This window comes from Lytechinus pictus, chromosome 15 (genome assembly GCF_037042905.1).
Source record: "Lytechinus pictus isolate F3 Inbred chromosome 15, Lp3.0, whole genome shotgun sequence".
NCBI lineage: Eukaryota > Metazoa > Echinodermata > Echinoidea > Temnopleuroida > Toxopneustidae > Lytechinus > Lytechinus pictus.
In genome coordinates this window covers 12,625,156-12,913,513 of record NC_087259.1, presented here as the reverse complement: position 1 = coordinate 12,913,513, position 288,358 = coordinate 12,625,156, and the positions used below count along the sequence as shown (strand labels likewise).

Sequence of the window (288,358 nt, the reverse complement as noted above, 5' to 3'; positions counted from 1 at the left end):
AAATTCAGATCAGTATATCTCTATCAATTCTAGCCAATCTAGTCTATATGGGTAATCATAGTATGCCATAACAGCCATTCAAAACAATATGAGGTCATTAAAGATTGCATTGGAAAAAACACTAGATATACTAAAATTGTGATTAGAATGTCTGCATTTGCAACAAATCTGTTAAACAATTATATGTAAAATGATGGTATATTGGACAAAAGTTTAGAATGACTTTGGTTACTAAAGGATACCTTCAAGAAATCTAACATACAATGAAATTTGAATCTTCAGCCTATCTATTGTAAAACTTGGGTCATTAACCACAACCCACACCTTCAGACAAGTATTTGGTTACCTACAAAACAAAATTACAGAATAATTTGAGAGAAAAATGAATAAACCGACAAACCTTGGGTCATTAAATGTATCGAGGGGCTGTCCGTCCTTGTACCATGTTATATCAGGTAGTGGGATGCCATCGGCCCGACATTCTAATTCAACGTGACTTCCAACCTCTGTCGTACGGGTTGGTGGCCCTGGCTGAATACTGGGTGGAACTGAGAAATAAAAGAAAACAACAAAGAAGTTCATATAACATGTATGATTAAATACGCAAAAAAAAACACTGCAGCATTTCATCATTTTGACTTGCTGTTTTTACATGGCCACGCAATAGCAATCTGAACGTTTTTGAGCAGAAGCAAATGCTCTAGACGGCTTCTACATGTAGCATTTTGATGAATAATTGGTAGTGAGTATTTACTGGATTACTGTAAAGACTGGAGACCTGACTGAACCATACAATAATAATGATATTTTGGAAATTATATAGTGTAGCTGTTCTAAAAAATATACACATCTGAACTGTGATGGTACACAGCTCCAAATATGGTTAAAGTTGATACATGCATTACATCTATTTTTATGGTCATCGCTCAAAGAAAGGCACTTAAAAAAAATCATGATATTCACTTACTCATGACAACAAGCCTGAAATTCCTGGTACTGTTGCCTGCAATGTTGCTTGCCACACACTGATAGATGCCAGTATCAAACGGTCTAGCTCGATAGATGTCCAGTGAGTCTCTGGTGATGACCATTGAGTTACTGACCGAGATAGGATTGCCTGACTTGTACCATGTGACCATTGGAGGGGGATTCCCCCTGACCTCGCAGGGCAGAGAGACAGTCTCACCGACAACGATGCTGAAGGTCTCCTCAACGACTTCCTCGATATCGGGAGGAACTGAAGTAATGAAGTAATTTGAAGTAATATTCATCAGAGTATTGAAGAGGAATATAAAAAAATAAATAAAAAAATACAATAATACTAATAATTATAATTATAATAACAATAAGCATAAAATAATAATGATAATGATAATAATCATGATAATGATAATAATATAAAAATACACAACATTTATAAAGCACTTAATACACATGTTGACTAATAATTGCTGTCAATTAAGGGATATGCTATGATTAAACTGATTGAGCCAGTTAAAAATCATATTTATACCTTCGGTGCAGGTCAAACAAATATGTACTGAAAACCATATATTGACATGCCGGTGTTATAATACAGCTATAGAGTGCTTAGATATGTAGTTGGACGTGATAAGTGCTTTTAATTTCAATAATATGAAAAAGTATGCACATATAATTACTACATCTGCTAATCATAAAAGCCAAGAAATTGGCTTTTCCAGCAGACATTATCAATTTCCTTTTTTTCTGTGGAAAGACTTTTAAAAAACGGGGACCCAAGGTCACCGAGAATGATAATTGTTCTTTGTTTTTACTGAATATCTGAGCGATCCAAGATAATACAAAGAGAAGGCAGTCTAGTTGGAGGCCTTTTTATTTATATTAAGAATAATAATATTAAAATGGATTTATATAGCGCAAAAACTATTTCTATATATTCTATTGCTTTGCAAGAGCTTCCCAGATGCTGTACCGTACATACTATTGGAATAGATAAGTTTTTAATTTCAGTTTGAAATTATATAAAGTTGTTGAATTCCTAATGTCGAGATGAAGTTTGTTTCATAGTTGTGGGGCTGATATAAGAAATGACCAATCTCCTAGGCCCGAATTCACAAAGGTGGTTTTGAAAACCCACGGTTGAGTCCATGGTTTATGCAGATTTCCTGTATAAATTACGCTTAATTTAGTGCGTATCGGGCGCGTGTATAAAAAATGTCCAATGCTGATGCGCGCTTTTGTCACAATGCGCCAATTTGACGCCTGTTACCATGGTTAGATACGCTATTTTATTCATGAGTCCACTCTTTGAAGAGTGGACTCATGAATAAAAAGTGGACACATGAATAAAATAGCGTGGATAACCACGGCAACAGGCGTCAATTTGGCGCACTGTGACAAAATCGCGCATCAGCATTGGACATTTTTTAATATACGCGCTAAATTAAGCGTAATTTATACAGGAAATCTGCATAAACCATGGACTCAACCGTGGGTTTTCAAAACCACCTTTGTGAATTCGGGCCCTAGTGTTGCTTTAGTTATGCGCAAACCGGTGTGTTGGCTCAGCGGGTAGTGTCTGCCTCACAACCTGGAGGTCGTGAGTTAAAGCCCTGGCTGCGTCAGACCAAAAGACATTAAAAGATGGGAGTTGCTACTACCCTGTTTGGTTGTCAACGATTTAAGGGATAGAGCAACGTCGATTCGGCGCTGCTCCCAGGCCCACAATCAATGGGGCAGAATGAATTTTTCAAAGGATGTCTATTTCATGCAATAACACATGAATTTTCATTTTTTATTTCCTTCTGCCTCCCATGAACTTCTAAAACCAAAATTCTCTATGACATCATACCATGGACAGACAGATTGATGTCCTTAGTCACCGATCCACCCTCGTTCTGCACCACACACTTGTACGTTCCAAAGTCCGTCGGCTCAACGCCATACATCGTGAGAGTGCCGGCGATGTCATCAACGTCGTAATGAGGATCGTTGAGGGGAATGGGGACGCCCTCCCTGGACCAGGTGATTGTCGGGGGCGGGGTTCCAGAGGCTGGGCAATGCAGAGTTATTGCCTGACCAGTGACTACAGTGTATTGTATCTGACCATCCAATATTATTGGTGGAACTGAAAAATGGAACAAGAAACATAGTACATGTATTTGCCTTTGATAACATTAAAGGGATGGTCCAGGCTGGAGATATTCATATCTCAATAAATAGAGTAAAATTCACAAAGCAAAATGCTGGAAATTTGATCAAAATCGGGTAACAAATTTACAGCATTTTGCTGTGTGAATCTTACTCTATTTGTTTAGATATAAATATTTTCAGCCCGGACCATCCCTTTAAAGACAATATTTCTGAACTGTACATTTTTCATGATACGGTTATGACTAACGCTTAAATTGGCCAGGATTCAATCTCTCCTTTTTTTCTCACCCACATTTTCAACTGTATCTCAACAAATTTCCTGAATCTACAAATGATTCTCTTTCTTTTTCACACTTTCCTATCTCTAACAACTAATTCTAAATAAAAATTAATAAAATGATCTGTTTCTCCATCTATATCTTTTCATCTCTCTCAATCTCCTCCTTTCCATCATTGCTCCTCCATCCTCATCCCTCTTTCAATCTCTTGCTCTCTCTCCATCTTTCATTTATCCCTTCCCCTCTCTTGCTCTCTCTCTCTTTCCTCTCCTGCTTTCCCCCCTCTCCCCATCCTCTTTTCTCTCTCCCCATCTTTCTAACCTCTCATTCTCTCTTTCTCTCCCCTATTACTTCCAATCCAACCCCTCCCTCTCCTCCTCTTAGACACTCACCAATAATACTAAGGGTGATAAACCTGTTGGTTTCCCCGGCATCGTTGGTCACCACACAGGTGTAGGTCCCTGTATGATCCTCGGAGGTGACATCTATCTGGAGGGAGCCCTCTTCCAGGATGCGGGCATTCCTGGTGGCTTTGGGTAGCTGAACCCCATCCTTCTGCCAAACCACCTCCGGCATGGGGATGCCATAGGCTTCGCACGATAGAATGACCGAGCCTCCGGCCACTACTTCGTATTCAGTGTTACCGGGTTCGATGCTGGGTGGAACTATGAAAATGAAGGTAATTATAAGATAACAAATTATGAAACTTTTGATCTCAACACAAGAAAAATATCAGAGTTATCACTAAATTTTCAGCTACTGAGATGATAAGATGATAAATGCAAGGTAGAAACTTATCTTAGCGTTTCGATAGCCTACTACACATGTGATATTGAACACAAAACTTAACATATCTGTAGAAGAAATAACATTTTAATTTCACCTTAAGTGCTTTACTAGATTCCTTTATGCAGTAGCAAAATATTATGAAATATGAAAAAAAAATCCACAAGATCAAACATCAGTAGGATCCTAGATGGATTGCTTCCAAATCCAAACATTAGCATATTGACAGAATCAAGCCATAACATAACCTGATAGAATGATTGGAAAAAATCATGGCCATGGTCAAGTATATTGGTGAATGATACCATCAAACTGATAAGAAGAAGAGTTAATCAGAACAATTTTCCATGGATACCAAATGGTTGTAATACATATTGTTTGAGAATGATAAAATATGTAAGGACTAGAAAAATGAGGGGACATGATAGCTGACAGGGAAAGAAAGCAGAGAAGAATTAGTAGACCACCCACCAAGAATAGTAATGCGGACATCTTTGGTGACATTGCCGGCTATGTTAGACGCCACACACCTATACTGCCCTTCCTCTGCCATAGACATCTGCTGAATGACCAGGCCCCCGTCTGGATTAACGTAGAAGTTCCTCCCGGAGTCTGGCAAGGGAAGGTCGTCTTTGAACCAGGTGATCTGAGGAGGGGGATTTGCCCTTACATTGCACGGGAGGGTGACACTGTCCCCTTGGGTTACATTGATGACACCGGTGGTCTCGACACCGACACGAACAGGTGGGACTGAAAAGAAAACAACAATAAAAATATTGTTAATTCTAACCATACAAACTAATGCATTCAGGAGATATAACCTCTGTTTAAGCAATAACTAATATAACTTTCTTTAATATACAACTAATATTTTTATAAAGTTCAGGTTATAGAGGGAAATTTTAGTTTAATCATAATGATGCTTACAAAGATCATATCCATTTACAAGGTTAACCAGGAAAATATCGATATGTACAGGAAAAAGGCAAGATCCACTGCATCTTTTCATGTCTTGCAGACACACCTTCATGCATCATTTTAATATAACAAGTTTCATAAATGTTGTCACCCATTGCAACTACAGAGTTATTGGCAATCAAGACAAAAAAGAAATAAACTCTCGCTTCTCTATCTTACCTAAAATAAAGAGTGTTATTTCTATCTCTGAGACCCCAGCCACATTAGACACCCTACATATGTAGGTGCCTGCGTCCTGTTCGGTGACATAGTTTAGCGTGAGGGCGCTCTGATGGATCCCTAGGTTGGGTACGGTCTGGCCGTTCTTGATCCACTCAATCACCGGCGGGGGGTAACCTTCGGCAGGGCAAAGCAACGTCACTGACTCGTGATGGACAACGGTGTAGCTGGTATTTGTTTGGGTTATACTTGGTTTATCTAAAGAGAGAGATAGATATGATGTTGCTAGCTAAAGAATACAGGCATTCTATTCATAGTCATATACGGGTTGACGTTCCTGAACATTATACTTATCATAACCATTGTCCCAACCGCCTTTATTGAAAAGATGATTGCCACCACCCTTATTGTCAACGTAACCTCAATCGTCATTACCGCTTCAATCATCAAAATCATCATTATCTCATCATCATCTTAACTATCCGCTTTCCCTCCTCCTCCTCCTAATCATCATCACCATCATCATCGTCACCATCACCATCACTATCATCATCACCATCATCATCACCATCATCATCACCATCATCATCATCATCATCATCTTCATCATCATCATCACCATCACTATCATCATCACCATCATCATCATCACCATCATCATCACCATCATCATCACCATCATCATCATCATCATCATCTTCATCATCATCATCACCATCACTATCATCATCACCATCATCATCATCACCATCATCATCACTATCATCATCACCATCATCATCATCACCATCATCATCCTCACCATCATTATCATCACCATCATCATCATTGTCACTATCATCATCACAATCAACATCTTCATCATCATTATCACCATAATTGTTCTCCTCCTATTTTCCCTCCTCGTCAAAAACATGATCATCACTTCCAATATCAATATGATTACCATCACAAGTATCACTATAACTAACTCATCATCAACATCCCAAATTTAACTTCACTACCATATTCACTAAATCCCCTCCCTGGGTCTTACCATGAACTTTAACATGCGTCGTCCTGGTATCATTTCCGAGAGCATTCTCCGCTACGCAGGTGTAGTTGCCCGCATCGGACATGACCACGCCCCTTATTCCGAGGCTACCATCAGGAAAGATGTCGAGACGTGGGCTGTATTCCGGGTAAAGTCTCTCCTTGCTGTGGTACCAAGTTACCGTCGGTGGTGGGTTGCCGGCGATCACGTTGCACCGTACGACCACATCCGCTTCGACTAATACCACCTCCTCCTGGCTGGTGGCACTGATCTGGGGCTGGACTGGAAGTGGAAAGAAAGAAATACAATTCATCACTCCTAAATAACTGTGCCTGAGATCTGACCCCCCAAAAAAACAATGAGAGAAGAACTCTGCAAGGTTATTCACTAAAGCAAAAGCCTTGTGATGATGCTTCATGTTTTTAAAAGCAATTCTCATCGGCATAGATATATGACATCACTCAGTTCAAGTAGTAGGAAATGAAAAAGTAAGACATCATCCCCTGAAGAATACGTTTGCTGCTTGAATCTAGGCCATTGCAATAGCTAACATGTCTGTTTCTAACGGCTCAAGAATATTGCATTTCATTTGCAGGTTCTGTCTTCATACATGTATGACCAGGGTCAAAATGAAGATGATGTTTAAGGTTATATACATGGACCAATATTCTGAAGACAGGTTTAAATTAGGCCATAAATTAACTCTGTAAAGTAATGATTTTGATAAGATGGTAAGCTTATCATGTTCACTGTACTCTGTTATCATGCTATAGAGGCAAATAAAACAAATAATGTTATTACTCCAAGGTGGTTATGGTTTATATGAATGACAGACGCGCTGATGTACTGTTAGAGATTGGTGTCACAACTGGCTATCGCTAGTTGGACCTAAATTTGACTTATACCAGAGCTCAGACTACGGGGTAAAGTGGGTGGTTTTGCGGTTGTCCAGTTTGCTATGACCATATACTTACTAAGATTTGTGATTCTTAGCTGGGCTGATGATTCCGTTGACCCATGTTCGTTGTGAGCCACACAGACGTATGTCCCACTATCCTCAACCTGCATGTCTATTGATATGAGAACAAAGGAGGTGATACTCATGAATAAATTAAGGAAGGAGAAAAAAAAGACAGCTTAATATCATATCATCAAAATAAAGTCAAATGATCTGCTCAGGGATTTTAAGAAGGTTCAAAACATAAATCAAAACTCTGTGGACAATATTTGTACCAAACTTCACCTATAGGGGTTTATCAATTTATATCAAATTTGTTTTATGTACCAAAAATAGTGAGCAAAAGCACAAAAATGATGATTATGAAGAGGATGCATCATGGAAGGAAATAGAAGACAATAAGAAAGGAAGAGAGAGAGGGGGAAGTGAGAAAGGAAAGATATGGGACAGATAGAACAAAATGAAACATAAATTTTATTACATGTACATATACACCATTATATGTCATTAAAAATCAATATATAAATAGATAAATAGATTTGCATTAGAAAATACAACAGGATAAATAAATATACAATTTTAAAAATCAACTTTTGAAAATAAAGTGTGTTGCATCAACAAATGAAATGATTACAAATGCAACAAAAAATGCAATCAGGTATAAACATGAAACTGATGTAAGACTTAAAGAGGGAATGGGGGAAAGATGGTGAGAGAAAAAGAATGAAATTGAAGAAGGTTAAGGGATGAGAGGGGGAATAATTCTGCTATGACCCCAATAACATTACTTTTGACATAATAAAACATAATCTAGATCATTTTCATAAGACCTACTCATGTCATCTGTAAGAAGCATTATTTATTGGCATTATAGATGAACAAGATAAAATCACTGGCTATCGCTTATGAACTTAATTTCTTTCCACATTTCAGGAAAAATAAACTGCCTGATGTCTATTGACATCAAACAGCCATATAAATCAGCACATTTCTAAATTAGTTGCTGTTTTTCAGCACACACTGCCAGAAATGATAAAATCAAATGAATTTTCAGCTGAATATATTCGAGATAAAACTAGCATGTCATGGTTCATACTAAATTGTGTTAATGCAAGATCTACAGGTACTGATCAAATGAAACTGTGTTAATGGGTGATGATACTTCACCCTTGAAAGAGAGGTTAGCAGGGCATCGACCAGTGATGACCCTGGTATGGTATGAGTCACATGACTACAGAATACCATATGTCATCTATGGAGACAGCAAAGCTACCAAAGGACAATGGAATCATCATACAATCACCATGTGGTTTAGATAACATTAATTAGTGACAAATAATTGAAAGGATAAATCAACAGAGGTACACCAAAAGGATTGATTTCTCAGAAGAGTAGAGGTGTCATGTTTTTGCTTCGGATAAGAACTAGTAGCAGTAAGAGACTTGCTGACAGCTTTGTTATTTTGATCTTCCATCACTTTGTTTATCTAGCTATGTTGTACAGAAAGGGTCAAAAGATTTGACCCACAAAATTCTGGAATATTCCATTATTCAATAAATGTAACTGTTTTTCCAATACTATCAAGAAAAAATATGCCTTAACAATCATGATTTTTTTTCTAATTTGTGTTCGTTCATTATTTACATCATCACTGATCATTCAACCAATTAAAAGAAAACATACTTGTAGTATTCAATAAAATCAAACATAAAAAATGACAATATATGTTAGGTATAAGAATAGAAAATATGAATTTGTAGAATGTTTATGAATATTTTGTTAGAGATAACACGGTGTGAGAATCAAAGATATCTGATGCAATTGTATAAAATTTTGGAATAACATTCCTGTAAGAAACTATTATGATCATGTGAAAACATATACGCTTTCCACAGGAATAAAGGTTCTTTTTAAAATATATTAGTATAAATGTAAATTTTTTTATTATTTTTTTCTGCTGAACATAAATTGAATTGCATGAGGATGTCGAAAACAATCAAGTCAATGTTACAGCCTTCGATTCTATTTCACAAAACTTGTTACAGATAACAAATGCTGTAAATTTGCCTTCAGCAAATCAAAATGCATTATATCAGTAGCTTATAACAGGATGTTGTAAAAAACAATTAATATTATCATCTATAGAGAGTGTTCCAGCGATACATTAAAACACATATTTTGGCCTGCATCAATTGCCCATTCAATACCAGAGCGTATCCCCAAAAAGGACCAAAATCTGATAAATATCCCATAGATTCCTGTAAAAAAAATTGCTGTTGAACATGAGACTGTATTCAACAGTCTGGTGCGCATGCGCAAAATGCCTGAAATATACAACACATAAAACAATGAAAGTAATGCAATGCGCAGCTTAGAGCACAATGACACTCAATTACGTCATAATAAACTACATGTAATTTGCATGTCAATGACCAAATTTTATCTCATGAAGTCATGATACCATAATAAGTGACAGGGGCGGATCCAGCTTTTTATAAAGGGGGGGGTTGGGGTGGTATGCGAGGGAGCGTAGCGACCGAGTCCAAGCGAGCGGAGCGAGCGAGGGGGGAGGGTGTGGGAGGGGGGTGTCCCCCCTCCCACAGTAGGGAACATTTTTGAAAATCTGTGTGTGAAAATGGCGTTTTCTTGCATCTAAAACACCACTCTTTTTGGTATAGAGGTCGTTGCCAAATTAACACCCATGAAAATTTGTAAAATTAAGTTGCATTTTCCTGCAATGTAAGGCCAGTTAACAACACAGATACAAAGAATTGGGGACCTTGGAATAAGCACTGTTGTTCGCCCAACCCCCCCCCCCTCCCCCAAAAAGAAATAATAATAATAATAATAATAATAATAAATGAAATAAATACATAGAAATAGAATAAAATAAAATTACAAGTTTAAAAAAAAAGATAAGATTTAAAAAAATGGTCCCCGGATTTTTTTTTTTGGGGGGGGTTGCAACCCCCCCAACCCCCCCTCTAGATCCGCTTCTGAGTGACATGACTTGTTCCATGAAATTTATCCCTTTTTTTTCGGGGGGTGGATAGATGATAATATTAATATAGGATGACTTTATTTCATGGAATAGCAAAAATATTCCACTCATTTCTGACATTCCATTGTGATCCATCCAATATATCATAAATGTTTAAAGAAACAGGGTCACCACAATGAAAATGCATACCTCTGATGAATAGATTTCCTTCTTCGTTCATGGTAATCCTTGGGTTGGCAGCAAGATGTGATTGCCCGACCTTGCGCCATGTGACAGTAGGAACGGGATGCCCCATGGCGATGCAAGTCACGGAGACGTTCATGCCGTAGTTGACACCAAGATCAATAGGAGGTTGCAGGATGATAGGGGAAGCTGAGATAAGAAAAGAAGAAAAGATAATTATAAATATGAGTATGAAAGTCACTGAAAGTCTTCCGATCTAGGCAGAATCCCCAATCAGAATTGCCTGGTATGAAAACAAAGAATTAGCCTATAATCTAGGCAGAGGTTGCAGCTATCAATAAGTGTGGGCAAATAGCCACTTCTTTGAAAAAGTGGTAGCTCGAGCTAAAACCGGGGTAATATTAGTTGCGCTTTGTATCCTCTGGCAAAAAAAGCTGAATAAATCCAGCTATTATTATCATTATTCATTTGACAAGAGCATTGATTGAAAGGACAGACAGGACAGACTACAAGCTTTAAACATGTAGTCATGTACATGCAGCGTTCATTTTCAATTACTTTGCAGAATTGTTATGGGTAATGTTAAATAAATTTCATTTCAATTACAAAGTAGATCCAATTCATGAAATGGGGTACAATTGCAGTTATGAAATATCAATACATGCACTTTCAATGAAGACTTTATCGTGTATATTGTTCATTTCATGATGTCATTACTTCTTTACAGGGAAATATCAGCACAACTCTAGAAAACAGAATGCTAAAGAAAACAAAACACACACACAAAAGGTTAGCACAAAAGAGAGCGGAAAATAATAAAGATATATTGAAATAATTATTCAGTAGACTAATGGCTCCAAATCACTTCCTACTACAGATGTAGTATCCTTTAAAGGAAAAGTCCTTCCTGAGTAGCTTGTTTCAGAAAAAGTAGAAAATCGATTTAGGGCAATGAATTTTACATTCCATAGAATCCTGACAAAGTGCATAAAAACTATACATACATGTATAACTTCATTTTAGATATATTATCAATACACAAATAGGCACATCTGTGGGATAATTGTGAGACAATGAGATAATAAACTTTGTAAAACCCCTAGTACCTAGCATACCTTTTCAAGCATTCAATCCCCAGTCAAAAATAAATTAAAAAAAATAAAAAAAGTAAAAAACAAAGAAAAGGTATTTAAAAAGGGAGGGGGTAACAAGTGGATCATCTCTTGCCAAATGTTAGTGGAAATAGAAAACTTACACTTCTTATTTGGTCACATGTTTTGCCCTTTAACAAATGACACTGAAGCCAATTTCATCACTTCCAAATATGTGGTTACAATTTACGATTGTTAGTACGTGGCTTGAAACAATTTGTATTCTGCGGTCACCAACGACTAAAAACAGACTGGAATGATATCATCATGTAACAGGAAAGGTATAAATTCTTTCCAGATCACTCTACGGTATTTTGAACTTTACAAAATTGTAAAAACAAGGACTGGTTACAATCAGTTCCATCCAGATCAGAAAGAAATTTTCCTTCACTGCAATGCTTTCTCAAAGCTTCTTTCCCCTGGATGAAATGCATGGAGATCTCTAAAGCCCCCATCAAGCAGAATTGGCCAGAATGAAAGGACTATTGTTCGACCACCAGTTGGTCATTTAAATCTACTTCGAACACCGTTCGAAAATACCCCTCGAATGTTTTGAACATGACCAAAACCTTCGGGACGGCCAAAAGAAATGACAAAAATATTTCGAATGCACTCAGAATGCAGTCAGAATATTTAGAATGCGCCCAGAATGTCCAAGAATGTAGCACGAATTATCAATCTGACTCCATTGCGGTTCATTTTGACTTGTGTATGATGATTTCATCAGGTCAATTTACTGAATTTAAACTCCAGTTTGGTGAATTCATAATTTCCTCCCAAAATTTCTAGATTTTTTTCGTTCCAGCTTCTGCTTGATTCCTGCTGATTCTGAATAAGTATGATTGGGGCTTTAGGAAAAAAAGATCTATATTATGGCATTGTCCTGGTTCTTGCATTTTATCTTACAACATTCTCAATATCCAATATCATCTAAGTGTACACCAAATAGATGTGTCTTGTCACAAGCTTTTGCTTAATTAGGGACCTATGCTTTCTTCTAACTGGTATAGTGATATTCTTTATTACAAGTATTGATTCTACATGAATTTATGTTTACAAAAATGAAGAAATTTGTAAAATGGAAGAAAATGTTCATGTTTACTATATGAAGAATTACGTCATGAAATTCATTAACAATAGTATCTTTATATTTAACAATTGAAATGAAAAGCAAATACAGAAGTCCAATATATATAGGTCAAAATTAATGAAAAGCTTAGAGCGAAATGTTGGAGATAATTTTAAGAAAAACAGCCTATATGAATCAAGACAGAAGTGTATAAAACAATTCTGACAGGAGTATCAAATACATTGTATGAAGAAAAAAAGTGTTATTGCAAAGGAAAATCTTGTATAAGAATAAAAGTTTGTTGAATTACTGAACAATCCAGAGCCCCTGTTTCATAAAAACAAATCCAAGAATTCATTACCAAAGTTTGTATCTATAGGCGAATCAAATTGCAGGGTTTCAGTGGCTTATAACCGTAGTTTGCTTCATGAAACACGGCCTTGATATGACAAAGTGGGTCATGTCTATACCTGACCTAATTTACTGGAAGATAACAAACCTGGATAGCCTAATCTTGACTTCCTATAGACAATGTTTGCATCCCATCATGCAATGGGGAAACGATTCTCGTCCTCCGCACCCACCCGACAAGAAGTATAAAGAAATGTCAACGGAGACTGAAAGTCATGCTTGAATTAAATCAAACATAAAACAGGATCAAAAAGCCTTTTTAGACAAGATGTTTGTCTTAAAGAAATGTGACACCGAATGACTAAGTTTCAGGCAGTGCTTTCAATATTTTTAGGGCAAGTTCAGTTTTTGGCATTTTTCTATTAAAGCACACATGTGTCCTAACACCCGGAAATACATGTAGGTCTCCTAAAGGAATTTAAATTTTTTATAATGAGCTTGTAAAGTCTCATGTAAAATGTTATATATAGGCACAAATAATACCAATTAAAAATAAAAATCAACTGATCATCTTATCTAAAATGTATAATATATGCATAAATAGGTGAAAATACCAAATTGATTAAGAATCTAGAATTCAAACAGAATGGATGCAAAAACAAATTGGTTCCTAAAATAACCCAAACTATCAATATCACATGATAGATAATACCACAAACCAAACCACTCTAGGGCTTGGCCCATGAGGGGGGGGGGGGGGCATCCACTACGAAAATTTTGTCTGAAACCCTACAGGAAATGTGCACAGGTACATGTATGTATAGACTACTGGAACGGACCCTAATTTGTCAATGAATAAAAATGAATGAAACTTTAACAGAGTTTGATTCTACCCCTCTTTGCACGCAGTGCTGTAATGAGCCACAAAGTTTGAGGGGACTGGGCATGGGCATATGGGATTTAAAAAAATTCAAGACTTGAGTGGGAAATTCAAGTGAGGGGATTCCAATATTTCTACATTAATTGTTTTCATATTTTACCATTCAAAATTCCTACACTTAATATCTTTTTAATATATTGAAGCATTCTGCACCTCAAATAATATAACCTTCATATTATTAAAAACTAATTGCCTTACATTCCAATGTGGCAACAGTTGGATGTGAAATATTTTTAGGGCTTTAAACAAATAAATCTCTATGAGTCTGCAGACAGGGTCTGGGATGGGTAAGGAACGAGACAGGGAGTTCGTCATCAGTAGAGGTCTGACTGACAGCTTTGAGCCAGTGGATCTATCTCACTGACATCTCTTCCCTATGTGATTAGCATTACCAAGAAAGACGACACATGATCCCTCCCATGATGCTTTGCCATATATAGCATGGGCGAGGGTGCACCACGAAAAGTCAGTCAAAACAAAAATTTAAGTAGAAGTGACAGATTTTGATGAATACTGATGCATTTAAATTCTTGATTAAGAAGTTAAGATCAAGCTCATTAAAGATGTGAATAAAATTTTACTCTTGTTCTTTTTGACATTTAAAAAGTCATCATAAAATCTGAATTATATCATGTTAACTATTGTGAATGTGCAAAATATACGACAACCTCCAAGCTGCCATTATTTCTAATTATAATTACTTATTTATTTGCAATATTCAGAGCAAAAATCTACCAATTTTATTTGTAATCTAATAAAAATCAACACCTTCATATTGGAAATACATAATTTTCATTTATTCAGTCGAGCAGAAACATCACTTTCTGTTTAATATCCTGTCAGAGTGACTAATAAATTAATCATGCAAGGCAGCAAGCACTAATTAACCATTTATACAAGTGTCGGTACTGACAGTTTGCATCTCTCGCTACAAATTGGCAACACACAACTCATGTAACAGAGCAGTGACTTCAGGAAAAGAGTGGCCCCTTGTGACTGTACAGTATACTACACAAAGCTGTCATATGAAGCTGTCAAAAACAGACAAGTTTACATCATATGGGGAAAGAGTTCTTGCCGGCTGCTAAGAGTGCAGGTTCCCAGTGTGTGACGGAAGGTATTGACAGATATTACACTTTGATTCAACAGCACTGAAAACCATCATGCTGGCTTAAAGTAGGCACTGATGGGTTAAAAATCAAACTCCAATTGAGATCTTGCTTGTGTATTCCAGAGAAGTTAAGACTAATTTCAGGTTCTTATCTTACAATCAATTGCAACTGTTTGTAAGATAAGAACCTGGTGCAGACCCACCCATGTGAAAAGAGATTTAGTTTGTCTACATTGATTACACTAAACATAGGCTTCAGTCACATCGACACATCCAACTCCGAACAGGCTAATGATATGTCGTAGGAAACAATATAACATAGTCAAGTCACTCTGGGGTCAGTTGTGAAAGTGTGACTATGGCACTAGGTCCGTTAATAAAGTACAGAAACGGGTGCAAAAAAGTTCATATACAGTGTACAGTCAGAGGCACTGAGTGTCCAGACAGAAACATTGGCCCAAAGCAGCTAGAGGAAACTATCAAGACTCTACAATGACTCTCTGGGGCGCAGCTAGGGAGCTAAAAGTGTTGGTGGTTAAAGAGAAGGAAATGAAAGTCACCACGTACTACTTAGCCGGTATTAGGGCTAATAAACGCTCTAATTATCTCCTCGGCGGTCATGACTTGTCACTTTCCCACAGCGTGATTCCAATCGATCGGAGAGTTCACTCCACAAATCCGGCTTACCCTCAATCTGGGGTCATTAGGAGGTTTAGTGATGCCTTCGGGCTTGTTAAGAATTTTGAGGACTCACACTCTGCTTTGGCTAAATATTCACTAGCAATCGGTGTTTTTCTTCTTTGATCCTTATATGCCAAACATTACTAATATGCATTTGCATGAATATTTTCTACAACTACACTTTAATGCTCCTGAATTGGTTTTATGAAACTTCTGGACACTTTCAAGAATAATATTTAAAAAGAAAGTTTTACAACTTAAAATCCATCCAATTGGATAATATTCAAGAAAATAATATACATTTTTCAAATTATATGAATATATAATGGATTCAAACATTACTAAATGTGGATTGAAACATTACCAAACATAGTCATTTCAAGAATCTGAAAAAATCATGATGCAAGTGACAGGTGAACCAGTCACAACACAACAGACTCAAACAGAAATAAATCAAAAAAATTACCAAATATCAACAAACCTTGAGGTTAAAAGCCTTTTCTTCTGAACATGTAAAAACAATCAGGAATAAGAATTACAACACAGAAGATTGGAAACAATATTCAAATGCTTCCCTTTTATATTATTTATAAGCACAGTTGCCTTGAAAATCCTACAAAGATAACTGATTTGATTACTTACATCCAACTTCTAGATGAACTGTCTCCGTGTCGAAACCTGCGTCATTGGAAGCCATGCAGGTGTAGGAACCAGAATCAGAGTCCTGGACCCCCATGATGTCCAGGTCTCCGTTGGGCCAGATCCTGGTGTAAGTGACCCTACCGAGGTCTCTCTCGCCCTTGAACCACGTGATCTCTGGAGGGGGTATTCCGGTGGTCGGACAGGAGAGGGTTGCCTTCTGGCTGGGTGGGGTCAGGTAACGGTACTGGGTCATCTGGATGCGAGGAGGGTCTGGAGTGATAGAGACGAGAGAAGGGCAAATCAGTGACGATACAATAGTACTCTGCATGCAGGCCATTTCTTTCAATGCCTGACTTTGAGCATGCCTTGGCCTTGAGGATTTTTGCCTAGACTAGACCACTGTATCAGGCACAACAGGATGAACCTTTCTCTGGATGAACTTCTGACATGGTTCATCCATTTCTCATGGTCTCAAATATATCAGTTGAATGTAAAAATAAATCACAAATCTGCAGTAAGAAATCATAAATTTGGCAAACAAGTATACAGATTAATCCAGGATACTTTATTACAGTGGTGAAAAATGAATGGATGGGTCGAAAGAATAGTGTAGCTTGTATTCATAGGCCCCTATAGAAGTAATGGTCTGCACTCAGAATTCAAATAAAGATCGAAAATGATTACAATACATTTTTTTTCTTCTTGGAAATGGCTAAAATTCCAATGACCGAATCCCCTCATCTTTTCACATCTATTAAATTCAACCATAATTGAGACAGATTTCCTGTTTAATGATGAACATGTGTAGATTGATACCCTTTAATCTCTAAAGTTTTAAAAAGTTTTAGAGAGAGATGTACCGGGCTTGGAGAGGTATGGGTATTGACCTTGAGGAAATCAGTTCTTACCCTGGTACGTGACATAGACATTGAGCAGGTCTGAACCGGCCGTGTTGCTTGCCACACAGGTGTATACTCCCTGGCTTGAGCTTGAAGCATTGACAATGCGATGGACGATTTCCCTACGCCTTGGTCCTGGTTCGATGGGTAGTTCCTGGCCGTCTCTCAGCCAGCGGAGCTCTGGGAGCGGGTAGCCATCGGCGGAGCATCGCAGGGTGATGTTCTGACTGGACATGAAGGTCACGTTGCCTTGGTAGGCATTGATCTGGGGTAGCTCTGGAAAGGAATGATTAACAAAAAAGTGTAAAGAGTCAGACAGCAAGGTACTCTAGCTGATAGTAAGATGTAATGGCAAGTTATGCAGTTACATGCTATGATGCTAAGGAATGATCTTGAAAATAACCACAACTCCGGCAGACAGCATTCACTCATCATAAAAAAAAACAAGATTATAAATGATTGACCATTAAAATGTATTTGCTTTTGCCTTCAGTACCTTTTAAATTTTCTATTCAATGCAATTGTACACATTAGCTGACTACATATTATACAAAAACTTTAATGATTGTATGAATATGCCAACCTGCTTACTAAGCAACAACCTAAAATAATGACATGAAAAAGATTTACTGGCTGGCATAAATTAATAATTAGAATACGAGACAGTGTGATGAAAACAAGTAGGATTAGCACAATTTTTTTATATGGTAATAAAGAGGTTAGTAACAAGACAGATGCACATAGCCTAAGATGTTCAGTAACATGGACAAACCTTGTACATAAAGAAAGACATGTTCTTCTGTGACCCCGCCCTCATTCCACGCCCGACAACGATAAGAACCAGCATCACCAGGATGGACATCTTCGATAACGAGGGATCCATTCGCCATTAGACGCACCTAGATGAAACACAGTTTGACTTTTTTGTCAAGGTAGTGCTTAGGTGACACACGTAGTCCAGGGGGGTGTTTCACAATGATTTTAAGTATGACTTAGATTCGCACTTAAATGCTGACGCGTACATGATATGCAATGCCCAATCTTATTGATCAATACATAGTAGTGCGCGTCCTCTTCGCATGATCTGACCAATGCGGCCATGCCTTTTATACAGCATGCAACTAGACATTTAAGTGTGACTCTAATGGGGCGTTGCAAGAAACTTGCGATCAATTGCAAGTCAATTTTGGTCTTTAAATCAATTGTAAGTCTTGAAAGTAATTGTGAATTTGCAATTGATTGATAATTTGCTCCTTGAAACGAGGAGTGTAATCTGATTTGCTACAATTAAAATTGATCTATCAGTTGTAAAATTGCAACAGAATTGCAAATATTTTCTTGCAACACCCCCTTAGTCATACTTAAATCTTTGTTAAACACCCCCCAGAAGTGCATTTCATGAAGAGTTTCTTTGTCAGTGATTTTCACCAACTAATTTGCTCTCAGCCAATCATATGCCAGGATTCCCAGTAGCTTACAACAACTGATGGTAAAAATCACTTACAAAAATAGTAATGAAACACACCCAAGAATAGCATTTCACGAAGTTACTTGCAAGTTAACTATGCTGACAACTGTTAAAAGCTACTGTAATCTGGGCAATGTTTAGGATTTTAACTTCTATTTGTTTCACATGAAAGCAGCATGAATGCAATTTCAATGCACAAAAATATTTCATCAATATAAATATTTTTGTAATTTTTTCCATTCAGCACAAATATCAGCTACACAGATATCCCAATGAAAATATCAATCATTACCTATACCAACTGTCTTTACGGGAATAAGTTTCCATATTTTGCGCTCTCTGTTTTCGCAATGGTCAATATCATATTATATTTTCTCTCTTCTAGGTTATAGACTGGCTCCTCTTTTGGGGAACATCAAATATATTGCCCTCACAAGAACCATATTGCCCTTGTCTAAAGACTTGGGCGAATATGATTCTGTCGCAGGCAATATATTAGATGTTCCCCTCAAGACCAGTCAATGTTACATAATTATTCAACACATTTTGTATTTTCAGATGTATTTTTTTTCAGATGAACATAAGAAAAAAACAAATTCAACATATTCATCTTGAATCTAACAGGGTGATATTATAAGGGTCAATGACCCAGTGGTTGATAATGTATCACTCTATGCCATGAACCAGCAAAACAAACATTTCTATTAGCTGTAATACCATAATCATACATCTGATTATTCTGCCAGAATAACTTGGCAATTACTAAATGAAAAATGACATCTGGCATTCATTCAATGTTTCAAGTAATTTCAAATCATCTACATGTAGGTTCTTGTATCTCTCAACTGTCAATTGTCGGGTTCCTTATTTCCTCTTTTAACCATCCCCCTTTTTCCAACCATAATCCCTTGTTTTCTTATCCCCTGTTTATATCATTTCATTATATCTATCTTTCCACCAGAGGAAATGAAATGACATACCACATTACTTTGAAATCCGGACATAACCAGCCTTCCCTAACTCAATTGAAAATAATAAATCGAATCATCCAATATGATAAACTCTGGAGTATGTCCAAAACTGCAATGGCTCATGCCACAAAGGATAAATCATGATTCTGAATTTCCTGGAGATTTCCGTTGACAAATTTGCAAAGATCATTTCAAGCCACTGCATTTGGGTCATAAAGGAAGTGAGCTGTGCAGATTTCTTGAAGAAGGTTTTTACTCCAATTCTAACTCGGCCTTTTGACTTAAAAGCTTTAAAAGCCGTAGGTTAAAGTAAATTCTTATAGATTATTTTTATTATTTTCACGAGTAATATCGGCTGCATAATAATACACTCTCCAGTTAGCTGGATCAAAAATGGGTCATGCACAATTAAGCCATCATTTAAATTGTTGAAGCACAGTTGAAGACTACACAAGTCTATTGGTCAAAAAAAAAAAGTGGCACACAAAGATATTTCCTAAATAATCAAATTCATAATATTTGTTGGTACCATTATTCATCATTTTACAAGGTACACCAACTTAGCAAACATGACACTTTCTGAACAAGGTATGTCTGTTCACAGGATCTCTAACCAGTAACCATCTTATCATCACTTATTCTCCGAAACTTTGTGTAAAAAAAAATTATTTTTCTCTCCACTTTGCATTTATTTAAGATCACTGCATTCCTGATAAAATCAGTACACTTACTCTGTTGTGGCCTTGTAGTGACACCAGTGTATTTGGTTTATCCCATGTTATGTTATACTCGACAGTACTGGAGATAAAGCATGACATGACAGCGTCGCTACCAGGAAGAACAGATACATTGAAAGTCCTAGCGATCACAGGAGGAGGCTCTAGAAAAGTCAAAACAGACATGAGGATTTCTGATTTATTCAATTTGCAATAGACATTCTCAATCATGTTTATGTTTTAATATTAAGTCTGGGGGCTGATTCATCCCCCCAGTCATTTTTTACAATAAATCTGTACCATTGAAAGCTGGCCATGCATCGTTCAATCACCTTATCAAATCTAAGTCTTGCACTTTTACTGATTAAATTCAATTAATTTCATAGCATTTATGGCTGGAATGAACAAAACAACAAAAAACAAATAGTGGAAAAAGAAATTAAATAACAAAATTAAAAACAATAAAATGTATAAAAAGAATTGTCATATATTCAATTTTTCAAGTACATGTACAGTTGTTACAAAGTGTCTGTAAACAATTGTTTTTTAATCTGTTTTGAAGCTTTCTTTGAATAGGAAAAAGTATATTACCTGTGATATCGAGGTATGTCTCTGATCGTGAACTTCCTTCTTCATTGATTGCTATACAGGAGTAGACTCCTTCAATACGGCTATCAGCATTCTCTATGGTCCACGTTGCTTGACCAGATTCACTGTTATCAGTAAAATTAATTTTTGACATTCAATAAAAACATTTAAGCTGGACAAATAAATAAAGGTAATTGATGCACCAGCCCCATTGTGATATACTTATTAACTTATGTTTAGAAATGCTTTTCCTTAAAATGCAGTGCACATAACAGTGACTCTGCTTATTCTAGAGTAATTGTGCTGCCATGCTTAAAAAATGACATGGTAAGTTCAAATTCTAAAAACAACATTTTTTCTGACTATATTTTTGGAAACCACCTTAGGTACCTAATCAAAATTCAAACTCATGCCTTGTGAATCCCACCAGTATCTTTTCATCTTTTCATCAATAATCCTCACATTTCATCAAAGACAAAATCTAGGAATGCAGGAAAGCCACTGCTTTTATAGCGAGACTCCTGCTGGAAGCCACATACTCATCTTCCTCCACACAGATACCTCCATTTGGACAGGGATTCTACTGGGGCCCATTTAAGAAAACTTTTTACAGCAAGAAATTTGCAATAACAGTTTAAAGCCACTGACATTATTAAATTTGATTGGCTGATAATAAACTTGTTTAAAAATTATTTGATAGTTATTATAACAAGTCTTTCTGAAACGGGATCCTGGTATGGTGCCTTATTAAAAGATTGAACACTATTAAGGAATTGCCTACCTGAAATCAATGGGTCCATCGAGGGGAGTGCCCCTTTTCATCCACTGCACAGAGAATGGTACCATACTTTCTATCTGGCATGTCAGAACAGCATTCATTCCATAATAACCTGGTGTCCTCCTTGGCATGTAGGTGGTTGGTGGATCTGATGATATTCAAGGGTAAAAAATAATTAAGTTGGATGGTGACACGGCATTTGCTTCTGCAACAACTGCTCTGGACTTCATATTTCGTCTAAGATGGGTTAGAGTAATACCTCAGTCACATTTGCTATACGGCGGCTGTACAGCAATTCGAAAACAGCCATTTTAACATTTTTTGTACCAGCTACATATAGGTGGTTTCAATAAAAATGAATAAAATGGCTGTTTTTTACTTGCCGTACAACCACCGTAGAGCAAATGTGACTGAGGTATTAGGGAGGAACTGAGTTTTCTGTTTAGGTTTAGGGTTATGGTAAGGGTAGATTGTGGTATTAAATCCAGAGTTGAAGTTAGTCATTTGATTACTGTGTTGAATCTATAGCAGAGCAATAGTCACCGGAGCAAAAGTCATGGAACCAAGTTGCATTCATGATTCAAAAGTTAAGTCTGAAATTCAGTGTTTCTTCTCCTCTACACAGAATCAGAATTGACCCTCAACCTAAATACTCTTTAATTGCCAGGAAGGAATCTTATTAAATAAGACTGAATTTATGTAGCCATGACTGTAGTAAAAAAAACAGAGGTCCTTGAAGTTTGAGCGGGAGTAGTTTTTATTGAATAAGTTGTTTGTTTCATCTACAAGGTCTAGCGCTCATCTGACCTTTCGGAAAATGATAAATCAATATTGGATAAAACTTGTTTTCTGATATTGAACTTACACCACACGGCACACACTCCTATAGTCATTAAACTAAACTTCAGTCTTTCGTTAAATCAAGCAGGAAAGTAGTTAATCACAAAAGGCAAAACAGGGGGCAGTTTCATAAAGCTGTTCGTAAGTTAAGAGCGACTTTATGAACGACTGGTGAACCTTTTTTTACGCGCTAAACCATCGTCAATGGTGTATAGCATTTAACAAAAGAAACTGGATCACCAGTCATTCTTAGAGTCTCTCTTATCTTACGAACAGCTTTATGAAACACCCGCCAGGTATGCTAGATATCAATATGAAGGCACTAACTGACCTGGTACAAGGGGACTGATGGCCGCCTTGCTAAGCCTCTGAAACCTGAAGTTCCTGCTGTCGATACCCGATACCCTAATGTGGAAGTAGCTATCTGGTGGTATGGTGCTAGGGGCAATGTATAAGTCTGGATTCTCTGTGCTCTGAGTAAGACGGGTCTCAAAGATGGTTTCACCCCTCAGGTTCAAGAACTCCACCTTCTCCAAGACTCCAGGAGGATTCAGGTGAAGTGCTTCTATCATCAAGTTTGAAGAAACACCTGAAATACACACACAAAAAAAGAAATGCATGCACTCTATCTATATTTTGAAAGGATTATGTAACCTAATGCTTTATAACAATAATACAAATAACAATACGCAATATTTATATAGCACTTTTAAAATACATTGTTTCTAAGAGCTGCATTCTATTACCTCAGCTAGAGCACAACTACATTGATCAGGTGCTTGAGCAGTAAATGAATTCCTTCTTACTGGATACCCATTTACTACACCTGGGTGGAGAACGACAAATAAAGAAAACTGCCTTGGCAAAGGAGGGGATTGCTGTGGTGGAATTTAATCCCCGGACCTTGCAAATCAAAGTCTGGAGACTTATCCACTGAGCCACAACACCTATTCAGGCCTTTACTGTTACCATTAGAACTCCAAAAATTCAGCTTTCAAATCGTTTCATAAGTGTAACTCAAAATTAGGTTAAATGCCAATAACAATATAGACCTTACATACATTTGCCTAAATTATTGTGATGGTTTCTTAATTTTTAGGAGTACAAACATGCAAAATTCAAAATTCAAATTATGAATTAGAGAGAATTAAACATATAACACAATATCAACTTACCTCTAATTGGTCTATGGAAGGTATCATTTAGGTCAGCAGTTGGGTTCCTAGCAAATCCAAAGGCAAAATCCAAAAGACTTATAGCTGTAACACGCACTGTATGCTCATCTCTAGAGTTTGTTATAAGCTCATAATATCCAGGAACCGGCTCAACCATTCCAACAACATAAACATTTTCTAATGTTAACAGTTCCTCTAAATACTGCTGTCCACTCTGAAATCTTACTGAATTTATCAATGGAATGTCTCTTCCTGCAAAAAAGGTACAAAGAAAACAGAAAAATTGTTACTGAACACAACCAATGACAAGAAAGTAACCACCAATCTTATGTACTCAACAACCAAAAGATTATGAAGATGGTTGTAAAAATACTTTAATTAACTGGCTTTCAAGACTTAATATTTTGAGAGTAGGTACATGACTATTGTGACTTAATATTTTGAGAGTTGGTACATGACTTATTCCTTTACGCAGCCAATCGTATGATTTTTAGGTCATAAATTACTATTCTGAGAACTTTGCCTAGTAACTTATTGTGGGTTTTAAGCTGGGTGATCAAAATTATGAAAGGATTACTCTTTGAATCCAAAAGAGATGAGTAATCTGTTCTTTTATTTCAGCTTATTCCAAATCAGAAAGATAAACAATTGCTCGACAAAGAACTAAAATTCACTGTACAAAGATGTACAATTTAATCCAAAGGGACTGATCCCTGGTCAAGCTCTTATTGGAGTGTGACTTGAAAATTTGCAATTGATTGCACATTTTTCTTGCAACACCGCCTTAGTCACACTGAATTCTTTGTGAAACACCTCTTTCTGCATTTACAGAGTACAGGCTTCCCAACAAAACAGCTTTAAGAAAGTGCTCGGGTTATGGCCTTACCGTTAGGATCTCTGAGAGTGACGTTCCTATTATCACCGCTGACTGAGATTGTGATCTGTCTTATCCTGGAGTCTATCGGAACCCGATGGACCTGCGTGGCCCCATGTTCATAGTCCGTTGACAGAAGATTGACCTTGCGAGACTGCAGAGATACTTCAACAAATCGCAACACCTGCAGGAGAGGATAGATATGAAAGGGGTTTGTTCATCATTACCTTTACAGATAGGTGGCAGTTCTCTATCAACCAAAGTTTTCTCAATCTGGAAATTCTAACTTGATTAACTTTCCTCAAATTCTTCTCGATTATTCTTTATATTCCCATTATCCAAAGTGGATGGATGTGTTCTTGGGCTACACGAGATGCACACTTTTTTGCTTTAAGTTTTAAACCTCAGTCATATTTGCTCTGGCAATTCGAAAACTGCTATTTTATTCATCTTTACTCAAAACACCTATATGAAGCTGGTACAAAAATTTGTAAAACTGCTATTTTTGACTGGCTGCACGGCCGCCCCAGTAGAAATGTGAATGAGGTTTTTTTTAAATAATATATCATATACTGTGGGTATCATTAATAAATTAGGCTAAGGCAAAGCCTGAAAGTGTTTCCTTTGTGAATTTCCTAAATAATTCACCATATAGCAAGATATTTAGCAAGAAAAAAAATAAGCCAATAAGTTTCATGTCTAGATTGGACCTGGTTTTCTGAAAGTTTCCATGGCAAGGAATGAATCAATATGGAGGCCATGTATTTCTTTTTTGAACATATAATTGTTCCCGAGTATGACCACCCAAATTTGAAATTTCGACTCGCATCTTCTTGCCACCGTTAGTTGGAACTGCATCTTCATTACAAATAATCTCACAAAAATTATTCTGATTGATGTAGTCTGATGGATGATCAGAAGCAGCAATATTTATAAACTGGGGCTGATGAGGATTGGCCCATTAGTGCAACACTACTCATCAACTCTTAAACTACTTTAAGTCACCTTGAAAATGTCAACATAAGAGATAAGATGGAAGCTTGTGAGGCAGTTCACCTGTGCCTCTGGCAAAGGTACTAATCCTTAATCACCTCATTCCTTACCACGAAAACACTGAATATGTAAGCTATAATAAATCTAGTCGTTTACTTCATGATATAAGTCCCCTTCAAGAAGCTTATCATAGTGCTTATTACTAGTATTTCCTATTGAAGTTAAATATTTAAGTACAACAAAAATAATAATTCAAAGAATTATTCAATAATGACATTGAAAAAAATCCTCAAAATTTTCCAAAGACTCAAATGCAACTTTACTAATCAATATTAATTTCTATATATCTTGATGAAATGGATTCAATGCCAGAGACAGTTCCAGTATTCTTCCTCACTATGGTCTCCATTGAGACAGGGATACTACTGATACAGGGTCCGGTATCATAACAGTAAAGACAAAGCTAAACTGTTACAAGCTACCAAAATAACGCCTTTTTATTGGTTTAGGATAAATCATCAGAAGATTCCACATTGAATAAAAGTCCTTTGAAATATCGCTTCAGTCTAAATTATCTACAAAGAGGTTCAATATAACTACATCATGACATCATAAGGCCTTTCAAGAATATAGTTCTGGTTCAAACTAAAGTTCAACTCTTGAAAAAAGAAAAGGAAAAGTCAATATAGAAAATTTGTACCTATGTAATACAGTAATAAGAAATAATGTCAAACGCCACATGCACAACCACTTACGCCCACCCCACACACACACTCCCCCACCCTATGCTGATCTACGAATAGGTCAAAGATCATCGATATTTTAATTTCTAAATAGTAAACACAAAACAAAGCTTTCATTTCCCAGTTTGTGCTGGTTTTAGTGTCTCTTCTACATTTTTGAGGAGGTAGTGGTGGTGGTATTTAACAGGCAACATTTGTTGTTATCGGTGGAGGTAATTGTTAGGCAACATTTGTATCTCCTTACTCCATTCATAACAACTTACATAACATCAAATAACACATTCACAAACAAATACTCACTAACCCCCCCCCCCTCCTCCTCACCATCCATACAGACATCCCCCTACCTTTGCTGATCCGTTTAACCCCCTCCGTTATCCTTTGACATTTATCCAGACTAGAGTATTTATAGAAGATGAGCTTCCTACTGTCTCGCATCCTGATCAGACTTATCAACATCAATAGACATCATCATCTTCATGCTGCTAGATCAGGGCCCCGTCTTACAAAGAGTTACTGTTGATCCAATCATTCTCAACTGTATGGAAATCCATCCATACCATTATTTTTCTTACAGGAAATTCGAAATTCTCCTTAGTAAACAAAGAGAATCACACTGAATCTTCACGAGAACAATGAATGTATGGATATACATCATATCTAGAAAATATTTTGAACAAAACATGCAATTTAGATGTTGACATTGCTGGCCTTCCATAGTTGTGGTTGATCAGATCAGTCGTAACTCTTTGTAAGACAGGGCATAGAACAGCAAACTGTGGCAGATCTCCCAGTATTGTATGACCTTCTGAGGCATTTAAGGTTCAACAAAGTCAGAAATGCCCCTCACAAAAGATGTAGGGCGAAATAAGATTCTTCATGGCTGCCCATAAAATATATCAATAATGCCCAAAATGACAAGAACAGTGGAGTATCTCTTTACCGTGGAGGCATCTAGCAATCAATACTTGCAACATATCAATCAATGAACTAAACGTTATTTTATTTCACTGGAATCTGATTATGATACTGTAACATTGCTGGTTTATATATGTGTCCATCAATTGAAACTTTTAAAAGTCCTAATATCTCATTACACAACAAACTTTAAATAAAAATATTAAATTAAGCTTAGAGTGTTTACTTTCCTTTTGAGCTAAAAACTTTCAACTACATTTTTCACCCAACTGTCAGTAATCAAAAATTCGGCGAGCATTTGTTGTCCATTCCCCTCCCCCAAATAATGGTAATACCGCCTATTAAAAGTTAAAAGTTACTACCCCCTTCTCTGTCTCCCAACCCCCCCCCCTTCTCTCTCTCTCTACTTTCATTTATTAATCTTTGTAGTCTCTAGAGTCTCTCACAATATCCTTTCTTATAATTAGCAGGAAATCTCAGTTTCCCTGAATGCTTCGGTGATATAAGGGAGTTGACTTTATAGCAAAGTCAACTTGCATTTCTCAAAACACAAAGAAAACGTAAATATACATGCAGACTTGTATAGGAAGAATTTGCTAACAATCGAAAAATTAGAATAAGTGAATAGAGTAAAACATAAACTTGAAATCTCAAAAATTCTTCACAATTGCTCTCTTACAAGAACAAAATTTACAGGTTCATTTAAAACTGAAACACATGTCAGTTCCATTATTACTGCATTATCGTGCTAGAGTGAATCAGATATGTTTTCAGTAATATTCAGCTTAAAAGCAACCTACCGAAGTTTGCAATCTGTGTTAGACAATACTTAGAAACCAATTGTTCAATTTCCACTCCTTTCCCTGTTTTTCAGGAAAAGTTAAGATTGTTCTTAAGGAGGCTGTCAAATATAATTCAGCACCTGCCTTCTGATTTATGCCATACATCCAGCATTGTGTTATTGTTGGAATAACTTGTTTCTCTAGAAGTGTCCTGGTGTCACTTCCAATTTGGCGACCACAGAATGTTCTTTCCAATACATATCAAGCAACTATGGAAGTCAGGAAAAAGAGAACCATATTTGGAACAAGTTTTTGTGTGGTCATGACCAGAGACCTACATGTAGGTAATTGGGAAGGCCATTCGATGAAGTATGTAATTATTTCCAAAATTATGAATCACTTTTGAAAATGAATATTGCTGGTCTATATTTCAAGATAACAAGGGCAACAAATTCATTCTATGGCTTTTTTCCCCAATGCCATTTTTGTATTGTAGTAGCTCATGGTAAATAAGCATAGAAGAAAAGAAAACCCAAAGATATTATTTTTTGGGAAGAGTAACACAAAAATACTATTGTAACTTTGATAAACAAAAGGTACAAGTTTGTAATTTTTAATACACATTTGGAGATCTTAATATCTGAAAACTAATGTACATGTATGTACAGTCACTGTATAAATGAATTAGTGAACAAACAAAACAAACAAATGAACGAAAGAAAGAACGAACGAACGAATGGACAAATGAATGAATGAATGAATAAATGAATGAACAAATATACATCATAGATAGCTCATGACGAAACTATTGGAGCATGATGAATACATAAAACTTATGCGCAAAAAAGTTGATGTTGGGGAGAAAAGACAAAGTAAAGAACCTACTTAAATGTAACTTTTTTGGCATTATTTATTATGAAATAGCTTTAAATTCATATGAATTTCAATATTAATTCTTTTTTTTTTCAAGCAAACATATACCAAACTCTCCCATTCAACTATATAGGTGTGGTCACCTCATGTACCGAAAATACCCATGGCAACTAAGTTCCTTTATTGATAGAGATGTATCCAATAATGCATCTTAATAAGGAACCTGTGTTTCAACACAAAAAAAACGTGAGGAGATATTTTTATCCTATCCTGTCCTTGTGAGCAATCTTGGCAGCAGCTATTTATTTCCTAGCATGTAACCAGTTAAAAGTGATCAAACTTTCATATCATGTGATACTTATCTCGTCTGAATCTAAACATCTGGGGAACTATCTTGAAATGAAATCTTAAAGTGTCAGCGCTGAAACAATTTCCCTTCGATTTTTATCAGAGATGTGAGACATCTTCATATCAAAGAAGGGAATGATGTCTTGATCAGATCGATGTCATTTATAATCTATCGAGTTCTTCTTCCTTAAAAAATCATTATTGGTGATTGAATGATTTATCAAATGATGGATTATATAACAAGGGTCTTTATATTAAAGAAGGGGAAATATGTCTTGCTTTGGTTGATGCAATTTTACTGAGTTCTTCTATATATATTTCCCTTAAACATCTTCTTATCTGTGATTAATTGATGTATGAAAACAATATTATGGATGGATGTCTTGCATAAAAATTAATGCCACATTACAAAGTTTCTACTAATTTCCTTCATAAAACCATCCATTTATTGGTGATTGATTTATCTATCAAGAGTCTTTATATCAGAAAAAGAGACAGATATCTTGCTTTAGTTTATTTTTACCAGGTTCATCCAATTTCTTCTTCCTCAGACATCCCCTTATCTTGGATCAATTGAAGGAAAGAAAATATTACATAAGCGTCCTTATATAAAAGGGAAAGATGTCTTGCTTAGATTAGTATAATTTCGCTACATTCCTCCAAGTTTTCCTTCCTTAAACATTATCTGCTGATTGATTTCTATCACATTCAATTTTAACATGAATAAGAAAAGGTTAAGAATCACGCTCAGATTTATGTCATTAGTTAATGATTGCTGGCCTGTCATCACTCTTGAATTCCTTCTACATCAATTGATCAGCATTTGATAAATCTGAAGAAAATTGATGCCATAGATTTTCACTGATTTCGCAGCAGAACATATGTGCAAGGGTTAATAGAGGGTCATATGTTTCTTATTCTCTCCTTATAAAGTGTCAGTTTGAGATCTTCAAAGTAACATTTTCTGATTTCTCAATGCGGAGGCGTATGTGTGGAACAAAATGTGCATTTCAATTAGCATGAGGCAATAGTGGGTAAAGGCCCCATCACACTTGTTCGGAATCAAGCAGAATAGTCTGGAATAAAAAGAAATGAGAAATTCATGGGAGATTTTGAATTTACCCAACTGGAGTTCAAAGAAAGTATAGTGACCATGTGACCCATCTGCACACACTAGTTACATGAACACTTAGAGACAAAATGAGCAGCATTTTTTGTCAATTTGGAAAATTGTGCTTTGTTCTTGGATATTTGAGGGGCATTAAAGAAACTCTGAGCGGAATATGAGTGCATTCAAAATATTTGGTCTAATTCTTGTGACTGTCCCAAATGTTTTGGTCGTATTTCAAATTTTTTGAGGTTCATTCTAAGAGGAAAGAATGTTGAATATTCTGCTCGATTCAGAATAACTGTGATGGGGCTTTAGCCAGAACAAATGCCATTAATAATAAAAAAATGTGTTTTTAACTCTTCAATCTGAGCTCCTGAAATCACTGGTGTAAATCCTTGCGTCACACCAATTGTTCAGGGGGATTTACACCAGTGACTGAAATCCTTGCAACAGATTGGCTAAGAGTGAAATTTGTTCCATGAAATGCGCCCTAGGTCAAAAACTCACTATGCCTTAAGACTACAGCTCGACTGATCATTTAACACGTTCTACTTACCAGATCCACATCCGACTTGTTAAGCATGAAGACTTGCCCTGAGCTGGTGGCAGCGATCTGTTCATAGGCCTGGAAACCCGGGTGAGATTGATTCCCGCAATCTCCGGTCATGACGAAAACAACCTGCAACGAACAAGATAGGAGTATGTTGGACTTTTCCTGTATCAGAGGGATATTATGATTCATCAATTACACTCAAATTATATACATGGTCTATGTGGATATTAGGCCAGTTGGTCATGACTAAGAGTACACTTTTAGCTAATGATGCAAATCACAGAGGCTGATAATTGCATCGCAAATCAGAGACTTTGAACTCCTAGATCAAGCACAGCGAAATCAATACCAAACTATATACTTTTATCTTTATTGAAGTTTTAAATTACCAAAGAATGAAATTACAAATATAAAGGTCTACACTTTGACATCTAAAGATGAATAGGACCGACTTCCAAAATCGCCTTTCCTACTTTTTTACGATACGATTAAATTTGCGATCTAGACATTAATATAATTGTTCAACTAAAGTATAATTCATTTATAATTTTTGTTTTTACAATTTAGATTTAAAAGCGAGCCACAGATGATTATGAAATATTCAACATTTAATCTTTAATCTGAAAATGTATTAACTAACGCTGCATCAATTTTATAGATATCAGAAATTGATCTATTCCAAAACACAGGCAATGACAGGGATGGAATTTAATGTTCCGCGACATGAAGCTGATATGAAGGATATCAAACACTGCCAATCTGTCGAGATGTAATCATGATGTGAAGATTCCTGTAATGAAGAATGAATCATCCACATTAGAACAAATTATGGAACCTGATACGATCGTTCAACATCTTGGAAGAAGCAATTTCCTATTCACCTTTTCACTCTCTGAGATTTTACTCTTTCCAGATTGAAATGAATGAAATATCCTCAGACTAGTCTATTGGATAATTTACGACAAAAAAATAACCAGAGCCATTTCGATTTGCATCTTAGAATGTCACTTTCATGACTCATTTTTTACTTCAAAGCATAAAATCATTCTAGAATTCATGATTTCTTCGGTATTTACAGGGTGAAACATATTTTTGAATGATGTGCATGTACCTTATAATCAATGGTAAATTTTGACCAACACGATAACAAACTGAGTGGGGCTGTTTGACAGTGGCCTTGATGGTGCTATATGATCTGAGAATTAGACTATTAATGATATTACACCCAAGTAGCTATAGACCATGTATGAACCGCAAACAGAGCCGCTCTTGAGTATACATATATCTTAGTAGGGGGCGGGGGAGGGGGAGGGGGGGGTGGTAGTTCAAGTATGATTAGATTCCTCATTTCATAAAACTTGTCACAATAACAAATTTGCCAAAAAACAGTTTACAGCTCCCTAAATCATTGAATTAGATTAGCTGAAAGTAAACTTGTTATATGAATTATACATTTGTTATAGTAACAGGTCTTTATGAAACGAGACACAGATCGTGGAGGTAAAATTATTATGAGCAGATACAATCGTACCCGGTACGTGATTTAAGATGGTGCTTCGGCTTGAGTGTAAGATACAACCAATCACATAAAAGGAGGAGGAAGGTGAAGTACAGAAAGTAGGTAAGATACCGGGGCTGGTATATCTGCGGCAGTTTATTTTCGCCCATTCCTATAATAGCAGACAGCTTCTAACGGATTGGGCTCCTTGCCCCTCACCCATATTAACAGATTTGCTGCTAATCAGGGGAGATCGCCGCTGTCTTCTGGAAGAGTTTTACACAGTCCCACAACAAAATGATATCGATACACATCAAGAGTATTTTTATAACGGTCCTGCAAGCAAGAACGAGCTATTGTTTAAGAATAAGACAGGTATCAATCAAATCATATCATTTATTTTCACAATGATACAAACATATTATTCAAAAGTTATACATAATACAAGAACAAAAATGGCAGGAGTCGGATCTAAACAGAATACAAACAATATGAAGAGCTAAACAGAAGAAATAACCTTTAAGCTCTCGTAACAAACATAAGTAATCAGTAAACTTAAATAATTAACAAACATATATATGCACGAATGACGAGGAAGCAAAGTGGTATTACTTAGAACTTGAGGTCAAGCTTCTTGAAATCAAAAATAAATATGTAAATGTGAGATGAGTCATGAAGCAAAATTTGTCCTAAACCCCTGTTCAATATTACATGTAATAACATTTATTATTATTGTCTGTACTATCTTACAATTTTTTCCTCATATTGGCAATAATTATAGTCAACATTGACTATCTATTTTACTTATTCTCAGAATAAACAAAGATTAAGTGTTGTTTGAGTAGATTCTTGTATTCATTTTATCATCAGTATCTGAATCTCAAACATTGCATTTTAATTCAAATGAATTACTTTTTTATGATAAAGTATAGCATAACAGTCAGTCCATCAACTCTAGAATCTATTGTTCTCTGGTTTTAACATGTAATAGTGATTCAAAGAATTATGACTGGTAGTGTACCAATATTGGCATACATTTTGGCATACATTTTTCCAAAGTAACATGCCAAAAGCACTTTACAATATAGAATAACAAAGAAAAGTTCTGCAGCCTGTTTCAAAAGACTATTCATTTAATAACAATTTTGAAATAACAGTTTTAAAGCTACTGGAATCATTCAATTTGATTGTCTGATCGTAAGACTGTGCATATGTTACTATAATATAGGGTAATATAGGAGCGCCTTGAGCACCTAACAAGGTGGATATGTGCGCAATATAAATACCATATATTATTATTATTATTATAACAAGTCATTAAACATGATACCCTCATCTATAAAGTGATTACAAGATTGAAAGAGGATATAAGAGAACATAAAAAGGATTTCATTTTCTGTTTTTGTTTTTGATTAATTCAATCAAACTGAATTACATGGAAAGATGTTGCTTGGCCTAGGGAGTTTCCATTGGTAATTGTGACCCCAATACAGCTATTTCTTGACAGCCTGTGTAAGACCAGGAGCATCCCTTACAGATCCTCTTCTCTCCTTCCTGACAGGAAAGACGGTGTATCTCTTCTCAACTTCTGTTGATGTTACATCGGCATGGCGATGAGATGAGCATCTGTCACGACTGGAGAAGTATCAAAGGCTCTATGCAAGCAGTTATCTTCTCCAAATAATACGCTCTGACTTGTCGCTGCTCCCGGTATGGCGTTCCTATCATCACTGACAAGAACAAACAAACACTTTCCACATCCTTCTTCATCCACATAAGATGCATCGTGGCCCCTGAATTGGAGTTCTCATTACTTTATGGCTGTATCAAAGCCATATTCTTCATTTTTCAAAGGCTTTGTATTCAAACCAATGCACATTCATTATTTACATATATTCATTTTCATCTCAATAATCTTATAGATTACTTCACTCCATACCATACATTAGGCCTACCACTGTAACTTGTGTTCAAATCATTTTGGCAAACAATTGAATAAATCTCTACCCTGGGGATATAAATGAAATGTTCATAAGGGTCAAAATGCAACATGTTCATAATTTTATCTATATTTCCCAGGATGAAGCCAACAATATAAAATACAGGCCTAGTAAGGGCATAATACAGTCTCGATATTTTATTTAAATATATTTCTTTAAATTATTCATGCTTTTCCTAAAAAGTTGATGTACAAAAGAACTTGTATTGTAAGAGAAAGATGTAACGCTAATCAGCAATCACTAATCGTGCCCATCAATTAGAATGAATCATTACCCAAGACACTTTCCACCTGTAATTGGCTTACATAGGCCATATTTACTAACGTTTATTGACAATGCATGAAATACAGTTTGAGGGGTCAGTTAGAGTTGAAAGAGAAGGATTGCCTTGAGAAGGGACAGGTTATGACGATAGGAGGAAGAAAGGAAGGATGGGAGGGAAGGCAGGGGAGGAGTGATCCATCTCAGACGAAAAAAAAAACAGCGATACTCAATGGGCATGATGGGACTGAAACAATTCAGAAGAGCTTTTCATAAGGCTACATGTAGTTTATGCATAACTGGAACATGTTCTTTGGTAATATAAAGTTAGCTTTGTATGCTTGGAAATTTGGAATCCACTGAGCCATCGCCAGTTTGTGCCAGTTGGTGCCAGTTCCCACCAATGCAAAGCGGCTGTGGCACCTAGTGTCGCCAAAAAGGTGCCTAGAGGTGTAAAGCATTGTGGCATATAACAGCGCAAAAAATTTCAACATTAAAATAATTTAATTTGGCACCGCTACACACCACCACATGCCAGTTGGGAGGCAGTTTGAGCCACTGCACGCCATAAAGCACCTTTGTGGCGACACTAGGCGCCACATCCATTTTGCATTGGCGCAAACTGGCGATGGCCCAGTGGACTCCTCGCTATACGGATTTATCACGTACCACAAGAATGCAATGAAAATGCATCTACAGAAGATGTAAACTAATGTATGATAGAAAATTACAAATAAATGCTGGCTAGTTTAGGCAAGAGATTAAGAGTATATAGGCCGAATTATGTTCTAAAAAAGTTCTGAAACTTTGTAATGTCTGTATTAGAAATCAAGCAGCAGTCCAAAAAAGGAAACCATACAGAAAGAGAAAGTGGGAGGTAAAGAGACATCTAGGGCTGCGTTTATCCGACCTCAAGCCAGAATCGTGATTTGAATCATGATTGGAATCATGATTCAAATCACAAACATGAATCACAATTACTACAGAATCAGGGTTTAGACGACCTTCGTTCCAACGCTGTTTCTCCTCGGATTCGGACCGATCCAGTGCGCATCACAGTGCGCAGTTTGACCCAGGAAGTATAGGTCAACGTTGGACACTTAATTGGAGGTCGGCGACGTACATGTGATGTGACAACGTGGGGCGCGCGCCTTGGCAAGAACCGGAAATAGCTCGACACAATGACGTCATATAATCATGATTCAAATCACGATATCGTTTATCCGAACATTTTCGTACGTGATTCTGCAGAAACGTCTTTCCAAACGCCCTTTTTTTCGTAGTTCATGTTTGTGATTCTAATCATGATTATATTCAATTTCGACTAAACGCAATCGTGATTCTGCAGAATCGTGATTTGAATCATGATTGGAATCATGATTATAGGGTAAAAAAGTGGCGGATAAACGCACCCTAGATAAACCGAGAAAGACAGGAGGGGGAGGAGAGTCAGAGGGACAGACAAGGAGAATAGAAATAAAAGAGACAGAAAAACTACTTTATGCAGGTGAATGAGAATTTACGAATAAGCGGCTTTGCGGCATGAACAAAGCATTTTCTGCTCATAATTGTACTCATAATTCCAAGTATATTATGCTTATCTAAATGAAAACCAGACGATGTATTTCTTCCTTTCATGAGCGATTTCCTCTGGAATGAATCTATTTTGATAACCTTCGCGATTTGTTGTACTTGATCAGTCTAGTCCCCTTTAAACAGTACCCACTGTGCTAATGACCTCCCCTGCTGCTAACCTGAGCAAGGTCAGAGGTCAAAGGTCAGCTCAGGACAGGCCCCTTGGGCCACGGTCAATTAACCGAATATAAAAGAAAACTAAATATAACCAAATTCAATTGACAAAAAAGTGGGATGGTTGGATTGCTGTGGTGACCTTAAGTCCTAATTTTTCGTTGATAGATTCAGCTTTAGAACAAATGATAAGGGAAGGTATATCTGCTAGACTGATCAGCGTTTTATCAAGGTGAACTTCGGGATATTTCACAGATGAGGTGATGACATTTATCATCATTCAACAACAAAACTAATGTCAAAATATTGAAGTCAATATGGATAAACAAAGGTCTTTTGAATAAAATTCAATAGAACTGGAAGAGTGAAAAATACCATAACAAGAATTAGGGAGTAAAAAATAGTAAATAATATTATAATGTAATGTAATAGTAATAATTTTTGTTGAAAGAAATAAGAAGAGTCTAATAATAATTCATCATAATTAATTAACATTTTAATTCTTTTTAATTCCCCCTAAATCTATTTTTCAATGTGCAACAAGTACCGTTGTTTTGTTTTTTTAAACTTCTCTAAATTTTTTATTTAATTTTCATTTCTGGTCTTCTCCTTTGGAGAATAATAAAGAAGCCATGCTTTCCCTGTGAATAATGAAACCATTTATGTAATAGTTCATATTTACATTATAAATATAACACCTTTTCTGTGAAATATAAAGCACTTTGATACATAGGTTAGTGGGCCTACCCATTGAGTACATAATAATGCAGACTCGCATTATTGCCCAGGAAAAAAAAAATTACAAACTGATAATCGTAATATATATGTAACAAAATACAAGTGTACAGTGAATAATAAAGTTTAGTTTTCTAAGTAAAAAGCAGACCCCTATATGCAACATTAGCATTTTGCATTCTGATTTCCTCTCACCTATCAGGACTGTTGGCAATCAGTAATGTGTCACCCTTGCACAATCAAGGAGAACTCCTTGGTATATCTCAGAATGATAATAACTGCTATCTTCACAAGCCTTCTTGATCTAGTTTTACCATGGCTAACCCTGACTCCTTGATATTGTATAGTGAGATAATGAATACAGCACTGGTTTCTAAAGGTCCCATGATAACAAGTTCACTTTGAGCAATATAAACCTACACTATGCCTAAGGTGTATCTAACATTTTCAAAATTTTCAAAAAGTTCTCAAGAGGCCAAATGTGACAAAAAATGAAATGATTTAAAATACTTCAATATTACATGTAGACTAACACATATCTACTGTCGACAAAATGTTATAATTTTTAATGGTCTCACTAAATATCATGGTTATTTTACTATACACCTACATGATATCAAAATATGATGAAAAAAAAATCAATTATGAAGCAGTTTCTCAAATGCATTCATTTTTTTAAATCTGGGTAACGTGTACAGTAGGTGTACAGTGGGTCTACATGAAGTCAAAGATACACTTTAGAACAGCACTTGTTGTATTGGAAACAGGTGTATTGTATAGGCCAGGTAAAAATATGAGACATCAATACTTCTGCCCCCCCCCCCCCCTGCTCCTCCACACCCTCACAGAAGGAAGTACCTAGGGCTTAAATAATTATCGTAATTAAGCCCATTGCTCTCTTCCAGGAGGGGGAGGACCACGACATCGCTTATTTCTGTAAAGTGTCTTTAGTCATCTATTCTGTTGTTTTAACTGCTCCTTAATTTTAATTTAGAAAGTACGATTAGAAATTTTTGAAATGCAGATTACTCTGCAATGTAGAATGTATTAAAAAATAATGTGGTCAATACTGAGTAATCAAATTTCAGTAATGTTACCTAGATTCTTGATTCTATTCAAGAAAATACTTTTTTTTTAAAGATCGAAACAATAATTAAACTACACATCAAAAGGGGAGAATTTTTCACCTTGTAGATTTATCTGATTCTCTCACCTCACATATATAATTTCGCAATATTAAACAGAAACAAAACAGTCCCACAATAGCATGCTATACTAACAGGCCAAACCCTGCAAAAAAGGCAAAACAAGCGACTACTTTACCCCCACCTTAAACTAATGTTAATTAAGGATCTTCTTTGTCTCGTACCTAAGACCTAAAGATATCACCCTTCCTTCCTAGATACTCTGTATTCTATTTCAGTAGGAAATGGATGAAAGATGACTAGATGCTACTTTTCACACCTAACAATCAGATAGGCTCGGGCAGATTACTCCTGCCTTTTGCTAATTTCCTGTCAAAGTCAGCCAGACTTGCCAAGGTCTTTGCAGCTGTAACAGTACTACTAACTAGTATAGTGGGAGTTGATAATACTAGTACCATGGACCTACAACAAATAGGTTTCATGATAATACTATGAACAGAGTTATCAGTCTACCAAATTTCAAAGTGGACTGTTTTATTGCTATTTATGCCAGCCTCATAATTCAATCAAGGAGGGCCTAATTGTTATCTCAAACCTACAAAGTAGTAGTACAAATAAAATGCCTATGACTATACATACTTCATTACCAGATTGAAAAGACACTGTGCTGCCAAAACTGAATCTCAAATAATTGATATTTTATTATGGAAATCCAATTTTATAAATATCACAACCTGATTAAAATGGACAAAGCTCATTGCAAAAAGAAAGGATTAGGCCTATAGCACAAAGATTATAAAGATCTCTCATAATCAATTAATTTTACACTAGTTACTAATTGGACCATATCCAAAGTGTTTTATGATTTTCGTTTGGCCCTTACAATATTTCATAAAGAGACTTACTTTCTGATTGTCTATATTAAATTATATTTTGTTTATGAACAAACATGTTTTTACTCTGTATGTACATAGTATATGTTTACAGCGAATTAACTTAATCTTGATCTACCGGTAATCTTGAATTACTCATAGCAATCATCTACTATGCTTGATCATACATGTACAAAAATTATTCTTTTAAAAAGTACTTTATTAAGTAAATAAAGCAATGTAGAAAGACAACAGGACATAGCAATATTAAGTGCTATGAAACAAAGGTTAAACAGCTTCTTAAGTACTACTCTTTGAACAACATCTTAATTTTTAAGATCACTCTTCTTACTTCACCTAATGCTTTCATAAAAATTTAGTATGTACTCCGTGCAGTGTGAACACACTATCAGCAAAGGCAAGTTCATCCAAGGAAGTTATGTTTAGAAGGATGACTGCTGGCTGTTGACTGATGTTTCACAGCACGCATCTATGTATATTCATTTACACGTTCCTTCACACATTCCTTCTCATGTTCTGACATTCCCTGAACTGAAATGTGATCTGCCCCATCTCTAGAGAAAACATCTCTATTTATTGAGGTTCAGTTGTTATCCCTAGATCCTACTAGGTTTCTGTCATCAATGAATACACATAATCAGTCTTCAAGTACATGTAAACATGGGAAGCAACTTCACCAGGCAGCTGACTTGTTCAATTTCTTCATGACAAGCCAGGAAAATGATCTTGAGACACAATGCTAATCTATCAGTCTGAACATCTTACCTTACAGTGTATTATATCAAAGTTCCTGTCACACAGGTAACCTGTCAAGTTAAAACATTGATGACTTCTTCAAGAGCTATCACTTTGGCATTGCAATTAAGAGATATATTTTGACAATACTTTGAATATTATTATTTACACAATGTTTTCAAGAATATTCTGTAAATAAGATAACTGCATAGTTAAATCTTCTGCAATATCAGATACATCAAGTACATCTCTGGCCTGGAGACCATTGGTCATCCTAAAGCTAAAGTTTAGCAATTGATCATGAAACTGAAAAAAAATCATAGAAATAATCCCCATGATAAATTCTTAACCTTCATGTTACAGGGTCCATTTGGTGACCCAGTGGTACACTGGTTTTCACTAGACAATACAGGCCCTATGCATGTGACACCCTCCACCTGAGGATATAGGAGCTACATATCATCAATGCATACAAGGCAATGGCGTTAGTCTCTAAGATGGCGGCATGATGGCGTCAATGCACAAGGTCTATTGTAGAGAAATACAGCATCTTTCTAATGCCACTCTCTTCAAGACTGCCTGGGTTTCCAGGTCAAACATGTTCAATTTTACTGCAAGTTTCCATTTTCCAACAGAACAACAATAGGCCTATACAGTAGATCTTTGAGACAAAATGATCTCTGCGACTTTGCTTGAACTTGATTCTGATGTTGCAGTATCCATTTATTCTGAGATATGTCCAAAACTTCCTGGAGACCAAAGATATTATGAAGATGGCAAGGTGACGTTGTAGCGACAATAAAAGACTATGGGACATTGGCCAATATAGCATTTCACAACTCACCACAACTACTGCAGCTGACCATTCGCAGCGCCACCCCATCAATTACCATCAATAATCTTTTTCTTACCTGGCTTTCTTTTTCCTGGATAAGCTTGAGGACCTCGTTGGTGAGTTCATAGTCGTTTGATCTGGCATCAGTGAAGACATAGATGAAGGATCCGGGTTCACTGATGTTGAGGGCATGGTAGATGGCCGTGATACTCTTCTCTGGACAATCACCACCTCCCTGGACGTACAAATCCTTGAGTTTCTTTTGGAAATAATCTGGGTCTTCTGTGATTGTGATCTCTTGGATTTCTGAAAAACATCATAGAAGAATAAAATTCAAATTTAAAATCAATCTGAAAGAGATTAACAGATGATGAAAACAGTAGATATGTGTAGTCATCAAACGCCATTTCTGGACAATGTTACCTTCCTGAACAAAGAAGATCCTTCAGTGTATATTAGAGCTCACCAGGTCCTGCTGTGATTGCAATTTCTAGGATAGCTGAAGATTCACATGACAATATGTTTGTTTGACAATAATATACAGTAATTATTTTCGTAACAAACCCAAAACTAGAAACCTTTAAGCTTCTACTGAAAGTTAATATCAGGGTGGTGGGATGGTATCACTTCAATCTAAAAGATGGGAGTAAAATTAATACAAAAGATGATAAAGAGAAATGATATGACAATTCACTAAATGGCTGCTCATTTTCTGTCTTTGGGTTCTTCAGATACAGAAGACCATCGCCATTAAATCAATGTGGTTTAGAGGTAAAGTCAGGACAGGAACAAGTAAATTTACATTGTGATTCAAACCCCAAAGTTTTCTTGTATTGAATTTCATTTCATAAGAAGGAAACCTTTAATAACTCTTATTCAAACTGTACTTGGGATCTACCCAAGGTACAAGGCTTGAAGACTTTTTGTTTTGTGGTTGCAAACTTTGAAATGTGAATACTATAATCTCAGTCACTTTATAAAGTGAAATTGTTAACCATTGATTTTCTTTGTGTTGTTATGAACCCCTTTATATCTACCAAATCATCATTTAAAAAAAACTATCATAATATTAACAAACTTATCCAAAGTTCGGTAATTCCATGGCTACAATAGTCCTGTGTGTATAGAGCTATTGCCACTGACTTGACATTAGAAACAGACTGTTTTCTCACACACTCAAGGGAACTTGTCAATTAGAATTTTGGCAACTTTTAACAAGACAGTATTCTTGCAAAGTTCATACCGGCCTACATTTTCCTATTCAGAGCACGGAAGCATGCAGCAAACAAATGGCGATGTTTTGGATCTGGAGGTCTTTGAAGGGCGTCCCTGAGAATGAAATCTCTACCAAGGAGACAGAATCCTTTCAAGTTTCTGGAACACCAAGTAGGAGCCAGCTGATGGGTCACTAATATCACGGTGAATGTGATTGTAGTGCTCAAGCTAAACCAATTTGTCAATCTGACTACTCTGCGAAGACAACCAGTTGTATAAGATGTTTTTCAATATTACACATTCAATGTGATTTCAATGCTCAGATAAAGCTAATTAATTTGTTAATTTGACCACTTTGCGAAAATAACCAGTTGTATAAGATGTTTTTCAGTTATTACATGAGTATATAACTAATGGGTGTAATGTTTAGAATTGTCAATTTGACTACTCTGCAAAAACAACCAGTTGTATAAGATGTTTTTCGGTTATTACAAAAGAATGTTACATCAGACTATACATAATGCCTAGCTCGATGACGAATGGTCAGTGAACCTTTATCAAACCCAGAAACTCACTGCAACGGCCAGACATAATTGAATGACACATACTTCTTTAGACACGGATTGTTTTAACAGGAAACATACTCTTTTTCGTCTAACACCAGACGCCAAAGCAATTAAGATAAAGACAATGCACTCATGTCCTTTGATTATAAGTTAGGTTCATCACAATGTAGGACAATTTGGAAGGTTCTGCTTTGTTTCTATTGACTCATACTTCCAGAGCTTTTCGTCTTTTATTGACAACATACAGATGATGTGCCAAATCACAGAGTAAAAAAGGTTGGGTTCTTTTTCAGGGTGGGGGGGGGGTAATGAATGATGTTACTTTTACAGAAAAGGGTTTATTGCATCTTTGTCATTATAACCAACAAAGGTTACAGCACTGTTTTGAAAATTTACCCAAATACATAGGTGAGATACTTATACTATAGGCCGACATCATAATTATTGCACATTACGTGAAAAGTCAATTTTTTGTGAAGTCGGGCCCACACATATACTTTGGATCAAACCTTCATGCTAGCCTGATCGTAGTCACGCACTTGCACTTCTCAGTTCAATTTATGTCTAGGTTTACACTCTAATGTCATGAACAATGTAATCCCCATTCACACAGGGTCATAATACCTCCAACATTTTACCAAAGAAGATCACTGATTTTCTTTTGGAGGTGGGGAGCAGAGCATATTTCTATGTGGGAACATTGGCCTATAGTACTTAGACAATGGCTGGCTAAAAAAGAATAAAAACAGTTACCTGATACTTCTGGAACTGTACTCCCCAAAAAAAATAATAAATAAATAAATAAAAATAATAATAATAAAGGCAAACAAAAAGAAAATATAGAAAACAAAACAAAAAAATCCTACCTTTTTCGCCAGTAATAAAAGTTCCTACGAATACAAAGTCAAATTGTTTCATAATGACCTTGTCTTATTCAATTCAAAGATATGTTTGATTTGAAACAGACAAGGCCATTATCAAACAATTTTTATTTTTAGTGGTGCCCTATTATGACATTATGGCCATTATGACCATTTTATTTCTGGACATTCCTATCTGACCAATTCTGAATGAATAAGTAAATTGAATCATTGATTTTTTATTTGCATCCTTGACATCATTATGCAATGGGGTTTTTTAAAGTTAAATATATATGCATGCCTAATAAAAAGACACTTAACTATTTGAGATTTGACACACAGAAAGATAAGTGTACACAAAAACCTAAACCCAACTGTCATGACGAAACAACTTTCACAGTGGAAATTTGATTTCCTGAAAATGGATTATGTGTAAATGAGCTCCTGGTTGAATAATTTATTGGGGAAGTTATTACAGGTCACCATAACAGAGTGAGAGTGATGAGGAATGTCAAATGATACCAATGTTATGTTAACCTATGTCACCATAAATCAGTATTCCCTCATAGCAGTTCTCCTTGGGGTACATAACCTTACTTTCACCTGTAATTGCCAAAGGAATCATGTTTAACATTGATATGATACTCTGACTGAACCACTTCTGAATGTGATATCGTAAAAAACATAGGCCTACAGCTAACAAATGTTTTAAAAGTAAAAGCACAACCAAAAATGAAAATTTGCAATAAATAGCTCCATGAAAAATGTGAAGCTTGTTTTCATGTTCCATGGATGATTTTGTCGCTATCATTTGTTCATTTGCAGTTGTTCATTTGTTTGTATGTATTATCATGTTTGACCCTATAGGTCTATAAGTATAATTTGTTGTTATTGCTCATGTTGCTTATTGGGTTATTGTTGTAGTTATTCTTGTTGTTGTTGTTTTTGTTGTTTTTGCAAGGTCATTCACTGTTGTTTTGTTGCTTTGTTTGGCACATTTTGAAGAATATATCATATTACCTCATCAGTGCTGCAGCTAGGGGAACATGCAGGAAATTGAAAATGTTTTCTATTTTAAACTTCAATGCAATGCCTTCAAGTTCCGTGGAACAAGGTCCATTCAAGTTCTGAAGAGGGACAAAGGTGCTCCATTGGATATCAATTTGGATTTTGCTTGCAAAAAATTGCATGGTACTTCATACATGTCGGCCTAGTTCAGTGTTCCATGTAGTGGCCTAAATAAAAGTTAAAAATGACAAGGTATATGTCCAAAGGTAGAGAATTTACGCACAATGACAATTATTCGCCAGGAAAGACTGGATATTTTCCTTTTTGACAGTAAAATGGATTGACCTAGTAGGGGCCTATCAAATCTTTCATCATGCGGTCACAGCTGTGTGTGCTGTATAATTCAAACTTGATCTCCCATGTGTGTTGGGTCTGAATGGAAATCATTCATGGGGAGAATTCCTCAGACACACCTACAGTCAGGGTGGGTGGGTGGGTGATGGGGTTGCTTGTGCCCCGCCCCCTGATTTGGCCTGGCAGGAATCTGACGAAAACTAGTAGAGATGACCAAGGCTTTCACACTGCAGCATGTATCTCCAATGTAAGTCCAAACATGAGAGGCATTTCTTCATCCATCAAGAACCAGAAATTATCAAATTTCTAAAATTATCAAGTTTGTATATTCTCTGTTCCTGAAGACTTTTGGGTCGTTAGAGGTGTTGCCCTCCTTTAGGCATACTCCCTGTATTAAGCCTCACCCATAAACTTTTACATTCTGTATTAAATTCCTCAGGCTTTTGTCCCAGAAGACAACTGGTCAATTGAAACAAAATAGCTGTCAATATGTCAACAAAAAAGTAGCTTAGGACAAAACCTTCTACAGCAATTGTAGAACATTTGACATTTTCCCAATGGTTCAATGTTGTAGAAGATAGATTGTCCAAGACCGACCAAGAGTATAATTGAAAACATAACTTTGACCAAGATGAATATCTGTACGTGTATAAAAGCATAGAATATGATGCTTGGTGTGTGATCTTTTCAGTCATTTAGATAAAAAAGTCACCAGAAAATTTGAAAGACTATCAGACAATATCATGTGGATACAATAAAGACAACACAAAACTATTTCCAATCACTTCCTTTTTTAATTAACCTTTTCAGTCTCTCGATCCTGAACCTAACCTCACATAAAAAAAGACTATTTACAAGTCCAACTTATGATTATGGACCAGATCGTAACAATGTGTGACCCTGTAGATCCCTAAAGGACTCTCCGCACATGAACTTGGTACGCCTTTCACCTACCAGGGACTTAGCTGTCACCTCTATGGCATGGCTGTCATAACTTAAGCACAGCAGTGAGCTGAAAGAGCTATTGCAAACACTGCTCACGCTTGACTTATGGAATGGAATGGTATGATAAAAGCTCTGATATATGTCAGCCTCTGGAAGCAACAAGTTGAGTGTTATTACACAAGTGCAAATGTTTCCACTGGAAGAGCAAGTGAGTGATTTGAATCACAAAGACAGAGTACAAGGACTAAAAAGGAGAACACTTCTAAGAATTTTCAATTAAAATGTACATGTAGGTCGGTACTGGTAGGATAGAGGATGAACCCTGGTCGGGGGGGGGGGGGGCAGGGGCACTCACCTATACTGTTTCGCAGGTTGTCAAATCCAACCCTTTTAGGGGGTTGGATTTACCTTATCCGATATACCTTATCCGATATATATCTCCATTTAATGAAAAATACCACTTCTTCCTACCTCCATGATTGATAAGACATTCTGAACAAGTGTTGTGATATCTCTCTATGGAAATTTATTTATAATCAATGACTCAATTATGTCAGACCTAAAACCAGAGCAATCAAGATACATATTCAACAAATTTTCCCTCTTATTTCATATATATCTTGGAGTTCTTTACACCATTGGTGCATTTCACCTGTATCAATTTCAAACTTTAATTTTAATTTTAATTCTTTCCCCTCCTCTGGAACCCTTCTGGAGATTCACTCTACTACTGTTTCAACCCTCACTTTCATGAACACCCAAAAATCAGCTGGTGTCCATGCATTATGAATACAACATCTCTTCTTCTTCTAAAAGAAAACACTTGTTTTCCTCTGAAATCTAAAAGTGAAGTACAAGAGAATGGTAAAAACTAACAAACCGCAAGTCTCTCATGATTTCTGATCACATAATCGGCCACATTCCAAATAAATCAAGTGCATATTGATCGAAGCCAAGAGCTTCTGTGTTCATAACTCAATTTGACGGCAAATTGGAGACAAATGGCCACCACCTCTCTTCAGTTCCCCCTAAACTGGTTAAGCTGGGGGAAGCTTCTGAAAACGTGACAATGATTTTGCTGTCAACCTTTGGGGAGAAGTGGCCTTTTGACGGTACAGCCTAGATCTTTCAGTAGAAAAACAACCTCTCTATGGTTTTGGGAGGGGGAAACTCCTAACTTTCCACCGTGAATCATGCGGAAATCACAATTTCAAATGGTCCCTTGTGACAGGAACAAACCACTGCCTTTGTAACCAAGAATAGATGCCGAACAAGAAAACTGGCACCCTAAATCAGCGTCCGTTTCCCCCTGAAATTTGCCTGTTTTTAGACTACTTCAGGGAGTATTTCAGCTGTTTTATGTTTACTTTGGCTGTGGCAGTTTAGCCAAGAGTTTCAGAAGGTCTTATGACTTTTGGGATGAAGCTGCAGATACATGTGTTAAAAAAGAAGGGGGGGAATTTTCATAATTTAATTTGCTTTAAATATCTAATTTTTCTCCTTGCCATTGGTTTCAGTTGAGAAAATTGCAAATTTGATGGACAAATAAGGTCATCCTAATATTAAAGAGGAAATGTGAATAATAGCTCTGTACCTAAGGCCAATTTTTGTTTACTTATGAATTTAATTCAGGAATGAAGTTGCTGACCCAGAAGCTCTGTCCAATATGACAATGTGCAGGACAGCAAAACAAACGAGAGATAGACCCTGTTCTCATATACAAAACTTGTAAACTAGTTTAGTGGAAACCAAATTGGTGGAAATTACTTAAGCGTGTAATGGGGACGCTCAAAGCGGTCTTGGAAGCAATCTTGTCTTCCAAACCAGTTTGGAAAACCACCTCGTGATGTTGTTTTCAAGATCGCTTTGCCTGAAATTGCCTCGTTAAACTGGTTTATTAAGCATAGGTGAGGACCCAATCATTGTTCAGGAAGCGGTCTTCACATGGAAGTAAGAGAGTGTGTGCATGTTGGGCACGCTACTCAGTACACACTGTGTGTACATGCCTATCGCTGAAATTTCAAACTTCGAGGCACATGCGAACCATGCAGCTCCACTGAGACCGTTCCCAAAGCAACAAGACCAATTTACATGGAGTGGTTCTGGAAACTAGTTCAGGAGATGGCGATGAAGACGCTAGCTGAAGTCATCTTCTAAACTGTTTTCCAAAATTGGTTTAAGTGAAAGCAGTGCAAGAAAGTATACTCAGAATAGAGACAAAGCCATCTACAAGAAAAAAAAAATAGGGCCAAACTGGCACAGATTTTTGACCATCGCTCATCATGAAATACACTGCTTCCGTCAACCACTAATTTCAAATGAAAAGTGTTTCAAAACTAAAATCCTTGCAAAGAGGAATTGCACTTGCGTTCCTTTCGATCTTATGTTTTATTTGCATGATTTACATTAAACATACTTACATGTATATTTGATTAATAATATTAGCTTATTTTCAAAGTTTTGCTAATGTCACACTGTTATTACATTGACGTTCCTTCACTTTTGGGTTTTAGACCACTAAAAAAACTTAGTAATGCCATGGAATAGCGACCACCACTAAAATGGGTCTAGCTAGAAGCCTAGAACACTGCCCCCCCCCATACTCATGACTTTAGCACCTTTCACATAAAAGAAAGAACTATTGGTAAAATATTCCTGGACAAACAGTTGTCAAGACTGAGCCATAAGCTTTAGTTTGCACTGGTTGAACATGTATCGTAATGTACAACACATGGTCACATACAGAAAAAATATTACACAAGAAAATGAACAAATAGGAATACGTCATGTTAGCCTAAATGATGGTAAGTCATTGGAGGAAATAAGTAGTTAGCAGCATGTATTGTAGGCTACAGCCTACAATTCAGTACTATAATTGTATTGAGAGGATCCTACACAAATCTACAATACACATATAAATTATTCATGAGCCACAGAGAGGAAAAGTAAATATGGTTAAAATTAACCTAGCAGAAGAAAAAGAACTACTCTGCTTTGAATTTGCTTTCCTCAAGATGCTTGACGACAAGGCATACATGTATTCCCACTTGCCTCATTACAAATATTGTAGTACATAACTAGATCTTCCCCATGCTGTTCAGAATGCCTCATTGTTCATTTTGACTTCTTGTAGTTCTTGACAAGTTCAAATACTAAAAAAAGTTTCTTGTAATTAATATGAGCCAGCAACTGTTGCATTTCAGTTAAGCGCTGAACAGCATGATGCATTTAAGTTTCTGTAATTTTCTTTCACACTGCACAATATCTAAATGCACATGACATTGACATTGAAAAAAAAAACCTCATGTTCTCATAAAAAGTTCATGAAATGCAAGCATTTTCAAGGGGGGTATACGGCCTTCTGTACTTTGTTTATGATACCTGATTTTTTTTCTGATCAGGGTAGAATTCTCAATAAGAAAATGTCAGTTGGGTAAATTTCATAAAGCTTTTCGTTAGTTTCAATGACTTATTGCTTTTACACATGACTGGTGTCCCTTTCTTGGGCTGAATGAGATATCCCAATGTACCTGACTTACTGCTCAAGAACATATTCCAGTCGTTTGTTTGATTGTACATTATAGGAACAGCTTTATGAAACACCCACCAGGGCCAGCTGCACGAAAGTTATAAAAACATAAACTTTGTCATCCAATGGGAATCATCACTGTAACAATGCTAACTTAACAGCCAATCAGCATCAAGTATTTCAGTGAAGTTACTATTGGATGGTAAGTTCATAATAGTAAGTTTTATGCGACAGGACCCTGTCTTTTCATAATCAGGGTTGGTGTAAAAGTACCTCGAGTTCCAACTACTAGGTCTACACCGTCCACATAAAGCTGCACTTGTCGCAAAAAAAAACACACAATCGCCTGCACTTTCTCTTTCTCGGCGCATGGAAAAAAATCCTGCTCTCTCTCTCCAGCATCACTTAAATCAGATTACTGGGTTTAAGTGATATAACAGTCCAGTTTGAGTAGATGTTTACTAATACTTGACTCTTTATCAATAAGACCCTAACAGTACCAGACATAACACAAAGGAAACAAAGTACCTTTTGTGATCTGACAAGCGAGAAGCTTTACAGTTACATCCTGGCCCAAGGTACAGAGGGGTTTTCATATTGAAACCCCTTTTACATAAAAAAATCTCATGTCTATTTTCTGGGATCTACTTGTATGTATTCATAACCTGTAAATTAGAGCATTGCTCAATACCTTACTGGTAGTGCTGATGTTTTGCTGAAGATTTATCAACTTGCCAAGTATTTAGGCTAAATCTTTCTCACATGGTGGGCCCATATACAAAATAGCATAATAGTACATAGAAAACTTTCACATTAAGAAATAAATAGTCAGTTACCACTCTTAATCTTCTACAAAAAACCTTTTAAAAATGAATTAATTTCTAAATGTCTGAAAGTTTACCCCCCCCCATCCCCGCCTTTTATCTGTAGATGGATGTATTGATGGGAGTGATAATTTATCCAGTGTGTAACCAAGTACCAGTACAATCCAACATCTCTCATTAACAGACAAGGTGAGGGGGAAGGTCCATCAGGCATGGATCCGGGGGGGGGGGGGGGGGAGGAGAATGTGCGGATGCACCCCGTAAAATTGGAAAATCTAATCTAGAGCATATCATTTGTGCATCCTGTACATTTTTTTCCTTTTTGCTTGTAAATTTTTTCATGCATATTCGAACTCTGGATCTGTTCCCCCATCCCCTCCTCTACTCCCTTTACTATTGTAGTCAGGTCTGCCAAAATGGTCAATACTTTCACATTGAACAAAGAGGTATTAAAAGCATTTTGCTGATATGAATAGTAATGGTTCACGAGTCTGTAATACTCATTGTCCTTGTTTGTTGTATGTCGCCTACATACATTTATGTCAAAGTTTCAAAGATAAATTAGTTTCTGTACTTTTTTTCAGAGCATTGCTTTCTTTATCATCATCAGCTGCATGTTTGTTACATTGCACTGACATGATTGAAGTGTTTTTATCAACAAGGGGAGGCGGATGCTTTATATGAAGCCATACCTCTAATTATCCTGCACCTTGGGAAGCTCAACAGAAGTTCTAGAACTGTTTCCAACTCCAGTAAGAATGGGGCATGATGGAAAATTCATCTGTCATATGGACGGACCATTCCCTACTGTGGAAGTCATGGAAGTCAACAAATACTTTCATGACACAAAGAGGATTGTAATTGCTCTATTTCTCTGGAGTATTTTGTTATTAAAAAGAAAATTGTTTTTCCTCCCCCACTTCTGGTCTTCTTCATAGGTAGACTGGCTCACAATTGGGTCAATGATGGTCCCTAGGGACCAAACTCCTCCTTTCAATAAAGTTTGACCCAATAAGGCATGTTTTATCTTTATACACCCGTGAATTCATGCATTTTGTTTCAGATTTTGGATTATACATTCAAGAGACTGAGCACCTTCCGGTAAAAGTTTGTGAAAAACACTTCCAACAAATGTTAACAAACATCATCCATCCTATGAATTGCAATGAGGGTTCAGAGGTTTGCTAACATCATAACAGACTCTAGAAATCATTGTCTTCAAATAGCATTCAAGAAGGGGAAGAATTAGCTTACATAAGATAAACACAATAATATTCAGTCTCTACTAAAGTACTAGATTCTTGTTTATCAACTAATATTTGATTATTAGAATCAACCATTATTGTTTGAAAACTTAATTTTGAAAAATAGAATACTAGTTTATAAATAAAACCATAAAAATTACTGAAATCAGACCCCCAAAATACATTAAGAAATACATTTTTATTTATATAAACATTAATAAAAGAATCTTGGTTGAATGAATGGAAACCTTACAAACCTGGATCGTGAAAAGGCACCAAGGCAAAGTTTTTAAGAGGGGTGTCTCTCCTCTTTAAATTTGAATCTAAAATACGTTCTGCTCCCTCAATGACCTGTTGGAGATCATCGAACATGGATCCAGTGACGTCAAAAACAAAAGCCATCGTTGTCCCACCATTTTGGGCAGTTCTATGGCCTCCGCCGGCATGATTTTGACCAGCTTCGTTTTCCTCTGCTTCAAAAAATAATCCGCTCGATGAAGAGAATGAGGAGTCACTGTATTCTACAACATTGTCTATTGTCAAAGATGTTCTGTGGATTTGTGGAAAGACGTCTGGAGCTAGAAACAGGAGGCTCACCAGCACGGCTAGCCACCCCGAGAGGGACGGGTAAAAGTCTGCCATTGTGTCAACAAGTTTTAGCCAAAACTTTCTCAATAAAGCTTTACATTAAGTCGGATTCGACACGTAATTTCCACACTAAACACAACTAATCTCCTTTGAATATTCTGCCATATTCCATCTGAAGTGTGTCAATCGCTTAAATTTCAATTAGATATCCATTGTTATCTCCCAAACAATTGAATCTCTCACTGCCCCCAACCAATGGCATTCACTCAGTGATTCAGCTCCAAATCTCACCAAGGCAATCCAAACTCACAACGCGACGGCACTCGAAGGACCAAACTTAACGGGAACTTGACAAGGGTAAATTATTTCCAACTGAAATAACACAGGTTTCCTGCTTTTTTTAATAATTCGGAGCAGGGCTGCGTCGACGTGATCCAGTTGCTGCCAACTGAAGATATTAGAACGTGCACTCTGTCATTTTGTGGAGGTAGACTTCTGGAACAATGCAAGATACAAAAAAGGTTTAGCCCTCGCATCGTCTGCTCGCCGCGCACGATTAGCGAATGACAACAAATCGGAGCCAGAAATCTCGGCACAACTTTCACTGAATGAATACGCACGCCCGGATATTGCGCGCGCTCTATGAGGAACTGCAAGAGGAGGGTGCAAACTTGCACCCCTGGCCCTGGTGGATTCAATGTACGTTCATGCTCAATTATGTGGCGAATCACAGTTGAAGGGGGGGGGGCAGGGGCCGCCCCACACCTGGACAAAGAAACTTAAAAAATTTGAGAATACAATCGAAAAATAATTTCAAAAGGTCAACCCTCCCAATCCTGAATCCGCAGCCACTGCATGGATTGATACCGAACGAAAGGGCATTGGTGGAAAATTTTATAGCTTAAAAAGGGGTAATTCGTTCTGAAGGAAGGTTTCAACATCACATGCCAATAGCAAGTCAAGATTCAAAATTCAAGATTCAAGATTCAAGAAGTTTATTTCATTTCCATGACAAATATAAATCAAATACAGATACAAATCAAAGTACGAGTACAAAATCAATTTTACCTTAGCATAATTATATAACAATGAACAACGATGTCAATGAACAACGATGTTTGCTCCTTAACACCTGTTAGTTCAAATATTCCATAATATTGTTTAACCAAAACCGGCTGGTATATTTGTTCATAAAATGAATCAACCTAAAAATAAAAAAATTCAATTGAATTGAAGAGGTACTAAAGCCCGAATCGAACTAAGGTACATGAGCTAAGCTAAGGCATCTTTTAAAAATTAACATTGAAAATATGAAGAAAAGTCTTTAATCACAATCCATTTTGAAAATGTAGTGTTTTTTTTTTTCAGATTCAAAATATGCATATCCTTTTGACTGCGTTTAGTACTAGATAATTAAAAAAAAAATTGTGTAATATTGGTCTATCAAATTAATCTGCAGAGGATTATTTATAAACTTCATTCTCAAATGGATGCATTTAACCAGAATTCATCACTTAAACATTTCTATTTCTAGCACTAACAAATCAAAACCTGGAAACGCACAAATAGGGGAAGAGCAGTTGCGAATTGTCAGAAAGAAAATTCCTGCTATTCTGTCTTGTTGGAGAGTCCACATGGTTTTCTCTTTTTTCCAAAGACGTGACGTCATCGGCGACGTCATATTTTCTTTGCTTTCGAAGAAGACTGTTATCAGCGTGAGGTTGTGCAGCAGTCGGGCCGTCAGGTGGTCAGTCTCCGAGGGCATTCAGATTGTTTTGTTATTGAGGAACGGAGTGAAGATGAATGGAAAACCAGGTTCATGTGAATCTCTAACCTTTTAAAGGTCATTTTAAGCCGAAAGTGAAAGAAAAGAGTTATATATTTCCATGTATGAAACATTGGAAAGCGTTGGGAAATATTTCTTTTATTACTCACACGCGGATGTCCCCTTTGGTAAGGCATTTATCCTCATTACCAGGTCCCTCGGAGAGGACCTTAAGCCGTCGGTCCTCTGGTTGCTTGCTCACAGGCATTCGTGCTTTCTTAGCAGTCAGGTAAAAACCTCTGTATAACATAACATTATAAGAAGACAACCCCCATGACGGTTTCATAACAAAATGAATTAAAACTGAAAAAAATATTAAGGTCCCAAAACGGGGGGAGGGAATCTCAGTGACGTAACGAGTGAAAAATCTCGAAATAATCATTTCACCCTTCTCTCTTATTTCCTTTCTTTTTATTTATTTATTTCTTGTTGGTGGTGGAACTTTTTTGGGAGGCAATGGCCCTCAAGCCCCCCCCCCCACCATCTATACACTATATTGCGCAACAATAACAGGGTGGGTGGTTCTCATTAATTCTTTGTTAAGATTCGAAAGTCTACCATGTTTGGCCCCTCATAATTTTTGGCTCATCACATTTTTTGATAAAGATGTATTGCTTTCAATTCAACACTATGAACACAAAAATGTAATTATTGTATAAAACTCTCTTATTTTTACCGAACTCAAAGGAAACCCACAGTGACTCAATAGTATCTGAGGTCACTTTATCCTAGGTCGTTTAGCCGGGCGGAAATCATCAGTTCCGTTGATTTCAAGCTGGTTTTACCCTGAGATCATTACCAGTTAGAACAACCCAACCCTGGCCTATCACTCCTATCCTTTCCTCTTATTTCTTCCTCATTATCCGTCCCGAAGGTATAAGTCCTCGGTTACGGGATCTGAATGTCACTGTTTATCAAACTACCATGACAGTCTACAGTAACAGAAAAATATATACAATTTGCGTTTGATATGGTTTTTCCCTAGTTTGTGCCAGCAGACTAAACGTCATCGTCTGAAGATAGTAATTTTACACACTGTAACATCTAATTCATATGTATGCAGTTGAATGTTTGGGATTTGCATAGAATTGGTCCAGTGTGCGCTGTAAAAAAGAGAGTGGCGGTGTTTTTATTTCTTTCCCTTTTTTACAAGGTGGTGTTTGCAGAGTCGCTGTAAACGCTGATGTCAAATCTTTTTTTTTTGGGGGGGGGGAGGGGGTTAACAATTTCTCCTCCAAAACATGTTTTAGTGTGAAGCAATGCAAAAGAACAAGACAAAATACACATCCGAATGGCTATCCCTGCTGTGTATATGCGGGGGGACTTGGGGCCATTGATCCCCGAAATCATGACCCCCCCCCCCAAACAAACAAAAAAGACTGAGAGAGATGACGACGCGACATGTGCTGTCAAAAAAAGACATGTTTCACATTGTTGAAGGTCCGTTTACACAGGGTCTACATTTATAACATCATAGATCATGATTGACCTATATTTCATTTTCATTTAAATTACAGACAAAATGAAAATATCTTTTCTTGATAATTATCATGTGTTTTTGTAGAGATGGAGGAGGGGTTGAAACAACCAAAGGAACGGAAAGAAAAAGATGGTGAAATCCTATATTTTAATTCAATAATCTGATTATAGTCCATGCACTCACGTCATTTGGTTTGTTTCCCTTTCGACTTTATACTGTATAAGTTAATTTAATTTTCATACAAAAATATTGTACATGGTGTGAGCAAGACCACAGTTATGCGATCTTGTCATGCCAATTAAGTCTTCGCTTTATTCCCCGTTTATTACTTTATTTTCTCGTATTGTGAATTTCATTGGGCGTCATATATGTCACTACGGGTGTCACGAGCGGGAGGGGGGCCGAAACGAGTCATTGGTTCTGAAAAATCCACTTCTTATTCTTACTAAATTCATATAAAATCTGTTCTCATCTATATTCTTAAACTATTTTTTTAGAAACCTGTTTATTGTAAACCAGGAACGTGAAGTAGATCACTTTTGTTTAGGAGGAGCCGGGAGGCGGAGATTAAAAAACCGATATACATGTAGATACATGCAAAAAAAAGATATGATCTCAAAACAGTAGAAGAGCAAAAATATGATATTCATGAATTAATTATGGTTTATTCATGATGGAGTTCTAGACCCAAGTGACGATCCTGGCTTACTGCTTTTTGGAAAAAAGAGACACATTTTATCACGGCGCCTATATCAGAAAATTTTCGATAATGAATGTGAACTTGCACAAAGGAATATAAATTGTAATCACACTTTAAAGTATCAGGCAAAAAATTGTTTGTGCGTATTGACTTCCAAAAAAAAGTTTTTATGACACTCAATTTCCAGATGGAATTTTTCAAAAATGTATCAAAAGACGTCTAAATAATAACGACAATACTATGCATCACAATTTATTACCCTTGATTTAGCACGGCTATACCCTGAGCGGGAGTTTGAGCATTCAATGAACTGTTTCCTTCTCGGTACCAATCTACTACACCTTGGTGGAGAGTGGCAAATGTAGATAAACGCCTCGTCAATTAATGACGGGAGTGCTGCTACAATAAATATCCCTTCTTATAAAAAAAAAAACCATAATCATGTTTTTAAAAATAAAAATAAATAACCGTCATGGGTTAAATGAGAGACAGGCTACTTGATTTTGCATGACCAGAAATCAGACGTGCGGTGCAGTGACTGCTCTCATTAAAACCCACAATAAATTGAACGATTAGTTAAAACAATATAGGACACATCGGAGACCAGACACCGGTTAAATTGTTTTCCAATATTTTGGGAGAAAAACTGAAACAACTTCACAGAAATCGGAATAGACAATAAAAGTGCGCAAACAGATAACACCAAAGCAATTAAGCCAGTTTTTCTTTTATATTTCCTGTGGATTCTTTCCTTGATTTCGATTAATGTAAATGATAGTTCCTCGTCTAGACAATCTCTGTCAAAGGAAGTGCGTTAGAATGGTTCGATGAATGACTCTCAGCTGTGGTTTTATATGTCTATCACTCCGGGATGGAAGACGGGTAAAATATACCCCCATCAGGGGCCGCGGAACGGTTTTCAAAGTGGGGAGGGGGGGGGGGGGCTGACCATGCAAAAAATCACAATCGTATGGTAATTTTTACGTTTTTGTACATGGTTTTGGAAAAAAGTGGGGGGGGGGGGGCTGAAGCCCCCCAGCCCCCCGCTTTCGCGGCCCCTGCCCATTTAATTTGCTTTTTAAGCTCAATTGATTTCATTTTGAATCCACTTCACTTCATTTCTTGCAATTTAATGAAAATGCATTTTTATTCTGTGAATTTAGTTTGATTTAATCCAATAAATTTGATCTCAATTAAAGTCAAATAATGCATTGCTATGTTATCATTCACTACTAATGATAATATTGGGTGTAGAACGGCAGACAAGGTAGTGGCGAAATGAGCCCCCCCCCCAAAAAAAAAAAAATGAATAAATACAAATAAATAAATAATTAAATAAAATGAAATAAATAAATATATTGAAAAAATAGGGTGCAAGATAATCATGGCGGGTGGAGCAGTTCTCTGTAATAAAAATTAAAAGAAAAATTATAAAAAAAAGTTGCGAGCTAGCTCAAATTTTTAAAATGTTTAATACCAAAATTTAATTTTTGGATTGATTTGGACATAATATTTTGTAAATGGTATATTATTTCACTCTGTCCCTTTTCTTTTCTTTCTATTTTCCTTTTGTTTTCTTGGTCGTGAAACATTTTTTTTGGGGGGTGACACTAAGCACCCCCCCCCCCTCATCTGTAAGCCAGTGAAACATGGATAAGTGTCTTGCAAAAGATGTCAATGACATGAGTGGAGATTGTCCCGTTACTAACATGACAAATCTGGCTGTATTTCGGGAATATATCCAAAGTTATTGAAACTTATATCTCCATGCTTCAACCATATATTCATATTTTTCGCAAGGGCTGAAAAAGTGCAGTATGCCCAAGATAATTAGAATAATAATCAAACAACATGCCACTGTTTTTCGATTAAAAGCAAGAACGGATCTACCGCGCCTTCAATTCAATCTATAACGCATGCCCACTTTAGAAACCCAAAATAATATTGATGCAACACTTAGTTTTAATCACTTAACATCGTGTCATTCGTTGGTCTGGTTTAATACGGAGGCGCACACGATATAATACAGCTCTTGTATCGGAGTTAATTATTTTAAGTTTTGGAATAAATTTAACAAGACTTTGAATTTTTTCAAGCATCTATATTAAAAAAATTGATGTTTTAGATATATTTATCAGGTACAAGAGACCACATACGATTAACAGTAGGCCTACATCTTTTCAGATAAATACCCTAAGAAAAAACCTAGGTTTTAAATACGCGTGCAATATATTAATGAACATCACCCACGAAACTATAATTCTGACAAAGCTTTAATTTAGTTAATAATTGTAAAGTTGTATACCAATATTCGGCAAAGGCCTTATATTTCTAATTTAGCAAACAACCCTGAAGAATTAAAAACATTTACATGTAAATACAAACGAGTATCTATGTTTGAAAAACGCCCTTCATCCAACCGCCCCCTGATTAATATTTAATTGATTCTGTCTCGGAATTTGAACAAGTTCTCTCTAATCGACGAAGATCATTAGCACGTTTTAATCATTAGGGTAGGTCGATATCCGTCGAGCGCACCCGGGAAAGACGGAAAGTGGAAATTACACGAAAATGGAGGTGGGTGGGTTTGATTGTAATTACCTCATGAGGACCTTTTCCTGAGAAAAACAAGACAAAACACACACGCACACCCTCACACACACGAATTCGCTAAACTTTGACTTTTACCCGGCACAAATCAGAACACTGAAAACGGATTTATCATCGAAGTGACGTCGAGAGAAAATAAGAGGAAAAAGAGGGGGAGCAGGAGGATGGGAGGAGGAGGAGGAGGAGGAGAGGGGGGGGGGGGGAGAGGGGGGGGGGGGAGGGACGACAGGAAGAGGGAGTGAAAGAGAAGATGGCAAATTTCCACGGACTGCTAGTCATTACGTGTAGGTCTGCGTATTCCGCTAGTCATAAAATGGAAAGAGGATCATTAATAATAAAATCGTATGTTATCCATCATTATCCATAAGCTCAGATTTTATTCAAAATGTCAGATGAGGGTCGATATTCATAATTCACCGTAAGGATCGCTATTCATAGTTCAAAACTAGGGTCGTTTATCAAAATGTCAAGAAGCGTCGCTGAATTGACGTATTGTGAAAAATAAGCGGAACTTTGAAATGTCATAACTTTTACTATAATTTTACGTCCGATTTTTATGAAATTTTCAGTGTTATGCTCGTTGGATTTTTCTCTTTTTATTCAAATCAACTGTTTTGTTGGGGTGGACTTGTCTTCCTTTCAATAATCGTGAGATCATGGTAGACAAGACAAAGTTTCCAGATACTGGGAATCGAGATCGCTTATGCGAGAAGAGGGGCGCTATTTATAAATGGCGAAGAGGGCAGCTATATATAGTATAGCGGAGAAGAGGGCCTGTATTCATGAGAGAAAACGTCGTAATCAAAGAAAAGGGCAGCTAGTCGTAATGTGTGAAGAGGTACCAAGTCTTTTTCATTACCAATGATCATAATGATGACTATTTCATCCAATTAAGACGAGCTACCCTATTCCTCGATTATAAATAGCAATAATATCAATATTGAACATTATGAATAATGAACGTTACCCCATTTCTTGAATAGAGACCGTTATATGATTTATGAACCATTTTTTTTCGTGTAACGAATAGTTTTGTTTAATCGTGAATAGCGACCCTTTTCTGGAGTATTCAGCTTTTTATGACTTATGACCTTTATGAACAGTGGTTATTATGAATAGTGGTACTTATGACTAACATTCGAGGAGCTACTACTTCAGCAGCACTCAACACCTCCATGCCCAAGTAAAAATGACATATGAAAATATCTATGAATCAATTAGAAATGTCTTTGTATCAATATTTGAATAACTTATTTTTGTGACTTATCTAGATTGAATTTTCTCTTAATTTCCAATATCACAATTTACTCATTACTTATGTACTTTCCTCTGTGTTTTGTCACCTTTCCCCTATCCACCGTTGCTTCTTCTCTCTCTATCTTTCCCTTTCTGTATCTGTACCTCCTCTTTCATTATTCCTCCCCTCTCTATCTCTCCATTCTTTCCCTTTCCCCAATCTCTATCTCTTCCTCCTCCTCTCTCTCTCTTGCACCTTCTCTCCGGGGGGGGGGGGGGGGGGGGGGAGTCAAATGTATTGCTGCACACGCGTTGCCAAATAATTTCCAAACACCCCCTAAACAAGTTTTTCTCTGTGTAAAAACACCCCCTAAAGGAGTTTTTCTCTGTGTGTAAAATAACCCCCTAAACAAGTTGTCACCAGAATATGACCCCGGAAAAAATACACTAAACACGTTTCGCTACTCTAAAAAAAAAAGGCTTGGAAAACAATACCCTAAATACGTTTGACCCTGCGATTGACCAGTCTTTAAAAACTACCCCTTTTTTTTGAAAATCAGTGTTTTTGATACCCTTAACGAGTGCATGCGCAGCCTGCGTCGAAAAATGAAAAAAACACCCCTCAACGTGTTTTTTTGGTCACGCGTGTGTACAGCAATACTTTGACTGCCCCCCGGGCTTCACTCCCCTTTTCTCTCTACCCCGTCTCTCCCACCATCTCGACAAGAGGCTTGAACCCCAAAACTACTATTAAAAAAACCCATCAGAGTGAATATTTTAAAAGCCAAAACAGACAATACACCTTTCATCTATAAATTTGTATCCCATTTTAAATAAAATGCATATATGATTTAAGCTACACGTGCATGGCTAAGTTCGAATTCTATGAGATATTGTGCAACCTTCAATTGCTCATATCATAATGAAAGACATACCCCAAAACATGACATAGTGAAATATTTATATCAAATATGACGACACAATAAAAGAGAAGTCTAGTACAGGAGGTATATATTTCATAATTGTGCAAATTGGCATATTATTTATTTCACTCAACAAATCAAATAATTTGATCGCAAACTGAGTAAGAACAAAAATTCTGCAGACGTTCTCGATAATGAAAGCGGTAAAGAAAGAAAAGAAAGAATAATTACAATCAGTGAATTCATACATCTGGGGGATCAAAGGCTACAAAAAATAAATATAAAAAACCCTCAGCTAAATCTCATACATTTCTACTAATAGTCAATATAAGATAAATGACTGAAAATATATTTAAAAAATACAAATAACACTGAGATCTCTGACCAAGCACACATTTTGCTGTCCCTTGGGCATTCTGTAAAACTGTAGGTCCTCTTTTTTTGTCCTTTTGATTCATAATCACTACTTGATGCAATTATAAACAAACATCCCGATCATCTGTAAAATGACCATCTCCATATTTAATTTAATGTCAACAAAGATTTATATTGCATGGAGGAAGGGGTAAAACTGTGATACGTCATTTTAATATCGCCTCGTCTTCTTGTGGTGGTGTGGTATTAACTGATCAATGAAAACCTCATGTTGGTTTTAATTTAATTTTAAGTTAAACATATTGGCCCGTATTCTGAAGTCAGGTTTAACTTAGACCATGGTCTAACTCTGTGCTAAAATTATGGGAAGCCAAAAGAGTCACATTTTTTTATTAAGTTTTATGTTTCTAATCTTTCTTATATTTACTGGGCTCTATCCTGATTCATCGATGGTGAGGACAATCATCTATTTATACTTCCTAGACAATTATGAATGATTTGAGAGCCAAATGAGCTGAATTATGATATCTCTACTGTTAGTGATTTAGGTAACAATTGGCTATCCAAACTTAAACCACAACTTTAAACCTGAGTTTAAGTTAAACCCAACTTCAGAATACGGGCCATTGGCTACTATTTCAGCATAATGAATAAATCATTCTGCACAGCAGTAGCTCCCTACATACCCCTCCTCAGATTAAGAGTTTCCAAAAATTTACATCTAATCTTTTGGGCCCATACTTCTAGCTCACTAGAGCTAGTGAGTCACTTGTCCATACAATGAAGCACTTGACACATTTTGAGCAAAAACGTTTCACTCTATGGGCAAATTGACTCACTTTTATTTTCTGTGGAACATAAATAGTAGGATATTACTGAAGATCCATGCCTAGCTTAACTACAAGTTTTTGTAATTTCCCTCCCCCTCTATCAATGTGAAAATCTTAATTTTTATCAGGTTTTATACCTGAATGTTACACTCACATCCACCACTCACTGATGCCCAAAGTTTCCCCAAACCCACTTATAAAAGACCATAGTACATCCATCATATCAATGAGGATATGTCCAATGCAGTTCCCTGATTGCATGTGATCTCACGCTCGGTCAATGTCGGAAACAGGGGCTTGGCATCGGGAGGGAGATCTCTCCCATCCAATAGCTACCCAGGACATCGGACGAATGCCGCCTGCCCTGCGACTATGTACAAAATTTCCCTTGACAATGCATCTTCCGTTGCCATGGCAACCACTGGATGTTTTCCACCTCCGCATCCTCCGGCCAAACCACTGGCCCGAGAGAGAGCATCCCCAGGCGTCGGAATACCCACTTGCTGAGTGTATTGAAAAAAAGCTAACAGAGTGTAAGAAGAAGCGTTGACACGTGTCATGGTAGTATACGCTATGCGATAGGTTAAGTGATTTACAGGAGTGTTTCCTAATAGTTGACTAGATTAACTTGTTTTACATGTGCCTGATGGGCATATAGGGTGTTGATTTCACTACCAAAAAAAACAACCAAAAGTAAATTAAATGTAAAAATCCTATCTACTCAAGCAAAGTAAAAATTGTAACTACGCTGACTACCAAAAAAGAGAAGAAAACACCTTCTTATCGACCTTCTAATTTGTTTACAATAAAAGCAGCAGAACATAATAATATTTTGCATAGTTAGACTTGATGATTTCTTTGTAAACCAACAAAAAAAAATGTTAACAGTAGTTGAGACATGAATCTGCTATAGGTGTAGAAAATGTGCCGAAGCAAAACGTAAGGGGGGGGGGGGAGTACACTGAGGGTGAGGAGGTGATTTTGATTACCCCAAAGGGTAGCATCTGAGTATACATTGTAGCATGATTTCACAAGAATTCTACAGACTTGCTTGGGAAACAGAAAGTGCTAGGTACACAATAAGTTTATATAGGAATGATGGTATGTAGATCGTCAGTATTATACAGTAAGTTTGGAATGATGTCATCAAGACTGGTAGCCTATCTTGAAATAGCTCATACGGTCTTGACTATGTCCATTCCAGACCAAAAAACGTTACCATGCTTTCGTGCGTGTGATGTGTATTGACGGCACAGAAGAGGAATATCAATACTCCCAATACGTTGAAACAAGATAACTTGACATACATAGACTCAATTCTATAATGCTTTCTCACTAATATCATTCAGATTATATAAAAAGTATTTCATGTGAGTACAGTAACATTCAAATCAATATTTTGGGTAACAATATGCCCATGCATTTAGTAGATATTACCATAATTATGATGGAAGAATACATTATATTACCTAATAGACATTATGTACATATTTTTACTTCACTTTGCTTTTCAAAGTCATATACCAAGACCATCAATTTTGTTATGTTTGTTCTAGAAAAAAGAATCCAAGTTTTGATTTTGATTTGTCGACCCAGAGCACTCAGCTATAGTTATAGAATTAAAAACCTGAAGGTTATGAATATGACAATGATACATAATTTCATGGTAATATCTTATAGATTATTACTTTATATGATTATTTTTACAGATGGTGACATTGTACAAAAGAAGCATACACACTGAGAGTAAATTGACCTGAATGACATGGGCCTGTTACACAAAGCTTAGCAATCATCGTAGAAGTATATTATTACGATTGATTGCATTGACCACAATGTACAATTAATTGTGAAAATCAGGTGTACGATCAATCGCTATCCTTTGTGTTACGGAACCCAAAAAAAAATCACATGATAGTCCATACAGGACGAGGTGCACAAGTAGTAGGGTTTTCAGAGGCCCGGATCTGGTAAACAAAAACACATTCCTGTGTCTTTAGATTATTCCTTTGAAATATTTCATAAATAATTATAATAACATGTCACTGTGTTACATTAGTTGAAACTTAAGAACATTAGGAAAAGGGGAGGAAAAACTGCAATTAAAGCAAGATTATAATCCCTAGCAAGGAACAGAATGTCTACTCCATTTGATACTCAAAATTGGCTTGAAAAACACCTGCCATGGCAAATAATGAAGCACCCATGACCGGTGGTAAAGGGGGGAGAGGCGTACCCCCAGAGACCCCCTCTTCATCCTACCGGTCACATAAAATATATAAAGCTCTACAATTATGTAGGCACTTAAATCATTCAGATAAACCGAGAATTGAAAATATCCAAAAATCTACGAACCTATCGTCTCTTCTCTTTTTCTCGATCGCTATGAAGTTAAAGACTGAAAATTGCACACACCTATACATGGTTCAATATATACATGAGTAATAAACTACACGATCCTCTTGTTAATTACGTATAAGAGTAAACATTTCTTCACTCGATCACTGAATAGTTCACTTGCTGTGATTATGGGAGTTTATGAGTATTGTTCATAATGTGCCACGTCTTTCATGACATGGCGTAACGTTAGAGTAACCAGACATCAAACCGCTGAGCAAAGTGAGACAAACAAAAATAATATATTGTTGCAAAACCGACTTCACGTCATAACCAATATGAAACTGGTTAGAGTTTGTTACTAGACCGCTACTTCATGGTTACATTCTAAACTACGTATACATGACAAGTATTTTCATAGGGTGGCAGCAGTCTCCAACTATGCAGGCCCAGTTGAAAACTACTCCAAGAGGCAGTTTAAGCTGGATGTAACTGCAATGAACCAGTTCAGACCGGTTCACACTACCCAAGCTATGGATGTATATTTCATATTCTAGTCTGTTTTCAGCCATTACTTTGCTAGCATGCAGTTTATGGGATGCTACTATCTGGTTATACTTGTAAATTCAAATAATTAATCCTACAATAATGATTGCACATTTTTGATAGTTTAGTATGGAATGTGCCGAGCGCGTTACGATGCTATGTATAATACATCCTGAAAAAGCTCCATCATTTTTTGTCTCCAACTGTGCAACAATATCATAACATGGAATAAAAAGTACACAGAAGTTCAGATATTTTATAAAATTGCTATGGCAATAATTCATGTATATAAGTATATGTATATTATATATATATTTATATATAATATATTCACAACGATCATGTTATAACATGATACTGTAAGATAGGCATGATAAATATATCTGTACAATAGATTGATAAAACAACATCACATTCTTAAAGCACTACATCATATACATGAATATTGTTCTACAAAGAAAGTCAACTTTTTTATCTTCTCACTGTACATGAAAAGCAAGGAAGAAATATAATTGTGTTAAAACAAGAATATCGCTCCTTGGTAGAACACCCTGCTTGTGGCTAGTAAAGGCTCATTCACATATGTTGACCAGCTTTCTCACATCATATGTGAACGGGGCTTCACATGGCAAAATAATAAAAAGACATACAAACAGCAAACTAATGGCACTTAAATGCTTACATTCATTATATCACAGAAAAATAATAATCATTACAAAAAAAAATCGTTATTTGAGTAATTAATTGTAATTAAGATGGGAAAGGTATACAGAAAGTGATATATTTCTTGGTTTGAGGATAGGAGAAAGAAGATATTAATTTGTTCAAAGTGCAATGTTATTGTTCAATAGTTCTATGAATATGTGAAACATTGACTAAAATATATTACCAGAATGCCCTTACAAGTTAAAACCATTGCTGATATAAATATATATATCATTTATTCCTTTATTTGTGCATTCTGCACAAAAGGAAATACCACCACAGGCCCAATTTAATTGTCTCTTACTACAGAAACATTGAATACTGTAATATCATTCATCTATTTTTTTTAACTATCTAAAGCTAATGCAGCTGTTTAAAATATTACCTGGCATATTCATATATAATATGGGTAAACAGCCCTATACAATATAATGTGTAATTTTCATAGCATAAATAGTCCTATACAGTACCTTGTGTAATTAATTACCGAGTAATTTTGGAGAAGGGTGAGCTCGAAATAGCTATTTCAAATTTTATATGTCTATGAGCCACTGTTTTCAATTGCACTGAAGCCCTATTGCATGGGAGATTGAAGTATCAATGCATATATGATTCTCAAAAGACCATTATGACACACATGCTCAGCAACATGAAACCCCATATGCCATATAGGGTTAATATGGTCTACATATAGTTTAGGGATATTAGGTATAAGGTATATGGTAAAAAAATGGTAATGGTATTCAAGTCCACATAGGGTGGATGGTGGCACACCCATCACACACTTTCAAATGAAACATGTATATGACAAAATAATCACAATGGGATCATATTAAGCATAAGAGAAAGACCAAGATACTGGTTTCAGATTTAGAATAAGATAATCTGTCAGCTTGATTAAAAGCTAACATTATCTACAATACCTGTACTTTGCACATCAACTATTCTGAATATCTATGCAATATCTTTTTGAAAAAATTATAAAAAAACAACAAAGGGCTAAGTTTTAAATGCTATTCAGAACTTTCCTCATCTACAAAGCTAGATGGCACTGTCATACATTGCAATGTAATAAATCAAATATATAGAATTACACAAGTTAGCAATTCAAAAGAGAAGCACTGTTAACATACTTTGATTGAAATGTTCAAAAGTCAAAAAAGTGGAAGGAATTGAATTGACTATATACATCACGCCCACTCATCCTCCTCCGTATCGGAATACCCACCGGCGCCACCCTGCCCATTGTCAGTCACATGCTTACGTCCAGGTCCTCTTGGTACACCCTGTGGTGTCCTACGGGGGCTATGTCCCTGTGTTCCATGACCCCGCCCCTTTTCCACACCCCCTGGTCTGAAGCCATTGGGCATACGGGGATCTACATGTTGGTCAGGAGGGGGCGGGTCTTGAGTTCGCATCACGACATCATAATGCGGAGGCCTATCGTCCATTTGGAGTCTGACATCCCCCTTGCTTCCCCCGCCGCTGTTACGTCCACCGTGCTGTGGTGGCGGTAGCCTCATCGGACTATGATCTCTGCTACGAGGTACACTAGGACGTTGCCTCTGCCTGGGTGTAACACTACCACTCCCACCACCACCACCACCACCACCACTGCCGCCGCCACTGCGGCTCTCTCCTGGAACTGTGGGTAATCTGCGACCGGTGTGTTTCCTTGAAGGTGGGCTAGACTGGGAACCCTCCGGATCCATACGCTCGCTACTCGATGCTCGCGACTGAGAAGGCCCAGCTTGAAGTAAATCTCTCGTCTCCCTCCAGCCCGGCGACGGGCGCCTGTGACTGCTCCCGGGCCGGTCCGGTCCAAATGGATCTTCGTAAGAAGGTTCATCGTACATGTCCCTGTCGTGGAACTCCACATAGTCAGGACCACGATGCCTGTCTTTCCTTCGGCTTGATGGTGAGTGTGACGGTGGAAACCTCTGAGGTGAAACGTCCCGTCCGCTTATAGGTGCTCTTCTCCTAGGAGACGGGGACCGCCCTGATAGAAAAAAAAAACAAAAAAAAAACACTCACATCATTACATATCTTTTCATCACTGTATGAAGGAATAAGAAGCAATACTTACCTATTCATATGGATGGAATAAAAATATCAGTTTAAAATTTTGAAATAAAATACACATTACATTATACAAAACCTTAAAAATATATTTGTATATTTTTAAATTCTTAAATTGGATAAATGGATTTAATTAGTTAATTTGTTGGTTATCAACAATTCTCAAGTTGGATAAATGGATTTTATTAATCAATTTGTTGTCTTGTGGAACTACCTGCAAATTTAAGGGAATTGCCTAAACAAAATTCCATCAGGTTAAATTAATTCACAAGCTTGACTGTGTATACCTTCTATTGACAGTGTACAAAAGATAAATCTTTCTTTTAAAACTTTGAATTTTGAGTAAACTTTGTAAGTTGATATCAATTCACATGTAATGAAATGAGAGTACTTTTTTTTCATTTATCTAATATCATGTTGATTTACATCTCATTTAAGACAAATTTCTTAGAAGTAGAAAATAATCATCGGATTCATATTTTTGGTCTTATTTCACACTAAAAGTAACAGAATGCCATTTATTTCTTTTGCAGACTGAAACAATGTATCTTGCAGAATACTGCATGTGGTGACTTAAAGTTATGAATAATTAGTTTTAATACCCTGACGTGTGTTCCATATCTATCGATTTTCACTCAAAGAAATTAGGAAACAAAAATGTAATATCAAAACAATCATTTCATGAGTTGTATATATACACAGCGTGAGGAAATAAATAAAAGTTATGTATTTCACAAACAAAAATACATAAGTGTTAAAGTTGGTACAGAGAACAGGGAGAGAAAGGATGATGCCTGTAATTTTTGGATAATAGATAATAATTTTTGGAATACATAATTTCTTCAGATAAAATTTACCATTGTCACTGTAGTAATATCAGACATTTTATTAGGAAAGTGAAAATAAATGGTTAGTTGATAATACCCGAGTCTATTTTACAGGCATATTTCCTTAAAACCCTGTTCTCATATCAGCACTTGACAACCAAAATTTAAAAAATAAACATAATAATAAACATACACAAACTGTATAACATATTCACAAATAAAATCTAGTACATACATACACAAAAGCAAACAGACATTCAATCAAACAGTTGGGATTGCATCCTATTTGAATTTCAGTTGAAAAGAACCAACTACGAATCTCAAACAAACAGATCATTTTTCTGTTAGTTGCTGGAAAATAGACATTCGAAACATAACACTACATTATTCTGAAAAATGAAGAATAAATGAGGAGCCTCAAATAATTATTCAGACCAATTGGCTTCTTTCTCATAGTTCTTTTAAATCAATCTGATTGACCTATATCATTTTATCTATTAGGAACCAGTGAGTATGACTTTGCTTTCCTATGACTTAAATCCATCCAAGAAATAAAATTTAATACAAAATTTTAATGATTAATATATTATCAAATACCCAAGACTGATGAAAAATTAAAAGACATTTGGTTTGTTGACAGCATGCCAGCTTAAAAGCTTTCACCTTAAAGACTGGATTGGGAAATACATTTAAACACAACAAAAATAATAACAACATAAAACATTTACAGGATCAGCTCTTGTGCATATGATACAATGTGCAAGGGACAAAATGCAATATAATTGAAGAAACCCTCTTAATTTTTTCAAAATAATCCTCACCAACTAATTCAAGTTGATTAGAAATAATGATAATAGCTTTGTGAGAACATTCAAGGCATGGCTATTATTACCCGAGTTTAGCTTGAAGAGCCACTTGATCAGCAGTGCTCAGTGTTACCTTAATTTCCAAGACACAAACACCAAGTCATCGAATCCCCTCCTCATTCTTTGAAACTACCACAACAACTTAAAATCAATTTTTCTCCCCAATATGAAAAAATAAAAAAACAATTACGCCTGTTTTTCATATATTCGTATCTGCCCTATTCTTTTTTGTTCCTTTAAAATATGGTAGACAAATGCATGTCTTTGGGAAGTCAGAACTTCACAGAAATGCCAAAATTGGTTGAATTCACCTCTCTTGAGACATCTTGGCAAGGAGCAGGTCTAACAGAATTAGTTCCACCTCCAGAATGATTGTGACTAATCTAAATTTCCCTCTTTGCTTTCTTGGCATTCATTCTTATGCCTTAATCAATCTATCATAACTGAAATCTCTTCCTCTATCGTGATTTCATCTCCCTGCCAGGAGAATTAAGTGGAAGAATAATTACGAGGTAAATACCATCTTATTTGCTCCACATTTATAGCTGTTGGTAATATCTTCCTGCTAGAGAATTAAGTGGAAGAATAATTACGAGGTAAATACCATCTTATTTGCTCCACATTTATAGCTGTTGGTAATATTTCTGCGACATTCAAAGTATAAAATATGGGGAAGAAGCATAATTTACTTTGTGTCTTTTCTAAAGGTTGTGCTTTGGTTTACTGTAATACCCTCAAACCTGGGTTACAGGTTTATTACTCAACAGATTTGATATTCCAAAAATTTGTTATTTCTCAATAAGAGATAAGGTTTGATCATCCAAACGTTGGTTGGTCAATCTAAAAATAAAGTTTATTCAAAGTTTAATTAATCCAAAAATAAAATAAAGTTTGTTAATTCATGGGTTTTATAATCAACGATTAAAAAAAACCCCAGAAGATACAGTTTGTCAGTTATTTAGGTACTAATGATCCTTATTTCCTTTCAAGACTTTCAAGCCATTGAAATCACGAACCTTGTTTCATTCTCTGACTATCAAACCTCTGGAATGACCATCCGTATAGTCCTCTCGGATTAAAGAACCTTGAGAATAATGAACTTGCAAAATAATTCCACAAACCCTTTTTATTTCTGGACTAATGAACAAATATTGGTCAATCTGTAAGCTAAGTTACTGATCCTTTGGAATATCTAAACAATTTGAATAACAGAGATGTGAAATGTGGAAAGACACCAGAAAAAGTAGAGTGGGTAGGGTAAATATTTTTTGTATTAAAAATTTGGTATATACATACATACATATATATATATGTATATACACATAAAACAAATAAAAACTTTATATGAAAACGCCATGAAGAGATGCAGAACTCTTTGAATTATACATATATAATTTAATAGATAATTTGGTTTTATATCCTTAATACCTCTGAACCTATAGCAAATAGTTGATAAATCTGATTGATATAATTAAATTTAGTGATAATTATCATCATGTGAATCAAAATCTATAGCTTTTTGATAATGGGCAACCATACCATAAGGCTTTGGGTCAGATTTCAGAAGTTAATAGTTGACAGGATAAACTATTACTATGTGCAAAATTCAAATCATGTAAGTGTTATCGCACACAAATATTGCAATACATATAGTGCTCTTATACACAAATTTATCTACTCATCAACAAGCACAATACACACACGATACAAACAACAATTATACATATTTCAATCTTTTCATCATAACATTTATATAAACACATTTAGTACATTGTGTGCAAAGTGATGGATAATATAGTTCAAAATGATGATTTAAATAGCAAAATCAATTATTGTGGTACAGAGAAACATGAAAATATATATATTTCAAATCATACGAAAGGTAAATAATTGATTTTTTAAAAAGATGTATTTCAGGTGTATTTCACGTTTGAAATGCAAGAAATCACACAAACAAAAATTACATGAGCAAATTATAATGGGATTGTGTACTGGAGTATGCTTAATGTTTTTTCATGTACATGTTATATCATTTTTTATTGTTGATGGATATTTCTGATTGTTGAACACACTAGTAAATAAAAGTTTAAATTAAAATCTAAAATGATTGGATAAAGTTTGAAGAATGCTTATGAAAAAAGGATTTGGTGTGGTAAAAATTATTTGTTTCACATGTATCAATATGAAAGAGTAATCGCTTTAAACAAGAAAGCTAGATTTAGAACATACTCCATTCGTTACATCATGTCCTTCACAAAAAAATCAGCATTAAATCATCGCATTAGCTTGTTGTAAGCCATGCAATCAAATCGGAGCTTCAGCAAGCTCCAAAAATACCATTGTAAAGGTTGAAATAGCATATGTGGTTGTGTTACTATGGTTTCCAGGCATGGGTTAAGAATGGAGATATGCTCTTCAGAGGAATTACAGGTCATTCAAGAGTTAACTGACCCTATAGTCACAGCAAACTGACATAACACACACTCAAAACTAGAGACTTTGCACTGGCTAGGTACAACAACAGCAGTGAGAGCACGAGAGGAGTAGACACACTGTGGGCTCACAAAGCACGAGTCCACAGCACTTAGACGCAATGTGCATAATGGGTGTAAGCTCACTCTCTACATGTCACACGTTACTGTGGTGGGTTGCCACATGAGGAAGTTGTACTGTGGATTACCACGTGAGAATCTACACTGTGGGCGCTGCACTTTTGCCTGCATGTATCCACACCATAAGATTGATCTCCTTCATAGGGGAATTTTTGTCTAATCTAAAACACTTCCTTATAGTAAAAACTTATGTAATAATGGACACATCTGACTTTGGTGTGTCAACATCAAGTAACAAAGTCAGAGTGGAAAGAAATCATTTACATGCCCTATGAAGGCCTACTGCCAGCGCATAGCAAAAAAAATATCATGCAGCATTTACTGTGGGGAAGGCAATATCACAGTTTAACTTTCCCATGTGGAGCACCCCCACACAATGTAACCACAGTGTGAACTTAGTGAGTGAATGCGGTCTTTCATCAGTGTGCATAAGCTTGCTTTTAATGTGTTACCTGGACTCAAGAGTGGTTGTGAGGATGACACGCTGTCCTCCGAATCTAGCCGTTCATGACGGCTACTACTACTAGCACCCTTTAAGGAAGCACGCAGGGGGCAATGGGAAATCAATAGACACGGGTTAGTGAAATCAAAAATAAAAAAAGAAAAATCCTCAAAACATTACACATTCCTGCTTGCATGGTATATTACTATCAATCCAAACAAAATCCAATTAAAAAAAATTATAATAAAAATGGATGAACTACTTTTATAAGTCAGGATTATATATCATGAGAAATTAATTTCTGCATTTCATATGAATGAATGTAAAAATCAAATTATAAAATCTTGCAAAGTTAGGAATTATGAGACAAATTGATGCTTTTAGATAAAGAAAGCAAAAAAACCTGTGCAAAATGTTTGATGCATTAACAAACAAAATGAAATCATATTTTGGTGCATTGAAAGAACATTAGAAAAAATAGGGGTGAGCATGCAAACAATGAAACAGTATGTAGCAAAAGATGTTAAATTTGGGGGCAAAGGTGGGGGTGAGAAAGAGTGAATCTAAAATATCATGCAAACAAGCATAAAAAGGAGGGTTAAGTGCCCCTTGTCTCCCTTCAGAAATTTACACCAATTTCAGCACTTAATATTACAGAAGGAACTCTATAACTCTACACTTCCTACTCCCAAATATCATAAAAAACATGAAAGTATCATTGCTAACATCTATAAAAAATCTAAACAGATTTTGTTTGAATTTTTGAATTTAAGATATCCTTGTATCAAACACTTGTTTACTTTATTTGAAATGAAACAATTAAATTAGAATTATTCTTGAATTTGACAAACAGCTCATCAACAACTCCTTGACCAAAGAAGGTGTTCTCGTTTGAAATGATATACTGATAGGTCACGTTCGAAAAGATCTTCACATAGTTATTGGTCTAATATTGTATTTAGACTTAAAGACATTACATGAAAGCCAACATGTGGTGCTGTGCTGCGTTAAACGTTTGTAGTTTTACTGTGAAATGAATTGGTCACCCAGTCCAGTCACATCAAAGCTTTCTCTCAATCAGCCATGACAAGAAACATTCACACTGGAACATCACAATCACAAACAATGGAATAGTTAGCACATTCTTGAGGACGATTCAGCTTTCGGATTCATTTGCCATTTTCATGATGTAATCCAACTGAATGGAGACCCAATTTGAAGTACTCCAATACTGATAATTCCTTGACAAATAACTGTATTTTAACAACTAGCATTGGAGTAGCATGAGTATTTTTTTAATTTTTATTCATGGAAAAGTCATTTATTCCCTCACAATTGGCATATAGTAATTTGCATTTAGGAATTAAAATCCTTATCTTTTAGATAATTCACAAAGATGTCTCCACTTATTGATTTTGAAAATGAAAAAGGCACCTTTTCGCTCATTTGTTGTGTAAAACAGGGAAGCATGTTATGGTCCACTTATCAGTTTAAGCATTATGAGGGTTTCATGGCATACACACAAATACACACCACACCAACCCACACACACAAATCACTGCACTTGGAAAGACAAGTAGCATTATGTGATGGAATAACAGGAATTCGGAAAGGATATTTCTAAAGGAAAGGTATTGTATTTTGTGGAACTACTAACTGAAGTTCACTCAGTTTACATCTTCTGCTGATTGCTGAAGTAGAAACGTCTCAAATTTCACAGTTTTTAACTGGCACTACATATGCAAATCTCAAAGACTAAAAATGCTTTTGGCAGGGCAGAAATTAATTAAAGTAAAGATATCATTACCCTTTTTTAAATGACTTTAATACAAATTTGTAAAAACTTTTTTTTTTTTGGGGGGGGGGGGTTTGTATGAGTGACACAAACCTAATTTCCTACATGTGAAAGAAAATTAAAGCATCAAAACTCAATTTAGTTTTCTTCAAATAACGGGCGGTTCAACACACAATTCATGAACATATCTATAGAACATGAGAATAAAATACCCTCACAACCTTAAGAGCCAATCTTTTCTAAAGTTTGTAATGCTGGTCTAATGCAGCTGCTATTTAAACCAACTGATGACCTATGATTTAAGCTTCCTTTTATCTGTTTCCAATAACGATGATGAGTGATATTTAGCCCAGTTATTCAATTACGAACTATGACAAACTGATGTCACGTACATGTGTCATGTGCATTTAATTTAAGCAAAGAGTACATTCTGTTACTGAAACTTCTTTCTGTTTGATTACCATTCGTATTCTCTGTTTGCATCCAAAAATGTTTCATTCAATTTTTATGCTAAAATTTCTTTTCATCTTGTTACAACCATTTTCTCTGTCCGTAGGACAAATTATAATAAAATCTGAGCCAAGATCTTCCTCTAAAAAAAGAAAATACATGCATATATAAAATCTTTGAAATTTATTTTAAAATGTTTCGTAAAAGGGTTGTTTCGAGAGTTGAATAGAAAAATCAGTAGATATGAAATTATCCATTAATGTATTTCAATTTTTGTTAATAATAGCTGATACAGTGTCATCCTATGTCAGAAGACTCTAGTGTACTTCACATCTAGAACGAGACTTCCACAGAATAAGAAATAGAGAAAGAAAGAGAAGGAACAACCAACATATTTTAAAACAAGCACTAGACTTAATAGTCATGGGTTTAAACCTGTTCATTGTAGAGCATATTTTCACTAACACACCATCACACACACCACATACAAAACACAGAAACAAACAAAAACATAATAACCCGTCATTTAATTAAAATGTATCTAAGTAAAGTGAGGTGAAGTAGTTCCGCAGAGAATGACAAAATCACAAGAATGCAAATATTAAAAAAATCTCATTTCTTTTTGTTATATTTTCCTGGGTTCCAAATGAAATATGGATCAAAACAAATAGTAAATGCTTTCATAAAGTTACATACTTGTTCTTGTTCTTGTCCTATATTAAGAAGGAGAAATATACTTGAATAAGTAAATGTAACTGACCAATATCTATTTTTTTATATTTTATCAAGCCAAAATTAATTTCCATCATTGTGGTTTATACATATTTTGTTTCTTTATAAAGCTTTAAGTTCTTTATTCCTAATAAACCCAAATGGAAGACATTCTTGTAATATCATTCTCTGATTTGACGAAAGCTAGAATGGATCTGAAATGGAGAATAGGATATAAATATACAGATGTATATATATCATACGCATATTTCAGGCAAGTACTTCTTTCTACATTTTATGCATATTTTTCAAACTTTACTGTAGTATTCTTCTATTCCCTGTTCTTCAGGTACTATGTGAAAAATTGTTTATGGTTCCCCCAAATATCATAATGTAAAATAATTAATGAATAGTACACATATATCTTTGTATACAGAATATATATAATATGAACATTAAAACGCAAAGATTTATGGATATATCTGTGATAGGACCATTCCAAGATTATAATATAATAATTCTGAGCACATCAACAACAAAAAATGTCCATGTGCTAACTGAAGTACAATAGTGTTTCCATTTTCAAATCCATTCCTCGCTCAAGGGGTCTGTTGCAGGAAGTGTTAAAAGTGCAATAGAAAATAGATAAATGGCAAGTTAATAATGCACAATCCTGATTGGTAGCCAATCAAGTTGGGCTTTATTTTCTTTGAGTTGCGTTTGATTGCAATCCTTTCTACAACAGACTCCAGGTCAAATAACTATTGAGAGTCGTAAATCAAGGGGGCTAATTGTGGGCTTGAGGAAAAGAGTGGGGTGTAAAGAGAAAGAAGAAGGGGGCGTTCAGTAAAAGGACCAACTGAGCTATATAACTATAACAGAGACGACAAGACAAAGTCAATCACCTCTGTAGATCTAGCGTAGTTTGTTGTAGACTTGCTGGAGGATACAGCATCCTCGTTATAGTAGCTACCTTCCACCGTATCTCTCTCTCCTCTCACGTCCTGGCCGGGGGCTAAGGATGGGGGTTCTTCATCGTCGAGGGAGTTATCAAACTTCTGGTACTGACCAAGATGGCCGCCGCTATTCTTCCTATTGTTTCGCGCAGTGCGTCTGAGGACATCACTACCGTCGGGAGGGATACCCTCATCCTCCTCCGGTATGATGTCCTGCTGTGGCGGTCTAGTGTCTATTAAGGCGTCATCATGTCGGTACGATCGTCGTCTGGAAGACTGTTCTGCAGAGTGTCTGCGTTGGTCTCTTCTGTCGTCTCCTACAGGGTAACCACTACCAGGAGGTCGATGGCCTCTACCTTGGAAGTCGGGCATGCTAGATGAAGCAATAGAATGGCGTTGTCTAGGTGGGCGCCCATCATCAAAGGCAGGCATACTATGGGAACCAGAAATAGGAGGTGCTGGCAGGGAACCATGTCTTGGACGTTGCCTGGGAGCACCCGTTCTCCTCTCTCTATCATAGGGTTGGCCATCTCGAGGTTTGCCATCTCGAGGTTGGCCATCTCTAGTCACTTGACTTTGATCTGTGGGATCCTTCCTATGTTGTGCCCGGATATCGCTACCCCTTTTTAGAATGGCATCTATAGCTTTATTCCCAGTGCCTCCGTGTCCGTCGTAACTACCCGAGCGGCCACTGAGCCCGCCTTGGCTCATTGACTGCGAGGGTCTGCCACGAGGACGTTCCATTTGTTCAAAATTGTCCCCAGGAGGTATGGAGTGTCGCTTTTCTCTCCTTTCATTCTCACGGTCAGGGTAATGTCTTCTTTCGTCGCTGTAGTGATCCCGGTCTGAGAAAGGCACTTCATCGCTACTGATAGCAACGGAATGCTTAACCCGGGGTCTAGACCTCTCGCGATCCCTCCCGGTCCCTCCCCTGGCCAGGCTGTAATCGGATTGAGAGTACGGTGTATTGCCACCTGTCGTGTTGTTTGAATACTGTATGGCATGCTTGTCCATCGAATGCTTTTAATGTTATGAGATTTGTCATCAGAGAAGGCAAAATAAAACAAATGATAACGATAAGAACTCATAAATAAAAACAAATCAAAACAGAAATCAATGAATTAAAATAAAGAAACTTCTCGGGGGAATTGAAAATAAAATAAATAAAAATTAAAGTATTCTGAGATTTCAGGCACAATACTTTAAAGCTGCCAAACACAGATACAAGTGCAGATGAAAGCGATGAAATAACAGACAGCTAGTGCTGTCCGTTAGCATGAGTTTAGCTATGTCAATCAATGATATTATCTCATGGAAATCTTTATCATGCAGACAATGTGCTGAGTGAATACCGTACAACATACTTCATATCACAAATATATCCAGTTACTTTATAATGACAATAATTTATTTAATTTATAAATTTACTATTGTATTTTACTTTCTGGGGAAATAATATATATTTCTAATGGGAATATCTTATATCAGTGACATAAAAGTACATAATCACATGAATATCTCTGATATATATACAAAATTACAAAAATGGGAATGACATATTATCTTGGATAAAACAAATTAAAAGCAAGTGTGAGAGTCAAATTATTATTGTGAATACATAAAGATATTACAGCAAATTAAATTAACAATCACTTTAAGGGTTTTCATGCATTTTTTTAATAGTTTAAATGAAATGTTTGTTTAATACAGTAAAGTGTTCAAAAGGGCCTCAAATTCAAATGAATGGAAAATTCTTGCATGAAGAAATGTTTTTTATTGAACATCAGAGACCTGTGTGTCTCACGTTGGGTAGTCGCAAAACTCTGTTATTAGAAGCATGCAGTTTTGATTATCACACTAAAATCATATATGCAGAGGGAGATGATAAGTGAAACTGAGGATATACTGCAATATTAAAACCTGGTAAAATTACATGACCTAAATGATGAATATTATTAGGTTTGCCTGACATACTGCCAGTGACCAAAAGAGATGGCCTGCTTACCCTTTCCCTGCGATCCACCGAACCTCCTTTCCCCCTCTCATCACGATCTCGATACCGGATGTCTGACATTTCAATTGCCTGAAATAAGAAAAGCGAGAGAAAGACGTTCATTTCTCTTTTATTAAAGTTCACCACCAGCTACCGCAAAGTTAGTCTGCAAGCACAGACCCTTGATTTTTGCAAATCGCATAGTGCATAATGTAGAGTTTGAAGTAGCAAGACTAGATTGACTATGTACTGTGGCTGCCTCGACAAAAGTCTTATTTGATAGAGACAGAGGCCCGTATTCTGAAGTCAGGTTTAACTTAGACCACGGTCTAACTCTGTGCTAAAATTATGGAGAGCCAAAAACTCGGTTTATATTGTATATCTCTTATGTTTACTATTTTGTTTCCTGTTGCTTTCATAATGAAGAAAAAATACTTCAGTTATCATTCCCAGACAATTATGACCAATTTGAGTGTCAGATGAGTTAATAAATTGAATGTTTACTGTTAAGGATGTGTGCCCCAATTGGTTCTCCATAGTTAATCCACAACTTTAAACCAGGGTTTAATTTAAACCAGAGTTCAGAATACGGCCCAGAGAGTTTGGAGTCTAGTCTTCACTCTAGACACGGTATGATTGGTTAACGAGTCAAATTTGAGTCTCTTCTTGCAGACTACTGAGAGTCTATCATTTTTTTAATGAACTTACCCTGTCTCTTGCTACTCAAAAATAAAATGGAATAAAACACAGTGAAAATTCATTTTTCAGATGTGATACATTTTTTTTCTTCACACAGTGGGGTGGTCCAGAGGATAATTCACTGGAAGGTCCAGTGATGTTGTCTTGATGCTGTCTTCCTTTCTAATTTTCATAAAATATATGAATGTTCATGCAGTAAATGAAATGCCATCAACTCACGATAAAAAACAGACTGCAACACTAAAGTGAATGAAATGTGCATTCAAACACATGGAAATATCAAGATGTATGACAGATTTCTGAAATAAAATGTTAGTGGTGTCAACGTTGTTCAGTGATGCTGTTAATGTGAAAACCCTTGCATAAATACATGTATACAAAAAATACACTTTATCATTAGGAGTCAAAATTTGTATGTGCATCATTATTTCATAACATTCCAACAGACTGCATACCACAACTCTATCGATTAAGTTTAGGATCAGAAACACTTGTTAACTCAACATAGAGTTCATAAGAACTGTAGGCCTTGGGGTGTGCCATGGTATATACCAATGATTTTCACCGACTGTTCTGCTCTGAATCAATCATATGCAAGGATTTCAGTAGCCTGTAACAAATATTCAAAATTACAGAGATGTTCATTTCATGAAGTGCTCCCCAGTATTAAAAGTTCTTAAGCCTGGGTACCATGTCATAAAGACTTGTTAAATGTACAATTTCTGTTACAAGTTTACTATCAGCCAATCAGATTGATGGATTTCAGTAGCTTTAAACTGTTACTGCAAATCTGATATTGGAACAAGTTTTGAAATTGATTCATTGATTCATGAAACCCTGATACATCGTTGGAAGTAATATCTAATGGTGGTTGCATGAGTAGGGAATAATAACAACATGAATAAAAGGCAATCCAGAGGTCACTCAAGTTACATCACCATAGCGATGGGCAATAGAGACAAAGAAATTGACAAATTACGAGAGATACGAAGGAAAGGAGGAATTAATTGTCCTCTCTATCAATACCAGTCCATAAAAGGGAATGATTAATTTATGGCTGTGTCCAGACAATGGTTATAAAGGCAGGGCTATGGCACGCTTTGATTATTATCATGACTGGTCGTTGCATGCGATCCTGACATTTATAACTTCCTTTCGATCAGATACAGAAGGGACGGAGCCCAGAGGGGGGGAACCAGGGAGGACATAGTCTGAACCGATCAGACCAGACTACAATGGCGGATGCAGTGTCAAGACCTTGACTTTGTCCACAGACCAAGGCCCTCGGAAGCTTCAAACAATACCCAGGTCTAAGAGTCGAGATTGCAGCCTCCTTTCACACCCGCCTGATCGCAAAAATACCACAAAATTACTAGAAACTGTTTGGGATTTCAAAATACCAAATAACTTTGCATTTACACCCAACCAAAATAACCAATATCAGATAAAGTACCCATAGCCCTGAGCAAGGAACAAGCTAGAATTGAGCAATTCTTTACATACACATATGTTGGGCACTGTTCTCGCTTAAAAGCTATGTATTTGTAATATGCTTTCTCACTTGGAAATTAATTTCAATTTTTTTTTATAATTAAGCAACTAATATTTACTTTCAGGGATATTATGAGTAACACTGGCAAAAGACTTAAGTGTTTAGTAGGAACACTTGGCAGGTATGTGACTGACTGGTGATGATGACATTGTTTGATCCCTTGTACTGCTGCCTCATTGTACTGGGATACCTGCCAGACAATAGCTCTAAGGATAGGGGTAATGATAGACTACCTATCAAACTTAGTTAAAGAAATAGGGCGGGTTTGCGAAGGGATCTTGTGTAAAACCTTTGATGAATACAATGCAACGGGGAATGATTAAATGTGAAAGACTGGAGTGAAAAACATGAATGAAGAAGAAATAGAAGAAAAAGAAGAAGAGGAGAAGGAGGAGGAGGAGGAAGAAGAAAAAGAAGAAGAAGAGGAGGAGGCGGAAGAAGAAAAAGAAAATGATGATGATGAAGAGGAAGAAAAAGGAGGAAAAATATAGAAGAGATAGAAGAAAAGTAGGACAAAACTGCAAAAATGGCAATCAAAGAAAAACCAAACACTAAAGAGAAGGAAAGACTAGAAAAAGAAACAAAAGACCAAACAAGATAGCGAGATTGAAAGAACATGTGGAGAGGGAGAGATGGAGAGTTAGGGAGAGCAATAAGGTGGAAAAACAGATAAACAGTATGATGAAAACACAATTAGAACAAAATGATTGATGACTTAGAAAGAGTTCAGAAAAATAAATGTTGTATTCATTACCGTGACAACAAAGATGGGTTTAAACCAAGAGCTAGGATCGAAGCAGTCATAACAAATACAACTATGATATCTAAATGAGAAAAACAAGTAATGCGTGCAAAAAACAATCCCAAATTCACATGAAAAAATACTATAATCAGGATGAGAGTGAGGAAGACGGGTTTCCTCGTTGATGATCTGTGTGTTGTTTGCTTCTATCCACCTGCCGCAATGGTTTCCGTTACGTGCTCACAACACACCCCCTCGTTACACTCTACATCACCCCTAACAGGTAGTGATTAGGATACACACAAACATACAAGTGGTCAATGAATATTTATGATGTCATGAATATGCATGTTAGTACAACTACGAAGTCTATTAATTCTGTGTTAAAATGACTTTTTTTTAAATAAACTCTTTCTATGCTCCCACACATGTGACATTAGCAAGTAACAAGTAAGATTATGTAAGAACAAAAAACATTACCCCCAAAAAAAAAATTTAAAAAAAAACCGAGGAAAAGAACAAAAATATATGAAAGACATACTCCCATGGAACTGTTATTCACATTATTTTTTTTCATAAATGTCACTTGAAATTGTCATTTGTGTATCTATTTTCCTCATCCTCATCCTCAGAAAAGGTAGAGGTATATAATAATAATAATAATCCACTTTTATATAGCGCTTAATACATCGGAACGACATGTCTAAGCGCTTAACAGATATATTATTACCCCGGTAGTCGGATTCAATCGGTCATTCCCGCACACAATGTGTGCACATCCTCCACTCCCTGGGGAGTATTCCAGTCAGTCGCCGGTGAGGCGCACACAGTACTGGACAAGCTACAATGACTTTCACATCCAACCGGGTATCCATTTAGCACCTGGGCCTAGAGTGGCAAACTGAGGATTGCCAAAGGACGCCAGACCGTGGTGGGATTCGAACACACGACCCTCTGTTTACAAGGCGAGAGTCAGAACCACTACACCACGGCTCCTCCACGTAGATACATGTATGTGTAGATGACTTCGGTCATGCAACAACACAACAACTCACTATTTTCCATAGACCAAACTGTCTTGCAGCAGTTGAGCAACCCCTCATGTGGTACAATCAATGACATTTTCTTTTGTTTTCATTAAGGTGAAACATGAATGTGTCATTGAAAGAAAATCATGCATAAATTTCCCATTCTACTGTTTTAAAATCAAATCATTCACCCCAAATGCGACATTTATTCATATCTCTTTCTTTAAGAATTGAACGCCTCATAAACACCAAACCCTAATCCCCTTGATGCGCTACATCTTTCACTTCATCCGCTCCACGGAAACAAGGAAGAAAACATGTATGAAACTCATCAAAAATGGAGGAAATTTCAACAGAATAAAATATAGAGGAAATGGTATGAATAAAGGAAGGATGTAAACATACATAAGGTAAAGGTGATGATTTTTATGTCACCGGAATAAAAACAGTTGTTTCAACTTGAAAGGACACTCTGAATGTGTCTTTGAAGATTGAGACTTGAATTATGTATTTTCAGAACTTCCGTGAACATGCATTGTGCATGTCAGTTGTCAATGCTAAACAAATTAAAATCATATTTATGAGTATATGCTCATTTCTTGATCATGACAAGCAATTTATAATTGATGTAATGACTGACTTTAATATAAGGCTTGGAATGATAAAAGAATATCAATCATTACAAATGTATTTAATAGAAAAAATTAAAAATAATTGTGCTTTCATTAAGAATATTGCATTAACATTCATAAAAGTAACAGCTAACGATTAGTATTTTAAGTGTATACAGCACTCCTGCTAATCACAATGACGGTTTATTAAATACAGTTTGGTTCATGATTGTTAGCTATTAAACACCTCAGTATAAAAACCACAGCATCTCAAAGAGTCGTGCCCTCAAGCAATTCCTGATAAAAAAAACTTGAAAATGAAGTGTGTCGAAGTTCACAGCTCGCAGTGAAAGGGATGTCGTGTCAATGCAATCTATCTCTGCAATCGTGAAAATGTTTGTAAACTTCACAGCAAAAGGTTAGTAATTATGGTGCGGGGAGAACGCTGTGCTGATCAAGGAATCATCATGCAAACCTGGTCTTCAAACTCTTGCTCTTCCAGAGCGGACGTCCCCTCGATGCCCAGATCGATCTCCTCTTCCTCGTCGTGCTCGAATGACTGATTGTCATACTCCTCGTAAATACTGGTCATGGTCGTCGACTGGGACAACAAGAACTCTTCTTGGTCTACCCCGTTCAGGTCCAGACTCAAGTCTAACAGGCCTAGGTCCGTGTCCCCATTAACTGGGACCATACAGTCATCGGACGGGTCCAAAGGGAGGGTCTGGTTTAGAGTGGGAACAGGTCCAAAAAGGGAGGCATGCATGTTAAGAGTAAAAAAGCATTCCATGAAATGGGTTTAATTAACCCATGATGCAACTTGACTTACATTAACCTCGTGCATCGTGTGTTCCTGTGTGAAAATAGTAAGACACATACACAGATATTGGATAGATTACGCATAGCAAAAGAAAGTATACATGAACGATTAATGAATACATAATAATGATCATAATTTCTCTTTATACTACAAAATTTCACATTATCTCTAATTATTCGTAGGTCAATGTTAGATGAAGAGATTTTACCCCTCTCCGAAAATGAGAGGAGACAGAGGAAGGGGGGGGGGGGTAAGGAGAATAACAAGGATTAAGAAGAGGGAAGTGGTCAGAAAGAGAAATGAAGAGAGAGGTTAAGCAAAATGGACATGAATTCCATATTTGAAATAATGCATTATTTACAGGGCTTCTATCACTGTCATATCCTGTAAAATACGAATAAATTCTGCTAAAAACTTCATCCAGAGCTTTATGACACAAAGCAAAATCAGATGAGGTCAATGCTAACATTGGAATTAGAAGAAATGAAAACCAATGAGGGAACTAAAAGTTCAAATAAATGTCCATACAAAATCACCCCTTTCTACTGAACAAAAACAATAATAGAGAAAAAGAGTTTGTTACAAGCTGGAAGTTCAATCAATGGCATGATCGCCCTTCCCTCGCTTTTTTTCAATCTTCATCTCATTTTTTTTTTCTATTTTGAAATTGTATGTTTGTGTAACCCCTGTCAAGGGAATCACAATTACAGTGACACAATGTACACAAGCCCCCAGTCAATGTCACAACCCTCGCTGACATATTGGCAAGGATGCAACAAAATAGAGATACGATTTCAGCCGATCTGGATGAACTCCCAAGTGCTTTAGGATGAGATTTCTCTCCGCGTTTCCATCAAAATGCTCCTATTTCTCGGCTTTTGGCAAACAAACTGTCATTTTGCTGTCACCTCTGGGAGACGAAGGCTGGTAAATGTTTACAAGGCCCATCAAAGTCAAGATCAGCAAATGATCAAGGAGTATTTGATTTGCCCTTGTTTCAACTTGAGGTGATTGTTTTAATCTACTTTACATGACATGAATGTCAATAGGAGGGACACCTCTTCTGAAATTTGATATGACTCGAAGATAATCAAACAAGTGGCGGGCGGGTATAATGACTACAAGTCAGATGTATCAAGAACATATTCGCTTATCAACATGAATTCTGATATATCCTGTAATACGTGAGAAGTCAATGAGTCAAATAAAGGAAGCATTTTGCTGCTCTGTTAATTGGACCTACATTTATCACGTCAGCCATTTCCCTCAATAAATGGATATCAAATGCGAATATGACAGGCGCGAGTAAACATGGATAAATTCCTAGTTTTGCTGAAATCAAAACAAACCACTCTTTATCATTGCACACTACATCAAAGTGTCAGGATACAATTTACTGACATAACAAACCACTGAAAAGATAGAAAAAGAAACATGATAAAAGAAAATTTTATAAACATTCTTCATCTCTTAATGGGAGTGACGAGAGATAAAAGTACCTTTGAGTGGTAGATGCTTACTTTAAAGGGCAACAATGCTCTTTGCAAAAGGCATGATTGTATGTTGGTTTCAAGCCCTTAGGAAAAAGTGTTATATGTTTATAATTATATATTTGCTAATGTTCTTCAAATCTAATAAATCAATTCTTTCAAAACAATCTTTTAAAATAGATGGAATACATACACTTCAGTCAACTACTTCAAGAAATTTAATTCTCCTTTTAAAGGTGAGACTGTTTTACATTCACAAACAATGGAAAATAGTATTAAAAAAACATTGAATCTTTTTACTTTTTTGGTTGATGTTGATGTTCCTCAACAATAATTCTTGTGACAAAAATAAGAATGAACATGAATCCCATCACTGCCACCAAAATAGAATTGATGAGCAACATTATGGAGCAGCTCTGTAGATTTGTAGATCATTATTCTGAGTAGAACTTGAAGTGTAAACTCAACATTTAAACAACCATCCGCTTAAATTATGTTAGTATGACCAGATATGAACTTAATCTTATATTGCAACGTCTTGTTAAATACAGAGCATTGACAGTGGGTTTTATCCATATCAAACAATGGATCTACTCCACAATCAGACTCCAGGTTCCTGTTTCACAAGACCTCTTTCAATAACAACAAAATGCTTGTACTTTGGCAAAATCTCTCTCAGCCAATCAAAATGCATGACTTTAGAAACTTTAAAAGTAGTTTGTAACTTGTCATTGAATGGGGCCTGTTTTCACGAAATGGGCTGTCAATGCAACATCGGATTCAAGTGCAAGGGTCTGAAGATTCACATAAACATAAACATCCACATGATGGTGGAGGGCGTGACCTAAGGGTGCATCGTCTATTTGACAGTATGTCTCAAGAATACTGTCAGTTACTTTATTTTATGCAATCAATCACAACTTAATTATTTTAACCAATCAGAAGTTTATATATTGGTCACATGTTATTTCAATGGCATATAAACCATTGGTTCTGGAATAAGACCCCAGCTTCACAAGTGAGGGTAATTAAATGCTGATTTGATCATGAACATGCTATACAGTTGCAAAATATTCCTTCCTTGCTACAATATTGTTTAAAATATAATATTACTGGAAACAATGCCCAATAATAATGGTATTAGAATCAAGAATTATGATTTAGATATACATTTTATGATACAAAACTACCTCCAACACAATCTGTACAATAGTAGCTGTTTTACTTACTGTATAATGAGGAATAGCTGTTGAAAGGATTAACTCTATTTTGAGACATTACTTGTGGGTGTATTTTATTAAGATCTAGGTTTATCGAAGCTCAAAGCAATGCATGATGACAAACTTGTGTTGGTGGGAATACAAATATATCTTTTTACATAGTTTCCAGGTCATGCACCTTCTGGCAAAGAGGTTGGATATTTTTCAAAGGAATAATGCTACCTACACTTTGGTAGAAAGAGTCAAGAGCCTGCTATATCAGGCAAACCAACAATAGACACAGATCCATGGTTGTTTTATTTTGACTGGAAGCACCAAGAGTTTACTGGGATTTGAACCCTGATTCTTATGGATCTAAGGCATCTCAATGGGATGTCCACACCTATGTAGCTGTAGAAATTCATCAGTAGCTTTTCAGAGGCAGATTATAATAGTGATGATCGTCCAAAAACTGATCTGCCATATTCTTGATTATTTATCTATTTATTTATTCATTTACTTATTTATCTATCTATCTATCTATTTATTTATTCATTTACTTATTCATATATTCAAATATCTATTTAGTTTCATTCAGCTGTTTATTCATTTATTGAATCATTTTGAGCATTTCTTTATACATAAATGATATCTACATTTTTAATTTATGCATATATTTACTCTCAAACATATAGATTATGGTTTGATCAGCTTAAAGTTGAATTAAGAAGACGATTCCAAATATTGAGATATTTACATTAATAGCAACCTTACAACCCCCCAAACACGAAGAGGTGATTCGACCCCCCATTTTCTTTTTTCTAAATAGTGAATTTGAACGATTTATCCCTACCCATTTTCCCTGAGTTCGCTCATGCAATGCCTACCGAGACGGGTGTTCTTTGACTGTGACGTCACCGGGGGGTATTCGGTCCCGGTGTAGTAAACAAGGCAGTGCCGTTTTGTGTACTATACATGTACGCCTTCATATTTACTTTTGTGTCAAAACTTCATTTTATCGCTTTTGATTTTATGTGAACGATACTGAAAGGAAGTAATAATTATTCAAAGACATATAGTCAATAATATAACCCTACATTGTTAAAACTGTTCTTCTTTGTAGCGATTTTAGACGATTTTAATGCCTTGTTTTCGTTCGGGACTGTGTCCGTGGCGAAACAAGTCACAATGCCATGGAATAAACTGCAGTTAAAATTGTATCTACGAGCCGGAGAACTTGCAAAGAGGAAATGATTACAAGTATATTTATGGCCGTACTATTATTCCTAATATGTAAATTCCCTCAGAATGATACCATAGACCCTAAAGGAATAATTTCAAGGCGAATAATATTAAATTTGATCGAGATCTTCTCACCAGTCGATAACGTAGCAGACGTGTTATTATGACATATTTATCCGCGTGTGACGCGGCTCTTGCAAAAAACACAGTTGGTTGCGGAATTGCTTTGTGCCGACCGGCCGCCCGCTCCGGCTCAGCTAGCTGTCGAGCTACCGTACTATACCGCTGTCTTCAACTCACTTGCGAATTGCGTTTATATGTGTGACGATGACCTCTAGCGTAATTAAATATAGAAAACAACTCGGAAGGCCGAGAAGAATAGTACGTTTGATTCAAGATTGTTCTGTGGAATGAGCTATGAGTGGAAATGATCCAGAGGATATAAAATGGAGTCAAAGACAAAAGGAAAGAAGAAAAAGACGCCAGGGGATCGCTGCATGGTCATGAACTGCGGGTCGACATATACCGGTACCAGACCACTACTGTACAGTACACTCAATGCCTGGGTGTTGTGTGTATTGTATAGGCGTGCAGCGCGCGCAGAGCTGAGCTAGCCGCCGGAATTACTTTCCAGCTACTCACTTGATGGAACATCGTGATAAAATAAATGAGAAATAGTGAAAATATCATTCAATAACTCACTGTTTGCAATCTTACATCATGATTTAAGAGTTCATGATAGTTATTCATACTGTTTTTTATACAGGGAAAGTAAAGATTTGTACATACGATTCCTATTTGTTTGATTTGAGTTGCTTTGAAAAAAAAAAGTAAAATCATCTTTCTCTCTCTGCATAGCATTTCTGTATTATATCCGGACACCTCTTATACTAAATTCCCCCCCCCCCCCCCCCCCCGGTGACGTCACACTCAGAGTGATTTTTCTGTACACTCGTCTCTCGGGCTCTGACAGGTGGCTAATTCCATAGACTTTCAAAGCAAAATATCGAGAAGGCAGAGTATTTTTGTGACATGCTATCTGTTTGAACAACTGATATATACTATATATTGTGTGTGGAACCCATATTTATGGAAACTCACCCCCTTCTTAATTTAACTTTAAATCTATTCAAACACACCAAGGACAGATATGAGAATGATTGAGCAAAGGGCAAATAGAAAGATAGCACCTGAATTTATTGTGCAACTCCTAGGTCTCACTGATCATGACAATTCATAAGGCCAAGTCTGGCAAGCTTCAATACACCTGTATTATGAATTACGGTTGTTTAGAGTCAGATGGAGGGAAGGAGGGGGGGGGGGGGAGAGGTGATCCATCCATATGTAGAAGTAATGGAACACACAGAGACCCCATTCATCGGCCTGATAGCTAGAGAACTGGGTCAGCTGTCAGCTGGGATCCTACAGCAGGGGAAACACATCACAACGATGAGGCAGGGAGTTAGACTGGAGGGAAGTGGTTAGATATATAGATACATATATAGATAGATAGATGGATGGATGGATAGATAGATCAGAAAGATAGGGAAATGGATAGACAGATGGAGAGAGAGAGAGAGAGAGAGAGAGAGAGGGAAAGAGGTAATATAAAAAAGGTCATACAAGATGAGTGAAACAAGAAACATAAAAGAGAATGGATGAAAAGAAAGGAGAGAATCACAAGGAAGGAGAGAAAAAGAGCATGTGAAAGGGAGAGTACAGGTCAAGCAAATGTACAGGTGGAATTATGAAGTCTGGACAAGGATAAAGACCACCATAAAGGAGAAAGCTCACAAGGTGAAAATTAAATTGACTGTGAAAAAATGAAATTTTGTTTATTTGCTACGAGAGATAGCAAGAAAGTTAACATATTTGTAGGTTGCACATCAGAAATAAAGCATGGGACAGAGAGGTATGGTGAGAGATGAAAGAAAGAGACTTCTGAGTTGTAAGTATTCCCAGTAATAGCTCTTTTATGATTTAAGGAAATGCCAATATTATACTAAAATTTGAATACCGTCTCATGATATCATGAAGAAGAAGGTACTTATCTGTATCATCTGCAAAATATCAAATTCAGTAGAAAAACGACAAAATTATAATTGACACAATTGACATGGTCTACATTTTTAGCAACGATTGATTCTAAAATCAGACTATTACATCAAGATAAAAGATACAATATAGGCCCTATGAGAGGAAGCAAGAAGAACTCAAAGATAATAGCACCAAAACATGACTCAAGGATTAATTTTACAGTATCTTAAGCAAAAAAAGACAAAGTATTAAGATCCTGAACAAGAGCAAGTACGTGCAGCAGAGAACGCACTTCCTGACTTGTGATTGCAAGTTCACATGTTCTGCCAAAAAAAACCATTGGCATGAGAATATTTTAAAACTGAATGTACTTTCATGTGAAGGAGGGAAAAATGGTACAAGACCACCAGGATCTCTCCAAGGTCTTCTATCTCTACTACATTAGGGAGTTTCAAACCGCCTTGATCACAAGAATCCCTGTTTGATTATTAGAACATTTTCAGGCTGCAAAATACTCCAGCATTCACATCGCCCCAAAACGTACCCTTCGGGGAAAGTTCCTGAAATTAAGAGCATGTATAGTATGGTCTGATAAGCAGTCAAGGCGTGAGATTCAAAATCGCTAGCTAGGCAGCCATGCACAGCGCCTGCACACAACAAAGAAAGTTCCTGTAATTTTCTTTCACACTGCCAAAATACCTGTGACCTTGGAAAAATCCCTGCGAAAGTTCTCGTAATTTTGATAAGTCCCTACTATTTAGCGGGTATTTTCCTGTGGGGATATTACGCGTAATTTGTTTTCACCTTGTCAAAATTACCTGGGATTTTCTGATCAGGGCAAATTTCCCAATCGGAAAATACCCGGACCGACGAACTACGAGGCGGTCTGAAACCACCTATTCTCATATCCTGATGAGATGGAATGTGTCTCGCTCACCCCGGGAAATCATTCAATTTAAACGAATCTCCTTCTGCATCTTCACACCTTAACCACATTACCGAGAAGAAAAAAAATAGGGAAACCGGAGATATCTAATATTCTTTTCCCTCCTGTCATTCTGCGTTTGATATTAAAGGTCATGTCCAAACTGACGCCAAGTTGGTATGAATAAATAAAGAAATGTTATAAAATTTGGAAATGAATTAATAACATTATCGCATTTTCAGATATAACTTGTTTTCACATAACAGTTGTACTCCCAATATTGCCTTTATGCAACAGATGTCAAAACGATTGGAATATTCAATTATTCCTCCAATATAATGAAAAGCATGTTTCTTAATTGCTGTTGAAAATTTGGAAACATCATTATTTTAACTAAATTCAGAACTCCATAATTAACAATTCTAAAAAAAATATAAAAGATTTGAAATTTCACATTGTCAATTATAAATTAAGCAGTGAACTTGTGGTACAATGTATCATTGGCATCGTCATCTGTATATAGCTCATATATTGTACATCATTTTATGAAAATAAGGCAAAATTTTAAATACAACATTCTTATTTCAAATTCGATTTGAAAAAAAATGTGTGTTGTGCTTTTCTGTTTCATTCAAAGCAGTTTTAGGGTATATTTGACCTTTATGGAGAGAATTGCGATGCTATGGTGGTAACAAAAAGCAAAGAAAAATGAAAAAAAAAGGTGGAAAGGGAACTCACCCTCGAGTTATCAGGTGGCTCCCTGTAGCGGTGGTGACGACTCTCTCGATCAGGGTCGCGACCTTTCCTCTGGTATCGCTCGGCTTGCCTGCGGAGGAGAACACAGATAAAACAAATAGTGAGTCTTGGTTCCAGGCCAGCACCTAGATTAATTGCTGCCGGAATTGAGAGGCAGGGGAATGGCGGAGGAATGCTCCACTTGTTTCAGGCTTCAAGCGAGTTCCCTGTATTTCATCGGGAGGTTTAGGTTTCTTTGCCAAGTAAGATTAGATGTTTGTGTTTATGATCTCAATGACATCATGCACTGTCGGAATCAGATGGTATGGGGGTTTTATATACCTTAATAGCTTTTGCATATTCAAATATCTTGTATAGGAAAAGTACTTCATTTGCATACTGCATTCCACTTCTATCTGTGAAATAAACAATCTTTAGAGTTGATGGATTGATAAAAGCAAATTGTTAATCAATGTACATGGAATACCTTTTCTACTTTTGTGCTATCCCTTGCGAAAGTCAAAATTGGCCATTCATAGCTGATCCCGGACTGTCCAAAATTTTCTTTGATACTATTGCCAGGACTGATCTGGGGCCCATCTTACAAAGACTTGCGATTGATCTGATCAATCGCAACTATGGAAAGCCAGCAAAGTCAACATATAAAATGCATGTTTGCTCAAATTTTCTTTTAGATATGAATGTATATCCATAAATTCATTGATTTCTTGACAGTTCGGTGTGTTCTCCTTTGTTTACAAAGGACATTTTGCACATTTCCTGTATAAAAAATTATGACACTGATGGATGTCCATAGAGTTACGATTGATTGGATCAATCGTAACTCTTTGTAAGACGGAGCCCTGATATGATTTCATAGCATCACTACAATTACTCCACGATTAAGACCACAGTTTCAATTGTGAGACAAATCGTGACAGTGAAAACTAGTTATTACCTACAGATATTTGTAGATGAAGAACCATCATTCACGAAATTATTCTGCTGAACACTACAAAATATGACAGGAAAGAAAATATGGAGCAACTGTGGATGTTTAATATGTAATTTACATCTATCGAAGTGATGATCAAGGCCCTCGTCTTAACAAATCCCTGTTAAGACTCATCATGTCTTGTCTATAATACCATGACAGGCCAAAGATGCAGCCCTCATTTATTCTCCACGAAGAGAAACAAAATCTGTCCTCGAGCTCTGAATTGGCAGAAAAGACAATTATCCTGTAAGACAGTCGAGTGAGTTGGCAGAAAGGTCCTCAAGGCCTATATGACCCCGGCAACGGGTCTTGACAACGGTAAACAAACAGCCTGAAAGGGAAACTCGGAAGTTTGACGGGCGAGACAGAGGGGGAGAGAGCGGGGCGGTCGCAGAGGATACATAAAGGTGTGGTTTCCACATACTGTGATTGCATTAATGTCATTCGGGTCATCAGGACCAATGAAGATATATGTCATCGCCCCTAGGCTGTACGTTCAGACTCTGAATAGGTTGCTTCCTAATTACAATTAAGGGGGAGGACTCCTGTCTATTAATGAAGTACAAAGTTTGAAACAAAATTTGCTGATGAAACAAAGAGTACAAAGATCGACAACTGAAAAATCAAAACACGACCACCTTTAATTCAGGGGAAAATATACCCCCTCCTGTTGAAAATGTACACCATTACCAAACCAATTACTAAAATGGACATTAATAATTACAAACTGAAAGATTTTTACCTGCCCTCCTGAGAGAAATATGCAATAAATAAAAGGGCAAATTAGAAGAGGAAGAACAAGCCAAAAGGAACAAGCAACATGAAAATTGAAGAGCTCTGATATTTTAGGCTTAACACTATTTATAAAGCAGAAAAGTTTGACACTGGTAACATATATGTGGGGACGGTATGATTTGGGTTGATGCTATAAAGGCCTCCTCTCATTAATACATAATGGTCATATAAGGTCTAATACCCCTTTCATAAACCCAATAAAACCCAATTATGCGGCTAATAGCAGCATAATTTGGTCATAAAATCAGAGGAGGACAAGAGTTATCCGCATTATTCTGATGCTGCTATTATCCGCATAATAGCAGCATCGGGACAAGATTTTGAGTTTATGAACGTATTTCCAAATAATGCGGATAATTGCCATGGTGCGGTCACAAGGTCACCCTTTTCCAACACAACCGCATCGGAGGGGGCGTGTCCAATTGTCATGACGATTATCCGCCTTTTTCAGGACGGGCGCTCGTAAAAATAATGCGGATAATTTTCGGAGTTTGTGAACGCAATTTTTATTGAATTATCCGCATTACTCTTAGGCGGCTAATTGGAGGATAGGTTTTATTGGGTTTATAAAAGGGGTATTAGTGACAATTACAATGATTGAGGAACGGGTGGATCAGTTTCTGAATTTTTGACATAATGGTATTGGGTTTGTATGGATTACTTGCTTATTTGTTAATATGTAGTTGAGAAATGAAAGAAAATAATAAATAAATAAATGCTTGTGAGCTGACTCGCAAAGGAAGCCATAACCCGTTAGGACCTATATTTAGCAATGAAAAATATAATATTTATGATAACAAGACAATAAAAAAAACAAAAAAACAACAACTGCAATTATGGATAATTGGTTTAACCTGTCATAAATCTGAACTGTGAACAAATGGTCCACACTCGTCAACTGGAAGGGTCATTATTAAAATATATATATATAGCTGATATATTGCAAAATGACAATTACTGGAAAAATTGACAACCATTACTTATATTTCTTAAATCTCTCAAAAGTCTGAATTTCAAAACAGCAGGGTCAGGTGATGTGTCAGATGATCGATCATGTGATCTCGCAGTGAACCAAAGCCAATGAACACTTGTTTTTAATATGACAGCATATTAGTCACTGTCAGGATGTTAACTATTATACATCAACAAAGGCGCTTAAAGGTAAAGAGAGCTAAATAGGGACAAACCAACAGAGTAATATGAATAAATGTCTGCAAATATCCACCAATAATAATGTCGTTTTGTCTCATTCCAAAAGATTCAATCTTACAGTAACACAAAATTCCCTGGAACACAAACAATAAAAATTGATTTGATGTTAGGACTGATTATCCCCGAGGGGGCCAATTACTTGTGTCATTTGGGTCAATTGTTTATAAACAACTTTTTATATAATTTCCCCTCAGGCAATGTTAATTTATAAGATCACAAGTGCCCTTACTCTTATATCTCATGCTTTGATATCTAAAATCAATACTCATGTTAAAAAAATCTGTATTAAAAAGATCTCATGGCTTTAATTTGAATTTCTGAGGAATGTGTGGCTAACAATAAATAACTTGTGTCAAATAAATGTGCTTTATGGCTGGGATGTATCATGTTTTGAATTCACAGAAATGTCTATACTAAAAAGGAATTCAATAGAAATTTTAAACATTAAAATCTCCTAAGAAATATTTTTTTTAGATGTTAATGGCAATAAAAAAACGACTTTAAAAGTAGACAAATGTATCACAAACAAATATGAATGAAATGAAATTAAATGATCTGTCTAAAAGGGTTAAATTGCATAAATCTGAGAAACAGTTGAAATAGTAATGTATGTTTACATACATGTATTGTCATAAACCGCTAAAGAAAGGACCAAGAGAGGACTAAAAGTACAGTGGATAATTCCTCACAATATGTCCCTTTGTACAGATGGGCAAGCAGATATATGAAAGTTAGTATTAAAAAAATTCAACTGTTGAACTTTTGATGGATATGACACTAATGAAGAAAAAAGTACTTTCAAATATAAACATACCCTTTTAGTTAATTAATCAATACTCGTTTTATATTGGCAAGTATTTACTTTTCAGAGGGGGAAGGGGGGGGGGGGGAGGGGCGAAGGAGGACCCTGAACTAATCATTACAGGCATAACACAAATATGTTTTTTATTACTTAATTTAAATGTCCTAAAGCTGGATGGGCTATAAATGACTATGTATGATGTAATGTATATTTATATAATATTGACTGGTCTTGAGGGGAACATCAAATATATTGCCAGCAAAAGAATCATATTGGCCCGAGTCTTTAGACGAGGGCAATATGGGTCTTTTAAAGGCAATATATTTTTGATGTTCCCCAAAAGAAGAGCCAGTCAATATTTTCATTATTATCCAATTAAGATATCTAGAGCAAAAATCACAATAATGATGATGATGATAATGATGATGGGTTCTTGTATAGCGCCGGTATCCGCCTCAGCTGGGCGCTCATGGCGCTTGCTCAAAAATAGGAAATGGTGGTATTTCGTTTAAGAATAAAGTTCTTTTGTGTCATGTTAATATCAGGGTCTAGGCTCTGCACTTTACCATTATTTATGACGTACTTGCAAGCGCCCAGATCCAGCTTTGTCTTTATTATGACTTAGATTGTTGGTGTGCAGATATTGTTTGTATTTTGCGTCGTCTCTGCGTGCAAAGTCAATACACGCATTGAGACCGAGGAAAATACAAACAATATACCTATCCTTTCCTGATATTCAGAAAATGTAGGGCAATACGACTTTGTTAATGACCAGCTCAGATGTCTGATACGGGTGATAATTAGGTATATTTCAGGTATTTATTCAGGTATACTTTACCTGACCGCACCAATCTGTTAGCAAAGAATATCCTTGATATAAAAAAACTTTTGGCATGAGAACCTTTTTTTTTTCAGCATAAAATCAGGACATTTTACCCTGCCTCTGAAAACGGTGATAAATTTCCAACAATCAGCAGTTAAAGCATCATGAATCATGATTCTCTAATTCCTTGACAGCCTTGACTTTGGAACAGAGGAACTTTTAATGCTTTATTATGATAAACAAACCAAATGGATATCAAAATTCAAGGATTTCATGGAAAATTGTGAGAAAACATGTATATTTATTACCCGGGGGGGGGGGGGGGGGGGGGGGGGGCACTCAGTATGTAATGCATAGTGGGTATGTGCCGCGGAGGGGACCCCCATTTTTACACTCAAATTTCCGTTCCGAGGCATAGCATTTTTGTCTTATTGAGAAAAAGAACAAAGAAAGCCGCTCCAGAGCATAGCACTTTCTTCTTCTCGAGAAAAAAGAAGAAAAAAATACGCTCCAGGGCTTCGCATATTTTCCGTTACGCCGTTCCGGTCGCAATTTTGGTGAAAAGCGGCCGCAGCTCGCTGTCCGACCATCGCCTCTGCGCTAGCGCGCCCGTCAGTCGTGCCGCCGGGCTAGCTGAAGTACGTTCCATAGGGATGCATACGCACTCGCACGCAGGCGACCCGTTCCAAGGACCCCCGTTTTCACAAACATTTGTAGTTCCGAAGCCCGTTCCAAGGACCCTCCTTTTTACAATGAGCCCGCTCCAAGGCCCCCGTTTTTTGTCTCGCCCGCGGCACACCCCTACCAATTTTTTGGTCGAGTGCCCCCCCCGGGATTTATTACCAGGCCAAAAATGTAGTATTTTTTATTTTAACAACCTATTGGCTAAATCTAAATTTGGATTTTCTGGGCTCCTTCTTTTATTTTCCAGAGCTCTGTGCCCCCTGTAATTTTTCCTCATTTACTATCAGGGGCCCGTTTCATAAAGCTGCTCGTAAGTTAAGAGCGACTTCAAGAACGATTGGTAATCCTTTCTTGTGGTAAATGATATTCACCATTAAATGTTCATTGGTGATTATTTAGCGTGTAAGACATGTTCAGTCGTTCTTAAAGTCGCTCTCAACTTACGAACAGCTTTATGAAACACCTACCAGGTGTATGTGATAATGAAAAGATCAAGGTTTTCCAAGTATGCACACTCATGCAAGGTACTCCTGTGGACCTTTCTCCACCCTACCGATCCTTGTGCTGCCTGCAGTCTTGCAATTACTGGGGAACGTTTCATGAAAGAGCTTGTCAGACATTTTATCCGACAGTTACTATGGCAACAGTGCCTCTCAGCCAATCATAATCAAGGAAAGTTGTCAGACCTGAGAACTTGTCAGACAAAAGTGTTGATGAAACACTCCCCAGGGCATAAGCTTGCCTATTAGGACTTCTGGTTGGTAGGTTAACATTATTAATTACTTGATCATTCCCAACCATGAAAGCTTTCTGTATTACAGGTGTATATGCTTCAGGACTTAGCTTTGCATTGTTCAAGATTCATCTTGGAATAGATGTGGGTGTGAGTGTGTGTGTGTGTGCGGGGGGTCTTCCATTAAAATACCCTGGGACCGACTGATGCACCCTGGGATTGTTGCCCCTAGCGGATCAGGGGGACAGTGACATCGTAAAAACAAAACTCCATGCCACCAAACTCTCGAGGAAGGGAGTGACTTTTCCGCCACTATTTGCATTAGTCGCACCCCCGACATGGCCCGACGTAACCCCTATCGATAAATCAGACAACGACCTGATTGGTCTAAATAAACAGCCCACAAATCAGACTTGACAGTTGTTGCTCAGGACATGGTATTTCACCCTTTGCCCTAAGCCCATAGACTGATAAAAGTCTTGATTTGGGTCTTTTCTCAATGAGATGTTTCCCATATTATCTATTTACTTTTTCAAAGCTATCCATAGCCAGCACAGCTAGTATGACTTGGTCACCGTTCTCACTACCTTCCTAAAACTAGTTGACTGGAAACTAGTTTAGTGGAAACTAGTTTAACGTGTAGTAAGAACGGTCGAAGCGATCTTCCAAACCGGTTCAGAAAACCACCTCGCGATGTAGTTTTCAAGATCGCTTTGCCTCGTTAAACTGGTTTAAGCGTAACTGAGGAAACAACCGTGCTTCGGGAAGCAATCTTCGCACACTGAGAGCGTTTCCATAGCAACAAAATCGCTTTACCTGAAGTGATTTTGAAAACCGATCAAGTGGGAACGCTAGCTAAGCGATCTTCCAAACTGGTTTCCTGAATCGGTTTCCAGTAAACTAGTTTTAGAAAGCGTAATGAGAACGGCCTGTATGTCTTGGGAAATAGAGCTGATCAAGCCAGTGTGTCATGAGGCAATTTCCACTGCCACATTTTTCCTCAGCCGATCAGATTGACGGAATTTGGTAGCTTGTAACAACTGTTTGGTCGAAATCAATCTTGAGGACTATTAGTTTTCATCTGTTGTATAAACTGCCAAAGTCACCAATATAGGTCAAGATAAGGATATCAGTAGTAAGAATTGCCATTCAAGGCTGTAAGAGGCTGTTCATGGCCCCCTTGAAATACTTGTTTTCCATGCATTGGAACATGGTAAACTAAGTTTTGACATTTTGTCCCAGGAAAGTGACAGAAGCCTTGATATCAGCAACTGCAACAATTAAGCCATCACAATGTCCATATCATGACGAAATACTCCCCAGAGAGTGGAGGTGACCAACTGCACAGCAAATATTAATGAATGTAATGATCATTTAAATACACACTATAACTCTCTTTGTGTATTATTAGGCAGTGTAAATAAAAATAATTACTAACATAAATAATGGACAAATTTGAAAGATTTTCATGTCAATTTTGTATCGTATCATGAGAACGATTACTTACTTGGGTGAGGCTTGTTTGCTGGGCTGTTCTACGGTGAGTCCCTCTGACCCGGAGCTATCGATCCTAGGGAGGGTACCTGCCACCTTCCCTGGGCGTGGTCGATCTTTCTCCTTGGGTTGCGGCGGCGAGGGCGGCGTTTCTTCCTTGATAGCCACGGCGGCACTGGTGCTTCCACCTTCTTCAGCGAGTCCAGGCAAGTTCTCATTGCTGCCGCGGCGCACCGCTCCTACCAGACGGCGGAAGAGTGAGGGGCGCTGAACAGGGGGCATTGTGGGAGGAGCAGAGGCCATGTTAATTGATATATTTATGTTAATTGATGACAGAAATGATACATCTAAAACTTTCCTGCAATGCTATACCATCGAATTCAATCAAAGAATAGTGAAACATGTCTTTCAATGAACATGTAATGGAACAATTTTCAGTCTATTCCCCTACCCTAGAGTTTAACTTGATAGAGACCTCATATTCAAAAGAAGAAAAATGTACTGTTTTCATTTTTACATTTTTATAAGTTTAAACTCCCATTTATTTTTAAAGCTTTCAACCCACTTAAAAAAAAAATCGGTGAGCATTCAGTTTTTAATTGACCACTCTGGAAGGTAAACACCAACACTTTTTAACGGCAGAAATAAATCAGGGAGACCCTCTTAAATTTTGACCGAGTCAAAAGAAGCTAATAAAAATCAATGACATTGGGTTGAACGTTTGTAGCTTTCCAAACTAGAATAAAATTTACAAGCTGTCCCCTGAGAAATCACAAATTTTGAACTCGAAAAGAAAATTACGCCTTGGTCTGTGACAACATGAACGAAACACCCCTATTGCATCCAACGCACTGCATCAGAAATTCAGATGATTGATAAAATGAATGAATGAAAAGGTCCCCTTTAAAACTGGAAAATAAAACAATGCATTGTGGTTGAAATGGAAGGTGGATCCGTGTAGGTCCTATAGGTGAAATTCAACTCTCAAAATGCCAGTAAAATGGAACTCTATGGTTATGAGTAGATGACATATGGTCTATTTGTGATGTTTGCAGGGGATAAATAAAAAAAATAACACTATTACACATCTTAGACCATTCCATCTTTCAAAATACCACCCCTTTGCCCCCCCCCCCAGTTTCAATACTTCCTATGAATGAAGCTATTTTAAATATTTGAAATCTCAATCAATATGTCATCACGTTCCCTCCCAATGAAATTATAAAACAATACCTATCCATCAAATGCTCTCAAATTTGGCCCACAATGAAGGAAATATGTTTCCACTGAAACCATTAAATTCATGGTCTCAACCAAAACTCCTTATGAGAGTGAACAAAACAGATAAATATTAGCAGAAAGGGAAAAAATAACATTTTTGTATGTTGTCTGTTTTGCTGAAACTATTCATTTACTTCCTAATGTGAACTTTACAAAGAAGAGTCCCAATTTAATTCAGTGTCAATGCACTTTCAACATATTTAATGCAATTGAAGTGGTCTTTTAGGGTGGCAATGATGCACATCAATATGCCATGTACAAAGGAGTCATGTTTATGGAAGAGAATAATGTAACTGATGAAAAAACCTAAAACACTGTTGTTCCATTTCAAGAAAATGTGACTGAACTCTGAATACTGAGAACCATCAAAAGAAATATGACTGAAACTAAGTGTTGCTTTGTATGTTTTCTGAATATTTTTTTCAAAAGGTGTTACATTTATGACATGTATCTTTAAGTTATTATGATGAATAATTACATCTTTGCGCGAACTAACAAGCCCAAGATAAATATGAATACAAGTATATATTAAATGGTGTAGAAATCGTGTTAAATGCATATCACCAATTAATTAAATATATATAAATAATGTGCATTCATACCATATATATATATAAAGTGAATAAATGAATAACAAATAAATATATAATGATTATAGAAAAAATACTACTATCCTAAATTTTATAAAACCAAGAGTGCTATATTAATTCTACCAACAACATATACTTATAATCATAATAAAATACAAAACATTTATTCTAAATTCTAAATAGCACCAACAAATGCCAATGTCACAATATTCATAAGCAACAACCATTATCATGTTTAACAATATTCTGCAATTGAAAAAGCAAGCATTAAAGTACAGATCTATTTGAAATTATTTCAAGAATACAATAGGCTTTCTCATAAGAATAGGTACACATTTTTTAGAAGCACATATCAAAATGAAATCTGTACACTTCATATTTTTAAAAGATAAAATTATGTTATCTTTTCTATGAAGAAAATTGATCTGTATTCAGCATTTTACATTATCACAACCGACATTGATACAAATATATTACATAAATCTATTCTACCTACACGGCTTATACGACGCCATGTCTTTTTCATAAAACAAGTTAATATTAGTATAATGCAAGTCATAGATAATTATTCTGAGGGTATGTTTAAAAGCTGTGCATTACTTTAAGTATATGAAGCGCCAAGTGTGGTCATCAAATCATTTGAATTATTAATTTTGTTTATAGTAAAAAAAATTAAAATATTAATAAGTGAATCATAATTGATAATTGCAAACATTGTCCTTTTAACTTGAAATACATTTTTTATTGTTTTTTTAATAATAAAAAAATAATTTATTTTGATGATATAAATCTACTCTTTGTTTGAAAAAAAAAAGGTTAAGGAACCTCAGATGGCACTCCATCATCACGTCACAATGCACAGCTTTACTAAACACTCTTATTTCTAGCAAAAGATGTAGGTCTTGTAAGAAAAGAAAAACACTGTTATAGCACCAGAGCAACATAATCTGAAAAGAAATCAAACAGTCCCAAAATGGCATAAATATGCTGCTTATCACTGAAAAAAAAGAGAGATGAAAAAATTATTAAAGAAAGTGTGCATGAAAAATGAAGAAAAATCAGGGATATATGTAGGTGAAGGTGAGAGAGTTTACTGCAATGTGAGTAAACACAGCAAAGATAGGATACAGGGATGCAGTAGAAGTAGTAAGGGTGCAAAAACGTAGCAGGAATGCAAGCCGAGTGCTAGTAATTGGAGTGATTTATTTACCTTCTGGGCAGCCAGTATGAACTATTCATGGTGAACGAATGAAACAAGTAGGTGTCAGATGATAAAACCATAAAATAAATAAACAAATACATGAAAGCAAAATAAAAACAAAAAACCATATCAAGGTATATTGCACAGTTTTGGGATGAGAGGGTTTATCTTACGGTGTCCTTGATTTATTTTTAGAATAAATATACATTTTTTCTCTCCTTAAAATGCTTTCAGACAATAACTAAAACAAAGACTAAATACAAAAGTTGCCTCAATTATTATATAACTTTTGAATTTATTGGCTTGTAAAACACTGATGTTGCCAATGGGCACCAAATAATACCTAGCAACACCAACAAGCTGAAATGTATATGGCATGTTAAAAAGAGTTAATATCTCTCTTTATTAAAGTAATGGCCCGGCGTTTTGCTAAGCAGGTGTCCCAGAATGCCCTTCTCCTTTCCGAAACTGTGCATTGATGCTGTTAAAGATTGGCATAAACAAGATATCAGCCAAACGGTGAAGGATTCCGCTCACACATACAATGAAATGAGATGTGGTCATGCTCCCCCTTCATATGATTTATCTTAAAATTTAACATCTTAATGTATTCCTCTTCTTCAGGAAACGGGGTTTGCTATATGACTTTTAGTAGAGTGTAATTCTCCCCCCCCCTCGTTTTTGATGTAAAATTGGATGGGTATGACATTGGGGAGGATCACTGCCTTTCACACAAAGTATAGGAATGTAAAAGGGGTTTGGCCAAAAGCTGTCAATAGAGGGCTCTATTCTACTTTGGGAAAAGGGGAGGATTTTATTTTATTTTTTTTATTTAGTTGCCCTCTGCATAAAGGACTACTTCAAGGATATTACAGGATTCAATATTTTCCACACTGATTTAAAAAAAAAACCCAGGTCAAATGTAAGCAATGCACTTTTCTATAAATAAAAAACTGCGGAAGGTGTATGTGGTTTTGTTTAATTACAGGGGTGACTTTTCAAGAAATTATGGCTGGGGTGATTTGGAAATCTGTGAATGAAATAGATAATTCTGAAAAAGGTATAGGCATCACATGCTCGAGAAGGGGAGGGGGTGTCAGACTCAGCCATGAAATGGGGCTTGATAATTCCATTACATCATGCAAAAAAATTCATTTCCTATTCATGATTGTAGTTTTGCCAAATATGTGAGTCTCCATAAAATGGATAGAATTTTACTGATAATTCAGTTTAATAGTCGAAGAGAAAATACAAAAAGTGAGATAATTATTTATAAAAAAAAGATTTAATGAGCAGTGGTGCTTTGAAAACAGTCAATCGTGATGGGGGCCAAAATTCACATAGCTGGAAGTGCACGGCTGTATGCGGGTATATGAATTAAGATGATCTAAAAATGATTACATAAAAATAATGAAGTAGATTTACACTTCGTGGGAGTAAAGCACATCTTTTGACAAGTGATGGATTAACTAATTTATGACCACCACAAGTAGCAAGTGATAACTGATTATAATTATGGGGGAAAAAATGTAGACGAAAAAAAATCATCCAACTCATATTACCACTTAATATTATGCAAAAGATGTGCTTTCAAAAGAAACAATATAAATACAGCATATATTAATCATTTACATAAAAAAAAAACCTGAAGTAAATTGATTTTTTGGAAGGACAAAAAGTATATCGTTTTCTCAGATTGATTTTTCTTTCAATTTCAAATGCAATGTGTGGTATATTAACAAAATCTGAATATATATTTATATGAGCATTTTATTGATCCTTCCAAAGAAAGCAACACTTGAGGCAAAATCCCACTGAAGAAATAACACGACATTCCATTATCGACCCCAAAAGCAAAAGTATAGACAGTGTACAAGAGAAAAAGAAAATTAGGAGAGAGCAAAGATATGTGTAGAGGGAAACAGAGAATATCAAGATAAAAGAGTGCAAATATACAGAGAAAAATAGTAAGAAAGGAAGAGAAAGACATACAGAGAGTGTACGTGTGAGTGAGAGAAAGATACACAGATACATACAGAAAGAGAGAGGGAGAGGGAAAGAAAGAGAGAGAAGAGAAGTGAGACAAGATGAGAAAGATATAACAGAATAAATATGCTGGCCAAACCCCCCCCCAAAAAAAAAAAAAAATTCCGAAATAAAACCATACAAGCCTTGTATGTTATCAGTATAAATTTATGCATTTCATTTTTCTACATCTTCAATATATTATTCTGACTTTTCCCTTCCAAAATTTCATTTGTTTTTTTTCTTCTTAAGAGGAAAGGTAATTAGACGGTTTCAGTCACATTTTCATATGTCCATTTTCTAAAAGATCCGGTAATTCTTAAAAATCTTACAAAGTTTTGATGTAATTATCTCCGAACAATTTACAGATTGCATTTAATATTGAATACAATTTGTATTCATTAATGAAATCAAAGCATTCACCAGCTTTCATTGAAAATCTTTTTAACAGAAATATAACAGAAGAATTAAACATTTTGTCTTCAAATCTCACCTTTAGACATTTTCCTGTCATTAGCTTTCATTTCATAAATCATTAATTTGACATCCAACTTTTCATTGAGAAATGAATAAAGGCCTATATTCCATGTTGCATGTGACATCAAGCACCAGTAACCATTCTGATATACATTCACTGGTCATTATTTATAAGAAATGAATGCGAGTATGGGTGTGTGTATGGGTTTCAGGGTATTTGTGACTGTGTAAGGGTGTGTGTGTGACAGTTTGTGGGTGTGACAATTTGTATGGGTGTTTTACAGGGTATGGGTGTGTGTGTGTGATGGTTTGTGGGTGTGACAATTTGCATGGGTGTTTTACAGGGTATGGGTGTGTGTGTGTGATGGTTTGTGGGTGTGACAATTTGCATGGGTGTTTTACAGGGTATGGGTGTGTGTGTGTGACAATTTGTGAGTGTGACAATTTGTATGGTGTTTTACAGGGTATGGGTGTGTGTGTGTGACAATTTGTGGGTGTGACAATTTGTATGGGTGTTTTACAGGGTATGGGTGTGTGTGTGTGATGGTTTGTGGGTGTGACAATTTGCATGGGTGTTTTACAGGGTATGGGTGTGTGTGTGTGACAATTTGTGAGTGTGACAATTTGTATGGGTGTTTTACAGGGTATGGGTGTGTGTGTGTGACAATTTGCATGGGTGTTTTACAGGGTATGGGTGTGTGTGTGTGATGGTTTGTGGGTGTGACAATTTGCATGGGTGTTTTACAGGGTATGGGTGTGTGTGTGTGACAATTTGTGAGTGTGACAATTTGTATGGGTGTTTTACAGGGTATGGGTGTGTGTGTGTGACAATTTGTGGGTGTGACAATTTGTATGGGTGTTTTACAGGGTATGTGTGTGTGTGTGTGACAATTTGTGGGTGTGACAATTTGTATGGGTGTTTTACAGGGTATGGGTGTGTGTGTGTGACAATTTGTATGGGTGTTTTACAGGGTATGGGTGTGTGTGTGTGACAGTTTGTGGGTGTGACAATTTGCATGGGTGTTTTACAGGGTATGGGTGTGTGTGTGCGATGGTTTGTGAGTGTGACAATTTGTATGGGTGTTTTACAGGGTATGGGTGTGTGTGTGTGATGGTTTGTGGGTGTGACAATTTGTATGGGTGTTTTACAGGGTATGGGTGTGTGTGTGTGACAGTTTGTGGGTGTGACAATTTGTATGGGTGTTTTACAGGGTATGGGTGTGTGTGTGTGACAATTTGTGAGTGTGACAATTTGTATGGGTGTTTTACAGGGTATGGGTGTGTGTGTGTGATGGTTTGTGAGTGTACATGTTTGGACATGAACAAAGTAATTTTGGTTTCATAGCACATCATCATGTTGTATAAACATCAAAACATATAACTGCACAAAAGATAACATTCAAACAAGTACGCAACTCAATCACACTCGTGCATTTCATACAAAAATACCACATGTACATCATCGGTGGGGTGTCAAAACATTGTAACTCAAAACAAAGAACAAAGACACATAGAATTTCACACTTCCACTTTCCTTCTATATCGTAACATAATGTTCAAATGCTCAGCATACATGTATAGACTTCTTCTTGATAGAAATAAAAGTTCCTCAAATCAGAAATACCCATGATTATAAAGAAATCAACATTCCATAAATCTGCCTTTGGTATAAATTTTTGGTTCATTTATCATTACACAAAATCCCGGTAAACATTCCCCTTTTTCACAGATTAATAAAGGCTAAGCCTACATTGAAACATGGGTGTTAATGTAGTTGATCATTCTATTTCTTTCTATATAACATAAGAGACAAAACAACATAAAGACAGAACATAAAGAAAGCTGGGCAAAACAAAACAAACAAAACACAAACCAGCCACATTGAACATACATGTATTCCCATTTATTAGTTTTATTTCATCTGATTATCAACAGAGTTGTAACATATACATTTATTCAGCATCTCTTTGAATAATTATGAAAACAAAATGCATGAAGATCTACAATTAAAAGTCATATCCCATGCTGTGTTATAAGCAGGCAAGTGCAAAATCATGCCTTTATAATCTAAACCAATTTGCACTTTTTATCTGCAATACATAATAAAACCATTTAAAGGACAAGTCCACCTCAGAAAAATGTTGATTTGAATAAATAAAGAAAAATCAAACAAGCATTATGCTAAAAATTTCATAAAAATCGCATGTAAAATAAGAAAGTTATGACATTTTAAAGTTTTGCTAATTTTTTACAAAACAGTGATATGCACAACTCAGTGACATGCAAATGAGACAGTTGATGATGTCCCTCACTCACTATTTCTTTTGTTTTTTATTGTTTGAATTATACAATATTTCATTTTTTACAGATTTGACAATAAGGACCAACTTGATTGAAACATATAGTATTAAACAATGCTAATTGCACATGTTCAGGGAGGAATTAATTGTTGTTTCACTCGACAACATGGAGAAAATTGTAATATTTCATATTTTACATAATAAAATACAAAAGAAATAGTGAGTGAGTGATGTCATCAGTCTCCTCATTTGCATACTGACAAGGATGTGAATATAACTGTTTTGTGAAATTAAGCGAAACTTTAAAATGTTGTAACTTTCTTATTTTACATCTGATTTTGATGAAATTTTCAGTGTTATGCTTGTTGGATTTTTCTCTTTTTATTAAAATCAACTTTTTGTTGGGGTGGACTTGCCTTTTTATATTAATGCCTTCAAAAATAATCCTAGTGAGCTTTACATACTATTCAATATATAATTACATCTATATAACAATTACAATTTACAAATTATACCTTGTGATTTTCAAACACATTTTTTAAAATATAAAATAACCAGAAAGTGAATTAATTATTGATGGCATACACTTGACACTCTTTACTTAAAAAGAAACCAATATTGGGGAGAAATGTTGTGCATTATATATTCAATTTGTTTTTACATATTAAACTGTTATTTGTATGACTCACTCAATAAATTAGATTTTTTAACCAGGACTCGTGCTTATGCTAATGTGCCATTTTCACTAGGCTTCCAAATGTTTGGTAAAGGTTTTGCAAGGACACAAATTAAAAAAAAAAAGTCATATTTCAGAAGATGTTCTTAAAAGAAATTAAAATTACCCAGGAACGAAAAGCATCCCTCGCAAACAATTCTTGAAGCTTCCAAATTTCCAAACTCACCTTTCATGCACTTTTTCAAAGAAAGTATGGAAATGTAGGACATTGTTTTTGTCATTAGCGTCCTAGCAAAAACTTTGCAAAACCTTTTGGAGCCTTGTGAACACAGAGTTTTAGTTGGTATAAGTGTCTCATCAGTAGAAATCTCCATGTTGCAGAATATATCTTAGCTCTGGTGAACAATCACAATTCTTTAAAAAATGTGACCATTTTCTGCGATAATAAAAAAAAATAATAATACCCATATATGACCTTCACCCAGATATAATAAACAACAAATTAAAAAAACCCAGATGCAATACAGTTTAAGGACATGAACATTAAAACCGTACTGAACGACCTAAGTAATGAATTCACTCAGATTTTATAGACCTGTAAATCAAGAATCAAAACACACTGTGACAATAAAATTCAGATTTGAATGCATTATTAAAGCAAAATTATTTGGAAGACAAATTCACAAAAGAGAGAAATACATTCCTGAATTCATGGCCATATTTAGAATTTAAAGCACTTCATATGTATAATGGATGATGTATCTATTAACGCTTCAAATTGTGGAATTGTGTGATTCCTGTATAAAGCCTATATATAGGACTGTCTGCACCAGCCTGAGTTTTCAAATAATCGCGCTATTTCTGATCTGGCAAATAAACCCGATCTGAGCGATCTCGAGATTATTTGTAATGGAGACGCAATTATCGCGATAGTTCACTGGATTAATCTCGAGCTTGCAATCCTATGTCAACTAAGGATTTTTTGCAAAATAGCCCGTTATTATCGAATCATCCCGCTAATTCGCATGCGCAGACACACTCGAGATTCGACTCTGGATTATTTATTCACAGCGTCGGACCATAATGCATTGATGCCTCACTCGAGCACGAATTGCTCTTCTTGCGCTGGTGGAGATGGGGTTTCTTGAATCTCGAGATTAATCGCAAAGAGGGCTGATCGGGCTAAAATCTCAATATTGAGCAAACTCGGGCTGGTGCAGCACCGCCTTATGAGTCACAGAATTCAGCAGTAAGTTAACCCGTTTCACAGACACAATATAACCCTTATTGACTCCTAATTTCAATATTCTTTAAAAAAAATTGGTAATGAGATCCAGAATATTTAATTTCCAAATTGTTTAACATCAAGTAAATGTATAGTTAAAATAGCATTTAGGATAGTCAATAAACATGAAACAATCCTGAATCGCATCCTACAGTATATGCATTTCTGATTTTCTTGTATGATAATATATGGTATATGATAACTCACATTATATGCATAGCAACAATCAACTTCTGTATAAAACATAAATCTTTCATAGGAACACCCATAAAATACATTTGAATATATACAACCCACATACTGAAAGTTTCAATCATTTTTAAACACAAACCGGTAAGTGATATTACCAAGCTTCCACAATTTACAACTTACAAAAGAACAACTGTTATTAAATAAAACAATATACAACAAATTTGTAATTATATGTCACATATATGAAGACCAAAATATTACAAACATGAATGATAATATATAAACCAAATATGGCAAAAAGTCTCAAACAATTGCAAATTCTTAAACAACCTAAGAATATATTGCCTCAAGTTTCCACATAAAACAGATTTATACTTTAATCAGATGCATTGGCGGCGGAGCAGAGGATTATCTTTTGTGTTTGGGGGGGACGCCTATTGTTGCGTCCCCCCCAAACACAAAAGATAATCCTCTGCTCCGCCGCTAATGATCAGATGTATATAATAAAACATATAATGGAAGTTATGAAATGGAGGTGGAGTTAAGAAATATGAATTGGAAATCAATTACAATAAATATATGTTTTTATCTGTATGGAGAAGACAATTATCCGAAGGCAACTGCATGTATCATTGTCCAGTATAAGATTAATCGAAGATAGACATAATCTAGAACTACATTGTAGGTTTAGGGTGAATGACTACAGCTTTATTGAACCTTTGACTGATAAAGAAGGAGTGGGAGAAAGAAAGCAGGAGAGAGAGAGGGAGAGAGGGAGAGAGAGTGAGAGAAAAAAGATGGAGAGCAAGGGAAAGGAGACAGAGGGAGAGAGAGAGGGGTAATAGAAAAGGGATGACAAAACAAGTGGATAGGGAGAATAGAAAAGGAAGAGTGGAACGTAGATAGATGATGAAAATTACAGGCAGTGGGGGATGGGGGGAGTAGTATAAAGGAAGGATAAAGGTAGTTGTTTGGAAGATAGACAAATAGATGTAAAAGAGAATGAGAAAAAGAAGGGATGGGGTTAGGAACAGACATAGAAAGGGGAGAACGCGAATGGAGACAAAATATGACTGGTCATATAAGCATGAAACTATTAGGAATAGAAGATTATGAATAAAGTACTGCAAGGAGACGGCAATCAAATTATTGACAGGACAGAGAAAATAGATTTACTTGAAGCAAGAGTAATATCAATAAAGGGAGAAAAGCTGGAGAGAGAATTCCATTTCCACCTTGCCCTGCTACAGACACCATAGAGCATTCATCGATTGCCTTTGGAAACGGGAAGGACTGCAATACTCATGCTTTGATATTAAAGCCAAAACCGAAGAAAAGAAAGAAAAAAAAAATGCTGGGTTGCTTCTGGACTGCACTGCATGAATCTGTGAAGAATGAAGAATATACTGCTGTTCCAGGCTGAAAAAGAAATAGGAAAGCAATGCTGTCTACAAAAAAGCTAGAGGGCAAAAAGAAGTAAAGATACCAAATGGCCCTTGAATAAATGATGAGGATTAATCAAACAATGAACACACAAATTGAAACTGTCAACGTAGAGAGATTATGTAAATAAAAATTATATTAGGTTCTTCGTGTAGCATTCACTGGTAATGCTGCTATCAAAAGGTGTATTTGGAATGGGCATCATTCATGCAGTTCTAACTATAATCTAAAAATCCACCCTGTGCAAAGAAGAACGAATGAAATCTATAGTTTGCCTGGGAATAGATTGTTGATGATGCGACGTAATAACACTGGGGAGGGTTTCGGCGAGGGATTCTCTGAAGGATTTGGGGAGGGGTCAATGGACGGAGATAGGGAAGGTCTAGGGCTGGATGAATGTTTCCTGGGTGGACAGGGTGAGGGCGGTCTTGCACCAAGGATATTAGAATAACGTCTTCGTTGAAGCTGGTAAAATTCACGATTCCTCTCCGAGCGTGGACCAAAGACCCCTCCAAAGGCAAGGTGACTCCTGTTGGTTATTGGGCTTAGCGTCTAAAGAGAAAGACCGAAACAGAGTTGGGTTACAGTTAGGATCATGCAAGAAGTTCTGAAGGTACCATGAATCAACACACACAAGAACCTGGTCACCAACCAATCACCAATTCTCATTAAAAGGTGGTTAGTAGTTTTAGTGCTTTCTAATACAGAATACGGGGCTATCCAAGGCTTTTCTATTTTGCAGATTAGGCTGAAGCATTTATGGGCTTGGTCCAAACTTCCTTCAAGGAGATGCTGGGCTTTCTGGTTTTAGACCCACTGCCGTTGAATACCGATTCCGTATGTTTGCATAGTAAGCCTTCTTTCTATCTTTAGAGGTTGAAAGCAGTCCTTCAAATATATTGCTGGAAGTAGGCGACATGGGCTATGGAGGGAGCAGAAAGGCATGCAAAAGGAAATAAAAAGAACAAAACCGTGTAGCCCAAGCATGAGGATGTACACATAGCAGATGGATTGTTGAATAAGGCTATAATGATGAACTCTCTCATGGAAGCATTAAAAATGATTTCATGGAAGCATAAAAATGATTTCAGTGATCTAAGACTATGACAAGCAGAAGAAAAGCAGCCAACTTTGATTACTTAGTTATAATTTATAGCCAAATTTGACAAACATATAAACATTTTGCTAGGTTTACAAGCATTAAATACTTGGAAGCCTTGCAGATTACTTAAAATACTTTCAAACAAAAATGATACATTGCAGATTTCCAAGTAGCAAAATATGATTTACAAGTTAAATATGCAAGATGAACCATGAATACTTAGTGATGACTGTAACTTGTCTCAAATGACTACTTTGTGTTCTCCTTCATGATTAAAGTGGATCTACATGTATACTCAACAAAAAAGTAAGTCCCCCTTTAAACAACTGCTGTAACTCATGAACAAAATAATTTTGAGGTTTCTAATTTTGCAGTTAGCTTTTTATGCTCATTGACCAACTCCTGTCAAAAAATCAGCTTGATAGATTGAGTCTTGCATGAGTAATCAAAGATTAAAGTCAAAATGACCTTTTTTTTAAAGTCACAAGTGTCATTTTTGGTACTGTGCAAGTACAGAAATGGGTGATATTTGTTTCAGGTGACTTTTATGGTGCTTATTACTATCCATCAAATAACCACTCCACACAAAATATTGATACCGTATGTGCACAGTTGAGTGAGCACAATATTTTGGTGATGTATCCTCATTGGGGGTTTATGGTAGCGTCCTCAATAACTTAAAAAACACATTAAAATTGAAAAATGTCAGTGGTGACCCATATCCATTTCTCACCCCCCTCCCCATTTTCAAATTCTCGATCCACCACTGATTTGTTTATAAATTCAACTGATCCTTTGAAATTGCTAGTAAAGAATGCACTTACGCAATGTGAACAGTAATTATTCTCAACTTTTCGAGTGTGCTTGCTCAACCAACGAAATGTAAAAATTTGGAGATAGTGTGTTGTGATAAAATGATGAATGATCAAAACAACAGCAATTAAGTTGCAGTTGAAACAGAATTTGCCCCCAATTTTTGTTTTACAACCACTCAAAATGAGTCCGATGACTTTGAAAATGATATTTTTCCATTTTGATGTATGTTCACCCATCCATAAACAAATAAATCAATTTCATTTTTGCTCAGAATTCCGTCCATAGGGTGATAAACAACACTGCCAAATGATATTGCTAGAAACATTTTTGAAAAAAAAAAAGTTTCCACCTTATTGAATAAGGGGTTACTTACATGTACTCTCAAAGACATCCAACCATACGGTACACAATGTCTATGAGGAAATAAAAAATGCAAACAAAAGTGAAACAAGGGTTTCTTTCATGGACAATTTTGGTTACTTTGGCCTAGAGTTTTTTTCATGAAACTTCGCATATGGCTTCAGAGTGACTTTATCGAAATGGCACACACAGGAAAATAATCATTCCATACGGCATAGAGTGGTGCCGAGGCCTTCAAATTTCTTCTCCTTTGCATAATTTTCAAATATTATGTGCTCACTCAAGCATTAGACATCAGCATTTTCATAAAAATCAAATCAAATGAACTATTCAAGAAGGTTTGTGATAGACATCAATAGTAAGCAATTGCATTTCCCCCCCAAAAAAAATGTAAAAAGAGCTTTTCACATTCCACATGCTCATTGAAGTGTAAATGTTTAATTAAATGCCTTAGCATCACTGTGGAAGGTTTATTGTTCATAAACATAACAAGAGAAAAATTGATGAGATAATTTCAGAGCTCAAAATGTAACAAAACTTGCCTAGAAAATTTGATAAATTTCATCTTTTGTTTTTGTTCAATGTTCATTGAACCATGAAATGATGAATATTATTGAATAATAATAATACGACGTTGCTTGTATAGTGCATATTAATAGGAAAATAGACAAAGAAGAGAGAGGATTAAAGCTACTATGTAGATTGAAGATAATCTTACCCTTAAATAAAGGTCATATTATTTGATAATTTTCACCGAAAGAAATGCGTAAACAAATGCAATTCTTACATATTCTTAGTTGTGCTTATTCGAACATAACAATTAGCGAAAAAGTTGTACCATCTTTTAGAAAGTACCTTTCATAAGCCTTCTGAACATTGTTCATGATGAAAAAGTGGATTTTGTTTTCGATAAAGTGGAATCAAAGTTATGATATTACCCTTGTGACTTTTAAAAAGTGATCATTATGCCTTCTACCCGGGCTCACTGAAGCATGACATAACATATGTCCATAATATTCTTAAAAGGTAGTTTATAGAGTCACCCACATTGCCCATGTAAAAAGATTTTTTAAACTCCTGGTGCAGAAATTATGGATGGTTTTTTAAGGGGCACTTACTTTTTTGTTGGGTATATATTCTATAATTCATAAGGCTATTGAATAGAGTTAGGGTCAATTATATAAATTGATTGATTTACTCTTAAGAGTACATGTACCACATTCCTATAAAATTGTTATTGCAGCCAATGAAAACATGAAAAAAATATGATATACAAAACAAAGATGCATTTTATGCATGAAAATAATACAATGCATTATTATTAACCATTATAGTGTTTATACATATTACAACTACATATGACCATAAGCTACAAAGATGTCTGAAATGATCTGCTAGATATAATACTGCAACAGATCATTCTGATGAATATTGCACTGATCAGATAAAACACAAAAAAATTATGCACATGTGATGTTAGTAACCATTGTCCTTAATGGGTTATAACTGCAATTACATGTTTATCTACACATGAAAAGTACCCGTTCAATGATACAAAAAGGGGGTATCCATCTATTTTATTGATTATATTCATCCGTACCAATAAGTCTTAGCTTGTACAATTTGAAGGAATATTTCATGAAGACAGAATTTGAAAGAAATTAGCCTGTCTTTCTATGGAAGACCAAATGAAACACCCTGGAAGCAGTGCAGCAAAATATGGTGCTATGTGTATGATAAGTGCTTTAGTAGTCCTGAGTGCTGTCATATGCAATAAGGCAGTTTCACTATAGTTCAGTGCATGTGTCTATGTTATCTTCCAATGAAAAGTGTCAAGTGCTTAGATACGGTGTACCAGCCATGCAATGAAGCTAATGGGTCAACTCTCCTAGGACACAGAGGTAAGGTAACACTTTGGCATTTGGTGCTAATTATATACAGTGTTATATATCGGCCTATTGGACAGACAGGGATTAATCCAAGATGAATTAGATTCGCTCCGCCACCTCTTCATCGACCTCAGATATATCTGATATATCTCCTTCCAAGGCACGGTTCTAGAAAGAGTGTAAGGTGCAGATAGGATATATGACATTAAGTGTTAATATGAAGGTGATTGCATGTATATTCAAGACCTGCCCAGGCAATGGTGGGTAAGGTGTAGTCAAAGTGTTAAGATACACCAATGTCCAGTAAACATGTTGTTATAAAACTAGTCCATGGTACATAAATGGGACTTGATAAAAAGGATGAAAAGTATGAACATATATAAGAAGCAGTGACAGTGCTATTCAGGCTCTCCAGATGTTTTAGCAGATTCCCTATATCATTACATGTGGTTTTGTTTCTCTTGAAACTTACATATTATATACATAAAAACACGAAACCATCTTTCATTTTTATTTTCTTTTTATTATTGCACACCATATATTATTGAATGCAATGGGATCTTGTAGCATTAAATAGCAAGATAATGATCATGCATGAATATACAAATGTCTCAGGTTGTTAAATACCCATCACCAAATGTCAGACAACCAGACCAAAAAATGAATAGAACCCAGCACAAAAAAGCAAAATCGTGTAGGCTTTTGTATTAAGACAGCTCGCATGCAGAACCCCCAAAAGGCCATCTATAGTCAGATCTCTACACTCTAAAAAATATTGGGTACAAGTGCCCCATGAGGGTAGTTATGTGTCCAACCAACATTGAGCATTTCTTATGGGCATTTTTATTTATCCAGTGTGATGACAATTTTGCGCATTTTAAAGTAATTGCTGCTCATTCTTTACCCTTACTGGACAATATGCTTCCCGCATTGGGTAAAATACTGTACTGCCCAAAATTGGTTGGACACATAATTACCCTCGTGGTGGTAAAAATTTTACCCAATATTTTTTTAACAGTGTATCATCCCATTCACTCCTGAAATCAGTCAAAGATGTTGTTTCATTTCACATTATTGGTTTAATTTCAGTAATGGCATATTTCTAGAGATATTATATAGCTTGATTAAGTAATCACAAGGCTTTATTCTAACATTTAATATCTAATTGAAAAATATAATGTTGTTTTAAAAAGTTATGATTTGATAGCAAAATGCATAATCATAACACAAAGGCTTACAATACTAAAATAATAACTTGGATTACAAATATAAAAGAATGATTCTGATTGGTTCCAGGGTTCTGTTTTGAACAAAATATGCATGCAACCATGATCTTGATTGGTTATTGGGTGCAAGTGACTGATTTCAAACATTTGTATTATGTATCATACCTGATATATTTTCAGTCAGTCACGATTTTCATACAAGGAATACCACCAAATGAAAGGAAATATTGTATAAAACTTTGTGCTATTCACCTTGAACTTTATCTATTTTCTACTAGTAACATACCTTAAGCCACATCAGAGAGCATCAAAGCATTGCATTTTTTTCTTCAAAATAATCATATACACCTTGTAATAATATATGAAATATATAAAGTTAATAATATCACTATTTCCCACAATGCACTTTACCCCCTATTGATTTTTTTGTTAAATTCACATTTTGATATATATCGAAGCGAATAATGTAATATTGCACTATTTTTTGAAGATTGATATGATGTACTGATTGCACAAAGTCACTTGAATTGTCCACCTTTGGTTGAAATGGCAGTTTCGGGCAGGTTACAAAGGGCATCCATTGGTATGATTAATATGATTAATATTTACATAATATCCATATTATATTGGTTAACATTACTGACACCATTGATTAATACATGTACTCCAAGCATAGCAAAAGTTTAATGAGTAATGTGTGCTTCTTAAAAAAGGAACACTGTTTTTGTTCTAGGCATCATAACATAATTATTTACAAACAAACTTTCTCGACTGGTTTAAATTGTTTGGTAAAATGGCTGGCATTGGTTTTCTCCTCTGCCTCTGAAAATGAGCTTTTCATGTATTACGATTATTAACTTTACTTTACGTTCCAATGTGCTAACAAAATTGAATTGTATGTATGTTTAGGGTTTTTTTTTGGATAAGAAAATCATGCTCCTTGATTAAGAAGCACACTGTTGAATTGAAAAAAGGAATTAAAAAAAAATCATTAAGATGAACCCTTCCACCAAGTGATGTGTTATGGGAATAACTTGACAACATTAAATGTGATGGTGGATCCTAATGCTGATTGCTGCTTCTTGCAAATACAAAAAAAAATAGACTTGGTTCTCAAATTGTTTATGTTATCAACATATGTTTTTCCTGTATTGTATTATACAATACATTCTAGGGGCCCATTCCATAAAGACTGATAATTATAGCAATCATCATGGAAAACTTGATTTGACCGGCCCCTGAGCCCTGTTACCATGGTATTTACTATTCCAGTAAGTCCTTTATGAATTTACATAGAATAACAATAATATTTGGAAATATTTGACAAGCAGATTTTTATGAATAAAAAATTGGATAAATTATTTTTATTTTTTAAATAAATAATTAGAAAATATATATTTTTGTAAAATTTGTCAACATAAGCAACTATCCCATCTACCATCACAAGTTTGTTGAAAAGTGTTCCCCTTCTGCCAACATGGAGGGCAGTCTCACACATATACCTCGTGGAACGTGGGCATGGGCTCAGACTCATCGTCTGCATCTTCGGACGCTCCGACCGCCAAGCGAGATTTACGCAACCGCTCGGCTTCTTTGCGAGCTTCAAATTTCCTGATGTACTCTCGCCTCATCTCGTCCCGTTGCTGCTCAAAATAAGGTGTGAAATCAGAAACATACATTTATGAGAACTAGACAATGGATTTAGATACTTAAGAACTCTTTGATTATAACCACAAATACAAACATACAGAAAACAAGAGGTAAAACATCTGTCAAATTTAGTCTGGATGTGTAAGAAAAAGAAATAAATGTAAGGCAATTATACAATGTATGCATGAAAGAGAGACAATATTCATTGATCAAGACATACAATAAAACCAAGACTGAAAGAGAGAGAGAGAGAAAAGAGCAAGTTCAAAACAGATATCATGAACTATATTTAACAAGAAAAATTTTCAACAGAACAAAATATTGAAAGGATAGTAGATAATAAAGAAACGGCATGATGGAACATAACCTGCGTCTCTGAATTTTCCTGTGGAGAAAATGAAGTTTTATTTTAAAGAAAATACTAAATCAAGTTAGTATCAAAGGGCAAAGACAAGAACATTCATAGGCTGAACAGCAAATGAATAACAGATTGGATAGAAAACATATTAAGCAAGTTTAAGGGTACAGGATCAACGTCAAATCAATATAAATTTGTGATGATGAATTTTGATGAGTGAAAGTGCACATGTATGACTGTTACCTTGCACCCAAGCCCCTGCATATATATATACCACAAGCACCATAAATAAATGAAAATACACAACCTTTGAAAGTATTAAATCTACATATTAAGCAAAGAAGACATGTTAGGAGTCGATTAAGTTGCACCAATTCAGAAACTTATAACTGATATTAAAAGCTTGATGAAACATGGTTCTAGCCTTGACTTGTGGGCTTTAATGGAACTTTTTGTTCGTATATGCTCACAGCAAGTTTACAAACATTGAGATTTACCGTTTGTTTGAGCAGAAGAGACTTTTTGTTTTTGGAGAGGATTAGTTTCTGCCTGCTTGCACTGTTCATCACTGTCGACGCATAAGGTATGGTAAATGACTGTAACCTTTCATTTACCACATCTGATTATACACACCTTTTGTTTGAATTATTCTAATAACAATTCATAAACAGCAGGAATGTCTTGTGCAGACTCATTACGTTTGTTGAAACTCTAAAGCGAAGCATTGTGTTTTATACCCGATGGCTGATTATCCCATGTGGCATCTCACTTTGATGACATGTTAGCTCCATATGTGAAGTGTTCCACTGATACGTATACCTTGCATCCCACACCAGCAAGCAGGAAGTTGTTCACAGAAGGCAGGTAGAGAACCCTTCACCATGTACATGCTCTGAATTACATGAGCACCATTACCGCATAAGGTTTTTTCAGCATCTGACCTTATATTTGTACATACCACTATTATGCTCTTATATACAGAATACACAAATTCATTTGTTTCTTGACTGTCTAAAGCATAGCACATATATTGAGTACATAATTCTCCATTTCAGTATGGAATGTTATATAACCTTAAAATCCCACGAACAGTAGACAAATAGCATATAGGCATGAGTGCGATGGTGCGAGATTTTGCATAAGGAAAAAACAAAGATGCTCTATTCAATGAGGCGTAGCTGAGTTGAATAGCATATCTCTTTCTTTCACTGAATTTGAAATGTCGCACTATTGCATGAATAAGAATATTCACTATTCGTATTGTGCAACGCCTCAGAAGTTGGCGATAATACAAACAATAATAATTTTTTTCCTATGTTAATCTATGAAAATAAGAAAGAATTATTGAAAGCCAAAAGCAAAATCCCTAAAACGCACCTCTGATCAGCATTAGCAATGTGCATAGCCCAAAGCATATTGCACCTGCATTTTATAAGTGTAATACAATGAATCATAATTTTTGTAGTGATGTCATTTGTTCTTGACCGTGCAATAGTGCATTATGGACGGTCATGTGCAACACTACAAATGTTTGACATTCAGCATCCCATTCGCTTGCGTACAAGTTCTGTAGGCATTGTACAATGAGTACAAAAAACATTTCATGTTCCACCACCACAAAGTTTGATGGATATATTAATATCCACTGCATTTTTATGCTTTTCATGATTTTCATATTTACCAAAGGTCCAGAGTGTCAAACACGAAAGACCATACACACACAAAGAGCTCCACATTTCCATACCCATATTGCATAAGCACCCATCACCAATCACAATACACTAACAAACACATACAGTAAGACGAGAATGTACAATGAGACATGACACAAGACATTACAGAAAAACACATTACCAAACGACCAGACATACCAACATATACAAGACAGCTCATGGTTATTGAGTGTGTTATGAGTATACTGATTGTGAATAGATGTTATGGATGGTGTTTTAATTTTCTATGTAACCGATGTACTCTCACATAAGATATTACACATAAGTTTTTGTCCAAAGGTGAAATTTTTGACATAGGAAAAGCATAAACGATATCTTTCTTGGTCTAATCACCATTAAAGAACATATCAATGTTTCAAATGTGCCTGAAACAGTCCCATTTCCAACTCTCAATCACTCTCCCATCATCTGGCCAAGAATATTATTAACTCAAACTGAAAAGCAAACAAAAATAAAAGATAGTGGCCTACTCGACGAAACTCGTCGGAAAAGGTGTTCTGGTAGCGCTCATCGTTGATGTCGAAGTCTGGGTATTTCTTGTAGAGATACTTGAAGTAGACCAATTCCTAATATAGATATGATGAAAGGTATACATGCATAGAATGGGGTTCCACAAATAAAACTCACACAAACAGCAGCCGGTGCTAGCAAACTAAAACACACATCATTTCTATAACAGCATTACGGTGCGGCAGCTCACAAGTCCAGAAAGCCACAAATTGTTGTTTGATTTATGATTGATTGTGAAAAGTGAATAAACCTGGATGATACAGGAATAACCAAAGTAATGGGCGTCGGACTTAGAATAGATAGAGTACTAGCTTGTATTTACTAGAAGTATGTACTAAAAGTATTTTGTAATGGGTGCCAATAGTGAGTTTCCATTTCGTGAATATCGATGAAATACAATAAGGAGAACAAAATATGAGGAATATAGATTCAGACCTCACTCGCTCAATGGAGACAACGCAAGATGATTATCATATGTGTAGTACAGAGTAACGATAATGAAGGATAAATGTGGATGAAATTCAATACATGAATATACATAGTGAACTAGGGGTAAGGTGGGTTGAATTCTAACATAAAATCATTGATGAGAAAGAATATATTTAAACGGAATAAAATGTACATTCCCTTGGTATTTTGATACAATGTACATTATCATTTCCCAAAGCAATTTCTTTTCCACCGGGTATATATAAGTAAATTAATTAAGTGTTTGCATAACAATAAAGATAACATGGGGGTTTATGATCTTATATGGTTCTTTATCAATTGAACAAAACAAATTTGTTGGATATTTCAGAAACCATTAGATCCTACTAGGGTTAGTTGGTGGTAATGCTCTATTTTTTTGTAAATGTGTACAACTTGTGACTCTGCTACAACGAGCTGGAGATATAAAAGCACAGCAACATTTCACACCATGCTTAAACTTTGCTCCTATTGCTAAGAAAAGCTTCTAAAATCATAAAATCAAATCATGATCTAATGTAAAAAAAGGAAAATAAGAATTAATAACACTACATTGGATAGAAGAGTAAAAATATACTGGATATAAGATTCACACTTATGTATAAGAGCAAAAGAGTTGTGATTATTTAGAATCTGAATTGTTTGTGGTGCTAGTCTCTCCAATAAATGCAGAGTTAGGTACTGACAAAAATAAAAGAAACTTTGAAGTGAAAAGCAGATAGAAAATCTGTCTCAATAAGTTAATAGATCTAGAACAAGTATGATTTCTTTTATTGCTGTAAACTCTTCGAAGAAGATATTTTTTTAATTACAATTTATACCAGACAAGTTAAATCAATGGGTACCAATTAAATACTAAATTATCTGTCAAATCAGTGTATTACATTCTTAAATGTAGGTATGCAAAGGTATGATATTATTTTTGCTGATTATTTGGATAGAGGGGGGGGGGGGAGTGGTAAGATTAGCCACATAATTATCTGACAGAAGAAACATCTTGCTCTCATTCTTCTTCTTGTTCATGTTGGTGTTGTTCTTCTTCCTCTAATTCATGTTGTTGTTCATCTTCTTTCGTACTACTTTGGTTTATTTTAACCATTTTGATTATTTCATTTCATAGCCACTACTATTATTGTAATTGTTATTTTTCTGATCATCATCTTTAATTTTACCATAATTATTACTATATGTATTATAATTCACTTACAGGAAACAAAATTTGCTTTGAAAATTTATTTTTTGCTAGATTATCTTAGAATGACAGTGGTTAGAAAGAAATACTGCAAAATCTATGAAAATTCTAATTGCAATGAAAGCACAACCAATGGTTAATATTAGAAAATATAAACGACTGCCAAAAGAAATAAACACATCGGAAATATGAAGGGATTTATAACCATGCATGAAGATAGGCTTCCGATCTAGCAAAACAAAATAGCGTGTTTGATTTTTTTATCCATTTTCCATGCATGTTCTTGTTCATTTTGTAAAAAATATATTTTTCAGGTTCTGCCAAAAAGGGGGCATTTTAGTCAACGATGATATGATTTTGAAACAAATTCCTTCTTCAGAATTCCTGAAAACAAAAACCCTCTGTACTTTTGATCAAAATTGTTATCAAAGCAGCAAAGACAGTTATTTTGTGAGCGGACCGAACACTTTGTGAATGTCCTGGTAATCTCCTACAAAATGAAATATGATGGAACAGGAATAGACATTCCACCATTTTAATATAAATCTGGGGGAATTCTTATTGTTTTACCAAGCTCAGATAAAATATGGCAAAAAGGGAGAAAAGGTTAAAACCTGTTATTGCTAAATGCTAGTAGTATATGACACACCACACAGATAACTGTTACAGGCAGTCTCTGGCTGCCCTCAAAAGGATTGATAGTTTAAGTAAAAAAATGAAACATTAAAAAGACACTAGTGGAGTAAGCCAGGCAACAAAGTGAGAAACTTGTTAGGGAAAGCTTTTGAGAAAAAACTGGGTAGATTGCTCCAAAGGCAGAAAAAGACATTACTATAACTTCACGCATCTGTGTTACCCCAGAGGTGAAAAAATAGGTCCAAGGGGGAGACAAGCAAATATGGAAGAGAAAAATAAAAATAAATAAAATGAAATTAAAACCTTTTAAAAGGCAGAATGAATCCTGACTTTAATTACTGAAAAATAACATTTAAAAGAAAATGAATATGCTGGGATATATCGTTTGGATGTAAAATGACCAGAGATTCGTATAAGAGTTAACCATGTGGAATGCCATTGTATATTTTCATGCCCAATTGAAGCCAATTCTCTTGTAGGCATTGACAGTACATGTAACTTATAATTATATATATATACATATAATTATATATATAATATAATTATATATATATGTAAAGCATTTTGTAAAGCATTTTGATAAATATGGGAACAAGGGATGCATGGAAATGGATGAAAAGATTGTTTGTAAACAGTGACATAGTAAAAATTATAACTGGCAGTAAAGATGAGAGGTTGCCTCCTACAGACATGCATGCTAATGATGATGTGAAAGGGGGCCATTCTTGTATGACAGGGGTACTGATGGGACGGTTTTGTGGTGAAAGAGGGTAGAGGACGGGGGAACCCATCATCAGCTTGTTTAGATGGGGCGACAGACACCTCATGAAAGATTGGATCAGATACAGGAGGGGAATGTGAATGAATGAATAAAGCAAATAAGGTAAACGTGCACGACAAGGGACATGATCAGGCAATGGTCTAGCACTATAAAACCATTTTGTGGAATCGTCGACATGGGTAGGACGAATGATGAAGGAGACAATTACTATATACGATTTCAATGCAGTGAGTTCCCCAGGGCGACCTCATATCTCCACTCCTGTTCCTCCATCCGTGGGAATGCATGGTAAAGGAAGCAAGTCATGTCATGGAATGATGTTTAAACAGGTTTTATGACAGTGAGGAAGGTATGATGAGTAGGAGGTGAGGACTTACCGTTCTTGCATGTCCATCTCTTTGTATCTTGGCCTTGTACTCTCTCCAAGTCTCATAGATCAGTAATGCTGCATAGATCTTCCCCACTGTTAGCTTCTCCCCAATCAATTCTACGTGCAGAAAATGCAATGAAGAGTTTGAAACAACAGGGTAAACAAATAATAATGAAGAATACACTAAGGACCAAGAATTCCCAAAAAGAAAATCACAAAGAATCATTTACCTTTTTCACCAATATTTGAATGACTGGCAATATTTTTTTCACAGAAACATATCATGAACAGGGTCTGTTTTCATGGATGGTACAAGGAGCACAGCATTTTATCATTTTTCTTATTTCTATAGATTTATAGAGTGATCACTCAGCTCTTGTTTCATCTATGAATGAAACAAGATGACTTCCACCAATTTTCTCAACCAAACCATTTCTCTTTTTGTTAATTCAACATCCTACATGTATCTGAAGAACTTACCGCTGTCTGGAGGTACAAGAAAGTCCAGTTTCTCAGCCGAGAGGTGAGGCCAGAAACACTTGACTGCCTCCCTCAACTCAGCGTCATGACGATCTCGATCAGCCACTGCATTGGAAAAATATTAATAAATATATAAATTACATTAACATCATTACCAAAATATTAATGATAATATACAATACATAAACAATAAACTCTCCCTGCTTAACATTTTTTTTTTCATCCATAAAATTGATTACAATGCTAATACTGTCATGAATGTGTTCTTGTCTCATTAATCCTAAACCGATTGATGAATAAGTTTTTTTTTTTTTTTCTTGAAAGAAATGCATCCACATTACAGAATGGTTATACTCAAAACTTCAATGTAGAAAAATTCAATCAAAGAAGAAAATGTTATATATACCTATTTCGTGAAAAATCACTGGTAGCACTGAAAAATTATATACAAACGTTTTGATCATTCTTACCTTTTCCAATCTTGATATCTAGGGCTGTTCTAATCAGAGCCATTAACGTTGATGTAAATTGTACCATTTTATTCTCATCTACAGGCATATTCATCCGGATTAATCGCTGTAAAAAGGAAGATTAGAATAAACGCTTACAACAGACCTTGCAATGGTATTAGACTACTAGAGTTTGTTTTTTCGTATATTCATTAATAACATTAATTTTGATTTCAATTTGAAGAGTCATTTTCACCTTTGCCTCATAAAATGCTCAAGCCACGATAATTTAAGAGCATCAGAACTTTTAATATGAATCAAGCAAGGGGTAAATAATTTATAGGATGGTCCCACTTATAGGGGTGGAACATAGATGTTTTATGGAATTATTCTGTAGATGATAAGAATGAATGATCACTATTCTTCTCTACACTTGGGAATTAATCATTTGGATAAACATTTATATATTCTTCACAATTCTAATCGCAGTGCATGCTGCTTATCGGCACCTCATAAATATATTATTATTATAATCATTTAGGAAAAAGTTCTTGAAACGAAGGTGGAAATGTAAGCATGGAATGATCATCAACATTGGTGGCACAAGTCTTGTGAAACGCTCAAATAATGTCAGAATTGCCTCAAATAGACGAATTATGAGAAGTGAACATACAATAGATATTTCCTGAAACCCTTTTATATCAAAATCTACTTACCTTATAAGCAATTCTATAAGGGCAGTTTCTACCAAAACCCACTGGAGGTTCAATGTTCTTCAACATGTCATACATATCTTTGTACAAGACTTTCCCACTGGGTAAAAAGAAAGAAGGAAAATAACATTTAACTATGGATTGGTATTCACCCAACACTATGGCTTGTACTAAGTCTAATTCAACTTAGGCCTTGGTCTAACTCTGTGTTAACATTATGCGAAGCCCGACATTTCAAAATTGCAGTTACATGTACATTGTATGTTTTCTAGTTTTACTTGGCTCTTTCCTCATGTTTTTTTTTATTGATGACAAGAAGTACTTCAGTCCTTATTCCCAGTCAGTTGTGAATGGTTCGAGTGTCGAATGAGCTGACAAATTGAACTTGCACTGATATACCTGTCACAATTGGCTATCCATAGTTAAACCACAACTCAAGACCAGATTTTAAATTTAACCTGAGTTCATAATCTGGGCTAATGACTTTAAAACAGATATGCATGTATTAGAACGTGGACTTTAATTTAGCATTTCGTTGTCTTTAAGTGTATCCATATATCACAAGTTTTAGCTTGTGAAAGATTGTTAAGTTGTACACATCTATCTCCGATAATTGTTGATAGTTGAAATGAAATTCTTAAAATATATAATAAAAAAATATGCACTTGGTCAAATTAAATATCATTTAAATACTTGTATATCAACAGTGTGAAGTTAAATTGACTTATGGGGTTTGAACTGCGAACCTTGTTGTTCATAGTCTGGGGACGTATGCACTCGTTCACAGCACCTCTACTTCTACATACTTAGTTACTTTGTCTTTTATTTACTTCTCAGCCGGCACAATCTAACTTCATCAAAGAGTTTCATACCACTACGGCCTTGGAAACAAAGAGGAGCACGATCTTACCTCCCTGTCGGGTCAAAGTTACCCCAGATCCTGACATACTCATCTAAATGATGAGCTCCTAAGATGGATGCATCTCTCGTCAGGTAATCAAAGTTATCCATGATGACAGCAACAAACAAATTCAACATCTATAAGAGAGCAACAAGCAGAATACACTCCATGAAGTCAATTCCAAGAACCATGACGATTGGGATAAGAACTTGAAACATTACCCCAGAAACACTTAATGTCTTGAAAATTGAACCATTATGATCCCAACCTGAAATGTGACATTGAGCTTGAGTCTTATCTATGAGCTGTTTGAAACCAATAATGAAAATACAACACTGTATCTATAAGAGATTAACAAGCAGAATACAATTCCTGAACCATGACGATTGGGATAAGAACTTGAAATATTACCCCAGAAACACGTAATGTCATGAAAATTGAACCATTATGATCCCAACCTGAAATGTGACATTGAACTTGGTTCTTATCTATCAGCTGTTTGAAACCAATAATGAAAATACAACAATGTATCTATAAGAGATTAACAAGCAGAATACAATTCCTGAACCATGACGATTGGGATAAGAACTTGAAATATTACCCCAGAAACACGTAATGTCATGAAAATTGAACCATTATGATCCCAACCTGAAATGTGACATTGAACTTGGTTCTTATCTATCAGCTGTTTGAAACCAATAATGAAAATACAACACTGTATCTATAAGAGATTAACAAGCAGAATACAATTCCTGAACCATGACGATTGGGATAAGAACTTGAAATATTACCCCAGAAACACGTAATGTCATGAAAATTGAACCATTATGATCCCAACCTGAAATGTGACATTGAACTTGGTTCTTATCTATCAGCTGTTTGAAACCAATAATGAAAATACAACACTGTATCTATAAGAGATTAACAAGCAGAATACAATTCCTGAACCATGACGATTGGGATAAGAACTTGAAATATTACCCCAGAAACACTTAATGTCATGAAAATTGAACCATTATGATCCCAACCTGAAATGTGACATTGAACTTGGTTCTTATCTATCAGCTGTTTGAAACCAATAATGAAAATACACCACTGACCCTCTCTTTAGAACAGCTAAATCAGTAGCAATTTGCAAGGGCTATATTCTAAAAGTTGGAGGCCAATCGCCCTATTCCCTAGTATATATATTTGAGGTCAATAATAATAATGATAATGATAATACTGAAACAAAAAAATAGAAATACTTCTACTTATCATAAACCGTCTTTGTATAGCACTTAGTACACTGGAACGTTTCTATGTGCTTTACAGTTATATTATTTTCCCAGTCATCGGAACCTGGCTTGCCAGCACACAATGCAAGTACTTTCCCCACTCACTATTATGGAGCATTCCAACAAGAGTTTTCAATTAAATTGCTCTGGCGTACTACATAGGCATTAGCATAATACTGGGTACCCATTTACCACCTGGGTGGAGAGAGGCAAAGTGTGGATTAATGCCTTGCCAAAAGGACACTAGGCTGTGCTGGGATTTGAACACCCGACCCTCTAATTACAAGCCAAGAGTCAGAACTGCTACACCATGATGCTCTCGCATGATACTTGGCACTGGATGGCGGAGGGTCGATTAAAAGGAGGAGCTGGTACTTACGAGGAAAGAGCAGAGAAAGCTGAAGCTCACAAAGTAGACGTATGAGAAGTTTGAGCCGCAGGTATCGTCCGGTTTGATACCAGTAGGGTTGCTCTTGTCCGGGTCAGCGCAAGGTGCTCCTGGTAAACAGCTCATCATGATGGACTGCCATGCTTCGCCTGTAGCACATCTGAAGAACCAGAACAATCATAGAAAACTTTTAACTACAGGATTCCACAAGTCCGCTGTCTTCACACTGGATCCATACCAAGGGTCCCGTAACACAAAGGTTGGCAATTAATAGTAAGCTTGATTTTCACGATTGATTGTACATTGCAGTCAATGCAATCAATCGTTAAAAAAAATGTGTCTATGATCATTGCTAAGGTTTGTGTTACAGGCCCCAGTTCTTATTAATGAAATGTCTACATGCTTCAGAGCAGTTCTGTAAAATGTAGATATTGTTCCCGCCAATCTGGTTCCTAAATAGCTACCTATCCAGATTGAACTGTTGACTGTAATTCTGTAAATCCATAGATCTTGAACAAGATGCAACCAGATCTCATAAACAACAAATCTACCTGTTTGCTTGGGATTCTCTTAGATTTAATAGACATTATACATGTACCAAGCCATCCCATTCCTATCAAGTTTACCTGTCAAGGTTGAACTGTTGACAGTGATTCTGTAAACCCATAGATTTTGTACAAGACCTACATGTACCCAGTTCTGATAGGAATTCTCAGAGGCAGCGGAACACAAGGCTTGGACAAAGAAAGTGGAGGGGCAAATAGCAAATAGGTGCCCCTCCACTTTCATTGTATGAGCCTGACGTTCCGCCACCTCTGGGCAATATGTTTCATCTAATGACCCCGTGAATCCCCGAATCTCATTGGCATTTGTTTACTGTCCACCCAGTTCCCACAAGCAATCCATTAACTACTCGACTATGAAATACTGTAAAACCATATTGACACCAGACATAGCACATCCAGTTTCTGTAAGATGATCCATGAAAAGATTCTGTAAATTAATTCCTACAAACTTTGTACCAAATCCAACAAGTTTTGAAAGATAAAACAGCCTATCCGATTGGTCAATCACAGATGTATCAAGACTTCAATGGATTAAAGAATTGACTAGGAATTGTTTTTAAACCCAGATTTTGAACAAGGCCAATCAGCCTCCCCCCAGTAATGAGTTATGTGGAGTATTAATTACACAATCTATTGTACAAGGAACTATCTATAAAATTATGAAAAGTTGTTTGGGTTGCAAGATTTTGTCATCTCTCAATTTAACATAATCTTGCACAATCTACCGAACGAATGAATGAATGAGAAGTGACTGAAAATTTTGATGAATTAATCTTGACAACACTGTATATGTATTTCTAGAAATATTCCTTTTTTAAGCGAAAACAAGTAACATGACATTCATAAATAGATATAGTTGTATGAAAAGATGTATCTCAAGTATTAAGCAAAACATATAGGAATCATCAGTCTTTATTATCAATTTGTGGTATGTATAACAAACATCATACATCCACACATGATAATGTTGAATGATTCACACTGCAGTCAACATTGAAATGCTGAATATTAGTAGAAAATTACGGGGTAGGCATTTTGTTCATTCCCTGGTTATAGAATGTTTAGAGCTGGAATCTGTTAATATATCAAGTCTACATAAGCACTGACTGTGATAAATGGGAATGGATGGCACCAAAAAGTAGACAAGGACGTATAACCAAGATACATGCAATTCAGGGCACTCAAGAGATCAGTTTGGAATTTCATGCTTCCAACAAAATGAATGGAAAACAAAGGAATGATATATATGATTGAACAACACTAAAAATACCCACAAAAACTGAAGCAGGAACATTCAGAAAATGTGAGAGACAATATGTTTATGAGTTGGCGAGGCAACTATAGGAGTGGATGCTTTTGATCTAGCCAAGTTGAAAGCAATGGAGACAGAAAGAGGGAGGTAGAGATAGAGAAAGAAAGAGAGAGAGAGAGAGAGAGAGAGAACAAGATCAAAACCTAGAGATGAGTACAAAAAGATAGAGAGAGGGGGGGGGGGGGGAGAGGGGTAGCAATGAGCAGGGAGTGCAGGCAAGAAAGATAGAGAAAATAAATGTTCATGTACATGTATGGAGAAAGCTGATTGTATGATTAAAGGGGAAGTTCACCCTGATAGAAAAATAGTTTTAATATAAAAAAACCCAGAAAAATTAGAGAAAAATATCAGTGAATATTTGATGAAATAAGACAGTTATGATTATTTTCATTTTTACTTTATATGCGAGCAGATCCCCTGTATATCATATAATATCAATTTAAACTTCTCTAATAGAACAAGATGAATACAGTGTACATACATGTATTATGAACATAAATATTTTCCTCATTTGATATGCACCTGGTGATATATCCCCTGTACAATTAAACAATTAAATTTGATTTCAAGTTTTTGAGAAAAAAGCATTGTTTCAAATTTATGTCAAATGATATACGATGGAACTGCTCGTCTATGACGTCATAAAATCTAAACCTAAAAAATCTTATTACAGATTACAAGTCTCCACCAATATTTTGTCATTAATGTTTCTGTTTTATTTAAAACAACTCATTGTCAGGATAAACTTCCCCTTTAATAAAAGAAAGAAAAACACACAGAAAAAGAGATTTTAAGGAAACACAAGTAGTAAATAGAAAGACTGTGTTAGATGTTATAATCGGAAAGATTATGCAATGGATAGGATCTACCACCCTGAAAATACTTGGCTGTCATATCTAGTCAGTCATAAAGAGCTATATATCACTTAATTTTAGGGAACTAGAGTATAATCAAAGTAACATCTCAATATTTAATGGGCATGTATATGTTTAACTCAAAAGAGAAAAACGTAAAATATTGTTTAATTATTAACATAGATGGAAGTTTAACATGAAATTTAAACCCATCCATAAATTTGATACAAAACACCTAATTTCTCTTCAATCATTTGGTATTAGTCTAATTAATAAGATGTGTAGCTCAGAGTTTATGAACATGAACACAAACATTAAAATGAAAAAAAAAAACATTGTGCAGACACAAAATTAATACGAGTTAGTTGCAACGCTTACCATAGTGAAAACAAGAGCACTCAATTAGAAAGCCCCGTTCAAAATTAAAGTTCCAATAATCTATTGAATTTATAACAGCTTTTTTCCCCTTAAATTTAGTTATAAAATGATAAAGACTTTTGTATTAGTGTGATAACACACTGAAAAAAAAATAAAGGAAGACTTGAAATTAATGCAAATGGAATTGAAAAAAAAAGGTTTGAACTTCAAGATTTACACTTAAATCAGAATTCAAAGAAATGCACTTAATCCTGAAATTTAGTATGTTTATGGAAGAGAATTTATAACAGGGATTCAAGCTTATATTAAAAATGTGAGATCAAGAGCCAGTGATTTTTCTTGCTTCAAAATTTGGAAATAGACACAACTCCAAAATTGTAAAGAAGTTGAAGTTTAGACAAAAGCAGAATGCAGAGCAATGCATTCCAGTTTGGGAGTAAAATTCATCAACAAATTTCCCCCCAAAAAGATCATACGACTAATAATGACAGCACGAACACAGCAAGCAATCTTTGCACATTTTACCTGAATAATAACAATAGGGCAAAGAAGAAGACGTGGAAATTGTTGTATTGAGTTATAGAGGAATCGGGGCTAATGCCAATTGTGCCGAAGATCTAATAAAAGCCCAGGAAATGAATGCATGGATGCAAGGGTCAAAGGAAAAAAAAAGAAAACAAAAACCAAACCCAAATGATTTAAATGATAATAAGATGATGATGCATGCAAGAAAATTGGGGTTGATCTTGGACAAAGATTTCAGATAAAAACAGGTATGACATCTGTACTATGACTCATAATAATTTGGTTCCTTGTCGAAAGCACGAGACGCATCTTTCGCGTGGGAATCCTGCAAGCGGCCTTTCATTACCCAATTCTCACACTTCATCCTTAGACAAAACATTGGGGAGTGCAGATAAGCAGCTATGAAAAGACACACAGTGCCTCTGTAGCGAGATTCCGAGGGAAAAGACACAGCACACAGACTTTGGACAAGGTACCTTATCTCATTGTGTTCATTTCGTTCCAGAGGACAGCAAAAAAAAAAAAAGAGCTTAAAATGCAGGAAAATAGGATGGGACCACATGCAAATTTGAACACAGTTCAGTCTTTACAAGTCATAGCACAGATGGCACTCAAACCCGGTAAGAATGAAATCATAGACTTCAATTTTTGTTCAATGATAATCTGAGAGATGAATGATATTCTCTTCAAAGTGGGAAATACGGTTACTTTGATGGAGTATTTATGCAACAGGCTATAGATTTGAGTTAGTGTTTTTTTTTTCTGAACTCATTACCTGTTTTCAATATATTTTAGCAGATTTAATTCCAACCCAATCATGAATAATGATATTGGATCCCGGGTATCGGACTCAATCTGAGTGCATTAACACCGTGAATGGAAAACAATAATCTTGTGTAAAAAATACAGGATATCATTCAAAACTAAAAGATCTTTCAGATTATCATTGAAGTCGGGCAAATAGGGGCACTCATTCATGCCATGCTGATACTAAGCAGATATTTCATTTTGGTGAAAAGGGGTTAAGAAATGATTTCAATGAACAAAAAATGATGGTATGCTGGAACGAAGGTCATGCTCAGCAAAAGGGAAATCCCCACCACCACCACTACGATGACATCATGAACGGGGGGACATCCCCCGGCGCTCCTACCTGAACAGCAACAGTAACGAATTGAAGAATTGGCCAAAGTTGTTGTGGCGATTAATTTGCTCCCCGTCTATTGGTGCTATGTTACCAAATATCTGTTGGTGGATCAATGTCTCAATTATGCAAGTGTTCATCATTGCAAAATTATCAACTTTCATACAAAAGATTGGAATATACATCATAAAATCGGTGTAAAATCATACCGCATGAAATAAAGCACATTAATATAAACATCACCTGTATATCGCATTTTACCTTCAAGTGTTCTTAGTATTATTTTTTCGCTCACAATTAAATAAAAAAATGAAAGGGACCGAGGCTTTTATGGTTATTAACGAATTCATTGTAAAGGTAAAAAGTGAAACCAACAATCTCTTTTAGATTATTCAGCTCGGTCAGAATCTGTCTATTCATATAATTGCTTTCTGAGCGGATATAATTATCATATACAGGTGTATTACCTACAAAAGTTATTTGCAATGGAAAAGTCTATATTCAAAAGAATGTGATACTGAATCTACATTCGACTTTAGAATGGTAGGCCTATACTATAATTTCAGTGTAATAATATAATCTAAATTCTAATGAAAAAAAGGAAATAAGGTATTCAATGGATTGCAACGTAACATCTTCAATCTAAATTTGGTAAACTTTCTTTGAGTGTAATAGCAAATGTTCAAATTCTATGAAATTTTATTGTGTAAAAGTTGACATTTGATAAATTGTGATATGGTATCTTACATTTTACTATTACATGTATCTTATAAACTGCATTGTAACGCAATAGTACAGCTATATTCTATAAACCTACTTTTGTAAAAGTTGATATAGATTTTAATACTGCATCTTATATGAAACTATAACTGGTAAAATGTGCCAATAGTAAATGTTATTGCCCTCACCTGCATTCCAATGATTGCATAGATAAAGAACAGCATCCATATCAGCAGACAAACCCATGGTAGGGCCTAGAAGGTAGAAAGAGTTTACAGAGAGGAATCTACATGTAGGAACAACTTTGTATCATTACAATGAATATTGTTAAAGAATATTAACATCAACATTATCATCTTCGTCATCTTAATAAGCCTGTTCACGGTTGTAAACTGCGCATGAGCAGAAAAAGGTCATTGGAGACAACCATGAAGGTGGCTTTCAAATTCACTGACATAGGCATTTGTGATTTGATGATTATTCATGTACATGTATTCCTTTCAAAATATTTATCACATCCAAGCTGAAGGGTAATAAATAGAGCCTTCATAATCACTGGTATTTGACAGTAGCCTATTAAAACAATAGTCAAATGTGCCAAAGGCAGACAATAAAACAGATTTCCAAACTTTATCCCTGATGTACTATTCTAGTCACCTGGTCTATACAATGCCTTTTGTTCTTAGAATATGAATACTCTACCGGTAAAGCTTACGCAACATCTACATTTGAAAATGATAGTGCTTATCCTAATGAAAAATCACAAAGGTCATTTGAGAAAAGTTGATCATGAGCTAACCGTGAACTGGTTTATTGTCATCATCATCATCATCATCACTAGCAGCATCGTCATCATAATTGTACATGTAGTTACCATCATCATGATCATCATCACTACTACCATCGCCATTATTTCCATCAACATCTTCATATTCATCCTCGTTTTTACCATTATCATCACCAGCCCCCACCAGGATGTAGCTAGGAATTCCAGAGGCTGATGCAAAACTGTACTTTTTAAAATTATCACTACCATCATTATTCCTGTCCACATCATCATCATAACCAGTCATCATTATCATCATCAGCATCATTATCATCACAACCACTGTCATCATTATCCCATCAACATCATAATCAATGTCGTCATTACCATCATCATCATCAATGTCGTCATTACCATCATCATCATCATCAATGTCGTCATTACCATCATCATCATCATCATCATCATCAATGTCGTCATTACCATCATCATCGTCATCATCAATGTCGTCATTACCATCATCATCAATGTCGTCATTACCATCATCATTATCATCATCAATGTCGTCATTACCATCATCATCAATGTCGTCATTAACATCATCATCAATGTCGTCATTACCATCATCATCAATGTCGTCATCATCATCATCATCAATGTCGTCACCCCCATTATTACTATCACATCCTACCACACCATCCCATTTTGATAAAAGGGACCGTTTCATTCCTGTTTTATATCAATATACAACCTTTTCATGTTTAAAGACTATAACAGTATAAATTGGATTCTGACGGGGTCCACTTACCTTGAATGACTGTATGAAGGTCCAAAGTAGAATGCGAATTGAGGAACCCTGTCTTAGAAGTTTGATTAACCTGGCTGCCCGAAACAGTCTCAACACGCTCAGGTTGATGAAACCCTCCTGAGAAAGCAACACAAAGAAGGAGAAAGTTGTAGCAAGAGAGAGAGAGAAAAAATATATCATGCAATTACCATGGCAACCAGTCTACACAGCAAAAAGCCAACGACAACAAACCATCAATATCAATTCCAAGTTCATAGAGGCAAGGCTAAAGAGAAATATGAGAGGAGTAGCTTGGTTTTGAGAATACTGTGAGCACGCAGAATGAAAGGATACGTCGATCAGATGCTTGTGATGAAGTTTGGTATACCTAAAGTGCACAGGGTAGCTTCTGAATTTCAAACACTTTTGAAATGAATTCTTCGTTGCCATATCTTTAAATTTGTGTCTACAACCCACTCAGAGTAAAATCAGCATGATCACTTGGGAACTCAAATCCCCCCAAAATAAAAGCAAAACTATTCCCCAATAAATGTCTTCATAATGTTTTTTGGTTGGGCTCTTATAAAAAATAATAATTTTTTGTAGCATGTTTCATTCCTCCACATCTGTCATTTTGGCTCTAATATTATTATTATGTTTGCAAAGCAATGCATCCACCCACCCACATATTGATAATTACATACTACTGGTAAGTATGATCATGCTTTATAATGATATTCAAAAATTATTTCATCCCATCCATATCTACCCCATCAATTATAGTAACTTAGCAGAACCTGATAGATTAAAGGCTTCATTAAACTATGTGATACCACTCTTGACAAAGTTTTTTTTTGTTGAATAAATATAATAATCCCATGGAGTCAATAAATAAGAAGTGCACGGGTGCAATGGATTTCCTTTTCCAACTAATATTGAGAGCCACCATAGGAAAAAAAAGGTCATTATCTGTGAGTTTGAAAATGCATTATCATCAAAACCTGCTGTGTTTTTATTCCAATCATTATAAAACAAAAAAAATAAAACAATGATGCATCAAATGAATAGACTCTCATGCATTAGACTTGTTACAAAAGACAAAATAGATAGAGTATCGGTCAACTGAAAAGAAAAAAAAATCAGTAATTGATAATCGGCATTCAAATCATCACATTGAAAAATGATAATAATATCTACAAATCAACCTGCAGAGTAAACTTAAAAAGTCAGTGTAGTTTCAATCAATACAAGAAGATAAACTGTTAAACTTGCAAGCCCAGGCATGAGTGCAATAAATTTGAAACATTTTAAATTGAATTCCTGGATGACACAAGAAAGAAAAGTGAGAAAATAAATATATGCAATTGTAGAGGAGTAGCTGACGATCATCCGGTCATGCAAACTAATTGATTCATGTTATTGATCCAAGATTAGATCCATTTTTACAAACAATTCCTCAATGTTAAAAAAAAAATCAAATTATCAGAATTTATAACATAATTACAAATATTAAGAGGACATGGAATATATAAAATCTGTTAGAATTGCGAAGTGATATTAAAAGTTTTGTTTCACATAACAGTGATAGATTGAGTTTCAAACGATTCCTTGATGTTAAACACAAAATCAACTTATTTGTTATTTGTTTATTACATAATTACAAATTTAAGAGGACATGGGTTTAAAACTCTTTTCTAATTGCAAAGTGATAAGTTTAAAGTTTCATATAAAAGTGATAAAATAGGATTCCTTTCTAATAACCTTTAAATATAGTTCCCTGAAATCAACAAAAGGTTTAAAACCGTAGCTGATCTTAACATTGTTTTGTTTCTAAAAAGTAAAATAGTTACACTACAACTAATAGATCATAGAAAGTGCACCAATCATTGGGGTTTGCTTTCAGGATTCCTTAGATTTTTTTTTCTCACATACTGATAGTCATGACTTAAGTGTGTTGTCAAGCTGATGACAGTTCTGGGCCAAATTTCATTAAACTAATCATAGTAACAAATTTGCAATAACAGTTTTAAGCTACTCAAAGCACTTAATTTGATTGACTGATAGTGAACTTGTTATATAAATTTTACATTTGTTATTATAATAAGTCTGTATGGAACAAGACCCTGCAGAGGGGTGCTGACACAAGTGTACAAGTAATGTCCTCACTTTGGTATTGTGTGTATAAAATGTCCTCGGTTATGGGAGTTAATTAATCCAATAATTTTGTTTCTTCATTTTAAGTGACAAAGCCATGCAGACATACATAGAATGCAGAACAAAGACGACGTTGAACTATCAGGGCTGAAGACAAAAGCAAGGCTAAAACATCCATTAAAAAAAGGGCAAATCAACAACACGTAACAAGGCAATGATGTGTAATATGATGAAGCGTCTGAAAGTGAGATTCCTGTGGAAAGACATTGATTATTAAGATGGATAAAGATGTAATATGACTGAGCAACAATACAGAGGTACGTCAGTAAGAGGGTGATTAGATAATTTACACTGATCATGCGTGAGAGTGAGTGGGAGAGGGGAGAGTGAGCTGTTATAAAGCAAAGCGTTGTTACTGATTGCCCAGGCTTGCACGATAAAAAATTAAAAAAAATGTATCACCAAAGTTGGTTTTATTTAAAGAAAGATAGAATAAGTAATTAAAGACATGCTGATTGTTACTTAAGAAATATGTTTGTTACTAGATAAAGGCCAAAAGAATCTCTATACATCCCTAGATATGGTTTTACGTTGTTTTATTTAACAACCCATCAATTGAAATTTCAATGTGTCAATATAATCTTAGTTTTTCATGGGGAAAAAAGGAAAATTATAAAAGATAAAACACTTGGTCACTGAATGCACAAAATAAAATAAATAGATATTGCCAGTGTTTCAAGTTTCTAAATTTCTGAAAAGTAAAAAATAGTACCACTGAGTTTATTAAAACTCCAAACTAATTTCCTTTTTTCAATGAATATCATATATTAAGATTTAGAATCCTATGTAAAAAAATTTATTCGGATTGCCAAACTTTCATACTGCTTGTAATAACAGGGAATTGTAATGAAGAGTTAGCAAAATTGATGTTAAAAAAGAAGAAGAAATAAACTAATAAGAAAAGAGAGAGAACTCATCACCAGGGTTAGCGACGATAACGTAACTGGTTGGCAGGGCGTGGTCAGTTGAAGCCTAGAGCAGTGGAGATGTAGGTTTCGATTGGTGTTTGGCAGTTGGAAAATTGGAGGGTATAGGTTAGAAAAGGGTGGAGTTGGGACTGGCCAGGGTACCAGTTTGGGTTCAGCGTTGGAGAGGGGAAAGAAGGGGGGGGGGGGCAAGGTGCTAGTATACCATATGGTGGATCCTTCGACAGCACTATATAGCAAAATAAGTGGGTATGTTTCTGGCAAAATGCATGCCATACCTGAGTGAAATTTGTCAAATTATCATCTGGAGTAAAGGATATTTCCCAGTACAGTGGTATTTAATGAGAAATTGGTAGAAAAGTTTGAGTTTATGGAGCTCATCTATTGTACAAACATTAATGGTCTCCAAAGTCCTTATTGTCCTTGACTACTAGGTTATCCTGACTGATGGCAACCATTTTGCTCCACTGCCGTGGTTGATAGGGATGATAAATATGGCTTGTCGACAGAGGGCGCTGTTCGTTGTGAATCCACCATATTATCCAACACAGGTGATCTGAACTAACGGCAACTTCCGCTTCTTGAAAAGTCCTGTTCTGTGTGACTATAAACATTACCTTTCCCTTTATTTTTGTTTCTTTTACAATTCTAATTCAATGTTCTAATATCATGTCCTAAAGAAAATATCTAAAATTATCAAAATAATACTAAATCTCAGTTGCTTTGTACGTGTATGTATCTAAAAAGATAACTTGACCAGTATCAAAACATGTTATAATTTTTTTCGAGATTTAAGAATATCTATGAGTTTAAATCTCTTTTTCATAATAAAGAGTACAACAAAACTTACATGATTGTGAAGTACTACATAATGCTGAAGCTTTTATTTAAATGAATCTATTCTTTTAAATATGTCCAACAACTTGGGGGTAATACTAACTATATCAAAATGAATTCAAATCAAATTAATGAAACATATGTAAATGATACAATTGTCATGTCCAAAGAGACATTCTTATCATTGCTTTGAACAATTTTAGATCTATGTTTATTCATCAAACATTCAACTTGTGGAAAATATTGGTGGCAGCAGTGGGATTAACATAAAAGTACAATTTATTTTGCTATGAAACCATTTGTAAGGAATTTCTGATTAATAATCAAATTATTGTAATTTCATGATTTTGAAATAAACCTCGTATAAAATTTATTGTAATATGAAAATCAAAGTTTTCTTTTGGAATGTATGCATTTAAATAAAACTAGCCATAATTCTAGATTTTTTGGGAAAGACCTCCACATCTATCATTGAAATAACCCCTCCCCCCCCCCCAAAAAAAAAGACTAGTTCTTCTTTCATAAAAAATAATAGCTGCTCATACTATGTGCATTTAATTTGGTTTATAAAGTTAACTGTTTAATTCAACAGTTATATATTGCATTTGATCTGGTACTATTACTTCCATAAAATAAATGTAATGAAAATAATGGGTATTTTCATAGTGTGTATGGTGGTCTATTCAGTTAGCCTAGCTGGGAAACCAATACACATTGCTCACAGCCTTCAAGAATGCCCTTCCTTACACTTGGATGAAGTATGCCAAATACAGATTAAATGGCAAATGCAAAACACAGTAGAGAACTTGTCTTTTTCATATTTTTATTGCCAACGCTTTGCTTGAATCAGAACCAGTATGCATATTAATAATTAATTTCTTGTCAGAGGTTTGTTTAAGTTAGGGTTAGATGGCACATACAGCTTTGTTGTGCTCATGCCAATTGCCGCCTGAACTAGCATTGGCTTTTCTTTCATCAATAGCCGACAGAACGTTGCAACCAAACCAAAAGCTGGTTGCAGTTTTGAATGTGAATGTCTCAAGCTTTTCTTTGGTCCCTCCGAGGAACAAACAGCCTTTATGCCGCACGTTATGTCGACGAAGGAAAGAGGGTGCTAATTCAAGGTGTAGAAATCCTGACTCTAGCCATGTAATCAAAGGGTCAAGTGTTAAAATTCCACCATGACACTAGCTAGCATCCTTTGGCAAGGCATCGATCTACACTTTTATACCCTCTAAGACAAAGTCTGTCAAGTGGACACAGGAAAAACATTGCAAGAGGGACCAGTAAAATTAAAGTTATGAATGATATACTTCAAGGCCTTTTTTCTCTTTCTCTCTCTCTTTCTCATCTAATATGTGCTAACTATAAGATTATACATATTTTTTGTATATATACATGTGCATGTCATATGAAATGTACAAAGTGTTAGTAGATCAGTGTTTGGTTAGTATGCCAGCACCTAAGAGTGAGACTATAAGAGGGAAGGGAAGTGATGGGTGACAGGTCAAGGGTCAGAGAAGGGGTCAGGGGTCAAGGGCTGAGGCTGGATGGTTGATCAGGATTCGCAGTTGGATCCAATGGGAACACAGCTACGCCCTACAAGTTACTTACCTCCTACAAATAAAAAAAAAAGAGGTGAAAAGGAATACAAAATAAATTATGGCATAAACATGCAATCAGCGAGGTTGGGGGCAAAGGGTATGACGCCGCGTGTCAGTGGTATATTCGGGGAGGGGGTACAAGGTTCATCGTTTGGATAAAGAATCTAAGATGGGGCGGGGTTAACGAGGGGTAAGAGATGTATACACAAAGTACTCGGGGGCACTGGGGGGCACATTAACCAAAATCTACTAAAATATAATGACAATTATGCACCCAACTATATCAAATGAATATTAGCATTTTCACATATGCACACTGTTGCTGAGATTTGAAGCACATGTGTGTGCCTTACAATGCAAGGTCAGGGATGATATCAAATCTCCCTTTGTAAACTATTTTTACTGTCCGATTCCCATCCATTCACTATTTGTATAAATATTTTCACAAAACACATAAAACCTACAATAAAAGGCACAAAGCTGGATGCTACACATAAGTGATGGCACGACCGAATCTGTGATGCAGACATCGCGACATAACGGACGATAATGGTGCAACATCACACGGCAAAAAGCTATTTTTGTGATATCGGGGCAATTCCACGGTTAGGTTATATTTCAAGAATATATATATATCTATATTGGTCGAATTCATACTTCTTGTTTGTCGAAAATTCCAAACAATATCAATCATGAGTCAAAATATTAGTTTCCAAAGAAATAAGTCCTGTTCTAAGTCGCTTATTTCCTGTAGTCTGGTCAATATATTTTCTGTTTAAAGAACTTCCTTTTATAAGAATAATTTGGAATTTATACTTTTGTTCCATTATTCTTTCTAAAATCCAAATATTCTATACAACTATGAACAGACTCCCCCTCTATAGCTTAATTTGTAAAAAAACAACAACACTTTTTACAAGTTAAAACAGTGTGGGCATCTGTTGACTGTAAATGCAAGACTGTAACTCAGCAACAGATGCTAACATCATATAAGATCTGAGTAGAATGATTGCTCAACCAATGAATAAAGCATGGTCGTATACTACATCACATTCAGAAAATGGGTGGATGTACTGAACAATCCTTGGAAAATTCAGATCCTTGGAAATTTATTCATTCAGCCTCCATGTGAAATTAAGGAGATGTAACATTGGCATTTGTTCATGGATACTTTTACGAGCACATCATCCGGAATACCTCAATTCCCAAAGAATCAATCAAAGATTTAAATCCGAGGGATAATGATTCCTCCAAGCTGGGTCATTCATCAAAGAGATAGTGTACATGCATACAAAGACAGTCCTACTAATGAAAATTCACATACCAGGAGCCACGATTATTCCAAATTGGCACACTTTTCTCATGAAATCTCTTTGTGATGCATGGATGAACCAAACCCAATCAGCACAACAAAAATTCAAAAAATGACATTTTACGCTAGTATTCCATGTTGTTGAAATATATAGGTTTTTATCTATGCAATAATGTTGCCAGTTTCAACACTGTAAGGCATTCAGACCACAAAGAGAAATGGAAATAAAGTAATATTTTTTGAGCTCTCGAGCAACTAATTATTTGAATACTGGAATAATTCAAGGGATGAGTTCATATCTTCATGAGATGAATGGTTCTACATTTGTACTGATCTCCCCTGAGAACAGTACATTATTGATGAATATTAGATATCATTTGAGTTTGTAATGGAGTGACCAGTCAGGAAGATCATTGCAACACACCGTTGTATCCCTGAGCCGAGAAAGACTTGCCTGGAATGTTGAAATCTAAAATTCACTGGGATGGCGTTCTGAAGTCACATGACTTAATAAATCATGCGACTCTAGAAGTCACATGACTTGATCAACCAAGAGCCTCATTCTGGTGGAATACGTTTCAGGGATTAGACTTTACTATATCATGGGTGCAATCACATACACGCATACTATCAATACGGGAGTTTGTGCTGATAGGTTAATAGTATATTTTTCTACATGGTAAAGGAGCGTGTTAGTAATAAATATTGCTGAGTTAGAATAGCTGGGGGAAAAAGCTGCAGCTTCCTTTCAATTTGCAGGTATATTATGTCAAAAAAATAATATTTGGCTACCAGCAAGGATTATTTCAGCTAAATAGGACACAGTTATTTGTTAAATGAGTCATGTTCCATATGAAGAGGGGAATAAAAAGTAATACATGATATATTTCTTGGCGAATGTATTCAAGTAAACAAAAATATGGTTAGTAGTCTTCTGTGTGTTCACAGATCACAAAGCATTGATATACTGTCATCAATGGGGGGAACAGATCGCAACCCTGCATGAACCATCTCTAATTGTTCACAATATATGGATGACCTTATACATAAACTCAGCAAATATATCCTCTTCATTGATGACTGCAACTTCTCTTAAAAATCAAACATACTTCATTACTGATGAAATTTGAGATCCAACAATGAAAGTTTAATCTTAACGACATAGACCATATAACCTTGACTATTTGAATTGAACCATTCCCTATATCTTTTTCCCACATTTGGCGTAGTCGCTCCTTATTTTGGTTAAAGGAGGTTGACTTTTGGTGGCAGCGGTGGGATTGTGTGTAATGTGTTAATCCTTTGTTAAAGCATAATTTTATTCACATTCTAGAGTGATTTCAACTGAGACGTTGCATTCTAATATTCTCTATTTAATGTCAAGCAAGAAGATAAAGACATAGTACCTGCTTATCATCTATTATCTAAAACCATGATTTTAATCCAAATATTAGTTTGATCATAGAAAACTTTCCTCTCCAGTGGATATCCATTTTTATGATGATAAGTCATTTTTTTTTTAAAATTGAGTACAGAACCATTAGTTTTCATATTTCTTACTTTAACCTGTGTGAGGAGAAAGAATGATCTCATGCATTTTATGTTTTATCAACGATGATCAGAAACCCTTACCCCAACTTCTGAAATGATGACATCGGCTACGCTCCCCACTACCGTGATAAAGTCAAAAGTGTTCCACCCCTCCTTGAAGTAATTCTATAAAAAAATAAAGCAGACATAAACGAGAAACTCTTTGGGATGAGAGGCAGTTAGAAATTATTATAAACGATTGAATGACATACTAAACATGTATAAAAGTGGTACCTGCCACCCCCAAACCAACAAGGTCTTATGAAAATAGCCAAATGAGTAATTTAGTCTTATAAAAGCAACAATAAGAAAAGCTTATCTGAAAGAGTAAATCATCTTCTTTTTCATATTGTAAAAAAAAGGTTATAAATTTGAATAGAAAACAAGATACAAGACTTTCTTTGATACAAGTTTTTGCAGACTGGTTTGAGTTTCATTGCAACTGCAGCGTGCACTCTCATGCTTGAGTGAACCAAGAACTTCAAACATTTTTGTCTCCTTATTTCTTTGAAGCTCTTGCTTAGTTTCTTCTGCATTCAATCAAATACTTGTCTGGGTTATTTATTGTTCATCAATTTTGACAAATTATAGATCATTTAAAAGCTTACGGTGTGCTTTTCAAACTGAATCAAAATGTCAAATTTCATTTTGGGACTCTTATTGTTGGCTTTGGGGTGGCTGGTCACAAATATACTTGAACACCATCTTAGTTTAATCCATGTAGGGCCTGCCCAAGGAAGACTTTGCTAAATGCTGGAGAGTAATTGCACAAATCAAATAATGTACTTTTTTTTAAAACTTTGTACATATAAAAAAATAATTACTTTGATAATCTAGATATATTCTCTGATCTCTATGAATCCTAAGAACTGGTTTAGCTAAAGTTTTGTCAATCCTTGATTTAATATTCTGGATCCGATATTGATAAATCTTCAGCATAATCAGCATTTTAACTGGAGAGTGGCATAATAAGATTGCAATTACATAGATATCGTTGAGCTGCAATCTCTGTAGCATGCAAAATATTGATTATTATATGTTATAATTTCTGTAGGCTTTGTACACCGACTACCTGTTCCTAAAAGGCAATGGATTAGGGTGAGATAAGGAAAGTTTATGACCTCACCCTTATCCCAAATGCTATAAGTTTCAGTATAGCTTCTATCGTGAAGAGGACTGTGAATGCTATGTTAAGGTACTTGAGGACGTCTGTGTAAATTTGTCCTTGATCATTGTACTGCAAAGGAAATGATAAAAAAAGTAAACAAATGGAATGAATTACAGTAGTAAGATGCAAGATATGACAACAGAAGAAGATCAAATCATGACATTGCTTATGAATATTTGGTTAAAATGTCTAATGATTTAAAATTAAATAAAGAGGACTATTCTCTATTCTCTCTATATATTCTCTCCCTCCCCTTTCCCTCTCAGCTTCGCTCTCCTTTGCCTAATTTTGTCAAAAAGTTATTTTCCTTTATACAAAGGGATCTTTTTTACTTGAATATTACAACAAAACTTTTATGGGGGCCATAATTTGTGAATCAATTCTATTGTTTAATGCCATTCTTTGTTTGCCTACTCAAAGAAACCATATGCACATTCTACTGTGTTAGACATGTTCATAAGTAACACATGAAACAAATACTTGATTTCACTGTGCTTATAATAACTTACTTTTTCATATCAATATACTAACAACTTTCTTTTTTAAAAACTCATTTCCTAACTCTTTTCTTAAGGCAGGGGGAATAATGAGAATAAGAAAAACCATACCTTCATCATTAACGTGAATGTGTTAAACGTAATGAGAGCCATGATAAAATACTCAAAGGCCGACGAAACGACCAACTTCCACACTTTGAAGCGGAATGAATTCTTGTTGGCTGGCATGAACCGGTCGACAGGCTTGGCTGTGATGCAAAATTCTATGCATTGTTTCTGCGGAGAGGTCACAAGGTCAAAGGTTATAAGCAGGGTACATTAGGGAAGTGACTGTACGTTGATGGAAGCTCTGTCTGAAAAGGGTTAGTGTACACATGCATTTTGAAATCCCATAACTTTTCCATGACTTTTCCACAGCTATACGATTTAAATATTTGATGTTTATTAATCATATGTGATATAATACATGACATCTACATATCGTATACATGAAAATTTACATAAAATTGCTTGGCAGCGCGGTTATTCCTTGCTCCATCAAGCCCCGTCTTAAAATGAAAAAAAGAGTTATTGTTCATTGACATTATAAGAATCTTAGGACAGACAGCAAAAATTGTCTTTATCATGAGGCAATGGATATCTTAGATATCTTTCAAGTAGAAAATGACATTTCTCCCCATCCGAGAATCTCCCATACATCGCAGAACCAAAAGTCTCAATGTATGAGAAGACTGAGTGAGGCTAACCTGGTTCTTATCGATGTCGCCGTCAAAGAAGTCCTGATCGCCCTGCTCCTGGAAGGTGATGATGATCAAGGCAACGAAGATGTTGAGGAAGAAGAAAGGGAAGATAATGAAGTAGACCACGTAGTATAGGGACATCTCGATCCTGTTGTACGGGGTGGGGCCCATTCCTTCCTCTGTGGCTTCGATTGAATGCTTCAGAACACTGCAAAGACAAACATGAAACGAAGCGAGTTTAAACATTATTTTCAAGATGGCTTGGAATGGTCTTCACGGACATTAAGGATGTTCTGCCACAGTGAAGAACCTCCGACGCTCTCTGTAATTGTTAACATCAGAGATTGAAAATGGACTTGCACCATCAACTATGATGATAACGATTTAACTCTTTGTGAAACATTTTCCCTACGGTGTGTACAGAAAATAGGAAGCAGCGTCATCATCTTTGAAAATTGACAAATTATTTAATTGTCATGGTTGTCATGGTAAACCTCATGGCTTACCCCCATTCATCACATTAAATCTACATCTGAAACCAAAATATCTTTCAAATCTGCCCTTTAATACTCCAATATACTAAAACGTGATGCATAACTTCCAATACTGTTAATGTATAGACTATTGCAAGGTACTCCAGCAGTCACTTGAATTATGAAATACATTCAAACAACCAAAAGCAACCTAAAGCCACCACCCGTCTACAAAAGCCGCAAATATTATTTACTTTAAGCCATTTTCCCATCAAAACATATATTAAAGGAACCCGTTCAAAAAGACCACCTGTTCATAAAGATTATGGCCCATATTCTGAAGTCAGGTTGAACTTAGACCATGGTCTAACTTTGTGCTAAAATTATGGGAAGCCAAAATGTTTCTTATGTTTACTGTGCTCTTTCCTGATTCATCGATGGTGAAGACAATCATCTATTTATACTTACTAGACAATTATGAATGATTTGAGAGTCAAATGAGCTTAAATATGATATCTCTATTGTTAGTGATTTATGTAACAATTAGCTATCCATACTTAAACCACAACTAAACCTGAGTTTAAGTTAAACCCGACTTCAGAATAGGGGCCTATGATTTCTTGTCTCCCCTAGATGGTCTTTACACACAGGTTTCATTACTTACTCAGGCCATCCCTCCCCGGTGGATACGGTGAAGAGTGTGAGCAAAGCTAAGGCGACATTGTCATAGTTGAATTCATACTTGGCCCACACTCGGTCAGCACTTTCTTTTATTTGGTCTCCTTCATACAAGAAATATCTTCCCCTGTAGGTAATGAAAGAGTAAAATATGACCTATTTGATAAAAGATACCACAAATCCATGCACATACTAAAATTAGAATAAAAACTGTACAGAAATTTGTCTGAATAAAATAAAAATGATAAAATCTTGAATATTAGTGATCATATTCATGTTTCTTATGATGTAGAATTATGACGTAGAATTCGTGTAGAATTCCTGTAAATTGAGCTTTTTTATTTGTTGAATTTTTTAATGTAAATGTTTGTAAAAGGTTATGCAATTCAGCTTTTCAGCCGCTATAGATACCCTTGTTGTATAGTAAACCGTTTTAAATAAATAAATACATTCATTAAACTGCAGTCTTTATTCCTAATTATCAAAATAAAGAGATCACATTACTGTTCAATTCTTTGAAATACTTTGCTAGGATTGTAAATAGTCTATAACAATACCCTTTGTGAGAGTGAGAAATTCTGTTATTTAATTCAACAAAGTTCTGTACACCAAATGAATGGATATTTAGGGTTTGAGAAGGAAACAGTGTAGGTAATATGACATATGCCTCTGTCTCAAAACATACAATCAGGCAATGATTAATCATGTGTCTTGCCTAGGTCTCTGACATACATGTACATTTATGTCTTAACTCCAGTCTCCTTGTCTTGAGTGGCAATATCTTGAGTCTCAAAGGCACAGACAGTGGCAAGGTGCTAACAAAAAAAAAATCAAATTTGGTGAGTTACTCTCACTGATCTGTTAGTGTTGGGAGTCACGAGACATTTCCCGAGACAGTGATCGTGTGTCAGGTCTGCTCTCTGTCTGGTTTAATTATGGACACAAGTGTCTCAATCTTGTTCCGTCTTTCTTGGGATCATAGAACTTATGCACCGATGTCATCGCGCCGCATCTTAGAGGCAGAAGCCATGGCCTTGCTGGCACAGCTCCATTTACACATATTCCATAAAGCCTCTAAGGGAGCTCGCAATGAGATTATGACATCATATGCACAAGGTCTATTGTCTTGGTCTTTTGTCTGAGACTGTCTCATATCCAACACCAGAGGGGAAAAAAATAACAGCGGAACTTACTGGCATTCTTCCTCGGTGACTTTTGACAGGTCGGAGCAGTGGAAGAATTTTCCCTTGAAGAGTTGGACGCCGATGACAGCGAAGATGAACATAAATAGGAGGTAGACGATTGCGATGTTGGTGACGTTCTTTACCGAGTTCACTACGCAGTCAAACACAGCCTAAATGAAGAGAATCAAAAAAGAGAGGAAGGTTACCAATGAAAATTTACATTAAAAAAATGAAATTATCCAAAACTATGCTCATTATCTAGCAAAAATATAATTTCACATTTTCTCACATATTCAGATATCAGTATTATCATGGTTAGGCAAAGGCACATCATAACAGATGACTTTTCTCAACGGTGATAAACAATTATTCTCTGATAACATCATACCGGGATCCCGTTATATCAAGTTATTGTTTTGGTAACTACCATGGCAACAATGCCCTACAGCCAATCAAAAATCAAGGATTCCATAGGAGAAAACAATTGGATGGCAAAGTTACCATAATGGTAACTTTTATGCAACGGGACTCGAATCGGATGAACCCCTTGAGTGAATGATTGGCTTACCTTTAGTTTCGGAACCCTCTTGATGGTTTTTAGCGGTCGCAGCACCCTCAGTACCCTCAATGATTTGATGGTGTTCAGATTCTGAGGTCCTCCTCCACCCGTTCCACTACTGCAATTCACGAAGAAAAGTCAAATAAAATGTTGAATCTTCTACATTCCTACACCTATCCTTGTAATGTGTATACTGTATAAGACCTTTGCACAAGAATTAGCAATTTCGAGGTCCCTATTCACTCATGAGAATAGTTTGAAAACTATCAAATCTATATACACACTACAGCTAGCCCTGTAATCTTAATACTGTATTGTACCTTAGAGAACATGAATTTTAACTTCAGTGTGTACAACCACTCTCTGATTGTATTGTATTGTGTTTCTACTGCAAACTTTCTACACTCCTTCCAACATTAACTCCCCAAATTTAACAAATTTTGGAATAAAGAATCAGGGTAAATTATTCAATTAGCTTTGAATTTCATGATTTAAACAACCCAACCATCTAAGTTTACAGTACTGTTGATCATTGGAAGTTAATCATGTGATAAATACTTGAGAGTTTGTATTCAAATTAATCATTTTATTAACTTTTATTATTATTATTATTTTAAATGCAAGGTAGAAATCATAATATTCATGTGTGGAAAAAAAATCAACTTCTATAACGAGCAGTATGAATTCGTCCCAGTTAAGATTTGCTGATATCTGTTAAGTTTTAAAGGTAAAATTAAATAATTTAATGGGAGAATATTACACTACTATACATGAATATCAACTTAATGACATGAAAATTACAATGGTTAAACAATTATACATACAAAATATCCATTCTGAACAACTTTTTACAAAATTTGATCTGCATTTTTATTTGAAATTAAAGACATTTTATAAATTTGTACCACTGAATATTCATGGAAGAATTAGGAACAAGAGGAGGAAAACTATCCTACAGGAGTTATCCACCATGGTGAATAAATTGACAGAATTATGAAAAGAGCTCAAGAATCTGCCATTTTCAAAGGTAAGAGCTGAACTAAACATAATATATATCAAAGCTGTGGTTATAACATTGTGAGTTGGTAAAGAATTGAGTTATCTCTTTCAAATGTGACACAAAAGTGGGTTGATTATCAGGGTTATAAGAGACATACAATTGACATAGACAAAGATAAACATAAGAATATTGAGGGTAACTATCTGCCAAGATATGCACATATACATCGAATATTAATATTACTATATAATGGAATACAATATACTACCAAGGTTATCTAATAAATCATTTGGGTACGAATGAAAGGGATACAAAGACGGCTAAGTTTTCAAGGCCTCTGAAAGCATCATATGAAAATTCCAATGAATTAGATTAGTTTGCATTAGTTTAGTGGTTTAGTTCACCAGTCCGCTAAGCTAAATAAATAATTGTATAAAGACTAGAGGACCAATGCTTTTGGTCCTCTCAGAGAGACTTAGTAATGAGGATTATAACATGAGTTTCAGGAGATAGCCGACAGTGAATATGCATGCAGGTCACATGTTCATGGATCATATAACCCTTCAGCTCTGGATTATTGGTGTGCAAACACATCTTTTTCGACGTTTAGATTTTCCTCCGAATCGTGATTTGTGAAAGACTTTTACTGTTATGACCGGGAATAGTGGACCTTGAACACACCCTTTGTTTCTCATCATATCTTTGTTTTGTAATCATGTTTTCAATCATGATCCATGTTGCCGTTTAAATTTGGAAACTGACATTGAACACACCCTTAATCCAGTACATAAACAATTCTGTGAAACCATGAAATGCAGGTTTTCTCACAGAAAAGGCAGAATTGCATCGAGCCCCGGCCTTCCAATTTTTTAATGGAAAGAAAATGGCAAACCTAATGCCAGTGCAATCATGGCAGATTGTACTGTCAACCCAATACATAAAACAAATGATGCACAGGATTACAGATTGTCATGTTAGCAATGATGAAGCCATCTTAGATGTTCACATTGTTGTGTGAAAAGCCTACATGACTCTTGATTAGAGGAACCTCTACAAACATCCAATCTACACTTTTGGTTGGGCCTTTTTCCCCTTTCAATGCTTCAAAAATTTTCTGCATCAAATAGCAGAACTATCCTACTGGAAAGAACACGGGGTCCCATGGTGTATGCCACAGTATGTTCACAGTGTGAAATAAATTTTACACACTGTTAAATATCAGCATTTCAACAGTGGGAGTCACATATTCACATAGTTGACCATGTGGACACGCTGTTAACACACTGGCAAGGTGTCCTCAGTGTGAAAATATCTTCAAACTGTTGAATTTGAGCATTTTAACAGTGTAAATCACATAGTTGACCATGTGAACACGCTGTGAACAGTCACACTGTCGAGGTGTCCACAGCGTGAAAATATCCTCACACTGTTGAATTTGAGCATTTCAACAGTGTAAATCACATATTCGCATAGTCGACAATGACTTTTGTGAACACGCTGTGCACAGTAACACTGTCGTGGTGTCCACAGTGTGAAAATACCGTCACACTGTTGAATTTGAGCATTTTAACTTTGTGAATAATGTTTTCACATAGTTCACACTGTGTGACATTGTGTTTTCTCCAGCAGGGAATGAGGGATTGTGAAGCTGCTGTGAAATATTCCTTTCATAAAGGCTCTAAAACGGATGATTGAAACAGCAGTTATTAAGCTCCCTCATGATATCAAAAGATCTTTTGATGTTGTTAACATGTTAAAATATGCCTTTGTACTAAAATGTATTAGTTATTAAAATGTACTTTGGAAAAAAGAGAAGATAATCATACAATATGTTGGTCAATGTATTCCATAAAAGGGCCCTTTCATGATATTTTGAATCAACAGTAAAGCTTTTCTGTATACGTGATTATAATATATTTGTGAACATAGGAGAATAACGCAAATAAATCAAATTGTGAAGGTTTATTTTGTTGGAAATTAAGTTCTCAGATCCCGATAGGGTACAACAACAACCAAATTCTCATAGGCAAAATGTTGAAAAGAAATCCAAAGAGACAAAGATTTCATTATCTTTTTTTGTATTCTATGCTAAATTACTGAGAATGGAAAATCTATGAAATTAAAATCGAATGAATAAAATAAATGTAGATGTTTCAGTTTTTTTTAAGCATTCATTTCTGGAATATCATTGGGCTTTTTCCAAAAAAAAAAAGTCATATTATTATTCAATTTTGTTACAAACTTTACTTCAAAATTGATTCTCTATCTTATTCATGGATCTCTATATTCCAAATATATAGAAGGAGTATGAAATGTTAATAGCATATTAAAGTATCCAATCTTATCAAAAAAAGATTTGATTTCGATTTCTCACAATTGCGATTAATACGTAGTCTATTGGCTTCTGAAAAACCTTTGAAGTCCAATTAACTTATATAGAAGTCAGCTGAGATAGGGAGTATGGTACATGTATATGTGAGTTAGTTTTGATTAGTTGTTCCGTTTTTGCACCATCTTTTTTTTTATAGGCCATTTTCAAAATGTCGCTAGTTGGACTGCATCATTCACCTGTAACAAGTAATTGTATTTTGGCAGCCAGAAAACCAATTGACAATAACAGGTCAGGCAAACAAAACTCATTCCCTGTATGTCTATAAAACTACTATTCTGCCACAACATTCAATTTTTCTTCCCCGATTTCATCCAAAGAGTGGATGTTATCATCCATGGCTGAAAACGTCTTGGAAAAATGATGTAGAACTCTTACTGGAATTAAGTTCTAATTTCTTCCTTAAAATATTTTATCCGTGCAATTTTACAGGATTCCTCATGATAACCCCGTTCTTACTTCTACTTTTAAATCTAAAAATGAAATCCAGACTCAGGGTGTCTTTTTTTTTCATTCCCCTGCCCCCCATGAAACAATTAAATTTTGCCATTGAAATACAATTAAACATTTCAGGTGAATGACATCATTCCATGAAGTAATCTGATGTGAGTAGATGGCCTAGTCAGCGATGATATAAAATATTGACCGTTTTACCTTTCCACCAATGTCATTGCCATTGACGTGGGTGTAGATGCTCTTAACGAAAATAGAAATATTAAAAAGGGGGAAACAGCAAAAAGAATATAACTTTCTTAACAAACAGATCCATAGAGATGTGAGCATGCAGGTGAGGGATGAAACCATGGCATTGGAAAAAGGAAATTTGATAGCCAGGGCAGAGTAATCGAAACCAAGATATATATTTCATTAATCATCAGCTTAGGGTCCAACAAGCACTACACTGTAAAAAATGAAGTGCTAATTTAGCACTTACAGTGCTTGTATAGTGACTGCACTACGAGTGCTGATTTTCTAGTTTAAATTTAGAAAATCAGCACTCGTAGTGCAGTCACGATACAAGCACTGTAAGTGAGCACTTCATTTTTTACAGTGTACTTTAAATATCAAGTCTGTAAATCACACTTAAAACACACAATTATAGATTGTTTGGGTGATAGTTTAAATAATTGTTACAGGATCGAGGCTTAAAGGTGCACTATATGTAAATCAAAATATAGTTAAATCACAAAAGAGAATGAACCTGTATCTCTAAAATTGGTCAAATATTGTTTAATTAGTCCAAGAGGAAACTTTTTAAGTAGAGGTAAATGTGTGTGAGTACATGTAGCTGACAGTTTGTCTTTCAAACACTGATAAAGTTATCCACAGCCAACTTCGCTTAAAGTTACCTAACTGGCATGATTTAAACCCCAACATTGCCAAAAGCCATACTCATAAAATTCAATTTAACATAAACACCAGGGGCCCGTCTTACAAAGAGTTGCGATTGATCTGATCTATCGCAACTATGGAAAGCCACCATCGTCAACATCGAAAATACAAGTTTGTACAAAATAATTACTAGACATGATGTATATTCATACATTATCTGTTTTCTTGACAATTCAGTATGCTTCTTTTTGTTTTCAAAGGACATGAAACAAATCTCTGGGAGAAAAAATTATGACATTGTTGGATTTCCATAGAGTTACGATTTTTGTAAGACGGAGCCCAGAAGTCACACTCATATAAGTCAAAATAATGTAAGTCAATCTTGTGTTAAAGTCAAAAGCACATAAGTTACACTCATATGTGTCATACTCAAATCATGTGATTTAAATTCACATACATGTAAGTCACACTCATATAAGTCAAGCTTGTGTTAAAGTCAAACTCATAAGTTACACATATATGTGTAATACTCATATCATACAATTCAAATCCACATAAAGTAACATTCATGTGTCATACATAAGTCAATCTTGTGTTGAAGTCAAACTCACATAAGTCAAATGTCATGTACACATATCATACAATTCAAATTCACACTTAGAGATTAAGTCAAACTTGCATTATAAGTAAAACTTGTGTAAATGAATTAAATATTTCAAGTCACACTTTAATTTATGCAACTTACACTAAAGTGACACTTAAAAATATCAACCTAGAATAACTAGGTCAGGCTTGCATTGTCTACCTGACATTCAAGTGAAACATAGGTAAGTACAGGACATGTTTGAGACTCCTTAATATTCATTGTCCTTTCTTAAAAAAGATCAAAGTTTGTCACAGCTGAAGTTACTTGACTAATGTGTGATTCATCTCATATAGTCATAAATACTGTTTGGAAGGACTATAATCACTCTCTGTCTCATGTATTTAACTGTATGCACAAAATGCAAACATATTTTTGTATGTTGTAGGATGCAAGCTTACTGCAAAGGCAATAAGGATGTCCATCAAACTTAGTTTTTATTGCATACATGTTCAACATTCGCACAATGAGTTACAAGTAGCAAGATGTATGTGTGTCATGTAAATATAATGGTGTGGAAAAGAGTGTGAACACTTTTATGGCAAGAATATCACATATGGTTTATAGGTCCTATGTGTTTCCTTTTTTTGGTCAGTGTGTCATTGTCACAGTAATTTTCTTATGGTTTTGTCTTTGAATAACATGTGCAAATACCCATTTCAGGTTCTAATGTTAGAGTTTTATGAGTAGTGTTCGCACACAGTACACAGGTATTTTCCTATGTGGAAATATTAGCAGATAAGACGGTGTGTTCACACTTCACACAGCATAGGTATAAGACTTGTTAACACTGGTGAATATTAGTATAAAACTTGCTTGGTACGTTGCTTAAAAGAAAACATTGAAAGACTTTGTGCCCACTCTAACAAGTGCGAAAACCTACCATTGTTTCACAATACAATGGTTGTAGTTATCACAGTGTGTCATGGTTCGTTAACATTATCAAAAGGATGAGTAATGAGGGGGGGGGTCTCTCAGCACAACTCTCACAGATAAGATTATGTGGATGGATTAAAGGGGGTGGGGTAAGGGTAGTACAAGTATAATGGGGAAAGGGGGTCTAAATCCTACAAATTCACTACGATACCAACTGATTATAGACTCCTGTACAATTTTTTTTTCAACTAAAAACTAACAAAATAAGAGATTTGTTCATGCTCATAATGAAAAGTAGTCAAATTTTCTTTAGGCTTTGTTGTTGTAATTTCAGTTGCTTATGTGATAAAGATTTATGAATTTGGCATAATTATGTATCCGATAAAATGAAAACAAAGAAAGATAGCTACAGTTTGCTACAATGCATAATATAACAGAAACACTTATTATTTAATTTTATGTAAAATATGCTGCTGCAAGAGTATGCATTTGCAAAACCTGACAAAATTCAGAAAAAAACAACTTGGGCGTTTCAATTTTTGTTTTATAGAATTTATTTTATAGAGTAATCTTTGTAATTTTATGTTTACTTCGATGGGCTCTGAATAATGGATTTAGCCAGCTTAAAAAAAGTCTGAGCCACATCTTCCACTCAGCATCTTTTGACTTCTAATTGATAATAACAATAATTGGCTTTTATACAGTGCAATATCAATCTACGACTGCGCGAAGCGCTTAACAATTATTAATACCCGGTCACTGGATCCAAAGCTTTTTTTTCACCCAGAATAGGCGCACACTTGCTTAACCAACCACAATGACGATTGTTTCCTACCATTACCAAATTAGCACCTGGGCGAGAGTGGCAAAGAGTGGATTGACGCCTTGCCAAAGGACGCGGTGGGATTCAAACACACGACCCTCTGATTACAAGGCGAGAGTCAGAACCACAAACCACGGCGCTTCCAAATTTCTCTTATTTCAGCATGGACAGCACAGTGGAATATGCGGGTTGCCAATATAAATGATGCTGAGCGAAATTCCTGTTTAATACAAGACGGGGCACAGAATTAAGGTTATGGTGCCTTATATACTTGCACAAACACAGAAGGGAAGGGGTGGGGCGGGTGATAAACATATGGGGGGAATGCTTCTCCTTCGGGCCTAATCACAAATTTGGAATTTAAAAAAAGATACAAAAAAAAACAAAAACAATTTCACTCCAAACAACAGGAGAAGATTTCTAGGTGTTAGGGGGATCTACTTTATTTGGTTACCTGGCATCTGTCTCATCCCTAATGAAAGGGCCATTGTAATCACACAAAGAAAAGGAAATAAAACAAATAGAAACAGAGAGAAAAAAAAATCAGTGAAGAGGCCGATATATTCTCTTGTCAGAATGCCAAATGAAAATGTGCCTTTGCTTTTGTTTTCAGAAGTGGCTGAATCGTCCTTGTTGTAGAGACTGTACAGTGCGCCCCAGAAAAAAGGAAACCGGGATTCCCAGGTTTTTATCTTCAAGGCAAATTAATTATGATATTTAATTTACATATACATTTCAATCATTCTTCTTTATTTTGATACGTAACATGTGAGGAACACTTCACGCATTAATAAGCAAAACAAGTTTGAAATTTTAATTTTTTCAAAACCAGGTTGCGCAGAAAAATTGGACAAGATTGGTTCGTGATACGACGAACGTGATTATTCAACGATTGGCTCATTAGCATTTCTTTTGTATTCTTTGTTAAATCTCCGTCACTGATCCCTGAAATGAGAAAGGATTCAGATTCACACGTGAGTTTCTGCGCAAATCGTTTCTGATATTCCTTAGTATTTATTGTTTGTAATCTGCCATGCGTGAACGATTTGCGAAGCTGTTGCTTTCAAATTAGAGATGAGATTCTACTCTTGCCATGAGTATAAAATTTACAGTAAAAACATATTTAATAATTGTGAAATCTATCTCTGAAACGGGTTTCTTTTTTTTGTGGGACGCACTGTATTTTGGCAAGTTTTCATTATAGAACCTTGTCATAAGTCAATGCCTAAAGACAAGGTCTCCACTTTTTATGACCCATGCCACATGACAAATTTAGAATAGCTTTCTGCATTTTGTTATGCTCACTTTTAATAAAGTGATGCATGTACATACTCCAGCACCATTTTCTTGACACTACAAAGAATTTCGTGCAATGAAATAAGGTTAATTATGAGAGTGGTTTTATTTTTTTGCAACACCCTATACATGCTTGTCAAATGATCGTTGCATGAGAAGAGATATTACATCACATGGACATGCTGATCCATCTCAATCACTTCCCCTCGTGTCAAAGGTCAAATATTCCATTCACACATGACATATCTTCATGCATTTTGAAAATTACACAAAGTAAATGATGCTTTCAAACTGGTTAGAACTAAAGACCTGAAGAAGTGGAAGAAATTATCACTAAACAGTACATTTTACAAAATAAAATCTTCCTGATAAAAAGGCATATCCAAAATTTAGCAATAACCATCTAAAGAATTTAAGCTTATACTGTTCTGTAAAACACATTAGACACGGGATATTACGCACTATGCAGAAGTGACTACATGATCACTTTGCCTATCATCAGCAAGACAGAGGATATCTCCTGTCTGGTAAAGGCCACCGCACACCCTAGAAGTGGTCTACGATCCGATTTTGGCTTGTATACCAAGGAAATGGTTGAGCAATACCTTTTCATTCTAGTATTTACAGGGTGATAAAGAACCCGGAACTTTAGTGTATTAAATACTCTCACCAACTGTTATATACATTTATTCCAAGTTCAGGTCGTAGACAAGTCGTAAGGTGAGCGGTGACCTCAACACACACTGTGCAACGGCCGGCGGACCGCGGTGGAGAGGACTACTTACCCCCTGTAGGCGTAAGCAAATAAGGCACAAACAACAACGATAGCATCAAGAATATTCCAGAGATCTCTCATGTAGGAGCCTTTGTGGAGGAGGAGGCCCATGTCCATGATCTTCAGGACCATTTCAATGGTGAAGATACCAGTAAAGACGTAGTCAAAGTATTCTAGAACCTGGAGAAGGACAGACAGATGGGTGAATGAGTATACAACACAATATATTCTACCTATAGAGGTTTCTGGAAGTGGTGATGGAAAAAACTGTATATATGCATATGTGGAGCATTTTGGCCCAGTGGATTAGTCTCTGGATTTTGGACGTGGGGACATCGGTTCAAATCCAAGCCAAGGTTGTAATTTCCTTCAGCAAGAAATTGATCCACATTGTACTGCACTCAACCCAAGTGAGATAAACGAGTACCTGGGGCCCTTTGTATAAAAGAGACCATGAAAGCAACTTTGCCGCCCAATGGTAACTTGCATTGAATCCTTGATTTTGATTGGCTGTTTAGCCTTGTAACCATGGTAGTTACCATTGGTCGGCAAAGTTACCATAATTGTAACTTGTATGCAATGGGGCATTGGTAGGATTACAGGGGTAATAATAGTTGCGCATTGTATCCTCTGGCAAAAAGCACTATATAAATCCAGCTAAGGATATCATTATTATATCAAGTAAGCTCCAACAATGACAGTGAAAATTCATCCTCGCCTTACTTACCAAAACTCAAGAAAAAAAATTGTATCTGATGTCTTCAACCTCAATTAGGTCCAGTCACAAGCGGCGAAGGAGGTACAAAAAGGGTATCAATAAAAAAGCTGATGAGTTGCTCTTTCATATCCAGGTAAATTTGAATGTAATATTCAATAATCTGTGAATATTGCCCCCCCCCCCGACAAATAGGAATTACCATTTTTTATACGCACTATCCTGAGGGGAGTTTTCACAAAGAGTTGAGTCATGGTTAAACGGCAATACGCACTGATTGATAGATACATGGTAGTGGCATCTCGTGTGCATGATCTGACCACTGTAGCAAGGTGTTATATATTGCACTCAACTAAAATCTAAGAGCGACTCAAAGTCACACTCAAATGTTTGTGAAACACCCTCCTAATCCACTTGGTGGCCAGGGATGGAAAATTAAGTTGAGTGAATTTTTGTTTCGTTTCACAAAGATTCTGGCCAGTATTCTGAACTCGGGTTTAGATTAAACCCTGCTTTAAAATTGTGGTTTAACTATGGATAGCCAATTGGGGCAAAAATCCCTAACAGTAGACATCAAATTTATTCACAAATTGTTCATAATAGTCTGGGAAAGATAACTGAAGTATTCTGAAGTATTTTTCTTCAGTATGAAAGCAACAGGAAACAAAATAGTAAACATAAGAGATAAACAATATACACAGATGTCTTGTATTTTTAGCTCCCCATAATTTTAGCACAGAGTTAGACCGTGGTCTAAGTTAAACCTGACTTCAGAATACAGGCCTCGATGTTGTACAAAAAAAAAGATAACCTACTTGGTTTCTCATGTCGTCAGGGTCTATGGGGTTTTCTGCTGCTAAGGCTATACTACTGAGGGCAATAACAACCATAATCATTGTGTCGAAGTAGCGTAGTGTGACTATGTAGTGACAAAAACGGCGAACGCTGTAAAGAAAGAAAGAAGAATGAAAAGGAGAGTGACATACATATTCAATTAAAGTAAAAATGGCATGGGTTGCAAGATAGGATTATATCAAATAGAATTTACAATGGAAATGAACAGAATTTACAGGACAACTCACTTTCAAGAAAAAGTATGTGGTATATTGTGAAGCCTCTAAAATGGTACACGATAAATACATAAATGAAGGTACATGTATGGTACCTCACAGGAGTGCTTCCGGTGGAATATGTATATTTTTTCCCAAATCAAATAAAAAAGAATTACAGCAAAGAAAATGTCAAAAACGAGAAATAAAATATACAAATAGATCCCAATTACAGTAGATTAGCCCAACTAGCGATATTCAACAATGTTAATACAACATTACTAATTGTTACTTGGTGTCCAGAATCCTACTTATTATATGTTGAAATAATCATTCAAATGTCTATCAAAATCACACAACTAGTTTCATCAAGTTTGTTCCAGAAAACACAGATGTATGAAGAAAACTTTGGCAATATTATAACATATCGTACATTCAATTTTACAGCAAGTGAATAGGGAATTTAAATGTTATCATATTATATAAAGTAAGGTGATGCTAATACGCTATTCTGCCCTTTTTCATAAGGAAAAAAAATGCCTTTGTCTTTATAAATAATGTACAGTACATGTGCATACTTACGGGTTGGTGGTGCTAAATATAAAGAGGGCGCTATATGGAACCATCGGCTTGGGATGAAATGATTCATCGTTCTCATCTTCAGCTTCTGTGTGTACACGAAAATGAAAATTATAACAATTGGATTAAGTTTGGAAATAATTCCACAATCTTTATCAAAAAATATATTGAGATGATAATCATGAAATATCAATACAAAATGAATTCTGATAAGAGAGGGAATATTATTTAAAACTCTTTATAGTGATGTGTAGTCCTTTTAATAAAACTGAGTTATTTTCCTGTTTTACCAAACTATACAAAATAAGAATAAAAGCAAAATAAGGATATACAGCGAAACAATAACTACATGGATATCATATTTCTCCCAGTATTTATATTTAGAATTTCAATGAATGATGAATTCTTTTTTAAATGATGAAATGTTATTTAGAAAAATAAATGATAATGACTAACATGAAAATATTCAAAATCTTCAAAAAAGAAAGATCGTTGAAGTTATAATTGTTTTTGGTTGGAGAAATTGTATTTCTTTTAAATTTACGCTTAGGTTAGTATACAGTTTGTTTGTTTGAATTTGTATTCAATTCCACTAATCTGAACAGGCCCTAAATTAGAAAGGTCTACAGAGTGATTAACTAACATATACATCTTGTTATACAGCCACAAAAACCATTTAGCAACATAAATATCTGATGTTTTTCCTCTATTTATAGAGCCACAAAGGGCGGTGCTGCACCAGCCCGAGTTTGCTCAATCTCCAGATTTTAGCCCAATCAGATAAATCTTGAGATTCAAGAAACCCCATCTCCAACAGTGCAAGAAGAGCAATTCATGCTCAAGCGAGGCATTGATGCATTATGGTCCGACGCCGTGAATAACTAATCCCGAATCGAACCTCGAGTGCGTCTGCACCTGCAAATTAGCGGGATAATTCTTAAATAGCACGCTATTTTGCAAGCTTGAGATTAATCCAGCGAACTATCAAGAAGATTGCGTCTCCATTACAAATAATTTTGAGATTGTTCAGATCGGGATAATTTGCCAGATCAGAAAAAGTGCGATTATTTGAAAACTCGGGCTGGTGCAGACGGCCCTAAAGATCATATTATAATCTCATCAATACAGCCACAAAATCACTCAACAATAAAAGTATCTGATGTTTATTCTCTCGAGGCTAACTCAAATCTGTTCTACATTCTATTCTCAGGTTCTTTCATATATCTGTACACTGATCTGGTATCAAAAGCCACTGCAAATTAATCAAGGCTCAAACAAATGTATGATCTTCATACACACTACTAAGACCTGTATGCAAATTCTCCAAGATGTCTTTGGTAAAAGAGGGGTACAATATCTTTGAAAAGGAAGGGGCAAAATGACACCATGTCACTTCAATATGGCTCATGCATAAGAATTTAATTAATTTATCTACTACTAATTGCTCTCCAAGCCTGGTACATAAACAATAGTAAATAGTTCTGTCATTAGACAAACATGAACAAGTAAGAGCATACATGTATGTAAATCTAAGTTACATGTATATAAATTTGTTAAGAAAATGCACTTTCTTAAAACCATTCAACACCTACATGTATTATCGAGTTAAATTCATATTCCTATCAGAATTTAAAAAGTACATTGTATATAAATGGTCGTTTGGTAGAAGACACTAAAATTTATGACAAATCTGCTCTCGGTCAATTAAATATCTAAATACTTTAGATCTAAAGTTGTTCCCCAGGAATTTTCTAAAATTTGAAATTCCACCTGGACCCAAACTTTTCTTTGATCATGAAGAATTCAAATTCATCTGTGCCAACCTGTCGCTCAGCTCTATTGTGTATCTACATGTACATGTACATGTATCTACAAGGTGATCTTCGTAATTATACTCTAGACCAGCATGTGAATCTCGACCCATCGACTTCTGAATTCTGCACTCATATAAACTTAGCACAGGCACCACCCAGTTCCAGTTGGCAATGGGTTAACCTGTTGACTACTGAAATCTGTAATCTCCATAGGTTTTGCACATGGACCATCCGGTTCCAGGAAGCAATGGGTTAATAATACCGTTGCACATTTTACGATTGGTCTGCAACCCAAATTAGTAATGTTGTAACATTTGATGAGAACACTGTCAAAAGTTCTGAATCATCACGAATAAACAAGTTTAAAGGAAACCAAAACCCAAGAAGAGAAGCAATTTTATTAGAAAGAGTAAAACAAAAGGAACAATTTAAAACAAGTTTCATCAAAATGAGTTATGAAATAGGCAAGTTATGGATGTTTAAAAAGTCTTGTACTTTCTATGGGATCCTCAAATTGACAAACAGGCTTCAAAATGGCTGATTTTGTGGACAACCCTCCATTTGTTTTGTACACAGATTTTCAGATGTCCCCCTTTATTTTACATTATTTCACATCATCTCATTCTGACTTTGACATATGTGGTGTAAATTATATTTTCTCATGACATATGTTATGCTCAGAATGAGGCAATATGCAATTTAAAAGACAATAGGGAAAATCTGAAAAATTGTGTAGAAAACAAATGGAGAGTTTGTCCACAAAATCAGCCATTTTGAAGCTTGTTTGCCAGTTTGAGGATCCCCACAAAAAGTACAACAAGACTTTTTAAATGTCAATAACTTGCTTATTTCACAACCGATTTTGATGAAACTTGTTTTAAATTGTTCCTCTCATTTTACTCTAGTTCCAATAAGATTGCTTCTTTTCTTGGGTTTTGGTTTCCTTTAAGTTAATTGATTTACAATCCTGCTGTCAGGTATGAAAGCAAATTCAATTCCAATTCAAAGGAGTAATTTTGATCATAAAGCAACTTTAGCCTTCCCTTCGATCCCAATGCTTGCAATCAATCTTAATTTGAATCCTTTTGTTTGTAGTGAAACACAAATAAGATAATTCTATTTGCTTACAACACTCTAATGGAATATATTTAAACTTGAAAACATTTTTTGTCAATATGGGATCACAGACCAGTTGTAAGGTGTGAAATGGCATTAAGAGTAAGACAAGGCAGATTCTTGGGGTTTTTGGGATAGTATTCAGTGAGGATGGATCTATTAATCCTTTCCTATGCAGTGCACCATCCAGAAAAAATTCAGTGCTGGCCACAGCCTGGGGGTGTTACACAAAGATTTACAGATGTGATTAAGAGTCACACTTTAATTTCAGTTGCATGTGGCATACATGTATAACACATCACCGCATTGATCAGAACATACACATGGGACACGAGCTTCTGCGTATCAATTAATCAAATTGTTTGTCGAATAACTTGCGCTTTTGCGTTTGTAGGCATGAATCTAAGTCACACTAAACTTTTTGCGAAACACCCCCTAGACTTTGTCCTGCAACTGGAATGAGTGAGAGTGCAACTTTCATCCACTGTATAATAATCATTCCTACTCTTCGGTAGTTGCAATGAATTCTCCTCATCAAAGCACCTACCACTGCAATTTCTAAACTTTTTTGTTTGTTTTTTAAACATTACATTGTTGCATTGGCTAATTTTAAACAATTTTTGATGGACTGTTGTTTTCTTGAAACTGATAATTCTTAGATATTTTGTTGTATGATTTGATTTCCTTCATATCGCCACTATTACACTTTAACATTACTTTATTCATACAGAAAGAATCTTCAGATATGTGATAAAGATGAGGGCATTTAGAAATATTATGAGTGCCAACAACATGAACTACACAGCAAAAACAATGTTTAAAAAAAAATTTACAATGCTGTTTGTCATATGAACTTTAACAGTTTAAACAAGTGTTTGAAATTTCAAACAGCCATACTATGTAATTATTAGAAATTAAACTTTGTTGTTTAAGATCTTATAAACTTGTTTAAACTGTAAACAACTACTCTAAACTTTATATAGTGAATAGTGTATAACAATTTTAAACAGCATTACTTTGTATACAAGTCTCACTTCTTGCTGTGTGCTGGCACTGTAATAGAATTTTTCATTTAGTCACAAACACAAACAAAAGTATCTGGAACATGTAAAATACAAGCAATTAATAAAGAACTACATACATGTAAATATAACATCAACAGAACCGAATGCATGAGCTGCATGACAAACAGTATCAACCAAAACAATCGATAAATGTATCACAGGAAAAAAAACACACACACAAGTCTTGTTTTATGAGTAAAATACCAGAGTGAAGAAAGTAAAGTGAGGACCTTTTTCTTTGGCGTTGTTGTTGTCGTTCTTTCTCATTTGGCAGCTACAGGTACACGTACACACACAAGGACACTCAACATTTTCGCAGGAAGGGCACGGCCAGGGGATGCCGTGGACGTTAAGCTGCTGGTACGTTCTCCGAAAAAAACCTTTTCCCTTAGCGTCGCCATTGGGATCGTCTAGGGAGAGGTAGGGAGGTTTGTTTGGTTAGATCAGGAGAGACAGAGAATCGGGGGCCAGGGACCCATTTTCTTGGGAACTTTTAGAAAATCGGACGGGGGGCGGGCGGATTTAATTCAACATTTGGTTGCTTGGTTCTTTGGGGCACTGGGAGATCATGGGGAAGAGTTTACAGCTAGTAATGTGAGATGGAGATCTATGAATAAGGTAAAGAAAGACCGAGGATTGGGCACCAGGGGACCCAATTTCTTGAGGGATCTTAAGAATTCAGGGAAAATTATGGGGAATTTTTATGCTGGGCCCAGTGGGAGGTCGGGAGATTAGAAGAGAGATTCGGGGGGGGGGGGGGTGAGTAATTATATTAAGGGGATGGGTGAATGAGATGAATAGATAGGAACATGAGCATGTGATAGGAAGTAAGAAATATCAAAGAAAAGGTCAGACTAAATAGTCTTAAATCTTTAGAAAGTAATAACTAGATGATATCCTGAGCAGCATTCAAATGCATTGTTTCAAAACAAGAAATATGTAGACAAAGGGGAAGTTTGATTTACAATTCACTGATAAATAATTAGGGCATGTACCTTTAATTTGACTTGTACTATACTAGACAAGGGTGGAAGCATCCATTTGTTTTTCATTTTAACATCTGAAATAATGCAACTAGAAATTCTTTTGTTTGAATTCCATACTTTTTGTAACAAATTACAATGATAAGTAATACTTCCACTCAGCACCGATATCAACTGAATATTACATTTTCTCAAATTTGAATCTAACAAAAGAGGACAGCATTTTTGTTATTCAAATTTTGCCTACACATATCTAATATGCTTGTATGCTTCTTTTTAATCAAACATACATGTATTACAAAGAAAAGAAATTTAGATCAAGACAATAGTATAGTTATAGATTAATAATAGAAGGTAAAGAAAAGAAACAGGATTGGATGTGTAAATAAGGGAGAGGGTTTGAAAAGTAGGGTCTTTTTTCTATAAAAATCAAATTGATACCACATCTGGTGAGATATTACATGGGTGTCCATGGAAACAAGAAGGGCTGGTTGTTAGTTTGTTAATCCGTTGCCTCCACCTCCGCAAGCTGTTTGTAGCAATTAGCATAGCATGAGGATATATGTGCGTGTTTACCTGTACACGATGAGTGATTCGATGAGCGGCGGGTGGGGAGGATGCATGCGGGGCGGACTGTTAGGTACATTGCGCATGAAGCGATGACAGATCCCATAAGGCCCATAAAAACGAGAAGCGTAGATATTGATGCAAGGGAGCGTGGTTAGGTTTAATAGCGGGCGGAGAAGCTAATTGGCTTGCATGCATGCAGAGAGGGACACAACATGACAGTATAACATTGTCATGAAACACAAGGCCTTCACACACAAGTGCATGCTGATTGAAGGGGGTAATATAGCACAACACAGTACGATGCAAACATTACAATACAATACGATACAAAACAAACAATACAATAAAAAATACAATACCAAACAAATAGAAATGTCCTCTATGATATAACACAATTCTACAACAACCAAAATAATTTTATGAAAATGATTCCCAAATCAACAGACTTTTTGAATAATTATATTGATCCATACAAATATTATTTATGCATCCTTTGTGCACCATATTTTTTTACAAAGATGTTTTTTGCAAGCTATAAACTAAGTAAACTATTCCCTACCAGGCTATCAGTTAGATGGGTCAGTGCAAAAAAGGGATCCAATCTGTAAATCCAGTCTCAAAATTGTCAGTTTGTTTTTCAGTGAAATCCTTGTTCTGATTGACTCAGAAGCACTGGCTTTTGACTATTAATATGATAAGTGTCGGAGCTGATAATTCAGTTAGAACCGATAACTCCCAGAGGAGCCAGTAACATAAAGCTTAGCGATTGATTCTGGGATTGATTCTGGGATTGACATTTATGATTAATTGCATTGATTATTGTGTATGATCAATCGTAAAAGTCAGTCCCACGATCAATCGCTAAACTTTAATGTTACAGGCCCATTTAGATCTCTTTTTGCACGTGCTAGTCACCAATAAGCTATCCAAAATGGAGTATTAACAATTTATCTGTATGCTTAAAATGACATTTACTCAAATTCATTAAGATGTACATATGTATGAGAGACTTTATATTTTTCTAACACGTAACAAATATTACACTCATGACACATACAAGAGATCCCATGATCTTGCAATCGATGTTAGTAGAATGGTCATCCCACACACCATCATGTTAGAATGCTTTACATCATACCATCCATGAGGACTGTTTCACAAAACTGTTTGTAAGGTAACAAATATTACACTCATGATGACACATACAAGACATCCCATGTTATTACAATCAATGTTAGTAGAATGGCCATCCTACACACCATCATGTTAGAATGCTTTACACCATACCATCCATGAGGACTGTTTCACAAAACTGTTTGTAAGGTTACAAACAAACTTACGAACAACAAATTATGACAAACCAAATGTGTGTTTCGAAAGCGTTAGCTATTGTGTTGAAATGTGTCGATGTTGATTATTATTCTTACTGCTATGTTTTCCCTCAGGTGCCAGGTGAATCCAGCCCCCCCCCCCCCCATTGAATGGGGACAAAATTGGATTTAAAACTTTGGACTCATGACCAACTGACTTCATATAAACCAAGTATGATATACAGACATAGTATGTTAATATCCCATTAAAAGTTTGGACACACATGGCACTTCATAATTCTGTCTTTCATTAAGTCATGCATAACTTTGCAAACAGCTTTGTGAAACAGCCTCCTATGATGATGCACTTCATACCCAAACAAAATGAAGGTGTTTCACAATGACTATGAATGATTAAAATCAACTTTAACTATGGCAGGCCACCATGCCACTTATCAGTGGTTATTTAAGTAGACTGCTTTAAGACAGCAGGAAAAAAAGGTGAGTGAAGATCAACAGCATTAGATCGCTGGACTTAATGTAATATGATTTATTCATTAAACAGCAATTTATCAACCTTGTTTTGAACTATGATTGCCATACAGCAAGATTATTATTCTTCTTTACAGGTCTGTCTCATGCTTTTCTTTTATAATTTTTTTTTCTATTTATGAGCTGAAAAGGTTGCAGTCAGTTTATACTGGCAAACATTTTGCATTTTTGTTAATAAACCAATAACAAAAGTGATGATCGCAACAACTTGACTTGTCACAGTTTCAGTTTGATTTTAGTCACTCATCCCTTTGTGAAACACTCTCCCGATGCCTACATGAAAATGAATCAGGATAGATGGAGTGCTACATACATGGAAATATAATTCTAATGCAATTCCCAGCTAAATGAAAAATATAATCAATCTTAAAATCAATTATTATCAGTTAGTGAAGGCTTCACAATAGGTATGATTGTAAGATCAGTTGTACACTGTACATTTTTGTGTTAGAGGCTGCGGAAATGAGAGCATGAATCTATTCACTTTAGCTAGTTTCTATAAATTACATTGTTAAACTCGAGAAGGTAATTGTTGCATTGGTAAGGATTTCATCCTTCAAAACACATCTAATGAAATTCATTATATGTCATCCTGTATGAAGTATCCAACCACTCAATTCTTTCAAACACAACAAATATATTCACAGGTATCATTGCAAATTGGAAATCTTATCAAGATGTTCATTCGACAACACAAGGCCGACTTGTTTAAAAAACAATAGGTTGTTCTATAAATAACATACTATTTTTAAACAAATTTCTGTTAAAAAGAACATTTAAATGCGTTTGAGCATATCACAAACATATGAAAAGACATCGAATCATTGATTAGATGGTTATCTTTTTTGAAAACCCAAATGATTCATATTTTCTTCCCTATAGCAAAATGGTGTCATAAAAAGGATCTATGAATTCATGTTAAAACAAAGTATATATGATGCAGGTTCAGCTTCAAGAGGACCCCATTTGAAGCAGCTCTTTGAGTTTTTTTCAATTCATTCTGAAAGTAATCAGACTTTTCCAACCCCTGTTCCACGACATAACCCCACTCCCCCCAAAAAAGTATCCTGGATATACCTGTGGATAGGGGTGAAAAGACTTAGAGCTTGAAATCTTTGACTCGCAATTCAGATTTTTGTACACCTGAAATTCAATTTCTGGTGTTAGATTTCACAGTACATGACTACATGTCCGTTGGCCCTACATCTCAGCAATTCGTTGTAAAGTCAATTTCCTATGATTGACGGCACAATAGCGAAGTTTGCAATCAATTGTAAAAATCAATCGATCCTACAATCGGTTGCAAACTGAGGGTCAGATTCACTGTTAAAAAAGCTTGATGTATTGCATGCGATATTTAAGAAATGATGAGTTAGTAATGCCAGCACACACCATACAATAGTGATATGTAGCTAAGTAGATTACACATGACCGTATATAACCCAAACCACCCAATGGCTTCTATATGCAATGATGGTACTTAATGATTCCACTTCAAATACTACATATAAATCATGCCGACAACCCAAAGAGAGCTACGTGTATGATAAGCTTCAGAGTAAATAAGCCTTTTCTTGTTTTCCATGAATTAGACCACCATCTCACGGACAGATTGACAAGGATCTCGGGGCCGGAAGCATGTTTCATGAAACAAATAATCAGAGATTTTTCACTTGACTATTATTATAAGCTGAAATCCTCGAATCTGATTGGCTTAGAGCAAAGTGGTCAGTGAAAAATCCCTGACTTGTTTCATGAAATGCTTCTCTGAAATGGAATCTTGACCCAAACCCTTGGAGGAATATGAACATATCCTTCCCAACATTGGCAAAAGGGAACAAGTGACAATGAATCAGAATTGAGATTTTACATTTGATAGAATGATTTCTTTTCCCAGGCAAAAAGTTACAGAGAAAAATTTATGCTGCTATGGGATATTGCATGTACATTGTCATGATAAAGTACTTTTGTCACTTGGTTCTTTTTGTGAAATAAGGGCAGAATGTAGCATTTAACCCTCAAAAATATCAATTAATAAATATATCGTTAAGGGTGTTGAATACACATTTCAGTTAGGAAATGAGGAATACTTATTTAGGCTTATTTTCCAATTAAGTGGTGCCAGACTGCTCTGAGAAGACAAGATCGGAGGGGCAAGCCATTTTGAGTCAACAATGGCCGTCCCTTTAGATCTGATCAGAACGTTTGGTTACTAGACATTAAAATCATTGATAATAATTAATTGCAAATTTAGTAAATCGTCTTTTGATTTCAATGCAAGACAAACAAGTGACAAGGGAAATTAGAATTGCCATCACATATTAGGTAAGGGGGACAATTTGCTAGTTTCTCATCCAAAACAAAATAATAGTCCACATACAATATATCTCAACAATGCACAAATTATGAGTTAAATTCATTCTGAAGTTACAAGTACAAGTTCTTTTAGCTCAATCCCAATAAAATTCATACGTTATTCTTGAATATGATATATCCCAATGAGATTAATAATTTTGGGGAACTTAGGGAACTCAGCAAAATGTCCAAATGTGTGTTCGATGCTTATCATTGTTACCAGTGCCACAGGTTGACTCTTTAGGAGGATCACCCGGTTGTGCACAACCCCTTTGGGAGTAGAGAGTCTATGCGGTAAGCACTTACCTTCTTCCGCCATGTCTCCATTGTGATCTCCATTCATTCTCTGTGGGTCTTTCATGTCATTCAGCTGTATGTTGGTGCCATCCTCACTGAGAAATAGATAAAAAATGAAAAAGAATACAAAAATAGTTAACCTATTGCCTACTGGGACTGGTTGGTCTCTGTACAAAACTTATCTGAAGTTGAGGTATTCAGTAGTCAAGAGGTTAACTTCGATTCACTTGTGTCTCTGAAAATCATGAGTGAACTCAGAGTCCACATGACTGTCAGCATCATATTTGGTATTAAAGTAGAAAAATTCATTGCAATTTTCTGTCAAGTTGGAAAGGATCTGTAATCACCTCTTCATGAAAATCAATCGGTAGGAATCAGTGTAACTTATGATCAATCTAAGTTTTGAACTGGAGTGAGTTCTTAAAAAAGACTTAAGAAGTTATGCATGATTTACATTTGTGACCAGCCACCCATAAACCGAGAATAGGTAACTCAAAATGAATTTTGGGATTTTCATTGAGGTTGAAAAAAAAAACACAGCCAAAGCTTTAAAATGATATATATCTGGACAAACTTGAACAACAATAACTCTCACAAGTAATTGATTGAATGCAACAGAAATTTAGCGAGGGCTTTTAAAAATAAGGAGAAAAATAAAGGTTTGAACTTTAGGTTCATTCAAGCATGAGATGTGTACACTGTACATTCTCAGCTATGACACTCCCTAACAATCACAGACTCATCAATTGTGCGATGATCGTATCAAATGTGTAAACTAAGCATTTTAATAAATAAGGAGGTAGTCAGTAGAGCGGGGGTTTTGGATTCCGGTGACCCGGGTTTGATTCCCACTTGGCGCGCTAGTGCCCTTTGGTAAGGCATTAATCCTCATTACTAGGTCCCTTGGAGATGACCTTAAGCCATTAGTACTCTGGTTACTTGCTTACAAGCATTCATGCTTTCTTGGCTATCAGGTATAAAATCACCACTATAAAATATGTGGAGGCTTTTGACAGAAGCGGAATTCGACAATTAAGAACTACTTACATCGGTAGATGATCAGGGTTTGGAGATCCTCTCCTGCTGAGGTTGGGCGTCTGTGCGGCCTGGAGCTCCTGGAGCTCCCTGGCCGCGGCCTCCCTGTTCTCCTCATCTTCCTCCTGGTCAAGCTTGGTCAGCTCCTGGGCGTTGGCGAGGTTGTCAACAGCAATGGCAAGGAAGACATTCAACAGTGTGTCTGTGCGGGTGGGTCATACCGCGCTAAGGAAAACAACTTGTCGATAGCATGAGCCTAAACAGTGGTACAAACTGTATCTGTTCCAGTGCTGGATCCAGGAGGGGGGGGGGGAGGTGCACATTCCCCCTCTATAATTTGAGAATTGCACATTGAACATACACATTTCATTTTCTCATAAAGTTTCTCATAAAGAATATGAATATATTATACAAGTTATGTGTGAAATTAGTTCAAATTATGTTTAACCTCGTCATTAATATCTCTTTCTTACAATGGTATCAAATATTGGAACAATTTACATAACTCAATCCAGGAAAGTACTACTTTATCTAGATTTAAAAAACTCTGTAAAAAACAATTACTTAATGAAATATAGGATCCTTGTTTGTATGTGAGGGTGTGTGTGTGTGTGTGTCCCTGTGTGGGTGTGTGTATGGGTGTTTCTAGGTTGTGTATGTATGTAAGTATTTCTTAATCTCTTGCTTTTAGAACTCCTGCACCTGCCATTCTATTAACCCATTGCTAACTGGAAATTTTATCCCCTGAAAAAATCCTATGGCAATCGCAGAATTTGGTAATTAATGTCTTAATTTGAAAGGCGCAACTCTTCAACAATGTGAATGGTAAAAATTTGATTTTGAATGCAAACTCTTTTGTCAAATTAAGTAATACATGAAAAAAAAACACTACGTGAAACATAAATTGTACCTGTATCAACAAATTTACCAGAACGGGAATGAAATTTTGTCATCAATATAATTATGGCAATGCAGGGGACCATCACGGTCTAGTGGTTATGACTCATGTCTTCAGTGAAAGGGACATGGGTTCAGACCAAAGCCATGGCGTGTTTTCCTTCAGCAAGAAATTTACCCACATTGTGCTGCACTCAACCCAGATATGGTAAATGTGAACCCAGCAGGATTAATTCCTTGAAAACAATGAGCGCTGAAAGGCAACTCATTAACAAGCTAACGCTGGGGTAATAATAATATATAGTGTGCTTCCAAATTTTTTTTTTAGATAAATAGCACTACATAAATGTTAATTATAATTATCAATAAAAAAGGATACAGTTGCCAAATAGCACCAGAATGACGAAGTAGATACTCGCCCACATTCCGTTAGGTACCCCGCCCTGGGACTTGATACCTTGATACATCACTGCATTCCAATCCTCTCCTGTTAGGATCTACATAATAAAAAAAAAATAACATAAATCAAAAAGAAAAATCAATTCTCAAATTATTAAAGGAATATTAAACATTTGACAATGGTTAATTCATTCATTTGCAGTTTTATGACATGAACGCTTAAAATAGGTAAATGTAACATTTAATCTGTGGTGACTGGGACTGGCGAGTCCCTTACTAAAGCAAATGGTATTTGGACAAATCTGTAGTCAACAGATTAAACATCTTAACAAATGCCAGACACAATGTGGTTTTGAACCTCATTACTGATCAATGATCCAAGAATCATGCTTGAAATTCACATCGTTTTGCTGCAGACAAAACTACATTTCAAAATGAACAAAAACTAAATTTGCTTTTCCACTTTCAAAACATGTATATCACATGTTTTGTTTTTGTTTTATTGATTGCATTTCTTGATATGTACATGTATATGCCAGTTATTTATGTCAACTGTCACAAATACACAATCTGGTTTGTCACATTGAATCGATTTACTTGACTATATTTGTATTTTTTTGTAAAACAAAGAATGGAATAATGAAATGTATAAAGTAACTGAAATGAATGAAAGAATGAATTAAATTAAAATGAATGAAATGAATGGAATAAATGAAATTCAAATACTTGATCTTCTCACCTGAAATACTGTTATGAGAGCTATCCAGAAGGTGTCAAAATTACTGGAAGGTTTCGCCTGCGTTGCGTCATAATTGAAGCTACATTCCAAACAAACAGAAAAGAATCATCAGCTACAATTTAATACTTCATTAATATTTCAAATACATATACAAAAGAAAGGCATAACGCTGCATGTCACAATTCAGTTAATATATTAGACAACTAAAAGGCAATGTGGCCCACACTGAGTTAGGAAATTTCAAATATGACTGCATTTCTGCTTTATTCTTGAATGAAAGTAATGGTAAAAACTTAACTGACCCCCTCCCCCTTGAACAGTTGGATTTTTGAATGGACAGGTTTTAATACTTTGTTTTGGATGGATTGATCGCAGGATATGCGTGAACCTTATACCTTGTGTTTAAACTATCACACAGGTTGTTAGAAATTGACGACTCACTACAGCTGTCAAATAATATTCACAATATAATATTAGAATTAGCCATACTGCTGGAAATATTGAAAATACTGCTGGAAATACTAATAATAAACAATGTGCCTCAGAATAGAATATTTCTAGACAGATGGCGCTATATAAATGCCTATTATTATCGTTATTATTATTATTATTAATACTGAAAGGAATATTTAAAAGCCTAAGGTAACTTTTCTTTTAGTCAGTTAAAATCTACAAGCTAAAAATCAACATTACAGGGTTTTACTGCTGCATGATTTTCACCTGCAGTGAAATTGATAAAAGCAGGCATTCTTTTGTCACCTCTGGCATACAGGAAACTGTTTCGTTTTACAGAAACCTAATCCAAATGACATCTAGTGTAACCGTTCAACAAGAATGTACAGGTACTGTTCTGTCACGCACCCACAATGCAACAGTGAATGAGTTTTCTATTATACTCAAACAATGCAATGTAGTACATGTTTTGTCATACTTCCAAAATGAAAAGGTGAATGATTTTTTTTCATTTATAATCCAAAAATGCAATTGGGGCAGGTATTCTGTCTGATATGATACAAACACGATGTAATTTTGAATTTGGGTATGTAATCTATCATTGTCTTATCGTCTACTATTTGTTAGTACTGCTAAACTACAAAGGGCAGAAATACCAACATGTCAACAGTATTTTGAGCATGTATTAAAATGTATCCTTTACTTCACTTTACGCTAGCTCTGACATATCATTCCTAATTGTCAAATCCATACTACTTCTAACAGTACTCATAGCATACCAATACTTAAGGTGAAAATAGAATATGGTATAATTTGGGTTTTAAAGTCACCAACCAGTATCTTGTAACCAAATCCAAGACTATTATAAAAAAAAAAATTATATCATTTTTTAAATTATTTTTTTACTATTTTTAAACCCAGTAAGCCTATATAGTATTTAAAATTACATGCACATACTGACTATATTCAGAGCTACAGGCATTTAATAGTACATGGAATTACATCCGGTAGTACATGGAATTACATCCGGTAGAACATTTATGGCCTTATGAATATCTATTATCCCATGGGGGGGGGGGGGAGCACAACATCTACCGTCCAGTTCATAACTATCCTCTGGACTATGAAATATCTAGCTCTTACCTTGTAGAAATCATCTTTTATATAGCGAAAATCAAGCCTAGCAGCGATTACAACAAATATTCTTTACATCAGCAAATAAGATATGTAAAATAAAGCTATTCACGAACTGTCGTAATACTAATTTGAATGCATTAATTAGTTATGCATATTTAATGGTCCTAGGCAAATTTCTTCTTTATATTGTAGGTAAAATAGGTATAACATATTGAGATCTTTTTAATGCAGCATGAACAACATGATATATATGCATATCTTTACTGACATTTATCAACATTTAATATACATTTTTGAATATATAGGAGTAATTAATTTGTAAAGGCAGGGTGTTAGTTCACACATCTATAGGGCAATGGTGCATGATGGGATAGCAGTGCAGCTGAGTACAAAGAGCAGATTAAATAGAACACATCATGCAACATCAACGAATACAAATATCAATGCAGACAAACATTAACAAACAGAGCGATGCATAGGAAGAATATTTGAGTATACAAAAAGACAGAGTATAAAGACAAAATGAGATTTAGATCGTTTCCCTCTTTTTAAGCTTTTTTTAACCCTTTCAATTGATTTTGCAGAAATTCTCCTTTTTTATTATGTGTTTGCAATCTATTATTTTGGATACTTCTTCCAAACTTTCTAGCTTTGAAAACAATGTTCGTTAACCCTGCAACAGCAGCCACATTCTAGTTTTCACACCATGCGAGATTTCATGGAAGCCTTCCCAATCCCCAGGCAGAAATTAGGGAGTTTTTGCCCTCCCGATGCAGAATACTTTTCAGAAAATAAAAAAATGTACTGTCAAATGCCCTTTCATGACAAAAGGCAAGCAGAAAGTCTTTGTTGAAATTTGGTAAATCAAAACAGCAGTTTCATTCTGGACTCTAAACAAATGACATACTTGCAACTTTTCCTCAGCTCCAAAAATAAGGACGAAACTGTTGTTCCTGTCCATGTATTTTGACAAAGTCCTCCCAGCTGTTCATTGTCATTTAACGGGCATTTTCAATACATTCACTTTGTTCTTGAATTTGCTCTGCATTGCGAAAATTATCTATATTGGGAAGATTGGCAGAGAAAAAATGCTAAGGGGAATCCCCATCCATCTTTGCCTTAACGTTAGTCTCGGGGCACAGACCCCAATTGAATCTTTATTCTCCAACTGGGTCTAAAGACAAGCCTAACACCAATACCAGAGAGTAACAAAAGGCTTCAATAGCAAGTATATATGCTGCAAATTAAGACCATTTGCCTCAAAAGAAAGGGGTGATGCAGCAAACCAGCTTAATATGGCTTGGATAGCCACTTAAGTCCTTATGACATACGTGAAGATCTCAATTGCAAAAGGGATTAGATCCATTTTTCATCAAATTTGATTTTTTTTTTGGTCTCAATGTGTAGATTTTAGTCACTCTGATGATACCAAAGCAAAGTTGAAATTCCCATTAAAAAGTGAATAAAATTGGCCAAGAAAAACCAAATTTTTACTCAAAAGGGGTTGGATCCAATTCAGTTTGTTTGAAAAATCAATATTAAAAAAATATGAAGACAGGTAGATTTCTTTTATACCCAGTTCTATGTTCACATCGTAGCGTAGTATATCATGACAATATAGTTTTGCTTAAGAATATTGCAATATGGGAGAATAAAAAAAAGAAAGATTTTTCTTGGAATGGTCTAAAGTGGATCTACATGTAACTCCTTTTGCAAACAAACACTTCACATGTTGCTCTTAATAATGCTAGTTCTCTGATAAGTTTGTTGAAAATCTATCTAGCAAGAAAGGAATATATATATATATATATATATATATATATATATATATCGGTAGAAGGCATCAATGTGTTAGACATTATTCTCCAGGTAACTTTTCAGTAATGTCTTAACATCTACCATAGATAGAAAATGCAACTGACATGTAGATATCGACATCATAGGCGGCGGAAGCGGGGGGGACCCCCCCGAAATTTGAGGTGGGGGGATGATCCCCCCCTTTCATGCGTCCCCCCCCTAAAATTTTTGGTTGATAACCATTCTTTTTTTTTTGCTTGTCACAAAATTTTGGTGGTCCCCCCCCTAAAATTTTTGGCTTCCGCCGCCAATGATCGACATCGACTAGCATAATTATCAAATACCATAATATGTGCAATAGTAATTCCTGGCAGGATATCGTTGTGCACTTGATTATTAGTATTTGCATAATAATGTATAATAATATAATGACATACCTGTATTAAAGAATATATCTAATCTATATGTCCATTCATTTATGTTAGTATACTAAACATATGAGATGTTTATAATGTACGATTTGCCTCCCCAAAATATCGATAACAACATGTAAATTTTATGAAAGAAATAATTTAAATGAAAAAGAAATTATGAGATTTAAGTTTATCAAAATTTCCTGATTTTTAATTAATATCATGAATCTTAACACATTCTGATTCATATAATAATAAAATTTGATGCTTTGCAAACTGTACTTTTGCAATCTCTTTCCACGATGACTCGTTACATAACACGGCAGGGATCGTTACATAATGGGAGAGGGGGGCACAGCAAAACTACACAGGTACATGTATATGGTGAAAAGCAACTGCAGGTGTTCTGCTTCTAGGGGTTTGCAAATTAAGGTAAGGCAGGGTCAGGCTTCAAGCCAGGGCTAAAGTTAGTTTAATCCATTTGCATGTGATTTTTATTGGTGAAATAATAACCCTACACATCGTAAAGACCAACATTCCAAAACTTCTTGGAAGTTGGAGGGCCTGCATTGTCTACGTTCGAGACATCTAATCCATCATTTTCATGATCCAAATTTGAAAGAAACTTCTTTAAAAATAAAATTCTATTCACCTGCTTGTTGAGCTAAATAAATTCTCATCAGTGTATTTGCAAGATAGTATAATTCAGGTGGCTTATATCAAATCTTGAATTTCAGATATTGATGTTTTGGGGACTATGAATTTTAACATAGCCAAACAATACAATTTGTAAAAAAAATTGTTATAAAGAATACCTTACAGATATTATTTCAAATAGATTTTACTTTAAATAACTTAATAATTAAGAGCACGTTGTTTCAGAACAAGTGCCTTGTTCTAATCATAAAGACTATGAAAAGTAAAAGGTTTGGTTTGAAATGTATTCAGGAAAAGATGCAAAAGGAATAAACCAGTTTTATTAACAATCCGTTCCAATTCTAATTGAAAATGGAAGGGGCGTGAGTACAATCCACCAACAGTTACTTATATATTCATCAGAATTCTGTCTATAGCTAACACAGTACATACTTCATTTACAAATAACTTGTAATTTCCAAATGGATACCTGCAAACTTTTGGAAATTGTAAACCAATTTGATCTCTCAGACTAGAAATGCATTAAACTGTAATCTAACCTTTAATACATTTTGGGGTACCTGCAAATGTTATTGTATATTAATAAGAATGAACAGATGTTTTGCTAGACCACGTGAAAGGGATATCCATCGCAGTATTACATCACCGAAGGAAAATGTGGGTTAACGGTTTTTTATATTTTCTTACCATCATTTTATTCTTTGTAATGAATATTAATGGGACAGTGAGTAGTACAGCACAGCTATCTTTCATTGACAACATCGAAACATATATATGAATACATATGCAAAGGTATACATACAGACAGGTTTCTGTAGGTAATTGCTACACGACATATCATCCATTGAATATTCACAACTTGATATATATATATAGGTATGGGGTGCTACCATGGACTACAAGGACAATATAAAGACAATTTTGGCTACAATCTATTTCGTATAATTGTAAATGCAGGTCTAAGGGAAGCAAGGACATGGTAGGATTATAACTACGGGAGAAGTGCAGGTCACTTGTGGGTTAGAAATGTGCACATAATACACCAAATGGCATTTGTTATGAAGTTAACCAATGTGAGAGGTTGTACCTAGGGGTGTGGCGATGGGGGAGGGGTGGATTATGCGTCACCAGGGTAGGGATTTCACTACGGGTATATGCTCAACATCTAGGAATTAATATGCCCACCACAATGGGGGTTCAACAAATAATGTTAGTTCAAAATGAACAGAAATTCACTCCAAAATAATATAATATTTTTGAAAAATCTAAAATAAAACTTTCACACTGTCACAAACTACCGAATGGATCGGGCGTATATTGTCTTGAAAATTACCTTCCACCGAATAACTGCATCCCCAGGAGGGCGAAGATGAGGATGAAGAGGAAAAGTAGGAAGAGGAGACTAACAATGGAACGCATACTACTTAACAGGGATATCACTAGGTTCCGCAGGGAGGACCAGTATCTGAGGTGAGGAAAACACATTGACATGCAGGAAGGGAAGGAGGAGAGATGGATGGAAGGAAGGAGAGATAGAAGGATAGGAAAAGGAGAGAAGGAAGAGGGAAGATTAGGAGAGAGAAGGTGAAAGAAGAGAGAGTGAGAAAAGATGGAGGGAAGGGGAGGAGTAGAAGAGGCAAAGACAGAAAGAGGAAACAAGTACAGTAGAGAAAATATGGAAAAAGGAGGAAGATTATGAGAAAGAAAGGATAGAGGGAGATAAGAAAATGGGAGATGAGGATAGAAGATGGGAAGAAAAGGTAGATTGAGATAGGGGAGAGAGAATGGCAATATGGGAAGAGTGAGAGGGAGAGAGAAAAAGAAACAGACAGAAACCATTTGAAGGGGAAAATTAAATAAAGGGCAAATCAATAGAGAGAAAAAAAAAAGAACGAAAGTAAAGAGAAGTATAGTAAAACAATGAAAGAGAACAAGATTGAGAAAGGGGTAAGATGGTAAGAATAGTTGTCAAAAAGGACAGGATGTGAAAAATAAAGATAATATGGAGAAAGGAACCAAAGGAGTAAGGGAGAGAAAGGAGAAAGAGACAACGATGGAAAAGAGAGGGGAATGAAAGGCAAAAATGGGAGTGTGAGGGACAAATAAAATGGAATACAGAATGTGGAAAACATGTTAAGGTGTGGGGAGATAGTAGGATAGGAGACAAAAAAGGCATGCAGGGGAAGGGGAAAATGAAGACAGACAAGGTTGTTGATCAGGTAAGGATGGGGAGGGGGGTGCAAGAGAGGCACAGTGCAACAGGTGGTATGATAACATATAACAGAAATGGAACATCGATAGGGGTCCGGCATAGGCCAAGGACAGACAGGTCGAGACATAGGAAACATGTAATAGAGATAGCGGAGAGAAGAACAAAAAAAAAGAGAGAAACAAAAATACATTCAAATTAGTGCTGGTGCAAAATAATATCATCCAATCATTGTGATGTATCCCCTGAATGGAATAATCCAAAAATTTCCCCTGCCTTGATTTGACTGTAGGATAAAAAAAAAAGGAAAAAGGAGAGAGATAAGAACATCAAATCGAGAGTATGAGTCAACATGGAGCGAAAGTGGTGATGATGTGCATGATAATAATCCCCTCCTATTGTATGGGAGGATAGGGTGATCGAGGGCTCATGCATTATTAGTATCACCAGCGGATGAAAGTGGAGAGAGTCTTCATGCAGTCGGCTCCTAGCCGTTACTCTAACACCCCTGTGTGGAGAGAAAAGAACACTCATTAACATTTTTTAGTTTTCCGATACATCGCCACGAGACGGCACCCAGACAAGACGCTACTGCATCCCCGACGCTCGCCTCAAAGCAACGACTCTTGTGAAGAAAAAAAAAAGCATGCATCCTCTCCATCCCTGAACTAATCAAACTCGACCAGCATCGGTTGAGAGTCACACAAATGAACAGTTAAAGATGGCATGCAGGAGATTTGGAGGACTGGTTCTCCGTCCAGGAGTGTGGAAGGAAGATGGTGATGATGACGAGAGAAGGAGGAGGAGGGGGCCGGGAGGGGGGCTACTTACCGTCCGCCGAAGAACTCCATACCGAGCAAAGCAAAGATGACAAGGAAGAGGAATAGTAAGAATACCAGACTGACAATAGACTGAATGCTATGTACCAATGAAACCAAGAGGTAACGCAGGTTGGTCCAGTACCTGTAGGGTGGAAAGATTCGATACCAACAGGGTGTAACATATAGGAACCAACCCCTGAGCCTTCGAAGTCAAACCGCTCTTGTGGCCTTTGAGCATGGGCAGCTTAGGGTTTTAATTTCCATGTTACTAAACACTTCCTTCTTAATATTCATGTGTCCAATTTGGTACTCAACAAGCTTTTTTACAGCAAATACCTTTATTTGAGACTTCTAAATCTACCTTAACTTCTCATGATTTTGAGCACAAGATGCTTGGAATTTTGATTTCAGGACATTACATTTTGTTTTATATTTCTGTTAAATGGTGATTTGATATTCATGGGCCCTTTATTTTGTACTTATTACCAACAAATAATAAAATCAATAAACATTTATGAAAAGCTTGAAGGTGCTTCTAACTGATAGTTTTTCTGAAATGTCTTCGACAGTATCCATGTACTTCTCACTAGTCATAAAGATATCTTCCAAAGAAGTAACAGTCATCCTTTGCATCACTAGATGAAGTCAAAGTACATGATATTTTGGAGTATCATTCTTTTTCTTTAAGATCTCCATATTTCTGTTGCATGGCTAAGTTAGCCTTGAAATGTTCTATGTACTGATCATCAAATGCTTCACTATCTAGACAAAAATGGTTGTTGATTATCGAGACAATAGCAAGACTCAGAAGTCAGTAATGGATAACAGGTCATATTAGTTACATTCTTTAATATACATGTTACACATTCGACAGGAATAAGGCGAGCATACAAATTGAAATACTAAAGGGTTAGTGGATCGGGGGGGGGGGGGGTAGGTTACTACTATATGCTGTTTGTAAGGTTTTTCATGCAAGACAAATTCATTTGTACAGAATATTTACAATTAAAAAAGTTTACAATTCAATATAAAAAAATCTTACGTAGGGAAAGCAAGATATGTACAGATTAACAAATATATAATAGGTTTCTATTTACAATTTGAATCATATTATACATTTCAATTCAAAACACTTTAGGATGAAGTATATTTCATCAAATAAACGAATACTTTAACATTTATTTTAAAGAGGTTATACAATTTAAGATCCAAATACAATTTAACCGATTTTAATAAGGGGAAGTTCAAACTGGTATTGTTGGGGTTCTAAAAAAAGAAGAAAAATTGCAACATATTAATGAAAGTTACATGAGAACCCATAAGAAATTAACAAGAGTTGTGGATTTTTAATCAAGTTTAATCTTTGAGTTATCGCATGCAAGCAGGTCCCCCATTTGTCATGGGATATCAATTCAACGAATCGTCCTCTCAAAAAATAGAAAATAGTTTTTATCTTTTCATTCAATTTATAATCAGACACATCTGTGAATACATGTTTCTATGAAAAATAATCATATTTTCAGTCATCACGAACCATTAAAAAAATGGGAATTTATAGAATATACATAATAGGTGGGTTAGCAGTGCTTGCTGTCACAGTGGATGACTTCACAAAAGTGAACCTTTGAAAATTCATAATTCTGTCATTCTGTGATGGATTCTACCCAAACCTTTAAATAAATTTTTTCTTCAGATTTCTGCTTTTATCAAACTGACTAAACATCAGGGTGAACTTCTCTTCATGTTTAGAGTTTAAGGGGACCTTTAAAGAACATGCATCTGTGTGCAGTTTGGATTTAGGGGGAGGGGTCATGTCACTGGGGCATCCTGTCTGTGATTTTCACTGGAGAAAAGAGCTCAGCCAATGGGATGCGAGGATTTCAGTAGCTTATAGCAGTTGTCCATGAAGATAAAAGACAAATATCTTGCTGACCTAAGACCTAGCTCCTGGGTCCCTTTTCATAAAAACTTGTTATAATTACAAATGCACAATATCTGTATCGAATTTCCCATCAGCCAATAAGATTGAAGGATTTCAGTAGCTTTTAACTGTTATTGCAAAGTTGTTACTACAAGTTTTATGAAACGAACCCCTGGTGTCTTGCAAACACTAATTAGCGACCATACAAGCATATTAATTCTTTTTAAACTAGATTATGGATGAAATAGGGTATAATTGATAAAGATTATGGTTATATAAGAACTTAAGATGGACAGAGATGCAGACACGCCGCCGATCCAGCTCATCCTGTCACCTGCGGAAGATGCAGCGGAATTCCAGAGGAGAGGTTATATTGCACAGTAATGATTTCTTGATTTGCACGAGCTAATTGAATTAGGAGAGTGAAGGTAAATTGCAGATGTTTTGGTTAATGAGGAAACAAGTGGCATCTTTCCACCAACTTCTCAAGGCAGAAGCGCCACTTCTTAAGGTGCATAGTCTCCATCTTTCAGACCTTTACAGATCACTTTCTTTTTTAATACTACGTTGACAATAATACAAATTTAATATGGAAGTAGAAATTAAATGCAAAACTATTGTGATTTTCACATAAATTGAATAATACTCTTGCTTTGCTCCTTACAAGAACCCCCCCCCAAAACAAAAAAAAACATGGAGATGCATGGATAGCCATAAAGTTAGAATTTTATTGTCAAATATTTGGAAACTTGTTTTGCATATACCACCAAATATTATGGTAAAGGAACAAAGTGTCAGGGACTGTGTATGGAAATCTATGAGAATGCCAGAATGTTGTGTGGCATTGGTCAAATTTTGGCAAAGATGGTCTGAAATCTCAATAAAAGTGTGGAAGCGGAGACTAGGTCCTGTCTGGTGCTGTTAATCACATTAGCAATAGTAGTCATAATGTGTTATAATAGGTCCCATGCTAGCCGTGTGTTCGTGTATGTAAAAGGAGTGACAGGCACTTGCTGTAGGAGTAATTAAAACGTGGGGATGGGTACTGGTAAACACATCACATACACAGTGCACAACAAGGTCGCCTTGTCTACCATCTGACAGCACATCGACCAATGTCATGTTCACACAAACAAACCAACAACAAATTATCCCACACTCTTTACACTGGCTTAGCCGGTGACAAGTTCACTCTGAGAAACAAACCAACGGCGTTTCAAACATGCTTTCTTCAACGGCTTACCAGCCAATGTCATGTGTTCACACAAACAAACCAACAATGATTTAACTCGCACTGTTCATTGGCTTTAGCCGGTGACAAGTTCACACTGAGAAATAAACCAACGGTGTTTCAAACACCCTTTCCACAAGGGCTTCCCAGCCAAAGTCATGTGTTCACACAAACAAATAACAGCGATTCTACTCAGGGTCTGCTCATAGGGAAAAACAATCAATCAATCAATTCATACACGTCACATAGATGCTGAGATGTAGCTCAAGATAAATGTAAAAGCCATCTATCATAGTACATTTACATTTACGTTTCTTGTATGAAAGCGGATGTTTTGTATCTCTGGAACAGAAAGATTCACATGTACATGATAAACACAGGAGGATAAGCTCCATGTATCCATTAAAAGTATTTTTACATAGGACAAACGTATCTTTCTTGCATAAAAAAACTCAATGTTTCTAAATTGCTAACTCCTCAAATTACTCAACTAAATACTTTCATGATTATCATATTTTTTTCTGTTTTACGTTCAACTTTGTGAGAATTTTTAGTCAATGTCGAAAGCCGTGAATAAACATTGAAAAAAAATATCTTAATAAAAAATACATTATCTTGGTGTTTCCCAAACACATCTGATAAAATTAATGAATTTTCAATTTCAGGCAACGTTAGTCACATATTTTAGTTTGTCCTTCATTAAAAATTAAGCAAGGTTACATTTCTAGAAGAATTCATAATGACTGCATGTGACTCATACATAGCAATTAATAGTTGAACATTACATACCTTTTGGGAGACAGAACAAGGACATTCATAATGAGTTATAAGTTAATTTCTTATATACTCCAAATGGCTGACTCAATTTATGACCTTTTCATCTGCAATGAATCTTTTACCAAAGGTATAATTCATGCAAATTAAGACAACTGAGCAGTATGGCATTCAGTCATTTCTACAAATTCGTTGGCTCTCACAATATTTTACCCGTATATGATAAAAAAAAACCGGTAACATTTCAATAGGTTTTAAAAAGGGGAAGCTTGTTTACAGAAAGCTCCAATTTAATAATGTATCATGAATGTCTATAGCAATTACATTTACTTTAATATAGGATGAATGAGCACTTGATTTAATGCTTTGCTCAAGGGGATGGGTGCCGTGGCCGGGGATTGAACCCTTGACTTCTGGTTTCTTGTCAGGCAACGTAAACCACTGGGCCACGGCACATCTAAGGGAAAAATCCTTAGCACTCGCATCCTCACACACCCACATATTCCTTACACACCCACACACACCTCACAACAAGTGTTATACATGCAGATGCACTGTAAACCTCTCACACGCAAGGTGTCGAATTTCGTACCTGTAGAAAAAAGAGGGATATTCATATCAAGGTAAACGAATAACACCACACGAACTATAAACTGACGTGGGAGCATGAACATGAATTATCCAGTAGAAATACTGGCAACAGGTGTCTCGCTGTCATGGCGAATGTGAAAGCTGCATAACAGAAAGGATGTTAGAAATAGTTATCATAGAAGAAATATATGTCAATAACACAATTATCAGCAAAACCACCTGCTCTTGTTATATACCATAGAATGCACTCGCAAATTACAACATTCAATTTCTAATTCTAACGATTATTGATAGAAATTGTATTTCAATTGACTGAATGTTTAAAGACATTGGGGTTGGGCAGGTGTGGCATTTAATATAACCTCATGATAACGCTACGACTGAATTCATACGAATCAATAAAAATACCATGAAATGCATATTGCATTAGGTATTTTAATAAACTATCATCCCTAAGCAACTGATTAAAAGGATTGAAAACATGGACAACATTCCAGTTGGCAAGGTATTGATACCTTCAATATTCATTAGAAATATTTGATTATTTTCACTCCATTTATAAACAACCCTGGACAGAGAACTTCAGGGCACTTTATTACTCTTCACAGCATGTTCCAGGAATTTTTATTGAAAAGAGAATTTCTCCAATACAAAAGCAGCATAGCATATTACTTGTAAAGTGGAGTTATAATTAACGTTGATTACATCCACAACATCCGGCGCTAAAGCATAGCGACCAGGGTCCCGTCTTACAAAGAGTTGCAATAGATTTGCATCAACTGATATAAACTTGCAATTGATCTACATCTGTTATCAAGGTATATGTACACATGCTGACGCTTACGCATAGAAGACCTGAGCTCTGTCTTACAAAGAGCTAAAATAGATTAACATTATCAATCTAAACTAGCGACTGATCTACTCTTTTGTAGTGCAGAGAAGAATTTGAGATCAATCTCATTTTCAGTTTGATTTGGAACCATTGCATATCTTTGTAAGACAGGGCCCCGGGAAGACAACCATTTGCTCTGGGACAGAAGAGACCTTGCAATTGATCTGCAAGGATGTGGCGATGAAAGAGTCAAAGGGTTAACCTCGGAACTCCTTGCCGTCTTCACCAACTTAGACACCTCCGACGGGGGCTTCATTTCCTCCCACTGGGGGTCAAAGAGTAGTGGAACTTGATCATTTCTAGAAAACAAAGCTCCCTCGGACCGCAAGGCCGAGTGCGGAGTGTATAGCCCCGTGGTGGATTCCGACATTATCATAATGAATTAGGGAGAGTGGTGTTCGGTGTAGCATGCACTCCCATGGAGCTCTTTGGGGGCAACTGTGCTGGAGCGTTCATCCATTTTGTATGGGAAGAGAGCGAGGAAGAGGAGAAAACAAGCGGAAATGTTCGGCCAGGCATATCTCATCAAACATTGACGGAGTGGGGGAGGGAGAGGAAAAGAGTGTGCCCTTATCCATCCTACTGGCAATCTAGTCTCCAGCAACAGTCTACAACTGCATCACAAGGCTCTACTGCTCTATACCTCGTGGCATCTTTCATCTTGTCTATATAATCAATTGATCGTATGGTAATTAATTGAGAGTACCGTAATCTTTCACCCTACATATCCATTAATTTAATTAGCGCGCCGTGGTTTAGTCAAACTACATTTTTCTCCTGTATTTGTTCTCAAGAGATCATTCAGTATTACAAAATTGTACAATGAATAAATTGGAATCAAAATTTTATCATTTTTTCATTTGATTTTATCATTTGATATGTGTGTACTAGTTTACAAGTTTTTTGTGAAGAAAAGGTGATTCATGTTTTATTGTTTTCATATGCTTTTGTTTTATTTGCGGGTGAAAACAAGTGGTTTCTAGAGAAAGTAATTTTCTTGAAGTGACAAGATACCACATGAAGCTTAAGCAGGTATATAAAGTGTAGGCAGAGAAAAAAATCAAACAAATCTTCATCTTTTTCTTTTTGAGTTCTACCCATTGGATGAATCTCTTTACAGACGGTATGTAAAGAAATAAAATGATAGTACTCTGAGAAGAATAAGAATGTTGATATACTGTGAAGGAAGGATGTATAAAGGAGAAAGGAAAATACTTCATTCAGAGAGCAAAATGAAAGCAGGTATATAAAGTGTATGTAGAGAAAAGAATCAAACAAATCTTCATCTTTTTCTTTTTGAGTTCTACATATACCCATCAGATGAATCTCTTTACGGACTGTACGTAAAGAAATAAAATAATAGTACTCTGAGAAGAATAAGAATGTTGATATACTGTGAGGGAAGGATGTACAAAGAAAGGAAAATACTTCATTCAGAGAGCAAAATGACAGGAGTAAGAGTCATCAGACCAAAGGAGAGCCTCTTTCCAAATCAAGTTATGGAACACCCTCTTTCACTGGGTGACAGCGAGACCCTCTCTTGAGCCTCTTCCTTCGCTACAGCTTTATACCCAATATCCATTCTTCCCTGAAATTAATCAGATTATCTAGATTGAAAGGTATCAACCAATATATTACCAAGGAACCACCACGGCGAGGAGGAAACCCAATATATAAACTTCTATACCGGTACTCCCTTCTTTGATCCAACAAGTCGACCAAACAAATAAACACGAAAGAAGGGGAAAGTTACTCCAAAGAGTACAATTTTAAGAGATTGGGGATCAAATGATATAAACATGTTCATTCCTGTAGTAATGAATCATATCTTTTATTCACTGAGGCAGTTTCCAGGAACTTCTTGACACAAGCAGGAGACTAGGAAAATTTAAGAATGGTTTGAAACTCTTGTTCAACATCATGAGACAAACTTTTTGACTTCTCGACATGAAAGAAAGAGCTTGTGTCTCCTCGGAATTCCAATAACAACAAATTTAAGAATATAGATATATTTTGGAGAGATCAGAACTTCACAGTTGTGCCAGTTTGCAAGGCTCATTTTTCTTAACAAACATTCTATGAAATCACCTACAGGTAATGACATGGTTTTATTTTTCTGCTCTATTGAAAATAAAATCTATTGGTTTAGGGTAAATAAAATCTTGTTTTATTAATCCATAGCTACTACAATGAATGGTTTGTTTGCTAAATGTGGTGGTTATTTTACCCAACTTTTAGAAACTGCAAAGTTTTTTTTAAAAACTACAAACAGCCATAAACTATATTAGGCAAAAGCTCCATAAACCAAATTTACATCAACATAATATCTTCGCGATGGCTTAAATATGTAGAGTCAACACCAAGAGGGTTAGGAAATGGCTATTTCTCAAGGATGATAATATGTGACAGGTGTGAGAATGAGTCAGTAAGATATGGAGTATGAGCTTTATTTTACAGGTGAATGAGTATTACCAATTACTAATCTCTGAGGGTTGTTCACATATGATAGCATGAAAACTGCAATATGTGAACGTGCCATCCAAGAAAAAATATCCACATAGTTTACAAACCCTATTACAAACAGGGTTTTTTATGGTACAGGGTAGACTTCTTGCAATTTGAATAAATCCAAAGTTTGACAAAATGCTGATGCTGTATTTAAAAAACAAAATAAACTGAATACATTTAAATTGAAGATCACGACAATGCCAATTAATAATGTTGTCCATGTTTTTGATTCATTGCTAAATGATATTTAGAATGCCACATTTATGAAAATCAATGAGTTTGAAAACTTGGAAAGATAGAAAACATCAATAAAAATCAATGTACAAATCTGAACCTTGGAAAGTGCTGATGCTGTATTAAAAAAAAATTAACCTGAATACATCTAAATTGAAGATTACAATGCCTATTAATAATGTTGTCCATGTTTTCGATTCATTGCTAAATGATTTTTAGAATGCTACATTTATAAAAATCAATGAGTTTGAAAACTTGGAAAGATAGGAAACATCAATAAAAATCAATGTAAATTGAAGATTACAATGCCAATTAATAATGTTGTCCATGTTTCCTTTTTAAACATTGAGTTTGAATACTTGGGAAGATACAAAACATCAATAAAAATTAGCATAAAACAAGAAAAAGGTAAATAAAATTAATAGAATATTCAGAACATCCCCTAATTACAATCAATGAGGAAAGGAAAACACTATCTCCCCACCCTTTTGACAGTGATACATATGTTGATTATAAAGTACATGTAGGAGTTGCATGTAATTTCTTTGCCCTGTCTATCACTGAATCGAAAGAATTAGGCAATGAAAGTAACCATAATATTATCTACCATAGCAACAGGGCAATTCCATAAAATGATCAAACTTTTTGTACGTCCGACCCCCATTTTTCTCAAGTCTTACTTCACTTTATACACTGACCAAGTCGTGGTCCTTTGAGAACATTACAGGCCGTCAATAGAACAACAAATCAGAGACAGAAAAGTTCATGAAGGTCCCACACAAAGGGGGTCGGACGTACATATTTTGTGGAATTTCCCAACAGCAAATCAATCCCAATGCATCCTTGGAAGTTACTATTGAATACAAATTTTTTTATCAGTGGTAAGTTTAATGCAACATGGCCCAGGTGGGTGTTTCATAAAGCTGTTCGTAAAAAAATAGCGTCTTTAAGAACGACTGGCGATCCTTTTTTGTGGTAAATGGTATATATAGTTTAGCGCGTAAGAAGGGTTCACCAGTCGTTCTTAAAGTCGCTCTTAAATTACAAACAGCTTTATCAAACGGCCCCCAGATCATTTAGCTGGCCACTGCTCAGATCAACTGAGAAGCTCACATGACTGATCACATGACTAACCTTGTTACTTTGAATATCCTAAGGAGTCGCAGGGCTCGAAGTACACTAAGGCCAAAAGACTCGTCTTTATATTTTGTCCAGATGACCTCAAACATGCTCGCGCATATAACCTGTACACAAAGGGAAATGAGAATCAACTCTTTTTATACATTTAAGACAAAAATAATCATTAAAAGTTTTGAAATATAAAAAAAAATGCAATGTTGCTTTTATAGCTTTATTCTATTTGTAAAATTAATGTATCAAAGTACATAGAGATTGATAGAGGATGTCATTTTGCATGAGTTCATATTGATTCTAAAGGTTTCATGATGTTGCCATGTGAAGGAAAAAATTTGAGTGATTTTCATTTAAAATTTTGTTTTAGATTGAGTCAAAAGGGCAAAGTACATGTATATGTAAATTTTTACATAGCGAGGTTACCAATTCTGGTGCTCACAGCCTTTTGAAGATGGCCCGGATTTGTACCCATGACCCTGTTTCAAAGTCCAGAGACTAATCCACTGGGCCACAACGCTCCAAAAATTAGGGCACAAACATAAACAAATATGAACATCTGAGCTGAAGTTTGTTTGAGCTATGTCTGACATTTCAGATAAAGGGGTGTTGATACTTACAAGGCAGTCAAATTTGTTGAAAGCTGATTGGAAGTAGACCGCAGGCCCGAGGCCATACATTTTTATGACCATTTCCATTATGAAGATACAAAGGAACACTATTTCTGCATAGTCTGAAGAAAAAAAAATAAAATAAAAGAGTGCATAAATATTTGATAAGCTGAAGATTTTATACAGGAACATGAATAAATAATGAGAGAATGGGTGTTTCAAGCAGGAAATGATGCATAACTTTCAAAGTAGTTTACTTCAAGGTTCAAGAGTTCAGTAAATTCGATGTAAAGCCAATTAAAACCAGTTAAAAATGTATCTCAAATATTGCAAGGATACAAAACAAGATAGAATAAGAATGAATAAAAATGGGATATAAAAGTAACAAGACAAATACATTGTAGGTAGATAAATAAATGAATAAATAAATAAAATATTTTGAAAAAATGAAACAATACGAAATTTGATAATCTAATTATCTTGAAATAAAAAGATAATTTCAAAGTCAGACAAATCCTAAAGGTTATAAATTGATTGTATGCGAAGGTAAGACAGAAGAGAAATGAGTTCATATCTCATTGAGATATTCATGAGACAACTTTTCATTTTGAATTTGATTTTCATTGATCTTAATCAGTAGTGTAAATAATCACTGATATTAACTTATCAAAGTTTCAAACATACTTTTATGATATTCATTATAACAGTATCAAACAAAACATGAAAAGTTTGCAGTGGGCGCACTCTAGGTCTCATGATCAATTGCACAATTTGATACAAAAGGCAACCAGATTAAATTATGCTTATTGGACACTATTGTAAATGAAGAATTATCATAATTATGACTATAATTGACAAGTAAGAATAATAAACATCAACTTTATTCTGCCACATTACTTTATTCATATTTGTCATTTACAAAAGATGTCTGCAGAGTGAGACATTATTAGATGACTACTGCACATGTATCTTAAAGAGATAAAAGGTTTGTTTTTCATTTCATTTAAATTTGCTTATTTTCAATTCTAATCAAAAACGCATATAACAAACAAATCCAAGTAGAAGACAAGTTTCAAATCCCAACTTAAAACATTTCTCTTTAATGAAGCATTCAATTAGACCACTCCTTATACTTTTTTAATTGATTAATGTCGATGTTGATGTTGTTTAGGTGTTATTGTAAGTAATTTCTTATATTGTATGGTTTTATTTCTGTAAACTGGATTGAGAGTCATTACAGGTCTGAAATGCACTATATAAGAACTTTATTATTATCATTATTATTAAGTATACACACTGCAATATTTTAGGAATGAAGGAAGACTGAAAGATGTATACTCACATAAGAATTGTTCTAGCCAATGGGGTTGGTTGTAGTGTTCTATAGCAACACAGATTGTGTTGAGGAATACAAGGACTATAACAAGCCAATAGAAAGCCTGTGTCTTCACAGCATGACGAATGGCGAAGCGTAACCTCTTCTCAGCTCGTCTGATCCGTACAAACTTCTTCTTCCGCTTCTTTTTCTTTTTTTCTTTGGTAGGAGAGTTAGAGTTAGGGTCTATGTCATTATCTAAGCTCAAAAGCATTCAGCATGCATAGCATTCGGGCAATACATATTCAGTTGTGTGGAATTAATTCAAAGGGAAAATTATTGGAGAATATCCAGTCATATATAAATGGCATCACCAAAACAAAGTAGTAGCGTCGTAATTCATACCAAATTTCATGGAAGCACGATATATATTTCCACAGCAACTCAATCAAGTATATTTTTTTAGACAACATAAATGATTCATCCAACAGCAGTTAATGGTTTCAAATATAAATATAGACAAAAAATTATTAAAATGTCATTTTCCAGGTTTAAAATTTGTAATATATAAAGAAAATAGATATCAATTAGATATATTATAATCAAATTATCAAATTTTAAATATATTTTAAAGTTAGTTCGATATATGATAAATGTTTTTTTAATCAAATCCCAACAAGTCGTAAAATAAGATTAAACCGTTAGTACGTTAGTTAGAAATGTTATTGTTAACAGTGTAGGATAGGGATGTGAGAACAAAAGTAGCATACAGAGAACGGGAGAGAAGTGAAAAATGAAATGATTATCAATAGTGTTTAAAAAATATGTGAAGTTATGGAAAGCTGTAGAAGGCAAGTGTTGACTGCACTGATTAATATAAAAAGAAATAAATTGCAAAAATATACATAAAGAAACGATAGGCACATGGTAATAATCTGGAGAGTGATTCTGAGCTTTGCTTTTTGTATATATACACAATGCATCTTAACTGAGAATGAGCCACGTTCTGCAGCAGAACCTCCCTCAGACTCTTTTAACTTCTAATCTTCCCATTCCAGCATGTGACAAAACAACAGGGAATGCAGCAATGCCACTGCCAAAGACGCAGAGTGGGATTTCACTCAAATGTGCAGAACAAGCTTTTATAGAGGCTCCTTGATCAATGAATTCATAATAAAATAAATGTTGCTTTGAGACTTCAAATTTCCTGCTATTCTTCAACTCCAAGCACCGAAACTGGCAACACAAAGGGCATAAAGAGAAGGCTCCCCTATCCTATAAGTGACTATAGAAGATAGCCCACATAAATGCCCCCACAAAAGAGCTGCATAATGTTGCCATTATAATACCCATGCTACATGATAATCAATGTCTTCAATAATATTCATTCTATTTCATCTGACTAATAGCATAAAACACAATTACAAAAAATAAACCCGAAATTAAAAAATAAAAGAATAGAATAAAACAGATATTGAATAGAATAGAACAATATATTCATATTTTATTAAATATAACCTTGCAGTGTTAATGTGTTATTTCCACATAATGCTTCCAAAAGCTTTCTAGTTGTTACTTTGAAGTTAAAACACATGGCAGGCATATAAAGTTTAAAACAGTATCCATTACAGTTATTCAGTCAAATAATTTTCAAAATGGATAAATGGAATAATTTAATCACCAAGTGTAAATGAACTTTGTAATAGCAAATGACCTTTTTCTCAGTACAGACAAATGAATATGAATTTATTGCATCAACTTTTGCAAATATATGGAAAAACTCTAAGCGAAGAAAATCTGAAATTTACAGTAGTAAATTGCTTGGGCCCAGCCGTTATACATGTATGCACTACACTCTGATAAAGCCTGGCAGAAACATCTAAAAAGCCAGCCAAAGGGAAAAGACCTTCTTCAGTTCTTGATATTGAAATCGAAACAGTACTCTCCTGGAATAAATTTTTGATAAGTTTCATTGAAATTCTATTCAAAAAGAGAAAAACAAAATTCATAATTTCATGAGAAAAAATAAATTATTCAGAACTGTAACAATAATTGTTATTAAAGCCTCATTTCTGATGCCCTATCCTTGGACACCCACCCAGACCTTGCTTTGCAAAGAGCAGGCAGGATTATATCCGGACAATGTTATCTATTGGATAGGGTATGAAAGGATGTTGTTATGTGCTGGGCAGCACTAAAAGCTTCATGTTTAATTCATGAAAGTGTTTGGTGGTTTGGAGGAGAGCTTTATGCTCAGACACAAAAACACATCGCCACTATGAGGTTCTGTGCTTTTGATGACAATGCGTTGAGATTCTAATAGTCATGTACGCAAACCTTAGTACATCCAGGTCAGAATCTTGCCTCCTCTTTATCGAAGACTAGGCTCATATCTCCTACATACACTGTACTCAAAATGCTTTAAAAAAAAATAAAGCCAGGGTCTGAAAGTGCGTTGCAGACCTTTTGCCTGACTGAAGCTTTAGGAATTATAGTAAATTTTAATAGACAGGTGGCAGCTCAAAAAAGGCATCAAGAATCACTCCACCAAGTAGCACAGACCGAGACTAGGCAAGATATCCAAGAGTGACTCGTATTTAAGTAACATCTCTAAAACAAATTTGATGTTTATCTATATATTTTTACAATTCTAGAGAAAGCCTGAATTTCCCATACAAGCAGCTTTGGTTGAACATTATTCCAGAATGTACAGCTATGCCCCGTCTTACAAAGAGTTACGATTGATCCAATCAATCATAACTCTGTGGAAATCCATCAGTGTCATAATTTTTTCTACAGGAAATTTGCACAATGTCCTTTGTAAACAAAGAAAAGCACAGTGAATTTTCAAGAAAACAATCAATGCATGAATATACATCATAGTTAGAAAATATTTTGAACAAACATGCATAATACATGTTGATGTTGCTGGCCGTCCATAGTTGCGATTGATCGGATCAATCATAACTCTTTGTAAGATGGGTTCCTGGTGTACCTCAAACGAAAGGGCAATGCCTTTGAGCAGACAACAGACCTGGGTTTCTGGTTATTACATGAGGATATCGCTCAAAGCATAAAGAAGTGACAAAGTCCCCGAAAAAATGCAGGTGTTTTTCTCTTGTTTTCTTGTCGGCATGACCTGATTAAGAATTGAAACATTCATTGGGCAGATTGCAGAGACCATGATGCTATCTGGAACTACATGTATAAACCTTTACCCAAATTGTGGTTCATACAATCGATAGTATGAAAGATTTACCGATTCCTCCTACATTTTTAATGCGGCTCTCATTTTGGACGACCCTTTTTTTTTCAAGGGAATGTTTTTGCCATGTACCATTTTTCAAGAACTAAATCTACGTCAGAGGAAGGGAGTGACGTAGGTGGTGACGGTTTAGCCTCTCTGACTAAAGGTTGTGGGTTCAAGCCCCGACAAGATGAATTGACAGTTTACATTATAAGTTACAAATAAATTTGAGTTTTGGTTACGATTACTTGATGAATAGAAACAAGTCTGACAAAATGGCTGAGCGTTGGCTTTTGTGAATTAATGTTAACAAATTCTTTTCCAATTTCATAGAGGTGGGTGCTGATATGTCAAGCAGGTGAAAACATTCTCAAGCAATTCATTCAAATCAGTAACAAAATGACTTGATAATAAAGGAACCCAGGGTTTCATTCAAACTAAAACTTGGTGAGCTATTATGTTTCTTCTTACAACTTCAGTAGGGATGTAAGATGAATTAATAAAGGATGGAATGAAGTTATCAAAAAAAAAATTTTAATCAAACTTTCTTTATATTTTCTTTGCATGAGGAAAGACCAACTAGAAGAAAGATTCTACATTTATATATATTAAAAAAAAGTGAGAAAAGGGTAGAAAAAAATATCCTGCTATGGAAACATGGGCGGAAATCCCAGGGGGGACGCGTCCCCCCTAGCCAAAATAGTAGGGGGAACACAATATCAAATGCCCCCCCTACTATTTTTGGTATTTTATGATGAAAAGAAAGAGGAAGAGGGAGGATAGCAACAGAGAGGAGATGGGAAAAAAATGAAAGAATGAAAAAAGAAAGATAATGAGGGAGATATTAAGACAAAGTGAGATAGAGAAAAGAAGAGAGAGAGAGAAGGAGCAAAGAAGAAACAAGAAACAAAGCGAAAAGAGAGGGTAATCATAAAAGATTTAAAGAGAGAAAGGAGGGGGAGAAAAGGATTGGTAGGAGGGGGTGGGGCAAACAGAGAAAGGAAGAGAGAAAGAGAGAGAAAGAGAGAGAGAGAGAGACTGAAAAGGAACCATAATTAGGGAAATATCTAAGATACATTATCTCTGAGATGTAGGTAGGTTCGTAATGACCTGACACTATTCCCAGGTATGTGACGAATCTCTCTCCTCCCCATTCCATCTATCACATACACTATAATCAGGGCTGCACAATAAAAGCCATGCATTTTAAGTAGATATAACACCTTACCCTGGATGGACTCTATTAAGCAAGTTAAAGGTAAAATACGTGAATTGAACGTTAACAGAACTAATTTGGTCAATAATAACGGGCAACAATCAAATTAGATTTATACTGTAACAAGATATTCCTTATAACAAGACTTTAAACGAGATTTTACCCTTTAAAGCTATAGGAGATCCAATATTATGGAAGGGGGCTTGGGAGGTCGAGGGTTGTAAAAGAGGTTGGAAGAGGTATTGGAGGGTTGCAAGAGAGGATTTGGGACAAGCAAGCTCATAGATGAAGATGTAGAAAAGTGTTGGAGAGAGTTGAGGTGTTACATGGATAGAAGAGGTTTAGAAAATAATTGGAACTTGGAAGAGATCAACAAATGGAAACATAATCAGGTCTACGGTGAAAGAAATAGAAGACCGAGGAGTAAAGGAAAATGCTGGAATTTGAAATGGGTGGGTAAGGAATTGCGTGGAATGGTGAAGAAAGGGGGAGAGCGAAGAAAAAAAAGTGACACCATCTGTCATTTTGATGGCATGGGTTTTCATCCCACCGCTGCCACCAAAGTAGAAGAAACAACCAGGGAACTGTTTCATAAAGACTTGTTATTATAACAACTGCAGCATTTCAGCATTTCTACATAACAAGTTTTCTATTAGCAAATCAAATTGATGGATTTCAGTAGCTTTAAACTGTCATTTCAAATGTGTTTATCATAAAAAGGTTTATGAAATTGGCCCCTGATGATTCTGAGATGCCACTGTGGCATTAAGTAAAACTATAGCAAGCCATCAAAGGAAACTCAATTATACCATAACATTACATTAAAGCAAGGGTATGGGAGAGCATTGAAAATGAGTAGAGTGGCGTAACAGGGTTTAAACCTGGTAGAAAAGAGTGCAGAAGTCTGGGGATAGAATGAGACATAGTGCATTCGCAAAGAGGAGTAGGGAGGACAAAGAAGTGTAAGATGAGGGGTGCAAGAGGGTGTGGAAGATACAATTGGGCCTTGAAGCCTGAAGGAAAAGGAGATGGTTTACACAGGTGTAAGAGATAGAACCTTTAAGGAAGATATTAAAATAATAATAGCTGGATTTATAAAGCGCTTTTTGCCTGAGGATACAAAGCCCTGTTATTGTTACCCCGGCTTTAGCTCCACTGCCCATGTAGGTGCTCAAGCATTCTGGGAATTTCTTCCTACCAGGTACCCATTCACCTCACCTGGGTTGAGTGCAACAACAGTGTGGGTAAATTTCTTGCTGAAGGAACATACGCTATGGCTGGGATCGAACCCACATCCCTTAGATTGAAAGACGAGAGTCATTACCACTAGACAACGACACCGCCACAAAAGAGGGAATAAGAGTGTGGATGTGGGCCAGAATGATGGTAGGGAATAAGGGTATCTATAGGAAAAGGTAAGGGATGCAGGAATGTAAGTGCACGATGACAAGAAAGTGTCTGAAAAATCAAGGACAGGGTTTCAGGAGAGACTGAAAACAATATAACAGAAACGGGGCCAAGAGAGGGCTCAAATTACCATTCTACTGGCTACATACATGTATCTGTGGTCTTTGATGACTAATCTGATGCTCTCAACCAAACCAATCCTAGAAGCATATCATGAGAATGTGATACAACCTTCAACGATTCCAGGTAAAGAAGATTTGGCATGACAACCAACCCAACCTTCTTTGAAAACCCCAAAGTACAGAATTTCACAGAGGCACTACTTAGGCTGTTTAGGTTACATGAGCATGTTACCTCGATGACTAAGCAAGGCTTTAAACCAAATTTGCAATTCATGTGTAATGTGACATCAGATCGGCCCTGGATTGGATGTTATGTAGAATGATGAGATCTACTCAACTTGTAGATGTAAATCTAGGGTATTCCTTTTTATTTTTAGACGAGGCCACATCCATGGACGACAGTAATGTGTAATGCGATGTATTGATGACTAAACTTGGGAATGCTTGGGTTTCAAACAAATGGGAAATTTAAAATGGCCTTCGTTCCACATCAGAGTTAATGCACAAATCTGCCTCTAATGTGGTTTGAAAAGAGAGACAAGCCATATCAATTTAGGATGCAAGAATCAAAAGTACATTTCACGAATTGCAATGTATATTTTTGTACTGGAAAGAGGTTTATTCATCAAATAGAAGACATATCTTAACCTCTCAGCTAAGGAGGATGGGTTATTCAAAATTCTTAACATATTGAATCTAAAAATAGTGTCAGTAATTGACTGGTTTCACTTTTAATTAAAAAAAAAGTTCAAGTGTGAATAGCACAGGTTTTCTTCATGTCTCCTGTCTCCTAATAAGCACCAGATTTTATAGATTGTTTTACAGGTTACAGGTTGTGCCCGAATATGGGGACGATAACTGTTATGCTTTCTATGAGAGTTTCAGTTTTGTAGATATTTTGGTTTGAACAACTACAATGAAGATAACATGCTTATAATCGTAAAATTCAAAACAAGTCAGATAAAATCTTGAATATGTCATAGATGTGCTGCTAGATGAGCATATACAGTAAAAACAAAATCCTCGTCCATGGATTATACTAATTACATTAAGTTGAACTTTGTTTTTTGTTTCATTTTATTTCATTTTGTTTCATTTCATTTTGTTTATTTATTTTATTATTTATTTGGAGGGGGTCGATCTGGATCTTATTCCACATTAAAGCCACCCACCAAGTAGAGAAATAATATTGTTCAAATTTACTGTAACATGTACATCCTAACATGGTTTTATATTACATACCAGCATTTCTTAAAGCCTTGAACGTTATCATATACCCTTGCAGCAATATGATTTCTAATTCACCTGTACTTAATATTTAAAAGACTGCAATAATGATGGTAGGTTTATCCTAAAAACCATTAATGCCATTATCCCCTATAAAGCCACGATATCCAATTTCCATACTTCATCTTTGTTAATTGCATGTCACCCTATGAAATACATTATGCATGGAATCTATGTTCAAAATGATAAAGGTCTATTGAAAAAAAACCTTAAAGATCCAGTGATATTCCTGAACTATATAAAAAAATGTTAGACAAGTAGTTTTTCAATGTACATTTGATATCTATGGACACTTAAGAAAACAAGCACACCATATTTCATTAGCGAATAGAAGCTTGACTAATTAATGATAATTATTATAATAATTTGGAACTTTGATATCTCCACACTGTAGAGTGGTCAAGGTGCCAGAGGACAAAGATGGCAAATTCAATGACGACGAGCAATGTGTAAAGGCTGGAAACTCAAGTGTGACTCTGAGTGAAATCACCAGACGTTGTGTAAATTGTAAATTTGCGGACAGCATGTGATAAAGGTAAAAGAGAAATAGATATTTGGGGGATGAGCATGAGCAAGAAGGAAGCCCGAATAGGAGTTTCTCGCGACTAACGAGAATTGGGAGGACATTATTATTTGTGATGGCTAAAAGGGAAAGACCACGCCAACAATGTCCCATACAATATTCATGTACTGCCACACCCAACTATTTACATATAAATGCACCAACCTATTCTTCATTATCTCTCAACATAAAACCAAAAATCAAATCTAGCGTTCATTAGTCATACCTGTCTAAATGCACACTCCCATATTAATTGGTAATCTATCCAACAATTCCCTCAACATACCAGTTTAACATACAGCACTATCAAAGCTTTGGCCAACATTGGAAGCATTCTGAACACGGTGTGCTGTGTTACAGCTGCGAACATACATTGCATACTACAGTGCATCACTGTGTTTAACACCGTGTGTGTGTCACCACCAAACGCATGGCAAGAACATGCCTTGCTGCTCAAGTGAAAGCTAATTTCCATTATCCAACATCAAAAGCACTCGGATCAATAGCTGCAACTGTGCTGTAACCCAAAACACACCTTATTACGATCCTGAAACATGTCCGAAACAACCCCCTAAACCAATCTCTTTGCTTCTAAATTACGAAATAACCCCCATGTTTACAATTTCTATATTGACTACTAGGTTGTAAGGATGCATAACAATCATTAACTTGCTGATATACCATTTTCAAACCTATGATATAGGTTAGTTGGTGCAACACACTAAATATTAGTCATTGTGCTTGTATATAATTAGTCGGTGGTCATAGTAAATCTATTTTACATGACTGTAATACTTGTTCAATTAGAGGTATAAAAGGACCTAATTTTCAAGTCAGTTATTTGCACTGAATTCAATATTGTTTTTTTACCATTTTAGGCAATCAATCAAATATAAGGAATTGAATAAGTCCTTTTTAATTCAAACTTTATCGTTCAAACGTTCAAATGGACATTCAAATTAGCATGTGCTTCTCCTTTGGCCATGCAAACAAAATGGACAATATTTCATACATGTCCTATACAATGTATGCATTTTGAGTGATCATTGATCAAGTGATGTTGATTAGTCATGCAATTGCTTGGATCAAGTGATAGGGTAGTCATGTGCTTTGGTTAGTCACTCAGGCTATGGTGTTCATGGTAGGTGATGTGACTTGTTTTAATGGTCATCGTCATGTCATGTGCTTTTGATAGGGAAAGTAATTCGCTCATGGTATTGAGGCACGTGGTGTGATCAGTACAAAGTCATGTCTTGTTAGTCACAAGAGTGCGTATTTAATACAAATGTATATAATACTGTTTGGGCTAGTGATGAACTTTGATTAGTCATGTGAGTGTGTTGGTTAGTCAAGTGACTTCATTCTGCATGATCATAACAGTATGCTATGTGGTTTGGGGTTCGTGATACTCTTTGATTAGTCAAAGAGTTAATGTGTAGGTTAGTCATATAGGTGAGTGTTTTGATTAGTCAAATGTTCACATTTTGGTTAGTCAAGTGACCATGATAGTTGGTCAAGTACTAGTGATGACCGACTATAATAACAGTATATGATGTGGTTTGGGATTAGTGATAAATTTTGATTACTCAATAGAAGTTAATATGTAAGTTAGTCATATGTGAGTACTTTGGTTAGTCAAGTGAGGAGGTTGGTTAGTCAGGTACCTACTAGTACCACCCATACCTATGCCATAACTAGTGACTAAATCAGCACCTGATGGTTTGCCATTACTGAGATCCTCTGTTCTTGCAGCGGCGTCACGCCGCCGGTCTGATTGTTAGCAATGCAACAGGTTCATACAAAAACAAAACAAAAAAAGGGATCAAGATCTTTAGAAAGAATGGACATTAAGAAAGAAGGAAATGACAAGAGGATCCATTGGATCACAGCTGTACTGGGAGTGCATACTTCATCTTCATGCAGTCACGACTACTCTCATTAAAAACTACTTGAAGAAAATAGTGCTCATTTCTTGGATCACTTTCTGCTGTTACTATTATTATTACAAACAATATAGTCTACAAAATATGCTTTCATGCAATCAACCAATTCCAGATAATTATCTTACTTAAGAAATAAAAAAACCTGAAATATATATATATTTTTCAAGTTGATATATCTGATCTAACATTAAGGTCCTTTAAAAACTGGTCAATTTGATCACTTTTACAAAAAAGCTTTAATTCTAATTTAGAAAAATATTTGACTGACGGTTTATTTAAAATAAAATCTCTTGAGAATACTTCAGCGCATAAAATGTTGTTTACAGACATGTCGAAATATTTCATAAAATATGATTATCAAAATAAATACAAAGATCCATTGCTTTCAAAATAATTCACTTTGATAGAGGTTGATGACCTTATCACTGATCTAAACCCTTTAACAAATACTTAATCAAGACATATGGTACATATACTCCTCCATATGGTATGTAATAAGGATGTAACACTTTGTTATCAATTAAAGGAAAACATGCTCCTATGTGTCTACTCATGGTTCAAAAATAAGATGAAACATTATTCCTTTGCAACATTCACAAACTGTGCAACAAACATAGGAGCGATTAATAGCAAAGATGTAAAAGCTGAAGAATATCATCATCAGAACAGTTAAAAACATTGTTTAAAGGGAAGTCCAAGTTTCAATCTGCCCAAACATAAATTCAAACTATGGAAATATATGTTTATAACACAAAGCATTTAAACAATTTTAATTTTGTTCATTAAAGTTTGTAATATATTTGTATCAATGAAAAATGATGTATTTTATCATTACACTTGATGATCACTAATTACATTTACAATTTCTCCTAAATCACATGTGTAAAATTTGTTATCCTTCCAATCCCTTCAAAAGGGCTTTAAAGCTCCATAAAGTAGAATATATATTTAACAAGAAAACAATTCTGTTGAATTTGCAAATTATGTTTTCTTTTGTTTGAAAATAAAAAGAGGTTCAGAGAAAGTTTAAAACAGGAGCATGGGTTTTATGGCTACACTGAAATGAAATCCTTTTATTTTTTAACATTCATAGCAAAACATTTTGGAAGTCCCTGGTAAACAATGTTTTCACCAGGCATCCTTAGAAGGGGGATAGTATCTATCTCGAGTGAGTGAGGTATATAGCCTACCTTCTATGGCTTCTCGTTCTTCTTCTGATATAGATTTATCATTGAGCATGACTTCTTCTGCTTTACATATCCATTCTAAATAGCCCATCAATTCTTTATCTATCTGCTGCTGTCTTCTCAGTTTTAAGAAAGCTCTTCTGTTTTCGACTCGCTCTCTTTCTTTTGCGAATTCTCTGTAAAAAGAAACAGTAACAGTATACAGGAAAACATTTTACTTCGAATTTTGATCAGCAATTAAAATTGTTCGGCTAAATATTTCAACAGAGTAAGAAACATTCACTGTGAAAAGATAGTTTGAGTAGCATTCATAAAAAATCAAATGCACTGTATACTGAGATGCAATACCACAAATCTTATTCCCGAGACGAATATGCAATGCAATAAAATTACCGTTTTTACCATAATAATGATGTAATTTTATATAATATGATTTCTAATGTCTCAAAGAATAGAAAGATACAGAGTAGTAGCTCTCCCTGAATAAACAGACGTTTCGGCATAAAATAACATGAACCTCTGAATTTTCCTAGAAGGTGCTTAATTAATACCATGATAGTATACCCATCATTATGGACTTCAGTTTGGACTTTATGGAACAAGAATTAGGCAAAAATTATGCAAAGGTCACAGAATACCAACTGGATTCTCACGATAATACTGTAAAAATTGGCAGCTATTAAAATTGCATTTATTTCACACCACCTTGGAAAAGGCCCCATTTGACGCTTAATGCTTCAGCGCATCTGCAGTGGCTGCATGTCTAATGTAAGCATATTTGATGTGATCATAGTGCACACATACTGAAGGCAGTAACTTGCATTTGTATAGCAGGATTTGTAATGCTTTTTAGAAAAAAAAAATCAACGCCTAAGATAACAAAAGCTATGCATTTTCATAGGGCATTAGCATGAAATATTAATCGGTGATCTCTTTGTGTATGGGACATAAATCTATTCTTCAAATATCAATGGCAGGTAATTTTGACTAGTTTGCCCTATGTTGTAATTGTGTATTACCCCTAAAATTTGATTTAAAAAAATATATATATTTGTATAAATCTTGCATTCAATGAGATTGTTTACTGCATGTATGTTTTTCTGAACATGACAGAAATGATTTATTCAAACATAACAAAAATTCAAAATAAACAAATAATAAACAAAAAAGGGACAATATGAAAGGGCACATATAGTGTGTATAGATACATGCATATTATGAAAATGTGAAAGTTTACAATGATTCAATAGCACTAGCGTAAGTTGAGAATTCAAATAAAATTTGAGAAATAATGGCCATGATCTACATTGTAATTATATATCGATAAAAAGTGGGAATTGCATGCAAAATCCGATACAGAAGGAACATGTTATAGTAAAAGCAAACTGCCTAAAGTACAACTATTTACAAAAGTGAAATCGCATATTTCTGTTGTACATTTTCATGTCTATTATTCTATATCAATATTTTGAAAGATGAGATGGCATAAAGAGTGAATTTTCAGATATTTTTTTTTGACTAGTTTGCCCTATGTTGTAATTGTGTATTACCCCTAAAATTTGATTTAAAAAAATACATATATTTGTATAAATCTTGCATTCAATGAGATTGTTTACTGCATGTATGTTTTTCTGAACATGACAGAAATGATTTTATTTAAACATAACAAAAATTCAAAATAAACAAATAATAAACAAAAAAGGGACAATATGAAAGGGCACATATAGTGTGTATAGATACATGCATATTATGAAAATGTGAAAGTTTACAATGATTCAATAGCACTAGCGTAAGTTGAGAATTCAAATAAAATTTGAGAAATAATGGCCATGATCTACATTGTAATTATATATCGATAAAAAGTGGGAATTGCATGCAAAATCCGATACAGAAGGAACATGTTATAGTAAAAGCAAACTGCCTAAAGTACAACTATTTACAAAAGTGAAATCGCATATTTCTGTTACAAGTACATTTTCATGTCTATTATTCTATATCAATATTTTGAAAGATGAGATGGCATAAAGAGTGAATTTTCAGATATTTTTTAAAGGTATTTACTGGTATACAAATAATGAATGTTTATGAGTGCAATGGATCATTCATTTCATCTTTCACCGAAGAAAGTATTCTGTCCATTGCACGAATGAAAAGAACATTCATTATTTGGTTTATATGACACCTAAAATAGATTCAATTTCATATGAAATTTGTGAATTTTGATGCAAAATATGCTCATATGCAGTGCGAGCTTGGTCTGTTGATTATTGCGTACATACAACATGCACAATATTTTGTGGTGCCTGCTGTCTCGGTGCGCACGTGCTATGGACAAAATCGTATGGATCCAAAATTGCACGATGAATGGATCTAAAATTGCACCGTTGATGATGTCATTGTAAAATGGGCTGAACGATCGCTATTGACCGACCAATCAAATGACAAGGATCTATCTAGGTGTCATATAAAATCAGTTGAATAAAACTTGGATGCATACATTTAGCTGGCATGTTTTCATTCCAAATGATGCCTAGCTGTGAAGAACACAGTGAACCATAGTGAGTTCACAGTGTGGGACACAATGTTAAATAAATGTTCACACCACACTGTGAAATTTCCACATTCTCACATAATGTGAACTACATCCTCACATACTCCACTACGTGAACAAATTGTGAAAACTCCTTCATACTGTGTTATATTTGAACATTTGAACAGTGTGAATTACTTGTCTAGGTAGTCCACTATGTATACACACTGTGAACACTTATATGGTAAAGGTGTCTACAGTGTGAAATTACCTTCACACTGTTCAATTTGAGCATATAAACAGTGTGAATTACATGATTAGATAGTCCACTACATGTATGTGAACACAATGTCAAAACACTTAGTGTCCAGTGTAAATCGTAGTAGTTTACAATGTGAACACATGGTGAACACACTGAAAACACTATGTTCTTTAGATATTCCACAATGAGAACACACTGAAAACACTATTCTTTAGATAGTCCACCATGTGAACACACTGTGAACACTGTTCTTTAGATAGTCCACCATGTGAACACACTGAAACACTGTTCTTTAGATAGTCCATTATGTGAACATACTGTGAACACAATGAAAACACTGTTCTTTAGATAGTCCACCATGTGAACACATTGAAAACACTATCTTGTATAGATAGTCCACCATATGAACACACTGAAAACAATGTTCTTTAGATAGTCCACCATGTGAACACACTGAAAACACTGTTCTTTAGATAGTCCACCATGTGAACACACTGTATACACACTGAAAACACTGTTCTTTAGATAGTCTACCATGTGAACGCACTGAAAACATACTGGCCCGTATTCTGAAGTCAGGTTTAACTTAGATCACAGTCTAACTCTGTGCTAAAATTATGGGGAGCCAAACATTCAAAAATTATGTTTACATTGTATATTTTTTATGTTTATTATTTTGTTTCCTTTTGCTTTCATCATAAAGAAAAATAATTCAGTTATCGTTCCCAGACAATTGTGAACAATTTGGGTGTCATATGGGTTAATATATTGAACGTGTACTGTTAAGTATTTGTGCTCCAAATGACTGTCCATACTTAAACCACAACTTTAAATTAGGGTTTAATTTAAACCCGAGTTCAGAATACGGGCCACTGAAAACACTGTTCTTTAGATAGTCCACTATGTGAACACAATGAAAACACTGTTATTTAAATGGTCCACGATGCAAACACACTGAAAACACATATTCTTTTCAGCAGGGTGAGAAGGCTTGGGAGATGGTGAACATGACTTACCCACTGAGGACTCCAAGAACGAGATTGAGCATGAAGAATGAACCCAGAATGATGAGAGGAATGAAGTAGATCCAGACAAATCGAGGACCCTCGGAGTCATTGCACTATAAAAAAATGAAACAAGAACAACACTTCTCACAAAGTCATTCTAAGTAGCTAAATAGTATAGATTTTGTGTATGGTAATTGGAATATATTTTACTTACAAGTCTATTCAAAATTTCCATAAGATCCATTTTCTTTTCCTCATGAAAAGCATGGTCACTCGAATAGACTTATTTATGAACAAACACTAATTATGCAAATTATGTTCCGCAAGACATCATGGTTTTACATTATATTTTACCTATTTCTTTTTAGAATGTCAATTTTGCTTTCTATTCTCATTGTAATGCAACAGATTAGTGCTGCTGAAGTTGGGTGACTTAAAGTTAACCTTGGAATGACCAAAGGTCATTCATGACACAGTACGTGCTATACCATTTAGTGGCAGCACTGGGATATACATGTAGGTACGTACATACCCTTTCCGAAAATTACATAAGCAAAACTATTTTTCCTCATGAATTTTCCCCTTTGAGAGGTACATTATTAAAATTTTACATTGTCAAAGGAGAAATGTTACATTTCTAGCTTGAACTTGAATTATTTGGTTATGGCAATGTTTTCCTATTGGTATACTTTTATCCAACAGAAAAAAGTTAATTGAACATTTATTCATTTGCTTCATTTGTGTGAAAGTGGACTGAAATCAGACCTCCTACTTTATGGAATCTCTCCATACTGACATTTTACTACAAAAGCCATCCATTTTCAGGATGGGTGGGTAATTGTTGACCTACTTATTACTGATCAAAAACAGTTTCAATGACTGTAGACATACATGTAGTGTGTATATATAATATATAATACACTGAAGAAACAACCTGCACTCCTCTATCAGAATATTACATAGCCCATATTATATACATGTATTTCTGATTTTTCCCCCCTGAACACCTGTGCATTGTATCACTGGTTATAAACCTAGACTACACTTTTTTACCATAAAATCACAGATCTGTCAAAAAATAAATGTCATTCAAAACATAAACATAAAACGCTTTAATAACAAAATTGTAATTACAGGCGATTTTGCAAACCATGGATAAAAAAGTTCCATTAAATGCAAAGAAATCTTGATCATGATTCTACAATTGGCCTTCTTATGGTTCTGGCATGTATTGCACACACTCAAAGGTTAACTTATACTTCTTAGGTCAAACTAGCCGAATTACAATGTGGTTGGTGGTCTTCAAAAGTGGGGAAAACCAGTCCAATTAAATGTTCTCCCAAAGTACCCATATTTTGCATTTGGGTTTTTTATTTTTGATTCTAGCATAAGAAATTTGATTAAATGCTGCCTTAAATCAAAACCAACAAACTTGTCATTTGATATTTCAAGGCTTAATTCACTCATTATCCCACAGAATGGACATCACTCATTGACCGAGGCAATGAAAGTTCACCTTCGATGACGGTTCACCTTCAACGAGTTCCGTCGCTGACATTTTCAGCTGACAGATTGCACTGTTAGAGCTGACAGGTCAGCTGCAAAGCGCATCACTTCAAGAACGGCAAGGGCTGCTACATACTCTAACAATGTTTATCCACTGTAAGGCATTCCAGGTAGCTTCCACTTACGCACAGCAAATTTCATCAAGATAAACAGGGAGGTGGCGAGCTACTTGTGGCTATCGCCGTGGAAATGAATTGTAAATGGGCAGGCTCCCATCCAACAAGCAGAATGAAAACATTGTAATGTGGCTTACTGAAAATGAAGTTTAAAGGACAAGTCCACCCAAACAAAAAGTAGATTTGAATAAAAAGATAAATATCCAACAAGAATAACACCAAAAATGTCATCAAACATTGGATGTAAAGTATGAAAGTTGTGATATTTTAAATTTTCGCTTAATTTCACGAAACAGCTATATGTACATCCTGGCCGGTATGCAAATGAGGGAACTGATGACATCATCCACTCACTATTGCTTTTGTATTTTATTATACGAAATATGACATGTTTACATTTTTTCCTCATTACAATGTTATGTAAATTAAGTTTATTCCTCCCTGGACATGTGGAATTATCATTGTTTACCATTTTATGGTTCAGTCATATTGGTCACTATTGTCAAATTTGTAAAAATATTGTATAATTCAAACAATAAAAAACAAAAGAATTAGTGAGTGAGGGACATCATTGACTCTCTCATTTGCATATCACTGAGCTGTGCATATAAATGTTTTGTGAAAAATAAGCGAAACTTTAAAATGTCATAACTTTCTTATTTTACATCCAATTTTCAGCGTTATGCTTCTTTGATTCTTCACTATAGATTCAAATCAACATTTTTCTGGGGTGGATTTGACCTTTAACTGATAACACTGAATCTACATGTAATTCACCAACCAACCTCTAACTCAAGATATCTCATCACTACACAGAACTTGTCAAAATGGCAGAATCTGACAGTGTTTTCATTTCCTTGCCATGATTATTCCTTAAATCTATTTACAAGCTTTTTTTTTCTTATAGTACATGACATTTGTTGTACAAGACCAATTTTGCGATTGTTCATGATTTTATGCTTGTCATACTGAAATGTTTCTGGCTTTTTTTCAGATCTTTAATTTCAGAACTATTTGATTATTTATTTTTTGACATGACTAACAAAAAAAACACATTAACAATAAAAAAATTGCAAAACAATAATCAACAGATACTGCCAAATTAACCTGAAGAAACATACAGGATAAGTAATTATCAGCATGTTATCATATAAAATACAACCCAGTATATCTATTAGACCTCATAGGCACCATGTCAAGTCAGAGCAGCATCTTTACAGCAAAATCAGATTGTTCCGGAAAATTTGACAAGATTGGTTTGTGATACGACAACCGTGCTTATTCAAACTGACCATTAACATTTCTTTTATATTCTTTGTCATGAAGTTTCTCTCACTGATCCCTGAACTGAGAGTCCATTCAGATTCTTACGCGAGTTTCTGCGCAAAACGTTTCTGATAGGCCTCAATTTATATTGTTTGTAACCTGCCATCCGTGAATGATTTGCTAAGCTGTTGGTCTCACATTACCGATGAGATTCCACTCTTACCATAAGTATCAAATTCATAGCAAAAGCATGTTTAATAATTGTGAAATTTATCTCTGAAAACAGATTTCCTTTTTTGAGGGATGCACTGTATAGTACAGGAAGTGCAAGAAAAAAAATGTAGCACCTTTGTAGCAGGTTTCCTGACATGGCACTGACTTTTGGCAAGATGTCTTAACTGAACTTTGTATTTGATATATCATGTATAGCACTTCCCCATTTTTTTAACTGTAGTGCTAAAGAGTGCGTGAAATATGTCTGCATAATGGTATATATATGCTTCAACAAACAAAAATATGATATCGATATCATAAATCCTACTTTAGACAAAATGTTTCATTTTCTTCAGATATTGATCAGGTGACTCTAAATTGACTGCTGCAACAGTGATCATATGTAGATAAATTTCTTAGACATTATATCAAATACACTCACTAATCATTCCTTATTCATCAATGTTTAGACAATTAATTTGACAAAAAACTGCACTATGATAGTGGTTAGTATGATATTCATTGAAATCAGAAATGCGTGCATACCTACATGTATCACAGTTAGTTGTAACATCATTAAAATGAATTAACCTGTTGATGACTGAATTTTTGAATCCCATATTCCGTAGGGATCATGGGTTCCAGTTGACAACAGATTAACAGGCACAGAATGAAGGTGCCTTGCAATGTAAAATGCTTCCATGTATGAAGAAATTGTTACCCTCGGCAAATTCAATATCTTGCTGCATTACAATTGCATTGTAGCTAGAGAAATGTAATCAAATGAGTCATTATTTCAAAATATTTTTTTTTACTTAGCTAGATCTTTTTAGAAAATTAAGGCACATAAATAAACTCTGTAAAATATGATTTGCAAGACTATAACATTACATTTTACTCCCTTACATAATTACAGTATATATATATATATATATATATATATTGTTCTCTTCATCCATTTCTTTCACACAATATATATATATATATATATATTTATATATATAAGTCACTTTTGAATCTTGCTTCCTTTCTGTCAATGTAAGGCAACTCACTACACTGCTGAAGCCAGGTGACATAAAGACATGTCTTGGAATAACTAACATCCTTTAATGACAGCAGATATTTGGTGGCAACGGTGGGATGAAAATATCCCTTCCAATACTTACCCATGTACATAAATTTGTGTTAGTAAATTTCAAGATTACAAGGTATAAGCAGTATTTAACTTCAATCTGCAACAAAGTTGAACTGGACGGCGAAGAATGAAATCCGACCATCTTGTATCAAAATTTCATAGTCTGATCCTGCTCTCCTACTTTTCCTTTCTACATATATCCCATATCTCTGCTGTACAAAATGATAGAAGATCTGTGAGGCTGATGTGAACTCCTGGGCGAGGCGAAGTTGAAAACACCAAATGAACACTCAATAAGCTAAATTACCGCTTATCTCTGCCAATCTTCGCCAAAAACATTGCTTTCCCTGTACAAAGAGTGGATTTCCATACACAAACAAGGTAATTCCTCTGCACTACTTACATTATACATGATGTCCGTCCATCCTTCCATGGTAATACATTGGAACACAGTTAACATAGCATAGAGCATGTTGTCAAAGTTTGTTATTCCAAAATTTGGTCCTTCCCAATACTCTGTGCAATTTTGATTTTCCCCACATTGCCTGTTCCCACACACTTGAGGTTCGTCCTCTGCTATCTCATTGGTCACGACTGAAATGGGAAAACAAATAAAACAAATAATGATATCTCATGACCATAAGAAATTCTAACCACTCTTCATAATTATTTTTGAGTAGAGTTTCCTGACCACTATGATGCAATCTAGGTTAAAAAAAAACTCACATGGGAATATTCTCAATGGCAAGAATATCATTTTGGTAAGGCTTCATAGGAGTGAGAATTGTAGTACATGTTTATTTAGTATCTGGGCCCCGTCTTACAAAGAGTTGCGATTGATCCAATTCACCACAACTATGGACAGCCAGCAACATCAACATCTAAAATGCAACTTTGTTCACAATATTTACTAAATATGATATATATACATATATTTATCACTCCCTTATAAATTCAGTGTGATTCACTTTGTTTACCAAGGAGATTAGGCAAATTTCCTGGAGAAAAATTATGGCATGGATGGATTTCCATACAGTTAAAATTGATTGGATCAATCATAGTTCTTTGTACGACAGGGCCCTGATTCGTCATTCACTGATTCTCGTGTGAATTTGAATGTAACAATTAATTCATGCCCTTCAAATATAAATCAGAAAAGTAAATGCATAGATTGTCTCATGAATTTCTGTTTCTATTTCAAATTTGAGAAGTGTTCCAAAATCATATTTAAGGGCAAATAATTAGTGGCTTCTGAATATTTTCAATGGCAGATATTCTATTATAAACCTTACAAAAATCACCTCTAAAATTTAATCTTTCACACAACAAATGTTTCAAAAATTCATCAAAAATTTGAAAATGATTTTTTTATTATTTATGAAAGTATTCTGAAATGGGAATTTCATGACTAGCACAACTTTTAAATATTCAACATTTCAAACTAAATTATGGTAAATGATTTGTGATCTTTTTTTTCTAAAACTTCAATTATTTCCTGGAAAAATAATTTTCAAACCTAGGAAAACACTATCACTGGGAGTACATACCTCCAGCTACTGGATCGTATACAAAGCATGTTCGATGGAATTTTCCCATGAAAAACTCCATACCGGTGATGGCAAAGATGATGATTACAAACAGAATGAGTAAAGTGATTTGAAGGAGAGGGGCCATAGCTCTGATGATGGATTTCAAAACAACTTGGAGACCTGCGGAATGAAAATGTAATAAAGTAAGCATAAGTCACTCACAGCAAACCCACAGATGTCTTTGTCATCATAATATATCAAAACACTTACGCAATTGTAAATTTGTAGAATTATAAATTCCCCTTAACACAGGTATCATGGATCTAATTGTTTATTTACCTTGATAGAAGCAATTAGCCATATTCAGGAAACTCTTATTTAAACTAAAGTTGTTTTTTTAGGAGCAATGAGGAAAAATATAACAATGTTTATGTAACCATCATACTTTTTAAGCATTGCATGTTTATTATGAAATCACATAATTTAAAGTATAGTATACTAAGGGCCAGTAAGGGGATGCTGCAAGAAAATATTTGCAATTAATTGCAAATAATCTGTCGCAATTTTAAAATTGAAAGATCAATTTCAACTGTAGCAGATCATATTACACTGCTTGTTTCAAGAAGCAGATTGGCAATCAATTGCAAATTTGCAATTAATTAAAAAACTTATGATTGATTTAGGGACCGAAAAAAGACTTGCAATCGGTTGCAAGTTTCTTGCAACGCCCCATAAGAAAGCATTTTATGAAGCATCTAGCCAATCAGATACAATAATTTCAGTAGCTTGTAACAGAATTTAGTAGTTCATATAAGCACAAGTTTCGTGAAATCGTTCACTGAAAAGCTAAGCCAAAGACAAAATATGGAATGCAATAATCCTATACTGCTTCAAACTGATCACACTTACAAATGCAAACCATAAATTAATTTCAGATATGTTTTTAAAAATGTATAAAGTACTTACTTAGCTTTTACCTTTTCATTTTTTTATTTTATTAAATTGAAAATATAAGAATGGGTCACTTTTCTTGATTTTATTTTACACTATATTCATTTGTGGAATTCCATGCTATAGACTCTGTATTACCTGGTAATTGGAAGAAAGTTTTTATTTTATTTTAATTTTTTTTGGTGGAACTACTCCAATACAACTTACAACTTTAAACAAATTGATTTGATTTAAAAGACCGGACAAGCATGCCAACATGTGAAGTTAGAGATGCACAGTGCTGGTTAAGACCATATTCCATTTTTTTAAAAACTTCCAATATGAAATTGATAACCGAGTGTGAAAACAGGGAAAAGACTTGTATAATCAGTGGGTTTTGTTCAATATTTCCTTCCAAGGTTTAATATGATTTGAACCAATCATAGTCTTGCTTGGTCTATTCACTTGGGCTAATTGCAATGGATTCATGGAAATTTGCATATCCAGAATATGGCAATCAAATAGGGGTTGGTCAGAGCATCACATCTCCGGACAACAATATTCATGGGATGGGCACCCCTCTACCTTCCCTTAATTGGGCAACCAACAATGTGAATCATCTTTAAAGGGGAAGTTCACCCTGACAAAAAGTTTATTGTAAAAGTAACAGAAAAAATAATAAAAAAATATTGGTAAAGGTTTGAGGGATAATTTTGATTTGCGCAGCTTCCCATGTATCATGAATAAAAAATATCAATAAAATGTCATTTTCTCAAAAAATTGTTCATGGTTTTTATTGTACCTTCAGTACATGTACATGTATATCAACAGAAAGATTATTTCACACCTGCACCTGAAAGAAGAAAATTTTTAGTCATCATGAACCATTCAAACTTGATATTTATATATTTTATTCTATATAACATATGGGGCAACTGCTCGTATATGACGTCACAAATCAAAAACTTAGACTTCTTAGCACTTTTTTAATCTTTGATGGATTTTTCTAATACCTTAAATGATATTTTTCATTATTTTTTCTACTATTTTTATGACAGATTTTTCGTCAGGGTGAACTTCCCCTTTAAAATGGTCACTATTTTTGTTATCCCAGATACTAACCACTCCGAATGAGTGCCCTCCCCCCCCCCCCCTTCACCCGGGCAACCAACACTGTTCATCATACTTGAATTTGTTAGTAAAGTCACAACTTACTTGGGATACCAGATACTAGTTTTAGAGGTCTCAACACTCTGACTGCTCGCAAGGTCCTCAGATCAAAGCCACCCCCTGCTTGGGTAGCATTACTCGCTTCTACTACTGATACAGTACTGGAATATCAAACACAAGTGCACAAAGATATCACAATCACCATCATCATTGTTATTACAATAGTCATATTGTTAGGATAAACTTTATCACACTATCAACATTGTATTCAACAGGACAATACAACGATAAAAGTCAATATGAACGAATATACTTAATAGGAAGAAACAAAACTCATTTGAAATTTCTTCTTCTGATAAAGTACAGTCCACCGACTGGTGTATTGTCGTACTAGGTCTGGTCTGGTGTCTGGTGTGGAGTATACAGTGCCATTTTAAAGTATTCTAAAAAGTTATTAAAAAAAAAAAAAATTTAAATTTGTTACAAATTGGAGTAGAAAAGAAGATTTAGATGGCTAACTATCAAATTGCACTCTAATCCTGCCATGTTTTATCCACAGTATCATTATAATGAAGTGATCAAAACTTCTAAATCCTGTAGCATTCTTATTTCACTGCTTTGTTCAATATTTTTAGTTGTTTATTCAATTAAAGTTGATAATTATAAGATTTAATTCTTGGTCTAATAAAAATATCAGCTAAAATGTTTGACTGTCAATGAAAATAGATAATATTCTTGGTTTCAATGTACACTCAGTGTATTTTTCATCTTCATAAAAGAAATAGGAATGGTTTATATTTTTATGCACATTAATTTGATGGTCATTTCTTATATAACATACAAAACAAAACAATTTTTTTCAAAATTTGTTATCTGTACAAAACAGGACTGGACATGGGCACTAGGGATCGTTTCACAAAATTATATTTGCCTCAAGAACATATGCACAGACATCAATTGAGATATATCAGGCCTATGTATGAGATGTCACTGAATTTTTTATTTCAATAGCTCCATGAAACCTTTCCCAAATTATCATAAATTCACCAGCTATCTCAGTAATCAATACAAAATCATGATGACCACTTTCTAGTCATATTTATAGTAATTTCACATAAAATAGGAATAACACAAAGAAATAAATATTATGAAGGTGAAATGGGGACACACTTTCCATATCAATATTCAAAATGTTTATAAAACTTTGGACAGGAACAAATCAAAATTGTTAGAAATTAGTTATTGGGAAATTAGGAATGCATCTAGTTCAAAGTGGATACAATATCGATACATTTAGTGTACATGGTATTTGGTATATTAATATTATTCTGTTTGAATAGTGATAAAAAAAAACAATTGCGATTATCCGAAAAATGCACTGAAACCCCGTCTAAACCATCATCCCTCATGATTCTCGGGGGTTTCTAGAATCTTGTTAGGAACAATTAATAACAATTCTTGGCTTTAACAACATTCATTAAAATCAGAGTCATATACACGTATAACCTATCATTTTACTTTTAACCTCTACAAATGACAATTGATTACATATCTTGATGTTAAATTACGTTTAAACATTAATGTTATCATCAAATATAGCTCACAACAGGGTCAGGGTGGATCCGCCAGTGGCTCACAACATAATTCATTTTAGAGATCAGGTTAAAATACTGAACAAAATATGATACAAATCTGCAATTTAATGTCCAAATATTGACCAATACAAGACCAAGAGCACTAGACCATCGCTACTCACTAGGAATATTTGAGACCAACTTAAGTGGTCTCAGAACCCGTATAGAACGTATAGCGGGTTGATCAAGTGAAGGTTCTATTATGCTAGCTATGCTGTTTATTTACAAAGCAGAGAAGAACAGCCAAAGGTCCCATATCCAAATTTTGACAGATATAAAAAAATAGAAGAAAGAAAAAATGATATGGTTCAACATTCAGGCCGAGTTAGAATGGTATTCATAACTAAAAAAAAAATAAAAGGACCATATTGTACAGTGCGTCCCAGAAAAAACGAAACCGAGATTTAGCGATGATTTATCATAACTTAATCACAAATACAATAGACAAATGACCTACCAATGTAAAGCTTAGAATCTCCTCTTTCATCTGATATTCCTTAAATTATTCCTCATTCACGCATGAGCGAGCAAAAACAATTTGAAGAAAGGATACCAAAAACTCATTTGGCGGGGGGTATCTGAATTTCAAAAAGAAAATCACATGTCTTAAAAGTTCAATATCTGCTCTTTAATTTGATACCTCAATTACAGAAAATGGTCAAGAAATAACAAAGTTCTGGTTATTTGAAATAAGGCTTGAATTTCCATAATTTCATTAAATAAAGTGTTTTCACCAGTTTCCCACAGAAGCTATCGCATGGTTAACAAAAGACTTAATGCATGGCTGATCGTAAACAAAAAGTGTCGAGTGAGTTTGAACGCTAGCCTGTAAAACCTCTTCATTTTATGAAATTATTGAAATTCAAGCCTTATTTCAAATACCCAGAACTTTGTTATTTCTTGACCATTTTCTGTAATTGAGGTATCAAATTAAAGAGCAGATATTGAACTTTTTAAAAATGTGGTTTTCCTTTAGAAAGCCAGATACAACCCGCCAAATGACTTTTTGGTATCCCCTCTTCAAATTGTTTTTGCTCACTCATGCGTGAAGGAGAAATAATCTAAGTAATATCAGATGAAAGGGGAGATTCTAAGCTTTACATTGGTAGGTCATTTGTCTATTTTATTTGTGATTAAGTTATGATAAATCATCGCTAAATCTCGGTTTCGTTTTTTCTGGGACGCACTGTATAATGAAAATCAAAGTCAAATCCAAGGGTTTTTTAAGTTTCTTTAAAAATTCTCTCAATATACCGGAATAGCTTTCCATATTTTCATACATTGAAGTTTCTTTTTATTCGCCATGAGCACCGAAAGGTGGACCTGTGCGCTATATACCGTTAGGAAAAAGGAATATTATTTTAATTTGTTTTCGATTAATTTCTTGAACTTTCTCAGTTTCTAAGATCAAGAATATGGATTACACTTTGAATTTAATGAGGGTTTCAATAGATGAGATATAAATTTAAAACTGTTCATTCAAATCCAGCACTAGCCGAATTAATAATACTTTTCATCAACATTGCCTACCAAATCAGTGGCACCGCGGTGACGAAAATTGCACCGAAACTTACAGTCTCAGCCCGCTCCATACCCACGATCTCCTGGTCAGCCTTCCGCAAAGATTCAGCATGATTCGGTAAAAATATCTTCCTACAAAAAAGTCATCCCACTCCCATCCGAGGTATAAAATGGAGTCCTACAAATGGACAATCAAAGCTGATTTCCATTCTCCACATTATCCACGGAATGTGATATCAAACCCCGCATCAAACAAAAGAAATTCACTTTCCAGTTCCTAATATTACAGACAATACAGACGACATGATCTCGCATAAACTATGGAACGCCAAAAAACTTGACATTCAACTGTAGAAACAATGTTTGCTAGTGGTACGAATTGTGGTAACACCTTACCATTGCATATGACTATCACTTTTGATAAAAACACGTATTTCACCAGTCGAAATAGTCTAATATATCAAGATGCAACGTTGAAGTCACCATAATACATAAAAGAGGTTGTCCTTGTACCAGTCTTAATTAATCAAGTCGAGGTTTTGAAATAACCCATTTTTATTACCCCATTGGTAAATGGAATATTGTCTTTTTAATCAATGACGGGATAATTAATGGTAGTGGGCTATGAAATTCCTTTATAAATATTACACAACTCTTTAAACTTACCCTGTGACTACAACTATGAAGTCCATGATGTTCCAACCGTTTCGTAAATACGACTCTTCGTGAAGACAAAACCCTAGAGCTATGACTTTAATCGCAGCTTCCAAACAGAAGATGGCGAGAAAGTATATTTCAGTGTCTTCCTGCAAGGAGAGAGAGAAAAAAAAGAAAAACATAGAGAAATAAAAATCAATAAAGAAAACCGGACATAACACAATACTTGGTTGAGTTAGTTTTTTAGATAATGATGATAGTAAATTGCAATTGTCTTATTTTTTATTCATTTTTTTTTTTGGGGGGGGGGTTGAGAGTTTCAGGGTTTATAAACCTAAGGATCCCCTTCCACCTTGAATAAGTATGCAGATGCCCCAGAACCGGGGAGGGGCGGGGGCTTTAGCCCCTCTCTTTTGCCCCCCCCCCCCCACCAAAAAAAAACCGTATAAATTTCCATCTGATTGTAGTTATTTTTAGGATGGTTAACCCCCCCCCCTTCAAAATCGCTCCGTGGCCACTGGTATATATTTGGTTTATCTATACTGTATATTAAAACATCTTGCCCAACATGGCAAACAAATGTATTTTCCGTTTTTTGCAGATTAAACATAGATCTATAGTAATGTTGTTGTTGTTTTTTAATCTCTATTTTCCTGATTTGTTTTTAAGTATTATCACATGCAAATCCAACAAATGATTGAAAATTCACAACTTTCAGATTAATACGATTCTATTCTAACCACATTCTACCAAAAAAATGACTGAGATCCAGTTATCATATATAAAAATAACAAGTAAGGAAAGAATTTAAACAAATGATTTTTTTTTAAATACCCAATGATAAGCTTGGTGACGTCAAATGCATCAAAGAATTTCGCTTTAACTGTATAGTCGCGCAGCATTGTATGGAAGGATAGAAACGTTGGTTGGTATAATACTTAGATCTTCAAGGATAAAATCAGGCAGGTTTTCCTTTAAATAATACACATTTTATTCAGCGTTTGAGATCTGGAGCGGCGGGCATTATGTTGATTTTTTTTTAGATCTGGATTGAGAAGAAAAGGTCTAAAGCATTACAATGAGAATTTATATTGATTTATTTTTCGCGATATTCTTTCTCGATGACTATAGATTACGCAGTATGTAAAGAATACAGTTAAAATCTTTTAATAGCGGAAAGAAATCGGTACTAGATATACTAGTTAAATAGGTTTGAATGACAGGAACTTCAAAATAGTGCGTGGGATAAAAATATTGATAAAAAAGAAGTTTACAAATTTGTTGCAAATGTAACTAATAAAAAAGGAAAATTTTGAGATGTACGTAGTGCAGGCGGAAAGGAGTGAATACCCGAGTGAATCTTTGTTATTGAGTTCAAGTCAGAGTAATAGAATGGGGACAACATTCTTTAAGAATAATTATGAAGGAAAAATTATATAATGGCGAAGGAAAGAGCAATCGAAAACATAAGCATATAAGAAAAAAAGCGAAGACATATAAAATGGAAGAGAAGAAGAGGAGGAAATTGACGTATCTATTTTTAATTCCTTTAAACTTCATTAAGATGCCATTTTGATTAATATTTGGGGTCTGGGGCGAACCCAGGATTTTCCAAAGGGGGGGGGGGGGGGGGTGGGCACATTTTACCGAGGAAAATTTGACTAGAAAAAAAGTTTTCAGCCAAAATTGAAGGTCATATTGTCCATGTAAAATTTGACAAGCAAAAAGGGGTCCTCATTTGTGTATAAACCGGCATATTCCTATTGAAAATTTGCTGTAACTTTCAAAAGGTCGGCACACTTGTGTTATGAACGGCATATTTCTATTGAAACAATTGACAATGACTCTCAATGGGGGGGGGGGGGGGCACGTGCCGGACGTGCCCCCCCCCCCCCTGGATCCACCACTGTTTGGAGTCACTTTAATTATATGAAATTTTATGTAGAAATTGAGTAAGCGCAGGAAACCCTTAATGTATTACAGATCACTGAATAAATCACTTAGAACATATGTAAGTTTATGACAGTTGGTGTTATTGCATCCGTCCTTCGACTTAGCCAACGGAGTCTGATTAGAAAACGACAATGATCGTTTGGCGTCAGGGAGGATGCGACCTGACATATTAAGATGCATGGATAAAGCTTAAAAGGTCTTAAGATGCCCCAAAGCAAATCGATTCATTTTGATGCATCTCATATTTTGACGTTTAATCATAGAGGTATATTGATATAAATATCATAATTCTTGAACGTACAGCTTCGTACCTGCTACATATAGCATAATCCCTATAATTGCATTTTATGTTGTATAAAGTAAACAGACAACAGACATCCAATTATCTCTATTGGGGTGAAATTGTATTTAGATGTCGTCATCTTATGTGTCCAAAGTCACGTTTTGTGTGAATGTTATCAAGAGAAAGTGCCTTAATTATGGCAAATTCGTTCCTGACCAATCAAACTGCACAATTATATTTCAGAGGTTCATGGACTGAAACTGTTTTTCTTCCTTCTTTTTTTTTCATCGTTGATCACCTTCTCTTCCACTACATATGAGGGGAGGGAGGGTATAGGGTTCAATAGCTTAGCGAAAGTAGGCCAATTTATTCGACATTTTTTTGACATCTTCAACAAAATATGAAATATGTCGCACACTGTCATACTGAAGCTTTTCGAAATGCACTCATCAGGGGTAAATTCGCAAGACTTTACCCTGATGAATTCATGTAAAATATTTCAACAACAAAATATGAGAAACTGACAGCACTGCAAATCAACAGGAAACGATTTCTTTGGTGTTGACTTTATTATTGAAGTAATAGGTTGGCATCTGAATTTGAATAAGTGTACTACAGTGTAGAATTATCTCCACAGTGTTAAATTTGATAACAGTGTGAATCGCATCCTCACATATAGTCCACTATGTGAACACACTGTGGAACACATTCTGTGATACTGTGTTCTTACCAGCGGAGAAATGTGTATGAATTAACAATGGAAAAAACTCCCATGGAGTTCAAGTAAGGAATTCCAACTCATGGAAAAGGAGGTTTGCAATTGAACACGTACAATGCGTCCCACAAAAAGAAAACCCGAGAATGTTCGATGATTTATCATAACTTAATAACAAATAATTATAATACTGTAATCAAATGACCTATCAATGTAAAGCTTAAAATCCCCTCTTTCATTTGATAATAACTCAAATGATTTCGTTATTTCTTGGTAAATGTCTGTACCTTATATACAGTATCAAATTAAAGAGCAGATAATGAACTTTTTAGACATGTATAATTTTCTTTTTAAAACTCAGATACCACCCGCCAAGTGACTTTTGGTATCTTTTCTTTTACATTGCTTTAACTCATTCATGCGTGAATGATGAATTATTTGCGTTGTGTCAGATGAAATAGGAGATTCTAAGCTTTATAATGATAGGTCATTTTGTCTACTGTATTTCATTATTATTAAGTTATGATAAACTTTCGACATTTCTCGGTTTTCTTTTTTTCTGGGACGCACTGTAAAAAGGGGACAGACAAATATGACAAGATATGATTGGTGTCATGTACTCACCAGTGCTATTGACCTCGGTGTTTTATCATCCTCCGGGAGATGTGTATCCAATGCTAACACAACACAGTTGGCTATAATTGTCGCTAAGATGAAATACTCGAACGGAGTGAGGACAAAAAAAACAACAGTCAAGGAAATCCAACAGATCATGAAAAAGAAAAACACACAATAGTTTGAATACGCAAAAAAAATTAACTTTTACTCAAAACTACTCCATGGCCAGGTGGCAATTCAACTATGTTTTAGCGCAGTATGTTCAATTAAACCGCTTTGTTGTTGCTTGAAGTGCATACTTGATCGTAAATTTATTGTCTGTATTTTCCAAAATGTCAAACTTTGAAATACACACAAAGTAATCTAAAAAGTTGTAAAACAGAAATTGAATTGAAGTTCAAATTAAATTGTTGACTCTAAGTAAATGTAACGATGTACGCAAAAAAAATTCAGCTTATCATTGGTAATGGTAACACATTGACGCGTAATTCAACGAGCTATTTCAATTCAATAACACTTTCCAAGATTCAAATTGATTAAGGAATCACATTATAATTTTGATTATTTTTGTAAATATATATATATGTTATTTTGCAAACCTCTCTCACTCATTGTTTTAAAAATCAACAAATAAGAAGTCAGATTAAATTATACATTTGTGAGGATGTCAGTGAAGAACTGAAAAAAGTTGATTTGTCATTTATATATATATTTATAGCGTCGTAGATAACATCTTCGTTCATAATCATATAAATTTGCAAATATTTCTTTGATTTACAATGAAGGTTAAAAGAGAGATGAACAATATATGATATTCTGAAAATACATGAAATATAAATTTTATATGCATTTCATTATGTAGGTTTCATGTTTTATTCTACTGATCTGTATTATCTCTCGTTGTAATTGTGATGAAATGTTCGCCCACGCACAAGGCCAATGGGAATATGCTATGATAATATACAATAAAAGCATCGGCGGTTGTCACCGGGAGTGTAAGTAGCCAAGATAAGATTACAATTTCTGTGATTATAAATCAGGCCCGTTGATGCCAGTAAGCGAATTAGAAGCCTATCGTCAAGCAGACGATGAGCAAGAGAAAAAAAGGCGGGAAAAGAAGCGTCACAATCCCGATCGTAAATCACAAGACGCACTGGCCGCATACAGACGGCTAATTTATGACCTGAAAAATTATCCCATACGTGGCCGCAAGTCATAGGCGTTATCGATGGATTACAACTGATAGGGAATATTCAAACGTCTCCCTGCGAGCCTTCGAGAGACGAGAAAATACATTTATGAAAGAATTAGCGGATCGAGTGCATATAATAACGTGGAACTAATTGAGGTCATTCGTTCGCTATTCCCTGTGTATATGGACGCATTATGAGGGTATGAAAATGAATAATTCAAAATTGGCTGTAACAACCTACGCGGTTTGCAGCCGCTTTATGCCTCTTTAAATATTAAAAATTGTCTTGACACCAGTAAATGCATTCGATGTTTATATTTCCCCTTTACACTAATGCAGGCAAGGGTCGCCCTGAACGGGAGGGCGGTTTTCTTTTCCGGGAAAATGTGATTATACACGACGCGGGTATAAAATTTGGATCTGACTGATTGTTTGAACATGGTTTCTCTATATTCACCCACTGTGTACATTAATGTACTTCTAATGCAGCGGTCCGATCCGCAAGCACTTAGTCTACGAAAGGAAACCCTATAGACCACTTGAGAAACATTTCAAAACCTGACCAGCTTTTGACGTCAACTGGGTTTGATCAGGCTAGTTTAAATCAGTAGACATGCTTTGTTCTGTTGATAAAGCCGCCCGTTTTATTCTAGTATCGCTGAAGAGCACGATTTGGGCAAAGTGATGCGGCAAGTAAAAAAAAAAATGCAAAGATGATATCGTGTCCACATGCTAAGACTAGCTTATCTCCAGGCACTCGGTATGTTTCCTACACAAATATACTCAGTCTCCACGTACACCCCTACTTTAGAAATTACCATCAAGCTAAACCAACAGCACATCGTCTCGTATCATACTGACGGATTAGATACACTCTCAATATCTATATAGTCTGCATGCTTCGAGACTCTACTTCTGCACTACATTAATAAGTCCAAAAGCTTTGGGTAAAGCCTAGCTCTGCCAGTCCTTGAATGGATGTCTGTAAATGCTCGCAGCGCCATTGAGTCTGAGGTAGTCTGTGCGATATATCATAAGAAAAGTCTCATCGTGCAGGCGATATACTCAAAGCATATGAAGACCAGAAGTTAATAACCTATAAGGAGAGGGTAAATTGAGCACAGCATGACAGTAACGCATTGATGATGATATTAAAGGTCGGTCTCCTACTTTTGACGAATGGTTGCCAGCCCCGGATTGTAATTCGAACGAATGACTTTCTAAAAGACGGCAATAACCTAGAAGACTCTAAACCCTAAACCGTATAGTCTCGTTTTCATTGTTTTAAACACATTTGCTGCCGAGCATGTTCACGACTAATTCTGATAATCAATATATTATATATTTCAAGAACTTTAATTTGAACATATCGATTTAAAAAGATCGTTATTATAATGATATTACACTTGTATAATTAAAAACCTTTGAATGGCAATACCAAATCAAAAGGGCATTCATATAAATAACAAATTCATAAAACGCGGAATGAATAAAAATAAGTGTTAAAATATATAACTGAATTTAATTTAAAAAAGAACATGTCTTGAATCAGATTCAACAGATAACATTTTTTTTACACTTTTAATGACAGAATTTATCAACTCTGTATGAGTTCGGTATACTAGTATTTGAAACTGTAACTCGAATGCATGGTATTATACACTGCTCAGTTGAAAGGTGTGGGGGGATATTTTTGTTACCCCGCATGGCGCTTCATATACTTGAACTAAAATGATCTTGATAAGCTATCGGCATATCACACAATCACTGTTGACTTGCATGTTTAATGGGTCTCACACATGCAAATCTGAATACCCGCGGTGGTATATAGAATCCAGGATCGCCAAAGGGGGCACTGTATTGTGACAGGATCGGTGTATTCTTCCGAAGGAGGAATCAAATTTTAAGTTTATCGTCAAAATATCTTTTACCGCCTCGAAACTGATAGTGTGTTTACGAGGTATTCAAAAGTTAATAAAAATAAGAAAGACTCAACCCCGATCAAAATAGGGCACCAGATTTACATGGAGCTTCCAAAAATGAATTAACCCACATTCGGCTTTTATAAAATGACACTTAGACGGATGTGTAAGTAGGGAACATGTACACTCTTTGTTTGGCAGATATTGTAATAGGCCAAATTTATTAAATTAAAGCCTGTATTTTTTTATACTATTTATTACAAGTAAGAATGATAACATATCATGCATGGGAAGTTCAATAAGATATACGCTCTAAAAATATTGGGTAAAAATGCTCCATGAGGGTAATTATGTGTCCAAACAACATTGAGCATTACCTTTGGGCATTTTTATTTATCCAGTGTGATGGGTATTTTGCCCATTATAAAGTAATTGCTGCTTATTTTTTGGTAAAATACTACCCAAAATTGGTTGAACGCATAATCACCCTCGTGCTGGTTAAAAATTTACCCAATATTTTTTTACAGTGTAGTGTTCTAATATTGCTATAATTGGAACAAAGCATTTTGCACTCATTGCAACGGGGTATGAGATAATAGCTGCCCTGTGTGCTATCGGGGGTAGATGTGAAATGAGAGCATTGCTAATTTACTCGTCTTGGGTAATTTCCATTTACGGGAGACACTGTCGCAGAGAGGTGATACTTTAAATGCATTGGGAATTATGATGGGGAATTTATAATGCAGTCTTAGATGCAACAATGTTGGTACATTAACATGAAGGTAGATCTCAGCACACATTATGTATACCGTGCTTGCCGCAGATGTAGAAAAGGTAATCTGACAGAGTGTCAATTCGAGACGGCAGATTCATTATTTGAATAGATATATGTCCTCGTGTATGGTCGATTTATTGCAGAATAACCATTGCTTCGCCATAATACATTAAAATGTTTCTTTCTCACGGCTCATTCGTCATGGATCGAAATCATCTAAGCATGTCCGATTAAATAAGACCTTGTAATTTCTAATATCCATGTCTAAGTCTCTATATACATAATCCACAACGCAAATCGTAATTAGGTTTGGAAGACACGGACAGATATAATAACCTTGAGAAACTGAGTCATGGCCGATCATTCCATTTTAAGGTGGGCCTGGCCTATTAATGTACCGGAATAGAGAAATATTATGTCATATCAACCATAACAAACTCGGCATACTGTAACTGCAGAAAGACTGAGACATTATCTTTTCCCTTCAAAGTATAGGCCTATGATAGTCAAAAATATATTTTTTTTCCGGCATAGAAAAACCGAGAAAGACCCACTCCTTCCTTAGGATATTTTGTATTGTGTAACGGGGAGGTAGTCTGGGGAGACTTTTCTTTCCTTAACGCAGACTTATTTTTCAGTATAAAAAGCAGAGCAGGATTTTAGTTTTGAGAAAGGGTCACAAGTTAATATATATAGGTGGATGCAAATAATCTCCACGAATACACCTCAAATGCCAATACAGTGCAGTACACAGAACAGGATGGAACACTTCATGCAATTTACACATTCACAATGGTTATAAAGTCGACGCCTATTGGGTTTAGACATACATGTATAAAAGATTCAATATAACTTGACTGAAGTACACCACAATAACAATGATAACATGAATTCGTGTTTTCTCATATTTGTATGACACGCTAAATTAGCCACGCTTATCCAGGTAATTGGATTCTTGTAAGCAATACAATGAGCTAGACAACTGCTGTTTGAACAGGATTACACGCAAAGCGAATGTGAGATTAGACAGTTCTAGGACTTGCACCGGTTGAACCCTTCCGACTGACATTCATCACAATCTAGTTAGGAAAAGAGGACACTGTATCGATCGAAGGACAACAATAGAAAGGAAGACGAGATTTCGAGAAATTCAATTAACGAGAGACTAGTCATATATCAACGCGTAAAAACATCCGCCATTACATAGGCCTACACGTAAGCAGTTCATCAACATTTGTCATTTGACGGGTCGTATAATCCGACCATTTTCCTTGATTTTCATTGGCTGAGAAGCACTGTTTCTATGGTAACTGTCGGATTAATAATACTCTGTCGGATAAAGTATCCAACTTTGTCAGATGAAACATCCCCTGGGCCATGAGGCACAAAATATGTATTTCTAATATTATGGAAAACACGATTTCAAACCAATTTTTTTCCTGGGTAATGGTCAATGACATGTTTGTGCTTACCCGAATTAACAATTAATATTCACCGGATTTCTTTTAATGATGTAAACAGTTTGAATGCAGCAGACCCCTTGTTATCTTCATAAGATATGAACCTATACCGATTTTGGTTTTGATGCCGTGTAGCTCATTCTATTTTGCATTAAAAATATTTTTTTAGTATGCTCAACATTGATAGTTATTCCATCAGACTTATTGCATTCACTTTCTTTTTATTTTTTCATTATCCTATTTTGTTTCGTATTATCCCCATTAGAAAAGGTGTTAGCACACAGTGACGACGTGAAAATGCTCTACATGCTTCTACACACCCTAAAAATGATTGGTTTTTCATGAAAAAAGGACTATTTTTAATTTCATGCAAACACATTAATGATCAATGGATACGGATAAATGTAACTGAAATATGATTGAAATTTTCAAAGCTCATTTAAGGGGATTTTTTTTATATCATAGAATATACACACTGCCATCTAAAATGAACGCAACATTTAATCTCGTCAAAATTAGGTTATTTAGTTCATTTAGTTCATATTTCAAAACAGCAGAGAAATTGTTTCACCTTTCATTGCACTAAATACAAAATCACATTCACTTTTACAAAAGGCGAGTTGCAATCGGATGGTCTACGCAATCGTGCACCAATTGCCGATGATGCAACAAAATTAAGTTAAAAAACAGGTGCCAAATCTCTTCACCCTCAAACGACGGTAAACACAGAACACTTCCTTTTCTTGCCCTCGAGATATGTCACCAGTCTGAAACTGAGACCTTTAACAAACACACATTTTATTATTACCCGTACCACGAAAATTGAGACACAGCGAGGAGCATGTTCTTTTTTAGTGAGTCCGAAATTTTATCTCTCTCAGATATGTAAACTGTTCCCACATTAATCATCGATACTGTTTTATAGGAAAGGCATTTTTTAAAAGAAAAATTAAAGTCAAAGCATACCAACAAATTCGTTACCAAAAAAAAAAATTATACAAAGATAAACACGAAATGACACATTTCTGATAGAATAATTTTATTCAATGCTCGCTTGTTTTGGCTAATAATCTGTCAGTGCTTATAATTAAGTTATCATCATAACATGATTGAGAGAACCCACGGGAAATTTGTAGCAGACAGCAAATATTGACAGCCTCTTAATAGCGCATTTTGAAATGACACGTTGAAATGTCCAACTACCTATCGATCATGTCCAACATTTTTTTTTGCGGGCGGGGGGCTATTTTTCGAATAATTGAGCGGCAACTGTTACTATATTCAACCAACTCTGTTTGAATGATTCAGAGGAATTAATAAAGGAATTAAATGTGATTTTCAAAGGTTCCTACGCAAAACTTCATTTCACAAAACAGACGAGAAAAAAGGAAGGGTAGTACATTAAATACAAGGAATCAGACAGAATGATTTGACTTCTTTAAGAAGAGCAAATCAGAGGCAAAAGGGTAGAACATTTGTGAATTTCATAGAGAAGAAAGTGAATGATAGTCTAACTGAAGTTATCCCCTAGATATGTCGGATCCATATTTCATTTCGTCATCGCTTATACAATCAACTACAAATGTAGAGGATAACATTTGGGTAAAGGGGAGAGACGTAAATAGAAGCGTGTCAGTATTCAATTCAATTCAATTCAATTCAATTCAATTCAATTCAATTCAATTCAATTCAATAATGGTTTATTAAAAACATGCCTCGCAGCCAAAGGCTGAATAAAAGCATGTGTACAATTTACAACAATAGAATAATACTCAAATACAAATATGGAATGATATAAAATTACTCGTACTTCTTATTATAATACAAGGAAATAAATTGTTGAAAGTAAATAAAGTTATACATTGTATTGAACATAATACATATTAAGTACGCAAATTCTAACCACTACAATGAGGTACATTGTACATGCATGAATGAAAAGTGTTAGAAAAGAAAAGATGGGGAAGGATAAAGACGGCATAGGGAGACAGACAGAGAAAAAGTGAGTAAGGATAATGGGTAATTAAAAGGAGATATAGGTAGAAAGTACAGAGAGAGGATTGGGCCAGAAAGATGAAGAAAGTAGTGGCGAAGATTGAAAACAAACAAAACCATGCATGTATGACAACAAATTAAGTACAGAGTACACTAAGTGAGGCAAGGCGGTATAGAATGAGGATGACTATCCTAGCAAATAAAGAAAACTATATCTATCATATCTTCCGGGTGGGGGGCAACAAATGTATCTCGTTCTCGTTTAGTAAATCTATGAAGTAGGGGATGGGACTATTTCGGAATCAGTTGGTATTTGCCGGTGTGCGTGTATTGGTGGGTGTGTGTGAGTGTGTGTAGGGGTGGGTGCGGGTGTGTGCGATTGTGGATGATGAGAAAGGGAAATAGAGAGCAGCTCCGACGTGACATTTTCTATGAGGGTCGTAAAAGGGGAAGGAGGAAATTACACGGAATTCAAAATAAATTTGACCTTCCAAATCTGTAAAGACCCGTTTCCTCCGACAAGTGGTGTAAGGGGGGGGGGGAACGAAAGGATGCAGAGAAGAGAAATAACGAAGTATATAGGTAGGGTGTAGAGAAGAGAGAAAAGAACGGAACATGGAGCAAATGACAACAAGGGAATCAGAAATATTTAGGAACCAAGGGGGGCAAATGCAAATTACTATGAGGGAAAATTTGGAAAAAAGGAAGAGAGAGAGAGAAAGAGATGAGAGAGTGGAAGAGAAATGGGAGGGGCGGAGTGTGAGAAAATGGGGTAGATTGATAAGAAAAAGAATCCGACCCATATGTCTGCCTCTCGACTGTCAGCAATCAAGCGAAAGTAGATGAAATTCGGTCACGATCTGAGCAAACCATTCCCTCCTCGCTCTTACCGAATATAGAGAGCCGCCAATTGAGACACTTTTGAGCGCAGGTTCTTTGCAGTACACTCACCGGAACATGAATACCAAAGATTCCTCACAAAAAAAATAAAGGTTACAAAATGCATCCTTGCGGACATTCCGAATTAAAATTGTATATGTATACATGTGATTACATTCTTAATTATATGATCCTTTGAACCTTTCCTATTGTTTATATTATTGAAAGTTATCAAATAAATATTATTCTCCATGAGTTCGTTTCTACACACAATAACATCTGAATGAACTATTTAAAAAGTTCTATCATAACCAGCTCAAACAAAAAATTGTATTTACAGACACACACACACATCAAATTATCAAGTTGTAAGTTAAGCTGTACTGTTTATATTAAATTATGCAAATGGGGGTATATTTGAAGAACGTGAATTATTATTTATCATTCAAAATCTTTAATAAACATGGTTAATCTAAAATATGTATACATAGAATAGTTAAACTTCTTTGACATTTTGATTGTGTTGTAACAGGTGTCTTCACACAATAATTTAAGTATTACAAACACAAAGTCCCTTTAAAAGGAAATGATAATGATATAATCTGCAAACTTTTAGACGCTTTATACGAGGAATAATTTGACATTAATCTATTCATTTATCTCTATAGTAAATTCACACAAAACACACCTTACACTGTTTCGTGCGTGTTAATAATATTTGTGAGTTGTTCTTTATAATCCATATAACTCAGTTTTTTTTCGACGGTTACCTCGTATACCATGGTGTATATAATGAACTGGATTAGTATGTTTTGTTCGTCCTGTAACTAATGTTCGATGTTGATGTTATCATTCAGCTCGAGAGAGTCCAAGCTCGGCAATGAAGTGTCCATGGCTGTCTCGGGGGAATGAAAGATGAGACATCGCTCGATTCTCTTCCTAGTTTTTCAAGTGGAACAAACCAATTTTCGCATTTACCCCCCCCCCCTCTCTCTCTCTCTCTCTCTCTTCGATTACAACTACTAGTCCTACATATTTTGCGAGGTATTTTAAAAGTATTCATTTTGAAGAAGCATCTTCACTAAACACTTCTCTCTTAGTGTTTGATCCTGTTCTACACCCCTTTCTCTCTCTTCCCATCTTCCCCCCTCTCTTTGCCTCTCCCATTCACTATTTCATGTGATTTTCTTCTCTTATCGAAAATATTTAAAGTTCATAATCATACTGCACATTACTCTAAAGATTACACCCTTATATGTATGAAAAGGGGGAAATAAAACTGAAAAGATTGAAGATATATAGATATATACTGTATACACATACGTACTTACACGCAAGCATAATTTATTCACGAAGTGATTAAGTATAGAAGAGGATTGAAAATATAATATAAATTGATGAGCGAGGATAAAAGAAAGGAAGACTGGGAGGCCGATAGAGGAAGAGGTAAAAGGATAGAAAGATTGGAAGAGGGGATGAAGGAGTAGATAAGAAAGATACAAATATATGGAGAGGATGAGAAAGAGAAGAATAGATGGGGAGATTGACAACCCGTATTAGATAGGGCGATTTAGAGATTGGGATTACAGAATGGATATATCGAGGAAAATGAAAGATAGAGACATTGAAAGATGAGAAGGCAGAGATAAAGAGCTTAAGGAAAAAGAAGGAGGGATGGAAAGATTTAGTGAGAAAAGGAAGGAGAAATGGAGAGAAGGTGAATGCGAAGCCGCCGCAGCACTCATAAACGCAGAGGAGAGTGTTACAAGATACGATAGAGGGTACTTGAACCGCACATAATAAAGCTACCTCTCCCTCGCTTCTATCCTGCTAATAATTCAAGACGAGCAACCTTAAAATGGCGGACTCGTGCCAGAACCTTGGCTTCCATTTCAACTTCAAAATTCACAATACCACGTCCCAGTGAATTCCAATGTGCAATTTTATACACTTTATGAATACGTGTTATTTAGATAGGCAAAATCGACATGCATAAAGCAGAAGAGGTATTTTGCAGTGGATATGGATCAATGAATAATTCAATAGTATAAGACTTCGGAAGTGCATTTTATATTTTTGTTTGAAGAATATTAAGTGCAAATTTTGTAGGGAAATATAAACCAAACGACCTCGTCAAGAGAATAATATTATTGTTACTTCACTTTTTCATAATTCCTGTTTGGTAATAAAACCATCAAACATTATGCATGACGATATTGAACTTTTCAAAATCCTATATATCAGACAATCAATTTATTCCCACTAAAAATAAGAACGACGAAATATTACTGTCATGATGATAACAATATTACAACTCAAAATATGGTAAGAGTATATTAAAATAGAGAATAAACTTTCAAAAATAAATCATAAGATACAAAATATTAAGTACCCAAGAGGCTTAAGGAAGTTGAGGACAAACGGTTGGATATCAATCAAATTGAAGTATTTTATATCTTCACTTTATAAGGTATCAAGTCATTCGTATAGGGATCAAAAGCACCGAATGTATGTTTCCAAGACACATATTAATGTTGGCTTATATTACTAAGGCAACCGAGAAGTACACGAAATTACCCAGGCTATGCAATTATAATATTCGACACCATGTTCTCCATGAAGCCGAACCAATCACTGAGCAGCCGAGGGAGGTTATTAGTCTCACAAGACAGTCTTAAATAATGCTCTAAAAAATATCGCATGTATTGGTCACACACGAAGTATTTAGGTCGTAATATGATTTTTTTAAATATATTTCTATTTCTTCGAGAGATATCACACAACTACCTGCAGAATTATGTAATCATGAAGGTCAATTTATTGGAATAGTAAATATGAAATATAAGGCTTCAGAACAAGATGTCAGCCCACGCACTATTTGATTTACTTGCAGGTATACGAATCGGTACGATTCCTGGAAAATGGCAAGCATTAGAGGTCTCATTATAACATCATGATTTGCAATGAAAAGGTCCCGAAGAGCGTGAAGATCATTATCTCATAAACGCTCCACTTTGTGATTTTCCGTTTCCTTTACAATTTTTAACGTTTTATTCCGGTTTCTCTTATAAATGAGTAATTTATTTATCTTCTATTCTGTTTATCTTTGAAGGGTTTTCATCCCGTATGTGTATGAAAATACCATGAATATCATCACGAAGTTACATGAACACGCTTATCTACCTACTCGGGCAGAGTATTTAAAATTTTCCATTTATTTATATAGCTATTCATTGATTTATATATTCATTCAATAATTCATTTATAGTTATACTGCCTGAAAACAATTGCGATGTTGCTGTGATGGTAATTGATATCATATTTAGCTCATTAACGGAAATATAATTAATAATATTATATCAGATATTTACTTATGTTATCGAATAAACAATATAGTCAACTGCACTGGGTCACAAACTTATTTCTGTAAAATTCAAAACGTTTGATCCATGTCATTAAAATATTTGATAAAAATAGTTCCAGCCACGACCTAAAATATACATATCTCAACACTTTCAAAATATGGGTCACACCCAAGAGATATAAAATAGCATTCTGAGAAATATCACGGTCCCAGCAGCACAATACTAACGTAAGTCGGCCATATTGGATTCGAATATAACTATCTGCGGTGGTTCTGTTCGACACGTATAATGTCCCACAAGTCTAGTGTGACCTTCTCTGAATAGGCGGCCGTGTTGATTCGAAATTTATGAAGGGGCGACAAAAAAGGAGCGAATCCTGCGTAGTTTAATAATGTTCTCCAATCCACATTAAACCGTATGCTGATGCAGCCGCTGAGATACTCCCCTAGCACATACATTGTTTAATTTTTTTTACATGAATTCATAGTTACAAGTATTCTAGGGATTATCTCATTTTTTCCTTTTAACATATTCACATCTACCCTAGATTAAGTCGATATAGCTATTCACAGTACACTTAATAGCCGACTTTTTTATACGTCAAAAGTAAAAAAAAAAATATATCCTCAGGCCAACCAACCTGTAAACATACAAAATAGAAGTGATTCATATGAACATAAGAGTTACAGCATATTTCCCATAGATAACTGGATATAATATCTGGACAAGAAAGGAGTTTTCTTTCCCTATATGATTTAAAGTATATTAAAATTTCTCAAAAAAGAGTAACTCCTTTTAAAAAGCAGTAGATGGCAGACCTGTATTCTGAATATCGAATGCAGATAGTCAATGTATTTCCTTGTATAAATATTTGGTAAACTTTAGTACAATATTAATATGGGTATCCAGCTAAATGTGGGTCATATTCGTCAGTAAGTTGGGCTTTACAAGGTATATCGAAATATGTCTCATGGGAAGGTTACGGAAAATAATTACATGAATTATTCAAATGGGCGTCCTGGGCTAAGTAACACAAAGATTAGCGATCAATCGCTAAAAGAACTGCCCAATCAAGATCAATTATACACGCGCATTTGGCGCAAAATACTGACCAGGAACCAATCAGAAGTGTTCTTTCATATTTGCTATATTCATCGCTAAGCTTTGTGTCACAGGGCCCTGGTATCCTTTTCATTCAATATGAAGAGGAAAATTAAATCAAAGAAAAGCATAATTGTGATTTAAAGATAATTTGAATCGTACATCACATGGGGAAAAGGGATCGTTCAAAATGAAATTAAATCGATCAAAACTTTGACAGCATCTCTTAAAAGTCCGGAATTTTCATCCATGAATATTTATGAATGCATGGGGCTGTCGGATATGGGATTCATGACAAAACATGTCATCAATGCATGATGTGATCGAGAAAGTCTAGAAAAGATAATAATATGCCTTCCAATCACGACCCTTGAAAGCGGGGGAGGGGGGGGGGGGTGGCTGAAACATCCCCAAAGATTTTTCTAGGGATGCAGCGTATATTAGGCAACAAGCAATCAACCCTTTTTTTGGAGTGAAAACCTTTTTTTTTGCTTGTCACTTCTTATTCTGACCAAAATTTCATTTTCAAAACCAGCACCCCCTCTTCAAAAGTCGTTCCCAGGGTCCTGCTTCCGATTAGATAGAAATGGAGAGACTGCATTACTGATTTGACTCAAACAATCATTGGGCAATGCAATGCAAGTCGTGTCTCTTCTTAACTTCCCTGAAGCTTTCCGGTTCTTTTTTTGTTCTACTATAATAAAAAAATGATATAAAAGAAGACTTCCATTAAAAAAACTGTTTCAAATATCTGTACTCGCCTTCATATCCATAGACCCCCCTAACATGTATTCATAGAAAAGGATATAAATGATTCTCCAGACAGACTGTATTATGTGTCAAATTCAATTTTGATGTCATCATGCGAGCTATATTTACAAGATTGGACTAAATTTGCCTGTACACACCGCGTATTATTGCTTAGCATGCATGTACAACAGATGGGGCCGGATGCGATATTGCTTTTTGTTGGGGGTAATATTACTCGTGAGAAATCTACTATTATGTGAGGATACTAATACGATCTTGAAATTACCTAATTTACAGGCTAATATGATATTCTAAAGCCCTCGCTTTTCTATTGAAGCGTGGGAATTTTGTATACTTTACACTAATTACATGAAATATTAATTTTTCATGAACATACAAGTCTATCATCTTACAACCATTAATATTCTGAAACTGTTATTAGCGAGAATAAACTACTAATATTATTAGTCACAAATTAGAAATATCACACGCCTACTTCTTATATGTGATCTTAATCTCCGAAAACAAGATTTGAGACTTCCTAAATTTATTGCATTTACTTTCCCACTTCCTTAATCAAAGATGGAGATCTATTTAGATATTTTAAAATACCTTAACAAATTATGTTAAGTTGTTTGTTTTTATTTTTCATTCGGGGGGGGGGGGGAGGGTGAAGGTCAATTATGATTAAGATTTTGTGGAGGTATATGCGTATTTCTTTCATGACTTTGTACTACGTTTATGAAACGGGACTTGCATTATTTGCTCAAAATGCATAGAACTGATTGGTTTTCATGTACTTAATATGTTTGGGCCATGTCTTACAAAAAGTTACGATCGATTCACATCGAACTAAAATTGATATTGATCTTACTTTTGATTTACGCAGTTTTACATAGTTTGATTTGAATCTATTATCGATCCCAACTTTTTTTAAAGGAAGATCTTGGCACCTACTCTTTATTGGGCGCTGGTATACTATTAAAAGAAAGACGTATGTGAATACGGGCGCTTCATATACACGGACTTAACAGAAAAACACATATTTCATCAAATATCAACAAAAGAAGAAGCATTAATCTATTTTCATAAACTGCAAAGGCGCAAAGTTATTACGAAATCACTGCACTCTAAGAAATATTGGGTAAAAATGCTCCATGAGGGTAATTATGTGTCCAACTGTTGGGCATTGTTATTCATCCAGTGTGATGAAAATTTTGCCTATTCTAAAGAAATTGCTGCTTGTTTTTTTAACCTAACTGGACAATATGCTTCCCGCATTGGGTAAAATACTCCCCCAAATTGGTTGGACGCATAATTACCCTCGAGCTGGTTAAAATGTTACCCAATTTTTTTTACAGTGTAGGCAAAACCACAAAACCTTCGTGAATGTGATTGTAATTTAATACATGGGTGGGTTAGTTACCATATTCTCCTTCTCTTAGAATAATTTTAGTTTTATGGTGGTGAGATTTGAACCAAGTAAAAATTAAATGAAATGAAGTCAAGTGGATTACTCGTTGCAGGAAAGAAGATAACTCGGAGGGAGTAGGGTGGACATTTTGAGATGCACTTTAAGACCCGGCATCCATTTCGTTAAGATATTGAAAAAAAATGGATATCTGACTGCATCTCTTTCTCTAATCGCAAGAATATAAGATGGAAGCGTTACGTGATGAAAGCAACGCGGGGGTGAATCGAAGCAACAGTCACGTGACTTGGACTGAAAATTGATGACCATTTTATAGTGCGGGAATTACACGTCGAGTCCTATTTTCTTTGAATGAGTCTTGGATGGCAGCGAGTGATTTGTTATGTCGGATTCTTCAATCACAATGCAAGAAGAGCTGGATACACGGCGCTCTGCTGGGGTTTTCGTTGCATATAAACCAAGCGCGGTAATATAATTCGAAATTCGAGCTTAGATCTTTGCAAACGCACGACCCAGTCCCACTTTTGCTCGATTTAGATGCAACATAATACCGCCTTTTGATGCGATGGCCAGCAAGCGATGTGTCTGTATCAAAGAGCAGTGGAATCGGAACTGACCGATCAACAGATATTCTCTCATAGATCCCAGTGTGGGTTTGATTTTTAAATATTAAAATCAAAATCCAACAGCCTTCGGGCGTAATGCAATAGTGGTTTATCAACATTTATACAAGTATACAAAGGCGTACCTTGGTAGCAGCTGTTTAGGATTTCGCGTTAAAATGTCGACTAACTCTTTTACATAAACATGGCAGTGATCCATTGGTGGTCTGCGAGTAATTTTGTGTCTTTATTATATTTTCAACTCTCTTAAAACGTCAAAGGACATGATTTTTTATTTAACAATTTATTTAGAGCAGGACGCGCACAGAATAGAGGCAAATGAAGAACGTAGATAACATGCCATGTTTATACACTATTGATATTTCATCTTCCAAATAATTATCAGGAAAACCAATGTAAAGAAATCACGAAAAAATATGAATATAATCTTTGGAGAAAAAAAAACATAATAAAAAACAATCTTATGAAATTAATGTAAAGAAAATCAACAAAGCATACGATTTGAATATAATCTTTGGAGATGAAACCACGAATTTGCCCCTCTTTCTTCAGCGAAATTCGATAATGACTATGATTTGGAAGTATGGCAACCCCGAGTGTTGGCCTTCTTTTCATTGCATTCTGAATAATGTATGAAACTTCAATCTTAGTCACTCTGATATTGCTTCTCATCGCATGATTAATAGATGGAACGAGGGGAAATGTGTTTTTTATCAACGTATGTCTTTGCTCACAAAGTAGTTAAAAAAATGAAGGCGACGATTTAATCTAACTAGTTTGGGTCGTATACACTAAAATTTTCAGTTTTCATGATAGCAGTGTTAAATGAATAATGCTCCACTGATAAAGCGCCTGCATCCCATTTTGAAAAAAAAATGCAAACTTTTTATGGTGCGTTTTCCCGCCGTTTTTTTACGTTGATCGTCAAACTTTATTGGTGAATAAGAGTTTTGATTAATGAAAGGGGGAATCATCGAAATTGTGTTCTTATTGGTGTTGTCAAAAACAAATATAGTAATCTATGCACAAACGCTGAGGATGGGTTACCTAATGATTTATATCTAAAGAACGAAAATGCTTGCACCGGAAAATGCCATAATACACGCAGGCCAGTTAGCTGCCTCTCCTATGATCACATAATATAATTATTGCAGCAGAGGTGATTGGTTTGCATTGGGTACATGAATTATATGAAAGATGGCATACTCATTTGACAAATACATCCCAAAGCAACCGTTTTGAATTATATTATAAAATATTCATTAGTAAATTCATTTGTTAAATCCTAGTACAAATTTATTGATTCTAGATCAGAGTTTAATTATTTATGTCTTATCTCAATATCTTATATTTTTATCAACTATTGTATGTGTATTGTATGTATCAATCATATTAGTAAATTGTACGCAATTCAGCCGTAAGGCTGCTATGTGCAACTTTTTTATACCGAAATGAATAAATAAATAAAAAATAAATGTAAACCGCACATCCTGCCTGTATTATTATCCACGTAATGAACATCCATGAATTAAAACAATGTTGATTATCAAGACCCTTCCCCTTTTTTCATTGCAATTCATTGCAATATGGAAGTAGTGACATGCATATCGTGTATGGTGAACGTTTATGCAAGCTTTCCATGGACTATCGATCAGTGTAGATGTACAAGGCATACTGCTTTATCGATCTATCCTTGTGTATGAAGTGCCGCATATTGAGGAGCGGAGATGCGTATATTAATATCACGCCCGCCACGTACAGCAATATTATGAATGTGACATTAGCGATGTTTGCCCAAATTATAATACAATTACGTCTGCTGGTTGTCGTACTATTCCACTTGACTGTAAAGCAAAATGGTGAACCCACGTATTGATTCAGAGTAAAGATTAGTTAGCATGAATTATTTATTGATAACGCATATTATCAGTTGTCGTCTGCCGTTACAAATAATTCATATTGACTTGCACTGTTTATGAACATATGTTCTGGTCTGAATACCTATTACAGAGATTTATGCAGCGAATTCCAAAGAAGATTACGATAACATATGTATGAGATGATAAAACATGCATAAAGGCCTACCCAGTAAAAACGCTGTTAAAAATCAAAATTGTCAGACAACGCTCTGTTTACTAAAGAACCTTACAGTGGTTGTTTAATATCTTAAACAACGTTAAATTTTTATCAATAAAATATTAATTCTTCATACATTTAGCGTGGTTGTTTAAACTGTTAAACATCTACCGTAAGGTTCATATAGTAAACAGTGCTGTATGACATTTTAAACAGTCTTGATTTACACAAAGTGTCGCAATATACATGCAATAATATGAAATATATAATTGAAAATGTAGTAAAGGATATAGCCATTCTGTTAGCCATTTTGCACATCTCCGAATGAAGTTTTCTTCACTGAAGATGAATAGAGAGCGATTACTGGTAAGCACAGACACGATGAAACCAGCGGGGGATTTAGTCTTCTTCTGCGTGACTTCGGGCGAGGGAGGGGGAGGCTCTCGGGCTGGACCCCCGCCAAAATTCACCTCCAGTCCGTCCGAATACGGAGTCGCCCCCGTTGTTAGAGCCGCCATCCTGCAGGGAGAAACAAAAGAAAATGAGTCAGTGACGCTATATATATAAATATATATATAAATATATATATAAATATATATATATATAAATGTGAGAAGTTACACATGTACAACAGCTTTGGCAACTCTTGTATTTGAATATTTTGTGAAAGAAATAAATGAAGAGAACAAAGGTAGGCGTAGCTTAAATTAAGGTTATATAAATATATATATATTTGTTGAATAGATGAATATAACCTTTCTGTGAGTTTAAAAAAAACAACGGCGCGAAAAAAATAATCGACACGTCTGATCACTCATCAACTATCCATTTCCCCTTCTTCTTTCGGAAAATTTGTTTATGTTTTTTTCTTTCGCTTTTAATTTGTTTTGAACTAAATTGCAAAAAATAGAACACATTTGAAGTATATGGACTATAGTGACGATGTCTAAAGTGGTACAATGATATTCATATCATCTGGCACCCCCACGCACACACACACACCATCACATAACTGAAGTAACGCAAAGAGATTATGGAAATTATCATTGCAATGAAACGTGAAAAAGCAAACAATTTCCAAGTACAAATATTATCCATGACGGCGTTTTTTGCATTTGCATCTGTATCATTTTCAGCACATACACTAAGTCCACACCACGAAACAGACTTCGACAACACATGAGACAAAAAAAAAAAGAAGAGAGACACATTTGATTTCGATATGTTCCGCATATCCTAGGGAATGTCGGATTGTGTTACATTTTTGTTTGCATTCAGAGTACACCAAGAAGTGTGTTGATGACAAAAAAAGACGTATAGGGCGAAAGTGATTAGCAGAGTGCTGACGGGATGAGATACAAAGGAGACAAGATAATTCCCGCCTCATCCCGTTAGAAAGGTCGAAATTCATACACCTCGTCCACAAAACGATTGGAATACAACACGAATTCGGTATCATCTTTCTGATGTAAGATTTTTTTTATTACTAGCAGTATCTGAATGAAATATAATTTCGATATCAATGTTCAAAAATATTGTTACGAATTGGGCATCAGCTCCATCGGCTCTGGCAGCACCTTAAAATAGACATGATTTAGATTATATTGTATACGAGAAGTCGGCTAACTCCGTAATACAAGGGGCGAATCTCATGCTATTCGATATTCGCCCAAGGCCGAGACGTGACAGTCCTGACCAATCATGACGAATAAAAAAAACTTAGAGAAGTTGACCTGTTCGTCGAAGCACTCAGGAATGACAAGAAATGATTCATCCTCCGTGTCTACAAGTTTTGTTTTAAGTGCTAATACCAGGAAATAAACATACTTATTGCTATGAATATATATGGTTGCATGACGATCAATACATAACTTGTTAAATATGACAAGTCATGGATCATTGTGGCTGTTTTTGGAAAGCACTTTTTTGAAGGGGTAGTTTTTAAAACAAAAACGTATGCTTTTGATTTGCTTCAGTGAAAGGTCAAGTTGGTCAAACGGTCACAAAGTATAATTAGAATTGCTTAACCAATGATAATGGAAAGCAAACTTGACAAGTTTAACATTATCCTGCCATCAAAAAAGAATATCCACTGAAGTATATTCTCATAACTATTTCTTTTTAATATATATGCCTACGTCAGATATTAGCACACAATAAATAATAACATAACGGATTTATGTGCAGTTTGATTTTGAACATTTAGTCATAAATATAAACCCTTGGTTGAAGTTTGTCCACAAAAAGGATTTTTAATCAATATTTCGCGGCAACAAGCCACGATTATAAATTATTATTACGTATGCAATGCATTAGGTCATCGTATACTATTACAAAAGATTTAGAATGCACGGCTTGAAATCAATGTCCTATCATTATATCCGTATACACATAGTACCAGTATAATTTTCACAATGATTGAAATAGGATCTTTTTGATAGGATAAATTTTCAGTGGACATCTGCTGGCATTACTGCGACGGTCTAACTTAAGGAGACGCATAATTTAATGCCTTATCTTACATAATTCCCTTGTTAAGGGTATGATAAATGTCCATCTGATCAAAAAGGGAAAACATACCCATGAAAATAATAGAATAAAAGAGTTTGACTAACTATGCATTATCTGCTAGGTTGGCTAAAAGGTAGCAATATTTAAGCCCCCCTCTCTCTCTCTCCCCCTTTCTCTCTCTCTCTCTCTCTATATATATATGATTGTGTTTAAATTTACCTATCATTAATAGCACACAAGCTTATCAAAATCATATACATGCAAAAAAAAATCCTTTCTAAACTTGATAAAGTATTTTCAGAAATCAATACCGTGAATGACAGTTTCAATGAATGCCGTATCCCTGATTACATGGAAGTCTATTTTCAGATTGTTTATCAGTATACTTTGATTTAAGATGATATACATGGCATGTATATATATGTATGTATATATATATATATATCAAGATAAAATTTGATTAAGGGATTATCATAACATTCTCTTGTGAATTATAACGAAATTGAATAGTTCAAAGTGAATATTTTCTTATACTTGCTAATTTCTTTGGCGTTATTAAATGTCATTCTACATGAAATATTATGCTTGAAATATGTTCTCTCTCTCAGTATATGTATATACTTCAATATGCAGCATATTTATGAAAAAATGCAATGAACATGATAATACAATTATTTTTTGTTAATTGGGAGATCATACCGTTAATTAACCTGGAAAAGACGTTAGTGTTGATTCATAATGCATTATCAACATCTGATTCGAATGGAGCAGTAATGGGAAATATAGTGGCGCCATGCTATCTTTGATTCACTGCTTTAATAATAGTGTTTAGGTGTCTTAATAGTTTTCCAACTGTCTTGAAAAGACTCATTTATCATAATATTATCATCATTTATCACAACATTATCAGACATACATTACATTAACACTGTACATATCAGAGAAAAGGATTATAAACGTGTGTTATAAATGCGATTATATGCATATGGTGTGTGGATTCGGAAGGAATTGTTTTCAAATCACTTTCGTGGAATTATGGCGTCACCCCCACTTGCATATCGGCCAGCAGGTGATGCTGGATAGGTGTCAAACCTCCCATGGAACCGGATTGAGATAATACTGAATAGATATTACTCCCATGCAGTAATGGGCTCTCTTCAAACCAGTAGCACAGTATACCATAGACGCATCAAATATTGAATTTCAGTTTTTGTTCAGTTCAAGAAAAGAGGATATTATCTGTAAATGATATGAAAAAGATTATTGTACTTACTTAATTACCTGAAGAATGTATATCTACAAATATTTACAAGAATATATCGCTTATTGCTACAGGTTCCATATCACTATCTACGTTAGATCCTAATCCATATGAGAAGGGTGGTAATACTCCAAATTTGGTTCCAAAGAAGAGATTTGATGGTGTCGTCTCCTTGGAGATGGAAAAAAACTGGTGCTCACATCGTTTTTATTACAACATTTTAGGTGAAAATATGATAGATACCGCGAGAGCAGATCCAAAGAGATGATACTGTGAGATTTTATACAGCGGAGTGGCGCGGCGCGGCGACATGAAATGAAGGTAGGCTGATATATATCGTTGCAATGTATGCATGCATGGGGCCTCTCGCATGCAGTGTGTGCGCTCTCGTGCTGGGAAAAGCTTCTCTATACCACGGTATACATATTCATGAGGGTGCTTTTATGCGGGGCGCTTTATGCGCTGGTGGTAGATGCGACGAGCGATTAAAGACGAACCTACTCGGTAGGAGCATGCATTTCTGTACACACGGTCGTGCGGTCGGTTCTGAACGTTTGCTGGTCCCGCAAATATTCACAACCAAAAAATTGACGGCATTTAGTGCATTTGTTTTAGACCTGCTTGTTAGTTAACCTTTAACGGTCGCCCCACGACGAGAGTTTGTGTCACCGCAGCTAGCGCTGACTCTCACTCGATATGCAAATCTAGCGCCCGGAATAATTCGATGGCGAGCTGATAAAGTGTACATGATTTGCTTCGTATTCTCTGCGCAGAACTGAAAGCTGTCGTTGATTATAAATTACATTTGCAACTATAAATGGCTGTCTGCGTTATTTGTATAATTTAATTGAATAAACGTGTGTATTTATACTAAGTAAACTATTCACACAATGACGTTAATAATCCAGTAATATAGTTATCTCCCTTGGAAGCACAAAACATGGTATAAATAATACACTTCTGTTACAAATACAATAAAGAAATATCGTAGAGTATTATATCATCGGCAAATTTCGCACATTTTGAAGGAAACTTATCAACTCCATGGAATAGCAATCATGTGCTGATTATATAAAGGCAAAGTACAAAATGAAATAAGATCTAAGTGCAATGGAGCATTCAACTAAGAAATGTGCTCAGTAACCTGAGAAATAAGTTCTATTTTTGACAATATTAAATTTTATATTCAATCTATGATTACTTTTACTACAACTAATCGACAATAATAGAGACAATTTCATGGTTAGTGACGTTACATTTAAGAAAATGATTGTACCTTTTGATACATCAAAGCCAATATTGATTCAATTTCAAGTGCTAAAAATAACTACAACAGACATTCCCCATTCCTCCTTCAAAAGATTATAGGAGCTAGTGTGAAATTAAAAATATCGGAATTGTATAAAAAGTAAACATCAACCCGATCGGCATAGCGGTACAAAACAGACTAATAACAGAATCAATGTTACAGTGGAGTTGGGTTAACATAGAACCATATCAGATTTACTTCTCACATGATGAAAACCATACTATAGCTTATAAAAACATCTAACCCCAAAGTAGCTATAACAAACGTTTCATCTCGTTTCAATTATATAAATCAAATCAAAATGTTGGCTTACTACCAACTTCAATAATGTTAAAGGGGTACTCCGGTCTGAAAATATTTATATTTAAATAAATAGAGTAAAATTTACAAAGCAAAATGCTGAAAATTTCATCTAAATTGGATAACAAATAACGAAGTTATTGAATTTTAAAGTTTAGCAATATTTTGTGACAATAGTTATATGCACGTCATCATGAATACTCATTAGGTGGGCTGATGATGTAAAATCCCTACTTTCTTTTTTCTTATGTTATTACATGAAATCATAATTGTTTCATTCGTTTTTCCATACATGAGTGAATAATGTGTCTCCTTTATAATAAAATAAGTTGCAGCAATTAATGTCTAATACAGTTAATCAGTTGGCAATCTACTCTTTTTATTTCATGGTAGAAAAAAATTGAATAAACCTAATTTCATATAATAAAATACAAAAGAACAAGTGGGGATATGACATCATTAATTTTCTCATGGAATATTCATTAATACATACCTTGAACGGTTTTACCGGAATAATGCAAATTTTTAAAATACCCTAACTTTGTTATTCCTTGTCCGATTTCGATCACATTTTCAGTGTTTTGTTTGTCTGATTTTTCTTTATCTGTTTAAATCATACTATTTTCAGCCCGGAGCATCCCTTAAAAATATTGTCACATACTTTTTTTTAATGAAATTTTTCCTATTATTGAAGTCAAACAGGCAACAATATAAGATAGGTATTAAATATTTGTAGGTGGGTGAAATTAAATGAATTAGGAAAGCATGAATGATATGAAGGATTATGTAATATTACTTTGGAATTTTCAGTGAATTTTTATCTCAACGACAATTTACTTCCTCTCCGAAACCATACCTCGGAAGCCTTTGGAAACATGATGAACTTGCAAAAATATATATTTACTATTTACGACAAGCAACGTGGATTATAATGTCAATTACAAATTATTTGGAATTCTGTTAGATTGACAGAATTATTCTGAAGATTACGACATGACATGGCAAATAAGATTATTAGGCGGCAGTATAAGTTTATTAGCCGGGTACAAGCGCTTGTAACAGAACATGCTATATCACGCTTCGTTACACGGAGATCCATGAAATATTTTTATGATGCATCTTGTATTTACATCTTAATAATCATTTTGATCAGTCTGATATAAAGGTTTTCATATCTCCCACTGACAACTTTCTTTAATAGATTGAAATCCTTCCCCTAATCTTAAAGTAAAAACCGATTTCCAAACAATGCATTCCACCGCCTGTAATATCATCACGATAACCATCATCATCATTATCATCATACAAATCGCCATCGTCGACATCACCATCGTAGCCACCACCCTCATCATTATTTTCAACGCCACTACCATCACCAGCATAATCATCTCCACCATCATGAACATCAGCATCAGCATCTTATGGAACGCATCACCAATACATTCCTCATAATATATAGTATAATAATGCAATGCTACTTTTTCTATCACATAACAAATCCATATCTACACATTCTTCCCTTGACACTTTCTATGACAATATCAAATGTCATTCCTGTACTATTTTCGATAGCTTACTGCCCAAGCCCCCATGTCGTGGGAGTGAGATGAAGCACCGGTCACGACCGGGCACTTTAAGACTTCTCGTGTTACATCGGTCAGGGCAGAAATGCAAGTTTACACAAATCAGCCATCAACCGCGTGTTAAAGTATACAATCAAGCCCGAGAAGATGTGCACGCGGAGACGCCGCCGAGATGCTAGTCAAATTGAGCTGGGATCTGGGATTAGCTGAATAACATTTCGCTTTTCTAGGACTCTGACAAAACTTCTTCAACTCTGAAGTCTCTCTATCACTCATTTGCTCTCTAATTTTTCCTCTCATCTTCTCTCCCCCTCTCTTCTTCCCCCTCTCTCTCTTCCTTGTCTCTTTCGCCGTTTATTTCATTTGCCTTCATGCCCTCTCAAAATTTCTCCTCTTTCTCGACATATATCAACTCTCTTTCTGTTTGTTTGTTCTTTCTTGCCTCTACTCAATACTCGTATCTCATTTTCACCTCATAGTACCTCGATGTAATCCTGGTTCCCCAATATATACCAATTGTATATACATGTACCAACGTTATATTTAATTCTTCAGCTATCAAGCGTTAATGTGTCATCTTTATACACTTTTCAAACCGCTAAGAGTAAAAAAGAAAAAAAATCCTGAAATCCCCTGAGCTTCGAATTTTCCTTTAATATCCATATAATTATGAATATCGAATTAGTTTGATATAATGGAGCTCGGTATTGTAATATGCCAAATAATTGCTAGATTTATATATAATTACCTCGTGTACCTAATTAATACCCGAGTCTTATACAGGGCATTATGGGAGCCCCTAGCTGTGAAGATATAATGAGAGAATTTTGTTGACTATGCCAGATTACACGCTCATGTCTGGGTGTATGAGAACGTAATGTGACAGAGGCGGTTGCCCCCGGGGCACGACGTCATCAAACACTCTGCTGAACTGTACTGACGTGTATAGAATGGTCACTCTTCACATCTCGCTTGGCGCCGCGTGAGCGTTACACTGCATAGGGCATTCGCAATGGCGGTTCGATTGCCTTTAGTCTAGAGAAGATGTGAACGTCGGGGAGCCCACACCAGTCTGCTCCTCGTTAACGCGGTTTTCGGATAAGAAATGGATAGTGTGAATAAATCTAACGTATCATCGATATCATTATCTGGCTTTCTTCGGCGGGGTAATTACAAAATGATTTATCATATAATTACCCAGCTTTCTAACGTGCCTAATATCAAATTTCTACCCAAGCTACATGTATGCGTTCACTCAGTAATGGATACCTTTTCAGGCTGAACCATATCCCCTCAAAAATTCTCTCCGAATACCGTAATGCAAATGAAGCCTACTCTCATTATTGCTAAAACGGTTTCAGATATTCAATGCAATTTACCAATTGTATATACCAACGGTATATTTAATTCTTCAGCTATCAAGCGTTAATGTGTCATGCTGACCACAAACAATTTCCTAATGCCTTTCACCCAAAGTTCCCAAATACTTCCCATAATTATTTGGGTTCTATTTATTCCTCGGTGTCATCTATCATATGAATTAACAATGGAAACAGTCAATTCGATATAATGACCAATTTGCATTTACCACGAACCGCATGAGTGTGACATATTTGCCCTTTTTTGAAATCGACGAAACGTAATAGGCAATACATTATAATTATGTCACCTGGGCCCTGTTGCAAAAAAATTTATGTCATTATGACATAAATTTCGATCATGACATAAAATCATGCATAGCTTATGCCGTTGACATAAATTCTGTTGCATAAAAATATTTATGTATTGTTTTAGCTTATGACGCGATTTAATCATCATTACATAAACTGAATAGTCATGAACGAGCCTGTTGACATAAACTTGGCATAAGTTGTCATTTTCAGCCGCAGCAAGTTCTTGCGAAAAAGGGTCATCGGCTTCCCATTTTGACGGGATAGAGGCATATTTTGGTATGTATCCAATTTCATTGTTATATATCATAGATAATAGATCTATCTCACGTTCTGACTAAAAATTAAAGTTTCTTAGTATAAAGAGATATTTTAAATTAATCATTATCGCCGTCAATTTTATGCAATGATTGCTTGTAAACTCTCCGGCTGCTTTTAGCCGTACAACGCCGGCAGTGCTAGCCGGAGGTTCCGGCGTCTGACACAGACAAATAATGCATAGAATCAACACCGTCAGAAAACAGTTTTAAATGATCTTCACGACATTGGACATTGTTTTTAAGGTTCCTGTGTCGGATGAACATGCGTGTCGGATGAACATGCATGTCGGATGAACATGCGTGGAATGAACACCGACAGAAAACAGTTTTAATTCATCTTCACGACATATTAGACATTGATTTTTAAGGTTTTTTTTTGAGCACCCCCGCCCTTTCTGGAAAATTCTAAATCTAGTCAGTATATTGGTAGTATTTCTAGAGTCTAAATTCTAACGTTAACAAGTTAGATCTAGTCTAGGCCTAATGTTAGATTCGACTAGACTAGTCTAGACCCTCTAGTTAGGGCCTAGACTAGAGTCTATCCAGCTCTGTCACTCACTGACCGTCGCGTCAGAGCCAGGCCCTAGACTTTCTAGCCCTCAGTAAAGTCTAAGACAAACTAAGTAAGAATAAGTTAGGGCCTAGCCAGGCCAGACCTATAATAAGTTATAACAGAGCCTATATTAGTAGATAAAAAAGAATTAGGCTAGAGAGTAGAGCCTAGGTATGGCCTACCTCAAGCGAGGGTTCGTACATGTATAGGCTCCACTATAGATAGTAGTTAGTACGTACTTCACTACCGCTACCGTCCGCTCCACTATCAGATACAAATGAGATAGGTTGAGTGGAGGGTAGCGGTAGTGAAGTGTATTGGAGCCTATAGTATACGAGCCCTCGCCTGAGGTAGACAGGGCCAGGCCCAAAGCCTATATTAGCTATATTAGCTTGGCCCCTTTTAAGTTCTAGTCTAGATCTGCAGTAGTCAGTAGATATATTCTGATCTAGTTTTCTATCTAGGGTCTTAGTTAGACTTAGACTAGTCACTAGACCTCCCAGGTCTAGATCTAGATCTAAGAAATTTTAATTTGTCTTGGTTAGCCGAGCTGGCTCTACCATTGTATTACTGCTTTACTAGATCTACATGTAGGCCTACCCCGGTTTGGGCCTTGGTTCTGGCCAGGGAATGAGGTGGTGCAGCCCTGCCCCTGGACCGGGTCTGGCTTGGGTTCCTTCCATTCATGCTTTTATTATAGATCAAAATCGAGACCTAATTCGGGACCCAATCTAGTTTAGCAATACAAGAGATCTGAAATAGATGTAGCTCAGGCAGAACGAGCGATTGCTTGTAATTTATTTGTATATTCTAGGGCCCAAAATTGAAACTGTCTTTGCATCATTAGTAAGCTAATCATTTGTAGGGCCTATCTATCATAGATTATCTAACACTATGGATCTACTAGAACTACAAATGTTACTCTAGATCCATTCTATGTCTAATCTTTAGCCTGGCTTCTTAACTCTGACATTAAAATTCAAATTGAGTCTAGTACTGTAGGTTCTAACTTAGACCTTTGGAAGGCGGGGCCTCTGCTGCCTACGCTACGGTGGTGGAGCCCCCTGGGTTTATGATAGAGCTATGGAATAGGGTAGTCTAGCTCTAATATTGTTTTCTAATGACAGGGGTAGAGGCCTAGATCTAGTCAAGATTCATCAGTTGGAAGATGTGCACTACAATAACATGTAGAGTATTAGACCCTAGCCCTAGGAGCGAGTTGGGGGGGGGGGTCCCTCTCTGTTAAGCAAAAAAAAATGAAATGATTGGTGTGTATTGTGATAAAATAATATAGAAAACCCTGGGACACCCTCTGTGTTAACAAAGACTGGAGACTACTGAACAGGATGGGAAAGAAGGGGGGGGGGGAGAAGAATTACGCACTGAACTAATTAATTTAAACACTGAACTGAAAAGACATGTAATTTCACAAAAAACTTGTCTGATGAGACTGATGACTACATTGTATGTTGATATCTAATATAGATATTAATGTACATCTTCGATTTATATTTTAGACTCTTCCAATTTTTAACAAAAGCAATGAGTTGAACATGCAGTAAAAAAAAAAAGAGATCTACATGTATGTATCCTCTGTGTTTTCTGATTTGAATATATTCTCTGCAAGCTGGCTGCTGGCCTGTAGACAAGCTACCTGTTTGCTAAGTTTAATACACTTCTGAGGATATAGTGCACATTTTAGTTCTTTGATTTGTTTAACAGGTTAAAAACCTTATCAAATGCCTTTTCTATTAATTTTAAACCAATGCACAAGTAATATGTTTGGAGAAAAGGCATTTCCATTACCGGTAACTACAAGATTTGGTTTCTGATCTGTGGATAAAAATAACCATGATAATTGAAATTCTCTTGGTGACTGTTATCGAGAATTTTTTATACTATTTTCTATTTCCTTTACCTATTTACTCTAAAGGATTTTTCAGATAAATTATTAAAGGGGTGCTTTTTTTTTTGAAAAAAAAACCTTGGCAATTTGAATTTTTTAAAATCCCAAATTTTTTGTATAAATAATAGAATTATAAGGCCTACAATTTTCTTACCTATCAAAACCTATCTTCATTAGAAGTATTCACATATTGCGTGTGTAAATCATTTTTCTAACATATTTTTCTAACAGAAAAAAGGAATTTGAAGCCTTAATGAAACACTTGTACTCTCCTTGCAATATTGCATCCTAAGTGATAAAGGTGCAAAAATTGACCTTGTCATTATTGTTTGCACCCAGAAATGTTCGTTTGCACAATAAAAGGGGCAACATTTTACCTTTTAAGGTGCATAATAGTATTACTTAAACATTAAAAATGTTCAAATCTTTTAACCTTTATTACATGGTTCAAATCTGCTACACCCATAAAGGTGCACAAATGAGCATAATTGCGCTCATTGGCACTCCTTATTGTACCAACCCCTAAGGTTCAAATTTGAACCTTCTTAGTGTTTTCATCAAACCATTTCAAGGTTGAATGACTAGACCTTATTTGCCTTTGATTAGTATTCTCAATGCACTCATGGATAGAATTCATTTTTACACAGTTCTGAAAATAGCCAGTGAAACTGTCCCAACACCCCTGTCAAATATATTTGACAAAATCTGTAATGATTAAAATATTTTTTTTAAAGAAGGAACTTCAGTTGTTTATTCAAAATGTAAATATGAATTCATTCTCATATGTCACTATTAAAAATTTTGTATTCACTTTCCTAACAGTTGAACCACACAAACGGTGAGAAGAGGTAGAAATAAAGAGGGGGATTGCAACTGGAAGGAGATGGAAGTCCAGACACTCTGCCACTGTGTGCCATTGAACAAGAAATCTCTTTTAGTATGAAGGTAAGTTTTTATATAAAGTTGTGTTTATTGAATATTCTACTTGTAAATACAAGTATACTATACGGTAATATTTATTCTAATTTATTTTATTGTTTTTAAGAGCGGTTGTAAATGTGATGTACTGTTATATATCATTCATTTTCAAATATGAATCTCTTTTACAATTCATCTCAACAAAGAGACTAACAATGTGAGCTTACAAGCATAAACACAATATAAGTGCATTTAGGAATAAAATAGTGGTAGGAGTAGAAGGGAGAGGTCGCAAGTTGATAACATAAACATGACCTTGACCTCAATTTTGTGTTGTTGTATTTTTTCGCCAAATATGAACATTTTCTCCAATGACTTGATTGAAATGAAATATATTCTTACAACCATATAAGGGTAAACAAAATAATATTCGGAGACTATTAACCCATTTTTTAATTTTACATTATATACATTTTTTTTATTTAAGCCTGTGATTGCAATCTCAAAAGGCTCTTTCATAATCTTGAAGAGATACATCATACATGCACATGTATGTGAACACTCTACTATTATAAAGTTGAGTTGCTAAAGTTGTTTTCACTTATTATTCTTATAATTTCAGATTATTCAAGAGTCAAGACTGTTGAAGACGTGACGACATGGACCTGGTTGCACATGGCAAGGGAACTATCTGGTTGTACCCTGAAGTATTCGCTTTAAGATTTGAAAATGAGCAAAAGTAATAATTTTCATTTTTTCAGAGATAATAATCATTATATTGACATTGTGGATATCTTTTTATGATTGTTATCATAAAATTATTATAATGTTAATGATGATAGGTCATAATAATACAAATGAATTATAAGTAGAAAAGAAGACAACCAAAAATGAGGAGGAAAAGAAGAAGATGAAGAAGAAAAAGAAGAGGAGGGGTGGAAGAGGAGAAAAGGAGAAGAATAAATAACATCACTGTGAGTTCCTCTTCATGATATTACATAAATATTTGTCTCTTTTAAATGAAAATATTTATTAAGCATAAAAATAGGATTTAGTTATTCTTGTTTTTTAAGATGTATTATTATGTATCATGTTTGTAGTTGTACACTTGATTGAGGTACATGTATTGTATTCATTTAGGATATAAATAATATGTTTTATTTGAATCCATGTACCTCTTTAAAGGACAAGTCCACCCCAACAAAAAGTTGATTTGAATAAAAAGAGAAAAATCCAACAAGCATAACACTGAAAATTTCATCAAAATCGGATGTAAAATAAGAAAGTAATGACATTTTAAAGTTTTGCTTAATTTCACAAAACAGTTATATGCACATTCTGGTGGGTATGCAAATGAGGTGACTGATGACGTCATCCACTCACTATTTCTTTGGTATTTTATAATATGAAATATGGAATATTCAATTTTTCTCCTCATTGTCAAGTGAAAGAACGATTAATTCCTCCCTGAACATGTGGAATGAGCATTGTTTAATACTATATGATCAGTCAAGTTGTTCCTTATTGTCAAATCTATAAAAAAGAAGAAATATAGTATAATTCAAACAATGAAAAACAAAAGAAATAGTGAGTTAGGGACATCATCGACTGTCTCGTTTGAGTTGTGCATACAATGTTTTGTGAAAAATAAGCAAAACTTTAAAATGTCATAACTTTCTTATTTTACATCCGATTTTGATGAAATTTTCAGCGTTTTGCTAGTTTGATTTTTCTCTTTTTATTTAAATCAACATTTTCTGGGGTGGATTTGACCTTTGAATCATATTTATACAGTCATGATTAAAGGACATTGGACAGGTAACAAGATTACATTGTTTTACAAATTTTAGTGTGATTTTATTTTAAAAGTAATAAAATTTACATAAAATGTCATTCTTTTTGCTTCATCTCTTTGTTCGTTTTTTTTTATTGAATCGGGAGGGGGTGGGGTGTGGTAAAAATATGATTTGCCCCTCAGAACACACTTGTTTCCCTCCTAAAAATAGTAATTAATATTTGTAGAAAATTGTATGATTGTTTTTTTATGAACTTTTTTATGAATTTTTTTATTGTCCCATAAATTGTCAAATTAGGAAAATAATTGATTGAGATGAAGATTTGAAGTAGGAAGGGCGATAAATTAAAAGGAAATTCATATAAAAGTGAGAAAAAGATCCAGAGATGCAAAGATATATATATATATATATAGGGAATAATGAGAGGGGGGGGGGGGCGAGGTGAAGTAGAATGGGAAAGGGAAAGAAAAAGTACTATAAATGTGAAGGAGTCATTAACAGAGATAGATGTATTGAGAATTGAAGAGATAAGTTCCGAGAATGATAGTGGGCCAATCTCGGAGGGAGGATGATAATGAAAGGGGAAAAGAGGATAAAGCATTTTTTTTTTTGGGGGGGGATTACATTTGATGAGAGAGAGATAGACAGAAAATGGCCAGGTGCTCAAAGATGAAAAAATATAAATGATGGGTGACAGTGGTATTGACATATTATATAATGTTACCATGGTAACACGATTTCCGACACATGTAAAAAAATGTCATGTATTTGTCTTTACCTCGAGACCAATGTGTGAGCCAAATTTCATTAGAATTGGTTGAAAACTAATCAAGTAGTTGGAACCAATATATTTTTACCCAATTTGGGGCTTATAATATGTTGTAACCATGGCAACATAACTTCCAACACACACAAAATATGTGTCTCTCACACCTTTACCTCTCACTCAATGTGTGAACCAAATTCCAAGAGAATTGGTTGAAAATTTATGAAGAAATTAAAACTGAAAGTATTTTACCAATTTTTTGTCATGTAATATGCCGTTACCATGGCAACATGATTTCTAACACACAAAATAGGTTTTTGAGCTAGGGGAAGCAATCGCAATTCCAACACCAACGCCAACACCGGACTTGAAGTCATCCAATGTGTGTACCAAATTTCTTGTTTAATCACATCTGAATTAAGCACAAAAGGGGCGATTCTAGACTGAAAGTCAAAGTTATTATCATTATTTCGTGAGGGAGGGGTGGTGCTTGAAAAACATGAGACGTTGATATATTAAATTATAATATTATTCTAAGGAAAATGTCCTATCCTAAAAAAATAAACACAATAACTTTTATGCTTAGGCCTAGCTTTGCTTATAAAAATAAGGGAAATATTTACGATAATTATATTTTTTAATATTGAAAGAATACATCTTAGGCTATCCAATGACACAAAAATTATTTCGAAACTCCAAGTAAAACTCAATATATCATCAAAATTACAAAGGGCATAATTATAAAAAATAATCCTAAAATTACCCTTAAGTCACTTATTGCAGAAAGCCGCAGGTTATGTCTTGATTTTAATCACGACATAAATTTATGTCATTCAAATGGATTTATGTCATGATGTTATGTCGTGATTTATGACATAAAGCTTTATGCAACGGATTTATGTCAATATTTGTGTTTATGTCATGATTTATGCTGTATGACATAAATCGTGACATAAATCATGACATAAATCAATACATAAACTTTTTTGCAACAGGGCCCTGATGTTTTAAAGTAGTTCTTTGGTAAAACAATGCATCCAGGCCCCTGTTGTGTCGTACAGTCTCGTCCTTTTAAAAGTCGCAATGTTTTTCAAATCGACCCTTACATACCTCATGGGTATCGGGGTTGAAAGACCTAGTCATAGCAAAAGGGGGTTAATTGCTAGTGAAACTCATATCTGTGTACGAACAGGTGGTTGGGAAGATAGGTATTCATTGATATTACTTCCTAGATTATAATGGCACCTTTTAAAATGCAGGTGTTTTTCACCAGATATTTTGAAATGTGAAGAATGGCTGGATTGATCGCTCCGGGATACAGGTTTAGAAAAAAAGAGCCTCCTTCCATTGACAAGCATGCATTCGATAATGTCCTGGTCAATTTTGTTTCCCTTTTGGGTTGCCTGAGGGAGTGAATAAAATATATGATCTCATTATGAATTGGAATCTGCAAAACTTTATTTTTATCTGTTTGAAAACATCAGCGTCGGTGCATGGAAGCAGAATAATGTTCATAATAAAGTTCCTTTACATTTAACATAATAGGCACATGGTACACCAAGTCAGTCCAGTAGGGTTATAATGGCAGATCTACCTCATTATTACGAGTATTTTACATCACATTCTTTTCTCCAAAATAACCTCCATTATGACTTTTGTCCCTTTGGGCAACCTTCCCTCCAATGTAAATTATAATGATAATACTGATAACAACATCAACAACAATAATAATAATGGTAATAATAATAAATAATAACAATAGTAATGATATAATAATAGTAATAAGAATAATAAGAAGAAGAAGAAAAAGAAGAAGAAGTAGAAGAAGAAGAAAAAAAGGAGAAAGAGCAGAAGAAGAATCAGTCGATTGTTTGAGGCTTGCGAAATTTCGGAAATTCAACTCTTGCGTGTCATAAATTTTCCCCTAAACTCATTTTTAAATTATGTAAAAGATACAGCTAATTCCTTTCGCTTCCATAGAAGTTTAGAAATCCCCATCAGCGAGGTTGTAATGCATATCAATGAGATGCAAAAAACAAAGCTGATTTCATTTTGTTTTCTCTCATCACCTACTATTCAATCAGCATCATCTAACGAAAATCTTATCACAGGCTTTGATTTTTTTTTTTTTTTTTGGGGGGGGGAGAGAATGAGGAAAACCAACTTGTTTTGTCTCCTTTTATCACATCCTGCATGCACCTATGTGTTTCAGTAAAAATGTGCATTTCTCGACATGTTTCTTTCTCTATGACGTTGTTTTAAACTCATTAGTTATATCTAGACTTCAGCAGATATTGAACTCAGAAGTTGGTAATGATGTACATTTTTCCTTATATAATTGTCTTACATGAATCTTGGCGATGATTATCTTAATCACAGAATATCCATGACTGAATAAATACTAAAAAAAAAGGAGTACAGCACTCCCAGTAACTGATTACTTTTACAAGCACCGGATGATATTCTGAATTGTATTCTTTATGATATATAATTTGCGCCTTATTAAATATACACTGACAGTATAAAGACTCAAGTTCTTGCCTGCTCGGATCTTTAAAAGTTCCACATTGTCTATAATTTCAGATGTTAATGTCGTCGACATGATTACAACTGTTTTTTTTTCTTTTGGTATCTGTTAAATATAATGATCAGTAGCCTGTAGTAATACGAACGAGAGCAAAATCCGTGTACAATATGGACTGATGTTTTATAGGGATTGACATTTGAAAGGTCTTGAGGCCTATTGTTAATCACACAACTCTCTGTTATTTACTGTATTTACGGTGTACCCTTTTGTATTCGTATTTGAATGTTTCTTATGCTATTGTACCTGTATTTGTATCAGTGTGGAAAATAAATAAATCTAAATCTACATAGGCTCAAGCACAGACCAGTAAAATCTCGTTAAAGCTTAAAATTTGCTCAAAAATATAATTCAACTTTAGCAGGTACACAACTCTATTTCCTCCCCCACCCTTTATTACGATAACTCCTTCGTTACGCATTCGATCAATCCTGTACTTCTATGGTTACAGTTTAATTATCTAAAGGATTCTGCGATCTCTTCAAAACAAGAGTGAGACGGATATGAATAATGCACTAATGCAAATTGTATTGTGGCCGTGTAATCAAGCACAGAAATAGTTAACATTTGACGTTCACGCGGTTATCATAGACTAAAAATATGTTTGAATTTCATGCAAGTGTTCGGATATACGGGCACTAAGAATATAAAAATCCTCTCTTTGCTTCTCTATATAGATTTCAGAAAATAAATCTAGCATTAAAGTCTGGCCCCGTCCAGGAAACAACAACAACAGAAGTGTTACGTAGGTTAGGTTGTATACATTTCTTCTCTTGACAAGATATGATATGATAATTATAATACTGGAAATAATTAATGGGGTCATATATTATACGGTAAGATCGAATTACTATTGAATTGGATAAGATATGGTAATATATTTATAAATGGAAGGCTTCGATTGTTATGGTATTAAATCACACGGTAAGGATCATATAATGAAATATGACATTTGTAAAAGGTAAATGTCCTAAAAGGCTAGGAAGGATAAAACAGAGCTATGCTGTGTGATGGTGCATGGTATTTTATGGTATGCTATGATATAGTATGATTCCGGACAGGGTGTTATATGTTTAATATACACATTGTATATATATGCATATTTTATAAATCCGAGCTCCGAATTATTTTGTAATAAAGTTCGACTCAATTCGTATGCATGTCGACTTTAATTCATCTTTAACAAGTACATGTACTCAAAAGTAATCGCAAACATTTGAAAATTATTTGCATAAAGGCCAATACGCGCATTTTATGCATGTTCATGTTCAATAACAGCATGGAAATTGATAGATAAATTACTATCGTATTACTTCCCTACCAACATTACATAAAGCATTGCTTTTATGTAGACATTACAGCTATGTATTTTTCATTTTATGACATCTAAGAGATTGACATGACCCGGGGTAAATATCCGAGTAAAATATCAATTTGATTTTCCGTAATGACAGGACGATTGAAATTAGACAAACATGGCGGAGAAAGACAACAAATATAAGATAGCCTGGGAGATCGATATTTTGTATAATAGAGCCCTTCCCTCCCCATTGTTTCGTATTGTCAATATTACTCTGCCCTATTTTAGCATTGATCGATCTAAAGGGAAGGAGCTTTAATTAGGTCGAGACTGAACATGAATAGGATACAGCTCGCTCATAAAAATGATTCGAGAAATGCTTCTGACAAAATGATATTAAATTATTTTTGCCAAATCGATCGTGGGCCTGGCAGCCACTGTGCAGCACCAGATCGACGGAGCTCTATCCCTTAAATAATAATAAAGCAGCAACTCCCATCTTTTAACTCTTTTGGTCTGACGCGGCCGGAGTTTAACTCCCGACATCCCGGTTGTGAGACGGACGCTCTCCAAACTGAGCAAACACACTTAGTTGACCGCGAATGTAAATAAAATCAGTCATTTTTTAAACTCTGTTTCTATTACGATACATTCATTATGAGTATGGTATCAACGACAAATTACTCCTAGAAGATAAATCCAAATATGTGATAGCTATAATACGCATTCCATGATTTAGGTTGGGAAAAAAATCAGAATACCCTCTTATCATCTAGCATAATACCATAATACAAACGTTACCAAAAAGGATATTCGATATCAAATTCAGCACATTCAATATGATGGAAATCTGATGTAGGACATAGATGAAACTGGCGCCAGGGACCGAGATAAAACGGTGAATATTTAATAGGTTCTGCCTTTCTCACACCCCGCCGAAACATAGCAGCGGGACTAAGCATACTAAAACTGAGGGATGTAAGACTCGCAACGTCATTTGTTGTATGAATCATTAGGTAGCGTCGACTGATTCACACTCTGTAAGTGGTTAAGAACGTCCCACCAGGGGCCAAAGGAGTCAATACAAATCCCCGGGGAATGTGGGTGTGTGTGTGTGTGCGCGTGTGTTGAAAAAAAAAGTTGGCATGAGGGATGTGGGTGTGGGGAAGGTAGGTGTGCACTGGTAGGTGTGTGCGTGTGGGTTGGTGTATGTGTATATGTATAAAAGTGTTACGATATGCATTTTTGTTTGGAATTTCACGCATGAAGGCTTTTAAATGTCTTTGAATAATGAATTACATGAATGTTTAATGTTGTCATAAAATGGTCCATAATTATCCAGTAAATTAGCCCACCAAAATGGGAATATTACACTTTCATTTTGTTTTGTTGAATAAATGTATATCATCGTGCTTTGACAGAAATGCAAAATTCAGCTGAACTCATTTCATATCTTATCTCTCAACATGTAATTACCACTTAAACAGCTTGGAATATGATCCTCAAATAAATTGTACAATATTTGCGTTACAGTGTATGCATGTGGTTCGAAATGAATGTCAGTAAAAGCATACATCATGCTTTGTTTGTTGATATCAAGAAACCCTTTAAAAGTGAGAGTGCCATATTGCTAATTAGACAAGAAAGAAATCTAGACGCGAATGCCAAACATTCTCTAATCAGCTTTTGAAATTGAGTCTCAGGATTACGTAATCAGATAAAAGGACGGAGATGGTCATTCTTCTTTGCTAATAAAGCCAATCTAAACTTCTAATTAGATGAAGTAAAAGCACGTTTTACCCTATGGGTATGCATCTCGCTCCTGCGTATAGTATATGATAATCGGATGTCCACAAAGAAACAGACGAAGGGCAGGATCGATTTCATTTGACATGCCTGATGTTTTAGGTTGAGAATAACTTCGTTGTAATACTTAATCATGATGGTTGAAAATTCTTAACAAAGGGGGTGTATACAAATACCATTTTGTATATTTTTGTCAAATCGTTCATTCATTGTTAGATTTATTAGAAGACGCCCTCTTTTTCAACATCATGCATGATATAATGAATTTCATTCTCTTTCTCTCTCACACACACTTTATCTCTCTATCTGTCTATTCCCCCACACATATACCCACTCTCTCTGTCTCAATCTATGTTGTGTACTCTCTATCTGTATATTTCTATCTTTTCCGTCTCCAGAAAACCCTACTAATCTCTTTTACCCGCAATACTCGTCGGATTCGAGTTCACAACCAGTGCCAGAACCCCTACGACTCCTGTTAGGCTATCGGATGTTAGTCACTGATCTCGATTGAGCTCAAGCCAGCATTCATCAGGCTGGAACGCTTCGTCCCCCATCACTAGAAGAACCCCACTGCTGGAGGCATGGCCATGGTCATAATTACAGCCACATAAATTAATCGATTCTCCCCTCAGATCCGAGCACCAGCTGTATGCGTAACCATCGTGGACACCAATGTAATATCCACAATCATTGTCAAGCCCGTCAACACTGCGCAGATTAAATGCATCTGATTACGTAACACACACTACTGCATACATTGATTTTAACTCTTCTCACTGCCACTGTTGAAGACTGCAATTACTATCTTTAATGTATTATTGTAAGTTTGCAAACGAAAAAACAAGTATATTCGAATATACAAAGGAACAAGTTTCATTTTTATTCTATTCTCGTTTCCCTCTACTCTCATTTTTTATCTTTCATTGTTTCTCTGTTTTTATTCTACCACATACACAAACACATACACACAAAATGGCAACAGAGAACCCCCCTCCCCCCCAAAAAAAAAAAAATCATCGGCTAACGGTCCCGGGATTCTCCTATTCTAGACCTCCTTTAACCAAAAGACAACTCTGAGATGGACCAAAGACAATGACCGACTGGGATCTCACCCTAGAATATAAAGACATTTGCTTTGATTAGTAGGACATAATGTTTAGCTATTTGTTGAAACCTCGAGTCGTCCCTGGCCAATGTTGCTTCCTAATCACTTTAATTGAATGTTTATTACTTCTGAATCCGTTAAAAGTACACTTACAGCATCATTAATAATCATTACATCTGTCTGCGCGTCAATATTACTGTGGCATGAATGACGTAAAGCGAACTTTAGAAGGTATGAGCTGAACGAGTGAACAGAACTTAAAAGGTGGATGCTAACAAGGGCATATGAACGAGTACATACTAACCGACCATTGATAAAACAAGGTGAATGTAAAATCCATTAACCCTCATTGATATCACAGATCTGATTTACATACCTGGGAGATTTGATGTGAATTATATCAAGGTATTTGGGCTTGGCAGACGTCTGTTTAACTCAATGTCAACACGGTGAGTCTTGTTACAAATGAGCACAACAGCTGTGATAATTGTTTTCTAATTTTGTCCTCTCTCATCGATTCAGCGTTATGATAAGTAAACCTTCGTTATAACAACGCAGATTTAAAATGTAGAAAGCGCTATGTAGTAAAATTTCATGTATTCATTTTAATTCACAAATTGTGCTTGACACAGTGGAAGAATCTTGATGATTGACAGAATAATGGACATGTAGCATGAAGTCGAATCCCAGGTACTGAATTTGAATCATTAGACCAACAAGAAAGAGGTTACGAATTTGAGTATCTTCGCAAGGGCAAAAGTTGCATTGTGAACATAAATTACCTTCTTTCTAAATAAAACAAGTAATGTTATACATTATACAATCGAATTAATAGGGCCTTGTCGAAAAAATAGAATTCAACAAGTAAAGAAAATGAACTAGCATTTTAGCTTTCTAATACAATAAATTTCAATTGTGTACCAATAATGATACCTAAAATCATATGCACAGAAAAAAAAAATCTGTTTTCAATCATACCAATGAAACTATTTTCGAAATTCTGCTCTTTGTTTACGCTTTCTATTTGTTTTTGGTTCTATTTTAGTCTGATATTCGCCCCATTTGTTGTTTGATGATTGTAGAAAATTTAATCTTCCAATTTTAGCCAAGTATAATCATCCTTATAGCATCATAATTAAACTTTAATGCATCTAATAGAAGGGACACTGTTTGTTTCAAGTGGCGTAAACAGTTTCAAATATGTAAATTTCTTCATGTTTTATGGATAGTAACTCATCTAACGTATAGTCAATAAATTATCATGTAAATATGAGGTGATAAGACAGAAATATAGAAGGAAATAGAGCGATATATAAAGAGATTACAGAGTCGGTGTGAGTGCGTTGTATTAATGTGTGTGAGAGAGAAAGAGAGAGGGGGTAAGGTGTAATATATAGATATTAAAGGGAAAATATGCGATTTGAAATCAGTTATAGGGGGGAAAAGATGAAATGTGAGAAGCAGAGAGGATGGAGCGAGGTGAGGGGAAGGTGTGAAGATAAAACCTTGGCCAAGCGATGAACTAGCAAGGATTGTATTCAATTATTCATAGCAGGGAAATATATGGGAGAGAATATATAGAGATGGGGGAGAAAGCGCGGTGTCACCGTCGAAAAGGTCGCTAGTGTGTTGTGTCAGTTTTCATGGCTGTTAAAAATTGCATAAATAAAATACTACAATTTGTTGAAGAAATGAAGAATATTAATTCGAAATTCAAATATGAGCTTTGTCTAAAGCTATCCCAAATAAGTCAATGACCAAGTGCAAAGAAGGTACATTCCGGCATCTCCGTGGCATTTTTTTGTTAATATGCTGGGCAATTATTCGTCGACCGATTTTTTAGAATATGATTACGTGTTCTATTGGTTTTACAATCAAATACATAATTTTTAATATTTACAGAACATTAGTAACAAAGAAAAATCAAGGCAGCATATATATATATATATAGATAATGACGAGAAGATACTTTTCTAAGAGATCGTCAACCGATTTTAGAAACCGGAACCTTCCGATCCGAATCAAACCCGATTCTACTGTCTCACAATGCTGAACCATTACGCGTCCATCGAGTATTTATTGAAAAATAGAATGATTAGTTTTTGTCATTTTTTTCATGAGACGACAAGTTTCATGATTAAAAAAGTGAAAGTATGCACATGTATCTCACTTGTTTTCATGTGTGCTATAGAATGCTATGATTTCATTGTATCAAGTACATTGTATTGTGTATTTGTTCTCTTTTGTATCAAGGATGACCTACACTCTCCAACAACATATTGTTGGAGAGTGTGGGTCACAACACTTGATCTCTTTATATGAAGTACCAAAAGACAAGGTACCAAAAGATGTATTAAGAATACTCAACATAATCATTACAAAAAAAAATGTCCCGAAACCTATTCCATTTATCAACAATGGTACACATGCAGAGTCAATCATTATATAATCTTAGATAGCAAGTCGATTATAATATAATCTGTCCATAAAACGAGAAATGAATCCAAATGAAAAATGCGTTTGTAAGATAATAAACAATGATCAATGTAGGGATTTGGATACCCGCAAAAAATACACTAAAGCCATGGCATATCTGAACGTTATTGAGCACTAGAATGTCCCAATTTGTTTTTGCATTTTAATTGGACCCCGAATTTATGCTGGTACATGCATGTCCATGTATACAAACAACTTATTTTCTTTACGATACAATAGTTTTAAAAAATGGCCTGAAGAATATTTAGTAATTAATTCAGAATACATTTTCGATTATTTACTATTGTTTAATTCCATCCTTTTGTTATCATGATATTTTCCCAGTTAGCTGTGAGTAAGATAGGATATTTTTCTCTCTTGCTATGATAAATGTATTGGTAAATAACACGTCATTCTGTAATTGACTTCGAGAACGGCAGTGAATAAATTCTTCCCATTTTTTAAGTATAATCGTTCCTTTGTTGTTAATGCACGTGAAATCTACTTTTTGGGGGTTTGTTTAGACGATTATTGTCCCACTAAATAGGACTTCATACTGATTATTACTTTTTAAGTGAATACGAAACAACAGTATTGTATGTATATCACCATCTCAAGTCATGAACTACTCAAATCTGACCAAGTTTCTTACCCATAATGCAACATTCTTAGCAGTGTAATCTTTTTGATAGGTCAACTGGAATGCCAAGACACTCGTCCAGTACTCGATGCAACCATACAGCAATAATTATGTTACAAAGTAGGAAAACAATACACTTCCTTTCAAACCAGTCATATTGATATTCTCTACATGTATATAAACGAAATTAAAGTCTAATTCGTTATTTGTATTATTGATTAATATAATATAGAATATTTTTATCACTGAGAGATCACACACAGTATGGTTCAATCCGTTCCCCTTTAAACTTCACTGTCCAAATAACGTGACAGAGTATCTTCACTTGATATTAATCAGTTCCTAACTTCCAATCTCAACAGGCGAAGACCATGCACTATACATCGATGACATACCACGCTTCCTGTAGGGTGACGCCATATTTGAATCTCATCAAATACCGAGTCAAATTCATCCATTTTGCTTAAAGCTAAATGACAGAAGTTGCAGTAAAACACTGACTTCGTGAGAAAGTCTGTAAAACCAAGGTTGAGTATTACTATATCATCGTGGATCTAGATCTGGTACAGTAACATAAACTGAACTTAGTGAAATCATAAAATCTAAGCTGAAATACGATCACACTGAAGATCGCCAACACAGATAGGCAGACGTGGGACAGTGTATTATTATTGCTGGAATAAAGACCCGACGGAAGTGACCGAATCCGCGCTTATTTTGCTTATTTCTCAGCAATTACATAATTTCTTCCAGAATCCTTTGGCACATTTTTTTTATTCATACAAACAGACACTTGGCTGGTCATTATATTAGATTCTGTAAAAAGTCATTTTGAGATCGTTACCAGAACTTCTTCTCGATAAATATCTAAACAATCGATTTCATATGTTTTAAACGTTCATCTTGCTCATTTCAATCTGCAGTGCAATGTTTATTCCTCCTTGTATATCTAGAATAAAATAGGTAGCACCAGGTGGAACGTTTGAATATGTTTTCAGTACGAGCTATTCATAGGGTGGCACGAACTCACAAAATAAATAAATATTGACATATCAATTTACAGAAGAATATTGGGAATTCGTAAAGCACCCAGCATGTAAGAACAATTAGGAGATCTCACGGTCGTGCAAGATATGTCTTAAACAGAAGATTGTAAATGGTCTACTTAACCACTTTATTAATATTTCTAGCGCATGTCCATGCAGTATAAATATGATGGACTTAAAATGGAGTGGTGTAGTAGCAAAAGATGATATATACATGATATACCGTAGGCCTTCTATGATGCCTGTTATAACGTTTGTTTGTAGGTGTGTATTGAAATGTACAGTCGTTGTCATTGATAGAGCATTATATTTTTTCCTTTTTCAAGATTTTGTTATTTCTCAATTCATTTCATACATAATTATCACATGCACAGATACATTGTAAATGAAAAAAATAGCATACATTTCAAACAAATTCAAATAAATGGTTCATTTTGTATAAAAAATATTCAAAGTTTTTGCCTGTTATAACGTTTGTTTGTAGTTGTGTGTTGAAATGTACAGTCGTTGTATTTGACAGAGCATTATTGCTCTTTTTAATATATACATGTATATATTGAAAGATTTAACCCGAATAAACAAGTGCAACAAAATAACAATCTTCACACGATAATTACATGTAGAGACTATCTAGTGGAAGCTACCAGCACACATCTTGCATAAAGAAGGTCGCCACCAATTACAAGTAATATCTCCTTATTCACATTCCATATTTTAATTTGTATTTCAACGAAAACGACAAAATTTTTGTTTAATTTCACCAAAAAGGGTTGTTACTTATGAAATAAAATGTTGTTTTAAGTCCTCACTAAACTTCGAATCGAGTCGAATTACTTCACACACGCACCCATACACAAACCCCAATCTTTTCAGATCTTCTCTCTCTCCTTGATATTTAAAACCTGTATTTCCATTATCATCATTATAAAGATTATATCGTGTACGTACCCAACAGAACGATTCAACTCAAATTTCATTTAACTGTGCCTCATTAAAAAATGTTATCCCAAATTGTCAATAACTTATTTTGTGATTTATTAGCTTACCTATTCTTTTTGTCTGTCTTTCCGAAGCTACACTATCTTGGAAGTGTATATTCCTTCACAAACCTACAATCTCCCATTGGCGTCCGACACATGCTTATCAGTGTACTCCTTTCAAATCAAACAAACAGTTATTTCTTCGTTTTTCATTTAACCATGGCAGAAAGCTGTTATCGCAAAGGAAACGTCATCAGAAGATAATGTCCATATGTTGAGTATCTAACCTTCTATCGCCATCACTCTATCACTCTTTTTCTCTATCCCTGCACTCTAGTTGATTTGTTTATGTGTTGCGTGCGTTTTTGATGAAGGAGGTGAAGTCAGAGAGAGATAAAGTGCGGGAGTTCGGTAGCACGCAAGCCTCTTCGCGCAGAGCCACCGAATAATGAGTATCCGTCAACGCAATAATATATGAGCTCTCGACCAAATGGGACGGTGAAACCTATCTCTTAAAGGTGCCATCTTCTTCTCACACTCCCACCCCTCTCGTTCTCTCTATCCGTCTCTCTCGTCCCCCGTTTTCCCATAATATTAATTGTATCCTTCATTCAACTAAAATGTAGATTAGGAGTTAAGTAATAGACATCTTCTGAATTAACTTATGTAAGCATAATTGCACGATATGTACAATATAAAATGTTGTACACAATAATATGTTATAAACAGAAATATCTCTGATTTTTTTTAAACCAGAAGATAGATATCTAATATCAATAACAATAGATCAATATTCATTCGCAAATATTATTAAAGCCAAATTCGACAGCCGTTTCATTGTGAGTATGTGATATGCCGTTGGAAAGAACAATAAAGTGTTACAAATAATTATACTACAACTTATGAAAGCTGTTTTGTTTACAAGCTCACACAGGGTTTAGTAGAACATGATGAAACACTGCGCACATACCATACTTTAGCATACTCTGTTGTTTTAACTAAAATGTGCACTGCAAAAACTCCGGTGTTGATTTAACACCAGCCCGGAATCTATATATGTCCACACAAGAGAAGTATTGAAACAACGCCAGTTTGGAATCAAACCGATGCTGTTTTAATACTAATTGGGTATAAACACCTTTTTGGTGTTAGACCAAAACGAAACTGGTGTTGTTTAACACTTCTCTGGTGTGGACATATATAGATTCCGGACTGGTGTTAAATCAACACCGGAGGTTTTGCAGTGTGGTAAACATTAAGACTTCAAGAATTACGATTAAGAGACATTCACCACCGATGACGCCAATATTCATGAGAGTAACCATCTAGGCCGAGTTCAGTTTCTTCTGACGCAGCTAGATTTAAGCGGGATTTTTGTTTTCAACAGATGACGTTCTTTGGTCTTAGAACAGGATAAAGTATCGTTGACGGATCAAGTGTAGAGATGAATAATTGTCTTATTGAAAGAATGCTATTATCAATGTTGGAACGGAATACTCTGGTTTAATTGGGTGTCGAATATTATTCCCCGTTAATGACATATATATTTTACATCAGTTTGCATTTTGTGCAATAGTATCCCGAGCAGCCGGACTTAGTCAATATGATTATTCTCTTCATGAGTAGTTGGGATATATGCATTACATGGATACAGATAAGGGTTTGGCTTAGTTTGGTTTTTTACCGTATATAAATCACAACAAAATACATTGTACAAAATATTAAAAATAGATATATAACACGTTAAAATATACGGATAGATCACTCAATTCAGAGTCATTGAAACTCCATTCAGAATCTGTTCTTCCTAGAGGTTCAATGAAAATTCGTGGGCTTGACTTAATCATTGATATTCAGATGGATGGATAAACATCCGGGTATTTGTATCGATTTGGAATGTATGGAAATATTGTCATCATACCTTCAAGGTCAACAATATCCTCAAGTAAAATATCAAACAACACTAGTATGGCTAACCATGCCTAAATATCTCTGCAGTTTTGAATAACCTCCCATAACTAATACCAGTTAAAATGGCGTCTCTGCCACCGACCTCCCTCCCGTACGTACCCCCATCACCTGTTAATCTATCCCACACAAACTCTCTTCTTCTTCCTTCCTTCCTTTCACCTTGATCTTTTAGCGGTCGCGGGTCGATTTTGTCCAGTTTTAGCCCATTCCCCGTTGCCCCAACTACGATCGTATATCGACCCAGAGCGCGCGACTATTTTTAAAACGTTGCGAAACCTTGGGGTTTGCAAGGTCAAATATAAATGAGATTTTCCTTCTGAATTTGGTATGAACAAATTAGAGTCCTAGAATGAGATGGATAAGATGTGAAGGGTAGATTTATAATGGGAGGAGGGGGCAAAATGTTCATTTAGAATAAAAATGATTGATTAATTGTTAATTTATTGATTGGTTGGTTGATTGATTGATTGATTGAGTGATTGATTATTTGACTCTTTGTTTCATTAATGTATTCATTCACTTATCTTTATTTATATATCTATTTATTTCTTCATATATCTATTCATTAATTACATTCATCAATCGATATTCTCGCATAACTTACCCCCGGGTATTTATTTCCTTCTTAAATTGATATAACTACCATATAACTTCCGAATATGGGATTTCAACCGACAAGCCTTGCACCCTAAGAATGAACAATTTTATCACATAGCCCCTTTAATTACTATATATATATAAATACTCGCAATACTCAGTAAGTGGGAAATGCGGAGGGAAAACACTAATGCCCAAGAATAATTCTACAGCGACAATTTCAACTTATACGCCTCGAAAGGCCAAAGTGGAAGTTGTGGGGTGATGGAAAGGTCACGCTGGAGCATTTCTTCGATTTAGTCTAACCAAATAATCATTTGATATCTCGTATTTCTAAGGGAGGTCCCTATCAAACACTTGTCGAATGTATGAAAGGTTATCTGCATCGGAAAGAATTATAACCTATAGCTCGCCGACAAGTGAATGTTTTATTATATCCGGTTTTTTTACATACATATTTTTTTTTTTTTTAAATCTCAAAATCAATCACAATGTTTACTAGTGATCCATAATAGGACACAATATTAACAACAATAACAGTAAAATCGATTGTTAATAATGAGGGGGGGGGTGGCAAAATAAACAGCATTACAAATAAATATTGTTCAGGAAGGAAATTCACTGAAAAATTCAGTATAAAGTTAAAATCAAGCATAACAGACCAAGACGTAGGAATTAATGAGGATCGCTCTTGAACTACAAGCATATAATTAGACAGTGAATAAAGCGCTATTTATATAACACTCTGCATTCCATATTTTTGTAAAACTGATTTTACTTTTAAACATGCTTGGAAGTTTGTGTAAACTCACAAACTCCAGATAGTTAATTGGTCGAAAGTAAGTTCAATACTCCTTTTTTTAGAGCTTATGACCCACACCCATCACCTGTTTGCACATATTGATGAGGTAGCCTTATTCCTGTATTGTGGTTACTGTTCCTCCTAAAAGACGATAATGAGGTATACTTTATCCTCCATCCAACCTCCTTCCCAGATAATTGCTCCCTGACTTCAGGTGCAAAAAAAACTTTCATTTTTTTTATGCTCCACCCTTCTCTTCTGATTAGTTGATACATTGTTTAAACTCCTCCCCCTAATGGTGCAAAACTAAGAGTTGTACCCCAAAATAATTAAGAAATAACTTCTCTTCTCCGTCTCTTGACGAGAGGACGTAACTGTGCTTGGTCTTTTTAGGGGCTGATATATGACCATTGTTGGGGAGTACACATATCATAACGAGCTGATTTTCATACCACTGTATTAATATTTTATTATTATGTAATATAATAGATCATCATCTTTGGAATAAAATACTAATGAACTGTAATCATTGGTTTTTTTTTAAACAAGTGCAAATCCAGTTACCAATGAAATAATGCATATAGCATTTCCATTTATTTGAAAGCAGGATAAAAGAGCATTGCAGATTAAATGCCTTGCTCACGGGCATTGGTGGCGCGGCCGGGATTGAACCCCGGGCTTTTCATGTATAGCCAGGCGCCTTAGACCACTCGGCCACGGCACCTCCTTCTGTAACAGACTATCGATCTATAACACAAAGTCCATGTAAAACTGAACAATCACCATGCTACTAATATATTTCGAGTGTTACATTTACAATAAAAAAAGCATACAAGTACATGTGATTTCTTTATATCCGTTAAAACAGCGCATAAACAATCAAAATTATTCCCATACTGGTTAATCCAGTCTACTATAAAATGGCGTGTGTTCATTTTGGTTGTAATACTGCTATAATGGTGGATAATGAGAACTCGGACATAGCCAAGTAAGAAGTGTTGCTACTGGCAATAAGATGATTGAGGTCAGATCCGTATATAAGGCTTTGGATATCAAAGATGGCAATATAATCTAGCCATCTATATTAACGGTATCGTGTCCAAGGACCCATACCATGTTATACTTACGACACTTCCTTGTAATTGTTTATGGATGAACCAAATTAAAGATCAAGTCCACCCCAGAAAAATGTTGATTTGAATAATTAGAGAAAAATCTAACAAGCATAACACTGAAAACTTTATCAAAATCCGATGTAAAATAAGAAAGTTATGACATTTTAAAGTTTTGCATATTTTTCTCAAAACAGTTATATGCACAATGTAAAACTTGACCGAATTACATAATGTTAAACAATGTTAATTCCACAAGTTCAGGGAGGAATAAAGCTCGATTTCAAATGACATGGGTGAGAACATCGGAATATTTCATATTTCATATAATAGAATACAAAAGAAATAGTGAGTGCGTGATGTCATCAGTCTCCTCATTTGCATACCGACCAGGATGTGCATATAACTGTTTTGTGAAATTAAGCAAAACTTCAAAATGTCATAACTTTCTTATTTTACATCCGATTTTGATGAAATTTTCAGTGTTATGATTGTTGGATTTTTCTCTTTTTATTCAAATCAAATTTTTGTCGGGGTGGACTTGTCCTTTGAAATCTAAATCTTATGTAAGACAGTAATCCGACCCTAAACAGATTTTAATTCTGTGAAAATTTACGGGTTTTTCCCCATCTAAAATCCACTTATATTCTAAATCTAGAAAACAGCGTACTCTTAACATGCTTAAGGATGTGTGATCAAAGTAATAATATGGGGATGCTGCAAAGTTAAGTCTACTTATACACATGATGGTTATTGCGTTGACGAATGTTTATATCCAAATAAATGAATGTTGGAAAAAGAGTCGAGTTTGAAGTGTGTGGTCATTTCTCTTTGACAAAATGTGTATCATATGTTATCATATTAATCTCGATTTTAGAATGTAGTGGATGCAAAAGCTCACCATTCAAATGTCTATCAGATCTAACCCGTCTCTGTCTCTCTCTCTGTATCTCTCTCTCTCTCCATTTCCCTCTATCCCTCTCCCATTCTCTGTGATGCTCTATCTCTATCCATCTCTCCCTAGCATGCGATATGTCTACGTCTCTTCCAATTCTCTCACTTACTGTTAATTACCCGTTTTATTTTGATGGTGATAGGCAAAGCTTTACCTCTTTAAAAGACGAAGACCCGTGGCGTGGTTTATGAGACGCCGCGAGCGGGCAGCGGGAGAGCGCCACGGTAAGACTCTGAAATGTCAAAGCTAACACACAGATCCTAATGAGATGCGCCCATGGACTCAACAGGGCCGAACGGCGGGTGAATGAGAGGTTAGCAGAGCGTGGGAGCAGCGAAGATAAAATGGGAAATTCCGATGTATGTGTGTGTGGGTGTGTGTGAAAGGGGGGGGGGGTTCTTGCAAACGTAATAAGTGAAGATGCAATGTCTCCCTTTTTATCTAAGAAACTACAAAATTAATACTCATCTTACTTTACCTAATCTTAATTATGATTTCATTGATTTAGACTATATTAATGATATTACATGGAATGGCAAGTAAATCCGATCAAATGGGAAAATCACATTCTAATTCTAATTTATACATTTTTTGCGAGATCGTCGAGTAAGCAAGAAACATATAGGAAACATGACCAAGATCGAATAGGGTACAATGAAATTGACATATTTTCAAATGCAATGAACATAATCTTTGTGGAAATTAAAATAGTGACTACATACAATGATATTTTTCGTATCTTGAACTAGATTTCATAAAAAGATTGAATGATTGTTTATAAGAAACCTATAATAACATTACATTACTCGAAATATAGCTTTGATCGGAAGTGCAAGATAGAATCCTTGCCTCATTTCAATCACACAATGTTTAGCCATTAGAAATGATATGTTTGCATTCCATTTGCGATTCTTGGTGTGTAACTACCAATGTAGCCTTGAAATTTTAATATTTTAATATTTAGCATGCTCATATAAACCTAAAATGGGGCTGGTCCACGAGAGCTTACAGAGTCATTGTTTGAATAGCTTAAAATTCTCCGAACACTCTTTAGTATATTTGCAATTTTGAGTGTCAAAGGCATCGAAAACCCAGTATTTCCCTCGCTTATCAATTCATGTAAGGATATGTACTACCCGCCCCACCCCTGGATATTTTCATAACCTTACCCATTTGGGGCCTCCTCTTGACAGAGCAGATAGCCAGCTCGAGCTAGGCGCCCGCCCTCCAACTATAGCCTCCACCGACATGACTGAGCGAGTCCATATAGATGAAGACGAAAGCTAAAATGTGAAGGCGGTTTTTATGGATGTTTGGAGAGTGTGTGTGTGAGGGGTGTGTTGGGATAGAAAATGAAGTCTAGGAGAATTTTCTCAAGTAAGGGGACCCGAAGGTTCACAGAGAAATATTCATACCATTTAATGTGTATTGTCAATATGAATAGTACCATTGATGATCGAAGATTGTCCAAAAATTGAAATATAGGTTTTCCTGAATTGGTTCCAATAATTGTAGCAAATTTTATTTGTGTATAATATGAACAATTATACTCATAATATCGAAGATACATGCATTTTACAATTTTATGGAATTTTAATCGGGTATCTGAAGAAAACATACATGTAATGGGGTTGCTGCTTCTTTTTACAGACTTTCTAGTAACATTTATTTATTCATGTTGAAGCTTAGAACCTGTATTCTATTATTTTTCTTTCAATAAGTTTCTAAGAAGCTCCTTGAGCATCTCATGAAGGTGGAAAGAGCGCTATATTCATCTTATGTATCATTATCATCATTTCTTAAAAGTATCATACGATGAAATAAACTAACAATGATTGGATATAAAGTATCTTAAACATTATATATTTCATCTGAGCTTCGCATGAATTTAGCACGTACATTATAAGTGAATGTGTTCATTCAAGAGCATGGCGTATATGGGTCGAGTCGAAATACATGTAACCGGAAATTTAACGCCAGGAATTTGAGATGTAAGAATGAAGAGGTAGCAGAGAATGAAAAATGAGGCGATGAGTCGATTGGCTTCCCATCGTGTACGTAAAGTTCCTAACTGTTGCGATATCTAACTTAGATGTTAACCTATTAGGAATGGATATTTGCGAGATACTTAATTCTTTTAATAAACAGTTGCGTCTCTCTCCATTTCCTTTTTCAATATGTTCTCACATTGTTTTTTCTGTTATATTTGAAAGTGTTCATCATCGTTTACAGTGGTATGTATCTAATTTAAATTATGATGAAATTGTTTAATTGGTTTGATACGCTCATTTGTTATTTGTGTGTCAATATCTTTACAAGTGAGACTAGAGAACAGGTTGTTTTGGTATATATAAAAATATTTGCATGCGTGTTGTATGATAACTGAAATGTTGGCATTAATACCTTTTCTTTAAATACTCCCAAGTAGTGAGGCTACGAGGCGATTGGGGTCTCAACTTGTACAGAATGTTAATAAATGAATAAAAAAACTATCATTCTCTACGAGGTTTTTTTCAGAAGTTCAAATCAATTTTTATAGATCTAAAATATTACGCACGAGAAAGATGTCATGAACTAATATTACCCCTCTTCCATTTTTCCTTTAGTTTCTATTCTACTCTTGGCACCAGTTCTATATATATCTTTCCTTTTGGTTTTCTCAATGTTTGTATTTCCTTCTTATTTTTTTTCTTCATTTCTTCATCCTCCTCCTCGTTCATCTTTCCTTTTCAGCATCGTTTACCATTTCCGAAACCCTAACATATTCTGACATAAGATTTTCCAAGACAAATATTCGAAAAAGAAATTTACACATATTTTCTACCAAAATAAACACATGATATAACGAATCTTTTATGTATTTTGGAATATTCAATACAACTGAAAATATTTATACTAAATACAGAGAAAATATTTCATAAAAGATTTTGGAGTTCTATAGAAGCATATCAGAGGTCATAAAATATTCTTCTACGAACATTCGATACCAAGCGGTACTCTATACCTCAAACATGAAGTCCACATGAGTGATATTATGCATGATTCAAGTGCACATTAGATTCGTAGATTCGTGGTTTATCGCTTCGGGCATAAATTAAGTGGGGCCCTCTTCTCACAAAAGAATTATAGTTTTCCCCAAACCCTTTTCATTTTGTCGAAGAATAATGCAAACAAAACATTTTCGTCATCGATTTATTTTAAAACGGAAAGACTGATTTTTTTTCATTATTACGACATGCGTGTTGTATTTTTGGGGTTTAAGATTGGGAAATGCTGCAGTGTATATTTGGGATTAATATAATCAAATATTTTCTAATACAATTGGTCATGGGAAAGATATTAGGGCACGTTGATGGGGAAAGGAAGAAAGAAGAAAGAGAGAGTAGTTAAACTAGAGGTTTGAATGCCAATATTTCATTCATCATAAAAGATGCATACAAATGTATTGAGCTTCAACAACTTGTACTCTTACCACTTGCATCGACATTGATATACAAATAACGCATGGACATATAAAACATATGAGACACTTTCACCAAAATTCGAATTAGATATATATTTCGTATACGAAAATGATCACTTCCTAATTTAATAGAAAAAAAAAGAAAACGTGAAAGCATATAAAAATTGGAAAATGAGAAAGATATAAAAAGGTAACTCTTAATTTAACGACATGGCAAATGTCCGTTCGTAATAACTTAACATCTAACATAGATGTCGCATTGGCATCATTACACGCATATACTTTGAGCGAGACTAAACATCATGTAACAAGTGTCTATCCGATTGCAAACCTCTAAAAGAACCCCCTCCGGTTTCAGCTCAAGACAATTACTTTTATACTAATGAAAGATTATTGGATACACTCCCGCTGCATCCCTCTCTCTCTACCTATCTCTCCTTCCCTATCTCTCTATCCATATCCCCCTTCCTATCTCTCCATTGCTCTCGCTGTCTCTCTGTGTGTCTAATCTAAAATCGTATTCTATCTTCTTAAAGTTTCTTTCACATACTCTGTATGAGTGTATGTGGGTGTGTGTGTGTGTCCCTTCCCCCTCTCTCTCATCGCCCCTTCACCTTTCTCTCCGTTTCTTCGCCCCTCTTTCTCAAATTCCAAATAATAACCTTCACATTTCGCTCGAAGCATTAAATCTTATATCAGTCGTCTCTGTTTCCCTTCCTGTCTAATTTAATTGATCCTAGCTTTGGTATTTGACATTTTATCAGATAATTCCAAGCGAGAATAATTACACGGATACATTTCATCACATGCAAACAGGTTTAATTTGGGAATCATAAGATAGCACAAAATATACCATTCTCCAATGGGTAATTGTGCACAGCTATACCAAACGTGACAAACAATATACATAATGCAGTGTGAAAATTTCACTGACGCAAATGAATATGGGGACATGCAAAACAACATTCGCCTCCTCTTAACATAATAATGAAATAAAAACCGTCCTAGAATCCAAACTTCCCTTGAAATTATTTGGTTCTTTGCCTTCAAATGAACAATGGATAGCCTAAATGATTAGCAGCAGACGTCACACGTCGAGTCTTGGGATTTACTCACACGCTAGACCCAAATCACTGCGGTTTTCTTTTCAATCCATGGATATATTTCTTCTCGAAATGCACAGACCCAGTTATAATGTCTCACATTATCGCATTTCCCCCTTTTTTGCAGTAAATACTTGTACGTAATCGTTTACGAATCGTTCTGAAACGCGATAATGCATTTTCCCCCAGCCAAAATGGGGGGGGGGGGGGGAACCGTAGAAATGTCTTCACATGGAATGGTGAAGACCACCCGTACAAAAGTTGTGAAAATTAGAAATAAAAAGAGAAAGTGCTGGTTTCATGCTCTCATATACACTATTAAGACTGCAGGCAGCGCACAAGTGTTCGACGAAAGCTAAATATAAGTTATTCTTCTCCATGCATTCGGCACCAAAAGTATTTATGGCTTGAAGTACCTCTATCATTTTTGGTAACACATAATCTAAAATTCATATTTCCATGTGTAAAGGTTCGTTGTTTTATTACGATTTTCGTAAAATAATACCAGACTATTACAAAGGCTGGCTATGAGGTGGTAACATCAAAGCCAGAAGTGAAAACTGTCATTTTAATAATTACGTTTCAATATACGGGGGGGGGGGGGGGTTGTTATTCTATACATGTGTGAACAATTTCTAAAAATGCTAATCAGCATAACATACATATTGAAATGTTATTTATGTGGTTCGAATTATTGGGAAATGTATTCGGTACTCCATAACCATTGTATAACAACCAGGAGCATTCGTGCCATTAATTTGAATCAAGGCTGGGACTCAACAAGTGAGTCGCGTACTGTACAACCGTAGTGCAAAACGAAAAGCACCGAAAAACGAGAGTTGATGTTATTCTTGATAAATAAATGGTGATAACCGATACAAGAAGGTAAACAAAATACAACGGATCCCGCAAGAAGATATTCAACAAATAGAATATCGATATTCCCCGTCTCAGTATTACCTACATGTAGTACGTTTGATCGTCCAGACGGAATTTGAATTCTCTTCGCACTTTTGATTAGCCACTTCTTGAATTGCAACACGAATATCCCTAAAACAGAACTAATTCATGAAACTTTTATTTATTCATGGTATTTGTTTTTACCTAAACTTCCGACCTTTTCATTATTTAAGAATTAAAGAGATAGAAAGAGAGACAGCAAGCCTCACATTCAATATCAAATACATGATAATTTCACTTTTATCTGAAATTTATGATCAACAGAATCATATGTTTGAACAGTAATAACATCCAGGATATTTTATGCATCTTTGAAACTGATATATTAACAGTATTATACCATCAGTGTGAAGTTAACCAAATTTGCCATAGATCCTCCTCTCTGTCTGTCTGTCTCTGTCTCTCTCTATACATACTAAATTTTGCATAGATCCTCTCTATATATATATATAATATTCACACACACACACATACGCACACATCCTCATACACATTTATATGTATGTGAGGGTGTGTGTGTATTTATATACTGTGTAAACCCCTCTCTTTTTCCGCCCCCCCCTCTCGCTCTCATTCTCTATCTTTCCATTATCCAATTCATTTACGCATATATGAGGGAGATGTTTCGGAAAATAATGCCGGATGTTCTAAAAAAATACATGCTACAACAGAACGCAGCACACGTTATATCTGCACCAACTCATCATGAGGTTAAATTCATAAATTCACATCTCCTCATTCGCGCAACTGTCGCAAAGTTAATCACACTAATGTGTAGTTTCGGCGGTTGCCATGGCGACCGTTTGAAGTATCAAACAGTTGAGCGTAGAACAAAATGCGAAGGTCGTGAACTGTCTGATATTAATCTGTAAAAGTGGGCTTGTTTCAATCCGTGGAGTGGATCTTTACCCTGCCGAAAGATCTCTTCATTTTTTCACCAAAGAAAATGCTCTAAATGACAATATAAGTCTATGAAAGTCATTGTAAAAAGAATGGTTTTCAAGTTATTAGTGTAATTATATGAATATACACGTTTTTTTTTTAAATAATGTTAATGATAATATATATTGATTTCCTAACATTATCCAGTGAATTATGTAATATTGACTTTGCTCGATAAAGCTTTTAATTGTACAGGCATAAAATGTATGCTAAAGTTGGTTTGCTTATTTAATGATATATGCATCGCAACTCTAATTGTAAATAGAGTTAATAACCAGGTCAAGAACCTTTGTAATTTGATGGTAGGTCTTATATGTATACAATTTTAATCTCAGGGACTGAAGATAAATCTCGGTTGGCTGTAGTAAGTGAACATCTGGACCCCGGTTTTTTATTTTATCCTTAAAAATGTGAATTTAAATCATTTGATCGTTCAAAACTTCAGGATTTAGATTTGAATAAATTCAATCTCTGCAATTTAAAGTGTAATCATCCATATCTTTTTTACCTTTTTAGTTTAGAATTCTCTTCTTCTCAATGCATCTACTACAAAGTTGATTTTGGATTTGAATATTGCTCTAACGGTTTTAACTACAACGTCTATCATGTCTATAGAAGATCCGACTTACTTTTGGGGATATTAGCATACAATCATGTACATGTGTTATAGTAATCTAATCCGCATGGTTGACTAAACGACCGGTCGTGCGGGACTTCCATGATTGAGTAGTTACGTTAATGGGGGCCCAGTCTTTGGACGGAGTCATTTCAAATGCATACACGAAGATGAAAAACTGATCAGGAAAAGGCTGAATGTCAAGTGGAGGGGATAATCGGGACGGGGGGGGGGGTGGTGGTACAAAATTGAAATGGAATATATCGAGTGATCTAAGATGGAGAGATATGGCAAAGATAGGGAAAAGGGTAAAAAGTGTAAGGGAGTAAGCGTCGCAATGGCCCAAGAAGTTCACGTAACGTCAAGTCATGTTATGTAATAATAACGTCATTTGAGGTGACACTGCCAGACAGCAATGGGTTGATGAAAACAACGGTGATAAGATGTATTGTTTAATGGCAAATTACAATGACATAAGTATTATCATCATAGAAAAGATGGGAAAAGGGCTTGGGAGAAAGGGAGTATGGGGAGCTAGGGGCCAAGCGATTCACGTGACATCGAGTCATGTGCCTTGTAATAGGACGTCATTCAATATGACACTGGGGTTGATGAGCATTTGTTCATATAATATTGAATGCGACATAACAATGGCTAGTCATCATTATCATTATCACTACCATCATTTTTACTCTCAAAATTATCACATTATTATTATTAGTAGTAGTAATATTCTTATTAATATCACTACATAATTATTATTTCATTTTCACGGCCCTTGTTATTATCATCTATCTATACAACAGCATTAATTCTAAAATGATATTTTTTATATTTATTATTATTGTTCATAACTCTATTTCAATAATAATAATTGATATCACTTTCATCATGATCATAATAATAAATTTTTTTCACAATAATTGATTGTTATCAGTGTTAGTGAAATTCACTATCATATTACCTATATCAATATCCGATACAACAAACATCAATATTATTACATTCATAATTGCTAGCCAAGAGCAGATGTACAAACGCCCCCAAAATGCCATTGGAGCTGTGCTTCTTTTTCAAGGAATTTTCTGTAATCAGCATTTTCACCGAAATCATTAAACCCATCAATGAATATGTAAAAAAAAAATGTTTTCTGCTTAAAGCAAAAAAATGTGTTTTCAAGGAAACTATTCCATTAACAATGCATAATTAAATGTCACTTGTTTTAGTGAACGATGTACATGTTCATTATCATATCTCCTTGAGAATACATTTGTGTTTGAAAATATTTAGCCGAAGCAAACATACTGTATCAGTCACAATGTAAAACAATATTTTAAATGCAGTTGCATAAGAAAGAAGTCTCTATAGTTACCGTAAAATATAATGAAATGTACATGTCAAAAGGGGAGACTTTGAGCTCACGATGGACAAAGTTTACAAAATCGTACCGAGACAGCTTTCATGGGTATGCAGGTGAAATTCTAGAATTACCAATAACATTACCTAAAATAAAATAGATAGATTGTATAGGCATAGATATTGTCATAAATAGTGCCATGTGCGTGTCGTTATCTGCGAGATCGTGTGGGGGAGATGTTTTTATTGGGTTGTAGAAAAGAAAGTCCAGTGATTCTGTCGAGGTAATGGCTGCTGGCATTATGACTTGTCCATCTCTCAACGCCATACAATCAGCAGGTGGATCCCGCTTTATGCGACGCCAGACATGTCGGCTTGATCACGTGATCAGCGCATATTAGCCTATGAGAGAGCTCGGTGTGCCGTCTGCAATGTACCTCACAACGGTGGCGCCATGACTAACATGAATGCGCTTATGTGCGAAGACAGGCTGGACGAGGTTAAACTCTCGCTAGCTGTGCCCCAATGCAATAGTGTCTGATGCATATTGAAAGGGGCCACCGAGGATTTTCTTTTAAATGCTGTCATCATGTATCCCATTATTCCTCCTCTAGACCTTATCCTTTCCACATTCGTGTATAAACCATGCATTCTCTTTAGGCGTGTTTGAAGTCTACTTTGACATACAGTATTGAGGTTGCTTTCGAAAAATGAAATAAAACAATAAATCCTAAGATTATGTTGCTACGAGATCAATCACTATAATCTGATTATGCTGCACGCAAGGGATATCAATCTTACTGTTGGTATGACGTGTATACTTAGATAAAAGATTAAAGAACATAAAAAAGATGAATATTTTGGTTCAAATAGATCCCTTTCTTGGCATCAGATTTCCGGGCGCATTATATATATATGATTGTCCGTTTTTATGAGAAAGAAGTATATTCATCTGCCTTATTAGACTATTCCCATGGTAATTTCAAGCTATATGTAAAACACTTTCTATATTGGCCTGTGCAAATGTCATGGAAATAAACTAGAAGAATCTTAAGATTACTTCATTGTGTGTGGATAAGGCAAATTATACGCCTTTACAAGTTAGTTAGTTTCCAAAACAGTATTAACTTCATTTGAAAATTCCGATGTCCTCATTTTTAATGTGAGAGACCTTTTTATATACTTGGCAGAATAAAATTACTCTGTAATCTTTATTATTGGACTATTTTGAGAACGTTTCTTTCTTAATGGATTACTGGATGGCATATGAAAATTGCACACTTAAAGTTACTTACACTACATGCCTTGCATTGAGGGTACTTTGGACATACAATTTATATAGTTCCTTTTTCAATTCTAAAATTCTAAAATAAGCGATGAACATGCACCTTTCAAAGCAATAAGGGTAAAAGATCGTTATTGCCATTGGATTACTTCGGATATTATCCAGCTCATGTATAAGCGTGACCATTTAAAGGTCAAGTCCACCCCAGGAAAATGCTGACCTGAATAAATAGAGAAAAATCAAACTAGCATAGTGCTAAAAATTTCATCAAAATCGGACGTTAAATAAGAGAGTTATGACATTTTAAAGTTTCGCTTATTTTTCACAAAACAGTGATATGCACAACTAGGTGAGTCAGTCGATGATGTCCATCACTCACTATTTATTTTGTTTTTTATTATTTGAATTATACAATATTTCATTTTTTATAGATTTGACAATAAGGACCAACTTGACTGAACCATATAGTATTAAACAATGCTTATTCCACATGTTCAGGGAGGAATAAATCGTTGTGTCACTTGACAATGAGGAGAAAATTAGAATATTTCATATTTTATATAATAAACAACAAAAGAAAAAGTGAGTGGATGACGTCATAGTCTCCTCATTTGCATACCAGCCAGGATGTACATATAACTGTTTTGTGAAATTTAGCGAAACTTTAAAATGTCATAACTTTCTTATTTTACATCCGATTTTGATGAAATTTTCAGTGTTATGCTTGTTGGATTTTTCTCTTTTTACTCAAATCAACTTTTTGTTGGGGTGGACTTATCCTTTAAAGAGTAAAGCTGATTTAACGAAATCTCAAGATGATCGTTATGAATTTGTTAAATGCAAGAATTACTTGAACAGAATTCAAAATGAAGAAAATGTGCTTATTTGAATGATATCTCCAGAAAATATAGTAATAATGGTAGGAAATTATGGAAAGAAAAGCAACAAGTTACAGGCAAGTCTAAGAATGATAATTTATCATCCTGCTGTATAGATAGTGATAAAATGAGTGATGTTGGTAAAAATATATCAAAATCTTTTCCTCAAAATGTGTGTGTAAATTGGAAAATCCCTCCTGTATTTACAAATTTGAAGTAGAATATCTAAAAGAGGAGAAAATCCTGAAACATTTACTTCATTTAGATAAAACAAGTAATATTGATGTACTAGGATTTGATTCAAGATTACTTCAAATAGCAGCACCATTATATTCATCAATCCATAACCCAAATTTTTAATTTAAGTATACAATGTGGTGATGTACGAGAAGACTGGAAATTGGCAAGAACCACTGCAGTCTAAAAGGGGAAAGGCCCGAGGAATGAAGAAGCAAACTATCGCCCAATATCTGTCCTGAGTCATATCTCTAAAATAATAGAAAAGGAAATCCAAGAGCAATTGTTCCGATATCTCCTTAAACACAATCTGAACAGCAGGCGTTCCTACCACACCACTCAACGACTACGTGTCTCCACAGAGTCATTGATGAATTCCTTGATGCATTTAATGAAAAAGAAAAACTAGGAGCATGATTTTTTTAGATATATCGAAATGTTATGATTGTGTAGACCATGAGATTCTACTCTTTAAGACGCAACAAAATGATATAGTAGGAAATATGCTTAATTGGTTTACATGTTACCTTAAGAATGGAAATCAGGTTGTTTTTTCACAAGGAAAGCTTTCTGCTAAGAAAGAACTTTCTGGAGGGGTACCTCAAGGGGGAGTTCTTGCTCCCACGCTTTTCTTGCTGTTTATAAATGATATATCACAATCAATTAAGTCTGGTGTTATAGCAATTTATGCTGGTGATGTTATTATATTTGAGACTGGTAAACATGTTGAGACAATAACTTCAAAATTGCAATCAAATATGGATTCCCTTAATGACTGGTATAACTTAACCATTTAAAGATAAATGTCGACAAAACAAAATGTATGTTTTTAAAAACACGCTCCCATGAAGTAATGAAAATAGTTATTGATGGGACTGAAATTGAGCAAGTTAAGTCAATTCGTTATTTAGGTGTTGTAATACATGAAAATCTTAAATGGGATATTCACAACAATAACTTATGCAAATCCATTGGATTCAAGATCCGTTCCCTTGGAAAATTAAGAAAATTTTTAAGTCCTTCTTTATTGGACACCCTTTATAAATTTACAATACAACCTTGCATCGATTATGGACTACCTATTTGGCGAAATACTACTACTGATAAAAACAAAAGCAAAATTTATATATTACAAAAAAGGCCGCACGTTACATAAATGGAAACTTTGATCCAAATATTTCTCTTAAAACTCTTGTAAAAAACCTAATACCCCCGTCACACTTATTCGGAATCAGCAGGAATCGAGCAGAACCAGCCGGAATGAAGAACTTTCAAAATTCGTGCCACATTCGGGAGGGCATTTGAAATTTTCACTACTTTTGCAAAAATGTCGTTCGAATACTTAAAAAGTCCTTCGATCCCGCCTTGAATGATTCTAGCACATTCCGGGTGTATTGACTGTCGAATGCAGCTCGAATACAGACGGAACACAGGAAGAATATTAAGAATGCTCTTAGAATGTCGTAAGAATATTTAGAATGCAGTCAGAGAGCAGTCAGAATGCACTTCGAATGTCGTTCGATATTTCTCACCTTCGAATGCACTTCGAAAGTTTTGAACATGAGCAAAACATTCGTGCCGGTCACAAGAATGGACCCGAATGTCTGGAATACACTCATAATGCAGTCAGAATTTTTAGAATGCACTTCGAATATCCAGGAATGTACCAAGAATTTTCATTCCGACGGCATTCCGGCTCATTCCGCCTCTAGTGTGACGGGGGTTTAACCTGAACTAATATTGATGAACGAAAAGAATACTTTCTTGCCAAACAAATGTTTAAATGTATACATGGATTAGCCCCTCTCCAACTTTGTAATGACATTGAAATGGTCTGTGACCGACATAATTACCATACAAGAAATAATGACAGCCTTAACGTAGTTGCACCCGTTGTTCACATTTCAATTTTCAACAAGCTTTCAGATTTTCCGGTGCCAAACGACGGAACGACATACCCCATAATATCCAAAATTCGCAAACTATCGAAACATTTAAATTGATTTATAAGAAGTTTTATTCAATAATTAGTATTGGATGTTTTTTGTTCCATTTTACTATATTTTTCTCTTTTTGATTGTGTTAATGATTTGGGATATCCAATATGTTAGAACGAATGATATTTATATAATATAATTCGTACTCTTAGCAAATAAGCTCCCATTACTTTGCTTGGCGATATTTATTTTGTAAAATGTTCTACTTAAGTCTAGTATGATATGCTCAATGATAATTAGATTCCTTCATAAATTTTGTTTAATTTTTTTATTTACTATGTCAATGATACCATACATCTTAGTTTATATTTCGCTGTTATTGTATTGTCTACATGATAATTATTCTCATTTCATCAATTCCTAAAAAAATGAAATATGTTATCTTTGAACAATTTTTGTATTAGTGAATTTCTGATTTTAAATGTTATTAAATTCATTCATAACTTGTACAGAACCTAAGTTACACTTTTATCTTTTATGTATATATTGTTATTTTATGTTTACAGGACCATGCTGAAAAACAGTCAATCTGAGCTTGTTATCCTGTATAAAGATATTTTAATAAATAAATAAATAAATAAATTTTACATACAAAAAATATTACGATGATCACAAGAGCCAGCCACTGATATAAGGCACTTGTTTTACGACACTACCTCTAATCGTAATGAATATAGCCTTTTCAGTTTTGATGAGGTGCCACAAAGCTCTTGTGAAACCGGGACCGGTGTGGAAATGTTGTGAGGCAGTGGCAGTAGGTGGAGCGTAAGACCCCTCGTATTCATCGGGGCCCCGTAGGGGTGGGATACCCATCGAGATTCGACCAAGCCCATATACCCAACATGATTGCTCTTTAATTACAGGGAGGAGACGGAAGGGGGAAGATCGTGAATAATTTCTTCGATGTGGATGTCTCATCATGCATTTATAAGATGAATCGGAAGCAGCTAAATTGAAGTTAGGAAGACAAGTACATGGCGCATTTATTGCTAAGGGCGCATCTTCATGTCATCTATTTACACATACCTCCACAACGCACACACATGCACACACACACACACACACACAAAAACCCTCGCGCCCATACACATACGCAAAGGGATGCATCATGATGTCGCCTTATAATGTTAGAATATGTCACATTATATTCTTATGTCTTTTTTTCACATGATCGCAACGCAATACGCCGGGTTTAGTTACAGGTGAAACATAATCTGCTGTATCAATTATAGATAGGATCGAAGAAGAAAATATGCATTTAAAGTAAATTCAAATTACATAAACGTCTTCGTCTGACACTAGACATGATTGTTCATGCGTAAGAAGAACGTCATCAGATGTACAGTAAGTATAAAGCACAATGTTGATATGCGAGAGAAGAATCGTCATGGGGAAAAATGTTGATAATTATTACATTGTCACATATGTCACGACTCCCCTCTGTATTTACCTTGACAAAACATTGTCGTTTATTTCATCTGTGTTTAAGATTAGATTACGATTGAATTTTCTGAAACTGACTACAATGACTATGAATTTACGCTATGCATTTATTTCTAGCTTTTAAAAGAACACCCCCGTCCATGTGACGTTTTAAATGAGTCCTGACAAAATGTCAAATTCGATTTGTGTCCGATCTTAAGGTAATTCCAAAGACATCAAAAGCTACAAATATGAAACCATATAATCTATCAAGAAATAATGGATATGTTTCATGGTAAAAATACGTGAAGAATATGTCACAATCATGAGATAAATGTTGCTTACCCCCTCCCCTAAAATGTTATTAAACAGACAACATGTTGAATGGACAAAGGCCCTCCTCCTCCCTCCTTTTCCATCAACGCCCCTCCTCTCATCCCCCTTCTCCACCTGCCCTTTATCTCCCGCCTCTCTCTCAAAATGAACTTTCAAGGAACATCAAAACCTCATTTTTCTTGAAAATTGACGAGACCACATACGAATAATATCACCGTCTACGTGGCTGAGGCTGTGTAAACTAAATGAAAATATGCAAGGATTTATTTTATCCAACGTCCCTTCAATGACCCTGTAGCTTATCTGATTTAAACTATTGCCCTTCCAACCCAACATATAATGGCGCCTTGGACGTTTTCAATTGCAAGATTTTTGTTCTCATGTCTGATAACCAAGCACAGTACATCCCCATCACCAATACTTTTGAAACATCGAATTTGATTTATCTTTTCTTTTGATTTATTTTGTCTACCGTAGACATCCAATATCATGACAGATGTCTATTTGCTTGAAATTTTCCAAGAATTATAGTAAAACAAAATCAGAGGTGGATACATCATCGCTTATTGCTACCTCATAGGGCTGCTCTAGCGGTTGACGTAGGATATTCACACTAATTGTAAGATAATTCTAAACAAACAAATTAGTCAGAATTAGTTTTGTTATTTAATTACATAATGCGTTATGATATTCTAACAATACATGTATCTTATTCTAATGAATAATCGTCACAATCTTCAAATATACATTGTCAAAACTATTTGTCACGGTTATCATCATCACCTTCATCATCATCATGGCTGTCCAAACCCTGTCCCCAAACATCGACTCAGGCTCCTAGATATGATAATAATAATAATACGTGAAGATATCTAGTTTATTTTTCAAATATTTCAACGAAGGAAACATTATATATCTCGCCTCGTAGACATCGATCAACGGTAACCGAGCTGTCATGCTTTTTTTTTTTAAGTGTCGTGCCATCTGTAATGTCTAATAGAATACCACTATGAATTATTCAAAATACTTCCCTTCGCCCATCAATCAACATTCTTCATAAATATTAATACTTGCCCTCCTCTTGCATTTCAAAGGTGTGCCCAGAAAGAGTGAAAGGAAATAGTACGATTTTTTTCCTATTTTGTTTTATGCTCTAGGCGTTTGACATTGACTAAGAGAATTCAAGATAAAAAATCTCAGAAGCATTTTGGAATTTTAGCACAGAGTTCATATTGACTTCATACAAGTAATGCAGCTGTTTTTAATGATATAATAATAATAATAATAGCTAGATATATAAAGTGTTTTTTGTCGAAAATACAAAGCGCTGCTCTTATTACCCCGGCTTTAGCTCGAGCTACCATCACCGGCGCTCACCGCATGCAAGGAATTACTCCTAATGGGTACATATTCACCTCACCTGGGTCGAGTGCAGCACAGTATGGATATATTTCTTGCTGAAGGAAAACACGCCATGGCTAGGATTCGAACCCACGACTCTCTGTTTCAAAGGCGAGAGTCAGAACAACTAGACCACGACGCACCCATATTAGTGAAGGTAAAGGTCAAACCTGTTTCAAACTCAGTTAGATATGGACTATATATTGATAACTAATAAATAACTGACACCGAGAGAAATAAATGTAACAATAAAGTCAATAAAACTTTTTTGTTTCTGAATTTCGTCATTAAGATACGTTTTCGTGCTAAGGAAAGGTATCATGTACTTTCCAAACAAGATTTACTTGTTTTTCAATTGCAATAGTTTTTTAAAGTGACTACGAAAATGTAATTACGATTATATCCACAGAACATATCAGATATAAACACATACAACATGTAGTAGGTGATTTAACTGAAAACAGCGACGGACAGACAATTAAAAGAAATTCTTAACAATGTGCCCTTTATAAAGAATAGTTTGGTTCTTCTAGGTTAATAATATGTTTGTCTA

At 35.3% G+C, this 288,358-nt stretch overlaps 3 protein-coding genes and 1 long non-coding RNA gene across 6 annotated transcripts in view; 1 reads left to right on the top strand and 3 right to left on the bottom strand.

Moving 5' to 3' along the window:
- LOC129277301 (hemicentin-1-like) overlaps positions 1 to 41,095 on the bottom strand; it is a 90,102-nt gene extending 49,007 nt beyond the window's left edge. For both annotated transcript variants that reach the window (XM_064110780.1, XM_064110781.1), the window contains exons 1-20: positions 41,014 to 41,095; positions 31,090 to 31,212; positions 24,778 to 24,949; positions 23,892 to 24,143; positions 23,048 to 23,305; positions 21,880 to 22,024; positions 21,102 to 21,223; positions 20,526 to 20,674; positions 18,128 to 18,254; positions 17,365 to 17,631; positions 16,457 to 16,726; positions 10,518 to 10,700; positions 7,344 to 7,439; positions 6,373 to 6,651; positions 5,337 to 5,594; positions 4,671 to 4,949; positions 3,806 to 4,078; positions 2,834 to 3,109; positions 968 to 1,237; positions 401 to 548 (exon numbers count right to left, since the gene is read on the bottom strand). In XM_064110780.1, the coding sequence (XP_063966850.1) occupies positions 401 to 548; positions 968 to 1,237; positions 2,834 to 3,109; positions 3,806 to 4,078; positions 4,671 to 4,949; positions 5,337 to 5,594; positions 6,373 to 6,651; positions 7,344 to 7,439; positions 10,518 to 10,700; positions 16,457 to 16,726; positions 17,365 to 17,631; positions 18,128 to 18,254; positions 20,526 to 20,674; positions 21,102 to 21,223; positions 21,880 to 22,024; positions 23,048 to 23,305; positions 23,892 to 24,143; positions 24,778 to 24,949; positions 31,090 to 31,200 (3,935 nt within the window). In that variant the 5' untranslated portion in view covers positions 31,201 to 31,212; positions 41,014 to 41,095. The remainder of the gene's footprint in view (positions 1 to 400; positions 549 to 967; positions 1,238 to 2,833; positions 3,110 to 3,805; positions 4,079 to 4,670; positions 4,950 to 5,336; positions 5,595 to 6,372; positions 6,652 to 7,343; positions 7,440 to 10,517; positions 10,701 to 16,456; positions 16,727 to 17,364; positions 17,632 to 18,127; positions 18,255 to 20,525; positions 20,675 to 21,101; positions 21,224 to 21,879; positions 22,025 to 23,047; positions 23,306 to 23,891; positions 24,144 to 24,777; positions 24,950 to 31,089; positions 31,213 to 41,013) is intronic.
- Positions 41,096 to 60,931: 19,836 nt separating this feature from the next.
- On the bottom strand, positions 60,932 to 102,624 carry LOC129277777 (serine/arginine repetitive matrix protein 1-like). 2 transcript variants are annotated; one of them, XM_064110218.1, is made up of 8 exons: positions 102,070 to 102,624; positions 99,002 to 99,255; positions 91,452 to 91,539; positions 83,830 to 83,853; positions 78,381 to 78,458; positions 76,325 to 77,395; positions 72,474 to 72,552; positions 60,932 to 67,636 (listed from the first exon to the last, which is right to left on the bottom strand). In XM_064110218.1, exons 4-8 carry the CDS (start codon positions 83,842 to 83,844, stop codon positions 66,828 to 66,830), a joined length of 2,052 nt encoding a protein of 683 aa, XP_063966288.1. In that variant the 5' UTR covers positions 83,845 to 83,853; positions 91,452 to 91,539; positions 99,002 to 99,255; positions 102,070 to 102,624; the 3' UTR covers positions 60,932 to 66,827. The 2 variants fall into 2 exon arrangements, with proteins under 2 accessions (XP_063966288.1, XP_063966287.1); XM_064110217.1 differs by lacking the exon at positions 83,830 to 83,853 and adding an exon at positions 83,476 to 83,724.
- An 8,001-nt stretch (positions 102,625 to 110,625) lies between these two features.
- On the bottom strand, positions 110,626 to 244,089 carry LOC129277776 (voltage-dependent P/Q-type calcium channel subunit alpha-1A-like). The gene is made up of 44 exons (XM_064110549.1): positions 243,325 to 244,089; positions 239,832 to 240,059; positions 221,977 to 222,082; positions 218,411 to 218,550; positions 214,635 to 214,750; positions 212,508 to 212,669; positions 211,364 to 211,554; positions 206,674 to 206,777; positions 202,869 to 203,041; positions 201,419 to 201,505; positions 191,922 to 192,152; positions 190,589 to 190,701; positions 189,972 to 190,081; positions 180,697 to 180,828; positions 178,990 to 179,121; positions 173,200 to 173,278; positions 172,441 to 172,558; positions 171,177 to 171,366; positions 170,139 to 170,224; positions 164,293 to 164,472; positions 160,072 to 160,156; positions 159,256 to 159,385; positions 157,736 to 157,905; positions 152,635 to 152,676; positions 148,601 to 148,709; positions 148,042 to 148,202; positions 146,835 to 146,975; positions 145,704 to 145,905; positions 145,069 to 145,233; positions 144,419 to 144,529; positions 143,335 to 143,418; positions 134,831 to 134,947; positions 133,445 to 133,510; positions 132,546 to 132,637; positions 127,749 to 127,917; positions 126,102 to 126,229; positions 125,195 to 125,291; positions 124,500 to 124,605; positions 124,030 to 124,134; positions 123,557 to 123,666; positions 122,595 to 122,609; positions 120,063 to 120,158; positions 117,354 to 117,494; positions 110,626 to 111,010 (listed from the first exon to the last, which is right to left on the bottom strand). Exons 2-44 carry the CDS (start codon positions 240,056 to 240,058, stop codon positions 110,723 to 110,725), a joined length of 5,607 nt encoding a protein of 1,868 aa, XP_063966619.1. The 5' UTR covers position 240,059; positions 243,325 to 244,089; the 3' UTR covers positions 110,626 to 110,722.
- A 4,127-nt stretch (positions 244,090 to 248,216) lies between these two features.
- LOC135156887 (uncharacterized) lies at positions 248,217 to 253,764 on the top strand. Its single transcript, XR_010295928.1, has 3 exons — positions 248,217 to 248,453; positions 251,776 to 251,898; positions 252,494 to 253,764. It is a non-coding gene; the product is annotated as an uncharacterized LOC135156887 (long non-coding RNA).
- Positions 253,765 to 288,358: the final 34,594 nt, after the last annotated feature.

Excerpts from the sequence above, each read along its gene's own strand:
- LOC129277776 (XM_064110549.1), bottom strand. The coding sequence starts at position 240,058 with ATGGCGGCTCTAACAACGGGGGCGACTCCGTATTCGGACGGACTGGAG. Across the intron at positions 157,906-159,255 it reads CTGACGACATGAGAAACCAA|GTTCTAGAATACTTTGACTA; the intron begins GTAGGTTATCTT and ends GTCCTTCTCCAG. Across the intron at positions 123,667-124,029 it reads TCTTGTACCTCCAGACAGCG|AATTGATTGGGGAGAAGCTA; the intron begins GTAAGTTCTTCA and ends TTCTGCACGTAG.
- LOC129277777 (XM_064110217.1), bottom strand. The coding sequence starts at position 83,694 with ATGGTCCCAGTTAATGGGGACACGGACCTAGGCCTGTTAGACTTGAGT. Across the intron at positions 78,459-83,475 it reads AGCAAGAGTTTGAAGACCAG|GCAATTGAAATGTCAGACAT; the intron begins GTTTGCATGATG and ends TTCTTATTTCAG. Across the intron at positions 67,637-72,473 it reads ACAACCACTCTTGAGTCCAG|GGCGGTCCCCGTCTCCTAGG; the intron begins GTAACACATTAA and ends TTTTTCTATCAG.